Source organism: Thalia democratica, chromosome 9 (genome assembly GCF_965202585.1).
Source record: "Thalia democratica chromosome 9, ktThaDemo2.hap1.1, whole genome shotgun sequence".
Classification (NCBI taxonomy): domain Eukaryota; kingdom Metazoa; phylum Chordata; class Thaliacea; order Salpida; family Salpidae; genus Thalia; species Thalia democratica.
The window spans coordinates 37,897,334-38,141,126 of NC_139173.1; the positions used below are offsets into that span (position 1 = coordinate 37,897,334).

General features: G+C 24.4%; 4 protein-coding genes and 37 non-coding genes across 42 annotated transcripts in view; 21 read left to right on the top strand and 20 right to left on the bottom strand.

Annotated features, from left to right (window-relative positions):
* Positions 1 to 1,421, top strand: part of LOC145845247 (uncharacterized) — a 16,774-nt gene extending 15,353 nt beyond the window's left edge. Inside the window, exons 14-15 of the mRNA XM_082952671.1 lie at positions 399 to 521; positions 692 to 1,421. Coding sequence (XP_082808797.1) covers positions 399 to 521; positions 692 to 824 — 256 coding nt within the window. The 3' untranslated portion in view covers positions 825 to 1,421. The remainder of the gene's footprint in view (positions 1 to 398; positions 522 to 691) is intronic.
* Positions 1,422 to 31,595: 30,174 nt separating this feature from the next.
* Positions 31,596 to 39,616, bottom strand: LOC145844055 (tensin-1-like). Of its 2 annotated transcripts, none has more exons than XM_082951391.1 (11): positions 39,407 to 39,616; positions 38,484 to 38,544; positions 38,158 to 38,296; positions 37,534 to 37,653; positions 37,039 to 37,151; positions 35,900 to 36,035; positions 35,494 to 35,664; positions 35,107 to 35,243; positions 34,276 to 34,391; positions 32,589 to 32,711; positions 31,596 to 32,423 (listed from the first exon to the last, which is right to left on the bottom strand). In XM_082951391.1, the coding sequence occupies exons 1-11, from the start codon at positions 39,541 to 39,543 to the stop codon at positions 32,291 to 32,293; spliced, it is 1,386 nt and encodes a 461-aa protein (XP_082807517.1). In that variant the 5' UTR covers positions 39,544 to 39,616; the 3' UTR covers positions 31,596 to 32,290. The 2 variants fall into 2 exon arrangements, with proteins under 2 accessions (XP_082807517.1, XP_082807518.1); XM_082951392.1 differs by having other exon boundaries at positions 35,885 to 36,035.
* A 75,872-nt stretch (positions 39,617 to 115,488) lies between these two features.
* On the bottom strand, positions 115,489 to 137,784 carry LOC145845248 (uncharacterized). Its single transcript, XM_082952672.1, has 19 exons — positions 137,593 to 137,784; positions 135,764 to 135,947; positions 135,393 to 135,507; positions 134,772 to 134,862; positions 133,613 to 133,734; positions 131,687 to 131,744; positions 126,626 to 126,752; positions 124,476 to 124,524; positions 121,622 to 121,787; positions 121,198 to 121,258; positions 120,907 to 121,039; positions 120,030 to 120,149; positions 119,416 to 119,528; positions 118,231 to 118,366; positions 117,923 to 118,093; positions 117,623 to 117,759; positions 117,331 to 117,446; positions 116,251 to 116,373; positions 115,489 to 116,158 (listed from the first exon to the last, which is right to left on the bottom strand). Exons 1-19 carry the CDS (start codon positions 137,754 to 137,756, stop codon positions 116,026 to 116,028), a joined length of 2,319 nt encoding a protein of 772 aa, XP_082808798.1. The 5' UTR covers positions 137,757 to 137,784; the 3' UTR covers positions 115,489 to 116,025.
* Positions 137,785 to 151,912: 14,128 nt separating this feature from the next.
* Trnaf-gaa (transfer RNA phenylalanine (anticodon GAA)) lies at positions 151,913 to 151,985 on the top strand. The gene has a single exon. It is a non-coding gene; the product is annotated as a tRNA-Phe (tRNA).
* Positions 151,986 to 152,831: 846 nt separating this feature from the next.
* On the top strand, positions 152,832 to 152,903 carry Trnaa-ugc (transfer RNA alanine (anticodon UGC)). The gene has a single exon. It is a non-coding gene; the product is annotated as a tRNA-Ala (tRNA).
* A 1,220-nt stretch (positions 152,904 to 154,123) lies between these two features.
* Positions 154,124 to 154,195, top strand: Trnae-uuc (transfer RNA glutamic acid (anticodon UUC)). Its single transcript has one exon. It is a non-coding gene; the product is annotated as a tRNA-Glu (tRNA).
* Positions 154,196 to 154,851: 656 nt separating this feature from the next.
* Positions 154,852 to 154,933, bottom strand: Trnal-aag (transfer RNA leucine (anticodon AAG)). The gene has a single exon. It is a non-coding gene; the product is annotated as a tRNA-Leu (tRNA).
* A 6-nt stretch (positions 154,934 to 154,939) lies between these two features.
* Positions 154,940 to 155,012, bottom strand: Trnar-ucu (transfer RNA arginine (anticodon UCU)). The gene has a single exon. It is a non-coding gene; the product is annotated as a tRNA-Arg (tRNA).
* Positions 155,013 to 155,513: 501 nt separating this feature from the next.
* Positions 155,514 to 155,585, top strand: Trnaq-cug (transfer RNA glutamine (anticodon CUG)). Its single transcript has one exon. It is a non-coding gene; the product is annotated as a tRNA-Gln (tRNA).
* Positions 155,586 to 156,293: 708 nt separating this feature from the next.
* Positions 156,294 to 156,366, top strand: Trnaf-gaa (transfer RNA phenylalanine (anticodon GAA)). The gene has a single exon. It is a non-coding gene; the product is annotated as a tRNA-Phe (tRNA).
* A 704-nt stretch (positions 156,367 to 157,070) lies between these two features.
* Trnae-uuc (transfer RNA glutamic acid (anticodon UUC)) lies at positions 157,071 to 157,142 on the bottom strand. Its single transcript has one exon. It is a non-coding gene; the product is annotated as a tRNA-Glu (tRNA).
* A 1,587-nt stretch (positions 157,143 to 158,729) lies between these two features.
* On the top strand, positions 158,730 to 158,801 carry Trnaa-ugc (transfer RNA alanine (anticodon UGC)). Its single transcript has one exon. It is a non-coding gene; the product is annotated as a tRNA-Ala (tRNA).
* A 535-nt stretch (positions 158,802 to 159,336) lies between these two features.
* Positions 159,337 to 159,408, top strand: Trnae-uuc (transfer RNA glutamic acid (anticodon UUC)). The gene has a single exon. It is a non-coding gene; the product is annotated as a tRNA-Glu (tRNA).
* A 704-nt stretch (positions 159,409 to 160,112) lies between these two features.
* On the bottom strand, positions 160,113 to 160,185 carry Trnaf-gaa (transfer RNA phenylalanine (anticodon GAA)). Its single transcript has one exon. It is a non-coding gene; the product is annotated as a tRNA-Phe (tRNA).
* Positions 160,186 to 160,893: 708 nt separating this feature from the next.
* On the bottom strand, positions 160,894 to 160,965 carry Trnaq-cug (transfer RNA glutamine (anticodon CUG)). Its single transcript has one exon. It is a non-coding gene; the product is annotated as a tRNA-Gln (tRNA).
* Positions 160,966 to 161,466: 501 nt separating this feature from the next.
* Positions 161,467 to 161,539, top strand: Trnar-ucu (transfer RNA arginine (anticodon UCU)). Its single transcript has one exon. It is a non-coding gene; the product is annotated as a tRNA-Arg (tRNA).
* Positions 161,540 to 161,545: 6 nt separating this feature from the next.
* On the top strand, positions 161,546 to 161,627 carry Trnal-aag (transfer RNA leucine (anticodon AAG)). Its single transcript has one exon. It is a non-coding gene; the product is annotated as a tRNA-Leu (tRNA).
* Positions 161,628 to 162,283: 656 nt separating this feature from the next.
* Trnae-uuc (transfer RNA glutamic acid (anticodon UUC)) lies at positions 162,284 to 162,355 on the bottom strand. Its single transcript has one exon. It is a non-coding gene; the product is annotated as a tRNA-Glu (tRNA).
* Positions 162,356 to 163,575: 1,220 nt separating this feature from the next.
* On the bottom strand, positions 163,576 to 163,647 carry Trnaa-ugc (transfer RNA alanine (anticodon UGC)). Its single transcript has one exon. It is a non-coding gene; the product is annotated as a tRNA-Ala (tRNA).
* Positions 163,648 to 164,493: 846 nt separating this feature from the next.
* On the bottom strand, positions 164,494 to 164,566 carry Trnaf-gaa (transfer RNA phenylalanine (anticodon GAA)). Its single transcript has one exon. It is a non-coding gene; the product is annotated as a tRNA-Phe (tRNA).
* Positions 164,567 to 165,441: 875 nt separating this feature from the next.
* Trnaa-ugc (transfer RNA alanine (anticodon UGC)) lies at positions 165,442 to 165,513 on the bottom strand. The gene has a single exon. It is a non-coding gene; the product is annotated as a tRNA-Ala (tRNA).
* A 9,678-nt stretch (positions 165,514 to 175,191) lies between these two features.
* Positions 175,192 to 200,462, top strand: LOC145845249 (uncharacterized). The gene is made up of 21 exons (XM_082952673.1): positions 175,192 to 175,355; positions 176,923 to 177,106; positions 177,366 to 177,480; positions 178,038 to 178,128; positions 179,098 to 179,219; positions 181,073 to 181,130; positions 186,142 to 186,268; positions 188,358 to 188,406; positions 191,563 to 191,737; positions 192,067 to 192,127; positions 192,251 to 192,389; positions 193,353 to 193,472; positions 193,967 to 194,079; positions 195,121 to 195,256; positions 195,389 to 195,559; positions 195,724 to 195,860; positions 196,385 to 196,500; positions 197,455 to 197,577; positions 197,786 to 197,914; positions 198,295 to 198,313; positions 199,728 to 200,462. The coding sequence occupies exons 1-21, from the start codon at positions 175,192 to 175,194 to the stop codon at positions 200,460 to 200,462; spliced, it is 3,084 nt and encodes a 1,027-aa protein (XP_082808799.1).
* Positions 200,463 to 205,921: 5,459 nt separating this feature from the next.
* Trnaa-ugc (transfer RNA alanine (anticodon UGC)) lies at positions 205,922 to 205,993 on the top strand. Its single transcript has one exon. It is a non-coding gene; the product is annotated as a tRNA-Ala (tRNA).
* Positions 205,994 to 211,921: 5,928 nt separating this feature from the next.
* Trnaa-ugc (transfer RNA alanine (anticodon UGC)) lies at positions 211,922 to 211,993 on the bottom strand. Its single transcript has one exon. It is a non-coding gene; the product is annotated as a tRNA-Ala (tRNA).
* Positions 211,994 to 213,543: 1,550 nt separating this feature from the next.
* Positions 213,544 to 213,616, top strand: Trnaf-gaa (transfer RNA phenylalanine (anticodon GAA)). The gene has a single exon. It is a non-coding gene; the product is annotated as a tRNA-Phe (tRNA).
* An 825-nt stretch (positions 213,617 to 214,441) lies between these two features.
* On the top strand, positions 214,442 to 214,513 carry Trnaa-ugc (transfer RNA alanine (anticodon UGC)). Its single transcript has one exon. It is a non-coding gene; the product is annotated as a tRNA-Ala (tRNA).
* A 1,322-nt stretch (positions 214,514 to 215,835) lies between these two features.
* Positions 215,836 to 215,907, top strand: Trnae-uuc (transfer RNA glutamic acid (anticodon UUC)). Its single transcript has one exon. It is a non-coding gene; the product is annotated as a tRNA-Glu (tRNA).
* A 1,251-nt stretch (positions 215,908 to 217,158) lies between these two features.
* On the bottom strand, positions 217,159 to 217,240 carry Trnal-aag (transfer RNA leucine (anticodon AAG)). The gene has a single exon. It is a non-coding gene; the product is annotated as a tRNA-Leu (tRNA).
* Positions 217,241 to 217,246: 6 nt separating this feature from the next.
* Positions 217,247 to 217,319, bottom strand: Trnar-ucu (transfer RNA arginine (anticodon UCU)). Its single transcript has one exon. It is a non-coding gene; the product is annotated as a tRNA-Arg (tRNA).
* A 528-nt stretch (positions 217,320 to 217,847) lies between these two features.
* Positions 217,848 to 217,919, top strand: Trnaq-uug (transfer RNA glutamine (anticodon UUG)). The gene has a single exon. It is a non-coding gene; the product is annotated as a tRNA-Gln (tRNA).
* Positions 217,920 to 218,615: 696 nt separating this feature from the next.
* Trnaf-gaa (transfer RNA phenylalanine (anticodon GAA)) lies at positions 218,616 to 218,688 on the top strand. The gene has a single exon. It is a non-coding gene; the product is annotated as a tRNA-Phe (tRNA).
* A 1,151-nt stretch (positions 218,689 to 219,839) lies between these two features.
* On the bottom strand, positions 219,840 to 219,911 carry Trnae-uuc (transfer RNA glutamic acid (anticodon UUC)). Its single transcript has one exon. It is a non-coding gene; the product is annotated as a tRNA-Glu (tRNA).
* Positions 219,912 to 220,044: 133 nt separating this feature from the next.
* On the bottom strand, positions 220,045 to 220,116 carry Trnaa-ugc (transfer RNA alanine (anticodon UGC)). Its single transcript has one exon. It is a non-coding gene; the product is annotated as a tRNA-Ala (tRNA).
* Positions 220,117 to 227,123: 7,007 nt separating this feature from the next.
* Trnav-uac (transfer RNA valine (anticodon UAC)) lies at positions 227,124 to 227,195 on the top strand. Its single transcript has one exon. It is a non-coding gene; the product is annotated as a tRNA-Val (tRNA).
* Positions 227,196 to 228,754: 1,559 nt separating this feature from the next.
* On the bottom strand, positions 228,755 to 228,827 carry Trnaf-gaa (transfer RNA phenylalanine (anticodon GAA)). Its single transcript has one exon. It is a non-coding gene; the product is annotated as a tRNA-Phe (tRNA).
* Positions 228,828 to 230,124: 1,297 nt separating this feature from the next.
* Trnar-ucu (transfer RNA arginine (anticodon UCU)) lies at positions 230,125 to 230,197 on the top strand. Its single transcript has one exon. It is a non-coding gene; the product is annotated as a tRNA-Arg (tRNA).
* A 6-nt stretch (positions 230,198 to 230,203) lies between these two features.
* Trnal-aag (transfer RNA leucine (anticodon AAG)) lies at positions 230,204 to 230,285 on the top strand. Its single transcript has one exon. It is a non-coding gene; the product is annotated as a tRNA-Leu (tRNA).
* A 698-nt stretch (positions 230,286 to 230,983) lies between these two features.
* Positions 230,984 to 231,055, bottom strand: Trnae-uuc (transfer RNA glutamic acid (anticodon UUC)). The gene has a single exon. It is a non-coding gene; the product is annotated as a tRNA-Glu (tRNA).
* A 1,312-nt stretch (positions 231,056 to 232,367) lies between these two features.
* On the bottom strand, positions 232,368 to 232,439 carry Trnaa-ugc (transfer RNA alanine (anticodon UGC)). Its single transcript has one exon. It is a non-coding gene; the product is annotated as a tRNA-Ala (tRNA).
* An 828-nt stretch (positions 232,440 to 233,267) lies between these two features.
* Positions 233,268 to 233,340, bottom strand: Trnaf-gaa (transfer RNA phenylalanine (anticodon GAA)). The gene has a single exon. It is a non-coding gene; the product is annotated as a tRNA-Phe (tRNA).
* A 1,384-nt stretch (positions 233,341 to 234,724) lies between these two features.
* On the top strand, positions 234,725 to 234,796 carry Trnaa-ugc (transfer RNA alanine (anticodon UGC)). Its single transcript has one exon. It is a non-coding gene; the product is annotated as a tRNA-Ala (tRNA).
* Positions 234,797 to 243,793: the final 8,997 nt, after the last annotated feature.

Here is a 243,793-nt window from a genome sequence, read left to right on the forward strand (position 1 = left end):
AACATTCTTGAACTAGGGCTTGTTGTTCTAACATTAAGATTTCAATTTAAATTTAATGCTGAATAAATTTACCCTTGTAGTTTTCTTTAGTAAAACTATTTTTTTCGTACAGCGTATATTTATAATTAGTTGTGAATACAACTTTATTCAGCGTCTTTCTTTCATGTATTTTTGTAATTATTTTTCTACGCGGTACTACTGACTAACTATTGTAAAATTTACTATTTAAGGTGTCTACAAATTATTTTCAAATCATAATAGTAGTTGCAAAAAGTTAATACATATTAGTGCTTGTTGAAGCTGTAGTTGTTGATGCAAATATAAGTTTTGGTTAAAAACAAGACATTATAGTAACGTAATACAATATTTCAATGTAAAGTAATTGTTTTATTCTACAGGCTGTTTTTCCGACGACACTACCCTACTGATTCAGTTAAGTATTGTGGTATGGACCCTTCTTGTGCCCCGCCCCACAACAGAACATTGGACACTACAAAATATAATGGTCCTAAAAATTCCAGGTTTGTTAATTTGACATTAATTCACAGACGAGCTCTTTCGCAAAATTTTTTTTTTATTAATAAATAATATCTTGTATTTTTTTAACTTTTCTTTAAGTTCTCAACTTCTTTTTTTTTATTTTTTATCTATAGCTGTTTACTGTATTTGTCATCCTGATTATTACTAACAGAGTCTTCGGATTCGTTGCTAGGAAACAAGGCAGTTCCCTTGAAAATTTTTGTCACCTTTTCGCTGAAGTGGACACCCAACAACCCTCTTCAGCTATCGTTAATTTTGTCGTCAAAGTTCTCCTTGGAAAGTGACTTCATAATAAAACAAATAAAGTTTTAAAAAACAAATACTTTAGGTCTGAAAAATTTGAGATCTAATACACTGTGATTTTTTAACATGATTTTGAAGTTTTTTACTCAAAAATGCAACGTTAGAAAATTTTGAAAAATCTTAAGTAATTTTATTGTTAAAATAGTTTAGCAAAATGTATAACCAAATGTTTTATGATATTTTGTTGATTTCATTTCGAGTTTAGTTAAGTGTACAAGCATTTTACATATGAAGTATTTGGCAATGCGGCTTTAAAAGTTCTTGGTTGGTTTATTACTTCGAAGTTAGTGAAACACTTTTAATGTTTTTCAATTCTGTTTCGTAAAACTCACAAAACTTTTTACCAATAGATTTTTTTTACATGCTTAATTTCTTTTTTTCTTTAAATGTTCATTTCAAATTTTAAAGTTTTTATTTCATGTTAACTACAAAATCAACCACCCTTTAGTTGTTTGTTAGGTTTGTAACAAAATACAAAATTAAGAAATTTAAACAAGGAAAAACATATTGCTTTTTTTTGCAATAATAACGTCAAAATAGACTACACTATGACGTCACTTAGAAGTTTTTCATCTGCTGCTAACTTTTAATACTGCTTTTGTTTTTTTTTTTATTTCTTTTAGTTTTAATAAACTAGAAAATTGTATGTTTGTGTTTGTTTATTGATGTAAATATTAACTATACTTTAAAAACTCAATTTAAACCTTTTTCTAAAACAAAATTTTAGTTTTATTATGAATTCTATTCAAACTTATAAGACTCTATTGTGTTAATTTATGTCTGCAACTAAACAGAAATAAAGATTAATTTAACAAAAAAAATGTGTTTGTATATTGATATTTTAAATTTATTTTTTGACATTTTATTTTAAAAATAACTAAAGCGTTTAACAATATTCCTTTGTATTGTAACACAGTTTAAAAAATAAAAACCAGTTTATATCTTAAGAAGCAATAAATAAAACTTAATAAACTTTTAAACTAAACGGCAAAGTTCAAATTGTGCTATCTTCATTTCGAACAGTATAAATTTGAAGATTATCATGTCTATGCACTATATTTAAATACCTAAGTTGTTAAAAGCTGTTTCATTGCAACTAAAACTTTCTTTAGTTTATTAAGCTTATAATGGAGTTTAACTATTACATCTTTAAATAATTAATTCTTTAAAAGATATTTGGCTTTTAATCGGTTTAGTAGTTTTTGTAGTAGTTTGTGAATCGAAAGTAACTTTGTAACGTATTTGTAAATTATTTTATTTGTTTAAAATATACCAGTTAGATCACGTTAGAAAAATTAAAAACCTTTTTATAATTTTAGAAAGTTGTCGATTTTGAAAATAAAATTTTGTTTACAAACGATTTGTTGTAACTATGCTATTTTTATGTTACGAAATATTGAAAAAATATATAAATTTAAAGATTTAAAATAAACACTTTTAGTTTATTAGTAACCCCTAACAAAAATACCATAGATCGCTAATGGCTCCTATCGTTAAAAAGTTTAACATTAAAATTAATAAACTTTAAATTAAACAAATTTATATAAGAACTTTCAAACCATCTTATCAGAGGTTGCTTCTTTGTTTTTATAGTAATAATTATCATGGTATCATATCAATTATATTATACGTACATTTAAGCATTATAAAAAAAGTAACTAAATCAAAAACATTCTAATCGTGTAAGTAAACTCTAACTTTTTATGTTTTAATTGGATAAAATAAATTATTAAATCAGGTTTTTAATTGAGTATGTACTACTTTAAACTACTGTACTTAAAAAAATTATTGAAGATTTGTGAATTTGTTCGTTTAGGAAATCATTGCGTCTTAAAGTCAAAAAGTATTAACAAAACGCAGCAATTTAATTAGTTAAATTAAACTCGGAGATTTTTAGATAATTTGGTAGCATAGATTTATTAACTTCAAAGAGTAATAAAATCTAATTTTATTGAGGAGTTATTGAAGGATCTGAAAACAAACTAAAATTTAATTTTTAATAAAACTTCACTAACTTTATGAGAGCAGCATTTCTTTTTAATAATGAAATATGTTTGTATCGGCGCCGCTAAATTAGATGTTCTATTTCATTTCTGACCGTTATCTTTGTAAATAAAACTTATTAAACTTGTTATAGGCTAACTTTCAATAGCTTACAAGTTATCTTAAGCATTAACTTGACAAACTCATATTCAATTGTCTAGACTAAATTCTAGTTTAGTATTTGTAATTTTTTTAGAATACACTACAAATAAACTGAATTATAAAATAACGATAAAACAAAGTTTTGAAAATTTGTTGTATAAAGCAACTCATAATAAAAGTTCAATTAAACAAACTGAAGTAAGATAAAACTTTAATTCAAAATGTATATTTTTTTCTGTAAAGCAGTTTTAAGGTTTTAATTCTGCAAACGTGTTGGTAAATTGTTAGTGAAATAATAAATTCTGTATGAAGTGAGTTCCTTTAATTTAAATTACATAAAATGAGAAATTTATTAAAAATATTCTAAGGTATGCTTTTTCACTAAAACTATTTGAAAGTCAAAATAATTTATTTAATGAATTTTTCTGTTTACACTTATAAACGTAAAAAAAAAATAATATAATTTTAAACTTCTTCAAAAAATCAAAATAATGTTTGAATTGTTATAAATCTTACAAAAGTGTTTTCAATCTAGATTATAAAACAGACCTTCAAAAGAATCTGACTTAAATCCCATATACTTATACTTTTATCTAGTAGTTTGTCACTGTTACAATTGACAATAATACTTTTTGTGTTCAAATTAAAACAACAATGTTCGACTAATCTTTACACAAATTTATCTTGGTTAAGCATAAGTTTTTTTTGTATATTCTCGAGTTTTTAATCTTATCAAATCCGGATTAAAAACGTCACATTTTTATATTTGACGTAATTTTGTTTGTAACTTTTTTGACAATGCTTTGTTTATATTTTCAATTTCGATGAAATAAAGATTATAGTTAGATTGTATAAAAAAAAGTTATTATTAGATTATCTAGCTTTTTTTTCAATTATATAAATGTTGCCGTTATATGAACTTGTTTTTGTATGATAATAGCAATAGAATGAAAAGACATAAAGGGTGTTGGAAACTTGAGTTTATGAAAACTCAAAGAGCGTATAATACAATTTTTAACTTATTAACAAAGATCAAACCTTAATAAAACTGCTTTCTAAAGCGTGCATGAAGTAATTTTTAAGTTTTATTCTTATCTATTAACTACTATTTCTGTGTAAGCGATGTATAATATTTAAAATGATCACTCTTTAGATAAAGGTCTACCAATTTGTTTTATAAAACCCCTTTTAAAAATATTTAAAAAACGTTTTAATCAAATTTCACCAAAAGTGAGCCTTAAAAAGCCTGAAAATGTTTTTTAATAAAATTCGCCATCAACTCATGAATATCTAGTGTAAGTTTCAAATTATGACACTATGGACCACTATGGTCCCTTTACTTATCAAGACCCCACTCTGGCCCCCTAAATTCATGAAATGGCACCTTTTGGGCCAAATCGCTTTCTATGTGAAACCCTGCTTTAGATTAAGCAAGAAAACTTGAAGTGTTTGAAATCATATGTTTGTTAGAAATATTGTTACCTAAAAATTTAGTCAACGATTTCAAATTGAAACTTAAAGATAAGCTCGTTAATGCAATTTTTGAAATTTAAGTACTTTTCGAATTTATTATTATATCATACCTTACTTTTATTTTAGAAAGTAAAATGTTGCAAATCCGATTTCGATATTTTAATCTTTTTTGTACAATTTTTCATTGTCATGCTTTAAAAAAATTAAAGCTGTTGATAAAATTAAAAAAAATTGTTTTACATCTCCGACTAATCTTTACTTATTTTATTTTAGATAAACCAATTTTCTTTTATACTTTTTAAAGCTGTTTTTAAGCTTTTAAATCTAAAATGTTTTAAAAACTAGATTAAAGCATTACATATTCCCTTTTAACGTTTAAATAAAAATTTCACACCATATTTTTTACATTGATTTAGAAACTCATGTTAAATTGATGTAAATCAATTTTTTTGTTAGTGTATGTTTAGTAGGTGTCATTGATTTATTAACAAAAATATTTTAAAAAGTACTATTTATTTAATAGTAAAACTTTAAATCTACTTCTGCTATTAAAGTAATAGAAAACTAAAGTATTGTGTTTTTAATCGTTTTTTGTTGAAAACCATATGGTTGTATTTCATTTATACTTTTTACAGTTATATAACAAATGTTTTAACAAATTATAAACTTTGTTAAAAATTAACTCTATCAGCATTATTTAAGATTATAGTGTGTTTTTTTATAAACTCACTTTTTAAAATAACATAACTAAAAACATCTTTATTGATTTAGTTGAATATTTCTGACAATAAAAGTATAGTTTAAAACTTATAGTTAGACAAAAAGATAGAGTTTTTTTAATGTTTTGTATAACTTATATAAACTTGATACATTTAGCCGTCTACTAACTCAAAATTGTTAGTATATTAGTGTTGCTAAGCCAATGAAAAACAAATTTTGAGTGTCGAATGTTAAAAAAACTTAGTACTTTCATTTAAAATAGTTTAATGAATCTAACAACAAATATTCAAAAAATATTAACTAAATTTTTTCAAATAAATTTCAGAGTTCAAACTTTAAAGTATACTAGTACGTAGAAAAGAAGAGACAATTTTAAATTTTATCTTAATTTGAATTTTTTATTGATTTCAATAAGATTAAGATTTTTATTTAACTTAAACTTAATAGACTTTGTAATTTAAATTTGACATCAGATAAAATTAGCTGATTTACATATAAGTATATATTTAAAAAAATTTATTATAAAGATTTTAAATGTGCCTGTTGAATTTAGAAAAATAAAAATTTTGGGATAGCTAACTCTAATTGTATACAAAAATTAACAACAACTTAAACAAGTCTTTTATCTCAGTAAAATGACAGTTAACTTTTTTCTTAGTTAAACCTTTTTATGTGAAATAGTTTCCTTCCAAGTAATAGTAACATTTTGTAATATTCAACTTATATTAGCTAAATTATCAAAATGTCTGTATTTGCAGAATTTTTTTCTTAAACAGAAAATTAAAGCTAAAAGCGAAGAGAAATAGTGATTTCAATATTTTGTTTTATAAATTTAATTTTAGTTCTATGCACCAAACCTCTACTAGGCTTTTTTTTCTATATTTATCAACAGTTTCCAATTGTCGCGTTCATTCGTGTTGTAACAAAAAACGTGTATTTGACGTTGAATAGAAGTTGAAAATGTCAAATAAGTTTTAGGGAAAACAAAGCTTTCATAAGGTCACAAAGATTAAAAGTTGTTTGTCTTTTGTCAATACACATCTTTTCAACGTCAAATAAGTTCAAATAACGCAAAATTTTTCAAAAGTACTTCAAACTTAAAAGGTTTTTCCCTAGTATTTTAATTTTTGTTTACTTTCACTTTTACTTTTAACTTTTCTTTGCACTTCAACTGAAGCTTAAGTTTTTAAAAACCGCAACTTTTCAACAACGGCCCGAAAGAACAAAGTAGAAATTTTTGTTTAGTATACTATAAGTTTGATTCAGTTGTATACAACTTTACACCGTATTAGCATTAGTGTCTATATTCGGATAAAAAGTGTTTTATCACTCATATTTACTGCCCGTCAATTAATTTTTGAAATTGCATTCCTTAAAGGTTGCAACATAAAAATATGCTTGTGCATTCTATCATAGTTGTTTCAAATTGTTATTAAGGAAAAATAATTAAATTTTACAATTTCTTATGAAGCTTTTAGGTACTAGTCAATACGTTAACAAAATAACTAATCTAAAGTGTCAATGTTTTGTTTTCTAAACTAAAATTCTGCTTTTAAGTGTTGTAAAAATTTATAATATATTAAAAAGCTTTCTTCTTGGTAAAAATGCAACTCGTTTGTGACATAAGTATTAATAAATTGAAAAATTTGTTATTCTATCTGCTTGACCTATATTTAGATTTAAATTAAATAAAAAGTTGACGCCTAGTCAACAATTTGTCTGTAATTTTGTTCTACTGCCTCGGTTGATAAGTATAAATCAGCTAAATTATATAAAAAAGATAGTTCAAAAATTTAATTTGACATAATTTGCACGTAATGGTATTTTAGTAGACAACCTAAAAACTTACTTTATTACGTCACAAAGATATGAGTGCATTGCGTGTATCACATGCCACATCTTTGTTGATTAACAATAATATATATAGTGCACACATTTCTATAAATATGTCATGTTTACCAAGTTGAAGTTGCTTGTTAATTTTTTTTGTTCAAACTTGTAATGTTTTATTTATGTTGTCACAAAAAACATGTCAAACTTCTTTGTTATTTTGCCAAAAAATAATTTAGTATCGAAGTTGTATTAAGGTTTGCATTTGTTTTGTGTTTTGTTAGTCACATTGCATTGAGAGTTAAACATTTTTCAAGTTTAAAAAGTATTTCATGATGTGAAAAAATTTTCATGACTTTTCTTGTATGATTGCAATATTTAATTAAATTAAGTATATATAGGATACTTTTTGAAAAATTATATGTTATTGTGCTTATATCAAAAACTGGCAAAATTATAAATGCTTAATTTATTTTAATAAGTTGAGTCTAAATATTCTCAAATTTTATTTAAGATCTTAATTATAACATGAGAATCTATTAGATTGATTTTTGTTTATGTCTGGGAGATAATCTGTTTACTTACAGCCCGTAATTTTCATTATTATATTTCGTACAACAATCACTAGACATTTATTATTTGTTGTGAAAATTTACAATTAAAACTGGGTGGTCTTTTGTTCCTTATATTTCAATCCTTTGTATTTTTCCCACATTTACAGAAATTTAAAGCACTTTTCATGTCAAGAATACCAATGTTTTGACTTTATTGTGAAGCCTGAGGTATCAATATATTCTTTGCACCTGTGCATAAGTTGAATGCTAAATTTAATTGGGAAAATTAGGTTTTAGTAATTTTTTCTATCTTAGACAATTATTTTGTCAAAATCGTATTAAGGGTCGTTTAGTTTTACTTAGGTTCTTCTCGAAAATTGTTTAAAAATTGCGTGAAATTGCTGTTTTTTGTTAAATTTTGAAGCTGCAAATTATTTGTGACGTTAAAAGCTCCTGTATGTGCAAACATTTGACTTTACATTCGTTTTGATTGGTTAAAAGTTGCTTAAAAGTTCGTGCCAAAAACCACAAAATTTAAAATATTCTATTGCTTTTCTTCGAAGAAGTTTTTTTAAATTACCATCTGTCTTTTGTACTAAAATTAATTTTTAATACAACAAGCGGTTAAAGCAGACTCGCTATTTGAAAATTAACATTTGTTGTAAAAACGACACCTATTAAGAAACGTCATAATTTCTTTTAAACGTGAACGTTTTTTAAGTTTTAATCACATATTATACTTTATTATTTTTCAAACAAATTTATTTTCTACATTACAAAATTAATTTTCGGAAATAAAACAACTGAAATTCGTTTCGATAGTGTTGTATTTATTTATTTTTTCTCTTATGTACTCCTTTGAAAGGTTTTAAGTAGAAAATACTTATTAGTTTTAATATATTTATTCACTATATTTAAATACATCAGTTTTAAAATTTTAGTTTATAAAAAGTATAATATCATTCGTTATATAGTATTCTGAAAATAAACAATTTAAAAATTTATCCCTAAATCAGTTATCTTTTAGTTAGTCACAGTTTAGTACTATTTATATAAGTTGCAAAACTGTTAAAATCAAACTTAAACGATTATATATATAAATAAATAAATATATATATATAATAAAATTATTATGATATATATATATGTATCAATAGAAATTCATATATATAAAACAAGTTTAAGTTGGTACTTAAATATAGGAAGTGTTCAATCATCAAAACAAAAAAGATCAAACAAATAAAATTTCAGATTAAATTCCGATGTTTTTATCGTTTACTAAAGCATATCGATTGCTTTTTTATGCTTTATCAAAAAATCTTTAGAAAATATTTTAACACTACTATTGAAAATATATGCACAGTTTTAATAAAAATTAGTATAAAATAATGCACATGTACTGGTTTGTATGAATAAGCTTTCGAAAAACTTTGTGACGTCATAAGTTTATTTTATTTCCCGCCAAGAAAAATTTACTACTACAAACAAAAAACAAAAAAACGTAAAAAAAGGGAGTGTAGAATTAAAATAAGCATGGAAAATTTTAAAGGAAATAACAAATAATTCTTTTATTTAATTTTTTTCATTGATTTGTTTTCATCAAAATGTTCTGATTTAATGAATTTTCAACTTTTTTAAACTATATTTTTAAAAAAACTAAATTTTTATAAAATTAAAAAAGATAAATAGGTTAAAGTATTCTTTAACAAATAATACTTGTGTTTATTTCAAAGACTTTTTTAAGTGTTGTGTTGGTTTTATGGTTTAAACTCCAAATACTAGCGAATAGAAAAGATTTTCTTATGTTTATTTTGTAAATCCTTTTTTTTTAAAGTTTAAGCTTTGTAGTATTTTTTTCTCAAGCCAAGATAAATGTTTGATTTTTTTGCCTTTTATTTTTTCTAACAAAAATTCAAAACTTCTATCTTAAGATTACTCACCTTTAAAAATTATATTAATAAAGCTTTTAAAACTTTTAAGGCTTGTAGCAAACTATTAAATTTTACTTATCTGTAAATCTGTTTTACAAATTTTAGTTTCAAACGATAATATAAAAAGTAAATTCTTTTAGATGACAAGGATATATTATTAACCTCAAAATTATTTTTTGTTGAATATTAAACTTTAATGGGATAAACCACTAGTTTAAAATGAATGTTTTCTACCAGAAAGGAATTTTTCATGAAGTTTTCAAGCTAAAAATAGTTTTATTTGTATAGCTTCAACAACTAACACTATATAAGACTTTTGTTTAAACTATTTCAATAAAAACAATTTAAACTATTTTAAAGTACTAACTTAGTTACTTATTAAAATAATTTCTAATCAGTCATTTAAACCTTTTTTACAAACTTTTGAGTATACATTTTTTTACAAATTTTTTGAGTTTTAATTTGTTCATGAAACATTTATTTTAATGTTTATGACGAGTTTAAGTATTTATCTATTATACAATATTAGTAAAATAGAATAAAATTTTGATTATGAATAGTAGTAACAGCTTGCATATATCTGAAATGTGTATAGACTTATTCAGACATAAAATGTTAATCTTAACAAAGAAAAAACATTAACTAAGAAACTTTTGTTTTCAAAATACTTTTTATAATTTAAAGTGTATGAAAAACGAAAAATGTTTTAAACTATCCATCTTTTTAATATGTTGCCATCTGAAAAATGTTATTGCTTGCAACAAAATTCATAAAATTGAAATAAGTTCAATATAACTTAAAAAGTTTGATTGATCAATAGTAAAATTAAAATTAAATTTAGAATTTTTATTGAAGTCATCAACAAATCCTAGTTTTTATCTACAAACTTAGCATGTAATTACACTTAATGTCGTCACAAAATAGACAAAAAAAATTGTATATTTGCCGTTTATTGAGTTGCAAATTTAAATGTCAAACAAGTTTGAAAAACCGCAACTTTTCATTATCGCAAAAGTTCTAAAACGCCAAAATTTAATTGTTTTTCACGTCTTTTGATGTAACGTCTTTTAACTTTCGTCTGAGTTAAAATTTATCTTTAAAAAAAATTTTTTGTCTCTTAAAACCGAATACTTTTTAAAGGTAAATTAAAATTAAGTTTTAATTCATTCTTTAAAAATTACTGCTATTTTTAGCTTTTAATTACTGAGAAAATATGATATTAATTAAAGAAAAGCTGTCAAAATTAAATTAAACTATCAGCTAGTTTATAATGCAACGAAAAAGACTTTATTTTCTCTTAAAATTTAGGTTTTTATGTGTATTTAATATTCCTTATAACTTACATCTTACTAGACAGTTTTTAAATCTTTCATTTTGGGAAAAATTTTATTGTGATTGTCATTAATAAAAAAAAATTAATTTATTTTCTCAAATGATTTATAGAAACATTTTTGACATAAAAAATAAAGTTTATGATATTTTGTTTTTTATTCATTTTCATATTATACTAAATGTCATAAAATGAATTTATATGTTTTTTCAACTTTTTATTTTGCAAAACATGGTTTAGATATTTACTTTATTTAAATTAGTTTTAAAGCTTACAACATAAATATGTTTATAAAATTTATAAGAAAACAGTTTTTACTACTTTTTCAAATAAAATTTTTGTTTAGTCAAAGAATTATGTGTATTAACTGTAATAACTGGTCTAAATAAAGGATATAATTAAAATTATTTAATTTAACTTAAAGATTTATCACAAAATCTGCTTTAGAATTTTAGAAAAACAAAATTTTGACTTTGAATTTCAAAAGTTTAAGTAGTTAAGGTCATGAACCAATTATAATTTATACAGACTTTTCGCAGTTTTCAAAATTATATTTCCTCTGAAAGTCTTAGTTAAAACAAAAAACAAAGTTTGTTACAGCATGTCGAATTTTGAATGCATAAACTTTTGTTAAATGTATCGTTGTGATTCGTAACCAAAACTATGAAAGTTAAAAAGAAAACAAAGTAAAACTGCACGACACTTAGTTTATTTACAAGTCTAAAATTCGATGGCTATGAACTTTTGTCTATAAAAGTTTATATGTAAATGTTATTGTTTTAAATTGTAAGTTTTAGTTATAATTTTTTTTTATATATTTGAACAGTTTTGTCTCGTTTTCAGATGTTTGTAAAAATATAAATTCAGAATTCTAACATTTATAAAAAACTTTAGACTCATAACTAATAGAACAGGGTTTAGTTGGTTTTTTAAAGAAAGTTTTTAAAATAAATATATGTTGTGTTTTTTGTACTTTTAATACATAGTTTTAATTTATAAAATACTTAAAAAAATAAGCTTTTTTATCGGCATTGCTCAAGTTATATAATTAAAATGTTATTTTAAAGTCACTTTGGCATCGAAACTACTGAATATTTAAGTTAAAATGACCAAGTTTTAGAAGTTATGTAGTATAAGCAAGCTCTCCTTAGTATAAAGTATAAAAGTTTTAATATTATAAACTGGTCTTCATGGCAATTGAAATCTGTGCACACTTAACTAGAATGAATAAAAGTTTTCACATCTCAAGTTTAAAACTCCCTTGGAATATTTCAGATTTGTTTCATTCTCTTCATCATTAACTCCGGAACAATGGAAGTGTAAGCTGTATAATGAATGTCCACCTGTATGAGTTGTGTGAATTCCAAAACACGTGTGCACCCTTAAATAAGTTTCGTGCACACTTGTTCATTGATGCAACCACTGTTATAAATTGTCTTTAATGAATCTCATAAATTTATAGAAAAAAATAACTAAGCTAAAACTTACTATATGATTTCTAAATTCTTAAAAAAGTGTTGACTGCTAAAAAAAGTTAAAAAATCAAGCAGTAATACAAAATAGCTTATACGTAAGTTTTCTGAAATTAATGTTACATGTTGAAATATTTTATTATAACGTAATAAAACATAAATGAGGTTTCTATTATTTTATACTATCATGGTCAAAAATAATCGTGCTAAAATTTAAGCTTTGACATGAAAACCGACTTGATGTGTTTATGACGTTTATCTTTTGTTTACTAAAACTTGTAAGTAGATTAATTTTCATACAAAAGTTAAAATCGTTGCTTGATCATTTGTAGTGAAACTATTTAAAGTAGGTGGGCTTTTGTTCTTGTCCACATATTTTATTATACTTCATTTTCCCACGGTTTCAGTGAAATTTCAAAAAATTTTTCATGTCAAAAAAGTAAACATAGGCCCGGGGTATAAACTTATTTCAGCACCTGTGTTTCGAAAAACTAAAATAAAGTTTGTTTCACACATTCACTTCAAAGTGGTGGATTAGAATTGATTCTGTTACATTTTTGAAACATCTGTTTTATAGCAAATTGAAGCTGTTGACAGGTTTTAAATTTTTTTGTTTACGTTAAAAGGAGAAATAGTTAAATTGACACCTGTTCAGACGCTTATGATGTCATAGACCGTTGTTGCAAAGTGAATTGCAAGCAGTTAGAAAATTTATGGTTATTTTTTTGTAAGCACTGATAAAAGTTTAAAATATCGTTTATAAACTTTTTATTAGTTAATATATTTTTTAATTATTTAAACAACTTATAATTATAAAAATTAAAAATAAATTATAAAACTAAACAAATAACTTTTTTAGTTAAAAGATTGTTTAACTAAATTTTTTTTAGTATTGCAAAAATAACTCAAAAGATTTAAGCAGCTTAGCTAGATTAAATATTTTTGAAAAAGTTTGGTAAAATATCTTTATGAAAAAACCAATAAAACAAAAACTAAAAGTGACAACATTTAAATTATGACATCATAAAGAAACGCGTATCGTGTGTCAACTTTTGTTTTGTTGCCAAGCAATCATATGTTGCCCACATTTCTAAGCGTCATTTACTTAATGTTGTCATGGTGATACTGTAGTGACAGCTGAAATTCGTGACACAATTTACTTTTGACAAGAAAAGTATTAAAAACTTAGATGTTCTCAAGTTTATTATACTTTACTTAAACATGCAAGCACTTAAGCTTTTAAAAGTATTGTAAATTGTAATATAGAAACTATTTTCCTAGTTAGTTTTAAATTTTGTTCAAAAAGTGTATACTTAGTATTAAACTAACCTTAATTATTATTCATTCTGAATTGACCACTTGTCTAACAGATTATTTTGTATTTTGTATCCCTGTAAACAACTTCAACCACTTTTTTAGGAGTACTTAAATCGTCATGTACTTACACAGTACTTTGTATATCTTGTTGAATTATTTTAAGAAAATTACTATAAATTATGTTGTTAATCAATGTATTTTTTTACAACTAATGGTTTTAAAGATTTTAAACTGTATTTGTGGAGTGATTATATAACTTTAAATACTGTTTAAGTATTGTTAAATTTGTTTTTTAATAAAACTATCAGTGAAGTCTTATGTAGAATCTGAAAAAAAGTTTAAAAAATATTAATTCTTATTTTTATTTTGTAACTTAACTGCCTCTACTTAGAAATACCTAGTTTACTATATACCAGTTCAAAACTGTTTGAAATAAGAAAGATCGCTTAATGACAACAAAATTAAAACAAATCGGTCAAGCTAGTACTGAAATTTAAACTTACATCTATCTTAATATATTTAAAATAATTACCACTTCAAAAACACTATTTGATCTTAGATTTTGTTGTAATGTTTGTTTTCTACCAGTAGCATCAAATTGACACCTAAACTAATCAAGTTAAAAAAACATAAACAGAAAGAAATGTTTAAACAGAAACTTAATTTAATTACAAACCTTAACACTGATTTATCAATTTAAAAGTAGCAAGCACTTTAGGTTCAGTATCTTTGTAGTTTGTTTAGATTTGTGTTTGATTTGTTAGTGAAAGTAATTTCAAAGCTATCAGTTTTCAAACAATTAACTACCTAAAAACATTAGTTTAAGTCGTATTTAGCCTTTTATTACTACAAATGTTTTAACTAATTGCACATCGGTTTATAAAAAATATCAGTTTAAACAAACTGTTTTTTTATAAATCAGCTTAGTTTGGAAACTTGTAAAATATCTTTACTCAGAAAAACGGTTTAATTTCTTAACATTAAAAATAATAATTGAATATAAAAATTTTTGATATTATAATCCTTAAAAATGCTATTAAACACGACGTTTTTAAAAATGTATAAATTTTTAGTAGATAACGATTGAGTCAAGAATTTGTAATATAAAAACAAATTTGCATATCAAAATTGAGATAATAACGATTTTGCACGTTTTTATAAGTAAACTCAAGCAATATCATCCTTATCTTTTTTAAGTATTTTTTTTTGCCAAAACTTAACAACACAAGTTTTTGCGTTACTGATGACTAAGTATTTTCAATATTTTGTCAAAACAGTTTTTGCTTGTCAAAAATCTCAATAAATTTAAAATAAAAAGTGTTTTATCAATACAATAGGGAAAAATAAAACTAGACATTGTAAAACTTAATAAAACTTTTAAAGTTAGCTTTTAGATTTTTACGATAATTTAGCAATATTGCTATTATAAATAATTAGATTTTTTTTTGTAAAATGTGAAGTAGAAACAAGAAAAAAATTACTTTCTGTTAGCATATAATTAAAAATAATTTTACTTTACTTATTGCAGAAAAAATAATTCAGTGAAAAATTTGCGCTAAAAATTAAAAATTACGAAAATTAAAAGTTCTGTTTATTTAAAAAACATCAGTATCTCAAATTAACAAATTAGATTAAACTTTGTTTGTCAAAACTTTTTTTTTCAAATTCTAATTGAAAAACGTTCATCTATTTCGATTTACTTTTTATTGAAGATATTTAAAAAAAGCTTTGCTTGTAAATGAACTTAAAGAACCACGTAGTAGCTTAAATAAACAATATTCAATGTTCAAGTTTCTTTCTGGTGAATTAATATTTAATAACTACTCAAAACTACTAAAGAATTGGTTTCCTTAAAGAACCAAAGTATAAATAAGTTAAAAGTTTTTAAGAGAACCTATTTATAACTATATATGACGCAGAAAATGTTTATATTGACCACTTTTTCATACAGATATCTTAAAGCAAACATTACTAAGCCTGGATAAGAAGTGGGATTTATAAAGATAACAGAAGCTTAAAGAACATAACAAAACTTTCCAGATGACAAAATTTTATATGTTTTTTTATAACCTATCATATTTAAGGAACTACATTCTACAAGTGTGTCTTTTTTATAAATGTTTTTCAAACAAGTTAAAATTACAACAGAGCTAACAAAAGCTAACAAAGCTTAAGTGAGAGGTTCTGTATGTCTTGTATCATAAATACATCTTATTGACAGCTACTTTTTAAATAAATATTCAAAACAAAGAGTGCTAAAGTAGTAAAAAAAGCCATTTAAATCTTGGATTATTTTTTATACAAAAAAGCACAACAACTAAAAGAAAATAGAAAAAACCCCTGCAGACCTATTTTTAACTTGATCTAAGTTTTTGTTTATAATGAAATTATGAAACTTGAGGAACTACTTTATCATTTTTGTAATCGAATAAAATTATAGGTGTATATATTGTTTGTCAAACGACAAAAAAAAAACGCTCAAAATGTTTGGTCCTAGGACCTGGTGCACGAAAAAACCTTTTGGTTATCGATCGCACACCACGGAAACCTTTTAAAGTCTTGTCTGGGACGACTGAATTACAGGACGACAGTATAATATATATTTCAGTTTAAAGTTTTTCAATTACAATTGTTTCAATAACAAAATATTTAAAGCTAGTAAACGTTTTCACCTCAAATTTACCTCAATTTAGTTTAAAGCAATTAACGTAACACTCTGTGAAACACTTTGATGTTAGTTGTTCAACCATATCTGTTTGTTGTTAAAAATAATTGACAACTTAGTTAATTAAATTTTAATTTGAAGTTCGTATCAGATAAAAAACAGTAAAAACTAATTAAAAAGTTCATCCTTAAAACAATATTTGCTTTAATTTAAACACAATTTAGACAATTAACACTTTAGTCAATAATTTGTTAGTGTTTATAAACAAGAAGTTCGTTACTATTGTTAAGTTTACTGAGTAAAACTATTTAAATACTTTGCTTAAATATGAATACTGTATAGTAAAGTCCATGATTAAAACGTTAAACAACAAACTTTTTAGATCACAATACAATAACTTACATAAAACCATTTATAAGATCGAAACCAAAACTTTTTTAGTAAAACGTATTAATATTCTCCATGTATCTGTGTGCACATATATTTTTTTTTGCTGCTTTAATGTTTAAAATTGTGTCTCAAAATATGTACTTCAGAAAAGAAAAGTGTACTTATTTTAATGAGTTGTTGACATAAAGTTCGAAAATAATAAAAAGTTGTAGCAAACTTTACACCTCTAAGACCTTTGTTTAAAACGAGCCATTATTACTTTGATGCTTTTAAGTTTGTTTAATTAAGTGGTTCACTTCAAGGTGACAGCTCACTAAGATTTTAGTTTGCAGATAAGAAGTAGACAATAAGGTTCAATTAAAACAATGTGATATAAAGTTCAGGCTAAAAATATTCTTTCTTTATTATACAAAACAAGTAATTGACACTTCAGGCTTTAATTATGATTTTTAAGTTTTATGTTTTTTATCTAAACTAGCATGTATTTAGCAAAAGTATAAACTGCTTATAAATTAAAACTATATTGTGTTGGTTATGATCAATATTAGTTTACATAAAAGTTAAAGAATGAGACTACAAACTACTTTTGAAAAAGTTTATTATCTTATTTTTAATTATTATCGAAACTATTTGTGGTTAGATTAGATATTTATAAAAAAATCTTTAGTCAACTATTAAATAACTTCGTGTCTAAGTAAAGGTTTTTATAATTTAATGTTAATCCATTTATTATGTTATCACTTATATCTAACATTTAATAATCACCTAGTTTTTACGAGCTTAGTGTAATTATGACACTTGATAAAACTATATGATTTTATCATCGAAATATCAACACACGATCAAATAATTTTATCTAATTTTGAATTTGAAACTAATTTTTTATGTCTCATAAATACTGTCTGACTTTACCCGTTTAGTATTTTTTACAAAGAGATTTGTTAAAAATATTCAAAAGCTTAATATTGTAAAACTAAAGTTTTTTTTTAATAGTTGGAATAAACTTCTATTTATGTTAAATTAATATATAAAAAAACATTTGTTTAACATTTTATATTAAAAATTAAACTTTTAATGTACGTTTAGAAGTATTATTATATTTTCTACTAATATATTTTTTAGATAAATAATTAAAATAACACAAGTTACTATTTGAATTGTAAATCTTAAAAAGTAATACTTTAACACTTTTATAACTTAGAAGATCTATTTAAATTTATATATATATATAAAACTAAAACACAACACCACAAAAAGAAAAACAGAACGAAACAAGATTAATGCATACTAAATTGTAAGAATTAAAGAAAATAATAAATAAATATCTAATTAAAAACATTAAAATTCTTATAAACGAACATTTAAACTATTTTCTTAACTAAAAAAAACAACAAGTTAATAAAAGTTATGGTTTTAAAGTCAAACACTTCCTTTAGAAATTAATATCCGTTGGTTTTTCATATTTGTTTATTTATAAACTGATTAAAGGCGTATTTGTTTATTTATAAACTGGATTAAATCAGATTTGTTTTGAGTTTTTTGTCGTTTTAATTACGGCTTATCTTAAGTCCTTAATAGTTTTTTACCTAAATCAATGACAAAAAATGTTTTGAAAATAAACTGCAATTGAGATTTCTACTTCATATTTTTATTAAATTTAAAAGCCTAAACCCATTTTTTAACTTAAACAACTAAAATGTAATTCAAAAATACTTTTAATAAAAAAAAAACTGACCAAAACTTTTGTTTAAAATCTTTACATTTTTGAAGTAACATAAAATATTAAAAAAGTCTTAAACTGAATAAAAAAACTTTTATTATAGTTCTTACCATCCAATTAATGTCTAAAATATTAAAGCTTTAATGTTTCTGAAATACGTTAATACAAAATGTTTGCTTGTGAAATAATAAAAGGTTTATTATTACGTCACAAATAGACATGTGTCCATCGTGTGTCATTCTTTTGTAGTCATGCCAAGCAGTCTTCTGGTGACCACGCGACATTTTAAATGTGTCGTAGCTATTATTTTGATATAATAGTGACAGCTAGTATTTACGAAATATTCCCGTCAATTTGATATCAAAACCGTTTCGTTATGTACATATGGTATGAACAATCTATAAAGTAGAATTCTTACTTATAAAATTATAGAGAATTCTGTTACGATTAAGTAAATTTTTATTTAAATACAATCTAATTACTTATATTAATGTTTATCTACTTATATTTTTTCGATTGAAGTATGCTTTGTTTATTCTATGTTTAGATATTTAGTATTTTATTGAAACATATATATATACCACTTTAATTTGATTATGCTTTGAAGCCATAAATAAAAATTGATGTTAATAAAATTCAAAAATCTACAAGGTTATAAACTTAATTGTATTATGAACTGATTTTAAACAAAGATAAGTTCTTTAACTACATGATTTATTTTTGAGGATAATTACCTGTATGAAAACCATAATTCGTTTTATTACTTTTGTAAATTTTGGTCGATTGTCAAAATTGTTAATTTTAAAATTGATTTTTAAGTGGGTGGTCTCTTTGTTACATTCTCATACATTATTAAATTTACTTTAATATTCCCACGTTTTGACATACATTTTAACTTATTTTATTCATAATAAATCAAAAATTTAGTACAAAATAAGCTACTAAATTAAAAACTAGTAACTAAAAAATTAATTAATTTTCAAGCTTTTAAGTGGTTAGTATAATGTAATTTTGTTTTAAATGTTAAGCAAACAACTAATATTGTTGAAAGTCGTTTCATTATAAAATAGTTGCTATTAGATGTTATATTATATTTTTATAATTTTCGCACTATTTTTTGTTTTAATCGATCAAAGAAGCTTTCTAAACTTGATGATTATGAGTGATATAAACCTTGTATGAAATATAGTTTAAATGTTGTATGTTAGAGCAATATAAATTTGAAATCTTTTCTGCAATATAATTGAAGTAAAGGTGTTAGAGCAATAAAGTGAATGAGTTTTGTTTTTTTCACTCAACCAAAGGAGCTTTTAAATTCGATAAATGATGTCAAACCTGCATGTTATATGTTTGCAGTAAAGGTGTTAGTACACAGAAACCATCTGTTCGAAACTTGTGACGTATTAAGCTCTTTATGACGCAATAAAGGCGCTTTTCAGCGTGTAATTTTCAAACAAGCCAGAAATTTCTGAAAATCTCACAACTTTACGGTCAGCAAGTTTTCAAAGTATATTGATGGTTTGAAAACCTTTTAGTACTTAAAAACGTTACTTTGGAAACTTAAAAGTATATGATCTAGTTATTTGTTACAACTTTGCTTTTTTTTGGTCTATATTTTTGTAATTTTTATTAAATAAATTTAATATTTACAAAAGTTGGTTTTACTTAAAAACAACATGTTTTCACGGTTACAGTCAAATAATTTCTCACAACTAGTAATAAGAAACGAACAAGTTGAGTTAGTTTTATATTAAGTTTTAAATATAAAAACAATAAAATAAAGCTAAAAAACAAATGTTAAAGTTTAAAAAAAAAAATTAAAAAACTGAAAAATATGTATTGGCAATTGAACTACACAAAACTTATTAGTAAAATGTTAATTTTTTTATTATTTTTAATTGTATGGTAGATCTACTGGATATTAAAAAATCATTGAAGAAGTTTTAAGCTAAAACAAACATAAAGTTAAGTAAATTATTTATTAAACTATTAGATTTTACAACTACGAAATCCATAGATTCTTAATAGTTGAATTTTAAAAGCATTATATTTTAACAAAATGTATTTAAATTACTGTACAGCTATTATGCATTATATCTTTTGTTTTTTAAACGGTTTTAAATATGGTTACTTGGTTCGGTAGTTTTTTAGAATGAGCCCCTTTTTTTTGCGGTTTTTAGAGGAAGACAGAACGATGTAAAGTGTTTATTTTGTACATCCTAGCACTTTAAAATAAATTTTTGTATATTATCCATTCAATCAAGTTGAATGTTTGAAGTATTTTCTTTTCTGATTTTTATCTAAAAGTTTCGAAAGTTCAGCAGTTTAGTTTTTACTGATAAGAAATTTACACATTGTAAAACAAATAATTGAACAGTATATATTCACCACAAAGTTATACATGTTTCAATACTAGTTACACAGTTCAAAACAAAGATCATTTATAGTTTAATTATAAAAGTTTTGCTGTTTTAATTTTTTTCACATAAACTTGTTGTAACTAAAGAATAAAATCTTCTTTGAAGCTTATGTGAAAACTTGTACAGTATTTTCTGAACAAATTACAGGCCACTTGTGGTAAGTTAAAAGCATGATAAAAACCAGTTTCTGGTTTATAAGTGCATGATTAAATTATAAATGTTTTTATTAAATTAAAGTACTTTCATGTGCTTTGTAATTGACATGAAATACTTTTATTTACATTACCTAACCACATAACCAGTTTGTGAATATTTTATAATTTGATCTCAAAGGTTGACTAAAATAGGTAAGTTTTACATTAATCAAGCTATTTGTAATTCCTTATTTTTGACCTTTTTCTACAACAAAAAGTCAATCTTTGTTTTTATTCTTAATTCATTTAAAAATGTCAGTAATTTTAAACTAATTATAACCTGAGATCACATCTTTAAACTCTTAAAACAACTTGAACTTTTAATTATTCTAAAACTTTTAAAGCTTTAGTATTACCTAAGAAAACTTTACAAAGAGTCAAGTTTAGCGGTTGAATTAAATTGATACAATATAATAGTTTATTTTTAAGAGCTAAAAAACAAGTTTTAATTAGTAGTTTGTAATAAATATTTATATAACATGGTAAGTATTAGTAGTTAGACTGTAAACTATTAAAAATATAGTAGCTAAATAAAATAGAGTGCTTCAAAAGTAACTAGGGTATTTAAAGTATCATTTTTGTAAATAAAATAATCTTATGCACTTTATCAAAAAATCTCCAAATTTTTTATTTTGCAAATGATGTTATCTACATAAACAAGCCTAATTTCTCCAGATTCTGATATAAATTATTTATAGTTTTTATGAAAATTGTTACATGGTTCAAAAGAAGGATCATTTAAAGTTTAATTATAAAAGTTTTGCTTTTTTCACTTTTTTCACATAAACTTGTTGTAACTAAAGAATAAAATCTTCTTTTAAGCTTTTGTAAAAACTTGTACAGTATTTTCATAACAAATTACAGGCCACTTGTGGTAAGTTGAAAGTTTAATAAAAACAGTTTCTGGTTTGAAAGTGCATGTATATGATTAAATTATAAATGTTTTTATTGAATTAAATAAAATTATATGTACTTTGTAATTGGCATGAAACACTTTTTTTTGCATTACTTAACCACATAACCAGTTTGTGAATATATTATAACAACATTCTCAAAGGTTGTCTAAAATAGGCAAGTTTTTATAAAACAAGCTTAACATAATATATTAAGCTAATTTTTAACTGCTTTATAAAACAAATAAGAAACATTATGTTTGTTTTTTTTTCTAAATTCATGTAAAAATATCATTAACTTTAGACTGATTATAATTTGAACTAACATCTTTGTTTCTCATTAAACAACTTGAACTTTTAAAAGGTGTCAGTATTAAAACTGACAAATATTTAAGTTTAGCGATTAAATTCTATGAACGAAATATGGCAATTTGATTTTTTAGAAAGCTGCTAAAAAGTATTTTTCAGTAATCATTCATATAACATGTTAAGTATTTAAAGTTAGGCTATAAATTATTATAAAAAACTAATTGAATTGAAAAAAAACTTTAAAAATAACTAGGTTATTTACAGCATCATTTTATAAATGAAGGATTCGTATGCACAAATTATGCTTTATTATCGAAAAATCTTCGAATTTTTGTTCTTCAAACAATCTTATCAATCTAAAACAACCACGTTTATTTTTTCTGGTTTCTGGTATAAGTTATTTATAGCTTTAGAAAATTTATTTTATATTTTATTTTGAAATAAAAACAATTATATATAAATGTATAACAAAAGTAATGTTTAAGCATATTAATTTGCTTTAAACAAGGCATCAAACAAAGGTTTACTTTAATTGAAGTTTTTCAAATTTATTGTCAGAATAATTGTTTCAAATATATCTGATATTTAAAGTTACTTCAGGAGATTTTGTTAAATTAATTGACACTTTTCAATTTATTCGTCATTTATGACTTATTCTAAAAAGATTCTGTTTTTAATATTTCATCGGTATTGTTAAGGTAAATTTTACTAAGCACACATAAAAAAGTAACAAAATAAAATAAACCTAAAGTCAATGTTTTATCTTTAAGGCTAAAATCAGGTACACATTTGTTTCTAAACCACTACTGCTAAAAACGTAAGCTTTTAGCATATAATATATACTAAACTTTCCATTAAAAACAAAAATGTATTAAAAAGTAAAATGTTAAAGAAGAAAGTCGTGTAGAAACTCTGATTTCTTTAATTGTTTTTGTTTAAATACTTCTAAACATTATTGAAGTTATGTTGTTTTGGTTGATGACAATCCAGACTTTCTCAAAGTTTTTTAGTTTTTTATAAATAATGCACTGAGGAGTTTTTAGTTTTTAATGACGGTAGGCAAGATTTAAAAACTATATAAAGATTTTCATTTAGCTATGGTAAAGGATGTTGAATGGTAGCAGATTCTATGGGTATTGAATTTGTTTGACGAATAAAGCCTTTAAAAATGACGTCACAGAACATTTTGGTCAAAAATAGCTAGGGTTTTGAAGTACATTTAGTATTTACATAAACAACTTATTACGTCAAATCTGTTTTTTGTTGGTGTCATCTTTATAAGTATTAGTTTGTCGTACGGTCTAACATTGAAGTACTATTAAGTTGAGTAAAAACAATTATTTCAATCTATCAATAAATTTTTTGAATTTTTTTGTTTTACTGAAGAGCTCAACTAATTTCCTCATTATATAAAACTAAGTTTCTACAACTTATAATTTTGTATTTTCAGCGGCAAATTAAGACATTTACAACATCTTTGTTTGTAGTTTGTCACACTATTAAAAAAAGTCTTTTAGAAAAACAAAAAATTCTTTTGTTTTGCATCGAAGCAAGCATTCATTATTTTTCTTGAATCTTTAAAAAATTTTATATTAGAAAATTACTGATTAAAAAAAAATATTATTTTGACGAAGTAGTTGTGTCGTCATAATAAGACTTTTTTTGAGATAATTTTAATTAGTCAATTGTAGTTAATAAAACTAGAATTTTTTTTAAATGGGGGAGGTTTTGAGTGGAAAAAAGTTACAGGAAGTTGTAGCTTAAAAACAAAAACACCTCTTAAAAACTTAGTTCAACAAAAATAACCCCTTTTTTGTGGTTTTACTGAAAACAAGTTAGTATATTGTCAAACATTTAAATTTGAATTAAGTGTTTGAAGTGTTTTGTTTTCTAATCTTTGACTGTTGGTTTAACTATTAAAAGCAGTCTGCATAACATTTTGAAATTAAAGATTTCTATAAAAAAAGAGGAAATATTAAAAGCTGCAAAATTTAAATAAGTTAAAAGTCGTTGGAATGTATGGTTAAAATTTTGTGTAAACAGTAATCTTTACTTTATATAACTAAAAATACTTTAAATTGTTCTTAAACTAGTATAAAAACTACCATATATGTATAGTAGATATTAAAAGAATAATTTTACTTAGCCAACAAACTATGTTGAATTTATTGAGAATCTAGTTTTAGAAGTTTCTGACAAAAAAAATTTTCTTCAAAATAACCCTAAACATTCAGTTTTAAGTAACAAGTTTAAAAATAAATCGTTATAGTTTTACATACTTTATGACTTTAGGTTGGTTCATTGTTAAATGACAAATTGTAAAACGGTTCACAAGATTTTTAGTCATATTCGTAAAATATGTGTCAGTTTAAAATCATTAAGTTTATTATTATTTAATCAAAATAAGGTGTAAAAACGAAAACTACACCCAATCAAGTTTAAATAAGGTCAGTCATTTAAGCAATAACTCATTTTTAAATATGTAACTTTATATTATCAAACCGGTACAAACTTTTCATTGTGTGGTTCGGTTTATTGTTAAAATGACAGTTACTTAAATATTTGATGCATGTTAAATTTTTATGAGGTTTTAAAACTCATTTACAAAGCTTATGTCACTTTATAATTACTTTACTAATACAATTTTTATAACGCCTAAATTTAAATACCGTTAAGAAATAAAAAAGTTTAGCTAGGTTCAGAATAATTACGCTTTTAAACAAACGTAGAATTGTTTTATAAATTTTTGTATAAGTTAGGTAAATAATTTTGGTTTATTGATTAAATAACAGTTATAAAGTTTTTGAAGAGAATAATATAACTTCATAAGGTTTTTAAAATTAAACTAATTCATTAAAAAAAAACTTATTTTATTTATTCGCCATCTACATCAAAATTTAAAAAATATTTATTTATCTGAAACTTACTCTACTTTTTATTTGGTAGATATTTTTGAATAAAAAACAATATAACTGTTTACTTTTTCTATGTTTTATGCTTACGTTTCAGACGTTTATATGTAATATTTTAAGTCGGACATTTAAAATTTTAATTAAAAAAAGTTTTTATTATATTATGAACATATGCACAGTACTGTGCACAAAAAAAATAAAAAGATAGCTAAAAATAATTTCAGTACATGTTTTTGCTGCAATACAATAAGGCAAATCGCCCTAGACCTTTTTTTGAAAGTTACACATAAATAGGTAATATAGGTCTTTTGTGACGTAATAACAGCTTTTTATTTCCCGCCACGAAAATCATCGTCACAGCAAAAGTACAAAGAAAAGGGGAAGGTTTTTAAAGCGTGGAAAGTTTTAAAGGAAATTGTATATTATAAATCAATAATTCTCACATACTCTTTATGTTGCCTTGCTTTTGCGTAAAAAACCTCTGTATTTTTTGAGTTCATAAAATTTTAATTGTTTAACATTTTTTAATTTTCCCGGAAAGTTAAAGAATAACTTTGTTCAGCGTCTGTGTGTAAAAAGAAAATATCGTTTTTAATTTTTATGTCAAGAAATTCCCTTTTAAATAAAAAAAATTCAAGTGTTTATTTTGTAAGTCTTGTGAACCGAATGTGAAGCTTTTATAAGTGGTTACAGTGCTTTGTTGTTTTGTAATTTGGTTTAATATTCTATTTATTTTTAATATAAAAAAGTACTGAAAATTATGAATTGAAAAAAAATTACAAGTTGAAATCAAATATTTAAGAATACAAACAAAGCTTATAAAAGTTAGAAAAAAAATTCTTTAGTTACGGTTTTATACAAATAATAAAACTTAAATTCAAACGTAAATATTTATTACACTTAAATCTTAAAAATACAACTTAAAACTTAGTAACTATACTAAAGCAAGTATAAAAATTGTTTTTATACGTAAGTCTAGTCTAAATTGATAGTACAAAATTAAAAATTATATATTTTAAAGTTTAAATAGCAAATACTGACTTCAAACATATAAAATGCCATACCATTTAAACCAAATTAGTGTTACACAAAACAACAACGTTATTTGATGAACTTAATTAAGTTTAAATTTATTTCAAGCAAAGAAATCGTTTGTGGTTATGTGCAAATTAGATAAAAGGTTTTGGTTAAAAAGCACATGTTTAATAATTAAATTACCAGTTTTTTTTTGTCAAATTTAAATGCTTTTATGTGTTTTTAAGTTGACGTTAAGTATGTTTTCTATGTTCACTCAAACTAATTTTTTTTTAATTATTTTATTTAGTATCGTTCTTTAAGCGATAAGCAACTTCTATCTCAAAATAAATTTATTTTTTTTTAAATAACATTTTAAGGTAAAGTTGTTTTAAATGGTTTATAGAAAGTAGAGAAAATTTACTGTCTAATTTAGTTTAAAATTCAGACGACTTGAGATACTTTTATAAATAAATACATAACTTTAAACTTTACGTTTTTTAATCAAAATATTTGATGTTTTGACAGGTCAATATTTAACTTACGCTTTCTTAGTTTATGAAAAAAAAAATTTGGTTATCTCGTTTTATATTTGATTTTTAAGTTGACTGTTATGTGGTGTAAAAGGAACTGTTTGTTTATGTATATTAAAAAAAAAAAAAAATAGAATTAGTAAGAAAAAACTGTTTAAACCTATTATTTTATTTTACTTTAACATAAAGTCAAGTGAAATTTTCACTATATATACTTTTTTTTACAAAACTATGATACAAGTCAAGTTAATTTACACATCACTAATTTTTCTTCAAAATTTGTGTACAAAAACAGGTTATTATAAGCACTAAGTGTTAAATATTTGATGGTAAAAAATTATAATATCAATAATTAAAGGTGCAAACAAAATGATTTATTTTGTAACTTACTAAAAAATCTATAAAACATGATAAATTAACTATATCATGGTTTTAGTCTCTAGAACAAAGATGCAGTATGTTATCAAGTTTCTACAGTTATGTTTTTATGTTGTACTGGCTTAGATTGTTTAAAGTTTAATGCAATTATTTTATAAGTCCTTTTTTGTAAATAAATATTTCTAATATTATTCTAGATTAAATTGGCTTCAAATATTTCGTATTTAAATAATTAAAAATTTAATGTTTGAAATATTAAAAAAAAACAAGTTTGCAAATGATTTAAATTGTTATCATTATTATTCTGATAAAATTTATACTACGTTTGCACAATGTTATTAAAAAGTTAAGAAAATAAAATACTAAAAATTATATCCATCGAAGCGACTTTTGTTAAAATATTTCAAGAAACCGAAACTGAAATATTTATTATTTATGCCTGAGGCCTTTGTATATATGCGACACGTTCTTAACTTCTTTGTTACAAAATATTCTAAACTTTTGTCGAAATACTAAAATTTGTAGTATTGAAAGTATTCATCTCAATGGTATATTTAAAATATATAAAGATATTTTCTGTTAAATATAAAGTTTCAGCTTGGTAAAATTTGCTGTTATGTAATTGTTTTAAAGCTCAAAAGATAAAAAGTCAACTTAAGTTTTTTTTTGAAGTAATTTTAAACAGTTTTAATTTTTGAAATAAGAAATAACTGTTCTAATATTTCAAACTTAAGATTAAAGAAAATTTATTATTTTTCTCTGATTTTATAATTTGCTTTTAATTGGAGCATTCATTTCAATAAAGGTCAATCACTCTAACAATTACGCATCTAATTAAACGTAATTTTATACCATCAAACCGGTATAAACTTTTCGCAATTAAAATCATTCTATTGTTGCAATGGCAGTTGAAAATATAACAGCATATAAAATAACAATACTAGACTTTACGCACAATTTATAGCAAACATTGTCAATTTTTGATGACTTTATTTGAATTATTTTCAAGGTTTGTTAAGGTTACGATTAATGGTAAAAATATTATATTTGTTATTAAAAAATACGTTGGAAATATTTGATATATTAGAGTAAGATATTACTAGCAGGATAAAACCTATTATTTGTAAAAAAACTTTTTAACTTAAAATAAAACATAGTACCTGAAGCTAAGAAATTTTTTTTCGTGTAAATTCACATTATTGTTTTAAAATCAATGGTCATTTATTAATAACTTTTATTTAATTCATGGATTCAAATAATTTATTCATTTTAACAAACTGTGAATTTAAATGTTTATTAAAAGCAAATTTTAACAAAACATAGATGTTTTTTTTTTGTTTAAATAAAAACACAGTACATAAAATAAAAACTTGTATAAATGCAAGTATATTAAAAATTACAAAAGCTTAAAGAAGAAATGAAGATTTATAACTTATCAAAATCTTTGTTAATATTAAATGTCTAAAACTTCCTTTGCTAATAATAATCTTCAGATAAACTTGAGCTGTGTTTATATTCATGTTGATTAATAACGGATTTAATTTGAGATTTTTGTCATTTTTTATAAAGGATTATGCTAAGCCTGCAAAGATTTTGATTTAAGCTGATGATTAATAACCAAGTATTTTGACAACAAGCATTTTTCTTTATAGAACTTTGTAAATTATATCTTGATCAGACTACCTTAAGATTACTTTAGTACAGATATCTACTTAGTACCTATATATTTTTTTTTGTTGAAGGAGATATTTTTAATTTTTTTTTAAATTTGTTAAAGTTGATTATATAGACTCACACTTAAAAAGTGACTTTCAAAGTCGTTATTTATGTAAAAAATATTAATTTATTTTTATGTTAATATTTAAGCAAATAAGTAGGAATGAAAAAATTTTTTCTCGGTCTCATGAAAAAACTATTTTTTAATGTTAATTTTTATTTCTACACTATTTTCTATCAAATCTAAAAAAATTTCATTGCATTGTTCGAAAGTTTGTTTTCAAATAATAATTTGAATGAACATAGAATAATTTGGAACAAATGTATTTTTTTAACTTCTTAAAAGACAGTTGAAACACAAAATTGGTAACCAATCAAGCGTATCGTTAAAATAACTGAAATTGTTGCTAGGCTACAGATTAGCGAAATATTCTTGGTAACAATTTCATGTTGTTATGTAGAAGATACCAGCAAGAATATGTTACGCTTTGAGTTTAAAAGTAGTCTAACAAGTTAGTTATTTGCTCAATGTTAACTTGTTTCAAAAAATTAGGATTTTTAACTAAAAAAAATTGCTTGCACAGTTCAAATTATGCAGGAATTTTTATATCAACTTGTTTTTTTGGTAACTTTCTCAATAAAAATTGGGTTTATAAAAATAATGCTTTATAAAATTTAGTAAAACTAAACTAAGCATTCTTCCAATAATGTTTAACAACTTACTAAAAATGTAAATCGTAATATGTAAAAACAAAAAACATCAAGTTGAGTTATTTAAAAAAACTGCTAACAACATTTTCATTTATGCAATACAAACATATTAGTATTGTAAAAGTATAGGTACTTTTTATTAAAAAAATTACTTAAAAAAGATAATAGTAATGCTTTATAAAATTTAGTAAAACTAAACTAAGCATTCTTCCAATAATGTTTAACAACTTACTAAAAATGTAAATCGTAATATGTAAAAACAAAAAACATCAAGTTGAGTTATTTAAAAAAACTGCTAACAACATTTTCATTTATGCAATACAAACATATTAGTATTGTAAAAGTATAGGTACTTTTTATTAAAAAAAATACTTAAAAAAGATACTTAAAACTTAACTACAAATTAGAGTTTTGATTTAGTTGTGATGTAAACTTAAAAAAAAAAGTCTTCAAAGCATAGTTTGAGAAAAAAATTTAAGAAAATTTTTAAGAAGTCAATGGCAACATAAAAAATAGCAACAATAAAATAGAAACATGGCAAGGTTTTACATGAAATTTAGCATAAAAAGTAGTAGAATTCATAAAATTAAAACTCATACATTAAAACAAAATTATTATTTTAACAACCAGGAACATATTTACACCATTGGTAAGTTATTATGATTTTATAAGGTTGATAAGATGAAGTTATTTGTCTTAACTAAAAGAGATTCCTCGATTTAGTGAAATGTAAAAAGGTTATTCATATAATAAAGTGCAAATTAATTATTTTATTTATTAAACGTTTCAAAGTGCAGTTTACTATTTTATTATACTCTTGTCTGAATTTTTCCCACCGAAACCTGGTATGAATAAAACATTTCATTTGCACATTATAACTTTGTAAGGTTGATAGGATAAACAACAGCATTAAAAAACATAAAGAGAAAAAAGCAATATAATAGTTCAAGTAACTAACCGACCTTAACAAAGTAGTTATCTAATTATAGATAAATATTTCACTTGATCTTATTTAATCCTCACTAATCTAGCTAACATCTATTTTTCCTTGGCTGACCCTTAGCAGAATAGGTTATTATGACGTCATAATAATCACTAAGTAGGTTACATTGAACGCAAGTAGTCATATCAACCACGTTTAATCTTTTTATTATTACGAGGTTATTAGTGTACAACATACATACTGGTAAAGTAAAGTAAGTATGTTAATATTTGATGCCTATTCAGTTTATTCTAAATATACAGTTAACTCGAAACTCTTATTCAAAAGTATTTAAAAAAAACTATTTATTACAATATAGATGTACTCATATTTTATTATTTACAAAGTAAAATAATTACGAAATGATGTTAAAGCTTAACTGTATCACTTAATATAATTTTAGTTCTTGAAAATACATGTTACACCTACAACTTAGTGTACTTTACTTAATAGGTGGTTTAGTTTTTTTACATAGTCTATTTTGTTTACCTTATTATATAATACATAAAAAGGCTGAAATAATTATAGTTCTTTTACGGTTATAAGATTGAAAATATATCATGGTAGATAACTTAGTTGTAAAAAAATAGGTATAATGTTGCCAGGGTTTATTGAATGAAATCAGAATAGAAGCATTGAAATTACTTTAAAAAACATTTAAGAAAATAAACAAAGAAACCTTTTAAATTAAACACTTCTAAAGTATTAATTTTAAATTGAATTTAGTATAAAATTTAAAAAGTAAAAACAATATTAATTAAAAAAATGTTTACACTGTATTTACTTTTGATTAGACTTCATATAAAAAGTTTAAAAAATGATTGTTTTGCCTCAGATAAAAAGAACCTAAATATAGTTTTACTAAACGAAAAATGTTATCAAGCAAAAAAAAAAAACATAAACTATTAAATAAACAAAAACAAAAAAAATTACAGAAAATTTTAATCAGATACTTTTGAAAACTTTAATAATCTTAATATAAACAACTAAATAATACTTCTTAATATTTAAAATTCAACTTTATTATAATAAGTATATTAAATATTTTAAATTAAGTAATTTTATCAATCGCTGGTGTCTTTAAATGAATACAAAAATTACCAAAAATAAAATGTATCTTGAAAATTTTTAAAGTCTCTGAAAATAAAAAAACTGGCAAGAACAAACGTTTTTCAAACAAAAACAAATCAAGTATCAAAAAAAAATGCTAAAAAAAGGAAAATAGTTTAAAAGATTGTGGTAAAAAATCAATTGGTATAAAATAATTATTGTGTAGGTAAAAAAGTTATCAAATCAGTCTAAGTCTAACAAGATTTCTTTATTTTTTTCTTTCCAAATGTGAAAAAGTGTCTCATAAAAATATAAAGTGTTTGAATAAAAAAGGTTTAAATAGCATTTCAATGATAACTTGTGCAAAACATTGCTATTATTTGAAACTTAATTTGTATCACAACTAAAAAGGTGAATATTAACCAACAAAATTTTTAATTTAAAAAGTCAAAAGAATTAAAAAAGGCTCGTTATTGCATTAAAAATGTTGATTTGAAGTTTGTATTTATGTGTCATTATTTATGAAATGATCATGAAAAGTTTTTAAATTAACTCGCTAGGTGTTTTTTAATAGCCACCATAACGAGAACATTTAAGTTATACAAATAATACTAGCACCAAAAGCACATGTAAATTATTTTTTTAAAACTAATTCGAGTTAAACCCTACTTAGTTAACAGGAACTGAAGGTGAAAACTGTTTAAATGTATTTTTATTTTAAATGAAAAAATGGGTTTTTTACAAAGCAACGACTACAACCTTTAATTTGAACTTTTGTCTTTATGAAGTCACTTTCCAAGAAGAACTTTGACGACAAAATTAACGATGGCTGGGGAGGGTTGTTGGGTGTCCAGTTCAGCAAAAAGGTGACAAAAATTCTCAAGGGATCCGCCTTGTTTCCTAGCAACGAATCCGAAGACTCTGTTAGTAATAATCAAATTGAATAAATAGCTATAGTTAAAAAAAAAAAAAGAAGTTGAGAACTTCACGAATAGTTAAAAAAGATAATAAGATATTATTTAGTTATTAAAAAAAAGTAATTTTAGTAGAAGACTTGGTTTGTGAACTATTGTTAAAATAACAAACCTGGAATTTTTAGGACCGTTATATTTTGTAGTGTCCCATGTTCTGTTGTGGGGCGGGGCACAAGAAGGGTCCATACCACAATATTTAACTGAATCAGTTGGGTAGTGTCGTCGGAAAAATAACCTGTAGAAAAATAATTACTTTTATATTAAAAACCGTAAAACATTACTATGATGTAATTTTTTATATAAAAACCTATATTTATAACATTATTTACAACTTCAAAAAAAACTAATATGTATTAGTTTTTGAAAACAACTACTTAGTTATTTTAAAATAATTTGTATTTACCTTAACTAATAAATTTTACAAAGGGTAGTCTGTAAGTTATACCACTTAAAAAAAGTCATGAAAACAACATGAAAGAAAGACGCTATATAAACTTGTATTCACAACTAATTACAAGTATTTGCTGTACAAGAAAATATGTTTTTACTAAGGAAAACTACAAAGGTAATAAATTTATTCAGCATTTTATGAAATTAAAAAGCTTAATGTTAGAACAACAAGCTCTAGTTCAAAACACTGTTATTTAAAAATTCTTTGTTTTCACAGCTGAATACTCTCAAAAATAAAATAGTATTCCTCAACAGATGTGGATAAGAAATAATAATTAAGTTGTTTATACATCTGTGTAAAACTCGGACAAAAAGAAAAAATATTTTCCGATATTGGTTTGTCTGTCAGCATCTTTTATATTTTTTTCTAATCAAAACAAAAACAGTTATTTTGTCTCACGAGCAATAACCTTTCTCTAATTGAAAAGTTTGTAATAACATACATTTGGTTATAAACTAACAATGCAGATTTTTGTGTAGGGTAATAGTAGTAAATCATGCAATTTAAGTTTGTTATTAGATTATATCAAATTTTCTTAGAAAATATTTTACCATGAACTTTTTTTATGAAATTTAAAGTTCATAATGGTTTATTTTAGTTAGTTTTAAACAAAATTACGTAAAATAGTTTTTGAGTTTTTAGTATACCACTCTTCTCGATTTTTCTCAACTGTATTCAAAGGTAAATGAATTTGATTTTTTAGACAATAAAAAATTTAATTTCTTAAGTTGAAGTTATACAATACGTTTAAATTCAACTGTTTATGTATAAAATGCTAATATATGTGAATGTTTTTCATGATATTTAAAAATAAAAACCCTACTTTAAAGTTTGATAACGCCTATCCAGGTTAAGGGCTTATTAATTTTCAATGTTAAAGGTTAAAACCTAAATAGTGAAATATATTTTTATGATTATTTTTATAGAAATCATTTTTCTACATTTTTTGAAGTTTCGACAAAAAGTTTGTATTGACGTTTTTAATAATATGTTTTATTTAAACTTCAAATAAATTAACAATATAAAGTCAAAACTAGAGACATAAACAATGGTTTCTAATTTTTTTTTTTTTACTTTATGTTGCTTTTTTATCAAAAAGCAGAACTAATAAAATACTAACAAAAATAAAAAATGAAAGGACATTCAAAATTAAATTACATGCCATAAATTTTAGTCTATAAGCGTAGAAAATTGACATATAAAGTATTATTCTTAATAAACAAAAACAAAAGATCAAAACCTTCGTATACTTAGAATATGGAACGTTGTTATAGTATACAATTTAAAAAGCTGAGACTCATTTTACACCAAAGAATAAAAAGCTATTAATAAAATTCTAAATACAAACCTTCTAGACATGTCAGTTAGGGTAATTCCTTGAGTTGAAACTTTAAACTGAACGACGGAAGTTTTTATGTTTTGACCTGAAGTTTCTGTACATTCCCTCATCGCTCTTTCTATTGCCTGTGTGAAAAAATGATAAAAAATGTTATATAAGAAAACTTTCAAGATAAATACTTTTTTTATGTATTTTCACTATTCGTTTTCTAAGCAAATTTATAACTTGGCTTATAGAATTTATATTTTATTATTTTAATCTAATCTTATGACAATTAATGTGTTGTTATTTTGCCTGCAAAAGTTTTATTTTAACTATCAAACTAAACTTCTTCAAATCTCCATAAAAAACTTTGGCAGACTGAAAAAAACACTTTGATTTACCAAGTTAAAATTCTTAAACTAAAGTCAGTAAAAAAATATTTTTGTCAAACTTTATTCATTTAGTTGTTGTTTAAAACACTATGATATTAAATAAACTAATTCTACCACATAAATAGAATTTTCTCAGTCAAATTACCCAGTACATGTTGTTACTGACAAAATATTTTATGGAGGTAACTATTCTGAAGCATTAACGTAATGGTTGACAACCTAACAACCTAATAATCATATTGTTTTAACTACAGAAACATAGCGTAAATAATTCACAAACTGTTGAAAAGGTTACCTTTATTTAAATTAGAGATCGTTTGGATTACTTTTAGAAAATTTATAAAAAAAGTTCTTTCATAAATTAAATATGTAGAAAATTTATATTTTAAACTACCAAGGTTTACATGTGAATTTTATGCAATTAAATATAGCCGTTTCACAAATTAAAAGTGTCATTTATCCTTACCTCAGGCCCACTAAGAGCTTCAGTGTGAGCAGATCCTAAGAAGAGGACATTACAAGCAGCACCTTGTTGTAGAAGTTCAGCTGCTGAAGTTGCTACTTCAGCTGAGTCTGAGTCTATCTCTGATACCACTTCTAAATCTGTAAATATGAAGTGAGTAAGTTTTAAACTAAAATATGAGGAAAATAATCTTCAGGAAAAAAAAAACAGAAAAATGATAAAATTGAGTTACAAGTAGTAAATGACCAAATTAGTAATTGTTTATAAAACTACAACAGTCAACTTGTGAAGTATAATTGTATTTCAATTTTTTAGGAATACTGTTATAAAGTTTTATAACCTATACAATTGTAAATTGTGCAGCTAGATAACTATATCTACATTACTAACTATTTGTAGGAATGATAAGTTTACAAGGTAATGCAATGCTTGTAATTGAATGTTGATAAATGAGAGCTGATAAACTTCCAAATACTGGTTCATTAGCACATCCTTTCAATCGAACTCCTCTCATGGAAGGTTCTATCAAGTAATGTCTGATCAGTTCGTCAGATAAGTCCACTGTAGACAATTATAAAGTTAGAACATTTAATAGAAATTAAAATTATAAGTGACTAAAATGAATAAAATTACGCGCAAAAAGTTTTTTTGTTTAAATTAGTTTTTTTACCTATTATGTTTTGGGTTTTTAACATGTTACCTTAAGATGTACTTAAATAATAGTTTTAAACTTTACAGTAACGTTAAAAAAACTACAGGCAACTTTTAAAATATATTTAACAATATTCATACGAACCTCCAGGATCAGCAGTTGCAAGAACAGCAGCAGGAACTTGATGAACTTTCAGGGCAAGACCAAAAGATCCGGGAAAAAACCTGCTGTCCCTAACAACGAAGCTACCAGCCGGTCTATCTCTTAGCATTAGAAGAGCCTGGTGAAATAAAAAACTGTAAAAGTAAGCTAAGTGTATGAAGATTACATCAACAAATAAAATATATTAACATAAGAATCTCCTTAGGTAGATTAAAATCAAGTCTAGAACACCAATCGTTGAATTTTTTGTTTTAAATACTACTAAAGCAATAAAAATGAAAAATTTAATAACTTTAAAAGTAAAAACAAATTTTTATATTTTCTATGAAAATATAAAACTTAAGTGAATTTTCTGTTAAGATATTATTATTTAGTCTAATTTAGTGTATAACTACAAAAATAAAAGTAATTATATTTTTCAATTCAAGTGCTATGTAATCTAATTTATTTATATATGAATTTCTTGTAAAACCTTTTGAAAAGTACATTAAACTTTTTTAATTAGAATTTACGTCAAGCTGAACACAATTTTTAGATTTACAAACCGCAAATTCGTAATAATAAATTATAGTACAATTTTTTTTTACGTGCTTTATATAGTCATTTATATATGTGATTTAATGTCAAATAGAATGTTATACATTAAAACTTTTTTATAAAGTACTTCAATGTGTAAATTTGATTATAGTACAAGTAATTGGTTATCACTAGTAAATTTTGGAAAAGAAAATAGTGTAAAAACAACTACAAGATTTTATTAAAAGGATATCTTATTTTTTACGTATGTCAATTATAACATATACCACACCTCATTTAAAGTGTAGTTAAGTATTCAGCTAATGGATAACTAACTAATTTAAACTACATTTAGTTAAATGGCTGGTCTTGACATAAAGTTTCAAATTTAACTTGTATTTAATTAAGAACAATAATTTATTGCCGTAATATTAAAAAAAAAAATTAAATTGCTTTATATTTTAATAAATAAACGTAATGAAATATCATACACTACATAGCTTTAATAAATGTATTGAAAAATTGTGTAAAAATTAGAGTTTTAGGTAATTATCTTTCACTATTTATTCTAAAGGATGAGTAAAACTAAGTTTATTATCGCAAACCTGTTTTCTATTAATATCAGGTTTGTACCAGTAACTTGTGGTATCCTTGATAAATTTAGGAGTTGCTCCTGAGAGACTTGAACTCGAAAGATCCCTCGTTAGTTGATCTACTTCTGTAAAAATGATAGTTTATAAAAAAAACGAAAAAAAAAATTAGTTGCATAAGCAAGTTTACTTCTTTTAAAGTTAAAATCATACATTAAATTTTAATAAGTTAAAAAGGCAATAAGTGCAATTCTTAACCTTGACTTTCGCAATTTAAACTCGCTTAGTTTTGACAAAAAACGAAAAGTCAAAGAAGAATGCTTCAAATACTCATATAAATTATGTATTGCTCTTGAAATGCAGAAAAGTTTAGAATGGTTCAAAATCACTGTTGTGTTTAAATCTTAAAAGTTTTTAGAAACCTTTTTTGTATCACATTTATTACTTACAACTTTCTTATTTACTTTTTTTTTGTATAAATAAATATCTACATTTAATGAGATTTTTTACCTGCATTTGATGAAGATGAAGTCCTTCCAGAAATAGAAGTGCTTCTTGATGAGGTTCTTCCGCTGTCACAAGAATTCAAGTTGCTAGGATGATTATGACGTAAGTGGGGCACCACATCACCTATTGTTATACAAAATTTGTTTATTAGGATATAATAAATTTTTGTAATTCAGCCATTAAAGTTTTGCAGTGTTTTTTAGTTTAAAGAAGTCTAAAAAAGTTCGCTTAAAAACTAAATTTAACTAAAAGTAGTGAAAAATGAATGATATAGCAGTATATATGAGCAATTTAAATTTAAATGCCCGAGGGAGTAATGACAAATTCTAAATAAAATTCTTTGTTACGTGATATAGCGTGACTAAAAAAGAATTTCCGAACTAGATACAAAATTACTTTCTTGAAAATTTAGACGTAAAGTAGCCAACAAGTTTAAGCTTCGTGATTGTAAAACATTTAATTACTTTTTTAGATTATTTTATCTTACTTTCTATTATTTAAAGTTTTTAAGTTTTAGTTATATTTTATCTTATATTTTTTTAATATCTTTAGTATAGTGGACTATGTGTGTTTTTATCTCACAGCTACTTATAGATAAACCAATGATAAGCAAGTAATTAAACAAACCAATAGAAGAGCTTCTAAGGCTGCTGGACGTATCTTGAATGTTAGCCCAGCCTGGTGATAAGTTAGAGTTGTATGTTTGGGAGTTTCCCTCGAATAAGCTGTTATCAGTGCTACATATCACGTGATTGTCCAATACTATCTGTAAATAATAATTAAACTATAAATTATTAGGGTATGTGTAAATAAATAATAATAGTATAAATTGTTATATTGTCTCTAAAAACGTTTGAATTTTTACTTATAAAAAACGAGTTAAATTTAAAAAACAAATGAAAAGCTTGTACATAAGTTGCTTTTAAAACAGATAAAAATAAACAAAACACTACTTCATCTGTAAATTGGGATAGAAATGAGTCTGGTAAAGTATTTTCGTCATTTTGGTTTACCCTGTTTTACAGATAACAGATGTTAGATAATAAAAAATATCAGTTTAATTTATAAACTATTGTTTGATGTAAAAAATAGCAGTACATACTTGTTTTTCAAATAAAGTTTAAAATATTTTAAGCTTGATTTTAACTATATTACTGTAAATGAACCCTTTTAAATAGTCAAATTTTGAATTTTAGAATAAAAAGTTAAAATAATTAGTTTGTTAGTGATCAAGTGGTAAAGCAGACACGCTTTAAAGTTTTTTTGTCATTTTGATTTTCCTTGTAATAAATATATTTATATATTGAAATATGTCAATTTGTTTTATAACCTGCTACTTACTGTTAAACAATAGTAGTATACATTATTTTTTAGAATTAAATTTAAAACATTTTAAAGCTTAATGTTCAATATTTTACTTTGAAACGACTGCATTTAGTTTAAAGCTTAAACTTTAAATAAAAATAAAAAACCAAATAAAAAAGCTTGTTGGTGATCAAGAGGTAAAGCAGACACGCTTTAAAGTTTTTCGTGGTTTCTGATTGAGAATGAATGATAATGTAACAATAAATTTCATTGTATTTATTGAGCAATAAGCAATCCGTCTTATTTCATTTGATTTATCTTAATGGAAGTATTTAGTAATTTGTTAGTTTCAATTTATATTTAAATTGAACATTTGAAAAGAAATCTAAAAAAATATTAAGTCCTGACAAAATAATTTAGATAACTGTAGTACACGATATTTTTCAAACTTTGTGAAAAATATAAAGTTAAAATAAAAATGTGACCATATAACAAACAAATTTTAAAAATATAATAAGTTAAAAAAACTATTAGAAAAACATAAAGTTTTCTTTGAAACTTAAAAACTAACTCAATAGATGATATTGATGATATTGGATCAAGACTATCAGAAACTGGGTTAGATGTTGTCATGGAATTTGTAATGACGTCATCATTTGTGACATCATCACTTCCGTTTTGTTGGATATGACGTAATAATGAAGTCATTTTTTCTACATTTCCGTTCCAATATTTATGCAATTCTTTATGAAATAAAAATGTTGTTTTTTATCTATGTATAATACCTAAAAAAGTATAATTTACCAAAATGTTTGTTTTTTATAGTTCAAAGTTTACAGACGTTTATAAAACAAATTATAGATTTAAAATTAAAACAGTAAATTTGCCTTTACTTGATTTTAGTTTAACCTATGTAAAAAAACTTTTTACAAAAATTAATTTATTAGTATTAATTTGTTTAAAATAAAAGTATATTTTATAATACTTATAAGCTTATTTAATAAACATAAAAACTTTAGTGATTCTTAGTTGTTAGTAGTATCAAAAAAAAAAGTTCCTGTACAATAAGCTATTTTCTTCAAAAAAGTCTTAAATTTTTTAATACAAAACCATAATGCTTAAGAAACTAAAAAAACAAACTAAAAAATACTACAGCAGTTGAAACAGTTTTACTTTACGAGAATTATTTCACTAAAATGTATTTTTTTACTAAAATATGCAAAAAAGCAAAAAGCGAAACCGCATAAGTTTGTTTAAAAAAGAAAAAGCTTTATGCTTCTCGCATTTCAAAGTTACTAATGTATGTGTTGTTAATATTAACTGTGGCAATTGAACTAAAGCAGCATCTGGTTAGAACCAATTAGTTAAGGGCACTATGCTGCTAAAGAACCACTTCTTAGTCTAAAAACAATATCAAACCAAAAATTTTCTATCATGTGGCGCACAAATTTCAGCTTAAATTAGAAACTATTTTATTGCTAGTTGTATAATGACAAATATTTTTTTATATATATTTAAAAAAATATATATCAAATTTTTGGCCTAGTAAAATATATTTACGAAACCAAAAAAACATAAAGTCAACGAAATAACTGTCAGATCTATGTTTCACAAAATAATCTAAACTTTCTTGACATTAGCAACTTGCTTTTATCTCAAATAGTACTGACAATGAGCTTTGTGAAAATCTCGGAAAGAGTGAATGCTAAGAAAAAGGCAGTAATCTCACACGAGAAACATTTTATTTGAAAAGAAACATTCTTTATTTGTAGTGAGTTGATAAGCTTTTCTGTCATCTGATTACAATAAGTCTGCAATATGTTATATGCAAAACAAAAAATAAAAAAATTATTTAATTAATGTGCTCGTTATTTATTAAAAAAAATTCTTTTATAGAAATTAGTGATTTTCTCTTGTTATGTAACTATCCTAAAATGATAAAAATCTTTAATATTTTCAAACCTTTGGCATAGAGTAGTTTTATGTGTTTAAAAATGTATGAGACAACTATAAGGCACGTGAGGCTTTATTAAAACTTTGAATTTTTGTTAACAATTTCATGGAAAAATACTAAATTTTTGAAAAAATTGTTATTAAAATTATAAAAAGCTTTAATTTCCAGTGACTAAATTATAAAAACTATATTTTCATTAGCTTTTCTTTTCTACCTAATTTCACAAAACACAATGAAAACATTTTAAATGAAAACTCGCTTAACAAAACAAACATTACCTAAAAATCATCTTAAGTTACTGAAAAAATTGAATAGAACAAATACTAAGTTTTTAAACTTGACTTCAGCTAAACTATACGAAAAAACAAAAACAAAAAACTGTTAAAACTTTCATGAGCTCTGCAAAGACAACGCTGAAGCAGATCAAGGGGAAATACAAAGAAGGAAAAACATCTAAAAAAACAAGAAGAAAAAAGGTGATCTAAAAAAGCAAGCGCCTTTTTCTTTTCAGCCTTTCTTATCTTATTTCCACGCTCTATATTATTCCTATCTTATCATAACAACAGAGATAATTGGCACATATTGGAAAGCTTTTGTGATGTCATGAATACAACAACGTATATTATTGTGACGTAAGTAATAAAATGTAGTATTGTATTGTAAAGTAATAAAAGCAGCACATAGACTTAGTTTATTATTGATGCCCTACTTCTGCATTTTGCTAAACTATTTCTAGGATATTTCTAAAAGGAAATCTAGTAGTAATTAAAATAAAAATTAATTTTAAGCTTTTGTATATTTTTGTTAAATGGTCAAATCTGAGTTCTAGTGCTTTTTTTTGTTTATTACTTTATGAAACTTAAACGTATGAAAAATGGTTTAAGCTTTTACAAACAAATTTGTAAACTAGCTATGTAAAAATAATATTTGAATGGCGGCGCTTTAATTTCACGCTTGACCAATTTTCTTCGTTGAATTTAAAAAGGTGTATGGTGATAAAATAGTTAAAAGAAGCGACATAAAAACTCTGTTTAAACAACTAACCGAACTTTATAAGAATTTTTAGGTGCTCATTGAAAGTAAAGGTTATCGACTTATTTTAACAATACAGTGTTAATGACAATTCATAGTCTCATTTGTGCCCAATAAAAGTTTTCACCTACTTAGTTTTAATAAAATTTCCGTTTGATTTGTTTATAGTTGACATTTTTTATTTACTAAAATAAACTAGTTTTAAGGTTTATGCTAATTGCTGTGTATATACACCATCTTGCAAAGAATAACTACACAATAGTACAAAATAGATATGTGTTTTGCTTACATAAAGGAATTCAAGCCATTTGTACAATATTGAAAATTTTCAAATTATATAAAAGCAACGTTAAAAGTTGCATGTAGTCTGCAAAAAATCGAAAATACAAAGATAGATTTTTTTTAGAAGGTTCCTAATATTCCGTCATTAAAAAAATTATTAGTTTATTATTATTTAAGCACCTTAGTTTGTCATTTATAAACATTTATAACTAATTACAATATTGACTTATTTATGAAATGTTTTTTATTTTTTAAATTAATTGGCATTTTTAATAAAGTACTACTAAACTAAAATTTGAAAGGTACTTTAAAAATTTAATTCTCTATATTTTTGTTATACCAAATTTATTTTTTAAAAGACTTAAACATTAATATTTTTGTTCAAAGATAATGTATCGTTACTTTGGCTTACAATGTTAATCATACCTAGATTTTTTATATATTTAGTTCTTATGACAATAACATCTTTAAGTCAAAAAATATATTAATCTCAAGTTTTTAAATATAATATCTTTGTTATGTAAATTCTGTATATATGACTTACTTGTGTTCGAATATGTTTGATTTATTCGATTCTTTAACACTTCTAAATTCTGTTTTAAAAACAAAATAAAACAAAACACTTGACTTTCAATTATAATTTATATAATTTATTTCTACTCTAATTTATTAGTTTAATGATTATAATATAATAACCGATGGCAAAAATAGGTATTTATTATTTAGACTTAAAAGACGCTTTTGTGTAAACATTGATGTAACAAAACTCGCTAAAGATTAATCTTTATTTGTTCAAGTTCTAAGGTGCATTGTTTACAAAAAAAAAATTCAGCTTTATTAAAATTTATAAACGAAACTTAATTTTGAGTTCGTTGAAACTAAACTTACTGTTAAAAAGTTTTAATATTGTTTAGAAAGTAAAGCCAAATTTTTAAATGGGATTATATTTTCTGTACTATAATATAAAGAACACTGAGTTAAGATTAATTTTATCAATGACGTGTTTTTAATTTCTTTACTTAAAATGAAACTACTTAATTTAATATTTATTTTAATTTTAAATAAATTAAATAGAAATAAAAACTATGATATTATTATTTTCTTCTATTTTTTTTTATTAATAGAACTTTTTTAATAACTTTTAAACGATAGACTAATTGTAATAAATATATTTAACCATGGAAATAAAATGTAAAACTGTAAATAAAAACATACAAACCGTTTTATTATGACTTGTAGCATCACTAATTTTATTATTACGTGGCTTTGGTCTATCTGTTACGTCATAATTGTTAGAATAATGGTTGTTTGGCAACCCTTGTTGGGAAGTAGAAATTTCAGAAGTCTTTGTAGATTGGAAAGCTGAAGAAGAATGTCTAAAAACAAAAATAATATTTATTTAACTAAAATAATAAACCAAAATACTTAAAGATAGTAAAACAGAAAGACATACCGTTATAAATTGTATTTGATTAACATTTTGAAGGAAAAAACATAAACTAAATTAATCCTTGTAATTTGAAAATTTAAAGTTTCTTTATCTTAAAAAAGTATATATAATAATAAAAATATGTTAATTTAAAATTTATATAACTTTTACTTATGTCTTTTTTATAACTTTCACAGTAATCACAAAAATAAAAGTTAAAAACAATAATTAAACCTTCAATTTTAAGACATACTTATAGTAAAATTTCGTCACAAGTTTGTTTAAGAAAGTTAATAAGTTTATAAAACACAAAAAACATATGCAATGTTAATATATTATAATAATATGGTTATTTAATCCGACAAAAAATCTGCTCAAAATGTTTGGTCTAAGGACCTGGCTTACAAAAAAGCCCTTCAGCTATCGAGTCGTACACCATTTGAATATATTTTAAAGTTATTGTCAAGGACTTACAATTTTTAATAAGTCAGTTTATTTCAGTTTAAAAAAGATCTTTTGTATAAGTTTTACATGTTATTTTAAAAGTTAAGATTAAATAAATTATAAAAGTCTTTTATCAATGTTTAATGTTTTTTTATTTGTCTGAGTTAATAAGTTTACTGCTCTAATAAATAATGCTTTAAGTTGTTTGTGACTTTTTTATATTCTTTGTGCAACTTTTTTTTGTTTACAACTTTTCTATTTACTCTTAGGCGTCTATTTAAGTAGCTTAATGTATATGAATTGTTAATAGTGTTTTTTGCTAGTAGATTTTTTTACAACGACATGAGTATAAAACATGACCTTATAAATTTATTTCGCACAAAAGTCTAAATGTTTACATGATTACACTTAAAATATGAATTTTAATGTACCAAGGTACTAACAAACTTTCCTCAAGTAAACAAATCAAACAAACTATTAAACGTATTTTTTTTATAAAAACAATTAAAGCTTTATTTTTCTTTTAATTCTCAACAATTAGTTTACCAAAAGTATCTAGGAATCATGAATCTTAAATGGGATAAAAGTCTTAACATTAAACTAATAAATCTGGCCTTGTTGAACTCGAACTTTTTTGGTTTTTATCTTATCTAATTTTTCAAGATTTAATTTGTACTACTGATTATGTCTTTTCGATAAGATTAATTATAAGCTTCTAATACTATTTATAAGGTTTTGGCAACTGAATTAAATGTAATAACTTTCTAAAATATCTTTGTATAAATATCTATTTTTACGGTTTTATGTAAAATCTAAAGGCAGTTGTGACATAAATGTATGTTTAAAAAAAAAATTAAATAATTGAAAACGTACATGAGTTTAGTTGAGTTATTGTTTCGATATTACAAATTTCTAATTTCCTAGATAAAATGTTAAAAGGTATCTGTGGTGAGCGACTCGGTAACCGAAAGGCTTTTTGTGCACCAGGTCCTAAATCCAAATAGTTTACGCGTATCTTTTGTCGTTCAATAAACTAATAATGATGACTGATATTTTTATATGTTAAAGAAATGTTTAAATGTAATCGAAACATAAGTTTCAACTAATAAAAACAGTTGTTTATATACTAAAAGACTTAAACAAGTTATTTCTTAAATTGAAAAAATAAGATGGTCTTCTTATATAAGTATAATAAAATATTTAATAATTTTTGAGCTAGTAATAAAAGTAAAAGTTTTAAAACTGCTCCAGTTTGATCGTTTAACTTTATATAAGCTTGAACAATGCTTAAAAATTTTAAAACTAAAATATGTCTACTTATTTTTCTTAAGAGTTTTAAAATAAGATAAATTTACAAACATAGTTAAAGCTAATTTGATAAATTGAAGAAATTAAGATAAAACTTAACAAAAAATCTAATAATTCATGTACTTTCAAATAAACTTTATGATTTTTACATACACAAGATAAAAAAATAGAACAATGGACAATCAAAACAGGAAATTATTGTTGATAATAAAAACGTGATAAACAGTACAATAGTTCAGCTTTAAACAAAAACGAATCTACGACCAAAAAAGGGAATCACTACAACTAGACTATTATAGAGAACATGATTGGTACACACATGTTTACTGAAGCATATAATTTATAATCTGTATTTTACGTGTATATTCACAATAACAAACTATTAAACTTTTCAACGTACGAGAATTGATTCTATTCAACATGAATCTGAAAATTCAATAAACATTTTCAATACAGCTGTGTACAAAGTGCGTGATGTATAAACGATTTGTCTACTTTAATTTTAACATTCAATATGCAAATAAAACACGGTAGAGTCTGCACAAAAATGCTTGTTTATAAGCTTTTTTGTTGCTGGGCAAAGAAAACTGTTTATTGTACTATAAATTAAGTTTATAACACTATTGTTCGTTATTAGTTGATGAGTTATTCTTACTTTCTATTTTTTAATGATTTCTTTCACTTGCTTAAAAATATTTTTATTTAATTTAGCTACTTAACAATAAAATTTTAATTAAGACGTCAAATAAAAAACTTTAAATAATTTGTTGTTAAATATTTACATTAGCGATTTCTGTTTATTAGATTACAGTAGACTACCGCTTAAGTACGCAAGTTGAACCCGACCAAAAAGTGCGTACTTAGCACGGGAAGTGCGTACTTTTTGACGAAATAGTATAACATGAAATTTAGTTTTTTGTTTTCTTTCTTACAACTAGCCAGCAAATAATTAAGCCAATAAACTAGTATTTTTAATTTAAATAGTATATAACACATAATTCTAATCTGAAATCTTTTTAATAGATTTTAAAATGATTTATTTTTCTATAAAAAGTTTCTACATTATTAATAATTACATTTAATATAGAAGGTCAGTGTCAATCTCTTCACTTTTCTTCAACCACTACATAAGTATTTAGTTTATTAACATTTAATAAGAGGAATGTTACAACCTCAGGCCACTTAGACTACTTAGGATTATTCACCTTAGTTTAAAAGTTGTGAAAGTCTTAGGCTAACTCAGCAGGTTGGCCATTCTACCTGGAAACATAAAATAATCTGGAAAAACTTGATGATTGAGAATTTAGGCAAAAAAAACTGGAATTTCTTAGAAGTTCTAATATAACATCCTTTATTTTGATAAATAAATTGTATATATAACGGCACAGTTAAAAATGTAGGTTGGATTGTATTTTAAAAACTTTTATTTTTCTAGTTTATATTAAATACTTTTCAGATATTTTTAAGAGCATTGAGTTATGTCAGCCATTAAAAAACGATTAACTAAGTTGGAAAGGTAAGAGAAATCTGTGAAAGCAATTATTCAGGTTATTTGTTTATTTAAATTTGATATAGATATATAAAAAATTATAAAAAATATATATAAAATTTAGAATTTTTTTTTTGTCTTTCTGGAAAAGTGCGTACTTTTGGCGTGTTGCGTACCAAAAAAAGTGCTTACTTAAGCGGTAGTCTACTGTATATATATATTTTTCAATATTATTGTCTATTTTATTTGTAAGACTTTTTTGTGTTGTTTTATAAAGTAAAAAGTTATAAAATAAGTAGTTCTTTTCAATTGAGCTACTGTGATTTGTTTTGGTACTTGTTTTTTTTAAATACAACTTTTGTCTAAAACTGAACAAAAAACAGCTTTACTTAGTAAAAAGCCAAAACTGTTTTTTTTTTTATGCGTCCATGTGTATAAAACTGTGTCAAGTTTATCAGAAGAAACATCTAAACTGTCAAAATGTTGCCATATAAAACTTGTGTCGTCTTTTAAAACTATGAGACAACATATCTAAATTGACGTGTTATTTTTGCTACTTAGATATAGGACGCTCTGTGTGACAAAATTGGATTATGACATCACAATTGCAAGCATTAAGCTCGTTTAAAGGTAAGTTGTAAAAACAAGAATTAAAAAAAATTATAAGTCAGGGGTTATTTTGCAAAAAGCTTTTTAGTATTTTTGTTTTAGCAAATACAGTATGTAATTTAGTGTGTGTATTTACAATAAGAATAAACTTTTTGCTTAAAAATTAAGGTGATATTTTATTTCTTTAGTACAGTTGTATGTTTTTTTATACAGTTTTATACCTTTCAATACATTTTTGCAGATAATAAAATGCAACAGAAGTAATCAAATGATAAAATGTTTAAATTTGAGATATGACAGTAAATTCAAAGTTCATTTTAGTAAATTCAAGGTGTTTAAAAGTTTTAATAGTTCACTAAGACAGTTTTTTACATATACCTTATAATTTTGCAACTAATAATTTTAATTTTGTTGCAAAAACATTAAGATAGTCTGTTAAAAAACTACTTTAGTATGTTGATAAAACTATAAGTATAAATATAGATTATATAAAACTTTTAACCACATATTCAAGTTTTTGTTTAGATATTAGACAAAAAATGTTTTTCTTATACTTTACGTTCTCCTTTAAAACGACAAAGATAAATGTGTATAAAAACAATTTGTCAGACTATAGACAAAAACTTGGCAACTTAAATAACGCTTAAAATAAATCAACAAAAAACAAATAAAATTTTAACACAAGCCAAGTTAATCCAGAATAATCTGAAAAAGTTTATTGTTCGCCAAAAACAACAACTGAAAAGTTGCTCATTGAAGTTCAAATAAAGAAACTTTGGTCATACCTTTAATGATTTTTTAGTTTTTAAGTTAATATAAATATTCTTTTTTTAAGACACAGTAGCTTACCAACTTTTTTTCTAAATAAATGCTCAAATGTTTTAGCTCTTAAATAATAAATACAAATCATAAAGAACAAAATATAAAAACAAACTATACAAATTAATAAAAACAAACCGTTTTAAATTTAGTAAATAAAAACAAACTTTTTAGTATTTTCAGTTTTGTTGTTTTCTTCAGCTTGCATTGAATAGATTGCCGAACCTGTAAAATAATTCATTTAACCATACTTTCAATATTTTAAACAAAAGTTTCAAATAAAATTTAGCATGAACAGTTATTTGTTTGTTTACTCAAGTTTATTTTATTTTACTGTAAACTGAAAGGCAGGCCAGTATAATTTAATATTTATTTAGTCAATTTTTGTTTGTTGTTTTTACTTAAAACCGAAAATATGACAAACAAGATCTTCAGTCTCAATTCATTTTACTTATTATTGTTTTTTTGATGAGATTTTAAGAACTATATAACTAAAACTTTTTGAAAGAATTTGTTTCGTTTTAATAACTTATATTCCCTCGTACAACTTATTTATTACCAAGAGCTTCAATAACTAACTTAATAGACTTATTAAACTTGGATTTTTATGTGAACTTGATCGTCAAAACTCTCAATTGCTTTCAAATAAGCTTATCGGTTTTTTATCATGAATGACGTTTTAAGCTTTTAAGAAACTAGTTTAGCATTTGACTAGTGTGTTTTTTAATATCAGCTGAAGTTAGGTTAATAATGTAACAATATTTCGGTGTCTTTTTAAAACCTTTAAAAATAAGCCTTATTTGAACAATTTAGCTTAACGTTTAAGCAAACTGATGATATATAGGTTTGTGTTTAGTTTAATAAATTAATTTTATATCAATCTAAGTATGAATTTACCTTAGTAAAAGCTCGATATACTTATTACAGTCGCTAAAAGTTTCAATAAACTCGAATAAACTGAACACATGCTTACAATTTTCATCTTAATTATTTTAAATCTAGGTTAATTAGTACAGAAATCAAAGTTTATGAAACGCTTTTAAGTTTAATATAAAGAACTTTTTATTACTTTCTTTTTTAATGTTTAAAACTTTAACCTGCACAGATTGAAAATATATTAAATAATTCGATAGTTCAGTAGTAAATAAGCTACACACAAAACTTTAGTGTTATTTTTATGACCATTGATTAGATTAAGCTTGAAATAATTACAACTTTAATGTTGTATAGCAAAATTTAACCTCTGCTTTCTGAGTGTCTCCTGCAAGATTTGTAACTGCTACTCGTTTTTCTTGGAGGGGTGGGGTTTTGAGGGGGAGAAGGGTTTTTCCCACACACGAAACTACCCCCTCTGCTCGAAATGCTGTTAAAAATTTTAAAATACAAATAAAACACAAAGTTGTTGTCTTTAGTAAATTTTATTTCACTTGTCAAATTTTAAGGTCAACGTTCAAGCTGTTATAAGTAACAAAATTAAAGTATTTTTAAGAATCTTATCTATTTTTTTTAAACTATTATGGTTATCTTTTTGATATAAAAATACTTCATTATTTTGACATAATTAACTCCTCCTAAAGATATTTTACTCAACTCAGGCAATATATGTCAAAACGCATGCAAAATATACTAATTTATCATGAAATGATTGACAAGCTGTGAGATAAGTAAACATATAATTGACATTACACGTCAGTTAGAAGGTTTGTGTAAGAGTTAAAAGTTCAATGATACTGACAAGTTTCAATATGCAATAAAAAAAATTCCATTGTATTTAAAGCAAATTTCTGTCATTATTATAACACGGTTCAGAAAATTATTTTACGTTTAAATATCAATTTCAATAATGATAGAAATTTCAAGCACTTTAATTATACTTACTCTTGAAGTAAAAATAGTATTTTTGCTTCTCAAATTTATTCTGGGTTAAGGACAAGTCAATTTGATATTTTATTTCATTCAAACTTTAAATACTAATGTAACTCCAGATAATATAACAAATATACACATTTGAAGCAATATAATACATATTTGGTTTTTTTTTTTCTTATTCAGACAAATAATAAATAATTATCACCTTTTTAGTGACGTCATATTAGATGCGTTGTCATGACGATCTCTATATGACGTCAAATCAGGTGCGTTGTCATGACGATCTTTATTTGATGTCACATCAGCGTCTTGTTGAGAAATATTCTTCGGTGTTACTAGGATGTAAATAATGTTTTAATAATTTAAAATGTAACAAATGTAACAAATAAAGATAAAACTTACTTTTAGCATTTTCATTGAGTTGAGCAATGCAAAGATCCAATTCATCTAATTGATTTTTTAAATCGTCACTTTTTAGTTTTAAATTTTCTTTTTCAATATTCATTTCAACCTTTACTTGCTCTTTTTTTCTACTTTTTTGAATTTTATAATTTTTTCTTTCTTATTTAATGTTCTTACACGAACATTATTTAATAAATAAAGTAAAGTTTACAAACCTTATCATACATGAACATAAAATAAGTTTTCAAATAAAGTAGAATGTTAACTTAAGGTATTTCCTGTTTTTTGATGTACATGTGCATTATGAATGATTTGTTTAGCGACATAGTTAAGCGCCAGTAATAGAAGTGAATGAAATATCATGATAAAAATAGAACAAAATCTTAACAATTTAAATGAGGTATTTCAAGTGTCATTTACTTCAATGATTGAATAAATATTTAGTTGTTAAATTAATAAATTTCAGTTGTCTATTTGGTTAAGAAATTGAGTTTAAAGAAACAAACAACGATATTAAAAAGATAAAAATAAAACGTTTTTTTTTATGAGCAAGTTAAAGTGTAAGCTTTTTTAATACGGAAAATATGAATAATATAGACTGTTTCAACATAAGTCTTATTTTCAGAACTATTAAAACGCGTAATAATTTTTTTTAATTACATAGTCTCAATCTATTTAATTTCAATCCTTTTTCAGATACAAAACCTATTATAAGAAAATAAAGTATTTTATAATAAATAATAGGAAGAAAAGAAAAGCTTTTTTTTTGTACCTTAATAGTATTTAATAAAAATTAGAGCTAAGTTTTAATTGAATTTGTTAAATTATTCTCAAAATGTGCCGAGTCCCTCGGAGATTTAACAACAAAAATTGTAAACTTTTTCAAAATGTTAAATAAGTATATTGCTCATTTTTTTGTGTTTTAGTTTTTTAAAAGTTACTGCTACTCCTGTTTTAAACTAAGCCAAAAATGTACAAAACTTTTAGTATTTTTTAAAATAAGTTTATCTAATTTTACAAACTAACTAATTTCTGTTATATAGTGTTTTTTAAAGATGTTTAAAATTTTAAGTAAACTTATTTTAATTAAGCTATTTAAATCTTATGTATACTAGTTTTTAACCTGTACTCTCTTATCATGTAGTTTTTGTTTGTAGGTATCTCTTAATTGAACTTAACTTTTCTTGAGCTTCTCGTAGAGTTTGCTGTTTGTTTCTTAAGATGTTTGAGACTTCTTAAAAGATCTTCGTGTGAAACCTTTGTTATTGATGATGTCATAATAAGTGTTCATATAAAAATTTATAAATGACAACTGTTTTAAAAAGTGTAATAAAAAAATATTACCTATAATTTTTTACAAAATTACAGGTTGATAGATTTTAATGTTGAAATAAATTAAAACAGTATAAATATTAGTTTTACCACTGCATTTAATACAAAACGAAGAAGAACAAACCTAACACAAGAAAAATCTAAGTTGTTAAAATCTATAACAAAAACAAAATATTTTTAAGTTTTATACTTTGTCCTAAACTATTATAAAAATTAGTTTCTGAGGCCACTTTAAACAGGTCTTGTATTACAAACAAATATAAAACTCTAAGTCTAAATAAAAAAAATCTAACAAAACATAAGTAAAAAAGTCAAACAAAACAAAAATAAAACTAGACAAAAACCTTTTGTCTGAAAACTTATAGGGACAGGATGTTAAGATAAATAGACAAAAAGAAAATCTTATACTAAACCTGTTAAATCGTTAAGTCCTAACAAGGTTTTGAAAGCTGCTTATTTATTTTAACATTACTTTATAACACTTCCGATTTTCAAACATGTATTTAAACATATAGTACAACTTCTGAAATAGCGTGGAAAATTATAGCAGTGTTTTTGACTGTTTCCTGTCCGAAATTACATCATTTAAACGTTTGTTTAATGGCAAAATGCAATGTTTAACTGTCGGATGTAGTATTAAAATTTACTTCTGAAAAACTGTTTTAGTTTACAACTACAGTCTTAAATCAGTAAAAGTAGAAACAAAAATATATTTTATGTTTATTAAAAAAAGTATTTTTTATTACTAAACTATTCTTCTAAAAAGTTAAACTAAAATATATATCAAACAGCCGTATTTCGGAAGTATTTTATTAAGTTAGCAATTACTTCAAACAAATAACATGTGTTAAACACAGAATTAGGAAATAATTAGGAAATTACTTACATTCTTATGAATACTTTATATCGAGTGGTAGTTTGTTTTTAAAAATGAATACTTTGAGATACAGTATAACTGATAAGTATCAAATGTTAATTAAAAACAGGTAATATTCATTTATACTAAAGACTCAAAAAATGTTTATTATTTAGTTGTTTTGCAAACTTACTTTTAAACTGATCATGATTACCCAAAACTAAGATTTATCTTTATTTTGAAAACAATACTTGTATTATTTAACTTTTGAGTTTTAAGTTAATTAGTCTAACCATTTAGTAATACTAAATGATAATAACTTAACAGAACATACAAATTAACTAAATTTTAATTAACATATCGGTTGTTTAGAAACTGTTTATGTTTTAAAGTTACTTCATCGCAATAAAATTCAAAAATACTAATTGAATTGAATTACATTTTTTCAGTAATAAGTAATACGAGTAAATTTTCTTGTTAAACTAGAATTATGCATATGTTTATAGATTTCATATCATATAATTAAGAGTAATTATAACAATGTCTATATAATTTACAGCTTTACTAGAATATCAGTTTTGACAGCGATTATTAACGTAGTTTAACATACAAATTATAAGAAGCAAGTTTCATGTAAATGGCTGCTTAATCAAAGTTACAGTTACAAATTCTCGTATTTGTACAAATTACCATGAAACTTTTTTTATTAAAAATAAACTCAAAATATTAAAGAACTAATAAACATGGTGTTTATTATAACTTTTTTTTGCAAATATATTTGAAATGTATTTTCATTTTAATTAAGTAAACTTTTATGAAAACCTTTTTTAAAACAAAGGAAATACATTTTATTTTTAGATCCAAGAATGTTTAAAATGCATTTAATTTTTTATTAATTAAGATTTATTTATTGCTTGCATCTACCACACTCTTAGTTTTAAGCGACAAATAATAGCTTTCTTAAACTCTTTTAAAACTATTGTTCTAAACCAATGTCGTTTGAAAGTAACAGCTGACTAGATAAGAATTAACACAAACAAAAACACAAGATTCCCAATTTATTTAATTAACTTGGACATTTAATCTTTTATCCTGTAAACGAATTCAATATAAACAGTTTTCTGTAAACTGACAAGTAACTGAGAGATTTTAAAAAAGAGAAATGGAAATTTAAAAAGGTTGAAACTTCTTTTTTTGTAATACTCTTTTTAGAATTTAGCTACTAAAGTAAAATATACGTCACACTTTTCCAACTTCTTAAACTTAGTTTTGGTTTTAGCTAACGATGATTAATTACAGAACATGATAATACTATTTCAAGATTGTAATACTATTTATTTTTTTACATATTTACTTGACTATTAGTGTTGTTAAATATTGTTTAAAATTAATGATTTTTATTATTATCCTTTTCTTATAAATTATTAATTACACTTATTACAATGCAAACGCCAGTTTATTAAAGGTAGTGTCAATTTTACAGGTTAATTCAATTGACGTCAATTATGTCAAAGAGTTGTCAACTTCCAGACACAGAAAATTACTCATCTTTAAAAGTATTTTTGAAGTTAATGAAAATTAAAGTTCAAAAATATCAAAGTTAAAAATTACTTTTTGGTTTTACTATTTGTTTTACTTCTTTTATACAAAATACTACTATTTTAAAATAAATAAACATATAAGAAATCGTTAGCATGAGTGTCCAGTAATTGGGGCAGTTTACTGATAAATATTTTTATACTAAGGCTCATTTAAAGAAAAAAATATTTCACTTTTGATAGACGTAAGTATTATTAAAACACTTTATGCGTATCTTGTATAAATTAGTCAATTGATTAATGAAATTTAGTGTAATGTTGTTTTAGCAAAACTATATAAATAAAAACAAAACAACAACTCTTTACCGCCCTCATTAGAAACCGTGTTCAATCACGTGACGTTTATGCAACGTGAAAAACACGTTTCAGATTAAAAAATAAAATTAAAAATTTAAGCAGTGATTTTCAAAGTTCATTGGTTTTTACATTAGTATCATCATATTTTAATATCACTTAATAGTACTACCTTATTTGAATTATTTTATCATACTGTAAACATTTCTATTAGAACTCAGCCTTGTTCTTTGTTTAGATAGTTAGAAAATAAAAAATTTAAGTAAAAAAAGACAAAACTAGAAAGCGTAAACTGTATTCGACCCCCTAGAGTTAAAACCTAATAGAAAAGTGTTAAACTTTTTATGTTTACTGAGATCAAATACATCAACCAGAACAAAAAATAATAACACAAATAGAAATTAACTTTTATCAACGGCCTATCTAAGTATAATTTTTTTGAGATTTTGTCGTATATTTTAAATTACTTGATTTACACTTGTAGTTTTTTTCTTTAGATATTTTAGTTTTTTATTCTTAAATACAAAACAATAAAATATTTCAAACTTTTATAAAAGCTCTACATTCAAATCACAAGACTTACAAAATAAACATCTAAAGTATTTTTTTTTGAAAAGGGGTTTTGTTCAAGACAAAGTTAAAATTTAAGTTTTCCTTTTACTCACAAAGGCTGTAAACAAACGTTCTTTAACTTTGCTTGAAAGTTTAAAAGTTTTATAACAATTAAATCTGATGAACCCAACAAAAACAGAGTTTTTTAAGCAAAAACAAACCAACATGAAATTTATGTGAGAATTTTTGATTTATAATCTGCAATTTCCTTTAAAATTTTCCACGCTTTCTAGAACCTCCCCTTTTTCTTTGTACTTTTGCTGTTATAATGAGTTGCGTGGCGGGAAATAAAAAGCTATTATGACGTAACAAAATACAATAATGTCACAAAAGACTTACCTATATGTTTTTTCAATAGAAAAATTCTAGGGCGATTTTCCTTATTGTGTCGCAACTAAAGTTGGTGCAAAAACATGTATTTAAAGTATTTTAATACATGTTTTTTCTATGTATACTTTTTAATTTTACAGTACAGATGTTCGTGCTTTCATAAACATTAAATTTCATATGTTTAAATCATATTTATAAGTATTTGACGGAAAAAACATTGATCTGCATTTAAACCTGTCAAACGTATGTATAATATAAAAAAATAATATACAGTATTTTGTTGTTACGGGATATATTCTGCTCAGTGTACAAAACGCAAGGAAATTTATGTAGGACAGACTAAAAACGGTTTTAACGTAAGATGGAATGCACACAGAAACATCTGGAAAAAGTTCCAAAGAAATTTTAACTTGGTTTGTAAAGGAGACGAATCTGCATTATTTAAACACTACTTTGAGAATCATCATAATGATATTGAGAATATGGGATTGGACAATGCCTACAAGACAATGTTTTTAGAACAACCAGAATTTAAAAGCTTAGACTACAAAGAAAGTTTTAAATAAAAAGTTTAAATGCAAAAATTAACTTAAATAAAACAGTTTATGAAGATTTAATATTTTAGAACTTATTATTTTAGGATTTTTAGGAAAAGAGCATTTTTGTACATTGTGTTTTGGCTTGTTTACTTGTATGCATTTATGAATTGTTAGTTAGTAGAATCTTAGTTTTTTAAAAAACTTTTGTATGATAATTAATTATTTGATAATATGAAATATTTATAAATTTATATAGCCTAAAAATTTATGTTTTAACTTTTATTTAATTTTGTTTTCTTTATAAATTAGTTACTATTAATTGTGTATTATATTTTCAGCCATTTATCGCTTGATAATGTTTTAATAAACGAAAGTACTAGTGAATTGAAAACGTGTTATTTGTTCATTTTTAAGACAGTAGAAGCAATATTGTACTTTTTACAATAATTTTGTTATACCTACCTAACAAAAGTAGCGTGAAATTCTAATAAACAAATGTTTTTAGTGTTTATACGTAACTGATTAACTAATAAAATAAATAGTCTTTCAATGTACAAGTATTTTATAAAAACCTTAAGATGCGATATTATAGACGTCAAAAACTTTATTACTGTCATTTAATCAATAAACTAAAATTATATTCCTAAGTTATACAAAAGTTTGATAAGTAAATCTACGTTTGTTTAAAAGCGTGACTGTTCTGAACCTAGCTAAACTTTTCTATTCAAACCGTATTAAACTTTAGGCATAATAAATAATGTAGCATTAAAGTAATTATAAACTGACGTAAATTTTATAAATGTGCTCCAAAACCTCATAAAATTTAACATGCATCAAATACTTAAGTAACTGTCATTTAAACAATACGCTAAACTTCACAGTAAAAAGTTTGTACCGGTTTAATGCTATAAATTTACATTTGTTTAGAATGAGTAACTGTTTAAATACCGACCTTATTTAAACTTAATTGTGTGTAGTTTTCATTTTTACACCTTATTTTAAATGAGTAAAGAAAAAAATGATTTAAAACTGAGACATATTTTACGAATGAATCTAAAAGTTTTGTGAACAGTTTTACTATCTGTCATTTAACAAAGACCCTAAAGCCTTTGGTCATAAAGTCTATAAAAGTTTAGTGATTTATGTTTGCACTTTTAACTAAAAACTGAAAAATTAGGTTTAAAATGAACAAAAACATTTTTTTTAGGATTTCATTATGTTAACCCTTTTAACTTCTAAAAAATAGATTCTCAATAGATTCAACATGATTGGTTGGTAAGTAAAATTATTCTTTAACGTCTTTTATACATTACAAGTAACTTTTATATTAGTTTGTTATTAATTTAAAGTATAATTAATAAAAAAAATTAGAGAATAATGATTACATAAAATTTAATCATACATTATAAGGACTTTTTTATTAACTTTGCAGCTGTTAATGTTTCCTCTTTTGTTAGAAATCTTCAATTTTCAAATTTTATGCTGACTGCTTATATTATAGTAAAGACTTCTTTTAAAACAAAACCAACAGTCAAAGATTAGAAAGCAAAACACTTTAAACACTTAATTCAATTTTAAGTATTTAACAACATATTAACTTGTTTTTAGTAAAACCACAAAAAAGGGTTATTTTTTTTAAATTAAGTTTTTAAGAGATGTTTTTGTTTTAAAAGCTAAAACTTCCTTTAAGTTTTTACACTTAAAACCTCCACTTATTTTACAAATTTCTAGTTTTCTTTATTACAACTCAATAATTAAAATCATCTCGAAAAAAAGTCTTAATATGACGACTTAACTACTTTGTCGAAACAATATTTTTTTCGAATCAGTAGTTTTCTAATATATATTTTTTTATAAGATTTTAGGCAAAACAATCAATGCTTGCTTCGATGCAAAACTAACAAATTTTTGATTTTTCCGAAATATTTTTTTTTGGATGTATTACAAACTACTAGCAGAAAATTTAAAATAAAAATGTTTTAATTTGCTACTGAAAATACAAAATTAAAAGTTTTGGAAAACTTAATATTATACAATAATTAAACTAAACGAGCTCTTCAGTAAAACAGTATTATTAATTTTAAAGAATTCAATAGCATTTATTAATAGATTGAAATAATTGTTTTTACTCAACTTAATATTACTTCAATGTTAGATCGTACGACAAACTAGTAGTTTATAAAGATGACACCAACAAAAATACAGTTTTGACGTATAAAAGTGTTTATTTAAAAACTTATTGTTCTTTAAAACCCTAGCTATTTTTGATCTAAATGCTTTGTGACGTCATCATTAAAAGCTTTACTCGTCAAACAAATTCAATACCCATAAAATCTGTCACTATTCAACACCATAGCTAAAAATGTTCATATTGATTTAAAACCTTGGCTACCATTAAAAAAAGTTGCTTAGTATGATACTAATAAAATATTAAAACCGTAAAAAACTTCGAAAAAGTTGAAAAAGTCTGGATTGTCATTAAAATCAAAACAAAATAACTTAACATAGTTTAAAAAAGTTTTTTTAACGAGAGAAAATAAAAGAAATTAGAGTTTTAACACGACTTTCTTCTGTAACATCTTTTGAATTAGTACATTTTTTTTATTGAAAGCTTAATATATATTTTATTCTAAAATCTTACTTTTTTAAAAATGAGTGGTTTAGAAACAAATGTATACTTGGTTTTAGCCTTAAAGATAAAACATTAACTTTTTGTTTATTTGATTTTGTTAATTTTTTATGTGCTCTTAGTAAAATTGACTTTAACAATAACGATGAAATATTAAAAGCTGAATAATTTTTGTATAAGTCATAAATGACGAATAAATAAAACACAGTAAAATTGACAAAATCTCATAAACTAACTTCAAACGCATCATTATTTTATATTAACCGCACCTAAAGTCATAAAGTTTATATAATTCTCATAGTATTAAATTGCAAGTAAACTTTTGGTTAATTCCTGTTTTGTAATACTATTAAGCAATTTAACATACTGAAACATAACTTTTATTCTAAAGTTTTTAGTAGAAATAAATTCTACATTTCAAAAAAACTAAATTGAATTTACTTAAACTATAAATAACTTATACCAGAAACCAGATAGATTAAACATGATTTTTTTAGATTGATAAGATTATATGTAGAATAAAAAAATTGGAGATTTTTTTGATAAAAAGATCATAATTTGTGCATAAGAGTCTCTTATCTATAAAAATTATACCTTAAATAATTTATTTCTTATAAATCTTTTTTTTTAATTTAAATATATTTTAATAATGATTTACAGCCTAACTTTTAGTACTAAACATGTTAAATGAATGGTTTTAACAAATTACTAATTAAAACTTTGCTTTTTAAAGAATAAACTATCATATTATATCTATAGAATCTAACCGCTGAACATTTCTCTTTGTAAGTTCATACCAGGTAATACTGAAGCTTTAAAATAATTAAAATTTCAAGTTGTTTCAAGAGTAAAAAAACTGTGATTTCAGGTTATAATTAGTTAAAAATTTCTGATCTTTTTACATGGATTAAGAACAGAAACAAAAGATCTTTACTTATTTTAAAATTTACTTTTTTTTTGCTGTAGAAAGTAGTTAAAAAAAAAACATGATACAAATAGCTTGATTTATATAAAATTTACCTATTTTAGTCAACCTTTGAGAATGTTGTTATAATATATTCACAAAATACTTATGTGGTTAAGTAATGTAAATAAAAGTATTTCATGTCAGTTACAAGGGACATGAAAGTACTTTAATTCAATAAAAACACGCATAATTTAATCACATACATGCACTTTTAAACCAGAAACTGGTTTTTATCATGCTTTTAACTTACCACAAGTGGCCTGTTATTTATAAAGAAAGTAAAGTACAAGTTTTCACATAAACTTCAAAGAAGGGTTTATTCTTTAGTTACAAAAAGTTTATGTGAAAAAAGTGAAAATAGCAAAACTTTATACTCTCTTTGTTTTGAACTATGTAACTAGTATTTAAACATGTATAACTTTGTGGTTAATATATATTGTTTTATTATCTGATTTAAAATGTGTTAATTCCTTATCAGTAAAAACTAGACTGCTGAACTTTCGAAACTTTTCGATAAAAATCAGAAAAGAAAATACTTCAAACACTCAATTTGATTGAAGCGAAAATATACAAAAAATAAGTTTAAAGCGCTAGGATTTACAAAATAAACACTTTACATCTTTCTGTCAACCGCGAAATAAAGGGGCTAACTTTAAAAACTGCTAAACTAAATAAGCATAAGTAAAATCGTTTAAAAAACAAAAGTTAAAATGCATAATAGTTGTACTGCAATTTTAATATTTTTTGTAAAAAATAATGCTTTTAAAAATTCAACTATGAAAAGTTAATGTTTTTAAAATTGTAAGGTCTCAAAGTCTAATAAATAATTTACTTAACTTTTTATTTGTTTTAGCTTAAAACTCCTAATTTTTTTTTTAATATCCAGTAGATCTACAATACAATTTAAATAAAATAAAAAAATTGAAAAATAAGTTCTGTGTAGTTCAAATGCTTATACTAACTTTTAGTTTTCAAATGTTTTTGTATAAAAAAAACGAACAGCAGTCTTTAGAGCTTTATTTTATAATTTTAATTTTTTAATTCAGTTTTAAACTAAATCAACTTGTTCGTTTCTTCTTACTAGTTTTGAGAAATAGTTTGACTGTAAACGTATTTTTTTTTATTGTAACTATTTTTTTTTTAATATTAAATTTTATTAACCAAAGTAACAAAAAAAATGAATTTAAACAAAAAACAATTTTTAAACGAGTAACTACATCATATACTAAGAAAGGTTAAATTGTTTATAAAATCCACAGGACACTTTTTAAATTTTAAAACTAACTTTTTTAAATGCTAAAAGGTTTTCAAACCATCAATATACTTTGAAAACTTGCTGACCGTAAAATTATGAAATTTGCAGAAATTTCTGTCATGTTTGAAAATTACACGCTAAAAAGTGCCTTTATTGCGTCATAAAAAGCTTAAAAACGTCAGAAGTTTTGAACAGTTGGTTTCTTTGTTCGCTGTAACACCTCTACTTCAAACCATATAGCATGTAAGTATTTTAACCATATAGCATGTAAGTATTTTAACGATAAAGCATTAACACCTCTACTTCAAACCATATAGCATGTAAGCGTTTTAACCATAAAGCATTAACACCTCTACTTCAATACATAACACGTAAGCTCAACGTCACTCATCGAGTTTAATGCTCCTTTGATTGAGTTAAAAAAACACCTTACTGCTCAAACACCTCTACTTTAAACGTATATCATGTGAGTATTTTAACCATATAGCATTAACACACTATATAGCATAAAACATTTTATATTACACATAACATTTCTACTATACAGCATACATGCTTAATATCAATCATCAACTTTATAAGCTTCTTTGATGAAATGAAATACAAACTAGTGAAAAAAGTAAAAGAAAAATATAGCATAAGGACTTCATACATTTATTTAAAATAAAAACTAAAGTAATTAAAAAAAAGGTAAAACTGCAATTACAGTTGTAAGCTATTACTTTTTATGGTCTGCTTATCTTTAAATTAAAAAAAAAACTAATTACAATTACCATAAAAACTTATTATAAATACAATATTTTAACCTCACCACTCGTTTTTCATTTGGTAGTTTTTAGATTAAAGCATCAAATTGTTTTTGATTAAAATAAGATAAAAATTATATCAAATACGTGGGAACATCAAAATAAGTTTAATGAGAATGTAACAAAAAAGACCACCCAATATAATAGCTAACTTTAAAAATAAATAAATTTTATAACTGAAAAAAGTAATAAAGCGAATTATGGTTATTATACAGGTAATTATCCTTAAAACGAAAACAAATAAACTGATTCAAAGTTAATTATCATTGTTTAAAATCAGTTCATAATATAGATAAGTTTTAAATTTAGTTGATTTTTAAATTTAATTACCAATACTTTGACATTTTGTGTGCAGAAACAAATTTAAAAGCTACTTTTAGACTTAAGAATATACTTAACAAAAATTAAAAAGCATGCTTATTTTTAAAATGTTAAGAACATTTTTCCGAAGTTATTAAACAAATGTTAGTAATTATATTGTACAAAAAGAAATTCTACTCAGACCTAATAAAAACTTTACAGTCATACATGTGAGATTTATAACTAAGACATAATATTTTATAAAAAAAATATTTATCAAATGTACATCACAGGTTTTGATGTCAAATTACCATTAGTGTTCATAAATACTATCTGTCAATATCACAATAAAATGTTAGATATGTAAAATTTAAAATGTCGCGTGATAACCAGACGACTACTTAGCTACACTACAAAAGAATGACACACGATGGGCACATGTCTTATTGTGACGTAATAATGAACCTTTAGTCACACACCAAATGTCACAAACAAACATTTTGTATTAACTAATATGGTACGTTAAGTAACAATTTCAATACCTTTGTTCCCAACTACTTGTGAAAAAATTTTCTGACATAAATTGGACGATTAGAACTATATCTCCATAAAAAAACAGTTTTATTTAGTTTTATGTATACAAAAGAAGTTTATGTTACTAGAAAAAAAATATTTTAGAAAGTTCAGTTTTTTTTAGAGCTTTATTTTTTTAAATTATACTAAAATTAAAGTAGTTTCATTTTTTTAACTTAATAAGTTATCTAAGTAAAAGTAAAATTGCTAGGCGTTTAACTATAACAAAATTAAAAAGTAGAAATTTTAATTATTTAAACAAAGTTTATTATCAAAACTATTTTTTTCATCAGTTTAGGTAGGAAACTATTAAAGACTTAAGATAAGTCGTAATTAAAATGACAAAACAATCAAAACAAATCTGATTTAAACCAGATTATATACAAACAAGCACGCTTTTAATCAGTTTACAAATAAACAAATGCAAGATCAACGGATATTAACTTAAAAAAGGAAGTGTTTGACATTGAAATCCATAATAGTTTTTTTTATTAAGTTGTCGTTTTTTAGTTAAAATCTTAGTTTAAATGTACATGTATAAGTGTTCTCTAAGTTTTTATTTAAAAACATTTTTTTTTGTTTTTTAAATTTTAACTATTAGGTGTGTATTAATCTTGATTCGTTTTTTTTTTAGTGTTATGTTCTAACTTTTTTTTTACCAGTATATTTAAGTTATAAAAGTCTTAAAATATTCATTTTAAAGTTTTACGTTTCAAATGGTGACTTGTTTTATTTTAATAATTTATTATTAAATTATATTAGTATACATATAATCATATTGTCAAACGTAAATTAAAAGATTTTTTTTTATATAAATATTAAACAAATGTTTTACTTTAAATTGATATAGATAAAAAGAGTTTTGTCAAACTTTTTTAAAAACGTTAATTTTACATTTTAAGTTTTTTGAATATTTCTAACGAATGTCTTTTAAAATAAATATTAAAGGGTAAAAATCAGACAATAGTTATTTTAGAAACCGGAAACATGAAAAATTAGTTTCAAAATCAAAATTGGATAAAGACATTCAATTGCGTGTTGATATTTCGGTGATAAAATCATATATTTTATCAAGTGTCATATTATACTAAGCTCTAAAAAACTAGGTGATTATTAAATGATAAATCTAAGTGATAGCATAATAAATGTATTAACATTTAATTTTCAAAACCTTTACATTGACACGAAGTTACTTAAAATTTGACTGAAGAATTTTTTTGAAATATTTTATTTGTCAGAAATAACTTCGATGATAAGTTAAAAACACAGATATAGCAAACTTCTTTCCAATTTATTTCTAGTTTTATTTTCGATTTTATGTAAATTTTTCTTAAAAGTTTATTTTAATGAAACGACTTTTAACAGAAATAAGTTGCGATGAAGTTGTTTACTAATTATTTATAACAAAACTAAGTTATACCAAAAAACTTTTAAAATTAGCTATACATTTTTTAACTACTAGTTTTTAATTTAGTAGCTTATTTTGTACTATAGTTTTAAATTGATTTTATATAAAATACGTAAAATTATGCCAAAAACGTGGGAATATGAAAATAAATTTAATAATGTATGATAATGTAGCAAAGAGACCACCCACTTGAAAATCAATTTAAAAATTAACAACTTTGACATTCGACCAAAATTTACAAAAGTAATAAAACGAATTATGGTTTCTATACAGGTAATTATCCTCAATAATAAATAAAGTAGTTAAACAACTTATCTTTGTTTAAAATCAGTTCATAATACAATTAAGTTTTTAACCTTGTAGATTTTTGAATTTAATTATCAGTACTTTTTAGCTATTTTTACTTTAAAGCATAAACAAACTTAAACGGTATTTATATATGTTTTAACAAGATACTAAAAATAGAATAAAAAAAGCATACTTTAATTGAAATCATATTAGGAGGTGAACATTAATATAAGTACTTAGTCTGTATTATCAATAAAATTATTAACAGAATTCTCTACAATTTTATAAGTAAGAATTCTACTTTATAGATCAACTATACCATATGTTCATCACAAAACGATTTTGATGTTAAATTACCAATAGTATAATATGAATAGTAGTTGTCACTATGATATCAAAATAATAGATATGGCACATTTAAAATGTCCCGTGGTCACCAGACGACTGCTTGGCATGACTACAGAAGAATGACACACGATGGACACATGTCTAATTGTGATGTACAGTAACCTCTCGCATCTTTACGCACTCGTGACGTTACGCACTCTCGTTTAGTTACGCATTTAGGAATTCTAAAAAGTTCATAAAACAAATTATTTATTTTTTTAATTTTGCACAAAGTAGTTTTACTATGTGTTTTTTATTTAAAATATATTTTTAAATGCTAATTCACCTCTCTATATATTGAGACTTTGTAAACTTTAGTTACTTGACTAATTGATAAACATTTAGTTATATTTAAGTATATCAGAATTTTTGTTAACAATAAGAGATTAAATTAAAATTCTGAAAGAAATATGATTGTGTTAAATAATGAAATTATAATGAAATAATGAGAGTTTAAAACACAAATAAAAAATACAGCTCTCTTACCCTTTATAAGAATAAACATCTAAACAAATATAATGAAACTTCCTAGCAAAAAGTAGCAGTGATACTTAATAAATATAGAGCTTACAATTAACACAAATCCCATTTTTTATTATTATTATTAAAATTAGTAAAATTTTTCTACAAATATTGTTGTTTTATATAAATTTAAGTCCATTATTTTTAATAACGGTATAGTTTTATCTTTTATTTTCATATTTATAAATTATGTAAACAAATTGTTAAGAGTGGCAAAGTCTCAGGTCTGCTTTTAATTAGAAGCAATATCAAAAAACAGCCATTTTAGTAAGTATATTTGGTACCTCTCGTATCTTTACGATGTCTCGTATCTTTACGCATTTTTTCTGTGGACACAATGTGCGTAAATAAGCGAGAGGTTACTGTTCTAATAAACCTTTTTTCGTGTGTTACACACAAACATTTTGTATTAACTTGTATGATACTATTTAGTATTCATTCTATAAATTTGTACCCAACTTATTTCAGTAACATTAAAACTTTAATATTTTAGACATTACATGGATGGTAAAAACTACATTAAAAGTTTTTTATTTGGTTAAAGATTTTTTTAATGTGTTTATGTTACTTTATAAAATGTAAAAAAAATTAATGAAATTTTTTTGTCCTTCTTTTTTTTAATAAAGTTATTTTTAAATTTCATTTAATTTGTTAAAGTTTAATAAATGGTTTTAGGCATTTAACTTTAATGAAAAATATGAAGTATAAATCTCAATTGCAGTTTATTTCCAAAACAATTTTTGTCATTGATTTAGGAAGAAACTATTAAGGACTTAAGATAAACCGTAATTAAAACGACAAAGCACTCAAAACAAATCTGATTTAAACCAGTTTATAAATAAACAAGTACGCCTTTAATTAGTTTATAAATAAACAAATATGCAAGACCAACGGATATTTATATAAAAAGAAGTTTTTGACTTTAAAACCATAATTATTTTTATTAACTTGTTGTTTTGTTTTAGTTAAAATTTTAGTTTAAATGTGGATGTATAAAATTTTGATGTTTTTAAATAATAGATTTATGATTTTTTTTAGTTCTTACTACTTGGTATGTATTAGTCTTGATTCGTTCTGTTTTTAATTTTTTGTGTTAGCTTTATATGTGTATATATTTACTTTTATAAATAGTTCTTTAAATTTAAAAAATCTTAAAATATTTATTTTTAAGTTATAAATTTAAAATAGTAACTTATTTTATACTAATTATTTATCTTTAAAATATATTTGTCGAACGTATAATCATAGTACTACATTTTTGAATAAAATATTAAACTTTTTTTTTTCTTTATATCAATGTAACATATAAAGAACTTTTTTCAAACTGTTAAAAAAAAAGCGTAAATTCTACATTTTTAAGCTTATGAATATTTCAAACGATTATTTTGTTTTATTAAAAGGCTAAAAATCGGAAAACAGTTATTTTAGAAACCGGAGACATAAAAAAATAGTTTCATATTCAAAACTAGATAAAATTATTTAATGACGTGTTGATATTTCGATGATAAAATCATATAATTTTATCCAGTTTCATAATCATACTAAGCTCTAAAAACTAGGTGATTATTAAACGTTAGATCTAAATGATAACGTAATAAAAAGGATTAACATTTAGTTATAAAAACCTTTACATAGACACGATTTATTCAAAATTCGACTTAAATATTTTCCAGAAATATTTTATTTGTCAGAAATAACTTCGATGATAATTTGAAACACAGATAAAGTAAATTTATTTCTAATTTATTTCTAGTTTTATTCTCAAATTTTATGTAAATTTTAATTAGAATTTAGTATATAATATAGTTTTAGTTTAAAAGCTATTTATACTTATACTAAACACATACTTCCCAAGAAAAAAAAAACTAAGAAACTTAAACATCTTGACTAAAATTTGAAGTGCCAATTATTTGCTGAATAATTGACACTTCACATTAAAGACTGATTATTTTTAGCCTGAACTTTATATCATTTTGTTTTGATTGAACCTTATTATCTATGTCTTATCGGCAAATTAAAATCTTAATGAGCTGTCACCTTGAAGTGAACGACTTAATCAAGCAAACTTAAACACATCAAAGTAATGTTGGCTTGTTTTAAACAAAGGTCTTAGGTGTAAAGTTTGCAACTAATTTTCATTTATGTTTCGAAGTATGTGTTAACAACTCATTAATCTAAATATACCATTTTTATTTTCAACTTTTAAAACATTAATCTACTTAGTCAAACAAATTATAAAAAGTGTTTTACACCGTACTAATCACATGTTTGGACAAAAAACCTGAGGTTCAAAGGTTGCAACTAAATTTCATTCATTATTTTGAATTATATGTAAAGAACTCATAAATCTAAATACACAATTTTATTTTCTTGATTACTGAGATACAATTTTAACTTCAAACCAGAAAATACCGGTATATGAACAAACTAAGATGATGTTAAAAAGTTTTCCAAAAGTATGTTTACTTGTCTATTCATTTTATATTTAGTGGTGTGTAAGTTATCATACTGCAATTTTTAAATTCTTTTTACAACTATTAAGTAAAAACTTCATTATATTTTTCCGATAATTAAATGCAACTTAAATAACAAATTTGTAAATCATAAAAAAAAACCTATGAGGCTAAAGTGATAAATTTTACTTAGTGTTCAAATTAAAGCAAATATTGTTTTTAGGGTGAACATTTTATCTATTATTTTTTACTCGGGTTATATCTAACTTAAACTTTGAGTTAAACTCTAATTAACTAGGGTGTCAATTTATTTGAACTACAAACTAATATAATAGACTAATTGACATCAAAGTTTTGCACAGAATGTTTAATTAATTGCTTTAAGTTGAAGTGAGGTAAATTTGAGGTTAGCTTTGTTATAGCTTGTTGTAACATTTTGTCTTAAGTAAAATTGTATTTGAACAATTTAAAAGTCAAAATACCTAATTTACCAATAACATTGTTTTTTTTTTTTAATTGATACAATAGTTCCTCAAGTTTCATAACTTTACGATAAACAAAGACTTAAATGAAGTTAAAAATAGGCTTGTAGACATTTTTTTATGTTCTTCTATGTTTTAAACTTTTTTTATGAAATTTATCTACGATTTAATTCACGTTTCTTTCATTCTTTTAGCACTCTTTGTTTCGGATTATTTATTTGAAAAATAACAGTCAAAAAATTGAGTTTATGACGTAAAGTATACAAAGCCTCTCACTTAAACTTTGTTAGCTTTTAGTAATTTTAATTTGTTTGAAAAATTTTGTAATAAAAAAAAAACAATTGTTTATCGTAGCTTAAATATAATAGGAAAAAATGAATATTTAAAATTCTGTCATTTTAGAAATTAAATTTTGTTTTTTCATATTCTGTTTTCTTTATAAATCCCTATACTTATCCAGGCTTAGTAATGTTTGCTTTGACAAATCCGTGTGAAATTGTGGTCAATATAAATACTTTATTACGTCATACGAAGATATAAATAGGTCCTCTTAAAAACTTTAAACTTATTTTTTTTGAGTTCTAAAAGGAAATCAATTATTTGTAGTTTTTGGTAGTTCACCCGAAAAAACTTTATCGTTGAAAATTCAATAATGTTATTTAAGCTATTACATGGTTGTTTAAATTACTTTACAAGTACTTTTAAACTAAATTAGTTTTTTAAGCTGTCGTCAATAAAAATTAATCAGAAATAAAAACTGTTTTTGAATTAGAGTTTAAATAAAAAGGTTTTGAGAATTAAAGTTCGGTTTTTTTAAATTTGAAACAGTTTTGAAGTTTTACAAGTATATGAAAAAATTAAAAAGTAGTTTTTGATTTATAGCGCAAATTTTTTACTAAATCAGTTTCTTAAAATAAGTATATCAAAAATACAATTAAATTTATGTGTAGAGTAAACAAACTAAATTTCAATGTTTTTCAGTACAAAAAATTCCATTTTTCTAAACAGAAATTTTGCTAGCATATTTTTTAAAATCTAAAATGCTAGCTAAGATATTTTGATCAAAACTACTATGTCTAATTTTTTTTACTTGCAGTTATATTATTGATAAATAATTCGCTCTTACAGTTATTCAGAAATATGACCTTCAAAACTGTTTTTTTTTTCTAAATAATAAAAATACTTATCCGCAAAGAAAAAATTTGGACTATTAAGTTTTTGCAAAACGAAAACACTTTTAAAAATTATATAAATAAGGATGAAATTGTTTAAAGTTAATCTATGAAAAGGTGCTAGATTGAAACTATCTCAACTTTTGTATGCAAATTGACTGTTTGTTACCATAAAACAAGTTCTTGACTCAGTTTTTATCTATTAAAAATTTGTTTTAAAAGAACTAATATCGTATATGAAAATATCATAGTTAATTAAACTTTCATTTTTGTGTTAATTTCTTATGTTAAGTTTTAAAATTAACTTAAGTAAATTTTATGAGCAAAGATAATTTACAAATTTCTAAACTAAGTTGATATGTATAAAACGGAAATTTGTTTAAAATAATAGTTTTAACAAATCGAGCTGTAATAAGTTTTATAATTCTTATTAATAAAAATGTAATTAAGAATTATATTGAATTTTTTAGGCAGCTAATTGTTTTAAGTTTAAACTTTCTTTCACCAACAAAACAAACTTAAAGCTACTGAAATTTAAAAGATACTTTTAAGTGCTAACAACTTATCTTTAAACAAATAAATCATTTTTTGACGTGCATAAACTTTTTTGTTGATATATTTGAACTACTTAGCGACAAAGGTAAAGTTTGCACTGTTAAATTTTTGCAAAAAAAAAGATGTTTATAAAAACTATATAGATAAGGATTAAATTGTTTTAAGTTTATCATCATGGTTTATTGAACAAAAAAAAAGACGCTCGAATTATTTGGTCCTAGGACATGGTGGACGAAAAACTTTTTGGTTATCAAATCGCACACCACGGATACCTTTTTACGTCTTGTCCAGGACAAATATGTGGAAACGTACTAAATTGTTACTATTTCAGTTTTTCTATGCAAATTGATTGTTTGCTATTATTATACAAGTTCTTCACTAATTTTTATTTTTTTAAAATTTGTATAAAAAGCATATATTATACCTAATAGTATTTATCATAAAAATAATATTATAAATTTTCATTTTAAGTTATGATGCTTAATTTTTATAAACTACTGAAATAGCTCTTATGAGCAAATATGTTTAACAACTTTATAAACTAAGCTTATTTATATAACATAAAAGTTTGTATAAAATAGTAGTTTTAATAAACCGAAGTGTAAATTGTTTAAAATTTTTGTAATAATAAAAAGCTAAATAAGAATTAAATTAAAGTTTATAGTTTTTTAATAAATTTATTTGAAAACTGTTAGCTTACTTTCATCATCAAATCAAATTCAATGCTAAGGAAACTTCAAAAATACTGAACATAAAGTGCTAACAACTTAACTTTAAAAAAATAAATCAATATTTAAACTAGTAATTAAATTAAGTTTCTGTTTAAATCTTTCTCTATGTTTCTTACATGTAAACCTAATCAGTTTAGACGTCAATTTATTTGGTGCTACCGACTAAAAACAAACATTACAACAAAATAAAACATAAAAGACTGTTTTTGAAGTGGTAAATTTTTTAAATATATTAAGATAGATGTAAGTTTGAATTCCAGTACTAACTAGAGCAATTTGTTTTAATTATGTTGTAGTTGGGCGATCTTTCTTGTTTTAAACAGTTTTGAACTGATATTTTTAAATTAAGACAGTTAATTTACAAACTAAAATAAGTAAATAATATCTTTTAATTTTTCTCATATTATTAAGACTACACTGATGATTTTATAAAAAAAAAATTAAAAATTATTAAAACAGTACTTAAAGTTATTTTACCAGTCCAAAAATATTTAAAAAGCAATAAAACCAGTAATTGTAAAAAAATGCATTGATTAACACTAAAATTTATGTTATTTACTTTTAATAACTCCATAAGATATACAAAGTAGTGAGTACGTGACGATTTAACAACTACTTTGTAGTACACACTACTAAATATGATTAAAATTGTTTACTATGATATAAAAAACACAAAGCTTTGCTCGACAAGTTGTGAATTTAGAATGAATAGTGATTAAAGTTAGTCAAATATAACTATTATAATATTTTTTTAAATGTCAAATCTGACTAAGAAAATAGTTTCTACATTACAATTTACAAAACTTTTAAAAGCTTAAGTTTTTGCATCTTTAAGTATAGTATAGTAAACTTGGGAACATTTAAGTTTTAAATACTTTTCTTGTCAAAAGTAAATTGTGTCATAAATTTCTGATGTCACTACGAAATCACCATGACAACAATAAATAAGTGTCACTTTCAAATGTGGGCAACAGATAATCACCATGACAACATTAAACAAATGACAGTAAATGTGGGCAACAGATGATTGCTTGGCAACAAAACAAAAAGTTGACACACTATACGCGTCTGTTTGTGATGTCATAATTTATTCTTGTCACTTTTATTTTTTTTTTTGTGACACTTACCACACTTTTTAAATATACATAACCATTCCAAACATGCTAAGATGTTTAAATATTCTAAACTATTTTTACGATACTGAAAGATTTTTTCTACTAAAATAAACTTTTATATATATAAGTTAATCGTTTAGTTTATAAAAAGTAAGACTGCTTACTTTGGAGTTTAAATTTGTATGTTTTTCAGTTTATTTAAACTATTTTCAGCACTATTTATACTTTTATCATCAAAAAATTTTAATTTTTGAGGTGTCAACTATTTTTGAACTGCTGACTTGAAAAACTTAATAGCAAAACTTTAACTTTGTTGTATTGTAACATATTGAAGTACTAATTACTTGCTTTAAAGTAAGGTGATACATCGATTTTAAATTTTTAACTGAACATTTATCTTTTATGTTGCTGACTATGAATGTCTCATTAATCTAAATACTTAAAGAAGTTGTTTTGAAAGTAGAAATTTTTGAAACTATAAAATATAACAGATAATCTTAGTAAAATAAAGTACAAACAGCATAATGTTAAAAAAAAAATATACAGCAACTTACTAAATTTAAAAAAATAAAGCAACTCTATTGTATGAAACTTTTGTAACTATAAGTTGAAACGTATTTAAATATTTAAATCATTTTTTGGTAATTTCTTTCACACAGATTCTAGGTAAAACATTGTTTTCTACAAACATTTTCTTTGAACAGCTTTGGAATACAATTAAGAATTTTTTTAACTCGATTATTTTTAGTTAAAATACTTAATTACAGAAATGAAAATATGATTTAATTGTAAGTTGTGTACACGATATCTTTAGCTTTTACGAAGGCTTCGAAAAAAATAACTAACAAAATACAAAAGTTCTAAACCTGTTTGCAAATCACGTTTCAAGGGTATTATGACGTCACAAGCGACTTAAAACAACTCAGCAGGTCACAATTGAAATATTTTTCCATTTAACGTAAACAAAAAGTTAAACATCTGTCAAAAGCTTCACTTTGTTATAAAACAGATGTTTTGAAACTGTAACAGAATCCCTTCTAATCCAAGACATTTGAACTGCACGTGTGAAACAGACTTTGTATAACTTTTTCGAAACACAGGTGCTGAAATAAGTTTATACCTCTGTTTACTTTTTTGACATAAAAAATATTTGAAAATTCACTGAAATCGTGGGAAAATGGTGTAAAATAAAATATGTAGACAAGAACAAAAGACCACCTTTTTTTAGTTCTTTCACAACAAATAATCAAACAAAAAGTTTAACTTTTGTGTAAAAATTGTTGTACTTATAAGTATGAGTGTATAACAGGTCATAAAAACATCAAGTCGGTTTTCATGTCAAAGATGAAATTTTAGCACGATTATTTTTGACCATGATAAAATAAATAAACAAAGACTTATTTCATGTTTTGTTACGTAATAAAAAAAATAATTTTAACATGAAACATTAATTTCAGATTACTTACGTATGAGCTATTTTGTTGTCCTGCTTGCTATACTAATTTTTTTTTTAGATGTCAACAGTTTTTTAAGAATTCAGCAGTCATGTGGTTAGTTTTAGCATTTTTTATATAAACTTATGAGATTTATAAAAGACAATTTTTAGGTCTTCGTTGGATGCACACTAGTGTGCACGAAACTTGTTTCAAGGTGAACAAGAATTTTTGAGTGTATGAAGCCATGCAGGGGTGAACAAATTCGTTATTCACACTTAAACTATATAGGAGTTTGATGAAGAGCAAAAAAAAAGTTTGAAACATTCGAAGGAAGTTTTTAGCTTGAGGTGTGAAAACTTTTATTCATTCTAGTTAAGTGTGCACAAATTTCAGTTGCCATGAAAAACAGTTGATAATATTGAAATTGTTATACTTTATACTAACGGGAGCTTGCTTGTACTACAAGACTTCTAAAACTTTGTTACTTTATTTTAAATATTCCGTAGTTATAGTGCCAAAGCGACTTTAAAGTAACATTTTAATTATAAAACTTGTACAATGCCGATTTTTTTTTGTTTTTAATTTTTTTTTTAAATTAAAACTATGTATTACAAGTACAAAAACGCATTGTTTAATTTGAAATTCATCTGAAAAGACCAACTTAATCCTGTTCGACTAGTTTGGAGTCTAAAATTTTTATAAATGTTAGAATTTCAATTATATTTTCAAATTCGAACACTTGAAAACGAGATAAAACTGTTCAAATATATCAAAAACAAGTATAATTACAACTTACAAAATTAAGTATATTTTAAAATAATAGCATTTACATATAAACTTTTATAGATGAAAGTTCATAGCCATATAACTTTAGAGTTGTAAATAAACTAAGTGTCATATAGTTTTACTTTCTTTTTAAATTTCATAGTTTTTGTTACAAAATACAACGATACATTCATCGAAAGTTTATGCATTCAAAACTTGATAAGGTGTGACAAACTTTGTTTTAACTAAAACTTTTAGCGGAAGTATAATTTTGACAACTGTGTGAAGTCTGTATAAATTGTAATGGGTTCATGACCTTAACTAATCAAAATTTTAAAATTATTATAAAATTCAAAGACAAATTTTTTTTTTCTAGATTTCTAAAGCATCTTTTGTGCTATTTCATTAAATTTAACATGTTAATACTCTTTACTTAGGCTTTTATTAAAGTTATTTAATTCAAGTTTTTGACCAAATTAAAACTGAATTTGAAAAAAAAAGTAAACAATTATTTTTTTTATGAATTTTATAAATGTTTTTATGTTGTAAGCATTAAAACTAGTTTAAATAAAGTAGACATCTAAACCATGTTTTGAAAAATAAAAAGTTTAAAAACAACACAAAAATTAATTTTCAAGGATGTTTAAGAAAATATAAAAACAAATAAAAAACAAAACATCATGAACTTTTTTTTATGACAAAAATTTTTTCTATAAATCATTTCAGAAAAAAACAATTTCAAAGTTTTTTTAGATACTGTTAAAAACAATGAAATTTTTTCGAAGTTATCTAGTAAGACTTTAGTTATAATCAATATTAAGTACACATGTAAAACTAAGTATTAAAAAAAAGAGTAGTTTTTTATTTTAACTTTTAAACAAGCTGATATTTTTTAAAAATTTTGACTGCTTTTCTTTATTTAATATCAAACTTCCTTTGTAATTAAAGCCTAAGTAATAGGAGAAATTTCTATAAAAAAATAGTTTAACTTTTTTTTACAGTTACCTGTAAAAAGTTTTCGGATTTATGAGACAGAAAGTTTTTTAAATGCTAAATTTGAGTCAAACGAAAGTTAAAAGTTACATTAAAAGATGTGGAAGACAAATAAATGTTGGCCTTTCAGAACTTTTGCGATAGTTAAAAGCTTGCGTTTGTTCAAACTTGTTTGACATTTAAATTGCTACTCAATGAATAGCAAGTACACAAATTTTAATGTCTATTTTGTGACGACATTAAGTGTAATGACATGCTAAGTTTGTGGATAAAAAACTAGGAATTTTGAAAAGTAGTATAAGAATTTTAAAGCTCATTTTAATTTTTACTATTGATCTATCAACCTTTTTAAGTTGTATTGAACTTATGTCAATTTTATGAGTTTTGTTTTAAGCAATAACATTTTCCAGATGGCAAATTATTAAACAGACGGGTAGTATAAAATATTTTTTGTTTTCGTACACTCTCAATTTAAAAAAGGCTAGTTTTTTGTTCATTTAAACTAAATCAAAATACATAAAACTTTTTTCTTTTATAGAAATTAACATTAAACATATCATGTCTGAATAAATCTTTACAATTTTCAGATATATGTAAGCTTTTACTTTTATTCATAAATAAAGTTTTATTAAATTGTTGTAATAAAATTTGGTAGATATAAACATAAATTTGCCATAAACATAAACATTTTTATCTAATCAAGTTAACACTCGAAAAATTGGTATAAAAATTGCATGCTCAAAAGTTTGTCAAATAATTAAAAAAATTATTAAAGTTCATTTTAACAAGTAACTGAATAAGTAGTTTAAAATGTTTAAAGTTGTTTTAATTAAAATAGTTTAAACAAAAACCTTAAATAGTGTTATTTTTAAATTTAAACAAATGAAAACTGTTTTTAGCTAGAAAATATTCCACAAAAGAATTCATTTATGTAAGGAAAAATTTTACAACTAGTGGTTAATTCCATTAAAATTTAATAAAAAACAAAAAACATTTTTGAGGTTAAATTTATTATATCATTTTAAAAGTTTTGCTTTTTTTATTATCGTTACAACTAAAATTTGTAAAACAGTTTTACAGACAATTTAAATTCAATAGTTTGCTACAAGCCTTAAAAGTTTTATAAGCTTTACTAATCTAAAAATATAAGTTTTGAATTGTTGTTAGAAAAAAGAAAAGGTTAAACACATCAAACACTTATCTTGGCCTGAGAAAAAACCTACAAAGATTAAACTTTAAAGAAAAAGAATTTAAAAAACAAACATAAGAAAATCCTATATATTATTAAATTCGCTAGTATTAAGAGTTCAAACCATAAAACCAACATATCACTTGAAAAGTTTTTAAATAAACACATTTATTATTTGTAGAAAAGTACTAAAACATATTTATCTAATTTAACTATATAATGTTTTAGTTTTTTTTTATGGAATAAAAATAGATTTTTTTTAGGAAATCATCACTGAAAACATTTTGAGCATAACAAATTAATGATAAAAGTGTATGAAAATTTTGATTTGTTATTTCCTTTAAAACTTTCCATGCTTACTTTAATTCTACACACCCCTTTTCAGGCTTTGTTTTTTTTTTTGTTTGCAGTAGTGAATATTGCTTGACGGGAAATAAAATAAGCTTATGACGTCACAAAGTTTCGGGAAAGCTTATTTATTGCAAATCGCTTTTTTTTTGCAATCTTTCAACAACTCTGTATTTATAAAAACATTCATATATTTTTAATTATGTTTCAGTAATATTTTATACAGATATTTTACGAAAACATAAAAAAGCGATCGATATGCTTTAAAGAACAATAAAAACATCGGAATTTAATCTAAAATTTCAGTTGTTTCATCTCTGTTTACATACAAGTGATTATTAATGACTTTTATTCTTTTTTTATAAATTAATATGGTTTTACATACAAAAATCGATATTGATTTATATATAATCGTTTAAGTTTAACTTTATTAATTTTGCAACGTATGTAAATATTACTAAGCTGTACAATTTAAAAAATAAAAAATTTAGGAATTAAACTTCTAACTGTTTAGTTTAGAGATACTATATAATAAATGACTTTATATTTTCACATAAACTAAGAATTTAAAACTGATGTATTTAAAAAAAAGTAAAATAATTATTTTAAAATCAATTAGTATTTTCCACTTAAACCTATCTAAAGATTACCTAAGAGAACGAATATTAAATACAATACTATCTAAAAGAACCTCAGTAGTTTTATAACATAAAAATTAAACTTATTTGTGAAATAACAGAGTTTGAAATCTAATTTGAAATTTAAAGATTGTTCACATTTAAAAGAAATTATGACATGTCTTAACACGAGTTGAATTTACAACAAGTGTTAAATTTCTAAATAACAAGTATGTTTTGAGCCGCTCTGTGTACTAAAGATTAATTTTTATACAAAAAACAGATGGTAACTTAAAAAAAATCTTCGAAAAAAAGCAAGAGATCATTTTAAAACTTGATCGCCTTCTGTTTCATACAGTTTTGAACCAACCCATAACGCATGTAAAAGAAACAGTTTGCAAATTACAATTAAGTAACTTGCAACTCTTAAATTTTGACAAAAACTAGCATTTTTTAAACAATTTTCGTGAAGTACTAATACAACTAAACGACCCTTAATATAATTTTGATTAAATAGTTTTCTAAAGATAGACTAAAGTACAACCCAATTTTCTCAATTAAATGAGCATTCAATCTATGCACAGGTGCATAGAATATATTTATACTTTTAGCTTTTAAATTTATGTCAAAAGTGTTGGTAATTTTTGACATGAAAAATGCTTGAAATTTCTGAAAAACGTGGGAAACACACAAAGGATTGAAGTATTACATAGGGAACAAAAGACCACCCAGTTTTGATTGTAAGTTTTCACAACAAATAAGAAAAAACGTGGTAATTTTTGTACGAAAGGTAATAATGCAAATTATACGATGTTAGTAAACAAATTATTTCCCAGACATAAACAAAAAATGAAATTTAGCGAATCTCATGTTATTACTAAAATCTTAAATAATGTTTGAGAATGTTTGTAATAAACTTATTGAAAGAATTTAAAATTTATAAGTTTGCCATTTTTTTATGTAAGCACAATAATATTTAATCTATTAAAAAGTATTTTATATGCACTTAATAAAAATAAACATTGCAATCATATAATCATATTCATAAAAAAGTTTTCATAGTATAAAAAGCTTTTCAAATTAATTAACAGCTCACAATGCAATTTGACCATTAAAACACAAAACAAATGCACAATTTGGTACAACTTATATACTAGATTATTTCTTGGCAAAATAACATGCATGTTTTTTTTGGTGACAACATAAAAAAAAACATTATAAGTTTGCACAAAAAAAATTAACAAGCAACTTCTGTTTGGGTAAAATGAAGAATTTATATGAAGTGTGTGTACCATATTATTTCTTAGCAACACAACAAAGATGTGACACGTGATTAGTTTATATCTGTTTGTGACGTAATAAAGTAAGATTTTAGGTTGTCTCAAAAATACAATGACGTGCAAATTATGTAAAGTTAAAGTTTTTGAACTATTTTATATAAATTAGCTGATATTCGTTATTCAACCGAAACAGTAGAAGAAAATTACAGACAAACTGCAGACTAGGCGCCAACTTTTTAACATTAAACTAAATGTAGGTCAACAACACGCATTTAAGTTAGAATTAATTTCATATTTCAATTTAGATAGAGGTCAATAAAAATAATTAGATTTAAACAACAAATTAAAACAATTCTGCTAGACGTTTTTTTTAGATTATTTTGAAATATGTTCAGTACGTCTTTTTTTTTGTATAAGTGTTAAGAACTAAAAGTTATTTACAGTATATACATATACTGTATTAACTTTTCCTAAACACTAATTAGACGTTTATAAGTATACGTTAAAGTTTTGGTCATGAACTTTGTGATGATAGTTTGTTATAGAATAGAATAAACTATGAGTTCATCAGAAACTTAGTTATTTTGATAGAGATACAACTTTTCAAGTTTATCAACACTCATATTACAAACAAGTTACATTTTTATCAAACAATTTTTTTTCTATCTATTAAAGCTTTTTACAGCACTAAAAATGGCTCTAAAAATTTTTAAACAAAATATTGACACTTTTCATAAGTTATTTTGTAAACATGTTGAATAGTCATTAAAAATTTCATAAACACTTGAAACATTGGTTTTTAAGCATTCTTCTTTAATAACATCTTGAATAACATCTCTGATAAAATGCACAAGCATATTTTTATGTTGCAGACTTTAAGAAATGCAAATCTAAAAAAAAAGTTGACGGGCAGTAAATATGAGTGATGAAACACTCTAGACACTGATACTTATACAGCGTAAAGTTGTATACAATTGAATCAAACTTGATATTCAAAAACTTGAAACTGAATTTTATGTGCCTTCTGAACAAAAACTTCTACTTTGTTCTTTCGGACCATTGTTGAAAAGTTGCGGCTTTTAAAAACTTAAGTTTCAGTTGAGTGCCAAGAAAACTTTAAAGATTTTGGTGAAAGTAAACAAAAATTAAATATTAGGGAAAAACCTTTCAAGTTTGAAGTACTTTTGAAACTTTTGCGGTTACTTTAAACTTACTTGACGTTAAAACGATGTGTATTGACAAAAACAAACAAATGACCTTTGTAACATTGTTGAACAAATTTGTTGTTTTCCTTGAACTTATTTGACATTTGCAGCTGCTATTCAACGTCAAATACACGTTTTTTGTTACAACAACGAAAATTCACGACGATTGAAAATTGTTGATAAATATAGAAAACAAACAATTCAAGTAGAGATTTAGTGTATAGAACACTAAAACCTTAAAATCATTAAATAAAAATTCAAACCTACTGTTTTTGTTGGGTTTAAATTTAAAATTATTGTTTGAAATAAAATTTTGCTATACACAAAAAGTAAATAATAATGCGACAAAAACTTGTTATTACCTGGTAGATATTTTTTAAACTGGATTCGATAAAAAGATTTAACTCACTGACTAATGAACTGTCGTAATATAGCGATAAAAAATTTATTAAACTTATTTTTTATTTATGTAAACAAATTAAGTTAGTTATCTTAAATTGTCTAAGCTGTTTGTTTTAATAAAATTTAAGAGGTACATTTCAAAAATTTAAAACTAGATTGTCAAATGCATATACTTATATGTAAATTAGCTAATTTTATCTGAAGTCAAAATTAAATCATAAACTTTTTTAAGTTTAAGTCAAGTAAAAAAGTTAATCTTATTGAAATCAATAAAAAATCAAATAAGCAAAAAAACTTTAACTTGTCCCTGCTTTTTAACGTACTAGTATACTTAAATACAAATTAAGTTTGAACTCAAAAATTAATTTGAAACATTTTAAGTAATCATTTTTAGTATTGAATATTTATTGTTAGATCTCCTAAACTATTTTTAAATGAAATTACTAAGTTTTATTAACATTTGAAATTTTTTTTCAATTGCTTAGCAACACTAACATACTAACAACTTTGAGTTAGTAGACGGCTAAATGTATCAATTTAATATAAGTTATACAAAACATTAAAAAAGTTATATATTTATTATCTAAGTCTAAGGTTCATTTAAAATATACTTTTATTGTTAGAAATTTTTAGCTAAATAAATAAGTATACTTTTAAATAAGATGTTTTAACATTAAGATTATAAAAAAAACACTATAATCTTAAATAATGCTGATAGGGTTAAATTTGTAACAAAGTTATTAATTTGTTACAATATTTGTTATATAACTTTAAAAATTATAAATGAAATACGACCTTATAGTTTCAATCAAAAAAGTTTTTAAAAACTAATACTTTAGTTTTCCGTTATTTAAATAACAGTCGTACATTTGAAGTTTGACGATTAAATATCTAGTACTTTGAAAAAAAATTGTTTGTGAATAAAATACTATCAACTAAAAAAAAATCTTAAAACTGTTAATAACACTTTTACATGAATATTACAAAAAAATAAAACATAAGTACTGAGATAACGTAAATAAGTTTAAAAGAACGTCAAGTAGGAATATGTGATGATTTCAATACGGGTTTAAAATATTTTAGATAAAACAGCTTTCTTAAACACAAAAGAAAGTATGCAAAGATTAGTCAAAGATGCAAGACAAATGTTGTAAAGGTTTTATCAATGTTTTTTGTTTTTGTCAAGTATAACAATGAAAAATTGTAGTTGAAAAATTAAAATATTGAAACTAGATTTGCAAGATTTAACTTTCTAAAAAAAAAGCAAGATAAAGTATAATCATAAATTTCAAAAATACTCAAATTTTTTAAAATTTGGTTAAAGAATTGAAATTTAAGATTAAAATATATAAGTGTTTATTTAAATTTCTTAGATAATAATATTTATAACAAACACAAAAAAATTAAAATTCCTTATTAAGTTTACAAGATAATCTATAATATTGTTTAGAAAAAATTAGTAGTTAAAAAGATAAGGGTAATTAGTTCACAAGTTTTCAGAATTAAAAGTTTCAGATTACTTCATGTATGCTTTAAACAACATATAGATTTAGATTTGATCTCTGATAGATTAAAAACTTATATTATATGCTCTATAAACTAAAGTTTCCAACACTTTTATGTATATTCGTTTTATCATATTTCATAAAACGTATAGCAGCAACTAGATAATCTAATAATATTTTGTTTTGTTTTCATCTAAATCTAACTGTGTTCTTTATTTCATCGTAATTTATAATATAAAAAAAAGTATATTAGAATAAGTTACAAAATAAAATTACTTCAAATATAAAATTGTGACGCTTTTAATCCGGATTTGATAGGCTTAAAATTTTGAGAAGATACAAAAAAAAACTATTTTTTACCAAAATAAATTTATGTGAAAGCTAGTCAAACATGGCTATTTTAAATTGAACACAAAATTATTATTCTCAAGTTTAAAAATAACAAAATACTAGACAAAAGTATAAATATATAGTATTGAAATCAGATTATTTTGTAAGTTTATTTTTATAATCAAGATTGAATACACTTTTGTAAGATTTATAACAATTCAAACACTAATAAATCTTTTTGGAGAAGTTTAAAAATTTGGCTAATTGTTTTTACGCTTTCAAGTATAAACGGAAAAGTTCATCAAATAAACTTTTTTAATTTACAGATGGTTTTAATAAAAAGCCTATCTGAGAATATTTTTTGTGAATTTTTATTTTTATGTAAATTGAACTCACTTTATGCATTATTTATAAATTTACTAATATCTAATCCACAACTTTGCAGAACTAAAACCTTAAAACTGCTTAACAGAAAAAAAAATTATAATTTGAAATTAAGTTTTATCTAACTTAAGTTAGTTTAACTGAACTTTTTCTATGAGTTGCCTTATACAACAAGTTTTAAAAACTATGCTTTATTGTCATTTTATAATTTAGTTTGTTTGTAGTGTATTCTAAAAAAATAAAGAGTACTAAACTAGAATTTAGTCTCGACAACCGAATATTAGTTTTTCAAGTTCTAATATTCATCTTTAATTTATTAATATTAAAGTAATTTAACTTCTAAGTTATCGAAAACTAGCCAACTAGAAGTTTAATAAGTTTTATTTACGAAGATATACGTCTAAAACTTAATAAAATATCTAACTTAGCGGGGCCATTAAAACATATAATACGCCGCCCTTATAAAGTTAGTTATGTTTTATGAAGAATAAATTTCTTTATGTTCAGGTCCTTCAATAACGCTACTCTCATATAAAGTAAGTCAAAATTTATTGCTTTTGAATTTTTAATGAAACCATGCTACTAAGTTATCGTAAAATCTCAAAATCAAATTATTCAATTAAGTTACTCCGTTTTATTAATCTTTTTGACCGTTAAAGTGCCACAACTTTACAAACTCGACATACTCTAAAACTTTCAGTTTTTATTATATACATTACAAACTTTAAATATCTGACGTACATTAATTAAAAGTTTTACATACTCAACAACAAAATATGATTTAATGATAGTTTTATCCAATTAAAAGATGAAAAGTCACAGTTAAGTTGAAAACTAGAATGTTTTTAATTTATTTTGTTTGTTAATATTTTAAACGTATACGTTTTATACAATAATTACTACAAAAAAAAAACTTTGATAATAAAGTTTAAAAGTATTATCAAACTTTGTTTAGTTAAAAGTTCCTGACTTCGATGTTAAGCTTTGTCCACTTGTAGAGCCATTAGTGACACATGGTAGTTATGTTAAAGAGTAATAAAAAGCTAAAAGTATGTAAAAAAACCTTAAAGTTAATATTCTTTTAATTGTATCATACATTAGAAATACTACAAATTCAACAAAACGTTCGTAAACAAAATTTTATTTTCAAAAAAGATAAACTTATACTTTTACAATAAATTTTTAAATCTATTTAGTATAAGCATTGCTACAAACCTCGACCCTACCTGACTCCTCTGGTATAAGCTAATTAAAGAAATAAAATAATTTATTAGAAGCTTAACAAAGTTACATACGATTAAAAAGTTGCAACAAATACTTTTTATTCAATTTAGCCAAACACCTTTTAAAATAGTAACTATTTAAAGTTATAAAAGTAAAAGTTCATTAAAAGCTTAATAAAGCTAAAAAAATTAGTTGCTTGAAACAGCTGTTGAATTTGAAATATTTAAAAATAATCCAGAGTTTCTTCATAATCCTCATATTTATACTGTTCCAAGTCGATAAAGCACAATTTAAGTTTTGCTGATTAGTTTAAAAATTCATTAATTTTTATTTATGATTTCTTAGACACAAACTATTTTTCTTATTGTTTAGACATTATAACAATACAAACGAATATTGTAAACGCTTCAAATATTTTTTTAATCGAAATAAAAACTTTTAAAATTACAATTTACAAATGCATTTTTTTATTAAAACTAATCTTAAATTCTTTTTATTTGCAGACTTTAGTTAACACAACAAAGTACATCTTAAAATTTTGTTTTACAAAATTGTGCAAAATGAGTTTTTTAAAATATAGTTAATATTAATATTCAGTAAGCAAAAACAAAGTGAATAATTTTGATAGTTTATTAAAACTTCAAGAACTATAAAAAAAATAATAACATAAGCAGTGTTGAAAGTTAGCAGAAGATAAAAACCTCTTAGTGAGGTCATAATGTAATCTATTTTAATGTTCTTATTGCAAAAAAAAAGTGTACATTTTTCCTTGATAAATATTTTAAACCTAGTAAACAACAAAAAAAAGGTCGATTTTGTAGTTTACGAGAAATAAAAGTTTTGTGAACATTATAAGAAAAAAAAATTCTCTAAGTTTGTAAAAAAAGTCTGTTGGTGAATAATTTTGTGAGTTGTACGAAATATAATTAAAAGACATTTATGGTGCTTCATTACCTTTGAAATAATAAACCAATCAAGAACTTTTAAAACCGCATTGCAAAGTACTTTATATTTAAAATGCTTAAAAACTTAAGTAAACTCAATCAAGATCATTAAAAGATCATAAAACGTTTGATTTTATATTTTGCTAAACTGTTTTGATAGCAATACTACTTAAGAGTTTTTTTTTAATTTTCTAGATCTAGAGAAACACTTAAATGAAATATTTCTAAGTTTTAATTTGTAACATTTTTAAGTAAAAGGCTTCAAAATTGTTTTTTTTAATCACAGTGTTTAAAGATCTCAAAGACCAGAAGTGTTTGTTTTTATAATTTGGTTTATTTATTATGACTTCACTTTCCGTGGAGAACTTTGACGACAAAATTAACGATTGCTGAGTAAGGTTGTTGGGTGTCCAATTCAGCGAAAAGATGACAAAAATTATCAAGGGATCCTAGCAACGAGCCCGAAGACTCTGTAGGAATTGATAACATAAGTTAAACAAGATTGATAAGTTTAAAATTATCATAACAACAAATAAGGTAAATAACTATAAATAAAAAATTGAAAAAATAAGTTTAGTTTTATGAAAAAGTTAAAAAGTAAAAAAAAATAGTTTTAGCAAAAAAGCTCTTCTGTGAACGAATGTAAAATTTACAAAACTGGAATTTTTAGGACCATTAATTTTAGTAATGCCCCATGTTATATCGTGGGGTGGGGCGCAAGAAGGGTCCATACCACAATATTTGACTGAATTATTAGGGTAGTGTCGTCGAAAGATAACCTATAGAAAATAATTTATAAGTATAGATAAGTAATAATAATCTATTTATTTAGTTGCTGAATCACAAAAAAATAAAACAAATTCAACACAATACTATAGGTATTAATTTCTTTGCAACATTAACTAAAAACTTATTTCAATTTCTTTTAACTAAAATGTTTAAAATAATAGTCCGTATTACCAGAAGGTAAGAAAATCACAAAAATTTATAAAAGAAAGAGGCTATACAAACTTGTATTCACAACTAATTACAAGTATTCGCTGTACGAGAAAATATGTTTTACTAAAGAAAACTACAAAGGTAATAAATTTATTCAGCATTAAATTTAAATTAAAATCTTAATGTTAGAACAACAAGCCCTAGTTCAAGACTTTTATTTAAAAGTTTTGTGTTTTTACAGCTGAATACTCTTAAAAATTTAAATATTATTTCTTAACAGATGTGGATATTAACAAATGTGATAATTAAGTTGTTTAAAATATGTGTAGAAATCGAACAAAACAAATCTGATATCGGTTTGTCCGTCATCAACCATTGTTTCGTTGTCATAAATGAAACAAAAACATTTATTATATCTCACGAGCAATAACCTTTCTCATTATAAAGTTTGTAATTACACACATTTGATTTTGAAACAACAATGAACTTTATTGTTTAGGTTACTAATGGTACCTTATAAAATTAATTTTTGTTGTTAAAGCATATCAAATTTTGTTAAGAAAGTATATTACCATGAACGGTTTTGTACTGTTTTAAGCTCTTTATTGTATTTAATATTTAGTCACAAGTCAAAATTTTTTGTCGAATAGTTTTTGGGTTTTTGAATTATGTTTTAATCTTTAGTTTTTATTATTTTCAACTTTATCTAAAATAAAAACAAAAAGTATTTCAGACATACTTTTAAACCTGAAAAATCATGCTGTTGCTGTTGATCTTACGGTCAATTTCATTAAATATTATTGATGGCGCGAAACATCTCAACTCTGTTGATGATGGCCGTAATAACTACTGGTTAAAACTGATCAAACGAGCACAGACTATAATCTCACTACAAGCTGACAATGTCTAAGACGTTGGGCTGTGAATAATTTAGATGTGTCAATTTTTTTAATTTTACCCACAAACGGTCGCTTCAGTACTTCGTACTTAAGCCCGCTTGTTTAAGATCACAATAGCGGTTTCTCGCGACTATTCCTGCCTGATGAGTCCTAATTAGGACGAAACCGGTCGTAGGGTTGTCTCGGATGCTGTTGTTGTTGATCTTGCGGTAAGGTTCATTAACTATGCATGGTATGCAAAGCAAATTTTCTGTCAATATCTTATTACAATTCATTAATCCTTTTACATTTAAATCTATATTAACGTTGTTATAGTATTTAAGTTTCTCAAACCGTCTTTGGGTATTTCAAAACTTTCAAATAACATTAAATCTATTGCAGATAAAAATTTGATTATTTTAGTTATACATACTTAATTTTTAAGTAGAAAGAGTTTTTTGCTAATTAACTTTATGTTTTGGTTTAAGGTCAAGTCGATATAATATATTTGTATTACTTTATTGTAACTCCAGATAGTATAATAAACATACATGTATTCTACTTGGGATAATATAAGAAATGTATAAGAAGTTTTTTGCTAACCTTATAATGAAATTAGTATTTCTTACCTTTGAAGTGACGTCACATCAGATGAGTTGTCATGACAATCTTTATATGACGTCACACCAGCGTCTTGTTGGGAAATTTTCTTCGGTATTACTGTGATGTAAATATTATTTAATGCTTTAAAATTAGAACATATGTAACAAATAAAAATTAAAACTTACTTTTAGCATCTTTATTTAGTTAAGCAATGCAAAAATCCAATTCATCTAATTGAATTTGTAAATTGTCATTTTATATTTTTATTTCTTCTTTTTCGTTATTCAATTCAAATTTTACTTGCTCAAAATGTCTGCTTTTTTGAATTTTTTTAGATAAATAAAAATATTTTGTCACACACGAATAATTTTCAAAATAAAGTACCCTTAACGAACAAAATCATTTATGAACTTAAATTAAATGTATTAACAAAATAGAAAACTAACTAAAGGTTTTGATTGTTTTTAATGTACAAATACATTATGGCTTATTTTTTAGCAACAAAATTAACGGCTAAGATTGAAATGAATTAAAACACAGGACAAAAGTAGAACAAAATCCTAACAACTTAAATGACGTCTGTTAAATACCATTTGTTTCAACTATGAAACAATATTGAATTGTTAAATCTATAAATGTCTGTTAGGTTAACAAATTGAGTTTAAAGAAACAAACCACAATTTTTTAAGACGAGGAGGTTTTTATGAGAACTTTAAAGTGTAGGTTTTTTTCTAAATAAATTAAAAAACTAGGAGCAATATTTCCAGTTTAAATAAAAGTTTGATTTTCAGAACTATAAAAACGGATATTAGATTCTTATTTTAATCACAGAGTCTAAATCTATTTAAGTTTTTATATTAATATTAAACTTATTTGAAAATATTTCAAAGTGCTCAATTTACATTTGAAATTATAGGAAAACAAAAATGAAAGTAAAAAAAAGTAAATAAGTAAAACAAATTTTTTAGCTTTAAAGTTTCAAAGTAATATCTGTTAAACAGCGGGACTTGGCATTATTTAAAGTTGTTAAAATATTCTCAAAGTGCGTTATGTCCTACAGAGATTCAACAAAAAAAAATATAAAGTTTTTAAAAGGTCTAAAAGAAATATATTGTTCTCTTTTCTTCAATTTTAATTCGTAAAAACTTATCACTGTTCCTGTGTTGTTTTAAATCTGAAATGTATACAGTTTTCGGTAGTTTATAAAGTAAATTTTTCGTAGTTATATTTTTCTATTCTATAATCTTTAATAGTCATTTAAACTTTATGTACAGTAATTTTGTCACCTGTAATCTTTTTGTCAATAGATTTCGTCTGTTGGTATTTGTAAATTGAACTTAACTTTTTTTGAACTTCTCAGATGGTTTTCGTTTGTTGCTTAAAATGTTTTAGATTTCTTAAAAGTTTTCGTGATTGTTGATGATGTCATAATTAACTTTTATTTGAAAAATTGTAAATGAAAATTATTCTGAAATCTGTGATAACGTTGTGAAAAAGTTAGAAGTTGACAAAATTAATGGTTAGAATAAATTGTACTAATTTAAAAACTAGTATCACCGCTAATTTTTTTTAAATGAAAAAAATCTTACTCAAGCAAAATAATTGTTTGCAAAAACAAAAAGATACACAAAGTATTTATAATTTTTTTACTTTTAGTCCTAAATTGTTAAGAAAAACTATCCAATATTACTTTAAATAGTAGCATACACAAAAAAAAATCTAAATCTTATACCATACAAAGAAAATTCAAGTAAAACTAAACAAAAACCTTTTGTCTAACAAGTAATACTTTAAGGATGTTAAGATTATTAGATAGAAAAAAAGCTTACACTAAATCTGGTAAACCGATAATACTTTAACAAGCTTTAGTTAAGTTTAAAGCTGCTTACTTATTTTAACAATATTTTATAACACTTCCGATATGCTAACATGTATTTAAATATACAGTACAATTTCCGGAATAGCGTGGAAAATTACTAGTGTTTTAAATCGTATCCAGTTCAAAATTACAACTCTTGGACGAGCAATTAATAGCAAAATATAATGTTTAGCTGTCGGATGTAGTATTTAAATTTATAGCTGGTTGTAAAACTGTATTCGAGAAAAATTTTAATCAAAAATTTAAAAATTAGAAGTTAATAGATGTTTTTTTAATTTATACTAAAATATAAATCATACAGCGGTATTTCGGAAGTATTTTATTAAGTTAGTAATTAATTCATAGAAATAACATGTGTTAAACAATAACTACTGATTTAATTAAAGCAATTACTTCGGTTCTAATGAATACTTTATAACGAGAGGTAGTCTAAAACAACATCACTGCTTTTATTTATTTAAACAAAAATAATTTAAGTTATTATGACTTAATTATACTGATGACTTTTTTTTTGTATATAGTTACTTTCTTTAGTCCTTTGTAAATTTCATTTTTAATTTTTCTGGGTGAAGCTATTAACTTAAAACTAAAAGCATAGTAATACGACTTCTATTAAGTTAACTCTTAGTTTAATTTAGTTCGGTCAGCATTAATTAATAAAATACAAAACTTGATTATTAGAACATCCGAGCTAATTAATATTTAACTATCAGGCCAGTTTTTTAGAACTGTTTAAGTTTTAAATTTGTCTTCCTAGCCTTTAAAACCAAAAGCTTTAGACAGATTAAACTTTTTGTTTGATGTGTAAAACAAGTTTACTTTATAATAAACCTGCAACAACACTTTAATTACTCAACAAACGATTATTACATTAATGTATAAGTAATTGATAGTTTTACCAGTAAAACAACTTATAATACTATTTTATAAAACGATTTGCGGTAGTTTATAATTAATTTTACATGAGCAAATTATATCTAAGCAGCTATTTAAAGAAAATACATTACTGCATAGCATAGATTTTATTACTGCATAAACTACCTTAACAACTGTTCAAGAAGAAGAACCTCAAAATATCAGGTTATTTAAAAATCATAATTTTTTTTTTGTAATTTTTGTATTGTTTTGACAGAGTTACTTGAGATAAGTGTTAGCTTTTATTTATAAAATTATATCTTGACCTTTTTAAAAACAGCTTTTTAGATTTAACATTGTTTATACTTTTTAGAATTAAATGTAATATGTTTTGATTTATACCACACGTTCGATTAATAAAACAAACAGCAAAAAATAATATTTTTCTTAAAAAGCTAATTTAAAATTTGTGTATAAACAACAAACTTTTTTGAAATAGAAGTTGATGTTTTATCCTGTAAAAACTTTATTGTAAACATACTTCTGTAAGCTTAAAATTAGTAACTGAGGTTCACTAAAAACAAAAAATGCAAGTTTCAAAAGGTTGAAACTTCTTTCTTATTCTTAGTCATTTTAGAATTTAGTTAGTAAAATAATAAGTAAATCAGAACGGTTCAATTTTTTAATCTTAGTTTTGTTTTTCACTAAATTTGATAAAATACAATATATGTTAATTCTAAAATAAGTTTACAATGCTTTCTTTTACATGCTTACCTGACTATTAGTGATGTTAAATTTGGTTTTAATAATAAAGCTTTTAAAGCTGTTGATAAAATTTCTCTAGATTTCAAAAGTAACAGTTTTTGTTGATTTCGTTTTTGCTCTTTGTATATTATGACAGGTTGTAAAGGTACAGCGTTTTTAAACTGAACTTTATATTTGAAAATTTTTAAAGACAACTTGAGTTTATTACAGGTAGTGTCAATTTTTACAGGTTAATTCTATTGACGTCAATTATGTCAAACTTTTGTCAGCTTTCAGACACAGGAAATTACTCATCATTAAAAACTCTTTTTTAACTGAAAAAACATAAAATTTATAGATTTTAAAGTTTGAAGTTGTTTTTTAGTTTACTAGTTGGTTTACTCTTTGTAAACAAAGTATTTTTATTTTCAATCGAAATATAAACATCTTTACTAGTAATCAAGGCAGTTTACTGTTAAGTATTTCTAAATACTAAAGCTCATACATAAATACTTTGTATTTATGTTTGATATACTTAAATTTTATTATAATACTTATATGTTTTCTTTAATACCTTAATGTACGTTTAATCTCAAAACTGGTAGATTTCCGTAAACTAATAGTCAATATTGTTTTAACTACTTTAAGTAATCTTGCTGTAACAAATCAACAACTCTTTACCGCCCTCATTAGAAACCGTGTTCAATCACGTGACGTATATACAACGTGAAAAACACGTTTCAGATAAAAAATAGAATTCAAAATTTAAGCAGTGATTTTTAAAGTTTATTGGTTTTTACATCTGTATCATCATCATTTAAGTATATTTATTCAAATAATTTCATTCAATTATTTTATCATGTTATAAACTGTTCTAGTACAATTTCACCTTATTTATATTGAGATACTTAGAGAGTAACTGAAATAAAAAAAAGTTAAACTGGAAAGCATAAAAAGTAGTCGACACCCTAAACTTAAAACCTGAGAAGAAATTATTTATAATGTTATTACACTGCAACATATTTACTACGATCAATAATATCATCACAAAATAAAAATAATAAAACAATACTAATATTGAAATTACGAAAGAATTCACTACTAACTAACTGTTTATATAATTATAAATATATCTCATTTGATACTACTAAAAACAAACAGTTTATCTAAATTATAAAACTATTTAACTTGATAATACTTAATCCTTACTAATCTAGCTTACACACATTATTCCTTAGCATACCCCAAGTAAGTATAAATGTACATGTAGATAAATGTTAGTTCTTACCACTGCATTGTAAACAGTTTAATTATAAAAAAAATAGTATATGTTCTTTTTATATTTGTATATTATACATGACCTACAAAAATCAAATAAATCCTGTTACAGTAACTGGACTCTAAAAGTGCTTTATATTGTTAAACTTAATAAACATATTGTTATGTTTAAATAAATCTAGTCCAAGCATCCTGAAGTGAAAACAAACTTTATTTAGACTAGAAAATAAGCATAACTAAAATCTAGTAGTTAATTTTTTTTTTTTTGCTAAAAGGTTTTTGCTAAGAAAATTTAAAATTTTGCAAGTAGACAAACTATCATAGATTTTTGCTGGTTTTTAACTTTATTATATTCGTACAAAACACATCGTTAACTTTCACAAAATTTCTTCAAAACCTGACAAGTTGTAACAAAGTTTACTTTTTGTCTTAAGCGAAAATGTGCTTTTGAAAGTTGTGCAAAATTTTTTACAGTTATTTATATAGCAAGTTCACAATATTCAATTTTACAATGTCAAGTACTTTGGTGAATTATTGTTTAAATATTTTACTGTTTGTTACTTTATTTAAATAAAAAACACACTGTTGTTGTAGTATAAACATACTACTACGAATGTATAAAAACAGCTGTAAAAGTGACTAAATTTTTTTCATATTAAAGGCAAACGAAAAAAACACACTTTACATCAAAAGGTCCGAAAAAATATTTCAAGAACTTCTTGCGATACTGAAAAATTTGCGGTTACATCAAACGTGTTTGACATTCAAATTTGTCACTCAATAAAACAGCAAATACACCAAGTTCGTTTGTTTTGTGACAAATTCAAGTGTAGATTTGAAGTTTGTGGATAATAAACTTGGATTTTAGATAAGTAGTTTGTAAACAACCAAGTGGTCAACTTTTAATTTGATTTATCTATTTTAGTTATGTTTTTCTTTAACTATCACAATATAACTATACAACTTTTTTTTTTGAGGTTAAAAAAAAAGTTAGTTTTAAATTGTGTTGCAATTGAAACTAAAAACAATCCAAAATATGTTAAAGTTAGACGTAAAGAAATTAATAGTTTTTAAATGTTTGTTCAGAATTTTATGTTAAATATATATTTGATTTGTTATATTTTTTATGTTACTATAGTAGCTGAACTTAGTTAAGTATATTCAAACTAAAGTAATGTTTTTAAAAACTTTGTAGAAAAATAATAAACTTCTGATGCTTAAAAAATGTATTACAATTTGTTTATTGCAGTTTAAAAATTACAAATAAACTAATAACTTTTAAAAATTTTGTTTGTATCAATTTTAGTTTTACATTTAACTTATCCACATAGAGATGCTTTAAAACAAAAATAGTTCAACTACTTTTTTTATCAAAACTTTGTATAGGAAATTTATAAAACACTATATGTTAAATAAGGAATAATAATAAATATGCTTGTAGCTTGCAAACGTAATTTAAATTATTTATTAGTTATATGTCAGTTTTATGAATTTTGTTATAAACATTAAAATTTTCCATATGGTAGTATATATTAAACAGATGGATATTGTAGAAGTATTTACCTAGTTTTAGTTATGTTTTGTATTACAGACTTTATCATTCTTGTAATTAGTTTGTGAATAAACTCAACCAAGAAAGATATATTTATTTATGATAAAGTCTTGCTAAATTGAATCAACAATGCCTGTGATTAAATGCCCTCTTGATAGTTGCACATATGAAACACCAGACGTCGATGCTTCTGTAGTTGCTTCTTTGCTTATCATTCACAACAACGTTCACATTTATGCAAATTCTTCTAAACCAAAGCCTCCAAAGATGGACCGTCCTCGAATAGGGACAGACTGCAATGAAGAGGGTTGGAATATATTTGTACAAAAGTGGACTATTTTCAAAGATAGCATGGAGATGACAGAAGTAGAAAAAGGCCGTCAACTGTACCAGTGTTGTGAGGAAGATTTAGGCGATGCTCTTCTGAAGGGTCATGAAGATGCAGTAAATTTAAGTGAGCAAGAGCTTTTAAGGATGATCAAGCAGCTTGCAGTTATTCCTGTTTCAGTTGTTGTACGACGATCAGACTTTCTTAGTGCAAGACAGGATTTGACTGAAAACACTAGATCATTTGCTGCACGTTTAAAGGGAAAAGCCAGTACATGCTCGTACACATGTAAATGCCCAAAGGATGGCTGTAATCAAATGATAGATTTTACAGACATAATTCTAAAAGATGTCATGGTAACAGGTTTAGCTGATGAGGATATCCGTAAAGAGGTACTAGGATGGGAAAATCTAGATGAGAAAAATGTCAATGAGACAATCAGTTTTATTGAAAGTAAAGAGATGGCACGTGATGCAATGTCAAAACCCGCTGTTACAGCCTCAGTTTTCTCATACAAACCCTTAAAGAAAATCACACAAAAACCAAGTGGTAAAATAACTTATGGCATATGTAAAAAATCAACTGATAAATTTGTTTGGAGCAGTAAAAGTATGAGGTATATTGAGTGTTTTGCCTGCAAACAATGCTGGATAAAGTCCCGTAAAAAAGTTTATCAAAGTCACCAAAATTATGCTGATGAGTCAAATGCACTTGTAGTTGGTGGATTGTATACACAAAACTTTGATAACTTTTGCAGCCAAGGTCGTAGGAAAAATATGTTCGAGCGTAAAAACGCCAAGAAGAAAAAGGAGGTACAGGGACAGAAAAATGTATTTCTACACACTGGTTGGCGACGAAAACCGCAAAAATCCCGAAGCAATCCTCACCTACCTCCAAATGATAAGAAGTCATTACCTTACGTCAGAAAGAGTGTTATGACTTACAATAACCCGCAGATCTCAAAAATGTGGCGTGACATTTGGAATAAAAAGAAAAAATCTCTCAGTATTCGTTTGGTTAAGTCTCTAGAAAATGTAAGTGAGAACACAAAATCTTTGCCACCTTTGAATTGCGGTGATCATGTCGTGATACTAAATCAAACAGGTAACTTTCCTAGCAAGTGGGGGAAAAGTGGAGTGGTGGTCGAAGTGAAGGACTGTCATCAATGTGTTGTCAAAGTTAATGGATCAGGTCGCTTAACTGTTCAAAATCGTAAGTTTCTAAGAAGATTTACCCCTCCTGTTTGCAAATGTATAAGTAGTATCCCTTATCTGAGAAAAGCAAACAAACCACTGTAAAAGTTTGTCTTTTCTGGTAAAGTTGAGAAAAAAGATGTCAAGAAAAATGTTGATGTTCTGTGTTTCCAGAAGGAAGATTCTTTTTGAATAAGCGTTGTGTAATTTCCCTCTGTACTAATGACTTTCTTCAAAATTGGTGTTGAACCGGAACGGCTCGGATTTGCTTTGATCTATACTTTCTTGACTTATATTTTATACAGAAAAGCAAACAGACCACCAAAGTTTACTTGCAAACAGTAATGTGTCCGGGATGAGTGTGTGAAATTATCGGATTATTTGCAGTGTTTCCGTGTAAGACTTTATGATGCTTTTCAAAAGCTTCGTGACACTGATGTTGCTGATATTCATTTATTGTCAAGTTGAAATGGTCACTGTAAATTAATGTTTTATGGTCTAATTAATGAATGAGTTTCAGTCTAATGGTGACGTCATAAAGTTTGTAGTTGACTTTGCAGCAGACTAGTCTAACAGCCATCTGTTCAAAGTGATTATGGATGAGGACGCATAGATTGACTTTCAAAAATTCGAACTGTTGGTTGGTATCGAATATTTGGAAAATAAGTGTAGCAGTATTTCGTCAGTGTTCAATGCTATCAGTAATGCACCTTCTACTTTGTTTAAAGTCGAAAATATGATAACGTTGTTAGTCACTAAATTAAGTGAAGTTTCAAAGTGGTTAGATGAGTGACGTGTGGTTTCGTTCTTCAAAGCTGAAAAGTTCAAATCGGTGAAGCATTTAACTTTTTAAATGCTTGTGTTCAGCAACTGAGTGAATAAAAGTAAAGATCAAGTTTCAAATTTTTTGTTACAGTTTGTTTTTTTAAGTTGTAGTTTGTTCAAATCATTTATTAGTGAACTAAGTTAATCGTAATTTTTGAAATGTTTTGGTGTTTTTGACTTTAATTTTATTGAATTTTAGACCTAAAAAATGTGTTTAAGTTGTTACAAATTGTTATAAAAAAAAATTTGTTTTCCTAGGTAAGTTTATAGTTTTATCTCCTTCGTAGATAAAATCTGGAGGGAGATGTAGAAGTATTTACCTAGTTTTAGTTATGTTTTGTATTACAGACTTTATCATTCTTGTAATTAGTTTGTGAATAAACTCAACCAAGAAAGATATATTTATTTAGATGTTACGTAGTTTTTTTTTTTTTTTGATACATTCTCAATAAAAAAAGAGTGGTTCTATTTTTAGATAACAGATATAAAAGTCTCTTAATTAAGATGTTTTTTTAGTAAAGAAACTAACACTTAAGATTAAAAATAGCACTGACTTTAAAATTTATATATTTTCAAGCTAATTACCAAGTATTAACGGGTAGCTGTCTAAATTGCACGAGCGAACAAAATTGCACGAAGACACTTTTGCACGAAGGGTCTCTTTTTCACAAAGACACTTTTGCTGAAACAGACAAATTTGAACGGAGACAATTTTACCTGTCAACGATAAAAGTTTTATTATTGAAACCCCTTATAAAGTTTTCCATTCTTATTTTAATTTTACACTCCCTTTTTAACATTTTTTGTTTGCAAAAGTTTGCTTGGCGGGAAATAAAACAAACTAATGACGTCACAAAAGTCATAGAAAGCTTGTACGTAACAAACCAGTTTGTTTGCATTCTTTATATGTTTTTGAGACTTATCAAAAATGTCCATATATTTTAAATGATAGTTTTAAAAGAAATAGTTGTGCAAATAAATAAAAAGGGTCGAAACTCTTAATTAAACAGATAAAAAACCAAGATAAAGTTTATTATTTTATTTCATTCTACGAAAATATTTTATTAGTTGGATCTTCCAACTTAGTGACGATTGTAAATTTTTTTTTATTATAAATTAATTGAGTTCTTACTGAAAAATATTAGGGCTTAATTTTAATTTGATTTTAATTTGGAACAAATTATATCAAATTCCAACCAAAATAAATAAAGAAATTAATTGCGTTATAAATAACAAAAGTTCAGATTACAAAAAAAATATAATTTGTTAAACTGCAAAATAGTCGTTTTCAGTTTAAATAAATTATTAAGTTTTGAAATATAAGCATGTGTCGGATTTACGATAAGTTTTAAATTTAAAATAACAAGAATGCTCATCATAGCTCAGTGATTTGTATATTAAATCTATAATAAATAACAGAAGTTAAAAAATTAAAACCGAATACTTTTATTATTTAAGCTAGTTAAACAAACAAAAGTATTTTAAACTTAGTTGATATTTAAACTTAATATTAAAAGTTTTAAGTTAAACTTTTGCTAAACGTTTCAAAACTAATTTATAACTTGAAAATAGTTTATAGTCACAAAAAGTTTGCAGCTTTTATAAATTTACAAAAGATGAGAATTTTAAAACAATTTCCAAGAAAAACTTTTACATCTAATTGCCTGTTAATACCACTTTGATTAAGTAATTGTCTAAAAAAACTCAAAATTGCGTGTAGCCTAACTTTCTCAATTAAATGCAGTATTTAGGCTATGTACAGGTGCAAAGAATTTTTTTATACCTCAGGGTTAGAAAATTTAAGGTGAACATAGCGTTAATTTTTGAAAATAAAATTGATTTAAACTTCTGTAAAACGTTGGAATGTAGTCCTAATTGGCCTGGAGTAAGAAAGATCTTTAACTGGGGAAAATCCCTTTTTTTGTGCTCTTAAGGCTTTTACTGAATTTACCTTATTCATCAGGTAACAACTTAGTAATTAATAAGTATGTAAGACGCTTAATCTATATAATTTCTTTAATGAAGTGAGTTTACTGAAAACGTGATGTTAATGTCAAAATTAGGAAGTAGATATGATAAAGCAGCTAATTTATCAGTATAATAAAACTGCGAATATACCAACAACAAGTAAAAACCAAATTCTACAAATTAAAATGTCTTAATAACGTTCTTAAAGTGTCTGAATGACACAATCTTAAACACAAAATAGGTCTTACTAAAAATACTACTAATAATACAGAATATTAAAATTGTCGTGCTTCATGCACAACGATGGCTAAACTAAGCGTAATACAATACGATAATGCAAATAAAAATCAAGATCTTATAAAATGAAAACAATAAAAAAGTTCTTAAAATCAATTACTGTGCCTCTCGCACGGTCTTATGGCTTAACTAAGCACATTACAATACAGTTATACAAATATACATAAAGTTCTTATAAATGACAATCATAACAAAGTTCTCAAACTCAATCAGTGTCTTAAGTTTTTTAAAATTAGTGTGCTTTTTGCACGATCTTATTGCTAACTGAGCCAAAAAGAAAGATAACGAACAACATATCGAGCTGCACGTAGTGCGCTAGCTAGAGGCTAATGAGCATTATAACAAACATTTTTAAAGTTTTATTGTGTGATTTGATAAAAAATTGTCTAACGCCCACTGGCGGTCATTTAAAATACAACTAAATGCATATTTGTTAAAGGATCGAGGATTGGTTTAAATGCTAAATATAGGGAATAAAAGACCAATAAAAGATGATAAGTTTTCACAACAAATAATAAACTATCTTGTGATTGTTGTAAGACAAGTAATAATGAAAATTTTAGGTTGTAGGCAAAGTAATTATCTCTGAAATGTAAACAACAACTTGAATTTAAGCGAATATTTCCTTATTACTATAAAGTATGTTAAGATTACCAACATGCTTCACTTGTTTATTAAAATATATTGAAAATTTACAACTTTATCAATTTTTTAAGGCTTCCATAAGAACAATTTGCAAATTGAACAAATAGAAATTACATTACAACAAACAATATACGTTGTGAGTGTTTTGATTTAGCTTCTATTGCAAATATACAAAAATAAAACTTCATAATACTAAAAGTATGTTTAATTATTTAAAAATATTAAACGTCACTCTAATCATATAATAGATATTTACTTTGATAAAACTTTGATACCAGATTATTCCTTGGCAACACAACAAACATCTGTCACTTTTTGCTCCGACGCAAACAAAATAATACTAGTTTACCGAAAGTGTGTGCCACTTTTGTCCTGTAGAAATGACATATTTATATCAGATATACCAGAATATGTTCGGCTAAACATCAAAGGTGTGACGCATAACATAGTTCTCTGTGACTTAACTTAAAATTGTATACTAATATCACATATTAACGTAAAAACTATTTATGGTTAAGTTTTTGGACTGAGTTTATAATTTGTTTTTACTCTTTAACCGAAACAGTAGAATGAAATTACAGACTAAATGTAGGCGCTATACAACTTTTTATTTAATTTAAACTTAAATATAGGTCAAAAACATAATAAGGTTTGAATTTTAACACATAATATTCGTTTTATTATCAAGTTAACTTTGAAACAGATTTTCAGTAGATCAGTATTTGTGTACGATATTAAGGAGCTTTAAACTGTTAAAGGAATTAGCTTCATTTAACTTTACTAGACACTTAGAAATATGTTTAAATTCTTTAACTCTAGTTTTCTAAGTTAATAATTGAAAGTATAAAACCTCATATTAAGATTGGCATCAACAATAACTCTACCAAATACAAGAGTGAAACAAAACTAAGTTGAATTAGTTTTTTTTAGTATTTTATACATTTTAAATTAATAAAACTTGTATAATTGACACTTTACAACACTCACTTTCAAACTGCTACAGTACTTTACTTTTTTTGTATTAAAAGAATCTCGGTAGAAGTAAAACTGTATTTAATGTATTTAAATCAAACTTGATATCTAAAAGTTTAAAACTGGTTTTTGTATTTTCTGCGCTAGTAAAACTTATTTGAATTTGTAGGTTTGTGCCATTGTTGATCTTGCGGTTTTTAAGAACTTAAGTTTCAGTTGAAGTTCCAAGAAAAGTTAAAAGAGATTTGGGAAAAATACAATAGTTAAAACTTTAGGGAAAAGTTATTAGTACTTTTGAACAGTTTTGCAGTTATTTTAAACTTGTTTGACGTAAAAATATGTGTACTGTCAAAAACAAACACTATTGTTACACCCTTAAACTTTGTTTGACATTTCAAGTTGTCAATAAAATAAACTTATTTTGTCAACTTTTTTTTTAAAGATTAAAGTTGTTTAAATTAAATGTGAAACGAAAATAAGTAGAACATTATTCAAGTTCGCTTTTCTTTATAATTTTTTTAGACTAATTCTAAATTAAAACACCTTATTTGTTACAATGGGTAGTAAGCTTTAAGTTATAACCCACTAAATTGTTACTGTTGTGCTAGTAATTTAAGGAAACATAGTCATTATAACATAGATAACAGTTTTTCCTACTTTTTATTTTTATTCTCGGATAAATCAATAAATCAACTTTTTTTAAATTGATTTTTATCAAGTGCTTTTCAATAACAATATAAGTGAAATTTAATGTCGAGGTAAAAGTTATAATCTATTAAAAAATACTGGATCACCGATTAAAATACAGTGCACTACAAAAGAATAAGCTATATTGTTTAAAACAATGAGTATAACAACAAACTTAAGAAGTTTGTTTTTTATGTTTACTTAAAATTCATAAGTCACAATGGTTTAATCTGCTATTGTTTAATCTTATTAAAACGGTTTATCATTGTAAAGTAAACTTTATTAAACATTAATAATTAGTACGTTAATAACTATTTGTTAAACTTACAATGATAAATGTGCTTAGAATAAATTACACAAATTAGCTTCCAAAAGTAAACAAGCTACTTAAACAACAATAGTTTATAATAGTAAAATATTCACAACTAGCTTTAAAAAAGTTTAAGCACCGTACAGCTTCAAATAGAATTTTCAACTATGCTTTGATTTAGAATAGTTTTAGAAGTGTGTTAATGTTCATGCAACATAGTATAAAAAGTAATAAAGTTATAGAAAATTATGAAATGATAATTTATAACAAATAAGTTTAATAAGTGTATTAGAAAACCACTTATATGATATAATACACTGTTATTAATATTTTTTTTATTTTTTTTTATTTATTTTATCGATATTTTTTTTTATTATTAAACAAATAAACGCTATTGATAGTGTCTATATATATAAAACCAAACCAAAAAAGACAAACTAAATTTCTTTTATTCGTTTTGTAAAATTGTCTTCAGCTTCGAATTTATTATTTACAAAGTTTCATTAAACAACTTTTCTTTTAAAGACTTGAATTGATTTTACAATGTAATACTAAAAAGGCTTACTCCTTGCTACCAGGAAATTGAATTAAATTAGTAGCAGTAGTCCAAGAAAGAACTTTTTCCTTTTCATACTAATCTTCAGAGTACCAGCTACCTGTAAGATATAGTTGTTTTAAGTTATAGTTTATCAGTAACGTATTTAACAACTCTATTTGTATATAATTTAGTGAATAGTATAAGTTACATAATCTCAGTAACATACTTAACAACATTATTATTACAGATAATAATTTAATGATGCGAACTTGCAACACCACCGTCACAACTCCCACGGGTGTATTCACCTACCACGACACCCCAGTGGTCACCATCTGCCAGGCCAAGGTCGAATGCGCCCGTCGCAACCAAATCCTCGCCCCAGTGACTAACTGGGGCGATCTTAACGCGTTGCTGAGCGTCGCCAACAACAAGGACCCCAACTGCCGCTTTCACTACGGCTACCAGGACTACTTCATCGGGCTGGATGTGAGCATTTGCCATGGGGTGGAGACCCGCCTCTTTACCAACAACAAGTTGTGGAACGATAGCGAGCACGGACAGATGTACAGGTGGACCGGAAGCAAGACGAAAGACGTCAACGTCGCGGTGTACAACCCTTACTATAGCACGCTGGTCGTTGCTGAGAACCCCAACAACGGCTACAAGTTCAGGTTCATCTGCTTAGATCCCAACAACTCAACCGGTTCAAACTCCGAGCCGCTCAAGAGCGCTCCTAGCGGTCAACAACTCGGCTCTTACCCGAGTTTTAATGTGCTGTTGGCGGTGGCCTTGCTTGGCGTTGTTGTGTTTTTGTTGAATGAAAGAAAAGCAAGAAGGAAGAAAGAAAAGGAAAATTGTGACCTTAGGAAAGAAATTGACCATCTTAAAAACCAGGGTTGTTAAAATTTACTATAAAGAGAGTTTTGTTTTCAATAAAGTGTTGTTTTTTCTAAAATTTGTACAATAAATGATACTAATTTATGCTGTTTCATTTATATGAGTATTAAATTTTATTTTTAAATTAACTTGAATAATTTGGCGAAAAAACTATAAAGTTAAAATTATACAGCATGTACAGATAAGCTTCACGTAACGATCGCCATACTGCAAGTCTAGAAAATTAAATGCAGATTTGCTTAAATCATAAAACTGAAAAGTTTTGTTTTTAATGAAAACATTTTATTCAATAGCATAATGATATATAGTTTTTTTTAGAAAATTAAAGCACGGTCTAAAGTGAATTTTTTTTTGCAAAACTTACAAGTTTAATAAACATACTTAAGTTTTCATGAGTTTCAAGTGTGATAGAAGAAATTAACATTTTACGAATCTTGGTTTGTGACATTTGTTTCAATAATCAAACGTTGATGTTACACACTTAATATGTGTCTGTAGATTTAAAGAAAAACGAACCAAGATACGTCCCTGTTAAAAATGTGCCAACATTAATCTTTCCAAAGTTAATTAATTTCGGTGAACCACAAAACGTTTGTTTAACGCTAAAGAATAAAACCGATCTGTTTTTTTTTCGTATACAAAGTTATTCGATGTTTCTCTTTTGGAAACTATTTGAGTTTCTCAAATAGTAATTATTAAAGTAACATTTTTGATTTCAACACATCTTTTATCAAAGAGAACACCTTATCTTATAGTACGCTTATAAAAAATGTAGTCCAACTAAATAATTAATTAAAATATCAGTATTTATTGTAAGACTAAATGACTTTTTTTATTTTTTTCTATTTTATGCATAATTAGTAAAGGTTTCAAGTAACTGAAAACACTAAATGTTTTTGAAACTAAACCCCTCTACGATTTACATTATTTTACTAAAGTTTTAAATACTTATACATGTCTCAATAATAATATTTAATACTCACCTTGAGATTTTTATTTTGTCTTTTTCTGCTTTACTTATTTAATATTTTTATTTATTTAAACCTTTAAAATATATTTTTGATTTAAAACACTATAACACAGACTAAACTTTAATCTTAAATCTTTTCATGCTCTTGATTGATTACGAAACAACAATAAAATCAAACAAACAAAACAATTATGTTTAACTTTAAAAAATAAAATAAATATTTATTCGAACAAATTAAAATTAATGAGGCATAAATTAATATTTTAGATATTTGACATGTAACGTTTTGTATATTCTGATTTTTTGAAAGTTAGATTTATACAAATTTAAAACTTTGTTACTGTGAAAATGATATACTATCATGTTTTTAAAACACATATTTCTAAAAAGTCAAAAATTAAATGAATAATCAAACTAGAAATAAACAAACATATATAGATTAAAGTTATGATTAAAAGATACTTAGCATTATGCTTAAAAATATAAAACTAAAAAGATATAAAACACCTAAAAATAATAACAACAAAACTGCAATACCTTTTATGAACTTTTAACTCGTTTTCAATTAAAACTATTTGTTTTGCAACTCTCACAAAAAAAAAAACAAATCAAAGTTAAAGATAAAACTAAAAAACCAAAAACAAAAATAACTAGCGTAATAAATAAAACTATAGATTTCAGAAGTTTATTAGTATAACCTTTTAAAAAAAATTGTTGCTATTCAATGAAATATCTACCCAATCGCAAAACATATGCTGCTAAAAACTATTTGTTAATTGTTTTTTTAAAAAGAAGCTAAAATTAACAACTTAAAAGGTTGATTTATTAGTTGTTTTAGAAAAAAGTAAAACAACACTAAAACATTAAAGAGTTTAAATAAAAAAGTAAGCTGGTTTCACAGACTAAATATTTAAAATATTCCTCTAAAAATCGCAAATCACATTTGACCTACTTTCAAGATTTTTTTTTATTTAGCGCTTATAATTTATTGTTTTTTTTTTTTGTAAATTTGCCTCTGTTTGATAATTAACTGTTGAAACTAAACTGAACAAAACACTTTCTTTGGATGTGTATTTAAACTACATTACTGCTTTACTTTTCATGAAAGTTTACTAAAGTGTTTGTTTTTATTTTACATATGAAAAAACATAAACATTTACTAAAACACTAAAACATACCAGCGTTTTCAAGTTTATAATTAGAATTATTACAAATATTAAAACATCTATTCATTCAAAGTCAAGTTATATACAATTTAAGTTTGTCATGATTTTTTAGCAATATAGAACTTACAACTAAATATTTTTTTTAATTTTTGTTCTGAAGCATTTATTTAACATTTATTTCAGCCTAACAGTATTTTTTTTAATTTCTAAAATCTTTATTGCTATGTTTTTTTTTTTGTTTTTTTAATATTTAATAAAAGTAAACGTTGCAATGTATACCGGATTTAGATGAAAATTAATTAAATTACTTTTAAAGGTTTAAAATTTACTTAACTTTATAAACTAAATTATAAAACTTTTATGTGTTTAGATTAAAAAAAGTTTATTTGTCAATCAATAAGGTTTTTGCTTTTTAACATTAACAAATACTATAAGACTTTGTGTACTACATACAAACTATTTTTTAAGTTTATAAAAAAACTTAAGATTTTTTGTAACGACCGTTTAAAGCCATACAAAGTGTTTAATTAATTTAATTTTGATTTTTAGTTTATACTTTTCAGACGCTTAGCGCAAAAAAAAAAATATGAAATAAAACTTTGACTTATTTTTTCTGATAAGCTCTTAGATTTGCAGACAGAAATTTTATTAATTCAATTATGTATAAAGTTTATACAACAAATCTAATATGTAGGCTAAAAGTGTTTTTAGGACTTAAACTGATTGTGCCTTTGTTAAGTAACTATGATAAAATGATTTATATATTATTCTTTGTTTACTAAAATTTCATAGCATTAGTCAGACAAAACAACACTTCTACATTCAAAGTAGAAATGTTTGAGCAGCTCTTTCTGACAAAAGTTTCTTTAAAGCTTCATTTTTGAAACAGCTAAAACACCGACATTTTGAACTATTCTTATGTTTGATTTTACTTGAAACTTAAATGATAAAGTCTATTCACATTGTATCATAAAACTTTTAGTTATTTTTAACTTATTAATAGTTTTCAAATTCTATCTGCTAAGAAAAAGTGCAGGACTTAATAATTAAGTTATTAAGTATTCTTAACTTAGAGATAGTTTTGGTATTTTAAAAAGTTTGCTAATTAAATAAAACCGTATTTTTATTCTCACATTTAATTAAATTCTATATTTTACATTTAATTACTCAGTTATCATTGTAATTCATCTGTTTCAGATATAACTATTTTTCTATTTACGCTTATAACTTCTTGAATTTACTAGTTCGATTAGGTAAAACTTTACGCATCTAGTAAGTATGCAAGCTAAAAGTTACTATGTAAACTATAAAGTTCTCAAATTTTTGTTTTTTTTTTATTCAAAACTTTATTTTAAACATTCAAATAGTTTTTATTTTAAGGCTGTATTATAATAACTATTTATACCAGTGGCGTTGCGTGGTATTTTTCTTAGGTGGTGCTGAAAATTAAAGAAAAACAAAATTGTCGAGTTACCCGTGCCCAAGTTGCCTCTGCTCTAGTTGCCTCTGCTCGAGTCGCTTCTGCTCGAGTTGCCTCTGCTCTGCTTAGCTTTGTTTTCATTTTTTGTTTACAATAGCTTGTGGAATGATACTTAAGTCCGTAGTGTTTTAGGAAATTTTCATCTTAGCTTACTTACCGCAAGATATTAACTTTGCGGTAATTCTTGAAAAAAATTCTTTTTTGAGTTCATTTTCGGCGGGTATCTAATAGTGAAGTAAGAAAATGGTCGCTGTCTAAGTTTAAGCTTTATAAAAGATCTTATTCTAAAAAATAAATAAAACGACATTAATACTTATTTTTTTTTTTATAAACTTTAAGGTGGTGCAATTGCGGTAATGCAACACCCAACGCAACGCCCCTGATTTATATTAATATTTTTCTTATTGATCTAATTTAGTTAAACGCTACTTTAAAATACAGTGTAGTTAACCAACTAAATTGAAAAATTTACTAACATGTTTTTAAAGTGTAATTAAAGTGTGATATAATTCAATCCACTAAACTCCGAGCTTAAACTCCGAACAAAAGTTTGGAACTGGTTTTTTGTATTTTCTGCGCCAGTAAAACTTATTTGATTTTGTAGTTTTGTGCCATTGTTGAATTTGCGGTTTTTAAAAACTTAAGTTAAGTAAGTAAAAAGGTCGCTGTCTAAATTTGAGTTTTGTAGAAGACTTTATTCTAAAAGATAAATAAAACGATATAGATACCTAACTTTTTTTTTACAAATTTTAAGGTGGTGCAATTGCGGCAATGCAACACCCAACGCGACGCCCCTGATTTATCTTAATATTTTTCCTAATGATCTAATTTAGTTAAACGCTACTTGTTAAATACAGTGTAATTAAACAACTAAACTGAAACATTTTTTAAGTTAAAGTGTAATTAAAGTTAGATAAAATTCAATGCAAATGTAAACAAATAAATGTAGAAACGCTCGTTTTTATTAACGAGATTTGCCTAACTAAGTCAAGTTATTACATTAAAAATTACGCATTTCCATTACACTCCAAACTAACTATTTGTTCAACTTTAATTAGTTGCAAAATATTAAAAAAAAATTAATAAAAAAAGTTAATCAGTTTTAAGTACAGATGTGTTGATTTTTTTTTATGGAAGTTTTAAAACCCATAATTTAAATTGAAAGAGAATAAAAAAACACATAATGTTTTATTGCATTTTTGTTATTAATTTTATATCTTTTTAGTTTTATATTTACCAAGCATTATGCTAAGTATTTTTTAATCAAAACATTAACCTATATATGTCTGTTGATTATTAATTTGATTACTCATTTAATTTTTGAGTTTTTATGACTTGTATGTTTAAAAAACATAATTACATGTTAAATGGTTTTTTTTTTTTCACAACAACAAAAGCTTAATTTTGTTTTTATTTTACGTAAAAAAAATTAAAATATGCAAAACGTTATATGTCGAATAAAATATTTAAAATAACATATTTAGGCCTCAATAATTTTAATTTGTAAGACAAAAGTTTAATTTAACTTTTTTATTTGAACGTAATAGTTTTGTTAGTTTGTGTGACTTAATAGTTGTTGCATTAATGTCACTTTAAAAACTGGTCAAGAACATCAAATGATTTAAGATTAAAATTCAAATCTGTGTTGTAGTGTTTTAAATCAAAAACATTTTTCAAACTCTTAAAAAAATAAATTGAAAAACAAAACAAAAATCTCAAGGTGAGTATTAAATGTTATTATTGAAACCTGTATAAAAACTTAAAACTTTAGTTAAATAGTGTAAATTGTAGATAGGTTTAGTTTAGACACTTTGTTTATACGGTTATTCGTTTTAACTAAAAGAGATTGCTCAATTTTTATGAAATGTAAAGAGCTTATTTAAATAAAGATGTGCAAATTAAATATTTTATTTACAACCAGATTTCAGTGACAAAAAATGTGTAGTTTACTATTTAGTTTTACTTGAAGAAGTCGTAATTTCTTTTAACACACTTGAATCTCATGAAAACTTAAGAATGTTTATTAAACTTGTAGGTTTTTCAAAATAACTATTTTCAATTTTACATTTAGACTATGCTTTAAATTCTTTTAAATAACTATAGATCGTTATACTACCTTTGGTCAGTAAAAAAAAAATAAAAAAAATTTAAAATGTTTTTAAAGTAAAAAATTTAAAACCAAAAAGTATAATTTTTTATAATATATTCTAAAAAACGAAACCTTTTTAGTTTAAGTGGTCATTAAAACAAACATTTGTTTTTCTATACTTGAAGTATGGCAATTGTTTCAGACTTGATCGTTGCGTATAGTTATAGTGTATATTTTTAAGTTAATATAAAATTTTAGCCTAGTTAGTCGAGTTATTTTACAAATTAAAATAATATGAGAAGGTAAAAAACAAGTATCATTTATTGTAAAATTTGAAGCGAAAACAAAACTTTATTAAAAACAAAACTCTCCCAAAATTTTTTTTTAAGTAAATTTTAACAACCCTGGCCTTTAAGAAGCTCATTCTCTTTCCTAAGGTCGCAATTTTTCTTTTTGTCCTTCTTTCTTGCCACCAACAAAAACACAATAACGCCAAGCAAGGCCACCACCAACAGCACATTAAAACTCGGGTAAGAGCCGAGTTTTTGACCGCTTGGAGCGCTCTTCAGCGGCTCGGAGTTTGAACTGGTTGAGTTGTTTGGATCTAAGCAAATGAATCTGAGCTTGTAGCCTTTGTAGATGTGGTTCTTGCCAACGACCATCGTGCTATAGTAAGGGTTGTACACAGCGACGTTGATGTCTTTCGTCTTGCTTCCGGTCCACCTGTACATCTGTCTGTGTTCGCTATCGTTCCACAGCTGGTTATTAGTGAAGAGGCGGGTCTCCACCCCATCGCAAACGCTCACATCCAACCCGATGAAGTAGTCGTGGTAGCCGTAGTGAAAGCGGCAGTTTGGGTCCTTGTCGTTGGCGACGCTTAGCAACGCGTTCAGATCGCCCCAGTTTGTCACTGGGGCGAGGATTTGGTTGCGACGGGCGCACTCGACCTTGGCCTGGCAGATGGTGACCACTGGGGTGTCGTGGTAGGTGAATACTCCCGTGGGAGTCGTGACGGTGGTGTTGCAAGTTCGCATTATTAAATTATAATCTGTAATAATAATGTTGTTAAACACGTTACTGATAAATTGTTAATTAAAACATTTATATATTACAGGTAGATAGTACTCTGAAGATCAGTATGAAAAGGAAAAAGTTCTTTTCATACTACTGCTACTACTGGTTAAATTCAATTTTAATATTAATTTTCTGGTAGCAATGAGTAATTTTTAGCTTAATTAACTGAAGTTTGAAAATAAAAAAAACTTCAAATTTTATAAAAAAGTAAACTGAAATTTTATTTTAATTTTTTATTTTACTTAAAGAGATCGCAATTTTTTGTCACCGAAACCTAGTTGTAAAAAAAATAATTTTCACATCTTTATTTAAATAAGCTCATTACAATTCAGTCAGTAAAGCTATCTTTTATAGACGAGACAAAAAACTATGTGAACCATTAATAAAAAAAAACTAATAGAACCGCTAAAAACTAAATATTAATCAAAATCAAAGATGTACCCAGAGTATATTGTTTTGTATCAACCGGAAGACGTCTACCAGCTCAGCCTGCTGATTGTACGAGAATCGAAAAAACTTGCTGGTGATTGGACGAGGCAAGCTCGAAGCCGCAGTTGAAAATTTCCTCAACAAGGATTTTTTGAGAGGGAGTGAGGCGAGAGAAGTGAGAACCGTGAGTTTAATTGCAAACAGCGTATGTCTCGTATGGTTGCTTTTTAAAGTTTTGTAGATAAGTTTGATTTATTTATTTAATTGTTCGAATTTTTTTACTTGTGTAATACACACCTGTCATTCAGACTTTTATTTTTGATAAATTTAAGTTTGTTTTATTTAGTTTCGTTCACAGAAAAACCTGCTGCTGTCCGGCGTGAGTTCGAGAGAACGGCCGAAGGAATTGAGAGAAGAGTTTGCTGAATGCGGGAGAGAAGTCAACGCAGTAAGAAACATGTGGCAATCACTGGAAAGAAACTTTTAATTTTCAATTGTTTGTGAGAAGTTTTATCGATTTTGTTTGAAATTTATAATATTGAGACATGAAAATAAAACTTTGACTAAAACAAACGGTTGGAATTGAAAGTAATATGATTTTAAAGATATTCAGTTTAAAATTAATTTTATTGAGACTTTTATCTATGTTTCTATTATATTATTATGTAGTTTATGTATTTTCATATTTTTTCAAGAAATAAATTAAACAAATATGAAAATCTTTGTTTGTAAAAACTAAGTTTCTTTGAGCTAAAAAAATTCAGTTTACAATTACAACATCAATTAAATGTAAGTAAAGTTTGATACTACTTTTTACATTTATTTATTGTTTCTGTAATCGTGAAAAATCTTACAATGAATATTATTTTAAATGTAAGTTTGTTATTTAGTTACATTGTTGATGTATAGCAAGCGTGTAAAAACTAGAACAACTTTCTAATTTTGTAGAAAACATCATTCAGTAGTAAACATCAGTCAAATAATAAAACTTTCAAAGTCAAAACATGCTAAGCTTGATAGAAAGAAAAAATAATGACTAACTAGACTAAGTAATGAGAAACAAAAGTTTTTACAATTGAAATTTGTTTACATCACTTTAGTTGTATAGTTTTTACAACTTTAGTCTAAATAGTTTAAAGCTAAAGTTTAATTTTCTAAAAATTTTAACACTTTTAAATCAATTGTGTTGTTTAAGTCAATTAATTTTTAGGGAATCTAAATTAAGAAATATGTTATTAAATAAATTGTTAAATAAAAAATATACTTATAATATACTAATTTTATTTAAACCATTGTTACAACCCTTTAAATAAATAGTATTTTCAAAGTTTTCAAAGTTATATGTAATCAAAATATTTTTTTAAAGATATATATATATAACTTATGTTAAAGAAAAAGACTTACTGTTTGTTAAGTTTATAAAAGAAATATAACAAAAAAAAATTATTATTTAATTTCTATTAATATTAAGGATACCTATGTTTTTGCAATAGTATAACTCTGCACCTTAAAGTATTTCCTTTGACCAGAAAAATAAATCTATTTTTACTAATTCTTAAACTAATAAAAAAAGGTTAGAAATTTTTGAAAGTTCAGTCTATACTGAATAGAAAATAAAAAATTGTAATAAAAATTTAAGCAATTGTTTATTACAACTTCAAAATTAATCAAAAATTGCTTGTTTAACAAATATAGTTTAACTTTGAAAATACTCAAAACATGTTCTCTTATATATTGAAAGTTAATTTGTGAATTTTTTTTTAGAACTTTGAGCATTGTAAGCTTAACAAATAGAAATTAACATACTAATTATTTAAGTTTGAAAAGATTTAATTTACAATGATAAAATACTTTAACAAGATAAAACAATAACAGCTTTAACCATTGTGACTTATAAAATAATAAAATAGCAGCTTATTTGTAAACATCATAAAACAAACTTCTTAATTGTATTGTTGTACTCATTGTTTTAAACAGTTTAGCCTATTGTTTTATAGTACACTGTTCGTAATTAGTGATACAGTATTTATTTGGCTGGTCATAACTTTAGTCATGACATCTTAATTTCATTTTTATTGCCACTGAAAATTTTTTGATAAAATCGACTTCAAAGAATTATTCTAATGTTTTATTAAAGACCAATTAAATTTTGTTTTTGTATAAAATTGAAAATCAGAATAAAAACTTATGTCAAGATGTTAAACACAAAACCACAAGTATTTATAACAATACAACAATGCTATTGTTTTTACTATTTCTATACAGTTCATTAAAATTTTTAAAGCTGTTTTTAAAATCAAAATTCAAGTAGCTCTTCCTATAAAATTATATGAACAAAAAAACACAAATTTAATAACCAACAACGTTATTATTTTCTAATATCTATTATATAATGTTAGAAAGCGCAACTACTTAACAACAGTTTACTTAGTGAGTATAGTACAAAGTAACTATTTGGATAATAATTATAAACTTTTTCTTATTTTAATATATTTGAAATTCTATTTATTGTTTTTGGCAGAATTCAAATCGAAAAAGACTATTTTAGATTAACTTGGTTTGTGTTTAAATGTTGGTTTAGTCTCTAACTAACATGATACGACTAAGTTTTATCATGAAGATAAATATAACTTTTGTAATTTACACCAAAAAAGGCTTGTAACAGGGTTACTTAAAAGTAATTAAAAATAACATTGTACAAATTTCCAATATCTATTTCTACTAAATGTTTTTATTTTACTCATACTAGCATTGTTGTTTTTTTTTTTTGCACAAACTAAAATATTGTTGTATTTGCTTTGTTTAGTTAGGTTCCAGTTTTAAAATAAACTTTTTTTAATATTTACCAAAAAATGTTGTAGGAGAACAGTTATTCATGTTATAGTGACTATTTTGCTTTAAACTATTTACACAAAAACGCTAACAATTTTGCTTGCTATAACTTTGAGTATGCTATGATATGTAATAAAAATATTTTTTATAATTAGAATTACTATTTTAGTAATTAATTATTATAATACAAATTATTTAAATAAACCAAAACTAACATTAATAAAAAGACTTTATATTTTTCTAAGTTCTTTTACTTTTATTTTATTTAATTAATAACGAATTCTTATACTATATCTTATTATTTTTTTGCTTATTTTCAAACTTATCTTAATTTTTACCGGAAATTTTTTTCTCATATGAACAGTTTTATGTTTGCAAGCTTCAAGGTATCATTGGTAGATTTTTGATAACATCTGGTTTTTATTTTACATCAGTAATACATTTTTTATTTAATTACATCAACAAACTCAGGTCAAGTATTGTAATTAAGTAACAATAGAGTGTTTTTACAGCTGAATAGAGTTGACTTGAAGCTAACTGTTTTGTGTAATAGCTGTAAGAAAATTTAAGAATTAAAAAAAGTTTCTTCGTTAATGTGCCTTACTATCAAAATAAAAACATTATTTTAAGGTCACGAGTATTATGTTGTTTTGTAAAGTTTGTAATTATATACTCTTGCTTAAAATGTTTAACTGTTTGAATGTTGAAAAAAAAATACACAATCGCTACGATTAATTTTCAATTAAAGTTATTTTAGGTTATAATGTTAAGCTTTGTAATTTATTTAACCAATTAAATTATTATCCTGCATCCATTACTGTTGGGTTTTAAACATTTATTGCTTTTAAATTAATTAAATAAAATAATACATTATTTGTATGTATAAAGTTTATCTAAACTAAATACGGAAAATAGTCAAAAGAAATATAGACATTTTAAGTTAGCTTTTGCCAATTTTTTGTTTTCAGCATTTTTATGTCTTTAGTTTTAGTAAGTTGGCGTAAAGTAAAAAAGTTTAAAAACAAGAACAAAAGGAAACTAATAAATATTTAAGTAACTTACGGTAAAAAACTTAGTTGTTTATAAATGATTATTGTGTGAGGTCAAACAAAAAAATCATAGCGATTTTTCATTTAAAAAGTTTCAGCAATCACAAAAGTTTAAGTTCATCAAAAAAGATGCTTTTTTAAAACGTTTATGAATTTTGTGCTTTTTTTAACAACTAAGTTTGTAGCTTTTGAAGATAGAAATCCTGTATACAACCAATATTTTTTAAACTTCAAGTTTTTATTTCATTTCAAAACAATCAAACAATTTTTTGTTTGTACAGTTTACTAGAACTAATAAATTGTATATATATAGTTATTTTATGTTTATTTAATTCAATAGAAAGTTTATTCGTAAAGATAGTGAAAATAAGACGTTTCAAAGATCTGAAAAATCTAAAATAAAACCTCCTAGACATATCAGTTTAGGTTAAAGTTGAAACTTTAAATTGAATGACGGAAGTTTTTATATTTTGACTTGAAACTTCCGCACATTTCCCCATGGCTCTTTTTACAATACCATAGTAATCCTTTTTATGTTTATGACATATTTGCCAATTAGTAAGGACACTTTTCTTTAAATATTCCAATTATAAAGTATAAATTTTATACAGTTTTTCATAAGTTTTGAAGCTAATTATGATCTCTATTAAAACAACTTTAAAAGCAGCTTACTTTTAATACAAAACTCTTATGTAAATAGATTACAAATGTCTTCATTTGTCAAATAATTTAAAAACATTTTTTGGGAATCAGTAAGTTTTTTTTTAGTTTTTTTTAAAATTAGTTTGATTATTTCATAGAAAAAAAACTATTCTAGTAAAAAACCTTTGCTTGGGCAACAAAAAAATTTCTCAGAAACAGTTTTAGTGTGTCAATAATTTAATGTTTTTGTTACAAAAATATGTTTAACAATTACTTTAGACCATAATATGGTATTAGGACAAAAATGTATTGAACAAGTAGCCATCAAAAACAGGTTGTTTACAATAGAAAACGTGGTTAAAATAAAAAGGTTAAGATTAATTTCAACTGTAAATAAAAATGAATCTATATTAACTTAAGAAAATAAATTTTAACTAGGCTGTTTATTAAAAAATGACGTAAGCACATGTGTGAACTGAAGCATAAGATTTATTATCGTTATTTTACGTGTATATTCACTATAACAAGTTATTAAACTTTTCAACGTACTATAGTTGATTCTCTCCGACACGTTTTTACCAATTTAATTTAAATAGTTCGCTACAGTTGTATATAACGTGCTTGGTGTATAAACGATCTGTAAACTTAAAATTGTACAAAAGCGTTTTAATTTTTTTTTTCTTTTGTTGTCAAAGAAAAACTATCTAACCGTTTAATGTGCTGTAAATCTTAGTTTACAATACTGTTTCTTATTTATTTAAATTTTTTATTTACTTACTTTTTGTTTAAGTTTTAATTCATAGTTTTTAACTTTTTATACAACAAATTATTGCTTTCCCTAGATTCGTTGAAAACATAGTTTTTAAACTTCGTGTACTTTAGGTAAAAACCTCTATATACAAGGAAAATTAAAAACTTCTCACCATATTCTAATTCAATACTAAAACGAAAAATCAAAAAGATGTTTTAAATACGTAGTATCATAAAGTCAAAATTGTTTTTTATATTTAGAATATCTAAAGCTATGTCAGTAGCAAAGATCTAGATTGTGCAAATGGCGCTATGTAAAATTTTTTTCACTTCTTAAGAACCAGAGTTAATACATCTAAATTGACGTGTTATTTTTGATATCACCTAGATATATGACGCACTGTGTGACAAAATTGGGTTATGACATCACAATTGCGCAAACAATAAAGTTGTTTTATTTTAGTTATAATAACAAAAGTGGTGTTAAAGTTGAGTTATTCAAATAAGTGGTTGTTGTGTAACTATGAAAATTTGCATAAAAACGAGAGACATATTTGTTAGTTTATTCCTAGTCTGTACAGTACAGTATTTACATTATAAAACAAAATCTCCTATCTTGATTATTTGATAAATATTATATTATTTGCTAAAAAACATTTTAACACAATTTTTTTATTAATAGGTATTATAAAAATTAGTTTTATTTTATTATGAATGTATTTTACTTAGTTTTTTATTGTCTGGTAAAAAAACAAGAGTTGAAAAATAAAAAAACATATAAAAATATTTTTGTTTTATTATACTAAGAAAGTTACAGAAAACATAAACAGGTCATAAAATTTGATATTCAAAGGTTGCTTTATCAAAATTTAACTTTTAAATTTGATTAAAAATAAAGTATTATGAACTATTTCGTTTTTTATAGATCGAGAAAATATAATTGTAAAACAATGATTGATTTATGAGAAAAAGAACCTAATTAAAATTTTACTAGGCAGAAAAACGACAAAAAACATAGAAAACAAATATTGTTAACCGAAAACAGTAAAACTTTGATCTTATTTTTTTGATTACAAAACCTAAAAACTAATAATCGTCAAAAGCATCAGATGAAAATTTGTAGTAAAAATCATTATCATAAAAACATTAAATACAAAACTTGTGCCTGCGTTTTTAGTAAGATTTTGATAAAATTTTTGTTTTTTAATAAAACTTTAACAACACTTAAAAAACTGGCAAGAGAAATCGTTGGTTAATTACATCCTAATGAAAAGTTTATAAAATAAGGAAAAAAAACAAAAGTAAATCAGCTTTATTTTAAAGACCTATAAGAAGTTTTAAAATTAAACTTCAAGCTTTTTATATTATTTTTTAATTAGTATAAACGTGGTCTTTTTCTATTAATTTTAAAGCTAAAAACTTGTGCATGTTGTTATTTGCTTTTAAGATCAGATGAGCACTGAAAAACAAAATATAAAAACATATACCTTTGCAGAAAAATATTTTTAGATTAAAAAAGTTTAAAAGTTAAAAACTTTTAAATGATGCTTAAGAAACAGCTTAACTATAACTTAAAAAAGTTTAAAAGTTGTCAAAATATTAAATGTTTCCCCAAACCACACAGTAGTTAAATTCAACGTTGATTTCTTTGAAAATAAAGGAGGTTCTTGTCAAAATTTAACAATAATTAATTACAGTAAACCAAATTCCTTTAGTAACCAAGTTGTTTGAAAAACAATATTTGTTTAAACTTATGTATTGTGTTTTAATATACGTCTTGTAAAACTGAACAATAAATATTTGAGGTTTCAAACTAAAACGTCATTTATGTGACAAAATTATTGTTATTATGACGTCACTTTCCGAGAAGAACTTTGACGACAAAATTAACGATTGCTGAGGAGGGTTGTTGGTTGTCCAGTTCAGCAAAAAGGTGACAAAGATTCTCAAGGGATCCGCCTTGTTTCCTAGCAACAAATCCGAAAACCCTGTTGGAAATTTGTCATTATAAATTAGGTAAATAGCTACAGTTGTTATTATACTTAATTACATAAACTTGACAAAATATAAATTCTCATACCTAGAGTTATTAAGTCCGTTATATTTTGTGGTGTCCCATGTTCTGTTGTGGGGCGGGGCACAAGAAGGGTCCATACCGCAATACTTAACTGAATCAGTAGGGTAGTGTCGTCGGAAGAATAGTCTGTAAAAAAGGGCTACAATTTGAAAAGTAAACTAAGTCGATAATTTAACAAATCATGACAACACAAAATTAGAAAACGAAAAAAGTAAAGTTGAATTTTATATTAAGTTTTAAAAATTCAAAAACAAATGATCTGTTCAGATATATTTTACATTTTTTTTTACTTAAATCAAAGCGTTTTTTTTTTAGTATAAAAACTAAACAGTAATACACTTGAAGTTTAAACAGTTGAAGTAGGTCAACATTGTTATCAAACAAACTGAATGTTTTTACAGCTGATCTTAAGTAATATCTTATACACAGGTGTAAGTTACATAAAATGAAATTGTTTGCTTTATAAATTGTAAAACCAAAATCATTTTAACTTTACTTGCTTTACCGTCAATACCTTTTTCTAATAATAAAATAAAAAATAGTTCAATATAACAATGACGAAAGTTTGTAATTACATACGAGAGGTTATGGTTGTAAAAATAAAAGTTAACTTGTAAAAAAACAATACAAACTGTTTTTATTAAAAATATTATGTTTCCATTGAAAACATTTTCCCGTAAATTATTAATAGAAGCAGTAAATACGTAGTTCTTTAAAATTAAACTGTGTGTAACTACAGTAACTAAAAACTCCTTTAAATTTATTGGTTTTAGTTTTTTTTTTTCCCAAAAAAATAACAGGCAGTATTTCTATAGTATGAATAAAGAAAAAAGAATGTTTTATACAATAATTTTTAAGGTTTGTTTTGAAAAAGGTTGCTTAATTAGTTTTTATTGATTGTATAAAATTAAAAAATGTTTTTCTTAAGGATAAAATTAATATTGCACAGTATACATTTGAACATATTTACGTCAAAAACATATTTAAACTAGAATAAAATTCATGAAATAAGGATATATTTTAAAACAATAACTATAAAAACAGAAAAAGTAAAAATTTAGTTAAGTATATCTATTAGCAAACCTTCTAGACATGTCAGTTAGGGTAATTCCCTGAGTTGAAACTTTAAATTGAACGACTGAAGTTTTTATATTTTGACCTGAAATTTCTGTACATTCCCTCATCGCTCTTTCTATTGCCTTTGTGACGTAATAATAAAACGTTAATTGTTTCATTGTAATTTGATTTTAATTTTGTATGTGTTTATCATACCTAAACGGTAGTACTCTTTATTATGAGATTACAAAAACATAAATAGGATATTTAGTAGTTATTATAAAATAAATCAAGTTTTTCTACAATTGTATCTTCTTACCTCAGGGCCACTAAGAGCTTCAGTGTGAGCAGATCCTAAGAAGAGAACATTACAAGCAGCACCTTGTTGTAGAAGTTCAGCTGCTGAAGTTGCCACCTCAACTGAATCTGATTCTATCTCTGATACCACCTCTAAATCTGAAAAATAATGATTGATATGATTTTAACATAAGTAATCTAAGTTTTATGAAAACAAAGCTTTGTAAAGAACTTCAAAAATCATCTTAAACCTTTTTTTTTTTTGAAAAGTTATTACTGTTTTTATGTAAACTATCATAAACTATTTTAAAATCAAACTAACTGTTTGTAGGTAAGATAAGTTTACAAGGCAATGCGATGTTCGTAATTGAATGTTGATAAATGAGAGCTGACAAACTTCCAAAAACTGGTTCATTTGCACATCCTTTCAATCGAACTCCTCTCATAGAAGGTTCAATCAGGTAATGTCTGATCAGTTCGTCTTCCAGATTGACTGTGAATAGAAACAAATTACTAAGACGTAAAATTAGCAAACTTTCCTACAGTTAATTAAATAGTTTTCTGGCAAAAAAAACAAGATAACTACTTTTCATAAAGAAAATGTTTTTATCTTAGTTTAAAGTTTTTCACCTCCGGGATCAGCAGTTGCAAGAACAGCAGCAGGAACTTGATGAACTTTCAGGGCAAGACCAAAAGATCCGGGGAAAAACCTACTGTCCCTAACAACGAAGCTACCAGCCGGTCGATCTCTTAGCATTAGGAGAGCCTGTAAAAATTCTTCTTATGGTCTATTTCCTATAAATTGTTTAATTACCAGTAATCGTTTAAAACCTACAGAATATCAATAAATAAAGTTTGATTTTTTAATAGAAGCTTGTTTTATAAACTTTAAACATAAATTTCAAAATAATCAATCTTAATTAATCAAATGTACATGATTTATTTTTTAAGTTTTAGTTTGCTTTCATAATGGTAATGTAAATTTATAAAAGTAATTTAATGCTTTACGATAATAAAATATACATTTTGAAAATTATTTTAACAAATTTTATTAATAAAGCAAAACATTTTTGGTTCTATTGATTTAGTTTTAAAGTAATTTATAATGTAAAAAATATTTATAAGGTGTCAAACTAAAACCACTTGTTATTCAAATTAAAACATTTATAAAATGTCAGACTTGAACCACTTCAAACTGTAGGTTTTCAGAGTATAAGACAGCGGTTTTCACAATGAAACTACACAAAACAAGTTTATAAATAAAACAAGTATTACTTTAAAGATAAATTATCTTTCAATTATGTTTTGAACCACGTATCATTCAGTGAAGTTTATGTAAGTTTGAATTGTCTATACTTTTAGTAAAGATCAAGAAAACCGATAATAATGAGTTATTTTAATTACGAAAATATTTCATTTGACCTAATAACTGTTTTATTAGAAAATAAAACTAAAAGTGAGTGATACAAAATAGACATTTTTAGATTGATGGAGAACTTAGTAAATTTTAAAGAGAACAATCTAGATAATAAGTAATTAGTAAGTTAGATAATGGAGTTAGTCTAACAGACAATTGATTTATTTGTTAAAGCCAAAAACATTTAAGACTTAGTAAAGTAATAACTTTCAAAAGTGATAGATTAGAAAAGCAATTATGTGAAACTAATAAAATCAATTAATTTAAGAAATTTATTAGATTAGATATAATTACCCAAAACTAATCATTTATCGTTTATTTAGAAAATAATTGCCAAATTTTGCTATTAATATTTTTTACCCATACAAACTTAATTTGTTTTTAATAGCATCTCAAACCTGTTTTCTCGTAATATCAGGTTTGTACCAGTAACTTGTGGTATCTTTGATAAATTTAGGAGTTGCTCCTGAGAGATATGAACTCGGAAGTACCCTTGTTAGTTGATCTACTTCTGTAAGGTAAAAATCTTTGATTAGAATGCTTAATTACCTTCTTTATATCAAAAACGATAAATTTTAACAAGTAAAATGTACAAACTTTTAAAGTAATATAATTATGTAGTTAGTTAAGTGGTCTATCGTACAAATACCAAGCTTAGTTTTATACTCATAGTCCAATATATTTAAATGCGTCACTTTGATAAATCATCAAATTTAGTTAACGTTATTCCTATTTTACTTTGAAAAGACACGACATTCTACCCCAAACGAAGTATTTACGCGACTTAGACTCGCTTAACTTTGTTGCAAAATAAAAAAACTCTTAGGTCATCATGTAAAATGCGAATTTGTTTAGAAGTTTAAAAATCAAGTTTATACAATTTTTGATTTAAGTTTAACTAACTTACACTATAAATAAAAGGTGTAAGTTTTATAGTTTTCGATATAAAATAGTAGATTTGGTTTTAGTTTAGCTACTAATACTAAAACAAAATATTTGGAATTTTATTTACCTGCATTTGACGAAGATGAAGTCCTTCCAGAAATAGAAGTGCTTCTTGATGAGGTACTTCCACTGTCACAAGAATTCACGTTGCTAGGGTGATTATGACGTAAATTGGGCACCACGTCACCTGTTGTTATGCAAATTTGTTGCTAAGATATGAAGATTTTAAATATTTCTAAATGATAAACAAACAGTGATATTAAAACTTTTAGTAATAACTTTGATTAAATGATTTCTTTTACAGAAAAAAAAACGATTTTGTTTTTTACTAATTATTCAAACTTTGGCTAAATTTTAAACAACCACAAATAAATTTGTTTAAAAAATATTGATATTTTAAGGTTTACCTTAATGAAAATACAAAACATCACATGAATTATATTTAGTTTTAAATAAATTTTATTTGCAACGTAACTTTTGCTCTATTATAAAGTTATATTGAAACTGCAAAAAAATTTGGTAAACTAAAAAAATAATAACATTAACTAACTTTACCTTAATATCTGCTATGAATATACAAATGATGGAACACAAGCCAATTTTAAAAAAAAATTATAAAATAGTTTCGCTTAGATTTAAATGCCTGGGGTAATATCAATAATTTCCGTAAATTCTTCAAGTCCTTACATTGCGTGACTAAGTCTAATTTGCCACGAAAAATTTACTTAGCAGTAATAACATCGAAATTTTTTTCCAAACTAATCCAAACAGTAAAAGAAGTCTACATGCCAATACAACAAAACGTAAACTTTTATTTAAATTTATATCTGCGAAACTAAAAAGTACGTTTGAAGTAAAACCATTATCTGAAATAGAGCTATGACGTTTAAATTAACACTAAACATTTTTAGAAGTTGTCACATAGTAAATGATTTTAATCTAACCAATAGAAGAGCTTCTAAGACTGCTGTCTTGAACATTGGCCCAGCCTTGTGATAAGTTAGAGTTGTATGTTTGGGAATTTCCCTCGAATAAACTGTTATCACTGCTACATGTCACGTGGTTGTCCAATACTATCTGTAAAAAATAGAGCTAATAGTAATTAATGTACATGTGAAAACAAAAAACAAACGGAACAGTTATTTTTGTAACTGAGACAAAAAGTAAATTGGATTAATTACTAAATATGTTTTATTTTCATTTAAAAAAATTAGCTAATCATTCAATCTACTAACTTCATTCGTGAATTGAGACAAAAATGAATCATGTAAAGTGTTTTCTTTAAGTAGGCTCGATCTGTGTCATCAAAAAATAATTTTTATTTGCTTTTAACTTATTTTTTTATTGAAATACTTCAAAGTGTTAAATACTGCTCAATGTAACAGCTTAAATTTAAAAAAATTAAAATTTTGGTCTTTTTGTTGGAAAATGTTGAGTTGAAAAACAAAAACTAAATAACTTTGAAAATAGATTAAACGGTCATTTTTGAAAATATCTAACTATTATCAGTATTTTTCAAAATAAAAAGCTAGTACATTTTTAAAGCAATTATAAACAAAAAATTAGAAAAATAAATAATAGAAAACTATTTTACAAAAATGAATAAAAACTATTTACTTCAATTTTGTTCGACAATTACTTTTAAATATTAACACATACTCAATAAATGATATTGATGAAATTGGATCAAGACTATCAGAAGAAGGTATTTTTTCTGGGTTTGGTGTTGCCATGGAGCTTGTATTGACGTCATCACTTCCAGTCTGTTCAATATGACGTAACAATGATGTCATTGTTTCCACGTTTCCATTTAAGTCTTGTAATTCTTTTAAAGTAAAATGAAATTATTTAAAACAAAAATATATTAAAACTAAGATAATTGACATACTACCTGATATAATAGCCTCAGTTTTATATTATTTAAAACTTTTTAAACAATTTTATATATCAAAGGAACTGTTAATCATAATAACCAAACATATCTCAACCTTTTACTTTGAAATAGTTGAATGCTGAAACAATTTAATGATACATAAGTGTTTTGATTTTTATCTAGATTCTAAATAAAAAGTTCAAACCATCAATGCTTAATAAAAAACCGTTCTAAGACTTATTTTTTTGAAAACATGTTAAAAAGCCAATCGAAAGCTGTCTATCAAGCCTGAAACACTAAATTCAATTTACTGTTTCAATTTACACAAAACAGACAACACTTAATTAACAGTTTTTTTCAAAAAAATATTAAACTGACAATAAATGCCTTGTGAACGCGCTTTGGTGCATTAAAGGTTAAGGTGAAGGCAATTATGTAAAACATTTTTTTTACTGTTTGAAAAAAGACTTTATTCATTGTAAATCGCTATTTTTTTTCTGTCATCTAGAAAAAAAAAGTCTGCAATGTGTGTATAACTAGAAACAGACAAACAATTTGAATTAGAAAACTTTTACTTTACTTATTTAAATGTTTATAGCTAGTCTCAAAACCTCTATATAAATTTATAATATTATAATTTCATTTTTGGTCGGTTTTTTTAAATATAAACTCAATTTTATATTTTAATTTATAATGAACACATGAATTTAAAAATATAATTTTTTTTGCTTTTTAAATACTTACTTAACAACAAATGTGCCCTTAAATTTAAGCACTAAATTCAAAGTTTTTTTTGGTATTTTCTATACACACTTGTTTAAAAAATATTTAATAAAAAAAGTGCTAAACTTTTCAAAGTCTACAGAGCAAAATTTAAACTAGACTATAAATAATAAAACTGATAAAAGAAGCACAAGCACACCTAATTTCATATGTAGCAAGGGGAATGAGTAAGTAAAAGAAAAAATAAGTAGAAGAAATGAATTGCCTTTTTTTCTTAAATTCCTATCTAACAAAACTTTCCACGCTTGAATTTATTCCGTTTTTCTAACAACAGAAATAATTTGTGTGATGGATGTAGGAAAGCTTTTGTGACGTCATAATTACGATATGTAGTAATTCAATGTGATGTCATAAGTCAGTTTTGTTTTATTACAACTCTGTTCACCAAATACTTAATGGGGAACCTTTTATAAGATAGTAATGGCAAAATTTTGTTGTAAATAATCTAGCATTTCATATGCAAACACATTTTTAAAACTTTGCCTTTTGTCATAAACTATTTAAAACATAAATTATTAAATACTAAAAAAACGAAAAAAACGTTTTGTTTTTTGTCGAACACCTATTTTAAGTACACTGTAAAACAAAAAAAAAACTTGTAATAATGTTTAAAGTCACATAAACATATATATATATATATATTTATATAAGTAATATGATAAAGTGTAAACATTAGTTTCAAAAGTACTAAGTTTTTAAGATTGTTTTAGAACTTATAACTTTGAAAATTTGCTTAAAAACACAAGTATTTTGTTGCTAGTATTAGGCGGCGCTTTGATTTTACGCATGATTGGTTTTTCTCTTTGATTTTTAATGTAGTTGAAGGTAAAGACTTGAAAGCCGTAAGAAATAGCTTTTGTAAACAAGGACTTAAACTTAAGGTTGTTTGGAGGCTTAAAAGTTTATGAACTAACAAGCCTTAGCCTGAAACGTTTGCAATTACAAAAAAAATCTTTAAAATAGACATTTTAAACTAACTTTAAATTAATAACAGGTTACGATTTAGTTTTTGTTCAATAACTAAAAAATATAAACTTAAAAGCTTAAAAATACAATTTTATTTTAGAATAACTTTTTTTAGTTTTTCATTGACATAATTTATAAGAGCATTTTGTCATAAACTGCATAATTTAACACAAAAACTTTATATTTTACTGTTATAACTTTTGTTTCATACAACAAAAATTTCAAACTATTTTATTAAAAAGACTCAAGACCACCCAAAAAACTAATATGTTTAACAAACAAACAAAAACGTCAATTATATATTAAATTTTGTCAGTAAAGTAGTTATTATAAGAGTTATACCTCGTTTAAAAGTAATTATCTGTGAAGTGTAAACAATAAGTTTGATTCAATTTTTATTTTATTAGTGACCTGAGGGTAAAAATTCAGACTAAATTTAAAATGACTTGAAGATTTTATCTTATATAAGTTTAGAGTTTAGATAGTTATCGTTGATTAGCATTTTTTTGTCGTTTTTGATCACCCTAAGAAATTAGAAAATGTTTAGTTATTTAAATACTTTTCAGCACAACCAAAACTTCCATAGTTTTATCTATATTTAGCATTAAAGTGTTTTATAGTTTCAGATCAACATAGTTTTAGTTTTATAAATTGTAGCTTGTGAATAATTTTGTGCTATAAGCCTATTCACGTTTTTAAAATTACTTACTCTGTGAATGAACACTTTTTGTACTTGTAAGATATAACAACATTTATAAAGTCGTTTTAAATATCTAAAAATTTACAAGTTATTTATATTGAGGCCTTTGTAGTATATTTTAAATTACTATAGAGAAACAGTATAGCCCAATAGACAACAAACATGAAAAAATTTAAACAAAATCAACTTACTTTTATTTAAATCTGTGCTGTTAAGTCCATTCTTCAACACATCTAAACCCTGTTGAAATAGATCAAACATTGTTAAACGTTTCAAACTGTTTTTTAACATTTAACTAAGCTTTAAGCTATTCGTCTTTAACCAAACTTCTTAAATTTAATAAACTGTTTTCATTTTTTATATTACTTATTTAAGAAAAATAAACAACTTTTAATATCTAAGAGTTAGCTTAATTCTTTCTATTACTTTTAAAATCTATAACCATTTAGTTATACTATTTAGCTATATTATTCATTTAATTTAAAACTATTTAAAAACTGACTAAAGTAAGTAACTACTATTTGTTGGTTTTTTATAGATTGTAAGAGCTATTTAACTGATAACTAAAGCTTTTGAGTAGCATTTTAGCATCTTGGCAACACCAAACCCTAGTTTTGTTTGGCCTAAATTTATAACCTAACATGACAACAAACAAGGTGAAAAAACGTTGTCATTGTTGAAAAGACGCAACGCAACTAGAACAAATAATGTCGCGTCTTAATCTGTTTTGTTTGTGCTAACAACAAAATACTAAAAATGAAATAGGTGAACTTAATTGTTTGCCTTTAAAAAAAAGTAAAAAAATTTTACTTTGACGTGACGCAAGAAACAATAAATAAGAAACAAAGTTCAAAACACAAAGTCATTGTATGAAAAACTAGTTTTGAAAGCAACGTAGAGAAAACAAACAAATTAACCTATTTTCAGTCGCAAATAAGGATAAATCTATCGTATTGAATTTAGCGAAGTTATGAGATTTATGTTTAGACGCAAATAAAAAGTTTAATTGTTGCACCTCTAAAACAAATAAAGTTTTTGTTATTGTAAAAAAAGCATTTGTATAATAAACATATAATCATTAAACTTTTTATATTCTAAAAATCAACAATTTATTTACTTTGTTTATTTTGAACATTTCTATTGCATTTATTTAGTTTGAACAACAAAAACAAAAATCTCTACTTTATTTTTATATATAATTTGTAAGTATTTTTTAAGTGATAAATATATATATATACATACTAAGTAATGTTAGAAAAAGTAAGACAAAAACTCATTCAATTTTTTTTTATCCGCTAAGAGTCATAATCATAATCATAACACTAGAGTAAACTGAAACATTTAGATTTATTATGTATTGTTAATACTTACAACTCAAATTACCTTACTTAAAAACCTGTTATTTATAAATTTATTTTTTTTTTTAACATAGTGTTGTACACAAACTTTAAATTAAAGTATAATTTTGGTTAAAATTACTAGTAGTGTAGTTCAATGAAGAATTTTTACTGTTTAAACATTTCAATTTTAAATAAAAATGTAGTTTTAAAATTTTATTAATAATAAACTTCAAAAGTTTGTTATACGTGTAAGTTTCAGTTATTAAATTCCAAGTAGTTATTTTATTATATCCATACAAGAACCATAACAAAGCAAAAATAATATAATTTTAATATTTATAATACTAGTAATATTAACCTGAGTTTTCATTTTATTAAGAAAAATATTTGTGGTTTTCTACTTTCATCTTAATTTTGTGCAGCTGTTACTTTTGTAACATGACCCTATAAAGATCTATTTTTTTAAGCTTAAGCCAAACTGCTGCACTTGAACTAGATAAATCAAAATATAAAAATATTTTGCTAGTGTTAACAAAAAATACCAATTTTAAGAGTTTTTCAAACAAAGTTCAGTGTTCAAAACAATCAACAAGAAAAAAAATTATAACAATAACTAATAAATTTCGTGAATTATTATCACAAAGTAGTTACCACTCTGGCTTTGTAAAATATTATTTAACTTCTATATAATATACTATACTGTTATTTAGATATTTTTCAATTAATCTAATAATTGAAAACATGTGAATGATATAATTTTTATTTTAAATTTCTTTTTTTTAAACTGTTAATACGAAAACATAAACATATAGTTTTAAGTACTTTTAGATAACAAGAAAAAGAACTTAAAAAATCTTAGCTAACTGGCATATGCAAAAACTAGATACTGAATGTCACAAGTTATTCTTGTCATTTATGAACTGTTAAATTTTAGCAACTTATTTTATTGTTTTATTGATGACCAGAATCATTAATTAATATATTTAATTAAAATTTCTTACTTTTTCGCTGTTAATTATCATGTCTTCATTTTTATTGTTACATTGGTTCAAAGAGTTGGTGACATCATTATTGCTTGGTTTAGATTTGCTAGGCAACCGTTGTTGGGGAGTACTGTTTTTGGTGGACCTTTGAAAAATAGAATGTTTAACAATTAAAGATATTAAATCATTAAAAAAAAAAAACAACATACAATAAATTATTTTATTGTGTAGAACTTAAAATAGTTCGTTTAAATGCATTTTACACTCAATGTATTCACATTGTTTTATTATAATGATTAAATGTAAATATCCTCAATGTCAAGCTTTAAATTACCTTTTTAATTCAATCTATATATAAACGTTTTCAAGTTTTAGTATAAAACCACAACAAAAATATTAAACAGATGTTTAAGGTCAACCTAGTTTTAAATACCAAAGTTAATTGTTGTGGTTTGTTTTTTTTGTTTTTTTTTTTTTTGTTTTTGTTTTCAAGGTAATCATAAGACAAAATATAGTTGTTTAAAATATTTATGTTATTTCAAAAATTTTAACTAAAATAGTTAAAAAGTAGTTGTAGAAAGTTTCTCAAAAGTTTTTATATTCAATTAATATATAAAGTTGAAAAGCAGTTATGTAAGTACATAAAAACTACTTAGCTTCAACTAAATACTTTTTAGATTCATCTTTATCTACAATTGAAACAAGTACATAAACCAATTAAAACTAATTCATAAAAAGTTTATAAGGCAATGTTAAAGTGACGATCAAATAAGCTTTATTGACCTTTTCTCAACTAACAATGTTTGTTTTGTTTATTTACATTTACAAGTTTATTGCCCCAATAAAAACCCTATTAAAGTTGTTTGCGGTTTTTCAAGGCCTCGCTTATGCAATTGATATTTGTTTATAATATTTTTATTTACTCTTAGGCGTCATTTAAAACAGTTACATGTTTGTTTTGTGAATCGTTTACATTACTTTTTACTTAAAAAGTTTTCTTTTGAAAAAATTATGTAATACTATTTGATAATATTTTGTTTAAGGTTGAAAAAGCTTTCATTATGCTAATACTCTTTAGTTTGAGTTTTTTATGAACATTGTACTAATTTAACATGATCATAACATACTGATTTAACATAAAAATATTTTTGCTGTGCAATTGAAATTACATATTGTTTTATCATTTTAAAAATAAATTCAAACAATTAGTAGAATACACATGAACTTATAATGATTGTAAAAATATTCAAGACTTAAAAACTCAAAAGCTAAATAATTCATCTTTATAGTTTTATGTATGTAAGCTTGAAACTTATGTTTAACTAAGCTTCACTCAAATGACACTGATCTTATTAAACTTAAACTTTTTGAGCTTATTTAAATCTTAACCATCATTTTAGTTTTATGCACATCTTAAATCAACTTATTAATAATGATATTTCAGTAATTTTCTGAGTAAACTTCCCATAACGTTTGCATCAAAGTTTTTAAAACTTTTTTTTTTGTACAGTAAAGTTAGTTTTATAGTTTTTTACGTACAAATAAAAACAAAGTGATTTTTTTTGCACTATAAAAATGATTAATATTAACAAAGTCCATTTAAATATCAGCTGTAAACAATACTTTTGATCTTATTGTTATATAAACAAATTTTTGCAGTCAAGCGAATCTTATCAGTAAATTGTGCACTGAAGCGTACAAATTTTAATCTGGATCCTACGTGTTTATTAACCCCATTACATTATCGAATATTTTGACAAGCGGGCATAGATTATGTCTAACATGTGCGAATGAAAGGATTAATTTAAGCAAGCAGCAAAGAAAAGGTGTTTTGCAATATAAATAATATGTTAGACTTTTTCATGTCAGCATATTTTTTGAGTATGCAAAATCTGACAGTCAATTTGACAGAAAAGTCTATGCTGTTAGCTTAGACGACAACTTACAAAATCGAAGTTTGAAATGATGTTTCACATTATTGCAAGTATAATCAAACTACTTTTTTATCATTTAGACCTTTTTTTTCTTTTTTTCAAGGGTTTTCAACACTTTTAGTGAAAATGAATAACAACCAAACTTAGGATACAACTCAAATTTTTAAAACACTTTTTTTTTTCTTCAGTAACATAACACAATATATAAAGTTTGTATTTGCTTTCAACATAACATTGATGAAAAAAAAGTAATCAAGATCTTTATCAGCAGTTACTAAAGATGAATCTTAAAAGAAGTAAATAGCTTATACAACAACTTTATTATCTTTTCTATGAACACACATAACAATAGACAATATAAACAGGAAATTGATGTTTACACCAAAAACGTGATGCATAATACAAAAGTTCAGATTAGTATCAGCTGTAAACAGAATCTCTACAACAAACATATGTGCACTGAAGCGAATCTGTTTATATCACATGATTATGTGCACTGAAGCAAATCCATTTATATTACGTGTTTATTTTCTCTTTATATGATTGAAGTTTTGACGCGCGAAATGATTCTGTCGAACATCTGCGAATATATTCAATAAAGTTTTTGAATTTTTGGCTGATGGCAAGGAATAAGCCTGTCTGAATTTTTATCATTTGTTTTTTTTTTTCTAAACACATAAATTTTGGCAGTCAAAAAACAAAATGTTTGTGTTTCATTTTTATTTAATACTGTACTGCTAGTTTTGTTTTGTAAACTTAAAAAATATTAAAAAATGTAATTTACAAATTAAAGCTGTTATGCCAATTATTATTTATGTTTTAAAGATTATGCAAAGTTTTTGTTTGGAAAAACTTGCTTGTTTTTTATTTAAAATCTTAAAAAACATTTTTAGTAGATTTTGAAATCGGTTTAAGGTTTTTAACTAATAAAAAGATAAAATTTCAACAGAAAATCGGCAAAATGAAAAAAAATCGGCAAGTTTGAAATAAAAATTGTTATAGATAAGGTTGTCAATTGCCTTGTTTGTTTTACCACTTTAGAGTGTGGAAACTTTGTGGCTCAAAATGCAAACAAACTAATTACTTAGTAGCGATTTGTAAAAACAAAATGTGTTAAAGTGTGTATATATAAGTGGTATTTTTATGTTACTATGGCAATTTTCTTTATTTGTTTTTTCTTTTACTTTTTAGCACCAGATTTTCACAAAAGATAAGCTGAAAATTGTCAAGCTTTTGAAGTCAAACAATTTTTTAACAATAAATTACTTTCACAGCACAAAGTTTTTTATTATTTTTGTTTTCAAAAAACCAAAGTTTTATAAATTAAAACTCAAAAGTTTAACTTATAATTAATTAACTCGTTGTTGTATTTTTGTACTTTTAAGATCTTTAGCATGAAATGAAATAAGAAAACAAGGCGGTTTTTTTTTTATTATATTAGCAACAAAGTATCTATGCATAAAATGAATTCTAAGTTAATTTATTATGAATATTTTTTTTCTAATATTAAGGCACAAAAAATCGAACCAAAGTATTGAAAAAAACAGACACAACAAATTAAAAAGTATATATTCAATTAAGTTATTTCAAACATTTTTTTCTCAATATAAGCACAGCTATATTTTTACTTCATAAAAAAATACTTAAACTACTTTTTCAATACAATAAGATCAGTAATTTAAGTAAATAAGAAAACAATTTTGACCTTTTTTATTCGAAGTATCTTTTAAAGTTTAAATTCATATTTAAAAAATTTTTGGTTGTGTATCATTACAACAAAACCTATTTTAAACCAAATAAAAACACATCAGTATTACAGACACCACAATGAAGTAAAGAGTTTATAGTGACAGGTGAATTATTAATGATATATCGACTTATAAGAGAGTAGTTATTCTACTCTATGCGGTATAAGTTCTAATGAAAGTTACTTTATCATAAGCTACTCTTTTAAGGTTTGTTTTATAAAACCTTGTTTTTCACATTTTACTAAAAAGTTTTTGATTGATAACAGTTCTGTATTGGAAATTTTTTTGTTATTTTTTTTTATAAAAAAGAAAGATTGCTTTTAAGTTATTTTAGTTTTTATTTTTGTAAATTAGTAATTTTTATCACTTTTTTTATTTAAACAACTACACTTTATTTTTTAGTTTTTGAGAAAAACATAAATTTAAAAAAAAATAATAGCAGAAGTAAATTTTCACAGCGTCATTAGAAATTATCACAATTTTCAAGTTGTAATCTATAAAACATCTATAAAAATTGTTATATTACTAGAAAAAACAAAAAATTTATTTTAATAGTTTTTTGTTCTTGTAAAGAAATTGGTTATGTGTTTTAAATTTAAGACAAAAAGTTGGCAGAGAAAAATAAAAGTTTGTTTAAACCAACACAAAAACAAACAAGATTTTTTCCGATAAAGTGTAGATGTTAATCCAAATAATCCAGAATGTTAATTTTCTGCCAAAAGCAGCAACTCAAAATATTTCTAATGCCAAAGCAAAAACAAACTTTCTTATTAAACATATATACTACTCAACTTATATTTAGTAATTAATGTTTTTACTTGTTTTCTGTATAATTAGCACTATTTAAACAATTTATTTAGAAAAAAGATAAATAACATTTTCATTACAATCTTTGTTTACTTTTTAAATGTTTGAGTAAAATTTGAATTTGAATTTACAAAAAATTATCTTAGTTTCAGTAGCAAACAAAAACGGTTAATAAACTATTTTTAGAACATTGCTCAATTACTTGCATAAGCAAGTAATTTTAAAACATAAAACTTTTTACTAAAATAATTTTTTATTACCAAGTTATTTACTTAATGGAGACTAATCGTTGGTCATTACAAGACAAAAATAAAGTTGTTATGAAAATTTCTGTGAGATTATTGCTTTTTCAAAAATTAAGTGAGTAATTCAAAAACAAAGTTGTTGTGACTCACACTTTAATGCGAAAACAATAAATCTAAATGAGTTTAAAACAACTTACATAAATATTAAGTTCTTTAAACGTTTACATAAAAAAAAAGAAGACTTTACAACTTGTTTGTAGTAAAGTTTATGATTATTTAAAACTAATTTTATACTTTTATTTACTACTTGTTACTAATAAAATAATAAAAAGTAATAAAACTAACTTTTTATTATTTTGAAATTGGTTACTGTCTCCAGAATTCATCGAGTAAATTGCCGAATCTGGAAATAAAGTTTTTGTCTTAAAAAATATATTAAAACAAATACCTTCTAACTGTTAAATTGTTTTATGTCGTTAAAAAAAAAACGTAATGACCACATTGTATAAATACTTTATTAAAGTAAGATTTTTTTTTAATTTTATTGAAATATGTTATGGCAAAATATATTTAGGTATAATTTTAAGCTATTAATAAAACCAAATGTTAGTCAGACATTTTTTAATTAAAGGTAGTTTTTTAATTTTGTTAATAACACTTTTAGAAGCGTTTAACTTAAAAGTTTGTGAGTTTTTTTATTTTGTTCAAAAGACTTATTTTTAAACTAACCTTAATAGAAAGTTAAAATAAATACTTTAATTCTTTGAAGTAAATTTTTAAAGTAAATAACTTTAAAAGTCAACAAAATATTAGTTGTACAAATTTTATAACTTAAATATTCTACATGATATTTGCAAGTATTTTTAGTCTAATTTTTAAATCGTAATCAGTTAAATTTTTTAAATATTTACTTTTCACTGTATTTGGATTTTGTGGTTTTTATTTAACTATACAGTTTAAGTTTGATATCAGTAAACAAACAAATTTATTTTAAATGTTTCTAAATTGGTTTATAAACACTTATTTTTGTAACTACACAGTAATTAGCAAAACAAATTTAAGTACAAAACACAGTTGGGTTGTTTTCTTAAACCATTTAGATTTATTTTTATTTGGCACTATTTATTTATTTTAGATTACTTACCACTTTTTCTAATAAAAGGGAGAGAATATTTACTCAAAATCTATTTATATACATTTTAACATTACTTTGCTAAATACGATATGAAATAGTTTAATTTAGAAAAATTTACACTTACTTCGTCATATTTTGCTAAATTAGAAGTATTCTAATTTTTTATCATTAATTTTTAATTATTTTGTTAGTTTGCTCAAAAACGTTTTAACTTAAATATCATCAAGACTAATTGAAATAGTTTTTTAATTTGCTAAATATATTAAGCGGTTCTTAATAAAGTAAGTATAAGTTTATAAGAAACTTAGTATATAAACATTGTTTTATAAAAAGTTTTTTAGAAATTAAGATATTTTTTTATTATATCAAAAAAAAGGTGAAACATAAGTTTTTTCATGTATATTTTCCATTAGCATATTCACACATTTTCCTTCTCAACTTAGCGTCGAAATTATGCTCTCATGTTGTTAATTTTAGCCTAACTCTTAATTAAAATAATAAAACTAAAATTCGTTTTGCTTTCAATCAACTTACTCTAATTGAAACTAAGTAGCAGGTTATCTTTCGTAAAAGCTTTTGAACCAATTTAAAATTTAATTACCGTTAAGCTTGAAATTTAGTTAAACACAGCCTTATAATATACTTGCTCAAGTATTTTACCAAACTAGAATTTTCAAACAAGACTTTAATGTGTTGGTAGTTATTTTTGTTTTAAATCTGTACAGTGTCTATTTTTTAAGTTCAAGTCACTTTCTACCGTAATTTAATTGAACCTTTTTTTAAAGATTTTAAATATAAATTTTTGAATAATTTTTAAACTAAAAAGATCATTATATAAATACAATAAAAAACGTAAATAAATTTATAGAACTAAAAACTTAACTTTATAACAACAAGTTTTTACACTGTAACACTTAAATTATTTGCTTTTTAATATATATCAAGTATAAAAACAACAAAAAAGTTTAACACATATTTATATTATTATTTTCTTAATTTGTTAAGAATTATACAACAAATAGCTTAGTCATCATTGGATATCAAATTTAAAAATTTTTTATACATATTTTTTTCATCTTATACTGACTTATAACCTTGTCTTTATTTTAATATAATACAAACTCTAATATTTTAACCTCTTTTTTCGGAGTGTCTCCTACAAGATTCGTAACTGCTACTCGTTCTCCTTGGAGGCGTGGGGTTTTGAGGGGGAGAGGGGTTTTTCCCACAAACGAAACTACTCCCACTGCTCGAAATGCTATTTAAAATTTGGGGTTAAGTAAATTTTCTAAATTGTCTAAAATTATTTTAAAACTTTATAAAGTTTGATACTTTTTTTAATAAAACTAAATTGAAAATTTAATTGTCAAAGTTAAAAACATATAGGTTACGTACCATCATTTGTTGGTATTTTGTAAATAAACATTACATATTAACCAAGCATAGTAAAACTAGTTAACACAATTATTACTATTTAAAACTTTCCAAATTTTGTTTAATCAGCTGTTCTTCTAATTGAAACTTTAAAATTGACTTAAATTAAAACCACAGTTGTCCAAAAGTAAAACAAGTTTAAAACAATTAATTTTATTTAATATTAGCTTTAATATTTTAGTTTATAGTTAAGTTGTTGAATTTCATGCTTTAAAAAAAAGTTTTTTATTTTTTTAGATTTTATTAATTTCTTTATTCATTTGATTTATTTATTCATTTAGATTAATCGAGTCCATTGTTTAGACTTTAAAATATAGGAAAATATTTAAATTAATAAAAACCCTACAACAAAATTAGTTTAACTTCATATATTCTGGAAGTCATAGAAAATTTAATTAAGTTTCTAAAAGAAAAAAGCAATTATTCACGCCTGCAATTTAATAAAACAACAAAATAATGAAATAAAACTGTGAAGTTTAATGAAATCTAATAAAGAGAAATGTAATTTTGTTCTCCTACATTTTAATAGAACAATAAAGTAATAAAATAAAATGTGAAATTTAATATACGGAAGTACGCACAAAAGCTAATAAATTTAGAGCTTAATGTTTTATAGAACGCAGAAATTTATTTGAAACTTTTAATTTCTCTGTTCTTCACAAATTAGCCTTAAACTTAAACTTCATAAAAAAAAATTCATCAAATTAAAAAAAAACTTTATTTCTGGTTCATCATACTTTTTTTTTATTATAATAGTACTTCTACGTACTTTAATAAACAATTTTATCTCTTCTAATGATATAATTTATACGTATATCAATTACTTTAAAAAAGTTAAACAACAAAACTAATAAGTCTCACCTTTGTAATGACGTCACATCAGATAAGTTGTCATGACAATCTTTATATGACGTCATATCAGTGTCTTGTTGAGAAATCTTCTTCGGTATAACTGTAATATAAATATTTATTATCAAAGTAAACTTCATTTATAGTTAACTAAACTACATACCGTAAATATTTACCTTAAACTAAAACTAAGTTTTAAAAAGATTTAAAAACATTTAAGCTTTTATCAAAATTTTTAAATACTTTTTTCTATGTTAACATGTAATTTTATAAAAAATGTATGTCGTATGTTTACTTGTAAATCAGTCATATACTATGAGAAAATAATATGATAAAAAACTTATTTACAGGTATAAAAAATTCAAGTGAATTTATGGGTTTAACACACCTTTAAAAATAGCCAATTAAAAGCTTCTATAATAAAGTAATAAACTGATTAAAGTATTAAAAACATATTTTAGCTTTAACAGGTTGATGATACGAACTTGCTAAATATAGTATATAGTTTCTACTTATTATTATATTTTCCTAAAATTTTTTTTGAGTGAGCCTGAAAAATAAATATTCTAACATTTAATAACATATTTATTTACAATAAAAGCAAAACTTTTTCTGACTCAAACTATTTCTTACTTTTCGCATCTTTTTGAAGTTGAGCAATGCAAAGATCTAGTTCATCTAATTGTTTTTGCAAATCGTCACTTTGTCTTTTTAATTCTTCTTTTTCGTTTTTTAGATGCTTATTTACCTATGATAAAAAAATGTTGTATGCCTCCACTCTAAAAGTTTTCTTTAAACTTTTTTATACATAGGCAAAAGTTGTGACCTTTTTTAAAGTTTGTTATTTTGCATATATTACATAACTAACATAAATTACTTCAGTAGTAATAAACATGATAACTTTTTGTAACCTAAATATTATTGATAAACGCTTAAACTTATTTAATAATTTTTTTCAGTCAACATAATAGTTTATTGAACGTTTAATTAAAAACTAGACTAACTTGCATTTTATTGTTTTTCATTTTAGTAAAAGTTCCTTCATCATTATATTTGCTTCTTGTCAAAGTTTTTTCATCTTCTTCTTCATTAATGCTGATCTTAAGAAGCTCTTCTTCGTTTTTCGTTTTAAAATCTTTAAGACTTTTCAAAAGCTCCGAAACGTCTTCAGGTTGATTTTTATCTGACCTGTAAAATAAGATCAATTTTTTAAACATGTTTCAAATACTTTTTCACTAACTATAACTTCTACTATTACTAATGTCAAGGTTTATAGTAATAAATAAAGTTTATATGTAAAAAAGAAGTACTTGCAATAGTTTTCTATACATTAGCTTAATAACTTGATAATAGAAAGATGACAAAATATAGTTTTTTTAATTAATCACAATGTTATACCAACTAGTAAACTTTTTCGAACTTTAATTGTTTAATTTTCATATGACTTATTTTTAATATTAAAGAATAATTTAAACATCTTAATTATGTGAAGTAGTCCAAGTCATTTTTAATTAGTTATGGTGAAGTAAGTTTTACTTTAAAAAACTAAAAAAAATATTTTGTTTTGCTACTGAAATTATGAAAAACTAAAAACTTGAAAAATGTTTAACCTAAAAACACCAATAAACAACACTTGTACATAATCAACACAAATAAAACCGAGTTAATGGTTTTGACCTACATATTCGGTGGGAAAACAGTTTTTAAAGTAAGTTAGTAATACACAGCAATTTGTTTTCACTTAAAAACACTTCTATTGTCTTTTTTCCCATTACTAGGGGTTTTTCAAAATGTTTTTCCCTATTGTCACTGTTCGTTGTGTAATTGTATACTTAATAACTGTTGATATATATTGTGAAAGTTTCAAAGTCTTTTGTAATTAAAAAAGCTATTTTATATGTAAACAGTTCTAGTTAAGCAGATGGGTATACAAAACTAAAAATTTAATACAATTAAATAAAACTCTAAGTACAAAACAAAATTAATTGTAACTAAAATCAATTTAATTTTTTAAGTTTGAAAGTTTTTTCATTAAAATTTGAGTATTTCTTTAAATTATTTTTGAAAAATAATTTAAGATTCAAACTAATTAAGATGTTTAATTTGATATTTTTTTATTTAATATTTGAAATACAGTTGTGATTCAATGTTTATATATTTGTTCTGTTCTACAAAAAATACACCAGTTCCTATTCAGTTCTAAATATACAAGTGCTTAATGACTTGTTTATTTAGCGACAAAATTTCATGCAGCTATTGAAATCAATTGAAAACTGAGATAAAAATAGAAGCAAGTTTTTACAAGCTAATCCTAGCGTTTAATAGCGTTTGAACCAATACAATTAGAAACTAATCATAGCGTTTTTATCACTTCAATTCAGTTAGAAAGCCAGGTATTAGGAGCGTTTGAGTTTATATGCCAAATGATAAAAAAAAAACTATTTGTTTTGAATGTGTTTTTAAAAGCTAATCTTAACGTTTTTACACACAAATTCTGTTGAAAAGCAAAGTAAAAGGAATGATTTAAGTTTAATAATTATAATAATAACAATTTGAAAAACCTGCTAATAAGTTTTAAAAAGTTTATTTTAAAAAGACTTCCATTAAAGTAAAATTGAATAACCCATCGATTATGAACCTAAAAAATTAACACCTTCGAAAATTGCTTTTTAAGTTTAATGATTTTATTATTAATTTCTAAAATTAAACTGTTTTAATTTTATTTATGTATTTACATTTGTTTCGGAAACTTCTTAAGATAAAACTTAATCTACCAGTCAAAAGAAATCATAGTTATTGGAAATTTTTTATTTATATGCAACAATTTACTCACCTGTTTTTTTTAGTTTTGCAGTAACCGTTTGTTTGAACTTCTTGAACAAATTTCACCTTCTTGTAGCTCCTCGGAGGTTTAACTGGTTGGATTTTAGGGTAATCACCTTTGATGAGACTCTTCAAAAGCTCGTCGTGAGAAACAGGAATAGCTTGTGACGTCATAATTACAGATTGTCATGTATTAAGTTATTTTTATTTCTCTATATAAATTACAGCTCTATTAATATTTTAAAAATATGAAAACTGAAAAAAAAAACTTTTACGTAAATTTTATAACTAAAATGTATTATTATTTTTACTATTACTTGCTACTTCCTTATATTATTTACTGTAATCTGCTTATAGAACAAAAAATAAGAAATTTTAACAAAAAGATAAAAAAGGAAGCCGTATTAATACTTAATGAAAGTCTGAAAACTCGAAACATAAAAGAAGAACATTTTAAACCTTGGTAGCTATAATACCTGTTAACAGAATATTGAAAACTTAGTAACTTTATCTAAAACAAACATCAAAACAAATAAACTGCTGTTAAATAACAATTTTAGGAAGTCTGGTTATTTAACTAAAATACAAAAGAAAAGTATAAAAAAATAAACTTCAGTAACTTAATAAATATTAAAATATTAATTTACTTATAGCTATTAATTCACATTTTTTCTTCAATTTATTTAAACTTTTATCTTCCAATGTGTTAACAAATGTTTTAGTCAAGTTTACATAAGAAAATATCATTATTTAAAACAACTTCCTGTCCAAAACTACAAATCTTGGACATGGCAAAATATATGTTCACTATCGGAAGTACTAGAAGTTTATTAGTAGCTCTCAATATTAACAAGAATTATAATACAGAGAAACAATACATTTAAGCTTACATAGGAAGAAAAAGTTTAAATTACTGTTATTTGAAATCTGATAAATACTAATTTTATATTTCAAATAATCTTATACAACAGCAGGAAAATGAAAGTGTTTATTAGTCTTGTAAACCAGATTCCTGTTAAGAGCAATTATTGGCAATAAATAGCATGTGTTGTATAAAAAAGCCGGAAAACTAAAGCAATTATATGGAACATATAAAACTATAATAAACTTTCTTACTGCAAAAGTCTGTTTCTGTTAAGAAAAGCTTTGATTTTAAAAAAGATAAAGCTCTTTTTGATTTATTTATCAATGTGTAAAATAAAAACTGAAAATTTGAGTTCATTTAGCTATGCGATTTATAAATGAGCACGACTTTGATATTTAAACAAAGCAATTTTCAAACTAGTTAGTAAGTGTTTACTTACTTAAAATTTATAGTTACTTTTTAAATGTTTTAATGCATATCTATTTTTTAAAATTATTGAAATTAGCTTTATAGTCAAAAATAAAAGTTTTATAATTTCAAAAACACTTTAAATTTAAAGCATAGAAACTGTGTTCGAAATAATTTGTAGAAAAAAGCTTAATAAAAACGTAACAAATTTAGCAATCTCAAAAAATATATGTAGAAATACTTTTAAAAGATATGGAGCAAAATTATCAATATTTTAGATAATAAAAGAGTGTGAGTTTGAAGTAAGTTTAATCATCAACAGTAAAAATTTTAAGTAGACAGACAAAGTAACTACTACAAATTAACAAGCAGTTTTACAAGAAAAACAACCTATTTGCAGAGCATCTACGTAATTAATTAAATTTGGTACATAAAAAACTAATAAATTCTTACGTAGTTTTTATTTTAGGCTAAAAAAGTAAAACTTTACGTACATGTATCAATTTATTTACTTTGAAGTACTTTTAAATACTAATATGAATACTAAACTTTCGATATTTAAGCAAAGAAACATGTTTTAAATTTTATAAAAAAGTAAAATAAACTGTTTAAATTACTGATAAATATTTAAAAATTTTTAAGATGTCTCTTTTTATGGTTGGAACTTAGGTAAAACTAGTAAATAAAATATTTAGTAATAAAAACTATAAACTGATTTTGATTTATCTTGAAAAAAAATAAGCTCAAAAAAGTTTACCCAAACAAAAGAGTTTTTTTTTCTCGAAATTAAAATAACAGTTTGGTTTTACAAAGACGAAAAAAATCACAGCACATATTTTTTAATACAACTAATACTGAAAAACATGTTAAGTTGTTTTTATTCTTAAATAAAATGTTTTAAACAAAACTAATATTTTATCTAAATAAAATTTATATAGATTTTTAGTTGCTACAAACTTGCTTACAGCTTCAACACAAACAAAAACTTTGTAAACATAAAACTGATGCTGTATAAATAAGAGAGAGCTTTATGAAAAAATTTTAAAAACAAGAGAGACGTTTGGCGCCAAAAGAGAAGTTCAAATTAAAAATGTCTCTCTATCGCCATTAGTAGAAGCGTGTTCAACATGAATAAATCAAGCAATACTAATGTTTTAAATAGACAATTTTGATGAAAATAAAATAGATTTTGATTTTTTTGTTTGTACCTTAATAATCAATTATTTATATGATAAGTTATAGTAAGAGCATGTTTTACGCACATCTAATTATTCTTCAATAAAACTAAAACAGTTTAGCTTCAGTTTAAAAAATTATTCAAGTAAAATTAAAAACAAAACAAGCCAAACACTTTAAACTCAAACTTATAATTTACCTAGTCACAATATAAGTCAGTTGAAGTAATAAATCTAACACATTAGCTTTAATAAGAGATTTTTATAAAAAAATGAAGTAGAATTGCAAAAAATACATCTATGTATTAATAAACAATCAAGAAACTCTGTTTACAAGTCAGACAGTAAACTCAGCATAGACTTTAATGTAAATAAAATAAATAGACAAAAACAAACAAAGGAGAAAATTTGAATATAACCTTTTAATTCAAGCGTAAAAAATTACATCACAAAATATTATGCCTTTTATTTTAAGTACATTATTCGATCTTTCGTATTTAACTTTTGTTTTGCTAAAATATAACACTTTAACTGTTTTTCTTATTAACAAAAATGTATTTTTGTTTACAAAACCTTTCAAACATTATAAATTAGATATAAAATTGTTCTTACACCACACATAAACAAAACAAAATGTTAAAATACTATGTATAAACATATATAAGTTTGACTAAATCAACTTAAAGACTTTTCACTAATAACACAATACCTTTACAGATATGGTTATGTAAATTTTTTAAGAACATACATATGTATAGGTATTTCGATATTAAACAAGTAACAAAGATTTACAAAACCTCATAAAGCTTTAGTGGTTTTATACAAGGCACAATGCTGTTTACAGACACAAAAACAAATTAAAAACAAAAGTTTTTTGTACAAAAACTATTTTCAACTTTTAAGACTTATTTAAGAATCGAGTAAGCTTAAAAATTTCACACTAAAATGATTTCAAAAATAATAATTTAAGTAATTAGTTAATTTTTACTGAAGTAAAATTGTTCTTATTAATTAAGTTTGAAACAAAATTTTATCTGACAGATATTTTTAGATACTTATAACTCTTGTAGGAATTTAAGTATGTACTTAGTTTTGATTTTATGTGTATATAATGATAGTATTTCATTCTTTAAATGTTACGTGTCTGTTTAAAAAAATTTGTTCCATATTTTGTTAATACAGAATAATTAAGTGCAAAGACATTTAAGCTGAAAAAATTAATTTCAAAAGACATCATTTAATTTTTCTTTGTTTGTATAGAGGTGAGCACAAGCGTCAGTTCAAGTTTTAAAATGTTCTAAACATTTCTTATTCAAATATTAACGTTGCTAATTAAAACAGAGCTGTTAAAAATACAATTTAACTTTTATGGTGTCAATATTTTACATAAGTTAACTTAATTTAAGTGATACTAACTCCTTTTGATTTAGTTTTGTAAAAAGCACGGCGTATTTAAAACAAAAGAATCTGTACACCAAAAGCTGTAGGTTTTTTTTTTACTTAAGCTTTCTACATCGAGGTAAAGTAATTTTGTTATTAAACTCAAGAATATTTGTTAGCCTCTTTAATTAATCGTGAAAAGAACTTATTGCAAATATTTATTAGTTTAAACTTCGGATATTCAATATGTTATTGATAAAATAATTGTTAATTTTAATTACATTATTTTTTTTTTTACTCGAAAAATAAATACAAACAGATAAAACTTGTTCCCATTTAAAACTTAGTGACGTTTTAAAGTTTTGTTAAAAAGCCATTCTAACCTTTCACACAAGCATCAAAAATTTTGTAACTAGGTCATTTGTAAACATTAGTAAACAAAAGTACTGAAAACTTCAGTAATAAAAAAAATTTATGAACATTTATGACAAAAATATTGTAATTTTTTTTTTGAAGATTGAATTTAAGAAGTACCATAAACTACAAAACTTGTTCATAATAATAAAAAGATCTAAAAATATTTAAATTAAGATAATGTATTAGAAATACTTTAAATTAAAGGGTTAAAAACTATGTTTAAAAACATACTTCAAATATATTTTTAAATATAAGTTTACTTCGCTTTTAAAAGTTCTTTAAAGTATTAAAATCAAATCAGTAAGTTTAAAAATTATATAGTTTTTAAACGTACGTTAAAGTTTTTTTGCTATAAAAGATTAAAAATTATGTTTGAAGTTAGCATACTTTTACAAAAACAGTGTTAGGTATTTTAATACGCTATAATATACACAATTATGTTTAGTTTATAACAAATACTTAAAAGCATTTGCCCAACAAAATCTTTTAAGCTTGTTTTGAATATATATTATTACAGTTTAATCCCTTACTGAGTTAATTTTTAGACTTTGTATCACAAAAACAGTAATTAAAATTTAATTTGTGCTAACACATACAAATTTAAGCCTGTTTTAAACATAAACAACTTTAATCCCTATTTTTTGCCATAATAGAATACCATTTAAGTATGTTATTAGTACACATAAGTGGCTAAAGAAGGTATATTTTTTAAAGTTTGACTATTTAATTTTATTTTAAACTTGTTTAACGCAACTGTAAAATTTGGGTAGCTGTCTGAATTGCACGAGAGAAAAAAAATTCACAACTACACAAAATTGCACGAAGATACTTTTGCACTAAGACACTTTTGCACGAGGTAAAGTTTTTTTATTGATTTTATTTTTATTTTATCTTTTTTTCTATTTTTTTTTACTATCACTTTAACCCCTAACCCTAATTTTCAAACGGTAGCTTTTATTTTTAATTTACTATTTATTTTTATTTTTACTATAATTGTTACCCCTAACCCTTACTTTCGGTCATTAATTTATATTTTAAATTAATTTTTAGTTTTGTATTATCTTTTTTTTTTCTGTTTGTTTTTTTTTCTGTATTTTTTACTCGCATGCAAAAATTTAACTCGTACAAAATTGACCCTTAGTGCAAAGTCGTCTTCGTGCAATTTTGTTCCCTCTTGCAATTTTGTGCCCTCGTGCAAATTTGGCTTCGTGCAATTTTGTTCACTCGTGCAATTTTGTTCTCGTACAGTGGAGTCACTTTGTACAATTTAGTAACCTTGTGCAATTTTGTCTCCGTGCAATTTAGACCCGTTCCCAAAAAAGTTAGTGATTTTACTGGGATAAAATTATGTTCTTTTTCTACATTAGATCATGAAGTTTCTTTTTTTAAAGATCTGTTCAGTTATCTTTAAATTTTGAAATCTTAGATGTAAAAAATTTGTTTTTATAAAGTTTTAATAAAAAGATTGAAAATGTCTTAGTTATTTAACTTTAAGGTTATAATCATATTCTTTAAACAGTTGTTAATTTGTATCCTAAAACATTGAGTAAATGTTTTTGTTGCTTGAAAAATACTACCAATTTTTACAAAAAAAATACTGATTTAAGGTCATTATTAGAGATCTTATAATCAGATTATTCGTTCATTTCATACCAAAAACAGGAAAAGTTTGAAAACTTTAAAATTATAACCCCCAAAATTTACTTTGAACTTCTTAAAAATATCCCATAATTTCTGCTGCTTTGTGTTAGAGTGAATTTGTAACGAAAGGTAATCAATCATCATGCCATTTAATAGCGATTTTAGTTTTTTTAGCAACAAAAGTTTAAATGCACTATTTTTTTTATTAATAATTTAAATGAAAAGCAAAGCTTGTTATTTCTTTATTATTGCATGACTTTTTGTTTTCTGATTCTAACAAATGAAAGCTTAGTTGTTACATTTTTATAACAAATTTATTTAAATTTAAACTTTAATTTAACCTTTGTTTAATGATTTTTAATAATATCCAAGTCACATTTAATAACATGGAGTTTTATTGGAAAATAAAAACGTATACACAATTAAAATAATGATATTTACTAATAAAAGTGAAATCGAAGTTTAGTTGTTTGTCAGTTAAGTTTGCCAAAACACTTATTTTAAAATTTTGTTTTACTTTTTTTTAACTTAATTTTGGTGTCAATTGTGTTCTATTGTTTTAACTATTTTCATCTAAGTTTTATAAGTCATCTAAGTAAAAATAGTAAAAAAAAATTTACCGGTTTAAACTAAAGTTTTAAATAACATAAAGGTATGATATGTTTATGTAAATTTAAAATAGTAGTATTTATAAACCGGTTATTGCCAGTTATAGCAAGTATATTAGCATTTCAATAATACTATCACTTCAAAATATTAGCTATTCAAAATATTAGCTCTTCAAAAGGCGTCATTTCAGCTTTATATAATCAGATTATTACTACTTTTCACAGAGACAGCCGTTTTAATAAAAACTTGGCAAAATAATAAAACTTTACAACATGTTTATAAGTTGTCAACAAAGTTTCTTTGAAGATTCAATAAGCTCTCAGAAATTGGCAAGCTTATTTTTAAGTGAACTCTATAACGAAAGGTCAAAACAAATATTATTTTGTTTCAAAGCAACAAAGAAAACCTAATTGCGTGAATTTTGTAACGAAGTTATTGAAGTGCAAAACTTGTTAACCAAATGTTGACGTATTTATTATTGTTTTGCTTTAAATATCGTTTATTGTTTTTACTCTATATGGTTCACCACTTTTTGTTTAAGTTTTTAACTTCAATTACTTTTCAGTTAGTTTTTTTAACTGACTCCTTTATCTAAGTTCTACCTTTATCATTGTAAATTCAGATTGATTTTTTTATTGAAATCTACTACTTATCGAAGTTATATATAATAAAACACTTTTTATTTAAAAATTTCTAGTTATTTTTATTGTTCAAACAAAACAACTTATAAACAATCCTTATAATAAATCTAAATAAATAAACATCTTAGTCTAAATAAATATCAACTTTAAAAATTTTTTATTGACTTTCTAAAAATAAAACTCCAAGAAATTAGTCACTTTATTTGATCTAGTATAAAAATAAAAACAACTCATAATCATATTGCATATATATAAAATCAAAAAATTTAATAAAACCATATAAAATGTAATAACATAAGTTATTGATGTATATTATTATCTGTTTTAGTAAACAAAATTTACAGCGTTTTTGAAACCAAAAAACGTTTTCGTACAACATTTTACCAAATTAAATACAAATTCTTTGCAATTTTGTTCGAAAAACAAAAAAAAAACTAAATGTTTACAAGTGTATTGAATTATTTCTGAATAACAAATTTACATTATTAATCATTTATATCAAAACTTCTGGGTTTAAGACCAGGTTTTTTTAATGCTTAAGTTTTTCATAAAAACTCAAATTAATTTTTATAGTTCCATGTATTAAGAGCTTTGGTTTTTTTTTGGTTTTTCATGTTAAAATAACATTTTTAAGCTATAATTATAATCTTCGCATAACTTTGTTTAATCTTTATTTATGTAAAAAATATTGTAGCTTGCAGGCAACTAGCAGAAAATAAGCATAATTTTAATGAAAGTAATTCTTTATTTAACTTTAAGTATTTTTAAATTACAGAATTGTTTCTTAACAAAAATAACATGACTTTATTTCAGTTAAACTTGTTTAAATGTAAACTTTAATATAACTTTTATCAGTTTTCTCACAATTAAGTTATAGAACACCACTTATTCATTCTAAAGTAATTTTTTAAAACATGCCTTTTAATCTCTCAATTGTGGTAACTATTTCATATAAAGAATTTAAATCATAGCAAATATTAGAAACTATTAAATCCAAGTTTATAAATTTTGTTTTTAAACAAGCATATCATGGTAAAATTATTTGATGTCATATGATTTTTTCTATTCATAACTAAATAGACTTTATCAACATTTTTGCTAATATATAAGTTTTTTTAGAAGAGGTTTTTAGTACAAATCTTTTTTCTAAACTTTGTTTATTTTTTCGCGACGTTTAAAAAGCTAGATAAGAGATTTTTAAGTTTTATTAAGAAAAATATGCTTTAGAAAAAAGATATTGCCTACTATTTCTTATTACAATAGCAGAACAGTTTGATGTAGTTTTGTTATTTATTATTTATTTGTTACTATGTAAAACTTTAAACTCAAAAAATTTATTAAAATTCAACTGGAAAATATTAAGATTACTTAATCTAAAAACTGTTGAAATTTAATGTATAAAATATATTTTAATTTTTAACTTTAATTTTAACAAACATAAACATACAAATTAAATGTTATAAACTAATCTAAATCTGATTTTATATTTGCAAATTAAGTTATTTTGGTATAGCTGTAGAATTTTTTTTGAAATAACTAATAGTAAGTTTTGTGGTTTAGGTATTTATGAAATACTTCATAAACACTTTAATTACTGCTTTTGTATATTTCTAAGCTTATTAAGTTTTTAACATTTTTGTATTGATAACTTTTGTTTAATTTTTTAAGATTAAAAACTATGTTTAAAATTATCGTATTATTACAACCTTTATTTTTACCAAAACAGTGTTAGGCATTTTAGTCCGCTATAATATATACAATTATGTTATATTAATACTTAAAAGCGTTTACACAACAAAAATCTTCAAAGCTTGTTTTGAATACATATTAATGTGGACGGCTTAATCCCTAACTGAGTTTATATTTTGACTTTTTTTTTAAAAACAGTCAATAAAACTTAATCTGTGCAAACATAAACATATTTTAGCCTGTTTTGAACATAAACGACTTATTTTGTGCCATAATAAAATACCATTTAAGTATGTTATTAGTACACATAAGTTGCTTAAAGGGTGAGGTTATTTAAAGTTTATAAATAAAACTAAATTTGCATTCTATATAATATTTAAGGTTTTGTTCGTGTTTTTCGTTTTTAAACTCGAACAAAACAATTAGTCACTTTATAGTAATTAAAAGCATTATTTCTTACTATTAGATTATTATATTAGAATTTTAAAAAATTTATTTTATTTCCTTCAAATCTTTTAAACATTCACATGTAGCATAAAAGGTATAATTTTTTGTTTTAGTTGTCTTTTGGAGTTTATAAAAAAAAGTTTAAGTTTTATAAGCTACCTTAGTGTAATAAAGTAGAAATAAACAAAATATGTTGTTTAAGCTAAAATTAAAAAATATGTATATCATATGTTTACATAAACTAAAAATATAGTATTTATAACCCGATTATTGCCAGTTATAGCAAATATATAAGCTCTTCAATAGTATTATCAGTTCAATAGGCGTCGTAACAGCTTTCTATAATCAGATTATTACTACTTTTCACAGAGACTGCCGTTTTAATAAAAAGTCGGCAAGGTATCAAAAGTTATACAACATGTTTATAAGCTGTAGACAAAGTTGATTTCAAATTTGAATAAGCTCTCAAAAATTGGCAAGCTTATTTTCAAGTGAACTAAATATTGTAAGGTCAAACCAAGTTTTACTTTTTGTTACAAATCAACAAAGAAAACTTAACTGCGTGAATTTTGTAACGAAGTTATTTAAGTGCAAAGCTTGTTAACCAAATGTTGATGTATTTATTATTGTTTTGCTTTAAATATCGTTTATTGTTTTTACTCTATGTGGTTCACCACTTTTTGTTTAAGTTTTTAACTTCAATTACTTTTTAGTTTGTTTTTTAACTGACTCCTTTAACTAAGTTCTATCTTTATCATTGTAAATTCAAATTGACTTTTTTATTGAAATCAACTACTTATCGAAGTTATAGATAATAAAAAACTTTTTATTTAAAAATTTTTAGTTATTTTTATTGTTCAAACAAAACAACTTATAAACAATCCTTATAATAAATCTAAATAAATATCTTAGTCTAAATAAAAATCAACTTTAAAAAATTGTTATTGACTTTTTAAAAATAAAACTCCAAGATATTAGTTTTTAAATTTAAGTCACTTTATTTGACATAGTATAAAAATAAAAACAACTCATAACCATATTGCATAAATATAAAATCAAAAAATTTAATAAAATTATATGAGATATAATAACAAAAGTTATTGATGTATATTATTATTTGTTTTAGTAAACAAAATTTACAGCGTTTTTGAAACCAAAAAACGTTTTCGTACAACATTTTACCAAATTAAATATAAATTCTTTGCAATTTTGTTCGAAAAACAAAAAAAAAAACTAAATGTTTTCAAGTGTATTGAATTATTTCAGAAAAACAAATTTACGTTATTAATCATTTATATCAAAACTTCTGGGTTTAAGACCAGGCTTTTTAATGATTTAGTTTTTCATAAAAACTCAAATTAATTTTTAAAGTTCTGAGTTAGAAGTTTTAGTTTTTTTTTGTTTTTTTATGTTAAAAAACATTTTTAAGCTATAATTATATTCTTTGCATAACTTTATTTAATCTTTATTTATGTAAAAAAACTTTGTAGCTTGTAGGAAACTAGCAGAAAATAAGCATAATTTTAATGAAAGTAATTCTTTATTATACTTTAAGTATTTTTAATTTACAGAATTGTTTGTTAAAAAAAATAACATGACTTTATTCTAGTCAAACTTGTTTAAATGTAAAATTTAATATAACTTTTATCAGTTTTCTCACAATTAAGTACTAGAACACCACTTATGCATTCTAAAGTAATTTTTAAATTAAACATGCCATTTAATCACTCAATTGTGGTAACTATTTCAAATAAAGAATTTAAATTATAGCAAATATTAGAAATTATTAAATCCAAGATTATAAATTTTGTTTTTAAACAAGCATATCATAGTATAATTATTTGATGTCATATGATTTTTTATATTCATAACTAAAAAGACTTTATCAACATTTTTGCTAAACTATAAGTTTTTTTTTAGTTTTTAGTTCAAATCTTTTTTCAAACTTTGTTTATTTTTTCTCGACGTTTAAAAAGCTAGATAAGAGATTTTTAAGTTTTATTAAGAAAGATATGCTTTAGAAAAAAGATATTGCCTACTGTTTCTTATTACAATAGAAGAACAGTTTGATGTAGTTTTTTTATTTATTATTTATTTGTCACTATGTGAAACTTTAAACTCAAAAAATTTATTAAAATTCAACTTGAAAATATTAAGATTACTTAATCTAAAAACTGTTGAAATTTAATGTAAAAAATATATTTTAATTTTTAACTTTAATTTTAACAAACATAAACATACAAATCAAATGTTATAAACTAATCTAAATCTGATTTTATATTTGCAAATTAAGTTATTTTGGTATAGCTGTAGAATTTTTTTTGAAATAACTAATAGTAAGTTTTGTGGTTTAGGTATTTATGAAATACTTCATAAACACTTTAATTACTGCTTTTGTATATTTCTAAGCTTATTAAGTTTTAAACATTTTTGTATTGATAACTTAGGTTTTGTACTAACACTTTTTGTTTTTTAACTTGTAAAATCTAAAAACATACAACACTAGTTTCATGTGAAAAAAACTTCATCTTACTTTCGGTAAAGCACATCGGTTAGCACCTTGGTTGTATATAAAGTTTTCATAAGTAAACGATGGATACATGTTTTATAATAAGTATTTATGAGTGGTTTTTACAAATTTCTAACAATTGACATTGAAAGTATTTAGTTGCAGTTCAGTGATTTTGGGAGTTATAGTTTTTTTATCTAGTTTAGCAAAGTATTGTAAAATTTTTCTTTGCTAAGAGTTAATACAATAGATTTTATTACATACTGGTGTTATTTTTAATTAGATTTTTTTTTGTTTTACTTGTTTTTAAATGTTGTAATTTGAGTACCTTTCGAAAGCTTTCATAAACTTCCTATTATGATCGGCATTTAAAGCACTTAAGTTCCACTTAGATGACATAGAAAACATATTACATAAAAAAGACATTTTATGTAAGTTAAGTGTTTTCAGGCACATCATCATAAAGTAAGTTGTTTATCAGATAAAATCATTATAAAGTTACTATATAAAGTAAGTATACAATACAACTATGTTAAGTTTCACTACTGCTAATTAGTTTTATGTATAAAACATGCTAATGTAGATAACAATTAAATGAATATTCAAAACAATTTATTGTTTTTTATATTAAACTTAGAACTTATATACTTCTTAAAGACAAAAAACTTTTTCTTTAGTAAATAAACCTAACTTATTTTGAATTCACATTATGTATGTTTTAATTATCAATTTGAATTTATTTTAATTATTTCGAAAATACTTATACATTGTTAATTGCTACAACAATTTGCTTTAGTTCTGCATTACGTAGTTTATTTAGTTATTATTGTTAATTTCTTGAATAAAAGCTAATATTAACCAAACCATTACTTATATCAAAAAGTATTCATAAAATTTATAATTCAAGTTAAAGATTAATTTGTTTTAATAAATCTGTAGATACTAATGTACAATTTAAAAAAAAATTTTAAGGTTAAGCCATGACAATATATTGTTAATTTTTTATGACTATTTATTTTAAGTTTGAATTAAATAAAGTTATAAAGTCAGTATTATAATTTATTTGCAATGTTTGTTTTAGAAGCTTACAGTTTTTATAAGAGAATTTTATACCAAAATATATAATTACAAATTTAAACTATGTTGAAATTTTGATATATCTATACAACACAATATTTAAACTTTTTTAAAGTATTTTGTTATTTTCAATCACACTTAACATTTTATGACAGAGTAATCTGATTTTATTTTTGTACATTCTTTTGATTATTCTTTTCAATCTGAAGCATGTAAATGTAATTTGTAAAACAGTTAAATTTTTTGTATAAGTATAGATTAAACTATTATGTTTTATGTTATTTTTACACGACACTTTCATATTTCAGTATTGTTTCAAGAAACTTAAATAGTCCACTATATAAATATTTTTTACTTACTAACAGAAAAGCATATATGATGCACTTGAAAAGTTGTCCTAAAGTCAAAGTGAAAGTAAAGTTACAAACTAATATACCATGCAACTACACTACACTTACCATACAATTTTAATTTATAAACACAACTTATTGTAAATCTACGAGTGGGGACATAGTTCAGTGGTAGAGCGCAAGCTTTGCATGTTTGAGGCCCTGGGTACGACCCCCGGCGTCTCTACATTCCTAAGTCAGTATAATGTAAAATAAAGAAATACTTACACTATTGTCATAGTTAAACTTTTCAAACTACTTCATAAGTTTTATTAATTCCTATAAATTAACTTTTGTTCTTTTTAAGACTGTCACTGTTGTCTTATGCTGTAAAATTTTCGATTTTGTTTTGAATTATGAGTCTATTTTTATGTTGTAAGTATTATTTAGAATATTACAGTTGTATTGTGTATATACAAAAATTAAACGTTTTACATAAAAGTAACTTTTTTATTTCAAAAAATTTAAACTTCATTGTTAAGTTTTTAATTTTATATTTTTTACTAAACTATTAGTAATGGATAAATCTACATAGAATTGTATAATCTATTTCAAAAAATCGAATTTGAAAAAACAGAACATATGTTTCATAAAAACAATAAAACTGTTTAGTATTTCCACATAGTTGAACATATATATACATACTACTAATAATGTATAAAAAAGAATTAAAATATAAACTTAATTGTTTTAAAAATAATAAATAATAAATTTTTATGCAAAAGTTTAGTTTTTAACTTTGAAGTATATATATATTTTTTTTAAATAAAACACTAATAACTTTAGAAACGTCAACAAGTTAATCACTTTTAATTCTTTTTTAACTATTCTGATTAGTAAGTAAAAACTATTAAGTTTGCTAACAAAAGCAATTATCTGTTATGAAACTTCAATACAAACAATCACTTAACAACAAAACGCATAGTTTATAAATATATAAACGTTTTGTAAGAATAATCATCAATGTTTTGTATTCGTTTTTTTTTTTGTTACTAGCATTGATTTGAGAACTCAAAATCAGTTTGAACTGCATTGAACGCTATATTTTAGTTTATAAGCGCTGGTGCATAGCAAACAACATCAGCCTCGATAGCTCAGTCGGGAGAGCGTCAGACTGAAGATCTGAAGGTCCCTGGTTCAATCCCGGGTCGAGGCATCTTTTTTATAATGAGGACAATATGAGGGTAAAGGAGTTTGCTAAAAAGGAGGGGAAAACTAAAACTACGTTTAAATCAAGCTTGTAAAATACAATCGTTTATACATAACCTCTATGAAAGTACAAATATTTGTCTAATCGTATATGACGTAATGATTGTTAATTGGTTATAGGCTTTCTTGTTTTGATGTCATTATAGTAAACTCCAAAGGGTATAGTTGTAAGTGAATTAATATTTATCTTAATGTAAAACTTTTAATGAGTCTGTTTTTTTTCTATGGGTATCCTAAGCTTAAACACCGATAAACACACTTATGAAAGAGTGAGTCTTTTTAAGGGTAACTTATTGTAAATTTCTTAATTTTTGTTTATTCTTATAAATTTTTTGTACAATTTTTTTGTAAAGCTCTATTTAATCATAATTTTTGTAAAGTTTTTCAAGTGGCTTATATTTGTTTAACTTTTTTATATAAATTACATAGTTGATAAAATAAATTTATTCGTTATTTTTGTAAAATCGTTCATTTTTATTTGAATGACGTATATTTATTCAACTTTTTTGTATAATTTATTTAGTAAAACAATTTTTTCGTTATTTTTGTAAAATTGTTCAATTTATTGTCATGTGACGTATGTTTTGACATTTTTTGAATAATTTTTTTAATCAGGAAATTTATCGGTATTAACATCATAAACCTTCGAACATAAATAAGCGTATAGATTATCTATAATAAAAACAAAAACCTTCTCACTTAAGTATTTATACTTACAAGCTCAACCATACAAGTGATAGAGTCAGAACGTATTTATAGGTTTATAAACGCTACAAACTGTAACTTAACAAGTGGGGACGTAGCTCAGTGGTAGAGCGCAAGCTTTGCATGTTTGAGGCCCCGGGTTCGATCCCCGGCGTCTCCACGCTTTTTCATAAATTTTATTTTAGTTTTCATGCTAGTTATAAAAAGTAATTTTTTAGTCTTAAACGAAATAATTTAACTTTTTTACAATTTTTGAAGTAAATCGTGTATAACATTTTAATGTTAAGTAATATATGGTAAAATAAAGTTTATTATAAGTTTTTTAACTTTTTTAAGCAATGAATTTTAGTAATTTTGTCAGTTTTACAACTTGTTTTAAATAAAAAAGTTTTACACTTAAGTAAATATATACTACTTTTATTAAATGCAACCAATGTTGTCATATTTTTAATAAATAAAGATTTATAATGAGTTAAAAGTTTATATTTATTATGCTATTTAACTAACTTGTAGTATTTTATAAAACTTTTAGTTTAGTTTTACTTATGACAGAATTAGTTCGCAAATTTTTTTATAGACTACTTTATTTATATAATCAAAAGTAATAAATCATAATTTTACTTTAATTATAAGATATATAAATTTTCTTTATAGTTTTAATTTTTAGGGTTGTGCTTTAAATGTTGCAAATAAATTTTAAGCCTTTAAATGCTTTTACTATATAAAAATTAAAAAACTTAAATTGTTTATATGATTTATTTCACTTTAGTTATGGACAATATTGAGCTAATATGCAATAAATGTAACTTTGACTCTAACTACATACGAAAACAATTAATACTTGTTTTTCTTAATCAGAGACATATGTAGCTCTTTAAAGTTATAACATAGTTTGTACAAACATATGTTTAGTATAAAACTACTTAGTATAAAAGAAATGCTCTTTTAAGTGATAAAATTAAGTCAAAACTTTGTACAACACTTACAGCTTTTAACCAAGCTTTTTTAAATAGTGTTAAATATAAAATCAGCTTAATTAAAAAATCTTTACTTATACTAATTTGTTTAATTAGTAAAAACCTAAACACTAATCAAAAATATAAAGTTTTAAATCTTTTATTGATTGTAATTAGTTTATAAATATTTAAAAAAATCAAAAACTAGTATTTAAAATAAAATTTAGAAACTATTTTAAATCTTTGTAAAACTTTAACAATTACATTATAACATTAACTTGTGCGTTTTTAATGTATAAAAGCTTTTGTTAACTTATTACTACTATATAGCTGTGATAAAGCAAGTAAAGAGAAATGAAAACTTGTACTGTTTGTGGTGTGTTATTGCAAATATATAAACGCAAAAAAGCAGATGCTATCACAGTCCTACATGGTCTAGTGGTTAGGATTCCTGGCTTTCACCCAGGCGGCCCGGGTTCGATTCCCGGTGTAGGAACATTTTTATATCAATAAATTCGTTTTATACAATTTGAACTACTTTAATGTATTTATTTTTCCTAAGTAGATATAAAATTTAGTTAAGATTTTATTTAACCAGTATGTTAGATAGCAAATGAATTTAAATGTGGAAACGAACACAGATAATAAGGTAAAGAACACATAAATTTGTAAAGCTAACGAACACATATATAACTATTGCGAAAAGTATAAATGAAGTAACGAACACAAAAGGAAAATGTAAAGATTAGTTGTTATGTAAAAACCCGTAGAGATAATGTAAAGAATCTATTTTGATTGAAGGTAACGTGGATAGTTTAAATAACCAATGTTGACAAATTTTAATTGAAGTAGAAATCTTTATTGAACACTTTCAGATTTTAGATAGTTTTAAAACTGTTTAAATAAATTAATATTTCGGAACAAAAGTTTAAAATTACTTGGAAGCTCTCTTGGTAATATGCTTTTAAATATTTTTCTAAAACAGTACTAAATTGTAAGCTATATGAAAAACTATAGATAACTGATATCCTGTTTATAAATGAGAAAACGTTAGTATAATTTGGTAAGGATATTTTAATAGGACAAAACTTACAGGTAAGCTATTTTCATTTTTAACATTAAGTATAAGGTGGTACAAAACTATAAAAAGAATGGCAGCAGTGGGATTCGAACCCACGCCTCCGAAGAGACTGGAGCCTTAATCCAGCGCCTTAGACCGCTCGGCCATGCTACCCAGTCACATCTCCGCCGGGACTCGAACCCGGAACCTCTGGATTAGAAGTCCAGCGCGCTATCCATTGCGCTACGGAGACGCTTGGAAGTGAGGGCATGTTACGATTTATAAAGTTCAGCAAGCTGATTGTTACGTCATAGTTAAGCTAACGTTATAACTTATGCGTTGGTTTAAAACATTTTGCAGTGCTTTATAGAACGATTAAGTAAACAAAAAGTAATTGTTAATTTTATAAGCTGTAGTGTAGCTACTTAAAACAAAACAGATCAATTTTTACCTTCAGACAAAAGATTTATAACTCTAACACAAATGTTATTCAGCTAAAAAAATGTTTCTAGTTAAGCGCATAAGTAAGTTGTAAGTTCAATATTTTAAACATTATGCTTAAAATTGTATGTATTTAAAGATGATGCTTAAAATTGTTTAAAGACATTAGAGAAAAACAATTAACTATATAAACTATCTAATTAAATATGCTTTATTTAATATTTTTTAAATCTTAAGTAAATTTTTCTCAAGTGGTTGTCTTTATATAAAAATTGTGAAGTTTATAAAGGCTTTAACTTGCTTTCAGGCGTGCGGTCCTATGGTGTAATGGTTAGCACACAGGACTCTGAATCCTGTGATCCGAGTTCAAGTCTCGGTAGGACCTTCTTTTGATTTAAAGTTTTATATCATTTTGTTAATCAGTTAACTTTTTGTTATTATGAATACTTGCTTTAAAGTGTAAAAACTTTATAATAAGTATCCATTACATTGCAATAAAGTGCTAAATAAAAAAAAAACTGACATTTACAAGCAATTTAAAGATGACTTTTAGCTGTTGAAACTAAAACCCGTGTTGAAGTTTTAGGTTCAGTATAGCCAATTATGTTGTTTCTGTAGCTAACTTACCATTAATAAAGTTTAAACATTACTTCCCTGATTACTTTTTTTATTACTAAACAGCTTGCAATGATGTTCAACTAAAGTAACTCAAACACAAATAATAACTGCAAACTATAAATTCAAAATTAAAAAACTTTTTAAGATACATAAAAACGTTAATTAATAGTTTATTATAACTAGTTGCTGCCACTTTTCGTTTTCAGCTGTTTTCTACTTTTGTGTCTTTTTTGTTGGTCAGCGTTCTGTTTTTTAGTAAAGCACTATGTTTAGTATTACTAAATTATTAGCTATGTAAAATAACAATCCTTAAAAATTCAATATATAAATTTGTACAGCTTAACTAAGCTCATTGGCATAAACTGATTCAAATAGTACTATTGTTTTAGAAACGCATAATTAAACTGCAATTTTGTTGACTAAACACAATAGTAACTGTCCTTATATAAACGCTTAAATGTTTTTGTCAACAGTTGCCTCGATAGCTCAGTCGGGAGAGCGTCAGACTGAAGATCTGAAGGTCCCTGGTTCAATCCCGGGTCGAGGCATTTTTTATTGTAATGGTATAAGTTTGGTTCAAAAGTAAAACCATAAGTATTAGTACAGGGGTCGACAAACTGCGGCCCTCAAAGTCAAAATCTGCATCCCGCCAGTTCCTTTTCGGCAAAAAATATTTTAAAACATTAAAAATTTAAGGTATTGTAACAAAAACTTACAGTTAGGCTTTTAATTCTCTAAATACTCTTTACTAGTACTCTGTTATGGCTTATTTTATCAAATTTTTTTTATCAAAAATAATATTTTTTACTGATTACTAGAATTTTATTAGAATTAATGTGGCCCTCGAAGGTTTGTTACTAGATGTTGCGGCCCGCGAGCAATTTTTCCGAAGAAAATTAGCCTGCGAGCTACAAAGGCTGCCGAGCCCTGTATTAGCATAAGTATGTTTTTTAACTGTATTTTAAACTACGTTTAATGAAGTTAAAATTCGGTAGGTTTTTTTATAGGATTCCTAGCTTTTGAAACTTTTGAAGTATAAAATTGTTAAATTTTTTTCATAGTGAAGTCATCAAAAAGTTTTTTTTGAATGTTCTTACTTTGAATTAAAATAAATTTTATAAAAAAGTAGCAAAAATGACGTCAAATTAAATAAAAAACTTTTGAAAATAATTATACAAAAAAGGTGCAAAAAATACGTAATGTATAATAAAACTGAATAAATTTATAAGGAAGAAACTTATTCATAAAAAAGTTCCTACACCGGGAATCGAACCCGGGCCGCCTGGGTGAAAGCCAGGAATCCTAACCACTAGACCATGTAGGACTATGATGACAGTCGCTTTATTGCAACTATTAATACATAATTGAGCATTATGACGCAACAATAAAGCTGCTGTCATACTTTTGATTTAATATTTCATCTTCATTTAAGGTGATAGCTTTTGCGTTTTTTTTTGTTACTTATATAAGTAGTTTAAAAGTGTTTTGTAAAATTTTTTTCTTTTAAGTAAGTTTTATTGCACACTTTTTCTACAGCTTAATGGTACTAGATTATAAAAGTGTAACTGAAATACATTTTATCTACAAAACGAAATGTTTTACTGCTAACTATAGTGTTTAAGTTTTTCATTAGACACTTAGTTAAAGCTTAAAAGTTTTATTTCATTTTTCCTTCGACAATTTAAAAATAATAAAAATAATGTTTTATATCTTGTATACCCTATGCTTATAAAGAGTTTAAAAAACTTTTTATTAGGTATAAAGAGTTGAATAAATTGCTAAATTGCCTAAAAGTATTATAAAAAATCAAATTAATCACAAAAACTTTATAACAAAAATGAAATTATTTAATAAAGGCGTGGAGACGCCGGGGATCGAACCCGGGGCCTCAAACATGCAAAGCTTGCAAATAACAATACTGAAGCATTTAGTTGATTTTGTATAACCTTCAATATAAAAATAACAATCTACCAACTTAAATAACCCCATTGATTTATAAAAGAAAATGTGAATAAAAAGTTGTTTTACTCTTATAATAATCAACTATCTTTAAGTTTCTCGTAAACAATATTTTCTATAACTTTTATATCAGTAATCTTATGACATCTAAAGATAATGTAAAGCTATTTTAGGCAATATAATACTCTTTTTCTTTTTATAAAAGCAGATGTAACATTTCAGTTAACAAATTATATCTTCAAAATAGTTTATAGAACTACATTTAACTATTTTTTTAATATAAATGAAACATTGCTAACAATTCCAACGTAGTGATAACGTCGAACGCTATATTCAAGACAAAAAAGGTAAAACAAACAAAATTTCTACAACAAAAGGTAAAAAAAGCTTTACTGTCAACAATCTGAATAAATATGTATCTATCAAAACTAGAGTACATTATACAGTAAAAAAAAAAGAACATAACTTACTTTTTTTAAGAAACTCTGCTCAACAGCTTCTCCTCTATACAACTTTTCAGTATTAGATCGGTCACATGGATGGAAATACATCCCATTTGTTTTCATTACGTTTAAAACATTAATGAAAAATGAAGCTAATAGTCCACTAGCTTAAAGTAGATGTACAACCTAAACAATCTTGGCAGAAAATATAGAAGAGGCTTTTGAAAAGAGGTTTTGTACTACTAATAACAGCACACGAAAAAACTTGAAAAATGTTTTTTCAATTATAAATAGATATATAACTAAGAGTTTAAAATTTGAAAAAAAAATTGTAAGAAGTCCATTTATACTAACATTTAAACCAAAATTGAAATTCTCTTTAAGTTTTATTTAAATGTTATGAACTTAGAAATTGTATATCAAAATTCAAATATGTTTACAGCTTTACTAAAAACACTTGTCAAGCGAATTATTTGTATATAAACAGTACAAGTATTAATTTGACAAGTGGGGACGTAGCTCAGTGGTAGAGCGCAAGCTTTGCATGTTTGAGGCCCCGGGTTCGATCCCCGGCGTCTCCACGCCTTTATTAAATAATTTCATTTTTGTTATAAAGTTTTTGTGATTAATTTGATTTTTTATAATACTTTTAGGCAATTTAGCAATTTATTCAACTCTTTATACCTAATAAAAAGTTTTTTAAACTCTTTATAAGCATAGGGTATACAAGATATAAAACATTATTTTTATTATTTTTAAATTGTCGAAGGAAAAATGAAATAAAACTTTTAAGCTTTAACTAAGTGTCTAATGAAAAACTTAAACACTATAGTTAGCAGTAAAACATTTCGTTTTGTAGATAAAATGTATTTCAGTTACACTTTTATAATCTAGTACCATTAAGCTGTAGAAAAAGTGTGCAATAAAACTTACTTAAAAGAAAAAAATTTTACAAAACACTTTTAAACTACTTATATAAGTAACAAAAAAAAACGCAAAAGCTATCACCTTAAATGAAGATGAAATATTAAATCAAAAGTATGACAGCAGCTTTATTGTTGCGTCATAATGCTCAATTATGTATTAATAGTTGCAATAAAGCGACTGTCATCATAGTCCTACATGGTCTAGTGGTTAGGATTCCTGGCTTTCACCCAGGCGGCCCGGGTTCGATTCCCGGTGTAGGAACTTTTTTATGAATAAGTTTCTTCCTTATAAATTTATTCAGTTTTATTATACATTACGTATTTTTTGCACCTTTTTTGTATAATTATTTTCAAAAGTTTTTTATTTAATTTGACGTCATTTTTGCTACTTTTTTATAAAATTTATTTTAATTCAAAGTAAGAACATTCAAAAAAAACTTTTTGATGACTTCACTATGAAAAAAATTTAACAATTTTATACTTCAAAAGTTTCAAAAGCTAGGAATCCTATAAAAAAACCTACCGAATTTTAACTTCATTAAACGTAGTTTAAAATACAGTTAAAAAACATACTTATGCTAATACAGGGCTCGGCAGCCTTTGTAGCTCGCAGGCTAATTTTCTTCGGAAAAATTGCTCGCGGGCCGCAACATCTAGTAACAAACCTTCGAGGGCCACATTTATTCTAATAAAATTCTAGTAATCAGTAAAAAATATTATTTTTGATAAAAAAAATTTGATAAAATAAGCCATAACAGAGTACTAGTAAAGAGTATTTAGAGAATTAAAAGCCTAACTGTAAGTTTTTGTTACAATACCTTAAATTTTTAATGTTTTAAAATATTTTTTGCCGAAAAGGAACTGGCGGGCTGCAGATTTTGACTTTGAGGGCCGCAGTTTGTCGACCCCTGTACTAATACTTATGGTTTTACTTTTGAACCAAACTTATACCATTACAATAAAAAATGCCTCGACCCGGGATTGAACCAGGGACCTTCAGATCTTCAGTCTGACGCTCTCCCGACTGAGCTATCGAGGCAACTGTTGACAAAAACATTTAAGCGTTTATATAAGGACAGTTACTATTGTGTTTAGTCAACAAAATTGCAGTTTAATTATGCGTTTCTAAAACAATAGTACTATTTGAATCAGTTTATGCCAATGAGCTTAGTTAAGCTGTACAAATTTATATATTGAATTTTTAAGGATTGTTATTTTACATAGCTAATAATTTAGTAATACTAAACATAGTGCTTTACTAAAAAACAGAACGCTGACCAACAAAAAAGACACAAAAGTAGAAAACAGCTGAAAACGAAAAGTGGCAGCAACTAGTTATAATAAACTATTAATTAACGTTTTTATGTATCTTAAAAAGTTTTTTAATTTTGAATTTATAGTTTGCAGTTATTATTTGTGTTTGAGTTACTTTAGTTGAACATCATTGCAAGCTGTTTAGTAATAAAAAAAGTAATCAGGGAAGTAATGTTTAAACTTTATTAATGGTAAGTTAGCTACAGAAACAACATAATTGGCTATACTGAACCTAAAACTTCAACACGGGTTTTAGTTTCAACAGCTAAAAGTCATCTTTAAATTGCTTGTAAATGTCAGTTTTTTTTTTATTTAGCACTTTATTGCAATGTAATGGATACTTATTATAAAGTTTTTACACTTTAAAGCAAGTATTCATAATAACAAAAAGTTAACTGATTAACAAAATGATATAAAACTTTAAATCAAAAGAAGGTCCTACCGAGACTTGAACTCGGATCACAGGATTCAGAGTCCTGTGTGCTAACCATTACACCATAGGACCGCACGCCTGAAAGCAAGTTAAAGCCTTTATAAACTTCACAATTTTTATATAAAGACAACCACTTGAGAAAAATTTACTTAAGATTTAAAAAATATTAAATAAAGCATATTTAATTAGATAGTTTATATAGTTAATTGTTTTTCTCTAATGTCTTTAAACAATTTTAAGCATCATCTTTAAATACATACAATTTTAAGCATAATGTTTAAAATATTGAACTTACAACTTACTTATGCGCTTAACTAGAAACATTTTTTTAGCTGAATAACATTTGTGTTAGAGTTATAAATCTTTTGTCTGAAGGTAAAAATTGATCTGTTTTGTTTTAAGTAGCTACACTACAGCTTATAAAATTAACAATTACTTTTTGTTTACTTAATCGTTCTATAAAGCACTGCAAAATGTTTTAAACCAACGCATAAGTTATAACGTTAGCTTAACTATGACGTAACAATCAGCTTGCTGAACTTTATAAATCGTAACATGCCCTCACTTCCAAGCGTCTCCGTAGCGCAATGGATAGCGCGCTGGACTTCTAATCCAGAGGTTCCGGGTTCGAGTCCCGGCGGAGATGTGACTGGGTAGCATGGCCGAGCGGTCTAAGGCGCTGGATTAAGGCTCCAGTCTCTTCGGAGGCGTGGGTTCGAATCCCACTGCTGCCATTCTTTTTATAGTTTTGTACCACCTTATACTTAATGTTAAAAATGAAAATAGCTTACCTGTAAGTTTTGTCCTATTAAAATATCCTTACCAAATTATACTAACGTTTTCTCATTTATAAACAGGATATCAGTTATCTATAGTTTTTCATATAGCTTACAATTTAGTACTGTTTTAGAAAAATATTTAAAAGCATATTACCAAGAGAGCTTCCAAGTAATTTTAAACTTTTGTTCCGAAATATTAATTTATTTAAACAGTTTTAAAACTATCTAAAATCTGAAAGTGTTCAATAAAGATTTCTACTTCAATTAAAATTTGTCAACATTGGTTATTTAAACTATCCACGTTACCTTCAATCAAAATAGATTCTTTACATTATCTCTACGGGTTTTTACATAACAACTAATCTTTACATTTTCCTTTTGTGTTCGTTACTTCATTTATACTTTTCGCAATAGTTATATATGTGTTCGTTAGCTTTACAAATTTATGTGTTCTTTACCTTATTATCTGTGTTCGTTTCCACATTTAAATTCATTTGCTATCTAACATACTGGTTAAATAAAATCTTAACTAAATTTTATATCTACTTAGGAAAAATAAATACATTAAAGTAGTTCAAATTGTATAAAACGAATTTATTGATATAAAAATGTTCCTACACCGGGAATCGAACCCGGGCCGCCTGGGTGAAAGCCAGGAATCCTAACCACTAGACCATGTAGGACTGTGATAGCATCTGCTTTTTTGCGTTTATATATTTGCAATAACACACCACAAACAGTACAAGTTTTCATTTCTCTTTACTTGCTTTATCACAGCTATATAGTAGTAATAAGTTAACAAAAGCTTTTATACATTAAAAACGCACAAGTTAATGTTATAATGTAATTGTTAAAGTTTTACAAAGATTTAAAATAGTTTCTAAATTTTATTTTAAATACTAGTTTTTGATTTTTTTAAATATTTATAAACTAATTACAATCAATAAAAGATTTAAAACTTTATATTTTTGATTAGTGTTTAGGTTTTTACTAATTAAACAAATTAGTATAAGTAAAGATTTTTTAATTAAGCTGATTTTATATTTAACACTATTTAAAAAAGCTTGGTTAAAAGCTGTAAGTGTTGTACAAAGTTTTGACTTAATTTTATCACTTAAAAGAGCATTTCTTTTATACTAAGTAGTTTTATACTAAACATATGTTTGTACAAACTATGTTATAACTTTAAAGAGCTACATATGTCTCTGATTAAGAAAAACAAGTATTAATTGTTTTCGTATGTAGTTAGAGTCAAAGTTACATTTATTGCATATTAGCTCAATATTGTCCATAACTAAAGTGAAATAAATCATATAAACAATTTAAGTTTTTTAATTTTTATATAGTAAAAGCATTTAAAGGCTTAAAATTTATTTGCAACATTTAAAGCACAACCCTAAAAATTAAAACTATAAAGAAAATTTATATATCTTATAATTAAAGTAAAATTATGATTTATTACTTTTGATTATATAAATAAAGTAGTCTATAAAAAAATTTGCGAACTAATTCTGTCATAAGTAAAACTAAACTAAAAGTTTTATAAAATACTACAAGTTAGTTAAATAGCATAATAAATATAAACTTTTAACTCATTATAAATCTTTATTTATTAAAAATATGACAACATTGGTTGCATTTAATAAAAGTAGTATATATTTACTTAAGTGTAAAACTTTTTTATTTAAAACAAGTTGTAAAACTGACAAAATTACTAAAATTCATTGCTTAAAAAAGTTAAAAAACTTATAATAAACTTTATTTTACCATATATTACTTAACATTAAAATGTTATACACGATTTACTTCAAAAATTGTAAAAAAGTTAAATTATTTCGTTTAAGACTAAAAAATTACTTTTTATAACTAGCATGAAAACTAAAATAAAATTTATGAAAAAGCGTGGAGACGCCGGGGATCGAACCCGGGGCCTCAAACATGCAAAGCTTGCGCTCTACCACTGAGCTACGTCCCCACTTGTTAAGTTACAGTTTGTAGCGTTTATAAACCTATAAATACGTTCTGACTCTATCACTTGTATGGTTGAGCTTGTAAGTATAAATACTTAAGTGAGAAGGTTTTTGTTTTTATTATAGATAATCTATACGCTTATTTATGTTCGAAGGTTTATGATGTTAATACCGATAAATTTCCTGATTAAAAAAATTATTCAAAAAATGTCAAAACATACGTCACATGACAATAAATTGAACAATTTTACAAAAATAACGAAAAAATTGTTTTACTAAATAAATTATACAAAAAAGTTGAATAAATATACGTCATTCAAATAAAAATGAACGATTTTACAAAAATAACGAATAAATTTATTTTATCAACTATGTAATTTATATAAAAAAGTTAAACAAATATAAGCCACTTGAAAAACTTTACAAAAATTATGATTAAATAGAGCTTTACAAAAAAATTGTACAAAAAATTTATAAGAATAAACAAAAATTAAGAAATTTACAATAAGTTACCCTTAAAAAGACTCACTCTTTCATAAGTGTGTTTATCGGTGTTTAAGCTTAGGATACCCATAGAAAAAAAACAGACTCATTAAAAGTTTTACATTAAGATAAATATTAATTCACTTACAACTATACCCTTTGGAGTTTACTATAATGACATCAAAACAAGAAAGCCTATAACCAATTAACAATCATTACGTCATATACGATTAGACAAATATTTGTACTTTCATAGAGGTTATGTATAAACGATTGTATTTTACAAGCTTGATTTAAACGTAGTTTTAGTTTTCCCCTCCTTTTTAGCAAACTCCTTTACCCTCATATTGTCCTCATTATAAAAAAGATGCCTCGACCCGGGATTGAACCAGGGACCTTCAGATCTTCAGTCTGACGCTCTCCCGACTGAGCTATCGAGGCTGATGTTGTTTGCTATGCACCAGCGCTTATAAACTAAAATATAGCGTTCAATGCAGTTCAAACTAATTTTGAGTTCTCAAATCAATGCTAGTAACAAAAAAAAAAACGAATACAAAACATTGATGATTATTCTTACAAAACGTTTATATATTTATAAACTATGCGTTTTGTTGTTAAGTGATTGTTTGTATTGAAGTTTCATAACTGATAATTGCTTTTGTTAGCAAACTTAATAGTTTTTACTTACTAATCAGAATAGTTAAAAAAGAATTAAAAGTGATTAACTTGTTGACGTTTCTAAAGTCATTAGTGTTTTATTTAAAAAAAATATATATATACTTCAAAGTTAAAAACTAAACGTTTTGCATAAAAGTTAATTATTTTAAAACAATTAAGTTTATATTTTAATTCTTTTTTATACACTATTAGTAGTATGTATATATATGTTCAACTATGTGGAAATATTAAAAATTTTTATTGTTTTTATGAAACATATGTTCTGATTTTTTGAAATAGATTATATAATTCTATGTAGATTTATCCATTACTAATAGTTTAGTAAAAAATATAAAATTAAAAACTTAACAATGAAATTTAAATTTTTTGAAATAAAAAAGTTACTTTTATGTAAAACGTTTAATTTTTGTATATACATAATACAACTGTAATATTCTAAATAATACTTACAACATAAAAATAGACTCATAATTCAAAACAACATCGAAAATTTTACAGCATAAGACAACAGTGACAATCTTAAAAAGAACATAAGTTAATTTATAGGAATTAATGAAGCTTATGAAGTAGTTTGAAAAGTTAAACTATGGCAATAATGAAAGTATTTTTTAGTTTTACATTACACATACTTAAAAACGTGGAGACGCCGGGGATCGAACCCGGGGCCTCAAACATGCAAAGCTTGCGCTCTACCACTGAGCTACGTCCCCACTTGTAGAATTACAATAAGTTGTGTTTATAAATTAAAATTGTATGGTAGGTGTAGTGTAGTTGCATGGTATATTAGTTTGTAACTTAACTTTTACTTTGAATTTAGGACAACTTTTCAAGTGCATCATATATGCTTTTCTGTTAGTAAGTATAAAAAAATTTTATAGTGAACTACTTAAGTTTCTTGAAACAATACTGAAATATGAAAGTGTCGTGTAAAAATAACATAAAACATTATAGTTTAATCTATACTTATACAAAAAATTTAACTGTTTTACAAATTACACCTACATGCTTCAGATTGCAAAGAATAATCAAAAAAATATACAAAAATAAAATCTGATTACTCTGTCATAAAATGTTAAGTGTGATTAAAAATAACAAAATAGTTTAAATATTGTGTTGTATAGATATATCAAAACTTCAATATAAGTTAAATTTGTAATTACATATTTTGATAGAAAATTCTTTTATAAAAACTGTAAGCTTCTAAAACAAACATTGCAAATTACTTACAATACTGAATTTATAACTTTAATTAATTCAAACTCAAAATAAACAGTCATAAAAAATTAACAACTTATTATCATGGCTTAACCTTAAAAATAATTTTTTTGAATTGTAAATCAGTATCTACAGATTTATTAAAACAAATTAATTTATAACTTGAAACTTTTATGAATACTTTTTGATATTTGTAATGGTTAGGTCAATATTAGCTTATATTTAAGAAATTGATAATAATAACTAAATAAAATAAATAATGCAGAGCTAAAGCAAATGGTTGTAGCAATTAAAAATGTATAAGTATTTTCAGATTAGATAAAATAAGTTCAATTTAATAATTAAAACATACATAATGTGAATCAAAATAAGTTAGGTTTATTTACTAAAGAAAAAGTTTTTTGTCTTTTAGAAGTATATAAGTTTAAGTTTAACATAAAATACAATAAGTTGTTTTGAATATTCACTTAATTGTTATCTACATTTGTATGTTTTATACATAAAACTAAGTAGCAGTAGTGAAACGTAACATAGTTGTATTGTATGCTTACTTGATTTAGTAACTTTACAATGATCTTATCTGATAACTAAATTACTTTATGGTGCTGTGCTTAAAAACACTTAACTTACATAAAATGTTTGTTTTATGTAATATCTTTTCTATGTCATCTAAGTGGAACTTAAGTGCTTTAAATGCCGATCATAATAGGAAGTTTATAAAAGCTTTCGGAAAGTACTCAAATTACAACATTTAAAAACATGTAAAAAAATAAATAATCAATTTCAAAATAACACCAGTGAGTAATAAATTTTATTGTATGAACTCTCAGCAAAGAAAATATTTGCAATAATTTATTAAACTAAATTAAATAATTGTAACTCGAAAGTCGCTGCAACTAAACACTTTTAATGTCAATTGTAGGAAGTTTGTGAAACCTACTCATAAATACTTATAATACAACACGTATCCATCGTTTACTTATGAAAACTTTATATACAACCAAGGTGCTAACCGATGTGCTCTACTGAAAGTAAGATGAAGTTTTTTTTTTCACATGAAACCTAGTTTTGTATGTTTTTAGATTTAACAAGTTAAAAGACAAAAAAGTGTACAAAACCTAAGTTATCAATACGAAAATTCTAAAAACTTAATAAGCTTAGAAATGAAAAAAAGCAGCAATTAAAGTGTTTATGAAGTATTTCATAAATACCTAAACCACAAACTTATTATTAGTTATTTCAAACACAACTCTACAGCTATACCAAAATAACTTACTTTGCATATATAAAACCAGCTTTGATTTAGTTTATAACATTTAATTTGTATGTTAATGTTTGTTAAAGTTAAAGTTAAAAATTAAAGTTTTTTTTTTACTTTAAACTTCAACAGTTTTTGGATAAAGTAATGATAAAAATTTTCAGTTAAATTTTAATAAATTATTTTTAAATAAATTTGTTGAGTTCAAAGTTTTACAAAGTAACACAACTACATCAAACTGTTCTGTTATTGTAATAAGAAACAGTAGGCAATATTCTTTTCCAAAATAAATTTTTAAAATAATTAAAATAAAAATAAAAAAATAAATAACATAATTAAAAATCTCTTATCTAGTTTTAAAACTTCAAGAAAAAAAGACTATGTTTAGCAAATGGGTTTAAATTAAAAACTTCTTCTAATAAAATCTTATAGTTTAGCAAAAATGATGATAAATTATTTTTAGTTATGAATATTAAAAATAATATGAGATCAAATAATTATACTATGATATACTTGTTTAAAAACAAAATTTATGAACTTAAATTTAACAATTTGTAATACTTGCTACGATTTAAATTCTCTATTGCAAATAGTAACCACAACTGGCATGTTTTTAAAATCACTTTAAAATGCATTAGTGGTGTTTTAGTACTTAATTGTGAGAAAACTCAATAAAATTTATATTAAATTTTACATTTAGACAAGTTTGACTGGAATATAGTCATGTTATTTTTGTTGACAAACAGTTCTGTAAGTTAAAACGTTTAGTGTTTAATACAAAATTATTTTTTATTGAAATTATGCTTATTTCTGGTAGTTTTCTGCCAACTACAATTGCTTTTTTTACACAGTCGAAGTTTAAATAAAATTATCTAAAGATCAACACTGTAAATTAAAAATGTTATTTTAACTTCATAAACCAAAAAAAAAACAAGTTTTAAATACTCGGAATTATAATGTATAAATATAAAAACTAAAAAATAAACAATATTTTATACAAAAAAATATTAAGAAATCTGGTCTTAAATCCAGACCTTTTATTATAGATTGATAAATAACGTAAATTCGTTTTGTAAAAATAATTCATTACTTTTGTATATATATAATTTTTTTTTTTGGTTTTTCAAACAAAGTTGTAAAGAATTTATAACTTGTTTGGTGAAATGTTATACGAAAGTGTTTTTTGGTTTCAACAAAGTTGTAAACTTTGTTTAAACAGATAAAATAGTACATCAATAACTTATGTTATGATGTATTATATGTACAAGTTTAGTGTTGTCAGAGTTTTTGACCTTATATTAATGTAATTTTCTTATGAAGTATTACTAATTTTTAATCATGTACTAATAAAATATTTAAATTTAAAATTTAAATTTGAAATATAGTTTCTTATAGTTTTAATCTTTATATAATGAAATTTAAATTTTTGAAACTTAATTTTTGTTTAGATTTGGATATTCATTTATTTAGATTTATTATAATGATTGTTTATTAACTGTTTTGTTTGAACAAAAAGAATAAAAATATGGAAATATACTTTTCTAATTAAACTAAAATTTAACTTTACCTAATGCAATACGTGTGGATTTTAAGTATTTACAAGTAAGTTTAGCTAATACGTAAGTTTGAAATTAAACGTTCTCTCACTATTTGCAACTTTGATGAGTAATCAATTGTGCTTAGGGAGCATGTCAACCTAAAACTATAAAGAAAAAGGCAGAACTTGTGAAAGAAATAATTTGGAAAGTGATTTTGAAAAATGATTGACTTTTTAGAGACCTAAACAAAAAGTGGTAAACCATATAAAGTAAGAGCAATATTCGATACTAGAAATGAAGCAAAAGTAAATTAAAAAACATCAATCTTAGTTAACATGCTTTACACTTTAATAACTTCGTTACAAAAGTTAAGCAATAAAGTTTTCTTTGTTGCTTTGAAACAAAAAACAAAAATCGTTTTGACCTTTCGTTATAGAGTTCACTTGAAAATAAGCTTGCCAGTTTTCGATAGCTTATTTAATTTTCAAAGCAACTTTGACGACAGCTTATAAACATGTTGTAAAACTTTTAATACTTTGCCGACTTTTTATTAAAACGGCTGTCTCTGTGAAAAGTTGTGATAATCTGATTATAGAAAGCTGCAAAGACGCCTATTGAAGTGATAATATTATTGAAGTGTTAATATACTTGCTATAACTGGCAATAATCGGGTTATAAATACTATGTTTTTAGTTTGTGTAAACATATCATACCTTTATGTCTTTCAAAATTTTAGTTTAAACAACTAAATTTTTCTATAATAGTTTTTACCTAGATGAGTTACAAAACTTAAATTAGAATAGTTAAAAATACTAGAACACGACTGACACAAAAAATAAGTTAAAAAAAAAGAAAAACAACATTTTATAATTGATTTTGCTAACTTAACAGAAGAACTAAATTTTAATATAATTTTTAGTAGTAAATATCATTACTTTTTATTATGTATACGTTCTTACTTTCATATAAAATTCCATGTTTTTAAATACGAGTTGGATATTCATTAATGATCGTAAAAAAAGTTTGATTCATTTAAATTTTACAAGCTTTACATTTAATTAATTTCATAACAAAAAGTTAACAACTAAGTAATCATTAGTTGGAATTAAAAAATATAAAAAAACGCAAAAATAACGTAATACCAAGCTTACAGTTAATTTATTACAAAAAATTGTGCGTTTAAGCTTTTTTTGCTAGAAAACAAAAATAAAAAAATCGGCATGATGACCTTTCGTTATAAGTTCACTTTAAAGTAAAACAGCTGACTATGATGAACTTTTAAGAAGTTCAAAGTAAATTTTCCGCGTTATAATTTAAAATTTTTAAACCTTTTCCTGATTTTTGTATGAAATGAAGGCATAATCTGATTATAAGATCTCTAATTATGACCTTAAATTGTTTTTTTTATAGAAAGTTAACATTTTTTTTCAAGCAACAAATACATTTACTCAAGGTTTTAGAATAAAAGTTAACGAAAGTTTTAAGAATATAGTGATACCTGAATGTTAAATTGGAAATATTTTTTAATCTTTCTTTTACTGAGTTACTTAAAACTACTTTTTTACTTCTTAAGGTTTTTAAAACTTAAATAAAATCGTATAGATCTTTATAAAATGTAATTTCATGATCGAATGTAGGAAAAGAACTTATTTTTATCCCGGTAAAATCACTAACTTTTTTAGTTGCATTAAACAAGATAAAATAAATTATGTTCAAATTTAAATAACTGTATCTTCTAAGCCACTTATATGTACTAACAACATACTTAAATGGTAATTTATTACGTCACAAAATAAGACATAAAGCTGTTTATGTTCAATACAGGATTTAATGTGTATATGTTAGCACAGATTAAATGTTAATGACTGTTTTTGTGAAACAGAGTCAAAAAATAAACTCAGTAAGGGATTAAAACATACACATAAATATATATTCAAAACAAGCTTTAAAAGTTTTAGTTGTGAAGATGATTTTAAGTATTTGTTATCAACTAAACATAATTGTGTATATCATAGCGGATTAAAATACATAACGCTGTTTTTGTAAACATAAAGGTTGTAATAATCTGATAATTTTAAATATAATTTTTAACCTTTGAGAGCAATGAAAAAACTAAACAAGTATGTTTAACAAATCTAAATTTCTTAGGCTTTTTAAAAACTAATTTGAACTTCGGTTCGAACAGTTATTAAACAGTTTATTTTATAAATTAACTTTAACTGCTTGTATTTGTTATACAATATTATCTTAAAAAAAAACTTATTAAAGTTTTAACATTATGAACAAATTTTGTAATCTTGGGTACTATTCAATTTTCAATGTTTAAAAAAAAGTTTTACAGCATTTTTTTTATAATATGTACATAAAGATTTTTCTTACTAAAGTTTTCAGTGTTTTTGTTTACTAATGTTTACAAATGACCTTAGTTTAAAAATTCTCCATGTTTATGTAAAAGATAAGAGTTTAAAAAAAAACTTTAAAACGTCACTAAGTTTTTAATGGGTAAAATTTTACACTAACTTTCCAAGAAAGAAAAGTTTTATAAGGAAGGAAATATACATAACAAATTTTATATTTTATTCATAAGCAATCGAAAATTCAATTTGAAACTAGTAAAGATTTTCAATAAATACCTGTTTTAAATTAAACTAAAGAGGATTATAGATATTTTTAAACTTAATAGCTAAGTTATTTTAACACAAAGTAGAAAACAAAGGTCAATAAAAAAATCTCCAGGTTTAGGTTAACAGTTTCTTTCGTTTTAAAAATGACAAGTATTTAACTAAAACAAATCAAAAATAGTTAGAAAAATAAACAATAAATAATAAAGAAAATTAAATTATATTTTTTAAAAATAGATTTTTCACCTTAAATGTCTTCACACTAAAGTTTTTCTGTTTAAACAGAATATGGGATGAACTTTTTTAAACAAACACGTAACATTTAAAAAGCGAACATGTTTTATTGTTTATTTTATATATGAAAAAAAAGTACACATCAAATATATAAACCTTTATAATAGTTATGAGTGTTTAAAAATTTTTATCAAACAAAACTATGTTTCAAACAAAAATTTATAATACTAATTTTACTACAGTACAAATAAATTAATTACTTAAATAATGAAAAAAAAGTTGTGTTTAAATTTTAAGCTTAGTCGATTCTTAAATGAGTCTTAAAAGTTTAAAATAGTTTTTGTACAAAAAAGCTTTTGTTTCAAATTTTAAACTGTTTTTGTGTCTGTAAACAGCATTGTACTTTGTATAAAATCACTAAAGCTTTGTGATGTTTTGTAAAAGTTTTGTAAAACTTTGTTTTTTGTCTGTTATCGAAATACCTGTATATATATAAGATTGTTCTTACCAAATTTAGATAAGCATTTCTGTAAAGGTATTGTTTTAACTAGTAAAATGTTACTAAGTTGATTAAGAAAATGTTATATATGTTTTTACAAAATATTTTAATGTTTTTGTTTTGTCTAAGTATAGAGTAAGAATAACTAAATATCAAATTAGTAATGTTTTAAATGTGTTGTGAATGGTAACACATTTTTGTTATTAAGAAAGCCAATCAATTTGTTTAAGTTATTTTTAAGCAAAATTAAGTAAAGTTTAAAGAATCGAATAATAAACTTCAAAAAAAATCAAAATGTTATATAATGTAATTTTTTACGGTTGAATTAAAAGCTTATCTTCAAATGTTCTTCTTTGTTTGTTTTTGTCTATTTATTTTATTTACATTGAAGTCTATGTTGAGTTTACTGTCTGAAATTTAAATTGAGTTTCTCGCTTGTTTATTAATACATAGATGAATTTTTGTAATTCTACTTTAGTTTTTTATAAATCATCAATTAGTCTTTATGTGTTTGAGCAATTTTTTAAACTTAATAGTAGCGCGATTACTTAACTAATTAACATTAATTTAGAGCAATTGGCTAATTTTGTTGTTAAAATTTTTCAAAAGCTTTTTTGAATTAAAGCTAAATATTTTCGTTTTTTATGATTAGGAAATAGTCTCCATATAAAACAACATTTAAGTATTTGATTATCAAAATATTAACAAAAAAGTCAAACTCTACCTTATTATATTAGCATTAAAGTCTGGTCGATTTTTTTATTTTGATCACGCTTCTATTAGCGGCGATAGAGAGACATTTTCACTTGAACTTCTCTTTTTGGCGCCAAACGTCTCTCTCGTTTTTAAACTTTTTCTCGAAGCTCTCTCTTATTAATACACCATCAGTTTTATGTTTACAAATCTTTTGTTTATGTTAAAGCTGTTTGCAAGTTCGTAGCAACTAAAAACTCATATAAATTTTGTTTAGCTTGAATATTTTATTTAGTTTAACCCAGTTTATTCAAGAATAAAAACAATTTAACATGTTTTTCAGTTTTAATAGTTTAAAAAAAAATTGTGTTGTTTCTATTTTAATTTTGATAAAACCAAACTGTTGTTTTAATTTCGAGATATTTTTTTTTAGGTAGACTTTTATGAGCTTTTAATTGATATAGACTGTATTGTTTTTTAAAGATAAATTAAACTCATTTCCTCGTTTTTGTGACTAAATCTTTTTTTTTCATTTTACCCAAGTTTCAAGCATAAAAAAACATAACATTATAAACAAAGAGGCATCTCAAAAAGGCAGAAATTAATATCAATAATTAAAACAACTCATTATATTTTTCTACATAAAATAAAACACTTTTGATTCTTAAAAATCGAAAGTTTAGTATTCATATAAGTATTTTAAAAGTACTTCAAAGAAAATAAGTTGATATGTGTGCGTAAAGTACTACTTTTTCAACCTAAAATAAAATCTATTTTAGCATTTAGTCGGGTATTTTTAGGAAACGATATATTAAATCAGTAGTTTTTTGTGTACCACATTTAATTAATTACGTAGATGCTCCGCAAATAGGTTGTTTTTCTTGTAAAGCTGCTTGTAAATTATTAGTATTTAGTTTGTCTGTCTACCTTAAATATTTACTGTTGATGATTAGATTTATCATACTCTCTTATTACCAAAAAGTTCGTTTAATTTCAAAACATATATTTTAAAAACATTCTTACACTTTTTCGTAGACTGCAAAACTTATTACGTTTTTTTAAGTTTATCTACAAAATAATTAGACCTTAGTTTAAAAAAGTTTAAGAAAAGTTTTACTGTTTCTGACAACATAAGTGTTTGTAAAGCTACATTTTGGTATTTGTATAAAGTAAATATGTATCAATAAATAAGTATACGTCTCGCGTAAGTAAACAATTGTTTGTTTTAACATCAAAGTCATAATTATTCATAGTTCAAATAGCTGAATAAGCACCACTTTTAAGTTTTTATTTTACCAACTGATAGATAAATAAAAAAGAGCTTTACCTAGTTTCACATCAAAAATTTTATTAAACAGACTTTTGATGTACGAAATATTTAAGCTAATTTTATAGATTCCATGTAATTACTCTAGTTTTCCGGTTTTACCGATCAACACATGTTATTTATTGGCAATAATTGCTCTTAAAAGGAAACTGGTTTACAACTAGTAATAAACATTTTCGATTTCCGTATGTTGTATAAAGCTTTTAAACTAAAACTAGTGTTAAACAGATTTCAAATAACAGAAATTTGAAAGACATAATAACTTTTTTTTCCTATATAAGCTGCAACGTATTGTTTCTTTATATTAAAATTACAGTTTTCACTTAAAAGCAACCAATAAACTTCTAGTATTTCCGACAGCTAAACATCCATTATGCTACTAAACACATGTCCAAGAGTTAAAATTTGGACGGGAAGTTTTTTAAATACTTATTACTTTTTCTTGTAAACTTGACTTAGAAATGTGTTAGCGCATCGGAAGAAATACGTTTAAGTTAAGAAAAGAAAAAAAATTGGTAGATTTATAGTTATAAAGAAATTATACTTTTATATCTATTGAAATAGTAGAATTTAATTTTTGTACTTTTCTTTTGTTTTCTAGTTTGGTAACCAAACTTTCTAAAGTTTTTATTAAACAAACAGTTTATTTGTTTTGATGTTTGTTTCAGGAAGTTACTAAACTTGCAATATCCTATTAACAGGCTTTGATGTTACTAAGGTTTTAAATCGTTCTTCTTTTATTTTTTTGTTTTAAGACTTTGAATAACTATTAACTAAACTGTTATCTTTCTGTTTTAATGTTTATTATTATTTTTTTCTTAGCAGATTACGATAAATAATTTAAATAAGTATCAAAGTAGTAAAGTTAATAATACATTTTATTTCAAAAACTTAGCACAAGACTATTTTATTACTTCCAATTCCCTTATATTAAAAATTTTTAAAAGAGTTATATTTTTTTATAGAGAAACAAAAGTGATTAACTACATGACACTATATGACCATGACGTCAAAAGCTATTCCTGTTTCTCATGACGAACTTTTGAGGAGTCTCATCGAAGGTGATTACCCTAAAATGCAACCAGTTAAACCTCCGAGGAAATCGAAAAAAGTGAAATTCATTCAAGAAGTACAACCAAACGGTGACAACAGAATCGAAGAAAACATGTGAGGAAATTGTTATACATAAAAAACAGGTTTTTAAATTACTACTAAGTTTTAGCTACAGATCAAAAGAAAACAGGTAAAAAAATGCAAAACAAATAATTTGTTTAAAAACTTCATCTAATAAGCATCACGTTAAAAAATGAAACCTGTTTGTGCCATTTTTATTTGCAACCTCAGCTGTAAACAATCTTAGAAATAGATGGCTTTGTTTCGAAAAAAAATTTGACAATAATCGATAAAAATATGTTTAAATAATAGTTTATCAAATACATAATAAAAAAATAAAAAATGATAATTATTTTCTATTTAGATTGGATTAAAACTTAAAACATCCAATTACTTTGTTTTAAAATTGATTTAACGCTTGGTTTAGCCTGTAATAACTCATAGATTTTTAAAGTTCTATTCCAAATAAATAGTTTTATTATCTTTTGGCATATAAACTCAAATGCTCTTAATACCTGGCTTTCCAACTGAATTAAAATGATAAAAACGCTGATTAGTTTCCAATTGTACTGTTTCAAACGCTTGGATTAGCTTGTAAAAACTTGCTTCTATTTTTATTCAATTTTTCAATTGGTTTCAATTGCTGCATAAAATTTTGTCGCTAAATAAACAAGCCATTAAGCACTTGTATATTTAGAACTTAATAGAAACTGGTGTTTTTTATAAAATTAAATTAATATATAAACACTGAAACACAATTGTATTTTACATGTTAAGATAAAAAATTTAAAACTTAACATCTTAATTAATTTTGATTCTAAGGTTATTCTTAACAAGAGTTTATAAAAAATAATCACACTAAAAAAAAGATTTCAAACTTAACAAATTTAAGTTATTTTATTTAGTACTTAAAGTTGTATATGATTGTAATAAATATTTAGTTTTGTATACTCATCTGATTAACTAAAATTGTTTACAAATGAAATTTCCTTTTTTAATTACAAAAGACTGTAAAACTTTCATAATGAACATCAACAGTTATCAAGTTAACAATTACACAAAGAAAAGTGACAATAGGAAAAAAAAACTTTTTTGAAAAACCCCTAGTAATGGCATAGTAGACAATAGAAGTGATTCTAAGTGAAAACAAATTGCTTTGTATTACTAACTTACTTTATAACAATTTTCCCACCGAATATATAGGTCAAAACCATTAGCTCAAATTTATTTTTATTGACTTTTGTACAAGTGTTTTTAATGGTGTTTAAAAGTTAAACATTTTTTCAACATTTAGTATTTTATCATTTAAGTATTAAAAAATTTTTTTTTTTCTTAAATAAAAATTTATTTTAAACGACAAAAAGTAATATGCAGTTTAAAAAACTTAAAATCGAAAATTTTTACAAAATATGTTCAACATTTCTTTTTGTTAGATAAAAAACTAGCTTTTATTATCTAAATTTAGAAGTCTAAATAAAGTTAAAATACGAACTAGTGCAAGTTTTTTTTCATCTATGAACATCTTATTATTTGTTAAAAACTTTAATATTATAGTAGTAAAAGTTAAACTTTGTAAAAAAACTGTTTAACTATATATTAGAAAATTTATCTGTTTTTACAGGTTAGACAGAAAAGATTCTGAAGATATTTCAAAGCTTATGAAAAATCTCCAAGATTTTGAAACAAAAAACGAGGAAGAGCTTCTTAAGATCAGCATCAATGAAGAAAAAGATGAAAAAACTCTGACAAGGAGCAAATATAATAATAAAGGAACTCTTACTAACGCCAACAAAAATAAAGTACAAGTAAGTGTAATTTTAATTAAACAATTAATAAATAGTTATGTTGGTAAAAAAAATAAATAACCCTAAGTGTTTATTAATATTACTTAAATTTATAGTTCATTTTTATTACTATTTAGGTAATTTATTTAAATGTAGTAATGTTTTTTGATAAATTTTCAATCTAAAAGAAATCCATCTACTATTTTCAACCTTTTTTATAAACAAACTTTAGGAAAACTTTTAGAGTGTTTCACAGGCATGCAATTTTTGTTTGTTATAGGTAAAAGAGGATATGAATAACGGAAAAGAAGAATTAAAAAAACAAAGGGACGATTTACAAATTCAACTGGACGAGTTAGATCTTTGTATTGCTCAACTTCAAAAAGATGCAGAAAGTAAGAGCAGTTTAGGTCACAAAATTTTTTACTTTTATTGTAAATAAATATGTTACAAGATCTTAAAATACTTTTTTTAAAGCTCAGAACACCCTAAAAATTAACACCGTAGGGAAAATGTAACTGTAAAGTAAAAACTAAATATTATGTTTAGAGAGTTCATATCAACAACTTATAAAAATTAAAATGCATTTTTAATGTTTTAGTTAGTTTACAGCTTTAACGTGGAAGCTTTTGATTGGCTATTTTTTAAAAGTGCGTTAATACCATAAATTTACTTGAGTTTTTTTTTATACTTGTTCTTAAATTTCTTATCTTATTATTTGCTTAAGATATAGGCTGTTTTACCAGTATACATATAATATACATTTTTCATAAATGTTAACATAGGAGAAAACATGTGGGAATATAAACAATAACTAAAACTTAATATTTTTATAAGACTATTTTTTTTGTAATATTTTTTAATGAGTATTATTGTAAAGTAATTTTTTACGGTAAATAGTTTATTTAACCATAAATAGAGTTTACTTTAACAATAAATATTTACACAACAGTAACACCGAAGAATATTTGTCAAGAAGACGCTGATATGACGTCATTTAAAGATCGTCATGACAACTTATCTGATGTTACGTCATTTCAAAGGTGAGACTTATTTTAGAGTCTGAATATCTCTAAACTTCTATTTTGTATTATCAGAATTGAAAAAAATATTTAGTAGAATAAGTAGTTGAAATAAAGTTTTAGCACAAGAACATCTGTGGTAAAAAAGTGTTTATGTAGTTTTAAATTTTAAGCTAAATATTGAAAATAAAAAAGTATAAAAGTTCCTGTTTTACATAAAACATAAAAATTCTAAATTTATTAGCTTTTGTGCGTACTTCGGTATATTAAATTTCACATTTTATTTTGTTTTATTACTTTATTGCTTTGTCAAAATGAAAGAGAAAACAATTACATTTCTCATTATTAGATTTCATTAAACTTCACAGTTTTATTTCATTATTTTGTTGTTTTATTAAACTGCAGCCGTGAATAATTGCTTTTCTCTTTTAGCATTTTAATTAAATTTTATATGACTTCCAGAATATGTGAAGTTAAATTAAAGTTGTTGTTAAGTTTATTTACATAAATATCATTTTACTTTTTGAAGTAAGAATAATGGATTTGATTAATCTAAATGAAAAAATAAATCAGTAGAAAAAAGAAATTAATAAAATCTAAAAAATACACAATAATTTTTTCAAAGCATGAAATCAAACAACCTAATTATTAAAGTTGATGTTGAATAAAATTAATTGTTTCAAACTTGTTATACTTTTGGACAACTGTTATTTTAATTTAAGTAATTTTTAAAGTTTCAATTAAAAGAACAGCTGATTAAATATTATACGGAAAGTTTTACATTGTAATAATTGTGTTAATTAGTTTTACTATGCTTGGTTAATATGTAATGTTTACAAAATAATATCACATGGTACGTAACCTATTTGTTTTTAACTTTGACAATTAAATTTTCAATTTAGTTTTAATCGAAAAAGTATCAAACTTCATAAAATTTTGAAATAATTTTAGACAATTTAGAAAATTTACTTAACCCCAAATTTTCAATAGCATTTCGAGCAGTGGGAGTAGTTTCGTTTGTGGGAAAAACCCTTCTCCCCCTCAAAATCCCACCCCTCCAAGGAGAACTAGTAGCAGTTATGAATCTTGCAGAAGACACTCCGAAAAACGAGGTTAAAATATTAGAGTTTGTACTAAATTAAAATAAAGACAAGGTTATAAGTCAGTATAAGATGAAAAAATATGTATAAAAAATTTTTTAAATTTGATATTCAATGATGACTAAACTACTTGTCGTATACTTTTTAACAAATTATGAAAATAGTAGTATAAATATGTGTTAAACTTTTTCGTTGGTTTTATACTTGATATATATTAAAAAGCAAATGTTTTTAGTATTGCGGTGTAAATACTCGTTGTTTTAAAGTTAAATTTTTAGTTCTATAAATTTATTTACGTTTTTAATTGTAATTGTATAATGATGTTTTTAGTTTAAAAATTATTTTAAAATCAATAGTTTATATTTATGTTGTAAAAATATTGGTTTAATTAAATAAAGGTAGAAAGTGACTTGAACTCAAAAAATAGACACTGTACAAATCTAAAACAAAAATAACTACCAACATACTATTAAAGTCTTGTTTGAAAATTCTAGTTTGGTAAAATTCTTGAGCAAGTATTTTATAAGGCTGTATTTAATTAAATTTCAAGCTAGTTGAATTTTAAGTTGGTTCAAAAGCTTTTACAGAAGATAAACTGCTACTTAGTTTCAATTAGAGTAAGTTGATTGAAAGCAAAACGAATTTTAGTTTTAACACTTTAATTAAGAGTTAGGCTAAAACTAACAACATAAGAGCATAAACTCGACGCTAAGTTGCCAACAAAAATGTTTGACTATGCTAATAGAAAACATACATGAAAAAGACTTATGTTTCACCTTTTTAATCTAATGAACAAAAAACGTTTGTTATATTTTATAAAAAATATTTATACACTATGTTACAAAAGCATTTCAACTTTACTTTACAAATTAAAAAATAACCTGTAAAGTGAGTGAAAAGCCATACAAATTGGTTTGTTTAATCTTTTTAACCGATAATTTATTTAAACAAGCCAACAATTTTATATAAAACTTATAAGTGATAGTCAAAATGTTGCTAATTTAGCAAATTATGGTGTGCAGTATCTAAATAGTGTTTTTACTTTGTATAATTTTCTATTATATTTTGCAATGCAATAAAAAATGTATATAAATAAGTTAAAAGTCAATATTTTCTCCCCTTTAATTAAAAAATTTGGTAAAAAATCTTAAACAAATAAATAATGCAAAGTGCTAAATAAATAAAAGTCAAAGCAAATGGTAAAAAAAAGCAAACTGTGTATTTGCATTCAAGCTAATTACTATTTATTTACAAAAACAAACAATTATTATTTGTTTTAGAAAAACTCTTATTAAGTGCACAAACTGATTTGTTTTACAAACTATTTGAATTTAAACTCAAACTGTTGAATTAAACAAAAACCACAAAATCCAAATGCAATGAAAAGTAAATATTTAAAAGTATTCTATTGATTGCAATTTAAAAATTAACTAAAATTATGTGCAGAAAGCATGTAAAAATAGTATTGTTAAATACATTTTCATTAATAATTCAACAAAAAACATAATATCTAACTTCTTTTAACATTAATTATTTTTTTAAGTCAAACTAAAATTTTGTTTTATAAAAAATCAGCCAGTTCAAAGTAAAATAATTGACATTTAAAAAAATTTAACTTTAATTGTAAAAAGTCTGACTTAAACTTTGTTTATATAATCGTTTAAATTTGTGCTTTAACTGTGTTTATTGTATTTTTACAATGTTCTGTTTTAATAAACTTAATTAAAGTAAACCTTAAGTTTCATTAAAATTTTCAAACAAAAATTGTAATCAGATGCTCATAAGGCTTTTATGAATTTGAAAATGATAAAATGTTTTAAACATGTTTTTATATATGTGGTATTTATCAAATAATTTATTTGCAGACTCAGCAATTTATTCGATGAAATCAGGGGACAGTAGCCAATTTCAAAATAATAAAAAGTTAGTTTTATTACTTTTTATTAATTTCTTACTAGGAAGTAGCTAATAAAAGTAAAATAATTAGTTTCAAATCATTTTAAACCTCACTAGGAAGAAATTGTAAAATATTTTTTTTCTAATGTAAATATTTAAAGAACTTGATATTTCTATGAGTGGTTTTAAACTCATTTAGATAAATTGTTCTCGCATTAAAGCATGAGTCATGATAATTTTGTTTTTGAATTACTAACTTATTTTGTTAAAAAGCAATAATCTCACAAAAATTTTCATAACAACTTTGTTTTTGTCTTGTAGTGAGTCTCTATTAAGTATATAATTTGATAACAAAAATTTTTATTAGTAAAAAGTTTGATGTTTTAAATTTACTTGCTTATTCAAGTAATTGAGAAATATTCTCACAATAACTTTATAATAATTTTAGTTTTCTACTTAAACTAAACTTAATAAATTCCATAAAATAGGTTATCTGTATTAAAACTAGTAATTTAGTTTAACATTGTAAGAACAAATAATAGTTAGCTCTTAAGTAGCTATTTTTGAATAAAAGTGTTTGATAAGTACTACCTCTTACGTAAAAAATTCATGTAAAATTGTTACCTATTCAATAAAAATAAGCTTTATAACAGTTTTTTATTTTAAAAAATTTGCAAATATGCTATTCAACTAGAAAAAAAAAACTTAATTTTTTCAAATTGTAATAAAGTTTTCTTTCTATATTTTTGCATAAAAAATTTTTGGGTTGTTGTTTTTGGCAAAGTTTTAGCATTCTAGATTATTTGGATTAACATTTTACGCTTTATTGGAAAAATCTTGTGATTTTTAGTTTAAGCTGCCAAGTTTTTATCTTCAGTCTAAACACATTTCCAACTTGTTTGAAATGTTAAACAAAGTTTTTATTCAATATTGCTAGTATTTTTAAATAATACATACTTTTTCATACTGGACTAGATAATACTGTTTTTAAAACTGTCAGTTAAATGGTGCTTTTTTAAGAAAGGAAAAAGTTGAATTATAGAAAATACATTTCTTGATTATGTTTCACCTCAAGATACAATCGAGTTAAAAAAAAATTGACTAAAACCTAGGTTATTGTCTGAAAAAACTTACAATATTTAGCCATTAATATTTCTTAAGTTGACAAAGGCAGTTTGTGTAGAATGTACAAGAAATCCTTACATTTTTTTAACACAGAATTAATATTTATTTACATTGATTAAAGAATTTTAATATTCTGTCAAAACAAATTTCCGTTTTTTAATCTAAAGCACTAAAATATTCTGTAATACTTTTAGACACTTATTAAAAAGACTTGTTTAGTTTATTTTCTTAATTTAAAAAGTTAATCACTTAAAATTCACAATAAACAATTATATCTTTCATTAAAACTTTTTTTTAATAATCTATTATTTTTTTGGTCGACATAAAAGAATTGTTTTAATAAATAAAGTTTTGAAGAATAACTCATCGTTCATTAATTTTCATTATTAAGGTATACCGCAAACAGTAGAATAACTAATCTCTAATAAAATGATATATCATTAATAATTCACCTATCACTAAAAACTATTTTACTTTATAGTGGTTTTAGTAATACTGATGTGCTTTCATAAATTAACTGTTCTTGTTTTGAGAAAAAATTCGTTTAAAACGACTTTATTTCAAAAAAAGCTTTTAATTTGTCTTGTCTGTTTTTTTATTGTTTTGGTTCAACTTTCTGTGCGTTAAATTTAAAAAGAAAACTCATACTAAATTGGCTTAAAATTGATTTTATGCGTTAATTGTTGTTTATAAAATTTATAAAAAACAGTTTGGATTTCTTATTTAACTTTATGCTGAAGATCTTAGAAGTACAAAAAAAAAACAAAGAGTTAAGCTTTTAAGTATAATAAAAAATTTTGTGTTTTAAATTATAAAGCTTAATTTTTTGTTTGAAAAATTACAAAAAAAATTAATGTTAAAATACTATTTTAGTGTTAAATTAATTTTTAAAGCTTGACAATTTTTCTTGACTTTTTGGATAATCTGGTGCTAAAATTCAAAGGAAAACAAATAAAAAAAATTGCCATAGTTACATAAATGTAATCATTCATATCAACCCACTTTAGAACATTTTTTTATTACAAATCGCTACTAAGTAGCTAGTTTGTTTGCATTTCAAGCCACAAAATTGTCACACTCTTAAGTGGTTAAACAAACAAAGTAATTAACAACCTTATCTATATCTTTTTTTTAACCTCGCCGATTTTTTTACAATTCGCTGATTTTATGTTGACAGTTTCAATTCTTTATTACTTACAAACCTAAAATTGATTTCAAAAATTATTAAAAGTGTTTTTCAACATTTTAAATTAAAAATAAGTAAGTTTTTCCGAACAAAATTTTTGAATATTTTGTAAAACATAAAGAAGAATTAGCATAACAGTTTTACATGATGTGCAATTTACATTTTCTTTGAATATCATTTTAATTACATAACAAGACTTGCAGTATAGTTTGAAAAACAAATTGTAACACAATCGTTTTCTGCCTTTTTGAGTTCCAAAATTTACGTGTTTAGAAAATAAAAAAAAAGGTAGAAAAAAACATAGAGAAATGATAAAAATTCTAAGACTTATTGCTTGCCATGAGCTAAAAAATCAAAATTTTATTGAATATATTCGCAGATGTTCGACAGAATCAGTTCGCGCACTTCAAAACTTCAATAAAGAGAAAGTAGACATGTTATATAAACAGATTCGCTTCAGTGCACATATGTTTGTTATAGAGATTCGCTTCAGTGCACATATGTTTGTTATAAAGATTCTGTTTACAGCTGATATTAATCTGAACTTTTGTATTATGCATCACGTTTGTGTTGTAAACAGCAATTTCCTGTTTTTACTGTCTATTGTTGTGTGTGTTTGATAAAACTTAAATAAACGTTTTATACAAACAGTTTGCTGCAGTTTGGTGTTAGAATTAATAAAAATCTTTAGTAAGTGATACAAATTTTGATTATTTTTCACTCAAAAAAGTTATGTTGAAAATAAATACAAACTTTATATATTTTGTTTGATTGTGTTACAGAAAAAAATAAGTATATTACAAACGTGAGTTGAAACCCAAGTTTGGTTGTTAAACTTTTTGAAAGCTTACTAAAAATTTTAAAACATCATAAAAATATAAGTTAAAAAAGGTTGAAAAAATTGAAAAAAGCTTAATTAAAGTTTAGTGCAAATGCTATACAAAGTACTGTTGGACGTGAAATATAATTTCAAAATAAGATTTTGTGAGATGTTTTTTTTAGCTATAAGCATAGACTCATCTGTCAAATTGTTTTCGCATATTTAAAAAAACATGCTGTCATGATAATGTCCAGCATATTGTTTATATTGCAAAACACCTTTTCTTTGCTGTTTGCTCAAATACAGTCTTTTCATTCGCATATGTTAGTCAAAATCTATGCTCACTTGTCAAAATGCTTGATAATGTAATGGAGTTCATAAACACGTAGAGTCCAGATTAAAATCGTACGCTTCATTGCAAAATTAACTGATAAGATTCGCTTGACTGCACAAATCTGTTTACATAACAACAAGATCAAAAGTATAGTTTACAGCTGTTATTTAAATTAACTTTGTTGATATTTATCGCGTTTCAGATGTAATATTTTTTTTCTGTTTGTACATCTACTATTTTGAAGTTACTAAAGTTTACTGAAATCTCATTTTTGGTAGGTTAACTAAAGACATGCATAAAATTAAAATGACAGCTAAGTCAAAAATCAGTTCAAAAAGTCAAAGTTTAATAAGTTTTGTGTAATTAAATTAAATATTATTTAAATATAAGTTTTAAGCTTACATACATACAAACTATCAAGGTAAACTATTTATCTTTTAAATGTTCAAGTCTTGAAAGCTTTTACTATTATTATAAGTGTATGTGTACTCTAATAATTGCTTGACTTTGTTTTAAAAGTGTTAAAAAAATATAATTTCAGTTGCACTTTTAAATATGTTTTTTTTTATACAAAACACTAAAATTATTTATTCTAAATCAGTAAGTTATAACCATTTTATACATCATAGAAATATTCATAAAAAATTCAAACTGAAGAGTGATAGCACATTAAAAGCTTTACTAAGTTTAAACAAAACATTAATGAAAAGTTTTACAAAATTTTAGCACAAGAAAACTTTTTAAGTAAAAATAATGTAAACGATTCACAAAACAAACATTAAAACAGTTTTAAATGACGCCTGAAAGCAAATAACAAAAAGTATAATCAAATATCAATTGCATAAGCGAGGCCTTGAAAAACCGCAAATAACTTTAATAGCGTTTTTATTGGGGCAATAAACTTGTAAATGCAAATAAATAAAACAAGCAATATCAGTTGAGAAAATATTAATACAGCTTGTTTAGTCGTTGCTTTAACATTGACTTCTTAAGTTTTTACGATTTAGATTTAGTTTGTTTTTATTTCAATTGTGAAAAAAATGTGAATGTAGAAAGTATTGTTAACTGGAACTAAATCATTTATTCTGTATTTGTATAGTTTGATATTTGCTTTATATCTCGATTAAAAACAATAAATACGAGAGTAACTTCTTACGTTTACTAAAGTTTTACTTAATATACTTAAGTACTCTTCTTTTTACAATTTTGGTTAAGTTTGTGAAATAAAACATGTATGAAAAACCTTATTTATGTTGTGATTTGATTACCTTGAAAAATTAAAACAAATTACAACAAATTGTTTTGGTATTTAATACTTGGTTAACCTTAAACATTTGTTTATTCTTTTTTGTTGTCATTGTTATCAAAAGTTAAACACTTTTTTATATCGAGTAACTTAAGCAAAAATTCTTTTGAATGTATTTAATCTTAATAAAACACTGTAACTGTATTGAGTATAAAAAGTATTTCATTAAAGTATTTTAATTTTTTACGAGATAAAATAATTTACTGTATGTTGTTTTTAATTTAAATGATTTATTATTTCTATTATTTAAAATTTAATTTTTAAAAGGTCCACCAAAAATAGTACTCCCCAACAAGGGTTGCCTAGCAAACTAAAACCGACCTATAATGACATCACCAACTCTCTGAACCACTGTAACAATAAAAATAAAGACATCATAATCAACAGTGAAAAAGTGAGAAATTTTGATACAATATATACAAAAAATTTAATTAACGTCTTAGCTTATCTTATCCATATACTAATACAGTATGTTGCTAAAATGTAATAATAGTTTTTTACAGTCTTTTTATAACAGTTTTACGCATATATTAGTTTGAGTTAATATAGTTATAATTTAATTAGTATCTTTGATATCTAGTTTTAACTAACTTAAATAATAAAACTACACATTTATGTTTTGAGAGTAATAAATAGCATTTAAATAAAGTATAACTTCGATTAAAATAAACTTATTTTCATGTTTCTCACTGTTAGGCTGAGTTTGAACATTATTATTAATAATAGTACAATTAAATATAATAACATTTAATTCAGCCAGAGTGATAACTAACTTGTGATAACAATAAAACAAGTATAAATCATTTTAACTAACCAAGATTTTTTTTTTAAAAACTTGAAAAATTGATATGGTTTGTTAACGGTACCAAAGTATTTTTAAATTTTAAATTATCTAGTTGAAGTGCAGCAGTTTGGCTTAAGCTTAAAAATATCGATCTTTATAGGGTCATGTTACAAAAGTAACAGCTGCACAAAATTAAGATGAAAGTAAAATACCGCTAATATTTTTGTAAATAAAATGAAAACTAAAGTTAATATTACTAGTATTATAACTACTTTATTTATATTATTTTTGTTTTGTTATGGTTCTTGTATGGGTATAATAAAATAACTACTTGAAATATAATAACTGAAACTTACACGTATCACAAACTTTTGAAGTTTATAATAAATGAAATAAAAAGGTTTAAATTACCTTTTTATTTTAAATTAAAATGTTTAAACAGTAAAAATTCTTTATTGAACTACACTACTAGTAATTTTAAGTAAAATTGTACTTGAATCTTAATTTAATTTATAAAAATACGTTAAATTAAAAAACAAACCCTAAATAAACTTATATTTTTTAGTTCTATTGGTAATTTTTGCTGTTAAAAATTACCAATACATAATAAATCTAAATATTTCAGTTTATTCTAGTGTTATGATTATGATTATGACTCTTAGCGGATAAAAAAAAAATTGAATGAGTTTTTGTCTTACTTTTACTTAGTATGTATATATATTTATCACTGAAAAGATACTTATAAATTGTATAGATAAATAAAGTAGAGTTTTTTTTTCGTTCTCAAACTAAAAAAATGCAACAGCAATGTTCAGAAAAAGTAAATAAATTGTTGGTACTTAGAATATAGACAGTTTAACGATTATATTCTTATTATACAAATGCTTTTTTAACATTAACAAAAACTTTATTTGTTTTAGAGATGCAAAGTTAAACTTTATATCTAAATTTAAATGTCATAAATTTGCTGAATTCAATATAATAAACTTATTTTCACTAGCGACTAAAAATGGGTTCATTTGTTTGTTTTGTTTACGTTGCTTTCAAAATTAGTCTTTTACACAATGACTTTGTGTTTTGACTTTGTTTCTTTTTTTTTGCGTCGCGTAAGTTTCTTTACTTTTTTAAAGAAATAAGTTAACCTATTTTATTTTTAGCACAAACAAAACAGATTTAGACGCGACATTATTTGTTCTAGTTGCGTTGCGTCTTTTCAACAGTGACAATATTTCTCTAATATGTTTGTTGCCATGTCAAAGTTCTAAATTTAGTCCAAACAAAACTAGGGTGTTGCTAAGATGCTACTCAAAGCTGACTTGTAATATAATATTATATGTAATATTGTAATATGATTAACTATCAGTTTAATAGTTCTTATACCATCAATAAACAACAGTTAATAAATAGTTACTAGTTTTGTTCAGCTTAAAAAATGTTTTAAACTAAACAGATAATATTTCCTAAATAAGATAACTAAATTTTAAGGTTATAATTCTAAATAAAATAGTTAATTTAATATTAAATAAATGATATCAAATAACTCGTAATATTTGAAGGTGTTCTTTTTCTTTGGTACGTAAAAGCAAACGTAAAAGACGTTATTGAATTTCGGAAGTTTTGTTTAAGACAAAAAATTTGAAGCATAATTAAATACAAAAACACAGTTTAAAACGTTTAAGAACTTTTTCTATTTCAACAGGGTCTAGATGTTTTAAAGAATGGGCTTAATAGCACAGATTTAAGCAAAAGTAAGTTTAATTGTTATGTTTTTAATTTATTAACTTGTTTTGGTTTATATATATTAACACTTTCTATACTGTACTTGTATTAAAAGATAAGTATTTATTTAAAGTATACTGAAAGACTTTAGTAAGCTTTACTTAATAAAAACAACTTGTAAATTTCAAGACATTATAAACGGTTTATTAAGTTAAGTTGTTATATTTTATAAGTGAAAATAGTGTTTTCTCACGGACTAAGTAGCTCTGAAAACGTCAAGAGGTTTATTGTAAAATTTAGCTACAATTTATAAAGCTAAAATCTATGTTCTTCACAAAATATAAACAAAACTTAATGCAAAGTATGAACAATATTATAATTTTTAGTATGTTAAAAAAATATACTTAAATAACTCAACAGTTTTTGCTATTCTTAAACTGACCGAAAACATCAAAAAAAAGGCTTGTCAATGATAACTATCTAAACTCTAAATTTATACATGATAAAGTCTTCCATTTATTTAAATTTTAGTCTGAATTTTTACCCTTAGGTCACTAATTACAAAAAAGAATTGAATCAAACTTATTGTTTACCCTTCACAGATAATCACTTTTAAACAAGGCATAACTCTTATAATTACTACTTTACCGACAAAATTTAATACTTAATTGACGTTTTTGTTTGTTTTTTAAACATGACAGCTTTTTTGGGTGGTCTTGAGTCATTTTATTAAAAATATGGTTTTTTTTTTTGTTTTTTGACAAATGCAGTTATAATAAAAAATCTTTAAACGTTTGGTGTTAAGTAAAGCAGTTAATGACAAAATGCTCTGATAAGTTGTCTCAATTAAAAATTAAAAAAAAAAAATTCAAACTAAGTATTTTTAACTAAAGTTTTATAGTTAATATTTTTTCAATTGTTAAGCCAAAACTACTAAGTAACCTGTGTTTGTATTACTAAAGTTAACTTAAAATAATATTCTAAACAAAATATTGTTTTTGCAATCGTTAATGTTTAAGGAAAATGTTTGTCACTCGTTAGTTTCAAGAACCTTTAAACAACCCTAAGTTCAAGTCCTTGTTTACAAAAATAAATTCTTACGGCTTTCAAGTCTTTTACCTTTAATTACATTTAAATTCAAAGAGAAAAACCAATCATGCGTAAAATCAAAGTGCCACCGTTCACAGATTAATTCTATTCTATAGCTTAAAATACTTGTGTTTTCAAGTTATGTTTCAAAGTTATCGGCGTTTAGTTCATAAACAAAATTTTAAAAACGTAATACTTTTGAAAACTACCTTTATAATTATATCATATTACTGATATATATATTTATGAGTACTTATGCTTTTGTTGTAAACAAAACCTAAAAATTTAAAATTTATTTGGTTTAACAGCGCGAATAGAATAAGTATTTAAAAGAAAACGAAACGTTTTTTATTTGTTTCTAAGGTAAATTTATGTTTTCAATAACTTATGATAAAAGTGAAATGTTTTAAAAATGTGCTTGCTTAAACATGCTAGATTACCTGCAACTGTTTTTCCCATTATTGTCTCACTAAAAGGTTTTGCCATTAAAACTCAATAAACAGAGCAGTAATAAAACGAAAAGGTTTTTTGACATCACATTGCACTACTACATATCGCAATTATGACATCACATAAGCCTTTCTATCTCTAGCACGCATATTATCTCTGTTATTATAAAAAAAGGAATAATTTAAAACGTGGAAAGTTTTGAAAGATAAGAATTTTGGAAAAAAAGAAAAATGCAGTCTAATGTTTTTATTCTAATTGTCTCTTTTACTTTCCTTACTATTTCCCTTTGCTTTACATGTAAGTAAGAAGTGTTAGTGTTAATTTAATGAGCTTAATTTTCCTAAAATTGAAGTCAATTTTATAGTTTTACTTTTTACAATTTGAAAAGTTTGTCACTGTTTTTAATAAATATTTTTTATGCAAATGTATATAAAAAAACAAAAAAAAAACAGAGTTAATATTTTGAACATAAATATTTTAAAAACAATTTCAAGAGCGCTTTTTTTTAGTAAGGATTTACAACACAATAATAACGAATATTTTTGTAACCATTTGTTGATTATAAGCTGAAGTATAAAGCTTTGAGAATTAAAAAAGAATAAAGTAAAAAAATAATTGAAACTTTTGAAATCTACATAAATGTTTTTAAGTTAGCTACAAACTTTTAAAAAGTATTAAATGAATTTTTAAAGTAATATTTTTAGCCTGTTTTTTTAACATGTTGCAGACTTTTTGTAACCAGATGACAGAAAAGATTATCAACTCACAACAAATTAAGAAACTTTCGTTTCAAATTAAATGTTTCTCGTTTAAGATTACTGCCTTTTTCTTACCATTTACTCTTACCAAGATTGTTAGAATAAGTTCATCGTCAGTTTAATTTGAGGTAAAAGCAAGTTGCTAATGTTCTATATGATAGAGTATTTTTGCTTTGATATTGTTTTGAGACTAAGAAATTGTTTAACTGCATACTGCCGTTAATTAGTTTGCTTTAAATAGTTGCTGCCTTTACTAATTTACAAAATAAGCACATTATTTTTAGTTGAATAATTTTTTCTTATTATCTTATAGCATAATGGATACTTTTTGTACCCAGATCACAGAAAACATTAGCAACTCATAACAAAAAAATTTTTTTTTCAAACAAAAAGTCTCTCATATTACATAATTTTCTTTTTCTCAGCCTTAAATGCACCAAAGCTTGTTCATAAAGCATTCATTGTCAGGTTTTCTTCATGATGAAAACAGTTATTTAAAAGTATTAGCAGATCTGCAATAAATTGTAAAAATATCATATTAGTTTCTGTTTTAAGAGCTCGATAGAAATATTTTGATTGACTTTATATTGATCTTTTTAACAAAAACTATGTTTTGAATGGTTTTTTATTAAACATTACTGCTTTGAATTTCTAGTTTTGGATCTAGGCAAAAATAAAAGCATTTAAGTATCATTAACTTGTCTTAGGTTATAAACCTAAATTAGGTTATAATTAAAGGTTTAAATACATTTGGTGATTACAGTTAACAGTTTCCTGGTTTATAAAGATTTTAGTTTGTATAAAACTAACCTTATTATAATGACTAGTACGTGAATTATCTGAATTTTGAAAGTCCTTGTTTAAATATAGTTTCATATTACTTTAAAGAATTACAAGACTTAAGCGGAAATGTTGAAACAATGACTTCATTATTGAGTAATTTTCAACAAACTGGAAGTGCTGATGTCAAGATTGATAACGTCTTTACAAATTCCATGACAACATCAGAAAAAATACCCGCTTCTGATAGTCTCGACCCAATTTCATCAATATCATCTATTGAGTTAGTTTTTGAGTTTAAAGTGCTAACTAGTTAAATTTGTAATACAAATTTTTGTAGTTATCCCTAATTGCTTTAAAGCTATATTAAAAATATTTTAGCTTTTATTTTGAAAAATGTTGATTAAATAATTTTTTTTATTCACAACAGTATCTGTTTAACCAATTTCCAAAATTATTTATTTTTTGTTTACGAGATAGCATTTGAAAACAAAAAATTTAAAGTTAAAATAAAACTTAAGTTGTTTGGTTTAAACAGTACACAATAACTTATAACTATTATACCAAAATAACTAAGTTTGCAATAAGCATTAAATATTCTATATCATACAGGTCAAGTATTCATAAAGAAAATACTTTACATGATTCATTTTTGTCTCAGTTTACTAATGAGGTATGTTTGTTAGTACTATTCATATTATTCTACAACTAAAACGTACAACTATCAACATATTTACTTATACTATTTGTTTACTACAGATACCCTAATAACTATTAGTTTAATTATTGTTTACAGATAGTATTGGACAACCACGTGATATGTAGCACTGATAACAGTTTATTTGAGGGAAATTCCCAAACGTACAACTCTAATTTATCACCAGGCTGGGCTAACATTCAAGATACGTCTAGCAGTCTTAGAAGCTCTTCTATTGGTTAGTTGAATGATAGCATTTTGAAACTTAGCTCTTTTCCTTCTAAAATACTTTTTTCTACCTACTATGTCACTACTTCTAAAATGTTTAATGTTAATTTTAAATATCATAGCTATATTTCAAGTAGTGGTTTTACTTTCTAGCCTACTTTTTGTTTTTGCCGATATAAACTAAAATGAAAGCTTATGTTTTGTTATCTTGGCGTGTGTAATGTAAACATCTTAACTCTTTTTGAAATTATCGATTCTAATTAAATAAGCATTAACAATGCTTATATAACAAACAAAATATCTTTGTATATGTGTTTTTTTTTGCTTTTGTAGAAGAATTGAGACAGTTTTTTAATATGTTTTTTTTTAAACCAATTTTTTTACCAGTAAACATTTTATACTGTAATGTTATATTAATTTGATAAAAAGTTTCGGTGTATTTTTTTATTTAAGTAATTTTTTCGTTGCAAACTAAACTCAGTCACGCTATGTAAGAATTTTCGGAAATTATTGATATTACCCTAGGCATTTAAATCTAAGCGAAACTACTTTAAACGTTTGTGTAAAATTTGCCTGTGTTCCATCATTTGTATATTCAAAGCAGATATTAAGGTAAAGTCAGTTGATATTATTTTTTTTATAAAGGTACCAAAAGTTTTTGCAGTTTCAATATAACTTTATAATAGAACAAAAGTTACGCTGCAAATGAAATTTACTTATAACTAAATATAATTTATTTGACGTTTTGTATTTTCAGTAAGGCAAACGTCAATACGTCAATACTTTCTAAAGAAAGTTATTTGTAGTTTTTTAAAAATTATTCAAAGTTTGCACAATTAATAAACAACAAAATTTTTCTTTTTGCTAAAGAGACTTAAAGTTATTACTAAAAGTTAAACTACCACTGCTTGTTCTTCATTTAGAAGTATTTTAAAAAGTTATAACTTAGCAACACAAAATTGCATAACAACAGGTGACGTGGTGCCCCACTTACGTCATAATCACCCTAGCAACGTGAATTCTTGTGACAGCGGAAGAACCTCATCAAGAAGCACTTATATTTCTGGGAGGACTTCATCTTCATCAAATGCAGGTAAATGAAATTTTAAGTGTTTATTCTGATATTAGTAGCTAAAGTAAAACCAAAAACACTGTTTTAAATTTAAAACTATAAAATTAAAATCTGTTATTTATAGTATCAGTTAGTTAGCTTTAAATTAAAAATGGTATAAACTTGATTTTTTTTCTTCACTAATATACTTTTAACATGTAGTATATTTAGAGCTAATAGTTTTTTTTTGTTACAATACAATATAAATGTTTATATCACGTAAATATTTCATTTTGGGTAGAACGTCTTTCCAAGGTAAAAGAGAAATTTTACCGAAGGTAACTTGATGATTTATACAAAGTTTTAAATGTATTAGATTATAAACGTAAAACAAAACTTAGTACTTTCACGACAGACCATTTAAGTAATTAGTTATTTTAACTAGTTTAACAGTTTGTACGTTAAACTTGTTAAAATTTATCGTTTTTAAATAAACAAGGTATTTAAGCACTATAATCTAAAATTTTACATTTCAGAAGTAGATCAACTCACAAGGGATCTTTCGAGTTCAAATCTCTCAGGAGCAACTCCTAAATTTATTAAGGATACCACAAGTTACTGGTACAAACCCGATATTACGAGAAAACAGGTTTGAGATGCTGTTAAAATAAGATTAAGTTTTTATGGTTAAAAGAAGAATATTAAAAGTAAAACATGGCAATTGTTTTTTAAATAAACGATAAATGATTAATTTAGGGTAATTATGTCTAATTAAATGAGTTTCTTAAGTTAATTGAATTTTTTAGTTCTACATAATTGCTTTTCTAATCAATCAATTATCAAAGTTGTTACTTTGCTAAGTATAAAATGTTTTTGGCTTCAACAAATAAATCAACTGTTTTTTAGACTAATTCTATTACCTAACTTACTAATTACTTATTGTCTAAATTGTTATCATTAACATTTACTAAATCCTTCATCAATACAAAAAAATCTATTTTGTATCACTTACTTTTAGTTTTGTTCTCTAATAAAAACAATTTTTTAGATAAAATGAAATATTTTTCTAATTAAAATTACTCATTTTTTTGCTCATTACTAAAAACATAGACAACTTAAATTAACTTCACTGAACGATACGTGGTTCAAAACATAATTGAAAGATAATTTATCTTCAAAGTAATATTTGCTTTATTTATAAACTTGTTTTGCGTAATTTCATTGTGACAACCGCTGTCTTATATTTCAAAAACCTACAATTTGAAGTGGTTTATGTCTAACAACTTATAAATGTTTTAATTAGAATGAAAAGTGGTTTAAGTTTGACACTTTATAAATACTTTTTTACAAGTTTAAACCATTTTAAATCTAAATCAAGAGAAGCAAAGATGTTTTGCTTAATTAATAAAGTTTGTTAGACTAAAATAATTTAGAAATTATAGTATATTTTATTATCGTAGAGTATTAAATTACACAATATCTTTTAATTGCAAACTAAGACTTAAAAAATTGATATTTGTACTTTTAATACTTTTAAATTTATTTATGTTGAACTTTCATAACAAGCTTCTATTAAAAAATAAGTTTTACTTATTCTATGTAATATAAAATTTATTTTAATTTTTAGTAAATTTGTTTGTTTTTATAATTAAACAAACCATAAAAAAAAACATTACAAAAAATTGTTTAGGCTCTTCTAATGCTAAGGTATCGACCGGCTGGTAGCTTCGTTGTTAGGGACAGCAGGTTTTTCCCCGGATCTTTTGGTCTTGCCCTGAAAGTTCATCAAGTTCCTGCTGTTGTTCTTGCAACTGCTGATCCGGGAGGTAAAAAACTTTAAACTTAGATTAAAAATATTTTCATTATTAAGCAGTTATAATGGTTTTTGCCAAAAAATATTTAACTAACTATAGAAAAGTTTGCTTTTTTATGTCTAAATAATATGCTTCTATTCGCAGTCAATCTAGAGGACGAACTGATCAGACATTACCTGATTGAACCTTCCATGAAAGGAGTTCGATTGAAAGGATGTGCTAATGAACCAGTATTTGGAAGTTTGTCAGCTCTCATTTATCAACATTCAATTACAAGCATCGCATTGCCTTGTAGACTTAACATACCTACACACAGTAAGTTTGATTTTAAAATAGTTTATTATGGTTTACATCAAAATAGTAGTAACTTTTCAAAAAAAAAAAAACTTTTAGACGATTTTCTAAGTTCTTTACAAAGTTCTGTTTTCATAAAACTTAAATTACTTATGTTAAAATCAAATCAATCATTGTTTTTACAGATTTAGAGGTAGTGTCAGAGATCGAATCGAACTCAGTTGAAGTGGCAACTTCAGCAGCTGAACTTCTACAACAAAGTGCTGCTTGTAATGTCCTCTTCTTAGGATCTGCTAACACTGAAGCTCTTAGTGGCCCTGAGGTAAGAAGATACAATTGTAAAAAAACTTGATTTATTTGATAGTAGCTACTAAATATTTTTTCATGTTTTTGTAATCTCATAATAAAGAGTATTATCGTTTAGATATGATAAACACATTCAAAAATAAAAACAAATTACAATGAAACAATTATTGAATTTGTTTTAGATTAAATTTGTTATAAAAGCTAAGTTTCAAAGATTACAAAGAAACAATAACATTCAATTTCCAATGATTTGAACATCATGAGCATAGAAGCATTATTTAATATATAACTGCTAGTAGGCATAGTTATAAATTTACTACTTAATGAATGTTAAAAGAAATACAACTTTTAAAATGATCTTAGTTGTGTAAAAATTCTCAACGAGGTATTATTACGTCACAAAAGCAAGTTAAATAAATGTTTATAAGGTAGGAATTTCTTTTCAACTGACTAATTTATAAATAATTATATATATAAAACCTAACAACAAAGCATTAAAACATGAAACATCATAACATGTTTTATTATTACGTCACAAAGGCTATAGAAAGAGCAATGAGGGAATGTACAGAAATTTCAGGTCAAAATATAAAATCTTCCGTCGTTCAATTTAAAGTTTCAACTCAAGGAATTACCCTAACTGACATGTCTAGAAGGTATGTTAATAGATTTACTCAACAAAATTTTTATTTTTCTGTTTTTATGGTTGTTGTTTTGAAATATATCCTTGTTTCATGAATTGTATTCTTGTTTAAATAAGTTTTTGACGTAAATATGTTTAAATATATACTGTGCAATATTAATTTTATCCTTAAGAAAAAAATTTCAAAGTTTATACAATCAATAAAGACTAATTAAGCTACTTTTTCCAAAATAAACCTTAAAGATTTTAGTGTAAAACACTCTTTTTTCTTTATTTGTACTATAAAAATACTGCCTGTTATTACTGGCAAAAAATACTAAAACCAATAATTTTAAAGCAGTTTCTAGTTACTGTAGTTACATTGTTACAGTTTTATTGTTTAAGCACTACGTATTTACAGCTTCTATTAATAATTTACGGGAAATTATTTTCAAAAGAAACATTATATTTTCATAAAAATAAATTTTTATTGTACTTTTACGAATTAACTTTTATTGTTACAACCATAACCTCTCGTATGTAATTACAAACTTTAAGAATTTTTATATTGGACTATTGTTTATTATATAATATCAAAAAAAGGTAGTGACGGTTTAAATGGTTTTAGTTATAAAATTTATAAAGCAAACAACTTGGTCTTATGTAACTTAAACCTGTGTATAAGATATTACTTAAGATCAACTGTAAAAACATTCAGTTTGTTTGATTACAATGTTAACCTACTTCAACTGTTTAAACTTAAAGTGTCTTACCTTTAAATTTTTTACTAAAAAAAACGCTTTGTTTCAAGTAAAATAAAACTATAAAAAGTTAGTAAAGACTATCTGAACCGTTTCTTTTCTTTTGATTTTTTAAAACTTGTTATAAAATTAAAACTTAATTGTTTTCATTTTCTAATTTTGTGTTGTTTAGTTTTTGTTAATTTATCAATTTAAATTACTTTTTAAATTGTAGTCCTATTTTATAGATTATTCTTCCGACGACACTACCCTACTGATTCAGTTAAGTATTGCGGTATGGACCCTTTTTGTGCCCCGCCCCACAACAGAACAAGGGACACCACAAAATATAATGGTCCTAGAAATTCCAGGTATGAGATATTCGATTATTATGTCAACTTTATCTAAAACTTAAAATCAATAAATAGAATAAAGATACGTATTATCTAATTAAAAATAATGTTCGTAAAAAAGTTGAATAAACTTGCACGTTTGTTTAGAGTAAAATAAAGTTGTTTTAAGAATTATTTACATTTGTAATAAGTAACTGAATTTTTAATCATAGTAATTTTTATCCAGGGTCTTCGGATTCGTTGCTAGGAAACAAGGCGGATCCCTTGAAAATTTTTGTCACCTTTTTGCTGAATTGGACACCCAACAACCCTCCTCAGCAATCGTTAATTTTGTCGTCAAAGTTCTCTTCGGAAAGTGAGGTCATAATAACATTAACTTTGATATATGACGCTCTAGTGTAAAATCCTAAAAATATTTTATTTAATTTTACAAGACGTATGTTAAAACAGAGAGTTTAAATTAAAAATTACTGCATTTTTCTCGAATTGGTACAAGGGAGTTTGGTTGCAGATGATAATTTTATCACATTTTGACAAAAACTTTCTTTATTTTAAAAAGTTAAGTTAGTATAGTTTCGGTAAAATTTTGTTATTTTTGACAACTTTTACTGTTTTAAGTTAAGGTGTTTTTCAAACTTTCTTTTAAAGTTTTGTGTTTAAAATCAATTTCTATCCAAACTTCAAATAGTTTGATGTTTATATTCGAAGTTATATATATTTTTTATTTTTAAACAGTGTTGATCTGTTTTCAAAGGTAAAGACACCTTGTAGTTATCATAAAATAAACAATAAGATTTTATTTGTTGTAACAACTTGTAATAGTTTTAAACGTCCAGTTGTAAGACTTGTTATTGCTTAACTGAAATAAAGTTATTTTATTTCTCAGTTTTCGTCTCCTTTCTTATTAATTAACTTTTAATTTGATTTTTATTAATCAACAAATATTCTTGCCAGTGTGTTGTATAAATTTATAAAAAGTATTATAACTTATTTATAAAGCTTTCAAAAAACTCTGAAAGTATTTAGAAATTTATCATTTTTATATTGAATGTTTATACTATTTTCAATCATCTTAAACTTTTGACGATTATTAGTTTTTAATAGTTTTAACTAAACAAATAAGATCAAAGTTTTCTTACTTTCGTTTAAAAACATTAATTTTCTTCGTTATTTTTTTGTTATTTTTTGTGTAGTAAATTTTGATTAGGTTCTTACTTTCATAAAACAATCATACTTTACAAATATACTTCTATAACAGTACCAATTTTTAGTTTTAAATCAAACTTATAAATTACAGTACAGTAAAAGCAACGTGAATATCAAATTATTGACTTTTTTATGTTCTGCGTAACTTTAGTAGAACAAAATTATTCTTTCATGTTTAAATTTGTTTTGGTTTAACTTGATGTTTTCTATCAGAAAATAAAATTCTAAATAAAAAAATTTTTCATATAAAAAAAACTATTTTTTAACGAAATTAAAAAATAATAATTTAAGTTGAACTTTGTATGTCAAATTTTAGCGTAATTCTATTTTGATTCATTGGTCATATAGAAAAAAATATTTTAGTTTAATTCCTATTGACTTATTTTAATATTAACAAAATAATAATTTAAATACCTATGAGAACTTTTGTTTGTTAATGTACAAAATAGGAATAATAAAAAAGATACGAAACTTGTTTTTATGCTAATGTCCATAACTACATAACAGCCCTTTACTTAAATTGCTTAACTTTAACACCAACTTTTGTTTTTGATTTAAAATGAAGCAGTCTAATTGTTTGCAATGATGTCATAATCTAATTTTGTCACTCAGAGCTTCCCTATACATATATAGGTGGTAAAAATAACCTGTCAATTCAGATATCTTATCTTTTAATTTCAGAAGTGACACAAATCTTAGATAGCGTCATTTTTGTCGATCTTTTCCACTGATAAACATGCAAAGCTTGCGCTCTACCACTAAGTCCAAAATTGTTAATAATCAGTTTACAGCGTTTATAATCACAGAAAAACGTTGTGACTCACAAATATTATTGAGCTTGTAAGTATAGATACTTAGGTGAGAAAGTTTTTTTTTTGTGTTTTCATAATAAATTATGTATAGCAGTGGCGTTGCATGGTATTTTTTTAGGTGGTGCAGAAAATTAAAAAAAAAAATCCAAGTTGCCCCTGCTCAAATTGCCGGTGCTCGAATCACCTCTACTTGAGTTTACGGTGCTCGATTTGCCTTTGCTTGAGTTACCTCAGCTCGAGCTTTTACTGCTCGTGTCGCCTGAGCTTGATTTGCCTTTGTTCGATTTTATCCTGCTCGGGTCGCCTCAGCTCGACGTGCCTCTGCCTGACTTGCCTTTGATCAAGTCACCTCTGCTTGAGTTACCTCAGCTCGAGTTGTTACTGCTCGAGTCGCCTCAGCTCGAGTTGTTACTGCTCGAATTGCCTCACATTGAGTTGCCGGTGCACGAATCGCCTCTACTCGAGTGGTTACTGCTCGAGTCGCCTCAGCTCGAGTTGTTACTGCTCGAATCGCATCAGCCCGAGTTGTTACTGCACGAGTCGCCTCAGCTCGAGTTGTTACTGCACGAGTCGCCTCAGCTCGAGTTGTTACTGCTCGAATTGCCTCAGCTTGAGTTGTTACTGCTCGAATCGCCTATGCTCGAGTTGTTACTGCTCGAATCGCCTGACCTTGATTTGCCTTTGTTCGATTTTATCCTGCTCGGGTCGCCTCAGCTCGAGGTGCCTCTGCCTGACTTGCCTTTGATCAAGTCACCTTTGCTTAAGTTACCTCTGCTCGAGTTGTTACAGCTCGAGTTGCCTCAGCTCGAGTTGATTTCGATAAAGTCGCCTCTTCTTAAATTGACAGTGCTCAACTTACCTCTGGTCGAGTCGTTTCTGCTCTGATTAGTTTTGTTTATATTTATTGTTTACAATAGCCTGTAGAATGATAACTACGCCTGTATTGTTTAGGAAATTTTAAACTTAGCTTACTTATAGAAATTTTGCTTTCTGAATTCTTTTGCGGCAAGCAGCTAAGAGTTTCCGGACGAGCATAAAGTTATTGTTATAGGAAAATTTATTAATTTTTCAAATAACATAAAACTTTAATGTCAATTATTTTCCTTATCTTAAAAACTATCTAAAAAATTTTTTTTTTATTATAGATAACGCACCTTTGCCTTTAATTTAAAAAAAAAATTATTTAATTTGGGGTTGGAATTATTTCATGGGGTCCCTCCAAAAATAAAGGTTTTTTTTCGCTTTTTTTCATCAAATGATATTAGAACCAAAAATAAATATTTTTTTTTAATTTTTTTTTTTGATTTCCCTTAGTTTGCATGTTATTAAAACTCTTAAATAGTTATTTTACAAATAATGTTAATATCTTTTACGATTTGGCCCAAAATCAAAATGTAGTATATTACACTATCATTTGCCTTGGCCATTTCCTAGATAAAAAATTGATAAAAGGAAAAAAAAAGTTAATAAGAATGTGAATTACATCAAACTAAATTAAAATAAAATAATTTAATTAAATTTGTTGTATATTCACATTCTTATTAACATGTTTTTTCCTTTTATCAATTTTTTATCTAGGAAATGGCCAAGGCAAATGATAGTGTAATATACTACATTTTGATTTTGGGCCGAATCGTAAAAGATATTAACATTATTTATAAAATAACTATTTAAGAGTTTTAATAACATGCAAACTAAGGGAAATCAAAAAAAAAAAAATAAAATAAATATTTATTTTTGGTTTTAATACCATTTGATGAAAAAAAGCAAAAAAAAAACCTTTATTTTTGGAGGGACCCCATGAAATAATTCCAACCCCAAATTAAATAATTTTTTTTTAAATTAAAGGCAAAGGTGCGTTCTCTATAATAAAAAAAAATTTTTTTAGATAGCTTTTAAGATAAGGAAAATAATTGACATTAAAGTTTTATGTTTTTTGAAAAATTAATAAATTTTCCTATAACAATAACTTTATGCTCGTAGTTTCCGGCAGTTTAGTGAGAAAAATGGTCGTTGTCTAAATCGGAGTTTTATAAAAGATTCTATTTTAAAAGATAAATAAAACATTTTAGATACTTAATTCAGCAAATCCATTTTCATTATTCAGCAAAGTTATTTTTTTAGTTTGCTCAACAAAATTTTTCCAATAAATTTATTTGCAATTTTAAACTGAATTTATTCGAAAGTTTGCAGAGATCTTATTTAAACTTTGTAAAAAACTCATTTTAAATTTTGCTATGAAATCATTAAAAATTTGCATGAATTTATTAAATGTTTAAACTTAATTCATTTAAAAATTTTCATTGAATATAATAAAAATTTGCACTGTATTCATTCAAAATTTGCAATTGACTCATTCAAGATTTAGCATTGAAGTGATTCAAAACTTTGCACTGAATTTGTTCAAAAATTTACAGTAACTATATTAAAATCTTAATTTTAACTAATTTAAAGTTTTGTACCAAAGTTATTGAAAAAACTACACTGAACTCATTTGAAAAAATACACTGAACTCATTTGAAATAATACGCTGAACTCATTTAAAAAAATACACTGAACTCATTTGAAATAATACACTGAACTCATTTGAAAATATACACTGAACTCATTTGTAAAAATACACTAAACTCATTTGAAAAAATACACTTAACTCATTTGAAAAAATACACGAACTCTTTTGAAATAATACGCTGAACTCATTTAAAAAAATACACTGAAGTCATTTGAAATAATACGCTGAAGTCATTTGAAAAAATACACTGAATCCATATGAAAAAATACGCTGAACTCATTTGGAAAAATACACTGAACTCATTTGAAATAATACGCTGAACTCATTAAAAATAATACACTGAACTAATATGAAAAAATACGCTGAACTCATTTGAAATAATACGCTGAACCTATTTAAAAAAAATTCACTGTGTAATGTTAAGCTATTTTTTCTAAAGAACAAACAAGTAATAAAACTTTCTCAATACAGACATTACCCTTTACTGCGTGTAGTCAGGTGTCTTACACTCGTAACCAATAATAAATATAACTTACAATTATAAATAACATTGTATTCATCAAATCAAATGAACATCAAATTGAAAACCAATATGAATATAAATATGAATATCAATAATAATTACTGCATCAATTATTTTAAACGAAACTTAATATTAATTAATAACAGCAGAAACTTAAACCTTATTTATCACTAAAATAGTACCAAGAACCACTGATAAATTATATACAACTAAAAAATTACTAAATTTGTTATCAAACAAATTAAGTAAGAAGTTGCTAATAATAAGATGTAAGGAGAGAACAAATAAGAACTCAAAGTTTAATTTTTAGTAACACCCTTGCAGATAAACCTAAATTTTATCTGCAGAACACTAACTTAAAATCTCTAAATCAACAACCTAAACTGAAGACGAGTGTGAAGTTAGCTTCAATAATTTTTTTTAGATGTCCAAACTTTGGATCTAATTATTTTCCTTATCTTAATAGCTAATTAAATACTTTTATTTTATATTAAAGAATGGTCCTTTGTCTAAAAACTAAAAAAATATCTTCTCGATTGGGGTTTCGTTTTTTGAGTGGGGCTCCTTAAAAAAATGGGTTTTTTTATTATCTTTATTTTTTGAGTTTGAGAGAAAAAAAGTTAATAATAAATTTAATTTTAAACCTTCTCAATAATATGTGTATAAACGGCTTTAACTTGTTTTTAGTAACTGTCAATATTTTGTACAATTTGGCCTTAATCATGTTTTTTTATGAAGTTTATGAATTAAGAACTCAAACTCATAAAATTCATAAAAAAAACCCAATTAAAACAAAACTTTACAAAATATTGACAATTAGTAAAAAAAATATAGCCGTTTATACACATATTATTTAGAAGGTTTAAAAAAATTATTATTCTTTTTTTTCACTCAAACTCAAAAAAATTAAAAAAATAATAAAAACCAAATTTTTTCTAAGCGGCCCCACTCAAAAAACGAAACCCAAATCCAAAAGATATTTTTTATATTTTAGACAAAGGACCTTTCTCTAGAATAAAAAAAAGTTTTTTGATTAGCTACTAAGATAAGGAAAATAATTAGATCCAAAGTTTGAACATTAAAAAAAAATATTCAATCTAACTTCACACTCGTAAATTTAAGATTTATTTTGGTGTTCATAAAGCTTTATGACTATTTCGTCCTTTTGGGAAAAATAGCCTAACATTACACAGTGTAATTTTTCAAATGATTTCAGTGTATTTTTTCAAATGAGTTCAGTGTATTTCTTCAAATGAGTTCAGTGTATTTTTACAAATGAGTTCAGTGTATTTTTTCAAAAGAGTTCAGTGTTTTTTTTTCAAATGAGTTCAGTGTATTTTTTCAAATGAGTTCAGTGTTATTTTATGAGTTCAGTGTGTTTTTTCAGGTGAGTTCAGTGTCTTTTTTTCAATAACTTTAGTACAAAACTTTTAATTAGTTAAATTAAGATTTTAATGAGTTTACTGTAAATTTTTGAACAAGTTCAGTGCAAAGTTTTGAATCAGTCCAATGCAAAATCTTAAATGAGTTAATTGCAAATTTTGAATGAATTCAATGCAAATTTTTATTGAGTTGATGAAAATTTTTGAATGAATTAACATTAAATTTTTTATAAATTCACTGCAAATTTTTAATGACTTCATTGCAAAATGTTAAATGAGTTTTATACAAAGTTTTAAATAACTTCTCTGCAAAGATTCGAATAACTTCAGTTTAAAATTGCAAATAAACTCATTGCAAAGTTTTTATTGAGCGTACTAAAAAGATTAACTTCGCTTAGTAATGAAAATGAATTTGCTGAACCAAAAATCTAACTTTTGCCAAAATAAGTTTGCAAAAGTTAGCTAATTTGTTACGTAAACTATGGTTAGTAATTTTTTTTTAGTCAACAGTTATGTTTTTAATTTAGCAAAGATATTTTGTATTATATTCTCAACAAGTTTTGTTCAAATTCAAGTCACAAACTTTATATCTGGTAGATTAGGCAAATATATACTTTTTAATACAAACTCTTTATTAAAATTAAATTTAGAATAATATAAATCAGTTAGGAACATATTTTATTTAAAATACAGGTTAAGGGCATATGGAGGTCCAACATTTTTTTACATAAATTAACACTGTCTTTTATTTTATAGCTTAAAGTAGATATTATACTGATAATTTTTATAGAACAAAAAAGTTTAAATTAACTTTTGAGATATAACAAGTTATGTAAGAAAATTCCAATACAACTAAATGGAACATTTTCAAAGTCAACTTTCTCGAAACTTTAACTTTCAGGAAATCTATTTTTCAATGTTACTAACAACTTGTAGGAAGCAGATTTTAGAAAAAGAGGCCAAAAATCTTATTTACAAAAAATTATAAATCTGATTATTATAATTTTTTAAGCTTTATCAAAAATTACTCTGAAAAAGTTTTCAAAAAATTGCTAAAAAACTGAAGGAAAGGTTAGTTTCAGGTGAATAGTCTATTTTTACTTTTTTAGTTTCTGCCTCCCATAAAGAACCTATTGAACGATCTAACTTTTATCGCTTGTATCTCAAAAATTACTTCAAATATTAACAGTAAAAAGTAACAAGTATCTTATCTAATTATGAAAAATTAAACTAAAATTGAAAAATGAGTTGTACCCCCTATGCTTATGGGAGGCGGAAACTAAAGATGTCAAAATAGGACCCATATAAGCATTTTCAATGAACCCATTTAATTTTTTCACTGAACCAATTTAATTTTTTTCTAAAAAGTCATTTAAATTTTTTCACTGAACTCAAAAACTTTGCACTCAACTCATTTAAAATTTTTGTACTCAACTCATTTGAAAATTTTGCACTCAACTCATTTAACACTTTGTACTGAGCTTATTTAAAATTTGCCATAAACTCATTCAAAAATTTTATATTGAAACTCATATAAAATTCTAAACTGAACTCATTTATCACTTTGTACTTGCATTGAACTCATTCAAATATTAGCCACTGAGTCATTTAAAACTTTCTACTGAAACAAGTCTAAAGTTTTATACTGAAATTATTCAAAAAAAAATTACTGAACTCATTTGAAATTTAGAACTGAATTCATCCAATTTGTATTGAAACCTATTTAAAACTTTACATTGAATTCATTTAAAATTTTGCAAAGAAGTCATTTAAAAATTTGCAAAGTAAGAAAATTTGCAGTGAATGAAATCAAGCATTTCAGTAAATAAGCTGATAAATTAAAACTTTCTAATTTTGAAGCTTTGCAAAAAACACTTACAAAGCGAATTATTTTTATATAAACGATACAAGTATAATCTTGATAAGTGGGGACGTAGCTCAGTGGTAAAGCGCATGCTTTGCATGTTTGAGGCCCCGGGTTCGATCCCCGGCGTCTCCACGCCTTATATTAATAATTTTATTTTCTTATAAAGTTTTGTTCATTATTTTAATTTTTTAGAATGGTTTTTTATAATTATTCAAATCTTTACACCTAATTAAAAGTTTTATAAATTATATATATGGATAGGGTAGACAAGCTATTGAACGCTTTTTATAAATAATTTTATTTTCTTATAAAGTTTTATTCATTATTTTAATTTTTTAGAATGGTTTTTTATAATTATTCAAATCTTTACACCTAATTAAAAGTTTTATAAATTATATATATGCATAGGGTAGACAAGCTATTGAACAATATTTTTATCATGTTTAAATTGTCGAAAAAAACTAAATAAAACTTTTAACCTTTAACAAAGTGTCTAATGAAAAACTTTAAAACTATAAATAAGAATAAAACATTTCGTTTTGTAGATAAAATGCATTTCAGTTACAATTTTATAATCTAGTATCATTAAGCTGTAGAAAAAGTGTACAATAGAACTTACTTAAAAGAAAAAGTTTGTACAAAACACTTTTAAACTACTTATATAAGTAACAAAAAAAACGCAAAAGCAATCACTTTAATATGAAAATTAAATATTAAATCAAAAATATGATAGCAGCTTTATTGTTACGTCATAATGCTCACTTACGCGTTTATAAACGCAATAAAGCGTTCACCCTCACAGTCCTACATGGTCTAGTGCAGGGGTCGGCAAACTGCGGCCCGCGGACCAATTGCGGCCTGCGAAGGGTAAATCTGCGGCCCGCGAGCACGTTTTTTTTTTGAATGGAGTGCGGCCTGCGAAAGAAAATTTTGTGGCCTGCGAGCATGTAAATGAAGCCCGCTAAGCAAAATTATATTTTTAGTTAGATTTTTATCGGTAATTCGACTTAATTTGATTAGTTTGGTTTTAAGTCTCTGTATAACATTCTAAAATAGTTACAAGAAATTACTGCTTTACTTTAAAAATGTGAAAAAGACAAATTAGCTTTCTTAAACAATATGTTTCTCAGTTTCATAATAACTCCTTTTTTACAACAATACGTAATTATCTGAAAAAAGAGTTTAAAGAGTGCTTGGATTTAATAAGTTAGTTACATAACATCTATTTATTAAATAAACTAAATGCAAATATTTTTTATTTTGTACTTTAGTAAAGCACAGTAATTAACTAAAGTGTCATTTCTTTATAGTTTAGATATTCTTCTTAAAAATTTTTACGCCTAAGTTTCTTTTATGAATTTTTTATTTGTAAAAGTTATATTTTAGTGTGAAAACATTAAAAATAACATAGTAATAAGAAATAAGATTTATTTGATTTTTGTTTTGACACAATTTAATTTTTTAGAAGTATTCTATGCACACCAACTTAAAAAAATGCTCATATAATAAACCACTTTTTATTTAATACTTTAGTTAGTTTAAGTTTAGTTTATGCATAATTTTCTAACTGTTTGTTTCTACATGTAGTATCTAAATTTGTACAGACACATTTAAAACAATATATATTACATAAACTAATATGTTTTTTGTTAGGTAAACATTTTCATTTTTTAAACATTGTTTTTGTCAAGCTAAGTTAATTTTGATGCCTTGCATATTAATACACACAATTGCTGTTTTTTGAAGCTACCTATTTAATATAAACCAGATATAGGGATGGTAAATTAATTAAGTTTGTACATTGTTAATCAAAATAGTTCAAATTCAAACAAATAAACAACTAAAAATTGCCACATACTCAGACTATCACTATCTGAAGACTTCAAATCTCAGGCCAACTAAGCCATTTTTTAAGTTTTTAGCTAGAATTGCTTTTTGTATACAAAAATATCTGAAACGTTTTTGTTGACTCAGGCTGGTTTATTTTCTTAAAAGGCAAATTAAACATATGATGTATGTTTTGCTCAATCCACAGTGTTAGTTTAATTTATAATATATGTTAAATTTTAAGTCTTGCAGCTGATATAATTCAAAATATTATTTATACTATTGTGTACAATCAAGTATGAACAATCAGTGTTGCCAAAAAACTAGAATCCCGAAAAAGTTTTTATTTTGTAAATTTACGGTTAAAAATTCTAGAAAAAAATTTGAATTTGAGAATTATTGAAAAAACCTGGAACTTCAAACAATTTTTACATGAAAATTAATGAAATTTCGATTTGACTCAAAAAAAACTACTAAATAAATATTTATTTATTTATTTTTGTTTAGAGTACCTTAACAATTTTTTTTAATATTTATAAATTTTTTAAGATATTTTTCTTAAACTTTAATTAAACTTTACACTAAAAATAAAAGAAGGAATTGTAGTTCCAAAAACTTTGTATTGGTGCATTGCACCTTTACTTGAAAAGTTTCATCGATTGTTGTACTTCGCGTTGGAACTAAACCAAGAAGATCTACTAAAATGTCAAAATTAGTAAAAACATCTCTAATAAAAATTCTCAGATGAGCAATATTTTTTTTATCAGTGCTCTCATGTTAACAGAATGATTAAAGTCCTAATTTGATTTATGCGACTTTATAACCCTAATTCGTTTCCTAAACACGACTTCATGTTGTCATTGAAGAAATAAACAAAAGTTTTTCATTACCGCCAACATAAATTCTTTATAAAAGTTTTCAATTATAAACGGTATCTCACTTTAAGTAATAAATTTTGCTACTTTATTACTTGCCTTAACAATTTTTTTCTGATCATTCTGTAGTTACTGAAGATAATAATGTGCTTTGTTGGAAATGACTTTTGTGATTTGTTTTTTTTTATCGTTTCTCGCAATAACTCATAACTAGCATTTTTTATTCTTGTAGCTCGTCTTATATTTTACAATTACTATTTTTAAATGCAATATTCTTATTGCAGATAAAGAATTGCTATCATGCTTGATAAAAAATAAGTTTTTCTACTTCGCTAATGACTCAATAAAATTTTATACTTTTGTTAAATTTGTTTAAGAAACTTAATTGTCTATTCCAGCTAACTTATATTTTTTTCGCATGTAATTTATTTATTGTTATTAACCTTCGTTGTTTCTTTATGTAGTGAACTTTGTATTAACTGGGTTGCTACACAAACAGGCTATTTTAAAAGCTTGAAAACTCAGGTGTGTGTGAAGCTTTTATTTTAAATACTTTAAAGAAATCTTTCAATTCTAAGAACAGTTTTTATGACTGTAGTGTAGTTTACTAATTGCATTTTTTTTCTTGTTTTCTTACACTTTGTGTACTTTTTGATAATGATGATATTTTAAATAGGTATTTAAGCTTGATTAACAACTATTTATTAGCTTTTTTAAATTTTAATAAACTTAACTGGTTTGATACAACTCAGACATTTTTGCTTTTAAAGTGGCAACCATGTAAAAGTCTAATTACTAATAAGATATTTTATTAAAGTATTTGAGAATTAATTATGTTAAATCATTTGTTTTAGCTTTTTGGAATACAAACAGGTTTTAATTTTAATATGTTAACTAATTACTAAATTTTTTAATAAGTGTAAATTATTTAACTCGAAAAAATTTTTTTGAAGTAAATATTCTTAGAAATATGAAAAAAGTGTTGATGATATAACAAATGTATAAAATTAACCCATAAATTGTCTTTCAAGTGAGGTTTTTATAGAGAAATAGGTTGTAAATAATATTACAAAAGTTTTAAGTTTAACTTATTAAGTGCTTATGAAAGTACATAGTTTATTAACAATTAAGTATATTAGTTATTGTAAATAATAATCTAATAAATATTAATTTAAATAGGCATTCTATGTATAGCTAAAAGTCATTTAAAATAATAAGGTGAATAAAAGTATAACTTTTCTCTAGTGTGACTAAAACTAACACCTAAAGATTATTCAAATGTCACCAAAACTAAAACTGCGGCCCGCGAAGACTTTGGAAACTTGTAATTTAGCCCGCGACTACCAACTGCCTGCCGACCCCTGTTCTATCGTTTAAGTAATAACTAAAGTTTAATAACCCTTAAAAATAAACATAGCTATTAAAATTACAAAATTTATGTTGAACTTAAGTTAATCAAAATACTTAATGTCCTAAGTGAAGTAAAGTTTAACAAAAATTGATATACAGAAAACCTTTGTTTAGCTTATATTGATAAAAAACTAAAGTGTAAAGAGGGAACAAGTTCTTATTTTATTTAAGTTATTGTATTTAAGTTTAAAAAATATTCTTGATTCTGTTGAACTAATTTTAATTAAAAAATTATAAAGCTAGTAATCAATTATGTAAAACAAAAGAATAATATCAATAAGAACCTTAACTTGTATTTAAGATTCCGGCTTTACTAGTCGAAATATTTTAACAAGTCTTTTTGTAAAATTTGAATCAGTTAGTATAAAAATTTTCCTTGATTAGTTTCTAAATTGAACTTGATTAGTGATAAATTTGACTTAATAAGCATAAAATTTTATTCTGTTAGTATAAAAACTTGAATAACTTAGTTTAAAAATATTACAGAGCTAATTTAAAAGTTTTACTGAGTTAGTTCAAAATTTTCACTGAGATAGTTTAAAAAGTTGACTGAGCTTTTTAAAAAACTTTACTGAGCTAGTCTTTAAGTTTGACTGAGCTAGTCTAAAAGTTTAACTGAGCTAGTTTTAAAATTTGACTGAACTAGTTTGAAAACAAGACTGATCTAGTTTAAAAGATTTACTGAGCTAGTTTAAAAATATGACTAAATTAGATTGAAAATTTTACTGAGCTAGTTTGAAAATTTAATTGAGCTAATACAAAAACTTTACTGAGTTAGTACAAAAATTTTACTGAGTTAGTACTAAAATTTTACTGAGCTAGTTTGAAAACTTGACAGCGCTAGTTTATAAAGTTAACTGAGCTAGTTTAAAAACTTGACTAAATTAGATTGAAAGTTTGACTTAGTTAGTTTAAAAAATTACTAAACTAGTCTATAAATTTTACTCAGCTAGTTTTTGAAATTTGACGAACTAGATTGAAAATGTTACTGAGCTAGTTTAAAAAGCTGGCTGAACTAGCTTAAAAGTTTTGCTGAGGTATTTAAAAAATTTCACTGCGCTAATTTATAAAATTAACTGAGCTAGTTTAAAAATTTACTTAGCTAGTTTAAAAATTAGACTGAGCTAGTCTAAAAACTGAGCTAGTTCAAGTAACTAGAAAGTTAGACTGAATTAATTTGAAAAATTTACTGAGCTAGTTTTAAAATTTTACTGAGCTAGTTAAAATATTTATTGAGCAAGTTTTGAAATTTTTACTGTGCTATTTAAAAAAATTGATTGAGCTAGTTCAAAATCTTGATTGAGCTAGTTTGAAAACTTGACTGAGCAAGTCTAGAAATTTGACTGAATTAATTCAAAAATTTGATTTAGTTGAAAATAAAACTGAGTTAGTTTGAAAACTAGACTGAGCTAGTTTGAAAACTTGACTTGGCAAGTTTAAAAATTTTACTAAGCTAGTCTATAAATTTAAATGAGCTAGTTTAAAAGTTTTACTAAGCTAGTTCAAACATTTGACTGGGCTAGTTCAATAATTTTACTGAGCTAGTTCAAAAGTTTTACTTAATCGTTCCAAAACCTTGATATAATTAGTACAAAATTTAACTAAGGTAAGTTTAAAAATTACACTTATTTATATCAAGAGTTTTTGTTGGAAGTGATCGATGTTGCTTATAAAGCATATAAAGAGGTTAACAAACTATACAAAAGATTTTTACTTTTGTTTAAAAATTTGATTAATTTAAGTATACAAAATAAATGTAATTAGTTTCTTGAGCTTAAACATTTCAGTAAACATCATTTAAATTAATACATCACTTGTGTTAATCGGTTAAAATAAATCATTTAAAATTTTCAAAAAGTTTTTATAGAAACAAATTAAAAAGGCATTATAAAAAATCAAAATAATCAGTAAATTTTTATAACAAAAATGAAATTATTAAATAAAGGCGTGGAGACGCCGGGGATCGAACCCGGGGCCTCAAACATGCAAAGCTTGCGCTCTACCACTGAGCTACGTCCCCACTTGTTAATTTGATATTTGTATGGTTTATATACAAATAATTTGCTTGATGAGTGTTTATAGTGAGTTGCAAAAAAAGAAAGTTTTCCTTTTTCCAGCTTATATACTGAAATACTTGATTGAGTTCAATGTAAAATATTGAATGAGTTCTTTCAAAAATTTTAAATAAGCTGACCGCAAAATTTTAAATAGGTTCAATGCGAAAATTTTAATGAGTTAAGTAAAAAATTTTGAATAAATTCAGTATAAAGTTTTAAATTAGTTTCAGTAAAAATTTCAAATGACCAACTTGCTAACATTTGAATGAGTTCACTGCAAAGTTCTAGATAGGTTGAGTGCAAGATTTTAGAATAGTTAAGTAAATCTTTTGAGTAAACTCACTGTGAATTTGTAAATTTTTCTATATAAAACTTTGAATGAGTTCAGTATAAAAGTTTTAAATGAGCTCGGTGTAAATTTTATACAAGCTCATAACAAAATTTTAAATGAGATCAGTGAAATGTTTTTGAATATATTCAGTGTAATTTTCTACAATTTCGAATCACAAGCTTTCTTCTGCTATTTTTAAATTCAAGTTTTCTCATTAATTTAAATACACTTTAAGCATCCTCTGTGGAAAGTGATTATAATCTTAATCACATCAGTTTCTATCTAAAGTTTAGTTTATCACATTATTTTCTATGTATAACTACATGTGTTAAATTTACAAATATGTTTATATCAAAGATATATATATATACACCATGCTTATAGTTATCTACAGTATCAAAATAAAGACTTAACTAAAGCTCCTAAAACAATTGTTTCATAACTAAATATCGACTAAATAACTAAACATCAGTTTTTATCTGAGTTTAGACAGTCACATTATTTTCAATATATAACTATATTTATAAGTTAAATTTACATATACGTTTATATCAAAAAAAAAATATATACATTTCTTATACTTATAAGCAATTAATTCAAAACTTAACATCGAAACTTTAATATCGTCTGTATAAAGATTGATGCATTTTACTTCAAACAACTGATAAATAAAACAATTTGTGGTTTTTTGTTTTTTTGATAAAAAGTTACACTATCTAGCTTTCTTTTTAAACTTATTACTTAATTGTAACTATTTGATTTCATTTGGTAAAATCATTAAATTGTACAAATAGTATACTTGTAGTTTTCATATTTAAAATGATGTTAAAAAAGTACAAATTTTAGATTTTTAATAGCCAATTGATAAAAATAATTTACTGTTTTCTTTTTAATTTATGCAGTTCAATGTTTTACTATTAAAGTTAAATTTATGCAAAACATTTAATTTTTAAATATGTTTTAAATATACTTAATTGCTTTTCTTTTATAAAAAACTCCCATAACTTTATAAACTTCAAAAAATTAATACTTTTTTTTTGGCTACATATTATTAATATTAATTAAAAATTAATGTGTTTTAACAACAAAGTTCTGTTGCAAAGCTTCAGTACAAACAATCACTTGACAACTTAACGCATGGTTTATAAAGTTACAAACGTTTCTTAATGGTGTATATCAACTGCCTCGATAGCTCAGTCGGGAGAGCGTCAGACTGAAGATCTGAAGGTCCCTGGTTCAATCCCGGGTCGAGGCATTTATTTTTTATTTTGAGGATTTGATGAGGGTAAGGTAGTTTGCTTATTTAAGGAAAAAACTAAGTCTATGTTTAAATAAAGTTTGTAAAATACAATCGTTTATATATAACCTCAATGAAAGTACAAATATTTGTTAAGCGTATATGACGTAATAATTGTTAATTGGTTATAGGCTTTATTGTTTTTATGTCATTATAGTAAACTAAGGGTATGGTTAAAAAATGAATTTATTTTTATATCTTATTGTAAAACTTTTGATAAGTCTGTCTTTTTATGGGCATCTTAAGCTTAAACACCGATAAAAAGACTTGTTAAAGAGTGGGTCTTTTTAAATTTATTGTAAATTTCTTAATTTTTGTTTATTCTTATAACTTTTTTGTACAATTTTAGTTTTTGTAAAGACTTTTAACTTCATCTCAAATGACGTATTTTTGTTTAAATTTTTTATATAACTTATTTGGTAAAGTTAATTTATTCGTTATTTCTGTAAAAATTGTTCAATTTAATTTTTAGTGACGTAGTTTTATTCAATTTTTTTGTATAATTTATTTAGTAAAACATTTTTTTTTGTTATTTTCGTAATATCATTCAATTTATTGTCATGTGACGTATGTTTTGACATTTTTTTGAATAATTTATTTAATCAGGAAATTTATGGGTAATATCATCATAAATTTTTGAACATAAGTAAGTCTATACATTGTCTATAATAAAGACTAAACTTCCGCACTTAAGTATTTATACTTACAAGTTCAACTGTACAAGTTAGTGAGTCAGAGCGTTTTTATGTGTTTATAAACATTACAAACTAAAACTTAATAAGTGGGGACGTAGCTCAGTGGTAGAGCGCAAGCTTTGCATGTTTGAGGCCCCGGGTTCGATCCCCGGCGTCTCCACGGTCTTTTGCAAAGTTCACTTTGTTATTAACATTACTCAAAAAATCTTATTGCTTTTAGTTTTCATGCTATTTATAATAACTTATTTTTATTTGTTTATTGAAAAAAAAATATATATGTCTTTTTAAAACATTTTAGTTTTACAATACTAACAACAAACTTATTTACTTAATAAAAAAATTAATTTACTTTTTTCTTTAATTTTGTTGAAAAGTGTGTATAATCTTTTAAAGTTAAGTAATATATAGTAAAACAAAGTTTAGCAACATTTTTTTAAGCAAAGAATATTAACAATTTTGTCAGTCTTACAACTTGTTTTGAATTAAGAAGTTTTAAATTTAGGTAAATATACAATACTTTCATCTAATTCAACAAATATTGTCATTTTTTTGGTTTTTAAAAATTTATAAAGACTTAAAATTTTATATTTATTGTGCTGTTTAACTAATTTGTAGTTTTAAGTAATAGTTTTAGTTTAGTTTTACTTGTGGCAAAGTTAGTTTACAAAATTTTCTATAGATCACTTTATTTATGTAATCGAAAGTAATAAATCATAATTTTACTTTAATTATAAGAAATATAAACTTTCTTTATAGTTTTAATTTTTAGGGTTGTGCTTTAAATGCTGCAAATAAACTTTAAGCCTTTAAGTGTTTCTACTATATAAAAATTTAAAAATTTAAATTGTTTTTATGATTTATTTTACTTTAGTTATGAAAAATATTAAGCTAATATGCAATAAATGGAACTCTGACTCTAACTACATACGAAAACAATTAATACTTGTTTTTATTAATTAGAGACATATGTAGCTTTTTAAAGTTATAACATAATTTAAACAAACATTTTCAATGTAAAACTATTAAGTATAAAATATATTTATTTTTAAATAACAAAATTAAGTCAAAGCTTTGTACAACACTTACAACTTTTAACCAGTTTTTTTGAAATTAGTGTTAAATATATAATTAACTTAATTAAAAAAAAAAACCGTTTACTTATATTATTTTTTAATTGTTAAAAACCTAAACACTAATCAAAAATATAAAGTTTTAAATCTTGAATTGATTGTAACTAATTTATAAACATTTAAAATATCAATAACTAGTATTTAAGTTAAAATTTATAAAGTATTTTAATTCTTTGTAAAACTTTTTTGCTACATCATAACATTAACTTTTGCCTTTTTAATGTATAAAAGCTTTTGTTAACAGTCCTACTATATAGCTGTAACAAAGCAAGTAAAGAGAAGTGAATACTTGTACTGCTTGTGGTAGAGTTATTGCAAATATATAAAGGCAAAAAAGCAGATACTATAACAGTCCTACATGGTCTAGTGGTTAGGATTCCTGGCTTTCACCCAGGCGGCCCGGGTTCGATTCCCGGTGTAGGAATATTTTTATTAAGTCATCAATTTTATGTAATGTAAAACTCTCAAAACGATTTTAATATTAAAGAACTATTTTAAAAGTTTATGGGTACTTAATATATATGATATATAATAAATGGATATATTTTTTTTACTTAAAGTAGTTAGAACTTTATTTAACCAATAAGTTAGATAGCGAATAAATTTAAATGTGGAAACGAACACAGATAAATAAGGTAACGAACACATATATAAGTATTACAAAAAGTATAAATGAAGTAACAAACACAGAAGGAAAATGTAAAAGTTATTGTTGTATAAAAACCCATATAGATAATGTAAAGAATCTATTTTAATTGAAGGTAAACGTGGATAGTTTGAATAACAAATGTTGACGAATTTTAATTGAAGTATAATTCTTTATCGGGCACTTTCAAATGATTTAAATTATTAACACTGTTTAAAATGAATTACTTTTTCAGAACAAAAGTTGGAAATTACTTGGAAGCTTTCTTAGTAATATGTTTTTAAATATTTTTCTAAAACAGTACTAAACTGCAAGCCATATGAAAAGTATAGATAACTGATATCCTGTTAATAAACGAGAAAAGGTTAGTATAAGTTGGTAAGGATATTTGAATAGGACAAAAATTAAAAGTAATTTTTTTCTTTCAAACTATATAAATGAGACTCAATTTTTAGAACAAGATATATTTCATGCTTCTTTCATCAGTTGAATACTAAGCAATAAAAATAAAGTTTGAAATTTAACTTATATAGTGGAAATGCAATCAACGTAATTAATAATAATAAAGCAAAGAGTAATTAACAATACATAAGTACTTATAATTACAATGCAACTAAAAAAATAATAATAAAACAGAGCAAAGCAACAACTTATAAAACAATTTAAGAAAACAACGAAACAGTATAATCAAAATCTTTATGTTTACATAACTTAGGTTTTCTTAATAAAATACAAATAGCCTCAAGTTTAATTAAATCCGAAATGTGAAAACATTTGTTAACAATTTTAAATCTTTTTAAATTATAATTACTAGCACAATCAAGGTTATTTACTAAGTGTTCAGAAATAGCAGATCTTTTTGAAGCATTTATTACTCTAATAGATTTAATTTTCTCATTACTCTTACAAAATTCGTCAATACTTTTTGGAATATGTTCTTTTATTCTTTTGCCAAATTGTCTTGAGGTAAACGTAATTTTTTTTCATTTTGAACATTAAGTATAAAGTGGTACAAAACTACAAAAAGAGTGGCAGCAGTGGGATTCGAACCCACGCCTCCGAAGAGACTGGAGCCTTAATCCAGCGCCTTAGACCGCTCGGCCATGCTACCCAACCACATCTCCGCCGGTACTCGAACCCGGAACCTCTGGATTAGAAGTCCAGCGCGCTATCCATTGCGCTACGGAGACGCTTGAAAGTGAGGGCATGTTACGATTTATAAAGTTCAGCAAGCTGATTGTTACGTCATATTTAAGCTGACGTAGCAATTAATGCGTTGGTTTAAAAATTTTTAAGTGCTTAATAGGACGACTAAGTAAACAAAAAATAACTGTTGACTATACAAGCTGTAGTGTAGCTACTCAAAACAAATATTTTTTTTTTATTTACAATAAGACAAGAGTTTTATAACTTAAAATAAATGATATTCAGCTTAATAAGTGAGCTTATTCAGCTAGGTAAGCGGATAATAAAGTTTTAAGTTTGATACGTTAAACATTATACTTATGTATTTAAAGATGATGCTTAAAATGGTTTAAAAACATTAGACAAAAAGTTTTAACTATATAAGCTATGTTATTAAATGGTTTATCTTTATACACCGCGTTATTTTATCTTTTTAAAATCTAAAGTAAATTTTTATAGCTTTTAATTATAGTGCTTGTCTTTATATAAAACTTTCGAAGTTTATAAACGCTTTAACTTGCTATTAGTCTTGCGGTCCTATGGCGTAATGGTTAGCACACAGGACCTTGAATCCTGTGATCCGAGTTAAAGTCTCGGTAGGACCTCTTTTTGATTTAAAGTTTTATATAACTCTGTTAACTAGTTAATTTATTGTTATCATAAATATTTTGGTTCAGAATGTAAAAAATTATAAAATGTATCCATCACTTTACAATTAATAAAATTAAAATTTAAAAGCCGTTTAAAGATAACTTTTAGTTGTTGAAACTAAAAGCCCATGTTTGAAATTTTAGGTCCAGTTTAACCAATTGTACTGTTCCGGTATTTAACTTACCATTTATTAAGTCTAAAAGTTACTTTCCTAAATACCTTCTTATTGCTAATCACATTAAAGTTATGTAAGCAACTCAAACACAAATAATAACTTATAAAACTTAAGGCACAAAATATAAATTTAAATTAAAAAAAAACTTTAAATATACACAAAAATGTTAATTAATAGTTTATTACGAGTAGTTGCTGCTAGTTTTCTGTATTTTACTTTTGTGTCTTTTTTATTTGTTAGCGTTCTGTTTTTTTATTTAAGCACTATGTTTAGTCTTACTAAATTATTAATTGTGCAAAATAAAAACATATAAAAAACAATTTTATAAAGTTGTACAGAATAACTAATCTCATTGACATAAACTGATTCAAATATCACTATTACTATAGAAAAGCATAAACTAATGCAAATATGTTGACTAAACTACAATAGTGACTAATATTATGTAATAACTTTAATATGCCACTTACCGTCTGCCTCGATAGCTCAGTCGGGAGAGCGTCAGACTGAAGATCTGAAGGTCCCTGGTTCAATCCCGGGTCGAGGCATCTTTTAACATTATTCTTTAAATTTGATTCAAAAGTACAACTATAGATTAGCATAACTATGTTTTTTTTTAACTTATAGTTTACTGAAGTTAAAAATCGACAGGTTTTTTTATGGGTTTCCTAGCTTTTGAAATATAAAATTGTTCAATTTTTTCATAGTGACGTCATGAAAATAATTTTTTAACTATGTTCAGGCTTTATTTTATAATAAATCATATAAAAAAATTGCAAAAATGACATCATATTGAATTATACAAAAAAGGTGCGAAAAATACGTAACGTAAAATAAAACTGAGTAATTTTATAAAAAGAAAACTCATTCATAAAAAACCTCGCATAGTAATAATCCATAGCAACTGTCTGTGTATTTATTAGTTTTTTGTTTAATCTAGTGTTAATTTTAACATAATAACAAATGCTTTGATAGACTTTTTTTATTTACCTACTTTTAATGAGAAACTTTACTATCAAAATCTAAAGGAATTTATTTTATAGTATTAGGTTATAAATCATATACTTTAAACTTTAATGCACTATAAAATAAAGCTTAATTAAATACATTGCAAATTTTTTTAAAGAAGCTTTCTTTTTCATTTGATAACTTTTAATGTTTATAAAGCTTTAAATCAAAATATAAATCTTAAAAAGTTTTTAATGCATAAAAAGTGTGTTTTTTATATCAGCTTTTGAAATGAATAAATACTAAATTATATCATTGTAAAGGCATGACATTAGCAGACATAAGCTTAATGAAAACATAAAAGTTTGAACAAAATTAGTAAAGTATACTAATGTAAATGAAATTAAAAAATTTTAAATAAAGTTTTTATAAGCAAAAATAAAACTAGTAACGGTAAAGGTTGTGATAAAAGTAGTAAATGCTTAAATTTTTTTAATTTGGTAGTTTTCAAATATTTATATATTTTTGAAACAATGTAAGTTACTAGTTAATTAAAATGTTGAAATGTCACTGTATTAATATTGTGACTTATAAAACGTCAATAGTTGAAATGACAACACAACGTTTTAATAAAACAAGTAAGCTAGGTTACTGATAATTTACTTAAATCTAACCAAAGTATGCTTTTAAGTTTAAGTAAAATATCTAAAAACGTGTTTCATGTAATTTGAAATACATTAAGAGAAAAAAATTCCTACACCGGGAATCGAACCCGGGCCGCCTGGGTGAAAGCCAGGAATCCTAACCACTAGACCATGTAGGACTGTGACTGTGAACGCTTTATTGCTTTTATAAACGCGTAAGTGAGCATTATGACGTAACTTTGAAAGTTTTTTTAGATGTAAAGATTTAAATAGTTGTCTAAAACCATTCTAAAAAAATTAAAATTAAAGGCGTGGAGACGCCGGGGATCGAACCCGGGGCCTCAAACATGCAAAGCTTGCGCTCTACCACTGAGCTACGTCCCCACTTATCAAGCACATACTTGTACTGTTTATATACAAACAATTCGCTTTGTAAGTGTTTTTTGCAAAGCTGCAAAAATAGAAAGTTTTAATTTATCAGCTTATATAATCAAATACTTGATTTCATTCACTGCAAATTATCTTTCTTTGCGAAATTTTGAATGACTTCTTTGCAAAATTTTAAATGAACTCAATGTGAAGTTTTAAATTGGTTTCAATACAAATTGGATGAGTTCAGTTCTTAATTTCAAATGAGTTCAGTAAATTTTTTTTGAATAATTTCAGTATAAAACTTTAGTTTTGTTTCAGTAAAAAGTTTTAAATGACTAGGTGGCTAATATTTGAATGAGTACAGTTTAAAACTTTAAATGTGTTTAAATATATCATTTTTGAATGAGTTTGTTGAAAATGCTAAATGGCTAGTACCTTTCTCTTTACTACTTGTTGTCATGTGTCTTTCACTCGTAACCAATAATAAACATAAATTGTAATTATAAATAGTAATATGAATATCAAATTCAAAACCAATATCTTTATAAATCTGAATATCAATAATAATTACTAAATCAATTGTTTTAAATAAAACTTAATACTAATTAATAATTACAGAAACTTTAACCTTAAATATTACTAAAGTAAGTAGTACTAAAAATTGTATGCAACTATAAATTACTAAATGGCCAAACTTTAATAAATACAGAAACTTAAACATTAAATATTACTAAAATAGTACCAAAAATCACTGATAAATTATATTCAACTATAAAGTTACTAAATTTGTTATCAAACAAATTAACTACGACATGGTTGCCACTGATCAAGCTGTTAAAAATTTCCTGATTTTTCCTGACTTTTTACCAAAGTTTTCCTGACTTTCCTAAATCAAACTCTTAAATTAAGCTTACTTAAAATACATAATTTAACACTTGAAACTATATAAAGCCTTCAATCTAATTTTAATACAAGTTAAAAACAACACTTTTTTGCTGAATTCTATCATCAAACTTCCAGTACATCACTTGAACCATCTGTGTATGATTGATGTTTGTAATAAACAGCTCTATCAGCAAAATACTTTAAATACTATAAATAAATATATAATATATAATATATAATAAATATAAACAAAATACTATAAACACAGGTTGTCTGAAAAAAGACACAATTTTATAGCATTTCCTAGCATAAATGTATCTAGATAAACAAACGACATATAAGTAACTGCTTAGTTATAAAGAACTCAATTATTTTCTTAAACAAAAAACACTTTGATTCTAAAGTTATGCTATGTAAATTTTTGTGTATATATCACAGTTTCACTTTGGAACTGTCCTTGCTACAGATCATCAATACTAAAAAGCTTACAAAATCGGCTTGTTCAAGTAGGGTACTTGTTCAATATGTTAATAGAAAATTTTTGCAGTTTTATAAGGATATTTTACTAACTTATACCAAATGAAGGCTTTGGAAATAAAACTAAATATTTTTGTAAATTTCTAGGATAATTTTGGAATTTTTTCTGACTTTAAAGGACTTTTAATTAAGTTTTACCATTTGAAGGCTTTGGAAAACAAGGATTTTTGTAAATTTAAACTGAAAAATCTGACTTTTTTTTAAACTTTATCAAATTTCCTGACTTTTTCTGACTTTTTTTAAAACGCCCTATTTTTTCCTGACTTTTGTCATTTATTAAAATTTCTCCTGACTTTTCCTGATTTCCTGACTTTTCCTGACCGAGTGGCAACCCTGCTACGAGGCTGCTAATAATAAGATGTAAGGAGAGCACAAATAAGAACTCAAAGTTTAATTTTTACTAATAAATACCCTTTCAGATAAACCTGAAACTTATCTGCAAAACGCTAACTTAAAATATCTAACTCAACAACTCAAACTGAAGACTTATTTTGGCGTTAATAAAGTTTTATGACTATTTTGTCCTTTTGGGAAAAATAGCCTAACATTACACAGCAGGGGCGTGTCTAGACTTTTTTCAAAGGGATTCACAATTTTATTTTTGTTCTAAATTTCACGCTTAAGTACGCATTTCTTAGGTATGCACTGCCAGTTAAGTACGCGACATTTAGCCGAAAAACTCTGTGTCTAAAATATTTATTTCTGCCTAAAAATAAAAAAACATGTAAGTATTAATGGAAAAGTTTTATATATTTTTATTTATTATACTGTATTAAGTTTAGATAAATTAAAACTAAAAGAGCCGGAAAAAATTATATTAAAAATAAAATAATTTTTTTAAGTAATTAAATCTATAAAAATTTTAAATTCACTGAAAAAATGAGTAATTACCTAGGATGATGTCGCATCGATATTAAGCTGAAACTATATTTAATTCAATGTTGTTTTTTACCATAATTATAGGCTTAGAAATACATAAGTAAAACTTATTTATTAAATCCAATAAAATTTAGATATTTAATTGCTTTTATTTTTAAAATTAAGTAAATGATACAACAACTTACATACATTACTATACTGTAAAATAAAATCATAAATGTATTTTAGTTTATAACAAATAAATTTAATTTTAACTATGTATAGGTTGTTTAAAACGAAATACTATTTTAGATCAATCATACAAGGCTTAAAATATTGATTTTAAGCTTAAAATTATGGTTCAAAACGATATTAAACACATCATGATTTCATCTTTATATTGGTGCGACATCATCCTTGGTAATTACCAAAAAATGTTTAAACTTTTAAAACTAAATTAAAGTATCTTTAAATTAAAACTAAATGTTTGCCTGATGGTGCAGGAATTCTTATAATGATTTTGAAATCTTTTTGAGTTAAAAATGTCAAAAAATCAAGAACCAACTTTGTGGCCAACAGATATACAAAAATAAAATAACTTATATAAAAAGTATTGAAATACCATTAAATGATAAATGAATAAATTGCCATGTGGTGTAGTTGTCTTAAGATGATTTTGAAAACTCTCTGAATTAAATTTTTCAAGGTTTAAACACAGTTTGTTGACACATAAACAAATAATATAAATGCTTAAGTATAACACAACATAATCATATAGCAGCATAACACAAAAGCTTCACACAACATTATTATATACAATAAACTAAGGAAAATAAAACTAAAAAGATTATATTGGACATTTTTTGAAGTAAAATTGTACTTACAAGTTTTTTACACTAAGTAACAATTTATAGTTAGATCTAAAGCATCTTAGTAAATTTTCTTTTCATTTAAATGGTTTATTGAGCAATGCTTTCAAAATTTAACTAATTTCCTTGTCAAAACAAAATAAATACTCACAAAAATTAATTAATCAACAAAAAACGAGTAAACTAAAGAAGGAATCAATATCAATAAAACTAATCAAATTAATCATAAAAACTAAAATAGATAATTAGAACAAAATTATGGACTATTTAAAAATGTTAAGTGTAATTCTAGATCCTTTATCAGGACCTAGTTGGTGATTAAGTTTAGGTTTAAATTTTTTTAATCATAATAGCCTCTACTGCAAGTAAAATATTTCTGTTTTTACAAAATCATAAGCAACAAATTCCTAAACAACAGTATTTAAAAATTCCTTATATAAAAAAGGTTTTAGAAAAATTCAACAGAAATATAACAAAAAATTTGGAAATAATTGGAATTAATATCAAAGTAGCTTTTAGAACATCTAAAGTTAGAAACTATTTTTTATTGGAAGAAAAGATCAACAAACTCTACAGAAATTGCATCGTTTATAAGTTTCAATGTCCAGGTGATCTGGATACCCAATACATTAATGAAACGGAGCGACAACTGTTCGTCAGAATTAAAGATTATACAAAACCTACAAATAGTGCAGTTTTTTTACATATAGAACAATGTAGAATCTGTCAGAATCATAATAATATTTTTAATTGTTTTGAGGTAATTAAATTTTGTAAAAATAGAAATATTTTACTAGCAGTAGAGGCTATTATGATTAAAAAAATTAAACCTAAACTTAATCACCAACTAGGTCCTGATAAAGGATTTAGAATTACACTTAACATTTTTAAATAGTCCATATTTTTGTTCTAATTATGTATTTTAGTATTTATGATTAATTTGATTAGTTTTATTGATATTGATTGCTTCTTTAGTTTACGCGTATTTTGTTTGATTACTTAATTTTTGTGAGTATTTATTTTGTTTTGACTAGGAAATTAGTTAAATTTTGAAAGCATTGCTTAACAAACCGTTTAAATGAAAAAAAAATTGTTATTAGCAATTAATTGGTACATAAAATCATGCAATTACCTTTCGCTATATTCTATCTTAGTAAAAAGTTTTCTAGAAAGAAAATGCTACTTTAAAACTTTTACCTATTATGACGTCACAATTGAATTTTTAATTAAAAAAATCTATTTCAGCTGGGAAAAAAAAGAGCATTTTTTGTTAAGGAAACTTTTTAATCTTTCAGTCTTATAAATTCAACATTCATTATTCAAAGATTATCAAATAACCAAAAAAAGTCAATAAACAACGTTTTTAGTGTTATTCTAAGAATCTTTTTTTATTTTTTCTTTTCTTTTTTTCAGGGGGTTCACAGGAAACAGGAAACCAGTCAAAACACTCCCCTGTTACACAGTGTATTTTTTCAAATGAGTTCAGTGTTTTTTTTTTCAAATGAGTTCAGTGTATTTTTTCAAATGAGTTCAGTGTATTTTTTCAAGTGAGTTCAGTGTACTTTTTCAAATGAGTTCAGTTTGTTTTTTCAAATGAGTTCAGTGTATTTTTCAAATGAGTTCAGTGTATTTTTTTCAATAACTTTAGTACAAAAATTTTAATTATTTAAATTAAGATTTTAATGGGTTTACTGTAATTTTTTGAATGAGTTTTATACAAAGTTTTGAATCATTCCAATGCAAAATCTTGAATGAGTTAATTGCAAATTTTGAATGAATTCAGTGCAAGTTTTTATTGAGTTATTGAAAGTTTTTGAATGAACTAAGTTAAAATAATTAACAAATTCACTGCAAATTTTTAATGATTTCATTGCAAAATTTTTAAAGAGTTTTATACAAAGTTTAAAATGAGTTCTCTGCACTTTTTACCAAATTAATTAATGAACTCATAAAACTTTTTTAACGCCAAAATAAGTCTTCAGTTTGAGTTGTTGAGTTAGATATTTTAAGTTAGCGTTTTGCAGATAAGTTTCAGGTTTATCTGAAAGGGTATTTATTAGTAAAAATTAAACTTTGAGTTCTTATTTGTGCTCTCCTTACATCTTATTATTAGCAGCCTCGTAGCAGGGTTGCCACTCGGTCAGGAAAAGTCAGGAAATCAGGAAAAGTCAGGAGAAATTTTAATAAATGACAAAAGTCAGGAAAAAATAGGGCGTTTTAAAAAAAGTCAGAAAAAGTCAGGAAATTTGATAAAGTTTAAAAAAAAGTCAGATTTTTCAGTTTAAATTTACAAAAATCCTTGTTTTCCAAAGCCTTCAAATGGTAAAACTTAATTAAAAGTCCTTTAAAGTCAGAAAAAATTCCAAAATTATCCTAGAAATTTACAAAAATATTTAGTTTTATTTCCAAAGCCTTCATTTGGTATAAATTAGTAAAATATCCTTATAAAACTGCAAAAATTTTCTATTAACATATTGAACAAGTACCCTACTTGAACAAGCCGATTTTGTAAGCTTTTTAGTATTGATGATCTGTAGCAAGGACAGTTCCAAAGTGAAACTGTGATATATACACAAAAATTTACATAGCATAACTTTAGAATCAAAGTGTTTTTTGTTTAAGAAAATAATTGAGTTCTTTATAACTAAGCAGTTACTTATATGTCGTTTGTTTATCTAGATACATTTATGCTAGGAAATGCTATAAAATTGTGTCTTTTTTCAGACAACCTGTGTTTATAGTATTTTGTTTATATTTATTATATATTATATATTATATATTTATTTATAGTATTTAAAGTATTTTGCTGATAGAGCTGTTTATTACAAACATCAATCATACACAGATGGTTCAAGTGATGTACTGGAAGTTTGATGATAGAATTCAGCAAAAAAGTGTTGTTTTTAACTTGTATTAAAATTAGATTGAAGGCTTTATATAGTTTCAAGTGTTAAATTATGTATTTTAAGTAAGCTTAATTTAAGAGTTTGATTTAGAAAAGTCAGGAAAACTTTGGTAAAAAGTCAGGAAAAATCAGGAAGTTTTTAACAGCTTGATCAGTGGCAACCATGTCGTAGTTAATTTGTTTGATAACAAATTTAGTAACTTTATAGTTGAATATAATTTATCAGTGATTTTTGGTACTATTTTAGTAATATTTAATGTTTAAGTTTCTGTATTTATTAAAGTTTGGCCATTTAGTAATTTATAGTTGCATACAATTTTTAGTACTACTTACTTTAGTAATATTTAAGGTTAAAGTTTCTGTAATTATTAATTAGTATTAAGTTTTATTTAAAACAATTGATTTAGTAATTATTATTGATATTCAGATTTATAAAGATATTGGTTTTGAATTTGATATTCATATTACTATTTATAATTACAATTTATGTTTATTATTGGTTACGAGTGAAAGACATATGACAACAAGTAGTAAAGAGAAAGGTACTAGCCATTTAGCATTTTTAACAAACTCATTCAAAAATGATATATTTAAACACATTTAAAGTTTTAAACTGTACTCATTCAAATATTAGCCACCTAGTCATTTAAAACTTTTTACTGAAACAAAACTAAAGTTTTATACTGAAATTATTCAAAAAAAATTTACTGAACTCATTTGAAATTAAGAACTGAACTCATCCAATTTGTATTGAAACCAATTTAAAACTTCACATTGAGTTCATTTAAAATTTTGCAAAGAAGTCATTCAAAATTTCGCAAAGAAAGATAATTTGCAGTGAATGAAATCAAGTATTTGAGTATATAAGCTGATAAATTAAAACTTTCTATTTTTGCAGCTTTGCAAAAAACACTTACAAAGCGAATTGTTTGTATATAAACAGTACAAGTATGTGCTTGATAAGTGGGGACGTAGCTCAGTGGTAGAGCGCAAGCTTTACATGTTTGAGGCCCCGGGTTCGATCCCCGGCGTCTCCACGCCTTTAATTTTAATTTTTTTAGAATGGTTTTAGACAACTATTTAAATCTTTACATGTAAAAAAACTTTCAAAGTTACGTCATAATGCTCACTTACGCGTTTATAAAAGCAATAAAGCGTTCACAGTCACAGTCCTACATGGTCTAGTGCAGTGCTTCTGAACCTTTTTCTAGTGGCGGAACCCTTTTCCAAAGTTCAACTTTTCCGCGGAACCCCTAATTTCAATTTTACATAAAATGTAAATAATTTTTACATAAATTTTTAAATTTAGAAAGGCTTCGCGGAACCCCTGAGAGGCGTCGCGGAACCCTAGGGTTCCGCGGAACCCCATTTCAGAAGCACTGGTCTAGTGGTTAGGATTCCTGGCTTTCACCCAGGCGGCCCGGGTTCGATTCCCGGTGTAGGAATTTTTTTCTCTTAATGTATTTCAAATTACATGAAACACGTTTTTAGATATTTTACTTAAACTTAAAAGCATACTTTGGTTAGATTTAAGTAAATTATCAGTAACCTAGCTTACTTGTTTTATTAAAACGTTGTGTTGTCATTTCAACTATTGACGTTTTATAAGTCACAATATTAATACAGTGACATTTCAACATTTTAATTAACTAGTAACTTACATTGTTTCAAAAATATATAAATATTTGAAAACTACCAAATTAAAAAAATTTAAGCATTTACTACTTTTATCACAACCTTTACCGTTACTAGTTTTATTTTTGCTTATAAAAACTTTATTTAAAATTTTTTAATTTCATTTACATTAGTATACTTTACTAATTTTGTTCAAACTTTTATGTTTTCATTAAGCTTATGTCTGCTAATGTCATGCCTTTACAATGATATAATTTAGTATTTATTCATTTCAAAAGCTGATATAAAAAACACACTTTTTATGCATTAAAAACTTTTTAAGATTTATATTTTGATTTAAAGCTTTATAAACATTAAAAGTTATCAAATGAAAAAGAAAGCTTCTTTAAAAAAATTTGCAATGTATTTAATTAAGCTTTATTTTATAGTGCATTAAAGTTTAAAGTATATGATTTATAACCTAATACTATAAAATAAATTCCTTTAGATTTTGATAGTAAAGTTTCTCATTAAAAGTAGGTAAATAAAAAAAGTCTATCAAAGCATTTGTTATTATGTTAAAATTAACACTAGATTAAACAAAAAACTAATAAATACACAGACAGTTGCTATGGATTATTACTATGCGAGGTTTTTTATGAATGAGTTTTCTTTTTATAAAATTACTCAGTTTTATTTTACGTTACGTATTTTTCGCACCTTTTTTGTATAATTCAATATGATGTCATTTTTGCAATTTTTTTATATGATTTATTATAAAATAAAGCCTGAACATAGTTAAAAAATTATTTTCATGACGTCACTATGAAAAAATTGAACAATTTTATATTTCAAAAGCTAGGAAACCCATAAAAAAACCTGTCGATTTTTAACTTCAGTAAACTATAAGTTAAAAAAAAACATAGTTATGCTAATCTATAGTTGTACTTTTGAATCAAATTTAAAGAATAATGTTAAAAGATGCCTCGACCCGGGATTGAACCAGGGACCTTCAGATCTTCAGTCTGACGCTCTCCCGACTGAGCTATCGAGGCAGACGGTAAGTGGCATATTAAAGTTATTACATAATATTAGTCACTATTGTAGTTTAGTCAACATATTTGCATTAGTTTATGCTTTTCTATAGTAATAGTGATATTTGAATCAGTTTATGTCAATGAGATTAGTTATTCTGTACAACTTTATAAAATTGTTTTTTATATGTTTTTATTTTGCACAATTAATAATTTAGTAAGACTAAACTTAGTGCTTAAATAAAAAAACAGAACGCTAACAAATAAAAAAGACACAAAAGTAAAATACAGAAAACTAGCAGCAACTACTCGTAATAAACTATTAATTAACATTTTTGTGTATATTTAAAGTTTTTTTTTAATTTAAATTTATATTTTGTGCCTTAAGTTTTATAAGTTATTATTTGTGTTTGAGTTGCTTACATAACTTTAATGTGATTAGCAATAAGAAGGTATTTAGGAAAGTAACTTTTAGACTTAATAAATGGTAAGTTAAATACCGGAACAGTACAATTGGTTAAACTGGACCTAAAATTTCAAACATGGGCTTTTAGTTTCAACAACTAAAAGTTATCTTTAAACGGCTTTTAAATTTTAATTTTATTAATTGTAAAGTGATGGATACATTTTATAATTTTTTACATTCTGAACCAAAATATTTATGATAACAATAAATTAACTAGTTAACAGAGTTATATAAAACTTTAAATCAAAAAGAGGTCCTACCGAGACTTTAACTCGGATCACAGGATTCAAGGTCTTGTGTGCTAACCATTACGCCATAGGACCGCAAGACTAATAGCAAGTTAAAGCGTTTATAAACTTCGAAAGTTTTATATAAAGACAAACACTATAATTAAAAGCTATAAAAATTTACTTTAGATTTTAAAAAGATAAAATAACGCGGTGTATAATGATAAAGCATTTAATAACATAGCTTATATAGTTAAAACTTTTTGTCTAATGTTTTTAAACCATTTTAAGCATCATCTTCAAATACATAAGTATAATGTTTAACGTATCAAACTTAAAACTTTATTATCCGCTTACCTAGCTGAATAAGCTCACTTATTAAGCTGAATATCATTTATTTTAAGTTATAAAACTCTTGTCTTATTGTAAATAAAAAAAAAAATATTTGTTTTGAGTAGCTACACTACAGCTTGTATAGTCAACAGTTATTTTTTGTTTACTTAGTCGTCCTATTAAGCAATTAAAAATTTTTAAACCAACGCATTAATTGTTACGTCAGCTTAACTATGACGTAACAATCAGCTTGCTGAACTTTATAAATCGTAACATGCCCTCACTTTCAAGCGTCTCCGTAGCGCAATGGATAGCGCGCTGGACTTCTAATCCAGAGGTTCCGGGTTCGAGTCCCGGCGGAGATGTGGTTGGGTAGCATGGCCGAGCGGTCTAAGGCGCTGGATTAAGGCTCCAGTCTCTTCGGAGGCGTGGGTTCGAATCCCACTGCTGCCACTCTTTTTGTAGTTTTGTACCACTTTATATTTGATGTTCAAAATGAAAAAAAAAATTATTTTTAAATTTTGTCCTATTCAAATATCCTTACCAACTTATACTAACCTTTTCTCGTTTATTAACAGGATATCAGTTATCTATAGCAACTTTTTCATATGGCTTGCAGTTTAGTACTGTTTCAGAAAAATATTTAAAAAAATATTACTAAGAAAGCTTCCAAGTAATTTCCAACTTTTGTAATAAAAAAGTAATTCATTTTAAACAGTGTTAATACTATCTAAAATCATTTGAAAGTGCCCGATAAAGAGTTATACTTCAATTAAAATTCATTAACATTTGTTATTCAAACTATCCACGTTTACCTTCAATTAAAATAGATTCTTTACATTATCTCTATGGGTTTTTATACAACAATAACTTTTACATTTTCCTTCTGTGTTTGTTACTTCATTTATACTTTTTGCAATACTTATATATGTGTTCGTTACCTTATTTATCTGTGTTCGTTTCCACATTTAAATTTATTCGCTATCTAAGTTATTGGTTAAATAAAGTTCTTACTACTTTAAGTAAAAAAATATATCCATTTATTATATATCATATATATTAAGTACCCATAAACTTTTAAAATAGTTCTTTAATATTAAAATCGTTTTGAGAGTTTTACATTACATAAAGTTGATAACTTAGTAAAAAAATTCCTACACCGGGAATCGAACCCGGGCCGCCTGGGTGAAAGCCAGGAATCCTAACCACTAGACCATGTAGGACTGTGATAGCATCTGCTTTTTTGCGTTTATATATTTGCAATAACTCTACCACAAGCAGTACAAGTATTCACTTCTCTTTACTTGCTTTGTTACAGCTATATAGTAGGACTGTTAACAAAAGCTTTTATACATTAAAAAGGCAAAAGTTAATGTTATGATGTAGCAAAAAAGTTTTACAAAGAATTAAAATACTTTATAAATTTTAACTTAAATACTAGTTATTGATATTTTAAATGTTTATAAATTAGTTACAATCAATTCAAGATTTAAAACTTTATTTTTTGATTAGTGTTTAGGTTTTTAACAATTGAAAAATAATATAAGTAAACGGTTTTTTTTTTATTAAGTTAATTATATATTTAACACTAATTTAAAAAAAACTGGTTAAAAGTTGTAAGTGTTGTACAAAGCTTTGACTTAATTTTTTTATTTAAAAATGAATATATTTTATACATAATAGTTTTACATTGAAAATGTTTGTTTAAATTATGTTATAACTTTAAAAAGCTACATATGTCTCTGATTGTTAAAAACAAGTATTAATTGTTTTCGTATGTAGTTAGAGTCAGAGTTCCATTTATTGCATATTAGCTTAATATTTTCCATAACTAAAGTGAAATAAATCATAAAAACAATTTAAATTTTTTAGTTTTTATATAGTAGAAACACTTAAAGGCTTAAAATTTATCTGCAAAATTAAAGCACACCCCTCAAAATTAAAATTATAAAGAAAGTTTACACTTCTTATAATTTGAATAACATTATTATTTATTACTTTCAATTACATAAATAAAGTGATCTATAGAAAATTTTGTAAACTAACTTTGCCACAAGTAAAAATAAACTAAAATTAAAACAAGTAAAAAGACTTAAAACTACAAATTAGTTAAACAGCACAATAAATATAATTTTTTAAGTTTTTATAATTTTTTAAGTATTTGTTGAATTAGATGAAAGTACTGTATATTAACCTAAATTTAAAACATCTTAATTCAAAACAAGTTGTAAGACTGACAAAATTGTTAATATTCTTTGCTTAAAAAATGTTGCTAAACTTTGTTTTACTATATATTACTTAACTTTAAAAGATTATACACACTTTTCAACAAAATTAAAGAAAAAAGTTTATTAACTTTTTTATTAAGTAAATAAGTTTGTTGTTAGTATTGTAAAACTAAAATGTTTTTAAAAGACATATATATATTTTTTTCAATAAACATATAAAAATAAGTTATTATAAATGGTATGAAAACTAAAAGCAATAAGATTTTTTGAGTAATGTTAATAACAAAGTGAACTTTACAAAAGACCGTGGAGACACCGGGGATCGAACCCGGGGCCTCAAACATGCAAAGCTTGCGCTCTACCACTGAGCTACGTCCCCACTTAATAAGTTTTAGTTTGTAATGTTTATAAACACATAAAAACGCTCTGACTCACTAACTTGTACAGTTGAGCTTGTAAGTATAAATACTTAAGTGCGAAGTTTAGTCTTTATTATAGACAATGTATAGACTTACTTATGTTCAAAAATTTATGATGATATTACCCATAAATTTCCTGATTAAATAAATTATTCAAAAAAATGTCAAAACATACGTCACATGACAATAAATTGAATGATATTGCGAAAATAACAAAAAAAATGTTTTACTAAATAAATTATACAAAAAAATTGAATAAAACTACGTCACTAAAAATTAAATTGAACAACTTTTACAGAAATAACGAATAAATTAACTTTACCAAATAAGTTATATAAAAAATTTAAACAAAAATACGTCATTTGAGATGAAGTTAAAAATCTTTACAAAAACTAAAATTGTACAAAAAAGTTATAAGAATAAACAAAAATTAAGAAATTTACAATAAATTACCTTTAAAAAGACCCACTCTTTAACAAGTGTGTTTATCGGTGTTTAAGCTTAAGATGCCCATAAAATGACAGACTTATCAAAAGTTTTACATTAAGATATAAAAATAAATTCATTTTTTAACCATACCCTTAGTTTACTATAATGACATAAAAACAATAAAGCCTATAACCAATTAACAATTATTACGTCAAATACGCTTAACAAATATTTGTACTTTCATTGAGGTTATATATAAACGATTGTATTTTACAAACTTTATTTAAACATAGACTTAGTTTTTTCCTTAAATAAGCAAACTACCTTACCCTCATCAAATCCTCAAAATAAAAAATAATTGCCTTGACCCGGGATTGAACCAGGGACCTTCAGATCTTCAGTCTGACGCTCTCCCGACTGAGCTATCGAGGCAGTTGTTAAATACCATTAAGAAACGTTTATAAATTTATAAACCATGCGTTTAGTTGTCAAGTGATTGTTTGTACTGTAGCTTTGCAACAGAACTTTGTTGTTGATAGGAAACACATTAATTTTTAATTAATATTAATAATATGTAGCCAAAAAAAAAAGTATTAATTTTTTGAAGTTTATAAAGTTATGGGAGTTTTTTATAAAAGAAAAGCAATTAAGTATATTTAAAACATAATTAAAAATTAAATGTTTTGCATAAAATTAACTTTAATATTAAAACATTGAACTGCATAAATTAAAAAGAAAACAGTAAATTATTTTTATCAATTGGCTATAAAAAATCTAAAGTTTGTACTTTTTTAACATCATTTTAAATATGAAAACTACAAGTATACTATTTGTACAATTTAATGATTTTACCAAATGAAATCAAATAGTTACAATTAAGTAATAAGTTTAAAAAGAAGGCTAGATAGTGTAACTTTTTATCAAAAAAACAAAAAACCACAAATTGTTTTATTTATCAGTTGTTTGAAGTAAAATACATCAATCTTTATACAGACGATATTAAAGTTTCGATGTTAAGTTTTGAATTAATTGCTTATAAGTATAAGAAATGTATATATTTTTTTTTTTTGACAAAACGTATATGTAAATTTAACTTATAAATATAGTTATTTATTGAAAATAATGTGACTGTCTAAACTCAGATAAAAAGTGATGTTTAGTTATTTAGTCGATATTTAGTTATGAAACAATTGTTTTAGGAGCTTTAGTTAAGTCTTTATTTTGATACTGTAGATAACTATAAGCATGGTGTATATATATATATCTTTGATATAAACATATTTGTGAATTTAACACATGTAGTTATACATAGAAAATAATGTAATAAACTAAACTTTAGATAGAAACTGATGTGATTGAGATTATAATCACTTTCCACAGAGGATGCTTAAAGTGTATTTAAATTAATGAGAAAACTAAAATTTACAAATTCACAGTGAGTTTACTCAAAAGGTTTACTTAACTATTCTAAAATCTTGTACTCAACCTATCTAGAACTTTGCAGTGAACTCATTCAAATATTAGCAAGTTGGTCATTTGAAATTTTTACTGAAACTAATTTAAAACTTTATACTGAATTTATTCAAAATTTTTTACTGAACTCATTAATATTTTCGCATTGAACCTATTTAAAATTTTGCGGTGAGCTTATTTAAAATTTTTGAAAGAACTCATTCAATATTTTACATTGAACTCAATCAAGTATTTCAGTATATAAGCTGGAAAAAGGAAAACTTTCTTTTTTTTGCAAATCACTATAAACACTCATCAAGCAAATTATTTGTATATGAACCATACAAATATCAAATTAACAAGTGGGGACGTAGCTCAGTGGTAGAGCGCAAGCTTTGCATGTTTGAGGCCCCGGGTTCGATCCCCGGCGTCTCCACGCCATTATTTAATATTTTCATTTTTGTTATAAAAGTTTACTGATTATTTTGATTTTTTATAATGCCTTTTTAATTTGTTTTTATAAAAACTTGTGAAAAATTTGAGTGATTTATTTTAACCAATTAACACAAGTGATGTATTAATTTAAATGATGTTTACTGAAATGTTTAAGCTCAAGAACCTAATTACATTTATTTTGTATACTTAAATTAATCAAATTTTTAAACAAAAGCAAAAAAATTTTGTATAGTTTGTTAATCTCTTTATATGCTTTATAAGCAACATCGATCACTTCCAACAAAAACTCTTGATATAAATAAGTATAATTTTTAAACTTACCTTAGTTAAATTTTGTACTAATTATATCAAGGTTTTGGAACGATTAAGTAAAACTTTTGAACTAGCTCAGTAAAATTGTTGAACTAGCCCAGTCAAATGTTTGAACTAGCTTAGTAAAACTTTTAAACTAGCTCATTTAAATTTATAGACTAGCTTAGTAAAATTTTTAAACTTGCCAAGTCAAGTTTTAAAACTAGCTCAGTCTAGTTTTCAAACTAACTCAGTTTTATTTTCAACTAAGTCAAATTTTTAAATTAATTCAGTCAAATTTTTAGACTTGCTCAGTCAAGTTTTTAAACTAGCTCAGTTTTTAAACTTACCTGAGTTAAGTTTTGTAATAATTATATCAAGATTTGGAACGATTAAGTAAAACTTTTGATCTAGCTCAGTAAAATTTTTTTACTTGCTCAATCAAGTTTTCAAACTAGCTCATTCAAGTTTTTGAACTAGCTCAATCAAGTTTTTTAAATAGCACAGTAAAAATTTCAAAACTTGCTCAATAAATATTTTAACTAGCTCAGTAAAATTTTAAAACTAGCTCAGTAAATTTTTCAAATTAATTCAGTCTAACTTTCTAGTTACTTGAACTAGCTCAGTTTTTAGACTAGCTCAGTCTAATTTTTAAACTAGCTAAGTAAATTTTTAAACTAGCTCAGTTAATTTTATAAACTAGCGCAGTCAAATTTTTAAAATACCTCAGCAAAACTTTTAAGCTAATTCAGCCAACTTTTCAAACTAGCTCAGTAAAATTTTTGTACTATCTCAGTAAAATTTTTGTACTAACTCAGTAAAGTTTTTGTATTAGCTCAATAAAATTTTCAAACTAGCTCAGTAAAATTTTCAATCTAATTTAGTCATATTTTTAAACTAGCTCAGTAAATCTTTTAAACTTGATCAGTCAAACTTAAATACTAGCTCAGTTAAGTTTTTTAAATAGCTCAGTCAACTTTTTAAACTATCTCAGTGAAAATTTTGAACTGACTCAGTAAAACTTTTAAATTAGCTCAGTAATATTTTTAAACTAAGTTATTCAAAATTTTATACTAACAGAATAAAATTTTTAAATAGCTCAGTTTTTAGACTAGCTCATTCTAATTTTTAAACTAGCTCAGTCTAATTTTTAAACTACCTAAGTAAAGTTTTTAAACTAGCTCAGTTAACTTTATAAACTAGCGCTGTCAAGTTTTCAAACTAGCTCAGTAAAACTTTTAAACTAGTTGAGCCAACTTTTCAAACTAGCTCAGTAAAATTTTTGTACTAACTCAATAAAATTTTTGTACTAACTCAATAAAATTTTCAAACTAGCTCAGTAACATTTTCAATCTAGTTCAGTCAAATTTCAGAAACTAGCTGAGTGAAATTCATAGACCAGTTTAGTAAATTTTTTAAACTATTTTAGTCAAACTTTCAATCTAATTTAGTCAAGTTTTTAAACTAACTCAGTAAATCTTTTTAACTAGATCAGTCTTGTTTTCAAACTAGTTTAGTCAAACTTTTAAACTATCTCAGTGAAATTTTTGAACTAACTCAGTAAAACTTTTAAATTAGGTACGTAACATTTTTGAACTAAGTTAGTCAATTCTTATACTAACAAAATAAGACTTTTTGCTTGTTAAGTCAAATTTATAACTAATCAAGTTCAATTTAGAAATTAATCAAGAAAAATATTTATACTGACTGATTCAAATTTTACAAAAAGACTTTTTAAAATGTTTCGATCAGTAAAGACAATCTTAAATACAACTTAAGGTTCTTATTGCTATTATTCTTTTTTTTTACTTAATCGATTACTAGCTTTATAATTTTTTAATTAAAAATAGTTCAACAGAATCAAAAGTATTTTCTAAATGTATAAGAACTTGTTCCCTCTTTACACTTTAGTTTTTTTTATCAATATAAGCTAAACAAAGTTTTTCTGTATATCAATTTTTGTTACACTTTACTTCATTTAGGACATTAATTTTTGATTAACTTAAGTTCAACATAAATTTTGTAGTTTTAATATCTATGGTTATTTTTAAGGGTTATTTAACTTAAGTTATTACTAAAATAATATAAGTATGAATATCTGAAATCAAATTTGTAACAAACTTAAGAAAACAAAGTTAAAAAAAATTTTTATATAGAGTTCGTGTTGCTAAAATTCCTTATTTGGTATTTTTGATACGACTTTTAAACTAAAGCAAAAAATCACAATAATTATTTTTTTGTTTAAAAAAATTGACTTTAAATTTTGATTAAAACAATTTTTTTTTAGTTTTGTACATTTACTATTTGCTCAACGACTTTTGATACATTTTTTTGAAAGCTATCTAAAATTTTATATTTTAATTAAATGAAAAACTCAATTTTGTTTTGATAATGATTTTTAATATATTAACGTAGTAAAACTGTTTAGGTTGCTTACTTGCTTAAATAAGAAAATAGTAGTTTTTACCTTATTTGTTTCTTAACATTAAGTAAGCATTTTAAACAAAAAACTAAATTTTAAATAACCACAAACTTTTTTAAACTTAATTTTTATTGTAAACTAAGAAATTAATAAAAAACACTAATAAAACTTTTAGATTTTAATAAAAGAGCTTTTGTTTTTAACCCAACTTTAGCATCATATTTAATTTTCTAATTAATTGTAAAATTAGTTTTAAATTAAGTCATAAACACGCCATTGTTAACTTATCGCTTGAATAACCTTAATTATCAGTTTTGAAATGTTTACTTACACTAAAACAACTAAAGCGAAAGAATTTTTAAATCATTTTGTGAACAAAAAAAGAAAGATATTAACATTTTACAAAACTTTTTTTTTTTGTTTTTTCACTGATTAGTGTTATGCATAACTAAGAAGAATGCTGTTTTTGAACTAATTAATAAATAATAACATTTATTTGTTTATAAAAAATATTTCAGTTGTGATTTGTTAACATTTTAGTAAAAAAATGCATTAAAAAGTTAATTCTTTATTACTTGCTTTATTAAAGTATAAAAGTTGTATTGAGTAGTTTAAAGAAAAAGTAATATAGTTATAAAATAAATACTAGTTTTTAGAAATAACTAATAGTAGTTGTAGGTAATGTTAGTATTACGGTATTATAGTATTAATTATAGTGGTATGAGGTTATAAAGCTTTGTCTGTTTTTTTGATCATTTCTTAAATGTATTGTCTGTCTAATTACTTATAGCTTAAAAAATATTTGATTGCAACTTTTTTTGTTTTTGTATATTTAAAACCTATATAAAATCAATACAACAAGAACTTGTTTCAGTCTTTTTGAATATCCTTATATAAAATTAGAAAATCAAATACTTTAGTCATTGGTGACAGAAAATACGTTTTCAATGTTCCCGAGCTCAAGTTATCAGCTTTAGAGGCTGAAGTAGAATGCGAAAAACAAGGAATGAAATTAGCAAATTACAATAAATAAGACCAACTACCAAAAATTTCTGAACATATTAGCATGTTGACAGAATTGCATGAAGTTTGGCACGTGACTTACAATGACGAAAATGGCTTTATTTACAAAGACTTGAGCAGAAAGATGATGCCCACGGTTTTTGTGAACAGTGAGAATATAAAAGTTGTTGAAAAACACAAGGATATTGCTCTGTACTCTTTCATCAATCAAAATGATTCAGAATCTAAAGAGCTTGGCAATTACATTTGTATGACAACAGCACAAGATTTAAACCTATCTGATGATATTCCAGTAAGTCCTACAGTTGAAAGTGACAAGGCAGTTGATGGCTTGTCCAAAGGGATTTCAATTTTCGGTCTTTTAATTGGTGCTGTGTTTTTCGTAGTGTTTTTAGTATCTTTTACTTTGTACTTTGTCCACAAGAAAAGAAACAATAAAAAATAATGTTTTTAGCAAACTATATTTTAAATATGTTGCTTTCTAATACCTTTGAAAACTATAGTTTTTGACAGTATTGTCATTTTATGATGTCTACACATCATCAAGAAAAGAAAGAATAGACAATAAAATTCCAAACTAAGTATTTGCTAAGTACATACTTAGTTCAAATTTTGACAAGCTTTAGTTTTTAACAGCATTGGTTTGTTACTTTCTATTTTATTTAATATCACCCATTGTGCTTTTTTGACGTAACACAGATCTTGAATGTTTGTTTGTTAAACTGTTTTTAGGTTGTTAAAAATATTTACATTATTTAAGAAATTAAAAAGTATAAGTGTCTTTAATTTTTAATTTCTACTATAAACAAAGACTGAATATAATTTAATCTATTTCTAAATTATATATCTAAACAAATGCAGTTTATATTAAGATATAATACTACATAACACATTTAAATTTGCTAAAATACAGTTATAGTTACACTATAACTATTATTATTTTTACTAATTTTTATATTTGTTTTTGACAGTTGTGTATTACTTTTAATTAAAATTGTTTTTAAACGCAAATTAAAACATATAAAAAACTTAGTTTTAGTGTATATTTCTATTATCAACGTCTTCACAAACTTAAAACTTTGTAAAAAACAGTATTTTAATAATAAGTAGTATTTAAAAATGTATCCCTACAAATTTAAGATAAAAAACCCTAGTAAATTTTCGGATAACGTTTTTGAAATCTTTCAATGAATTGTTTAATTCTGTGAAACATTTTACGTTTATTCCTTGTATCAAATATGAAAGTATGTTAAACTTATATTCGTAATGAAATAAAATGATTTTGTTTACTTTAATTTATGTTTTGCTACTATTTAAATACCATAAACTAAGACTTGTAATTGGTTAGTATATTTTTTAACGATTCTAACTTGAACAGTGATCCAAAAAAGTTATTATATAATGTGAATTTTGTTGAAGTTTTGTACTTATTTAAACTTGTTTATCAGATTGCTTAAGTTAACAATTTTGTAATGCACAAGTCAAATTTATGCTAAAACTTAGTGTAATTAAAACTAATTATATTAACAATTTAACAAATTATAAGGCATCGAATCTGATTTCTGCAACTAAAGAATACAATTATTAGAATTTAATTAATTCGGTCCTATGGTGTAATGGTTAGATCTGAGTCTTGTGATCCGAGTGATAGGTCTTGATAGGATTTTTTGTCAGATTGTTTTTAATTTCTAAAGAAAACAACTTTTATAAATTCGTCGGTTTTTCTAATAATGAGTTGATTTTCAATTGGGTATTCTTAATCAAAATTAATCTTTTTTTAAATAAATTCTTAGTGTATCATTTAATACTAAATAAATAAGATTAAGTTCATAATATTGAACTAAACGAGTGTTACATTTTTTGTTCTTTTTTTTCATTGTTTAGGATTTTGCATAGCAAAAATTTTTAATAGATGTACATAAACTAAGACTTAATAAATCTTTTAGGAATTTTATTTTGTGTGCAGTTATTACAAGTAGTCTGTTTTGCTGTAAAGTTTTTAAAATCGAAAAAAAGGTGCGTAAAATTTCATATGTGAAAGATATTGTTTAATAAACAAATATTTAAACGTTTAATGAGCAAATATAAAGCTTAATAAACAAAAATAACTAAATTTACTAAAATAAAAGTTTAATAAACAGTTTACGCTAAGGTCGATTTTTAATGTTCATTTAAAATTTGTACTTTGTAAAAGTACAGATAAATTTCAGTTCATTAATGTATTAGTTTGAAATTTTATATAAAACCGTAATTCAAAATATTTTTTGTGCAATTAAGTTAAAATAAGTATGGCGTCTCCATATTATATACAAGCCTCAATTTTAGTTGTTTTGCCCGAACTTATGAATAACTTATTATAAACTTTTGTAAAAGTATTAAAATGTGTAGGTAAGATTTTATTTCAAGATTGTTGAATTTTTTATCAGCAATTTTGTTCTAATTAATGTTTTTTTTAAAGGAAAAGTATTTCAAGAATTTGAGATGAACGTTTGTTTTTTTTTTTATTTAAAACAGGGGTTATTCATAATTTTATAATTTGTTTAATGTTTAACAATAAGCACTTATTTGTCGTTTCTATGTGTGTCTGCTTTATAGTTTTTCACCAGAAATAGTAAAACATACTAATATAAGAATAAACACTTAAGATTAAACGCGGCTAAACAAGTCTTTTAAGAGTCAAGTATATATGAAACTTTATTGAAAAAATACTTTAGTGAATATCCTTAAACGGTATAGTTTTTACCTAATTATGTCAAGATAATGAAGCTTTTAAGAACAAATACTCTAGCTTGAAAAATAGTTTTACATACATAAAAGTTTACATCCATTTAAGTTAGCTTATTGAAAAACATTTATCTGACACTGGAATAAATAGGAATTTCATTCTGCACATAACAGCACAGTTGAAAAATTTTCACTAATACCTTGTTTAATTATGTTATGAATTATAGTATGTTTTTTAGTTTAGTTTGTTATGACAGTTTTATTAAAGTTTCATAATTAACTTAAACATGTTTTATAAGTAAGTACATTGATCTCGTAGTAATATATTTAGTTACTTTTTGTATCTTGATAACTTGTGGAAGTGTGTAAACTCGTTTAAAACGCAGAAACAAGTGTAAGATTACTAAAGAATAGTACTGTGCGATTTTTTTGTTATAGCAGTAATATATACTTTAAACTCTAAAGCTGTAGTTTTTACAATAGATTATTCAATGGTCTTTAACATTATCAAAATGTGCACATAAGTTACAGGAAAATAAATAAGCACGCTAGACTATAAAAAATTATTTTTATTTAAAAATACAAGATTTTTTGACGTTAAATTTTTTTTAGGAACTAAAAATCTATGCTTAAATCAGTTTTCAATTGATAAGGAAAAAATAAATGTCATCTATAAAGTATATATTTTACCCTACTAAATTTCCTTTATTTACTAAAATAGCTACTACTCCTATTTACTTATATTATTTTAAGGAAACAATGTTTACTTATTTAAAAATTACACAAAAAAACTTTTGTATATAAATCAGTTATAGATGTAAAAACTATTAGCAATGTGTTAAAATTTATTTATATACTTTTATTTGTTTTTGATTTATCATTTATATGTGCTTCATCGTATTTTATATTAATTAGTATATAGATATGAATTTTACTTCTATACTAGTAATTTTTCATGTATAATTTTATCTATGATGTACAACAGTTCTATTATTCAATAAAATGGAAAGGATCAACAGCTTAATAATTAGAGATAAAATTTCACTTTCCATCAACTCAAAGTTTCAGCAAATCAAGCTCGTAAGAATTGTGCAAACCAAGGAATGAAATTAGCTGTTATAAAAGACATTGATCAGCTTGAAAAAGTTTCAGAGCACATAAAAGATTTTTGTTTGGGGGAATTTATGATGCTTGACACGTGGGAGTTAACGACAAAAATGGATTTGTTTATAAAGACTATAGTAAAAAGATGATGAAGTTTTTTGTGTGAAGTGAAAAAATAAGCTTTGTCCCAAAATATAGAGATACTGCTTTGTATTTGTATCAACTAAATTTAGATTCTAAGACATTTGGAAATTATATTTTTATGAATAAAAGAAAAAAAAAACAGAACTGATAGGAATAAGAAAGTTCTAGGTAACATAACTACAGCACTCCCATCCAAAAATGTCACAAAAATAATCAACAAGGATGTTTATAATGACATTTCAAGAAAATCGAGCCTTTGAAATTAAAATGCCACACCAGTAGATAAAATAAACAATTTTAACAAAATACTTGATTTTTTTTCAGTACTATTTGCAATTGTTTTAGTTATTTTGACGTTGTACTTTGTATTCAGTAAACGAAACAAAAACAGACAAATAAGTGAATTGGGAAGTTTGTCGAAAATTTGAGAAGTCAAACACTTTATTATTGAAGTAAACTTAATTACTTAATCTTTACTTGGTCTATAGAAGACAATTGAACATCTTAGACAACATAGAAATATATTTTATTAAAAACGAAGTTTTAACGCTTATTGGATTAGGACCACTAAGATTTTTTTTCTCAAACTTTATTTTTTCTGAAAGCTCCATAAATTTATCTTAAGTTGATTTTGAAATTTTAGCAATACGTATCAATTTTTTACTTTTTCTAGATTTTCAAACATTCATCAAAAACAACATTTTCTTATGATAAAACCTGTAATATTTTAATTTTGATTCGAAATAGTTCGTAGTAAAACTATCCAGCACTATATCTTTGTTTAAAATTGTTGATACCTTATACTGTATTTTATTTAACTGAGCTAATTTTATTAAAGAGTTATTAGTGCGTTTTTAAATATTTTAATACCTTCAGTAAGTATGTTACAACAAAAAAAAATCATTTGTGTTTAAATATTTTTATTATTGCTTTTTGATACTATAAATGTGTTGATTATTACTTAAAAAACTTTCATGGAGTATCTATATATTCGTGTTGGACTGTTAGAAAAATACATATGCTTTTTACATTAAATAGTTTAAAAAAAAGTTAAGTAAGTAAAGTGAAAATTTGAATAAAAACTAAATGAAAGTATTATCTGGTGTTGTTTGGATTTTATAATTAATAAATTATCACAAATTATAGTCTAGATTTTTTAAGGATGACTTTTTACTTAAAAGTTAAACATAGCTGTATAACACATCATTATTAAGATTTTTACAAACTTATTTTTTAAGCAATAAATACTTTAAATCAGCTTTAGTCTAC

Bases quoted from the DNA above. Each gene is read 5' to 3' on its own strand.
- LOC145845249 (XM_082952673.1), top strand. From the start codon at position 175,192: ATGACGTCAAAAGCTATTCCTGTTTCTCATGACGAACTTTTGAGGAGT. The intron at 179,220-181,072 runs GTTAAAATATTA...ATTTATTTGCAG, and splicing joins AAGACACTCCGAAAAACGAG to ACTCAGCAATTTATTCGATG. The intron at 195,560-195,723 runs GTAAGTTTGATT...TTGTTTTTACAG, and splicing joins ACTTAACATACCTACACACA to ATTTAGAGGTAGTGTCAGAG.
- LOC145844055 (XM_082951392.1), bottom strand. From the start codon at position 39,543: ATGACTTCATTATTACGTCATATCCAACAAAACGGAAGTGATGATGTC. The intron at 38,545-39,406 runs GTTAGTTTTTAA...TCTGTAAAACAG, and splicing joins TCATCAATATCATCTATTGA to GGTAAACCAAAATGACGAAA. The intron at 35,244-35,493 runs GTTAGTAATGTA...TCATATTTACAG, and splicing joins ACTTATCATTCCTACAAATA to ATTTAGAAGTGGTATCAGAG.
- LOC145845248 (XM_082952672.1), bottom strand. From the start codon at position 137,756: ATGACGTCACAAGCTATTCCTGTTTCTCACGACGAGCTTTTGAAGAGT. The intron at 121,788-124,475 runs GTAAGTTGATTT...TTACTTTAAAAG, and splicing joins CAGCACAGATTTAAATAAAA to AATTACAAGACTTAAATGGA. The intron at 116,159-116,250 runs GTATGAGAATTT...AATTTCCAACAG, and splicing joins AACGGACTTAATAACTCTAG to GGTTTTCGGATTTGTTGCTA.